This window comes from Mytilus galloprovincialis, chromosome 5 (assembly GCF_965363235.1).
Source record: "Mytilus galloprovincialis chromosome 5, xbMytGall1.hap1.1, whole genome shotgun sequence".
Taxonomy (NCBI): Eukaryota; Metazoa; Mollusca; class Bivalvia; order Mytilida; family Mytilidae; genus Mytilus; species Mytilus galloprovincialis.
In genome coordinates, this window is record NC_134842.1 from 221817 (window position 1) to 479816 (window position 258000).

General features: G+C 29.0%; 4 protein-coding genes and 4 long non-coding RNA genes across 12 annotated transcripts; 4 read left to right on the forward strand and 4 right to left on the reverse strand.

The window, feature by feature from the left end:
- Nucleotides 1–4909: 4909 nt before the first annotated feature.
- On the reverse strand, nucleotides 4910–28262 carry LOC143074922 (uncharacterized). Its single transcript, XR_012978170.1, has 4 exons — nucleotides 28100–28262; nucleotides 26793–26949; nucleotides 6742–6819; nucleotides 4910–6115 (listed from the first exon to the last, which is right to left on the reverse strand). It is a non-coding gene; the product is annotated as an uncharacterized LOC143074922 (long non-coding RNA).
- Nucleotides 28263–46480: 18218 nt separating this feature from the next.
- LOC143076943 (uncharacterized) lies at nucleotides 46481–49121 on the forward strand. Its single transcript, XM_076252840.1, has 5 exons — nucleotides 46481–46602; nucleotides 46894–46998; nucleotides 47471–47566; nucleotides 47996–48091; nucleotides 49014–49121. The coding sequence occupies exons 1-5, from the start codon at nucleotides 46573–46575 to the stop codon at nucleotides 49119–49121; spliced, it is 435 nt and encodes a 144-aa protein (XP_076108955.1). The 5' UTR covers nucleotides 46481–46572.
- Nucleotides 49122–51477: 2356 nt separating this feature from the next.
- On the reverse strand, nucleotides 51478–57407 carry LOC143074923 (uncharacterized). Of its 2 annotated transcripts, none has more exons than XM_076250123.1 (7): nucleotides 57198–57407; nucleotides 55144–55268; nucleotides 54736–54791; nucleotides 54184–54292; nucleotides 53768–53832; nucleotides 52620–52700; nucleotides 51478–51798 (listed from the first exon to the last, which is right to left on the reverse strand). In XM_076250123.1, exons 2-7 carry the CDS (start codon nucleotides 55252–55254, stop codon nucleotides 51627–51629), a joined length of 594 nt encoding a protein of 197 aa, XP_076106238.1. In that variant the 5' UTR covers nucleotides 55255–55268; nucleotides 57198–57407; the 3' UTR covers nucleotides 51478–51626. The 2 variants fall into 2 exon arrangements, with proteins under 2 accessions (XP_076106238.1, XP_076106239.1); XM_076250124.1 differs by lacking the exon at nucleotides 57198–57407 and adding an exon at nucleotides 56579–56696.
- A 17086-nt stretch (nucleotides 57408–74493) lies between these two features.
- On the forward strand, nucleotides 74494–99853 carry LOC143074924 (uncharacterized). Its single transcript, XR_012978172.1, has 4 exons — nucleotides 74494–74659; nucleotides 75810–75966; nucleotides 97944–98021; nucleotides 98648–99853. It is a non-coding gene; the product is annotated as an uncharacterized LOC143074924 (long non-coding RNA).
- A 12442-nt stretch (nucleotides 99854–112295) lies between these two features.
- Nucleotides 112296–214193, reverse strand: LOC143074925 (uncharacterized). Of its 4 annotated transcripts, XM_076250125.1 has the most exons (6): nucleotides 175523–176525; nucleotides 174933–174973; nucleotides 138075–139326; nucleotides 136381–136537; nucleotides 114128–114205; nucleotides 112296–113501 (listed from the first exon to the last, which is right to left on the reverse strand). In XM_076250125.1, the coding sequence occupies exon 3, from the start codon at nucleotides 139054–139056 to the stop codon at nucleotides 138127–138129; it is 930 nt and encodes a 309-aa protein (XP_076106240.1). In that variant the 5' UTR covers nucleotides 139057–139326; nucleotides 174933–174973; nucleotides 175523–176525; the 3' UTR covers nucleotides 112296–113501; nucleotides 114128–114205; nucleotides 136381–136537; nucleotides 138075–138126. The 4 variants fall into 4 exon arrangements, 1 of the variants encoding a protein (XP_076106240.1); XR_012978175.1 differs by lacking the exons at nucleotides 138075–139326; nucleotides 174933–174973; nucleotides 175523–176525 and adding an exon at nucleotides 214114–214193; XR_012978173.1 differs by lacking the exons at nucleotides 138075–139326; nucleotides 174933–174973; nucleotides 175523–176525 and adding an exon at nucleotides 137688–137847.
- On the forward strand, nucleotides 148187–184352 carry LOC143074927 (uncharacterized). Its single transcript, XR_012978176.1, has 5 exons — nucleotides 148187–148355; nucleotides 149506–149662; nucleotides 182261–182422; nucleotides 183067–183177; nucleotides 184200–184352. It is a non-coding gene; the product is annotated as an uncharacterized LOC143074927 (long non-coding RNA).
- Nucleotides 214194–218582: 4389 nt separating the features above from the next.
- On the forward strand, nucleotides 218583–223469 carry LOC143074242 (uncharacterized). Its single transcript, XM_076249789.1, has 11 exons — nucleotides 218583–218647; nucleotides 218895–218967; nucleotides 219656–219693; nucleotides 219940–220012; nucleotides 220350–220510; nucleotides 221089–221286; nucleotides 221495–221654; nucleotides 221842–221943; nucleotides 222043–222078; nucleotides 222916–222971; nucleotides 223213–223469. Exons 1-10 carry the CDS (start codon nucleotides 218612–218614, stop codon nucleotides 222963–222965), a joined length of 927 nt encoding a protein of 308 aa, XP_076105904.1. The 5' UTR covers nucleotides 218583–218611; the 3' UTR covers nucleotides 222966–222971; nucleotides 223213–223469.
- A 3835-nt stretch (nucleotides 223470–227304) lies between these two features.
- Nucleotides 227305–229816, reverse strand: LOC143074930 (uncharacterized). Its single transcript, XR_012978179.1, has 2 exons — nucleotides 229683–229816; nucleotides 227305–227826 (listed from the first exon to the last, which is right to left on the reverse strand). It is a non-coding gene; the product is annotated as an uncharacterized LOC143074930 (long non-coding RNA).
- Between the last annotated feature and the right edge of the window lie 28184 nt (nucleotides 229817–258000).

Sequence of the window (258000 nt, forward strand, 5' to 3'; positions counted from 1 at the left end):
CTGCGTCAGAAATTTCAAAAAAAAAATATCTATGTACAGAGTATGAAAAGTGCCTTTGACTTCAATTTTCACACAGGTGTAGAATGGATTCGAATAGAGATATTTTCTTAAAGTTAACTGTTCTGAAAAGATGAAAAGGCGATCTAGAGAATACAAGTTTTTGCAATTTGTGAAGGATTTTAATTTTAGAATGTAATGAACAAGTAAGAAGATCGTTAAATCGGAAAATGAGCTATGCACGATGAAAGTTTGGTGCGTCGATAAAAATTTCATGGATTCACTTGATAATTGTAAAGTTTCAAGTCTTTAAAAATAACACCCATTTGTAGAACTGATTATTTCGATCCTTCAAATATGCATGTGTAGAATAATAATAAAAAAAATATATTATTAAGTCTCTTTCATATAGATACTGTAGATTTGTATTTGAACATCGATTGCAAACATAACGTTCAGTGAGAAATATTTCATGTATTCGTACAGAAAACAAATCAACTTCTTTCAGAATACAATTGATTGGTTATTGAAGTAAATGATTTGCGACAGAATCAGTGACACTTGGCCAGAAGCTTACCTCTAAAATAAAGAAATATAAAAAAAGGTTTTCATACTCTGTACATAGATATTTATTTTTGGAAATTTCTGACGCAGGCGTACTCACAAAAAGGGCAAACATTCGAACAGATGAAAAAGTGCACCTCAAAAACCCTCGTCAAAGTCCACTGCCCTCGTCAAAATTACTACCTTGAACCTAACCCTAACACTTACCTTGACCCTCATCCAAACACTGACAAAAAAAACAGAAACGTGTCTTCAGAGAGGTCGGAAAGTGCGGCCATACGCTCCAGTCAATCCAATAAGCTTCTATCCTCTAGATTGCCTTTTCATCATTTCGGAACAGTTAACTTTAAGAAAATATCTCTACTCGAATCAATTCTACACCTGTTTGAAGATTGAAGTCAAAGGCACTTTTCATACTCTGTACCTAGAAATATTTTGGAAATTTCTGACGCATGCGTAGCCACAAAAAGGGCAAATATTCGCAGAGTTGAAAAAGGGCACCTCACTTACCCTTGTCAAAGTTACTTCCCTGAACCTAACCCTAACACTTAACCTTGACCCTAACCTAAAACCCTGACCAAAAAAAATATATACAAACGTTTCTTCAGAGAGGTCGGAAAGTGCGGCCGTACACTTCAGTAAAACCAATAAGTTTCCATCCTCTAGATCGCCTTTTCATCTTTTCAGAACAGTTAACTTTAAGAAAATATCTCTATTCGAATCAATTCTACACCTGTGTGAAAATTGAAGTCAAAGGCACTTTTCATACTCTGTACATAGATATTTTTTTTTGGAAACTTCTGACGCAGGCGTACTCACAAAAAGGGCAAACATTCGAACAGATGAAAAAGTGCACCTCAAAAACCCTCGTCAAAGTCCACTGCCCTCGTCAAAATTACTACCTTGAACCTAACCCCAACACTTACCTAGATCCTAATCCAAACACTGACAAAAAAAAACAAAAAAAACAGAAACGTGTCTTCTGAGAGGTCGGAAAGTGCGTCCGTACACTTCTGTCAATCCAATAAGCTGCCATCCTTTAGATTGCCTTTTTCATCTTTTCGGAACAGTTAACTTTAAGAAAATATCTCTATTCGAATCAATTCTACACCTGTTTGAAGATTGAAATCAAAGGCACTTTTCATACTCTGTACCTAGAAATATTTTGGAAATTTCTGACGCATGCGTAGCCACAAAAAGGGCAAACATTCGCAGAGTTGAAAAGGGCACCTCACTTACCCTTGTCAAAGTTACTTCCCTGAACCTAACCCTAACACTTAACCCTAACCTAAAACCCTGACCAAAAAAAATATAATACAAACGTTTCCTCAGAGAGGTCGGAAAGTGCGGCCATACACTGCAGTAAAACCAATAAGTTTACATCCTCTAGATCGCCTTTTCATCTTTTCAGAACAGTTAACTTTTAGAAAATATCTCTATTCGAATCCATTCTACACCTATTTGAAGATTGAAGTCAAAGGCACTTTTCATACTCTGTACCTAAAAATATTTTGGAAATTTCTGACGCATGCGCAGTCACAAAAAGGGCAAACATTCGAAAAGGTGAAAAAGTGCACCTCACTTACCCTCGTCAAAGTCCACTTTCCTCGTCGAAATTACTACCTTGAACCTAACATTAACACTTACCTTGACCCAAACCCAAACACTGACAAAAAAAAAAAAAAAAAAAAAAACCAGAAACGTGTCTTCAGACAAGTCGGAAAGTGCGGCCGTACACTTAAGTCAATGCAATAAGCTTCCATCCTCTAGATTCCTTTTTCATCTTTTCGGAACAGTTAACTTTAAGAAAGTATCTCTACTCGAATCAATTCTACACCTGTTTGAAGATTGAAGTCAAAGGCACTTTTCATACTCTGTACCTAGAAATATTTTGGAAATTTCTGACGCATGCGCAGTCACAAAAAGGGCAAACATTCGCAGAGTTGAAAGTAACATGAACCTAACCCTAACATATAACCTTGACCCTAACCTAAAACCTTGACCAAAAAAGAATAATAATACAAACGTTTCTTCAGAGAGGTCGGAAAGTGCGGCGTACACTTTAGTAAATCCAATAAGTTTCCATCCTCTAGATTGCCTTTTCATCATTTCGGAACAGTTAACTTTTAGAAAATATCTCTACTCGAATCAATTCTACACCTGTTTGAAGATTGAAGTCAAAGGCACTTTTCATACTCTGTACCTAGAAATATTTTGGAAATTTCTGACGCATGCGTAGTCACAAAAAGGGCAAATATTCGCAGAGTTGAAAAAGGGCACCTCACTTACCCTTGTCAAAGTTACTTCCCTGAACCTAACCCTAACACTTAACCTTGACCCTAACCTAAAACCCTGACCAAAAAAAAATATAATACAAACGTTTCTTCGGAGAGGTCGGAAAATGCGGCCGTACACTTCAGTAAAACCAATAAGTTTCCATCCTCTAGATCGCCTTTTCATCTTTTCAGAACAGTTAACTTTAAGAAAATATCTCTATTCGAATCAATTCTACACCTGTGTAAAGATTGAGTCAAAGGCACTTTTCATACTCTGTACATAGATATTTATTTTTGGAAATTTCTGACGCAGGCGTACTCACAAAAAGGGCAAACATTCGAACAGATGAAAAAGTGCACCTCAAAAACCCTCGTCAAAGTCCACTGCCCTCGTCAAAATTACTACCTTGAACCTAACCCCAACACTTACCTAGATCCTAATCCAAACACTGACAAAAAAAAACAAAAAAAAAAGAAACGTGTCTTCTGAGAGGTCGGAAAGTGCGTCCGTACACTTCTGTCAATCCAATAAGCTGCCATCCTTTAGATTGCCTTTTCATCTTTTCGGAACAGTTAACTTTAAGAAAATATCTCTATTCGAATCAATTCTACACCTGTTTGAAGATTGAAATCAAAGGCACTTTTCATACTCTGTACCTAGAAATATTTTGGAAATTTCTGACGCATGCGCAGTCACAAAAAGGGCAAACATTCGCAGAGTTGAAAAGGGCACCTCACTTACCCTTGTCAAAGTTACTTCCCTGAACCTAACCCTAACACTTAACCCTAACCTAAAACCCTGACCAAAAAAAATATAATACAAACGTTTCCTCAGAGAGGTCGGAAAGTGCGGCCATACACTGCAGTAAAACCAATAAGTTTACATCCTCTAGATCGCCTTTTCATCTTTTCAGAACAGTTAACTTTTAGAAAATATCTCTATTCGAATCCATTCTACACCTATTTGAAGATTGAAGTCAAAGGAACTTTTCATACTCTGTACCTAAAAATATTTTGGAAATTTCTGACGCATGCGCAGTCACAAAAAGGGCAAACATTCGAAAAGGTGAAAAAGTGCACCTCACTTACCCTCGTCAAAGTCCACTTTCCTCGTCGAAATTACTACCTTGAACCTAACATTAACACTTACCTTGACCCAAACCCAAACACTGACAAAAAAAAAAAAAAAAAAAAACAACCAGAAACGTGTCTTCAGACAAGTCGGAAAGTGCGGCCGTGTTACTACATGTCACAACAAACAATTTAGAAAAAATAATTTGTCGATATCTTATACGGTTTCTGGAAATGAGTGGAAATGAGCCAAATTAAAATATTAGAATATGACCTTCACCTTTGACCTTGACCTAATTTTCATTTTTTTGGACCAAGGACCTCAAATCAAAAGATCCTAGGTCTCTATCACTTATGGTTTACAAGATAGAAATGCATATCACTTATATTAAATGCATAAGGGGAAATAACTTTCATATGGAGCGTTCATATCGCTTCGGTCAAAATAGGACAAATCATGTGAAGGATATAACAAGCAATTTTGTAAAATAAATTTGTCTTAATCTTTTACGGTTGCGAAGGAGTAGTGAACACAAGGAAAACAGTGTTTGGGGAGATAACTCCTATAAAGAAAAGTATTCGGTTACGCAGGGTAAATTTCAAAAGCGCATAAACTGTTCAATATCATATACCAAATATCTAAGCGACATATTGTGAAACAAATATTTATCGCAAGAACAAAATTAGGCGGAAGAAAAAAAAAAATAATCAGAAGAAAAACAATAAGTCTTTCCACAGAAAAGAAAAGTGGAAAGACTTAATAATCAGAACAAAAACAATAAGTCTTTCCACTGAAACAGAAAAGTGGAAAGACTTAATAATAATAATAATAATCAGAACAAATACAATAGGTCTTTCCACAGAAAAGTGGAAAGACCTAATTACTACACAAGAAACAACACAGAGAGACAAAGAATACCATGAGCTAGATTTTGAGGTGTTTTTTCATGATCTATTTCTCTGGAAATAAATGAATTGTTCATGGAGAAATAAGAACAAAACAGTAATGGATCTTTTATTTGTGGTGATATTCACAACAAAATATACATGTATGTATGCAGTTAACAAATACAACAAAAGTAAACACTAAAACGTACACTCTCATACAGTTAGCACTAAAAACCTTGCATTTCATTTCAAAACAAACACTCATGCCTTATAAATAACACATACAAACTACTCCACACTCACATAGCACAAAAAGTAGACCCAAAAAACAAGCACTAAAAAAATAATATTTACATTTTTACATCAAACATTCTAACAAGTATACACTAACAAAAACAAAGATTGTAATTTTTTCAAAGAGAAAGTTTCATAAGAATGTTCCTTTTAAACTATGTAATGAAATTAAAGATTCATATATTTATCTTGGTCTGCTATGTAATTATAACGGAAACTTCTCTTAAGCTCGAAAAAAAAAGTGGTAGACTGTATTTGATGCATTGGTGGTTATTTTTTTGACCTTCTACTCGGAAATATGGGGGTTTGAAAATAAAAATAATACTGGAAAAAATATATCTACAGTTAAATTATATTTACATTTTTACATCAAACATTCTAACAAGTATACACTAACAAAAACAAAGATTGTAATTTTTTCAAAGAGAAAGTTTCATAAGAATGTTCCTTTTAAACTATGTAATGAAATTATTGAAATTAAAGATTCATATGTTTATCTTGGTCTGCTATATAATTACAACGGAAACTTCTCTTAAGCTCGAAAAAAAAAGTGGTAGACTGTATTTGATGCATTGGTGGTTATTTTTTTGACCTACTACTCGGAAATATGGGGGTTTGAAAATAAAAATAATACTGAAAAAAATATATCTACAGTTAAATTATATTTACATTTTTACATCAAACATTCTAACAAGTATACACTAACAAAAACAAAGATTGTAATTTTTTCAAAGATAAAGAATGTTCCTTTTAAACTATGTATTAGTGGTTATTTTGACCTACTCCTCAGACATATGGGGGATTGAAAATAAAAGAAATACTGAAGGCTCCATTTGCAGCAGATCTAAATGAGTGTCTATTACTAACATGTCGTTGAAGTCTACTATCTGAACTGCACCTGGAGTTGGTGACGGTGCTAGGGTTGGTGACACTGCTGGGGCAGGTGACACTGCTGGGGCAGGTGACACTGGGGCAGGTGACACTGCTGGGGCAGGTGACACTGCTGGAGTTGAAGGTGGTCCAGCCTGTATAAATATGAAAATGAAATATAAGTTGTTATCTTAAAATATCTTGTATTGGTAATCAATTAATATATCTAATAAAATCTTACAAAAACAAATGTTCAACAACACGCCAATACATACGATTTTGAAATGTTTAAAAAGTAAAAACACAAAAATACTGAACTCTGAAAAAAATTCAAAAAGGAAAGTCCCAAATCAAATGGCAAAATCAAAAGTTCAAACACATCAAACGAATGGATAACAACTGTCACAATGCAATTGTCTACAGATCCCTACTTTTTTTAACTTATGACTTATAGTATATCACATATTTTCGTTTCTGTACAATAAGGTAAAATCCATAGTCGAAGAACTGAATAAAATTTAAACCATTATTGAAATTTGATAAATGATTGAACTTGAATAAACAGTTGATAAAGATAGGTGCAGATATCCCAGATGCAATCAGAACGATATCTCTCATTAACATTGTCGATAATAAAACCAGAAATCTCATTCTGCATTTGTATGAAACAAATTATATGATATAATTTCATTTCACTGTTACATTTGTATGACACAAATTACAATTATATAAAATCAACTCATGTTTGATACTGCTTAAAGATTTTGTACCATATAATTACCTTATGCACTAATCTCTCATGTCGTCGTAGAGCATATCTGGATTTAAAATCCTTTGTACAGATGACACACTTATAAGTCTGAAATATTAAAACAAAGCATTTAAAATATATGATCACATTTTTAGGGGACAATTATATATATAATATTTATATTAATCAGGATAAAAAGTGACAATACTTTTGTTTATTTTATTAACATTCATGAAATTGCTTCATATTTGGTTATTTTTTTTCACAGAAATGATTTTTAAAAATATAGGTAAAAAAAATAGGTTTACAATTGAATAATTTGAAGTCACTTGCCAAAATGTTTTTCTAATCTTGCTGGTAAATTATACAACAACATTTAAATGATGTTCTTTTTGTTCTCAAGGATGAACAACAAAAAGAGAGCTGTATAAGTCTAGAGTTAGCATCATGTCGATAATGATTAAAAGTGACAATATTTCCTTTTTTCATTAATATTTTTGTACTGGTCTGTTATTTGAGTCATTTTTATACTTCATGTTGGAAATTTACACATAAAAGTGAAGAATATTTACTTTCGAAATTGCAAAACATGTTGTTTCACAATATAAAAAAAATATCAATATTTTTAATTTTGTTAGAATATTTTACAAGAACATTAAAATTCTGTTCTTTTTGTCAGTAAGGATGAATAGTTCTGCAAAAATTGAGTATTCTAATACTGTAAAATCAGAAATCATTGCGTGCATTTATCATGGCAATTTTGTCATTTTAGACTTAAATGCGATTTTAATTTATACGATTTTGAGAAAAATCTTGTTTAATTGATATAAGATATTTCAAAATGCGAGTTTAAATTATTGCGTTTACAACTCTGTCGCATTTTTTGCAATAATAAAAACCTCGCATTAATTTCTGAATTTACAGTAGTCTATAGTTACATATATGTATGTTGATAGCGTTAAATAATAACAATATGTCTTTGATTATTTATATAATTTGAACTAGTCTGCTAATTGGGTACTTTTCATAACTTAGATTGATTTATGTAGACATAAATGTGAAGTTTAAGTTTAGAAATTTAATAATTATTGTTGCATAAAACAAAGGTGCCTTATGTTCCATTTTATTAAAATACTATACAACAGCATTACAAATCTGTTCTTTTTCTCCCTAAGGAAGAATAGTTTTACCAAAAAAAGAGAGATGTATAAGAGTAGGGTGTACATAAATAACAATAACAAGTGACGATACTTCTTTATTTTTATATTCTTGTACTGCCACAATATTTTGGTAATTCTTACTCAACAACATGGATTTTAAGACAGGTATAGAAATTTAAGTCTAAAGTTGCAAATTTTGATGCCACACAAAAAAAATGTTGCCAATATGTATATTTGTTTCAGTATATCATATAAAAGCCTAAAAATTATGTTCTTTTTGTTCTGAAGGAAGAGTGGTTTTACAAAACTAGAGAGCTGAATAAGTATAAGGTTAGCATTAACTTTGTCAATAATGATTAAAGGTGACAATATTTCTTTTTCTCACTAATATCTTTGTACTGGTCTGATAATTGATTACTTTTTAAACCTCAGATTGGTCTGTTAAACCTAAATGTGAAAACAATATTAAAAAAAAAAAATGATGTGACATTACAAAAAGATGCAGTTATTAATATGAATATCCATCACAATAAAAAGTTAAAGTTTCTTTTATTTCATTAATATTGTTGAACTGCCATCATATTTTGGTAATTCATACTCCACAGAATTCATTTTAAGACATAAAGGTAAAGAAATTTAAGTTTAAAATTGCAAAATTTATTGCCACACACAAAAAAAGTGCCAAGTTTTCATTTGTTTTAGAAAATTATACAAAGGGCATCTAAATTATGTTCTTTATGTCCATAAGGATGAGTGGTTTTACAAAAATAAAGAGCTTTATAAGTCAAATGTTAGCATTAATTATGTCGATAATGATAAAAAGTGACAATATTTCTTTTTTCAATAAAATTGCATAAAAGTTCTGTTCTTTTTTTTTTTTCTCTAAGGAGGAATAGTTTTACAAGACTGATAGCTCTATAAGTGTACTATTAGAAATATGCATATCCATAACAATTAAAAAGTGACAACACTTCTTTTATTTTATTATTATTTTTTACTGCCTTAATATTTGGGTATTTTTATTCCACTGAATAGATTTTATATATATAAAAAAGGTAGTTTTAAATGGCAAAATGAGTTGCCACATGCAAATGAAGTGCCTAAATTTTCATTTGTTTTAAAATCCTATACAACGTCATCTTAATTATGTTTAATTATGTAACGATGAATAGTTAAACAAAAAAAACAAGAGCTCTATGAGTCTATAATCTAAATTGATGTCCAAAATGATAAAAGATGATTGTAATTTTACTTGTGATTTTCCTTTTTACAATATTTTTGTACTGGCCTGACATTTGAGTATTTTTATACCTCAGATTTGCTACACATGAAAGTGAAGAATTTTTAGTTTTCAATTGCAAATATGTTGTCCCATTAATGGAAATAAGTAATATTTCAGTTAGTAATATTCATATCTATCACAATAAAAAGTGATGCCACTTCTTTTATTTTATTAATATAAATGTATGTTTAGAATTGCATTTTTTTTTCCTCAATTTTATTAGAATTTTATATGAAAACATCTAAATTAAGTTTTTTTTTATATTCAATAGCTTAAGAAGAGTCAGATGAGTAATAATTATATCAATCTCAATTAAAAGAGACACTACTTCTTTTATTTTATTAATATTCTTGCACTCTCATTATAGAAAAATGTTTAATTCTGTTAGAATATTATACAACGGCATTATCATTCTGTTATCGAAGCACTAAGGATGAAAATTAAAAAAACATGAAAGTTCTAGTCATCTGTAAGTTACTTATTTTTATGCTAAAAGCATGAAATAGTGGTAAAATGTCTTTTGTTTCTATATATTCCTGACGTTTCTGATAACTGATTACTTTATAAACTTCAGATTGGTTTGTTAGACATTAATGAGAAGAAATCTAAGTTAAGAAATAAAAAAAAAATTGACATTGCATAAAACAAAGATGCTATTTTTTTCAATTTTATTAGAAAACTAAACAACATTAAATTCTGTTCTTTTTGCCAATACGGAGGAATAATTTTACTTAATTGATAGCTTTAAAAGAGTTAGGTGAGTAATATCTATATCGATCTCAATAAAAAGTGACACTATTTCTTTTATTTTATTAATATTCTTGAACTGGTTTCATATTTAGTTATTTCAAAACATGTAGTCTAAAATTGTAATGTTTAATTCTGTTAGAATATTATACAACGGCTTTATAATTCTGTTATTTTTGGTACTAAAGATGAAATGTTTTACAAAAAATGAAAATTCCAGTAGTCTAAAGCTACTTATATTTCTGCTAAAAGTATTAAATAGTGACAAAAGTTCTTTTGTTTCTATATATATTTTTGAACTGGTCTGATAATTGATTACTTTTTAAACTTCAGATTGGTTTGTTACATGGTCTTATTTGGGCCTATTATATCTGACTATGCAGTATGGGCTTTGCTCATTGTTGAAGGCTGTACAGTGACCTGTAGTTGTTAATGTTAGTGTCATTTTGGTCTCTTGTGGACAGTTGTCTCATTGGCAATCATACCACATCTTCTTGTTGATATATATGGTTAGACATTAATGAAAAGAAATTCAAACAAATGATGTCGCATACAATGAAGATGCTAATATTTTCTATTTTATTAAAAAATTATACAACGACATTTAAATTCTGTTCTTTTTGCCAATATGGATGAATAATTTTACTAAATTAATAGCTTTAAAAGAGTCAGGTGAGTAATATCTATATCGATCTCAATAAAAAGTGAACTATTTATTTTCTTTAATTTATATTCAAAACATGTTGTCTAAAATTGTAATGTTAAATTCTGTTAGAATATTATACAACAGCATTATCATTCCGTTGTTTTTGGCACTAAGGATGAAAAAATTTACAAAAGATACAGCAATACAACAAAAAACTAAATGACATTGGATTCATTAAGCTTAATATATATCTAAGATACCTACATAGTTTGATGAAAATCAAAGTTGATTTGAAAAAGTTATTAAAAAAATTAAAGTGTACTATCTCTATTTTGTCCGAATTGCAAATCCTAGCTTTTTTATACCAAGATAACTTTAAATTTTTAAATTTTTCATTTTCAGCAATACAACAAAAAACTAAATGACATTGGATTCATTAAGCTTAATATATATCTAAGATACCTACATAGTTTGATGAAAATCCAAGTTGATTTGAAAAAGTTATTAAAAAATTTAAAGTGTACTATCTCTATTTTGTTCGAACTGCAAATTCTAGCTTTTTTGACCTAGAGTAATTTAATTTTTAAATTTTTCAGCAATACAACAAAAAACTCAATGACATGGGATTCAGTAAGCTTAATATATATCTAAGATACCTACATAGTTTGATGAAAATTCAAGTTGATTTGAAAAAGTAATTAAAAAATTTAAAGTGTAATATCTCTATTTTGTCCGAATTGCAAATCCTACCTTTTTTATACCAAGATAACTTTAATTCTTAAATTTTACAGCAATACAACAAATAACGAATTGACATGGGATTCAGTAAGCTTAATATATATGTAAGATAGCCGCATAGTTTGAAGAACATTCAAGTTGATTTGAAAAAGTTTTTAAAAAAATTAAAGTGTACTATCTCTATTTTGTTCGAACTGCAAATTCTAGCTTTTTTGACCTAGAGTAATTTAATTTTTAAATTTTCCAGCAATACAACAAAAAACTAAATGACATGGGATTCAGTAAGCTTAATATATATCTAAGATACCTACATAGTTTGATGAAAATCCAAGTTGATTTGAAAAAGTTATTAAAAAAATTAAAGTGTAATATCTCTATTTTGTCCGAATTGCAAATCCTAGCTTTTTTATACCAAGATAACTTTAATTCTTAAATTTTACAGCAATACAACAAATAACTAATTGACATGGGATTCAGTAAGCTTAATATATATGTAAGATAGCTGCATAGTTTGAAGAACATCCAAGTTGATTTGAAAAAGTTATTAAAAAAATTAAAGTGTACTATCTCTATTTTGTTCGAACTGCAAATTCTAGCTTTTTTGACCTAGATTAATTTATTTTTTAAATTTTACAGCAATACAACAAAAAACTCAATGACATGGGATTCAGTAAGCTTAATATATATCTAAGATACCTACATAGTTTGATGAAAATCCAAGTTGATTTGAAAAAGTTATTAAAAAAATTAAAGTGTAATATCTCTATTTTGTCCGAATTGCAAATTCTAGCTTTTTTGACCTAGATTAATTTAATTTTTAAATTTTTCATTTTCAGCAATACAACAAAAAACTAAATGACATTGGATTCATTAAGCTTAATATATATCTAAGATACCTACATAGTTTGATGAAAATCCAAGTTGATTTGAAAAAGTTATTAAACAAATTAAAGTGTACTATCTCTATTTTGTCCGAATTGCAAATCCTAGCTTTTTTATACCAAGATAACTTTAAATTCTTAAATTTTTCAGCAATACAACAAATAACGAATTGACATGGGATTCAGTAAGCTTAATATATATGTAAGATAGCCGCATAGTTTGAAGAACATTCAAGTTGATTTGAAAAAGTTATTAAAAAAATTAAAGTGTACTATCTCTATTTTGTTCGAACTGCAAATTCTAGCTTTTTTGACCTAGAGTAATTTAATTTTTAAATTTTTCAGCAATACAACAAAAAACTAAATGACATGGGATTCAGTAAGCTTAATATATATCTAAGATACCTACATAGTTTGATGAAAATTCAAGTTGATTTGAAAAAGTAATTAAAAAAATGAAAGTGTACTATCTCTATTTTGTCCGAATTGCAAATCCTAGCTTTTTTATACCAAGATAACTTCAATTCTTAAATTTTACAGCAATACAACAAATAACTAATTGACATGGGATTCAGTAAGCTTAATATATATGTAAGATAGCTGCATACTTTGAAGAACATCCAAGTTGATTTGAAAAAGTTATTAAAAAAATTCAAGTGTACTATCTCTATTTTGTTCGAACTGCAAATTCTAGCTTTTTTTACCTAGATTAATTTAATTTTTAAATTTTACAGCAAAACAACAAAAAACTCAATGACATGGGATTCAGTAAGCTTAATATATATCTATGATACCTACATAGTTTGATGAAAATCCAAGTTGATTTGAAAAAGTTATTAAAAAAATTAAAGTGTAATATCTCTATTTTGTCCGAATTGCAAATTCTAGCTTTTTTGACCTAGATTAATTTAATTTTTAAATTTTTCATTTTCAGCAATACAACAAATAACTAAATGACATTGGATTCATTAAGTTTAATATATATCTAAGATACCTACATAGTTTGATGAAAATCCAAGTTGATTTGAAAAAGTTATTAAAAAAATTAAAGTGTACTATCTCTATTTTGTCCGAATTGCAAAGCCTAGCTTTTTTATACCAAGATAACTTTAATTTTTAAATTTTACAGCAATACAACAAAAAACTAATTGACATGGGATTCAGTAAGCTTAATATATATGTAAGATAGCCGCATAGTTTGAAGAACATTCAAGTTGATTTGAAAAAGTTATTAAAAAAATTAAAGTGTACTATCTCTATTTTGTTCGAACTGCAAATTCTAGCTTTTTTGACCTAGAGTAATTTAATTTTTAAATTTTACAGCAATACAACAAAAAACTAAATGACATGGGATTCAGTAAGCTTAATATATATGTTAGATAGCTGCATAGTTTGATGAACATCCAAGTTGATTTGAAAAAGTTATTAAAAAAAATAAAGTGTGCTATGTCCATTTTGTTCGAACTGCAAATTCTAGCTTTTTTGACCTAGAGTAATTTAATTTTAAAATTTTACAGCAATACAACAAAAAACTAAATGACATGGGATTCAGTAAGCTTAATATATATCTAAGATACCTACATAGTTTGATGAAAATCCAAGTTGATTTGAAAAAGTTATTAAAAAAATTAAAGTGTAATATCTCTATTTTGTCCGAATTGCAAATCCTACCTTTTTTATACCAAGATAACTTTAATTCTTAAATTTTACAGCAATACAACAAATAACTAATTGACATGGGATTCAGTAAGCTTAATATATATGTAAGATAGCTGCATAGTTTGATGAACATCCAAGTTGATTTGAAAAAGTTATTAAAAAAATTAAAGTGTACTATCTCTATTTTGTTCGAACTGCAAATTCTAGCTTTTTTGACCTAGATTAATTTAATTTTTAAATTTTACAGCAATACAACAAAAAACTCAATGACATGGGATTCAGTAAGCTTAATATATATCTAAGATACCTACATAGTTTGATGAAAATCCAAGTTGATTTGAAAAAGTTATTAAAAAAATTAAAGTGTAATATCTCTATTTTGTCCGAATTGCAAATTCTAGCTTTTTTGACCTAGATTAATTTAATTTTTAAATTTTTCATTTTCAGCAATACAACAAAAAACTAAATGACATTGGATTCATTAAGTTTAATATATATCTAAGATACCTACATAGTTTGATGAAAATCCAAGTTGATTTGAAAAAGTTATTAAAAAAATTAAAGTGTACTATCTCTATTTTGTTCGAACTGCAAATTCTAGCTTTTTTGACCTAGATTAATTTAATTTTTAAATTTTACAGCAATACAACAAAAAACTCAATGACATGGGATTCAGTAAGCTTAATATATATCTAAGATACCTACATAGTTTGATAAAAATCCAAGTTGATTTGAAAAAGTTATTAAAAAAATTAAAGTGTAATATCTCTATTTTGTCCGAATTGCAAATCCTAGTTTTTTTATATCAAGATAACCTTAATTCTTAAATTTTACAGCAATACAACAAATAACAAATTGACATGGGATTCAGTAAGCTTAATATATATGTAAGATAGCTGCATAGTTTGATGAACATCCAAGTTGATTTGAAAAAGTTATTAAAAAAATTAAAGTGTACTATCTCTATTTTGTTCGAACTGCAAATTCTAGCTTTTTTGACCTAGATTAATTTAATTTTTAAATTTTACAGCAATACAACAAAAAACTCAATGACATGGGATTCAGTAAGCTTAATATATATCTAAGATACCTACATAGTTTGATGAAAATCCAAGTTGATTTGAAAAAGTTATTAAAAAAATTAAAGTGTACTATCTCTATTTTGTCCGAATTGCAAATTCTAGCTTTTTTGACCTAGATTAATTTAATTTTTAAATTTTTCATTTTCACCAATACAACAAAAAACTAAATGACATTGGATTCATTAAGTTTAACATATATCTAAGATACCTACATAGTTTGATGAAAATCCAAGTTGATTTGAAAAAGTTATTAAAAAAATTAAAGTGTACTATCTCTATTTTGTTCGAACTGCAAATTCTAGCTTTTTTGACCTAGATTAATTTAATTTTTAAATTTTACAGCAATACAACAAAAAACTCAATGACATGGGATTCAGTAAGCTTAATATATATCTAAGATACCTACATAGTTTGATAAAAATCCAAGTTGATTTGAAAAAGTTATTAAAAAAATTAAAGTGTAATATCTCTATTTTGTCCGAATTGCAAATCCTAGCTTTTTTATACCAAGATAACTTTAATTCTTAAATTTTACAGCAATACAACAAAAAAACTAATTGACATGGGATTCAGTAAGCTTAATATAAATGTAAGGTAGCTGCATAGTTTGATGAACATTCAAGTTGATTTGAAAAAGTTATTAAAAAAATTAAAGTGTACTATCTCTATTTTGTTCGAACTGCAAATTCTAGCTTTTTTTACCTAGATTAATTTAATTTTTAAATTTTTCAGCAATAAAAAAAAACAACTAAATGACATGGGATTCAGTAAGCTTAATATATATCTAAGATACTTAAGTAGTGTGATGAAAATTCAAGTTGATTTGAAAAAGTTATTAAAAAAATTAAAGTGTACTATCTCTATTTTGTTCAAACTGCAAATTCTAGCTTTTTTGACCTAGATTAATTTAATTTTTAAATTTTTCATTTTCAGCAATACAACAAAAAACTAAATGACATTGGATTCATTAAGCTTAATATATATGTAAGATACCTACATAGTTTGATGAAAATCCAAGTTGATTTGAAAAAGTTATTAAAAAAATTAAAGTGTAATATCTCTATTTTGTCCGAATTGCAAATCCTAGCTTTTTTATACCAAGATAACTTTAATTCTTAAATTTTACAGCAATACAACAAATAACTAATTGACATGGGATTCAGTAAGCTTAGGTTTACTTACTATTTTAATAGCTTAAGAGTAGAATAATATTGTAAATGAGTGGAAAACTGGTTTTCTAAATCTTAATCACAAAACACGACACAATTGGTAAATACAAAACTTACAATATGTTTATATTGCAGGTGTTTTAATTATAATTATAAATTATAATAAATTATAAATTAAAAAATCATTAAATTATAAATTAAAAAATCATTAAATTATAATCCTGGTACGTATTGATACCTATTTTAATATTATTATTTTTTTATATAAACACACCTGTTGGTGACCTTCTGCTGTTGTTTTTTTATTTGTCGGGTTGTTCTCTTTGACACATTCCCCATTTCCATTCTCAATTTTACATAATATTTTAAATATATAATATAGTATAGTGACAATAATGAAAAGTTTACCTTATCCATAGCTATTCTTTAATTCTTTTTTATTTTTCATATTAAAATGAACATTTTATATATATGCTTATGTGTTTATTTAACCTAATGAGTATGAGTATGAGTATGAGTTCTTCAACTCAAATAGCCCTTTTATCTCTTGATTAGCCATTTACAATCACAAAGATGCACAAATTACTTATCAAAACAAATAATCACTTAAAAGAATTTAATTATATTCCCTTTAATTTCATATGTTTTATTTTTAATCCAAATAATTATCTACCTTGATTTTTCATTCTTTTTGTGATTGTTTATGGCTAATTAAGAGATAAAAGGACCTTTGAGTAAATAAATTCACACTCATACTAATTGGGTTAAAATAACACATTTGAATATTTAAAAAAAGTTAATTATTATATGAAACAAAAGAATTAAAGAATAGATCTATACATTTTTTAACTGGTCTAATAATTGATTACTTTCTAACTTCAGATTGGTTTGTTAGACATAAATGAGAAGAAATTTAAGTTCAGAAATTAATATATTGATGTGGCATAAAAAATACATGCTAATATTTTCTATTTTATTAGAAAATTATACAAAGACATTACAATTCTGTTTTTTTTGTGGAAAATACAGAGGAATACTTTTACAAAATTGAAAGTTTTACAAGAGTCAGGTGTGTATGATTTACATTGACCTCAATGAAAGTGACACTTCTTTTATTTTATTAATATTCTTGTCAAATCAAAAAACAAGAATTTGATGTTCCAACTAACCCATATAGTACACTTAAAAATTTAATTTATAACTTTTTTTAACAACCCTTTGATTTAAATCAAATTATACATCTCATGTAGTTTGTGTATTGCCTCAGTTCAAAAATAAAAATAATCGTTGTCATAAAACCTAGAATTTGCATTTCAGATTGATTAAGATAGTAAATGTAGTACAATCTCCTGTCAATTCAAGAATTTAAATAATCTTGGTAAAAAAAATTTGCTGTCCGACTCAATTTTTTAGAAATAAATTGAGAATGGAAATGGGGAATGTGTCAAAGAGACAACAACCCGACCAAATAAAAAACAACAGCAGAAGGTCACCAACAGGTCTTCAATGTAGCGAGAAATTCCCGCACCCGGAGGCGTCCTTCAGCTGGCCCATAAACAAATATATACTAGTTCAGTGATAAATCGAGAGATTTGTCATTGCCGATCTATTTATATGAGACGTCCTAAAATTATACTCAATGCGCACTTAAATGAAACAGTTGCCACTTGACGTTTAACTATAAACAAAATCAATCAACCGACATAATAGATTCCAAGAAGAGAACCTCGTATACTTTTTTTTTATTAAATCATTGTAAATAGTACAAATGAATTCAGACATGTCAGTGTTGGTAAGGATTCGTTGGTACTTTGATGATGTGGCATAATAGTTTTGTTTTACACGTACACCATCATGAACTCCTATATATGATGTGACTGTTATTATAAATAAAGAGATGAAATTCTGACATTCTCAATTTATTCAGAATATTTTTTGCATTAATGGTTTTCTAATATTATTGATTACGTCTACATTTACGGTCCTACTAAAATGTGAACAGGAGCGCCAGGAGAAGACATTAAGGCGCTCGGTACAATGGTATTCGGGTATATAGATTTGCAAATAAAAGTGCACATATGATCAGTTTTGGTCAAATAGTTTTGTTTTCCAAGTCAGCATGAGGTATTAAAACTACTGAAATTTTGTTACGTATCAATATTTTGAATAAAAGGAGGACACGCTGGTATCCTAAATTTATGCGAACAAAAATTTGTTGTTATTAAATTGCAATATTGCTGTCCATTGTCATGATTATATTATACAATGATTCCTGACATAAAAAATATGGCTGATTAATACTATGCGGGTATGCCATGGTGTATATAGATTTACAAATTAAAGTGCACATATGGTCAGTTTTGGTAATGCGGTCAAATAATTTTGTTGTACAAGTCAGCTGGAGGTATCAAAACTACTGAAATTTAGTTACGTATCAATATTTTGAATAAAATGAGGACATGCTGGTATTATAAATTTATGTGAACAAAAATTTGTTGTTATTATATTGCAATATTGCTGTCCATTGTCATGATTGTATTATACATTGATTCTGGCATAAAAAATATGGCTGATTAACTATGCGGGTATATAGATTTACAAATTAAAGTGCACAAATGGTCAGTTTTGGTGGATGTGGTCAAATAATTTTGTTGTACAAGTCAACTGGAGGTATCAAAACTACTGAAATTTTGATAAGATCAATATTTTGAATAAAATGAGGACATGCTGGTATCCTAAATTTATGCGAACCAAAATTTGTTGTTATTATATTGCAATATTGCTGTCCATTGTGATGATTGTATTATACATTGAATCCTGACATCAAAAATATGGCTGATTTACTATGCAGGTATATAGATTTACAAATTAAAGTGCATATATGGTCAGTTTTGGTGGATGCGGTCAAATAATTTTGTTGTACAAGTCAACTGGAGGCATTAAAACTTCTGAAATTTTGTTACGTATCAGTATTTTAAGTAAAAAGAGGACATGCTGGCACCCTTAATTTAGGTGAACAAAAATTTGTTGTTATTATATTGCAATATTGCTGTCCATTGTCATGATTGTATTATACATTGAATCCTGACATTAAAAATAAGGCTGATTTTCTATGCTGGTATATAGATTTACAATTTAAAGTTCACATATGGTCAGTTTTGGTAATGTGGTCAAATAATTTTGTTGTACAAGTCAGCTGGAGGTATCAAAACTACTGAAATTTTGTTACGTATCAATATTTTGAATAAAATGAGGACATGCTGGTATCCTAAATTTATGCAAACCAAAATTTTTTGTTATTATATTACAATTTGGCTGTCCATTGTCATGATTGTATTATACATTGAATCCTGACATAAAAAATAGGGCTGATTAACTATGCGGGTATATAGATTTACAAATTAAAATGCACATATGGTCAGTTTTGGTGGATGCGGTCAAATAATTTTGTTGTACAAGTCAACTGGAGGTATCAAAACTACTGAAATTTTGTTACGTATCAGTATTTTAAGTAAAAAGAGGACATGCTGGTATCCTAAATTTATGCGAACCAAAATTTTTTGTTATTATATTGCAATTTTGCTGTCCATTGTCATGATTGTATTATACATTGAATCCTGACATAAAAAATATGGCTGATTAACGATGCGGGTATAAAGATTTACAAATTAAAGTGCACATATGGTCAGTTTTGGTGGATGCGGTCAAATAATTTTGTTGTACAAGTCAACTGGAGGTATCAAAACTACTGAAATTTTTTTACGTTTCAATATTTTGAATAAAATGAGGACATGCTGGTATCCTAAATTTATGCGAACCAAAATTTGTTGTTATTATATTGCAATTTGGCTGTCCATTGTCATGATTGTATTATACATTGAATCCTGACATAAAAAATAGGGCTGATTTACTATGCGGGTATATAGATTTACAAATTAAAATGCACATATGGTCAGTTTTGGTGGATGCGGTCAAATAATTTTGTTGTACAAGTCAACTGGAGGTATCAAAACTACTGAAATTTTGTTACGTATCAGTATTTTAAGTAAAAAGAGGACATGCTGGTATCCTAAATTTATGCGAACCAAAATTTTTTGTTATTATATTGCAATTTTGCTGTCCATTGTCATGATTGTATTATACATTGAATCCTGACATAAAAAATATGGCTGATTAACGATGCGGGTATAAAGATTTACAAATTAAAGTGCACATATGGTCAGTTTTGGTGGATGCGGTCAAATAATTTTGTTGTACAAGTCAACTGGAGGTATCAAAACTACTGAAATTTTGTTACGTTTCAATATTTTGAAAAAAATGAGGACATGCTGGTATCCTAAATTTATGCGAACCAAAATTTGTTGTTATTATATTGCAATATTGCTGTCCATTGTCATGATTGTATTATACATTGAATCCTGACATAAAAAATATGGCTGATTTACTATGCTGGTATAAAGATTTACAAATTAAAGTGCATATATGGTCAGTTTTGGTGGATGCGGTCAAATAATTTTGTTGTACAAGTCAACTGGAGGCATCAAAACTACTGAAATTTTGTTACGTATCAGTATTTTAAGTAAAAAGAGGACATGCTGGCACCCTTAATTTAATTAGGCTAACAAAAATTTGTTGTTATTATATTGCAATATTGCTGTCCATTGTCATGATTGTATTATACATTGAATCCTGACATTAAAAATAAGGCTGATTTTCTATGCTGGTATATAGATTTACAATTTAAAGTTCACATATGGTCAGTTTTGGTAATGTGGTCAAATAATTTTGTTGTACAAGTCAGCTGGAGGTATCAAAACTACTGAAATTTTGTTACGTATCAATATTTTGAATAAAATGAGGACATGCTGGTATCCTAAATTTATGCAAACCAAAATTTTTTGTTATTATATTGCAATTTGGCTGTCCATTGTCATGATTGTATTATACATTGAATCCTGACATAAAAAATAGGGCTGATTTACTATGCGGGTATATAGATTTACAAATTAAAATGCACATATGGTCAGTTTTGGTGGATGCGGTCAAATAATTTTGTTGTACAAGTCAACTGGAGGTATCAAAACTACTGAAATTTTGTTACGTATCAGTATTTTAAGTAAAAAGAGGACATGCTGGTATCCTAAATTTATGCGAACCAAAATTTTTTGTTATATTATATTGCAATTTTGCTGTCCATTGTCATGATTGTATTATACATTGAATCCTGACATAAAAAATATGGCTGATTAACGATGCGGGTATAAAGATTTACAAATTAAAGTGCACATATGGTCAGTTTTGGTGGATGCAGTCAAATAATTTTGTTGTACAAGTCAACTGGAGGTATCAAAACTACTGAAATTTTGTTACGTATCAATATTTTGAATAAAATGAGGACATGCTGGTATCCTAAATTTATGCAAACCAAAATTTTTTGTTATTATATTGCAATTTGGCTGTCCATTGTCATGATTGTATTATACATTGAATCCTGACATAAAAAAATAGGGCTGATTAACTATGCGGGTATATAGATTTACAAATTAAAATGCACATATGGTCAGTTTTGGTGGATGCGGTCAAATAATTTTGTTGTACAAGTCAACTGGAGGTATCAAAACTACTGAAATTTTGTTACGTATCAGTATTTTAAGTAAAAAGAGGACATGCTGGTATCCTAAATTTATGCGAACCAAAATTTTTTGTTATTATATTGCAATTTTGCTGTCCATTGTCATGATTGTATTATACATTGAATCCTGACATAAAAAATATGGCTGATTAACGATGCGGGTATAAAGATTTACAAATTAAAGTGCACATATGGTCAGTTTTGGTGGATGCGGTCAAATAATTTTGTTGTACAAGTCAACTGGAGGTATCAAAACTACTGAAATTTTGTTACGTTTCAATATTTTGAATAAAATGAGGACATGCTGGTATCCTAAATTTATGCGAACCAAAATTTGTTGTTATATATTGCAATATTGCTGTCCATTGTCATGATTGTATTATACATTGAATCCTGACATAAAAAATATGGCTGATTTACTATGCTGGTATAAAGATTTACAAATTAAAGTGCATATATGGTCAGTTTTGGTGGATGCGGTCAAATAATTTTGTTGTACAAGTCAACTGGAGGCATCAAAACTACTGAAATTTTGTTACGTATCAGTATTTTAAGTAAAAAGAGGACATGCTGGCACCCTTAATTTAATTAGGCTAACAAAAATTTGTTGTTATTATATTGCAATATTGCTGTCCATTGTCATGATTGTATTATACATTGAATCCTGACATTAAAAATAAGGCTGATTTTCTATGCTGGTATATAGATTTACAATTTAAAGTTCACATATGGTCAGTTTTGGTAATGTGGTCAAAAATTTTGTTGTACAAGTCAGCTGGAGGTATCAAAACTACTGAAATTTTGTTACGTATCAATATTTTGAATAAAATGAGGACATGCTGGTATCCTAAATTTATGCAAACCAAAATTTTTTGTTATTATATTGCAATTTGGCTGTCCATTGTCATGATTGTATTATACATTGAATCCTGACATAAAAAATAGGGCTGATTTACTATGCGGGTATATAGATTTACAAATTAAAATGCACATATGGTCAGTTTTGGTGGATGCGGTCAAATAATTTTGTTGTACAAGTCAACTGGAGGTATCAAAACTACTGAAATTTTGTTACGTATCAGTATTTTAAGTAAAAAGAGGACATGCTGGTATCCTAAATTTATGCGAACCAAAATTTTTTGTTATATTATATTGCAATTTTGCTGTCCATTGTCATGATTGTATTATACATTGAATCCTGACATAAAAAATATGGCTGATTAACGATGCGGGTATAAAGATTTACAAATTAAAGTGCACATATGGTCAGTTTTGGTGGATGCAGTCAAATAATTTTGTTGTACAAGTCAACTGGAGGTATCAAAACTACTGAAATTTTGTTACGTTTCAATATTTTGAATAAAATGAGGACATGCTGGTATCCTAAATTTATGTGAACAAAAATTTGTTGTTATTATATTGCAATATTGCTGTCCATTGTCATGATCACATGTATTATACATTAAATCCTGACATAAAAAATATGGCTGATTTACTATGCTGGTATATAGATTTACAAATTAAAGTGCATATATGGTCAGTTTTGGTGGATGCGGTCAAATAATTTTGTTGTACAAGTCAACTGGAGGCATCAAAACTACTGAAATTTTGTTACGTATCAGTATTTTAAGTAAAAAGAGGACATGCTGGCACCCTTAATTTAGGCTAACAAAAATTTGTTGTTATTATATTGCAATATTGCTGTCCATTGTCATGATTGTATAATACATTGAATCCTGACATTAAAAATAAGGCTGATTTACTATGCTGGTATATAGATTTACAATTTAAAGTTCACATATGGTCAGTTTTGGTAATGCGGTCAAATAATTTTGTTGTACAAGTCAGCTGGAGGTATCAAAACTACTGAAATTTTGTTACGTATCAAAATTTTGAATAAAATGAGGACATGCTGGTATCCTAAATTTATGCGAACCAAAATTTTTTGTTATTATATTGCAATTTTGCTGTCCATTGTCAGGATTGTATTATACATTGAATCCTGACATAAAAAATATTGCTGATTTACTATGCTGGTATATAGATTTACAAATTGAAGTGCATATATGGTCAGTTTTGGTGGATGCGGTCAAATAATTTTGTTGTACAAGTCAACTGGAGGCATCAAAACTACTGAAATTTTGTTACGTATCAGTATTTTGAGTAAAAAGAGGACATGCTTATACCCTTAATTTAGGCGAACACAAATTTGTTGTTATTATATTGCAATATTGCTGTCCATTGTCATGATTGTATTATACATTAAATCCTGACATTAAAAATAAGGCTGATTTTCTATGCTGGTATATAGATTTACAATTTAAAGTTCACATATGGTCAGTTTTGGTAATGTGGTCAAATAATTTTGTTGTACAAGTCAGCTGGAGGTATCAAAACTACTGAAATTTTGTTACGTATCAATATTTTAAATAAAATGAGGACATGCTGGTATCCTAAATTTATGCGAACCAAAATATTTTGTTATTATATTGCAATTTTGCTGTCCATTGTCATGATTGTATTATACATTGAATCCTGACATAAAAAATATGGCTGATTAACTATGCGGGTATATAGATTTACAAATTAAAGTGCACATATGGTCAGTTTTGGTGGATGCGGTCAAATAATTTTGTTGTACAAGTCAACTGGAGGTATCAAAACTACTGAAATTTTGTTACGTTTCAATATTTTGAATAAAATGAGGACATGCTGGTATCCTAAATTTATGCAAACCAAAATTTTTTGTTATTATATTGCAATTTTGCTGTCCATTGTCATGATTGTATTATACATTGAATCCTGACATAAAAAATAGGGCTGATTAACTATGCGGGTATATAGATTTACAAATTAAAATGCACATATGGTCAGTTTTGGTGGATGCGGTCAAATAATTTTGTTGTACAAGTCAACTGGAGGTATCAAAACTACTGAAATTTTGTTACGTATCAGTATTTTAAGTAAAAAGAGGACATGCTGGTATCCTAAATTTATGCGAACCAAAATTTTTTGTTATTATATTGCAATTTTGCTGTCCATTGTCATGATTGTATTATACATTGAATCCTGACATAAAAAATATGGCTGATTAACGATGCGGGTATATAGATTTACAAATTAAAGTGCACATATGGTCAGTTTTGGTGGATGCGGTCAAATAATTTTGTTGTACAAGTCAACTGGAGGTATCAAAACTACTGAAATTTTGTTATGTTTCAATATTTTGAATAAAATGAGGACATGCTGGTATCCTAAATTTATGCGAACAAAAATTTGTTGTTATTATATTGCAATATTGCTGTCCATTGTCATGATTGTATTATACATTGAATCCTGACATAAAAAATATGGCTGATTTACTATGCTGGTATAAAGATTTACAAATTAAAGTGCATATATGGTCAGTTTTGGTGGATGCGGTCAAATAATTTTGTTGTACAAGTCAACTGGAGGCATCAAAACTACTGAAATTTTGTTACGTATCAGTATTTTAAGTAAAAAGAGGACAAGCTGGCACCCTTAATTTAGGCTAACAAAAATTTGTTGTTATTATATTGCAATATTGCTGTCCATTGTCATGATTGTATTATACATTGAATCCTGACATTAAAAATAAGGCTGATTTACTATGCTGGTATATAGATTTACAATTTAAAGTTCACATATGGTCAGTTTTGGTAATGCGGTCAAATAATTTTGTTGTACAAGTCAGCTGGAGGTATCAAAACTACTGAAATTTTGTTACGTATCAAAATTTTGAATAAAATGAGGACATGCTGGTATCCTAAATTTATGCGAACCAAAATTTTTTGTTATTATATTGCAATTTTGCTGTCCATTGTCAGGATTGTATTATACATTGAATCCTGACATAAAAAATATTGCTGATTTACTATGCAGGTATATAGATTTACAAATTAAAGTGCATATATGGTCAGTTTTGGTGGATGCGGTCAAATAATTTTGTTGTACAAGTCAACTGGAGGTATCAAAACTACTGAAATTTTGTTACGTATCAGTATTTTGAGTAAAAAGAAGACATGCTGGCACCCTTAATTTAGGCGAACAAAAATTTGTAGTCATTATTTAAATGAATTAAACTATTGCTGATTGTAGCTGCATAGTTCAAGGATGTATAACTAACAAGGACGTATACACCTAACATCAAATATACTTATTTTCAAAAATATACATAATATGATTGAATTTGATATCGGAATATATATATATATTCAGTGCCTGTTATCATTGTAACCGAGATCGTTTTTATAATAGATAGATTGTCAGATCACAGATAAATTTGTGTTACGTTCTGTGCGTACTTATTTTCAATTATTTGTGTTTAATCCTGTTCATAAAACGGAAGTATTAATTTTCAAATTACTTTATTTTCGATGTTTCTACTACGAAACAAAGATATTAAAAATATATTTTTTTTTAAATCAACGAAGAGCGGTCCTGGTTACAAGTTAACTTAGTGTTGACCAGACCAGTCAAAAGTTAACTTGGGAACAGGTCTGGTTTTGATCGGATTTGTTCAAGCAGAAGTTAACTTTGTGGCAGGACCGGTTTCCAAGTTAACTTAGGTTAACTTTATGACAGGACTGGTTCCGAAGTTAACTTATGTTAACTTATGACAGGACTGGTTCGAAGTTAACTTATATCAATAGCGGACCTGTTTCCAAGTTAACTTTTTGGCAGACATAAAAACAGTCCTAGGTCCAAGTCCGCTTTTCAAGTTAACTAGATTTTGGTCCTAGGACTGGTCAGAGCAGTCCTACATTCGGTCACAGGTTAACTTTGACCAGTCCAAATGACTGGTTATCAAGTTAACTTGCTGTACAGGTTAGGAGTGCACCCATCTGTACATATATGTGCCTCAAAATCATTATTTTTTTAAATAAAATTAGTTATTATTCAATATTTATATTGAAACATTGCCTACCGGAAATGCATGTGTGCAGAGAAAATCATTCCACAAACATGGTTGATTTTTTATCCCTTGTACTTACAAACAGCCTCCGATCGATCATTAATGATGTTATTTGTTTGTTTTTATCAATGATAATCACATAATCTTACCTAAAAATGTTCACCGATTGTCCATAAAAAGTATTAAAACTGTTTTTTTACATCTTCCTGATCTTTGATCAACTTGTAACTTGTATTCCAGAACTTCCTCCAATAAAGGAGCACCTCAATCAATGAGTTTCCACCACCAGTTCAAAAGTACATATATCTGAAAGATTAAAATATAAAAGTCACACAGGTAGACATCAATCATCATTTAAAGGAATATTAAAAGTGTTTTGTTTATACATATGTATCGGCATAAAAATATGAGCTAATTCAATGTCCTGAAATTTAAAATTTAAAATATTTCCTCGATATTTACAGTTTATTTTCATGTGTATATATATATATGATCAGCAGAAATCGTTCTGCTGCATGTTTGCTGGTTTTACTTAAGATAGTTAACTTTTATCTGTATAACGCAGTGTAGTGTGGCCACGTACCCACACTTACTGCTTCATAGGACTTTATTGGGCTGAGTTGTAGTAAGTTTCAGTAAAGTGTGGCCAGATCCAGGCTTACTCTGTGATAAATGATGACATATATTTAGCCTGAGGAAACCCTCTGGCGAGTTCCTTAGATGTCACCTATAAGTGCATGTTAAAGGAAGGGATGGGATCCCACTAACATGTTTAACCCCGCCACATTATTTATGTATGTGCCTGTTCCAAGTCAGGAGCCTGTAATTCAGTGGTTGTTTATGTGTTAAATATTTGTTTTTTCGTTCATATTTTTATACAAATAAGGTCGTTAGTTTTCTCGTTTTAATTTGTTTTACATTTCCATATCGGGGCCTTTTATAGCTGACTATGTTCATTGTTAAAGGTCGTACGGTGACCTATAGTTGTTAATGTCTGTGTCATGTTGGTCTCTTGTGGATAGTTGTGTCATTGGCAATCATATTTATACCACACCTTCTTTTTAAGTACACATGCAAAAAATATCGAAATAGAACAGCACAGACTGATATTGGACATACTGTTATGCCTAAGGGTAGGATTTAAGATTGGTAGGTTTTTATGTATCATGTTTCATTCTTTTCTTGTGTTGATCAGAGAATTCATTTCTACTTTCACTTTCATTTTCGTGTTCCAGAACTCTGAGCTGCACTGTTATATTTATGAACGGACTATGCATATGAACACTTTATATTTCAGGTATCGCGGCCGTATTGTATTGTATGTATTATATTATTGTTTATGGGAAATATTGATAGATCATAGGACAGGGTTCGTTCTCACTGTTTGACCAGAGGGGTACTTTGACAGGATCCCAGCTTTAGTTTGACCCGTATATCACTTGTCCCTTTTGCTCACCTGTTTTATTCAATCATGTTAAGGGTCTTTAATGTAACCAAGATACGTTTCCACTAAGGGTTATTCTTGATAAGCCCATACCTCCCCTTTTCCCTCGACAGTTGTGTATTTCTATTTGTTTTTGCGCCATGTTCTATAGTATTGCCGTGGGAACTTCCGGTTTTAAGGACCAATCGGAATGGACAGAGATAACATAGTTTCCAGAACCCGGTATCATGTATATTTAGAATTAAAACCAATCGCTACGTTAATTGAGGGTGGTACTGAACACGGAAAATGTGAAATAAAAATCGCAAAAACGTAGCACGAAAAATAAAAATTGGGAAAAATGAAGCACGAGAAATTAAATCGTAAATATTCAGAAAAAAAGTACCAGCAGTTATTACTAAGACGTTCTTGAAGACCATGTAGACATTATTAATTACTGTTGTTAATATGGACATACAGACCTTGTGGTCATCTTTAACCGTCTGCTACTCACATCTGATTTGAAAAAAAAAATATTATCATGATGGACTTTATTACATGTATAGCAATTGCAGTTCGGACGAAATAGAGACAGTACACTTTAATTTTTGGCAGTGTCTGCGCGTACCCGCATGCGGGTACGAATAGTCAAATTGCCGTTCTAGTCTGCGCGTACCCACATCCGGTTTTCTAATAAAATGCCATTGGATCGAGTATAAAATGTGAAATATCTACGGAAATTATCGATAGAATGGGGAAGAACGAGTGAAAAGTATGAAAAATAATATTTTCAAATTGTATTTATTAAATAATGATACATAGAAATCATTGCAAAATTAAATGCACAATGATGGAAAATAGTCCCTGTAAAAGAAAAACATGATAGAAAGTAATACTATTATAAAATTTTAATGCAAATTTAAAGAATATTTTTTTTATAAATTAAAAATATACCCATATGATATTTTGAATTAATCTTTAAGTAAAATATAACACAGAAACTAAAATTTTGAAATATATAAAACTACTAAAATTAAAGCATGAGTTTATTAAAATTTAAATTTAAAGAAGCAAGTAATAATGAATAATGAAACGTGAACGTAGGCTGGCAACATTTGAAATGTGCAGCCCGGGGTTGAAATCTGTGCCAAAACAATCATATGTTACAAATCTTAATTAGTGACATGAATCTATTGTAATTGGTTTAAATTGATATTATAACTTGCTTCTTTAATTTTTATAAACTCCAGCTTTAATTTTAGTAGTTTTATTTTTCTTTTTTTTTCTTTTCAGGGACTGTACAGTTTAATTTTCCATCATTGTGCTTTTAATTTTAAATAATAAATATAATTTGAAAATATTATTTTTTCATATTCTTCACTCGTTCTACACGAAATTCCCATACTATCAATAATTTTCGTACATATTTCACGTTTCATTCCCGATTCGATGGCATTTTATTAGAAAACCGGATGTGGGTACGCGCAGCCTAGAACGGCAATTTGACTATTCGTACCCGCATGCGGGTGAGCGCAGACACTGCCTTAATTTTTTTAATAACTTTTTCAAACCAACTTGGATTTTCATCAAACTATGTAGCTATCTTACATATATATTAAGATTACTGAATCCCAGGTCACTTTATTTTTTGTTTTATTGCTGTCAAATTTTAGAATTAAATTAATCTAGGTAAAAAAAAGCTAGATTTTGCAGTTAGGACGGAAATAGAGACAGTACACTTTAATTTTTTTAATAACTTTTTCAAAACAACTTGGATTTTCATCAAACTATGTAGCTATCTTACATATATATTAGGATTACTGAATCCCAGGTCATTTTATTTTTTGTTGTATTGCTGTCAAATTCAAGAATTAATTTAATCGAGGTAAAAAAGTTAGAATTTGCAGTTCGGACGAAATAGAGACATTACACTTTAATTTTTTTAATAACTTTTTCAAATCAACATGGATTTTCATCAAACTATACAGCTATCTTACATATATATTAAGGTTACTGAATCCCAGGTCATTTTATTTTTTGTTGTATTGCTGTCAAATTCAAGAATTAATTCAATCTAGGTAAAAAAAAAGCTATAATTTGCAGTTCGGACGAAATAGAGATGGTACACTTTAATTTTTTTAATAACTTTTTCAAAACAACTTGGATTTTCATCAAACTATGTAGCTATCTTACATATATATTAGGCTTACTGAATCCCAGGTCATTTTATTTTTTGTTGTATTGCTGTCAAATTCAAGAATTAATTTAATCGAGGTAAAAAAAGTTAGAATTTGCAGTTCGGACGAAATAGAGACATTACACTTTAATTTTTTTAATAACTTTTTCAAAACAACTTGGATTTTCATCAAACTATGAAGCTATCTTACATATATATTAAGGTTACTGAATCCCAGGTCATTTTATTTTTTGTTGTATTGATGTCAAATTCAAGAATTAATTTAATCCAGGAAAAAAAAACAAGAATTTGCAGTTTGGACGAAATAGAGACAGTACACTTTAATTTTTTTAATAACTTTTTCAAAACAACTTGGATTTTCATCAAACTATGTAGCTATCTTACATATATATTAAGGTTACTGAATCCCAGGTCATTTTATTTTTTGTTTTATTGCTGTCAAATTCAAGAATTAAATTAATCTAGGTAAAAAAAGTTAGAATTTGCAGTTCAGACGAAATAGAGACAGTACACATTATTTTTTTTAATAACTTTTTCAAAACAACTTGGATTTTCATCAAACTATGTAGCTATCTTACATATATATTAAGGTTACTGAATCCCAGGTCATTTAATTTTTGTTGTATTGCTGTCAAATTCAAGAATTAATTTAATCTAGGAAAAAAAAACAAGAATTTGCAGTTTGGACGAAATAGAGTCAGTACACTTTAATTTTTTTAATAACTTTTTCAAAACAACTTGGATTTTCATCAAACTATGTAGCTATCTTACATATATATTAAGCTTACTGAATCCCAGGTCATTTTATTTTTTGTTTTATTGCTGTCATATTCAAGAATTAAATTAATCTAGGTAAAAAAAGTTAGAAATTGCAGTTCCGACGGAAATAGAGACAGTACACTTTAATTTTGTTTATTACTTTTTCAAAACAACTTGGATTTTCATCAAACTATGTAGCTATCTTACATATATATTAAGGTTAATGAATCTCAGGTCATTTAATTTTTGTTGTATTGCTGTCAAATTCAAGAATTAATTTAATCTAGGAAAAAAAAACAAGAATTTGCAGTTTGGACGAAATAGAGTCAGTACACTTTAATTTTTTTAATAACTTTTTCAAAACAACTTGGATTTTCATCAAACTATGTAGCTATCTTACATATATATTAAAGTTACTGAATCCCAGGTCATTTTATTTTTTGTTTTATTGCTGTCATATTCAAGAATTAAATTAATCTAGGTAAAAAAAGTTAGAATTTGCAGTTTGGACGAAATAGAGACAGTACACTTTAATTTTTTTAATAACTTTTTCAAAACAACTTGGATTTTCATCAAACTATGTAGCTATCTTACATATATATAAAGGTTACTGAATCCCAGGTCATTTTATTTTTTGTTGTATTGCTGTCAAATTCAAGAATTAATTTAATCTAGGGAAAAAAAACAAGAATTTGCAGTTTGGACGAAATAGAGTCAGTACACTTCAATTTTGTTTATTACTTTTTTCAAAACAACTTGGATTTTCATCAAACTATGTAGCTATCTTACATATATATTAAGGTTACTGAATCCCAGGTCATTTTATTTTTTGTTGTATTGATGTCAAATTCAAGAATTAATTTAATCTAGGAAAAAAAAAGTTAGAATTTGCAGTTTGGACGAAATAGAGACAGTACACTTTAATTTTTTTAATAACTTTTTCAAAACAACTTGGATTTTCATCAAACTATGTAGCTATCTTACATATATATTAAGGTGACTGAATCCCAGGTCATTTTATTTTTTGTTGTATTGCTGTCAAATTCAAGACTTAATTTAATCTAGGTAAAAAAAGTTAGAATTTGCAGTTTGGACGAAATAGAGACAGTACACTTTAATTTTTTTAATAACTTTTTCAAAACAACTTGGATTTTCATCAAACTATGTAGCTATCTTACATATATATTAAGGCTACTGAATCCCAGGTCATTTTATTTTTTGTTGTATTGATGTCAAATTCAAGAATTAATTTAATCTAGGAAAAAAAAAGTTAGAATTTGCAGTTTGGACGAAATAGAGACAGTACACTTTAATTTTTTTAATAACTTTTTCAAAACAACTTGGATTTTCATCAAACTATGTAGCTATCTTACATATATATTAAGGTTACTGAATCCCAGGTCATTTTATTTTTTGTTTTATTGCTGTCAAATTCAAGAATTAAATTAATCTAGGTAAAAAAAGTTAGAATTTGCAGTTTGGACAAAATAGAGACAGTACACATTATTTTTTTTAATAACTTTTTTAAAACAACTTGGATTTTCATCAAACTATGTAGCTATCTTAAATATATATTAAGGTTAATGAATCCCAGGTCATTTTATTTTTTGTTGTATTGCTGTCATATTCAAGAATTAATTTAATCTAGGAAAAAAACCCAAGAATTTGCAGTTTGGACGAAATAGAGTCAGTACACTTTAATTTTTTTAATAACTTTTTCAAAACAACTTGGATTTTCATCAAACTATGTAGCTATCTTACATATATATTAAGCTTACTGAATCCCAGGTCATTTTATTTTTTGTTTTATTGCTGTCATATTCAAGAATTAAATTAATCTAGGTAAAAAAAGTTAGAATTTGCAGTTCGGACGAAATAGAGACAGTACACATTATTTTTTTTAATAACTTTTTCAAAACAACTTGGATTTTCATCAAACTATGTAGCTATCTTACATATATATTAAGGTTACTGAATCCCAGGTCATTTTATTTTTTGTTGTATTGCTGTCAAATTCAAGACTTAATTTAATCTAGGTAAAAAAAGTTAGAATTTTCAGTTTGGACGAAATAGAGACAGTACACTTTAATTTTTTTAATAACTTTTTCAAAACAACTTGGATTTTCATCAAACTATGTAGCTATCTTACATATATATTAAGGCTACTGAATCCCAGGTCATTTTATTTTTTGTTGTATTGATGTCAAATTCAAGAATTAATTTAATCTAGGAAAAAAAAAGTTAGAATTTGCAGTTTGGACGAAATAGAGACAGTACACTTTAATTTTTTTAATAACTTTTTCAAAACAACTTGGATTTTCATCAAACTATGTAGCTATCTTACATATATATTAAGGTTACTGAATCCCAGGTCATTTTATTTTTTGTTTTATTGCTGTCAAATTCAAGAATTAAATTAATCTAGGTAAAAAAAGTTAGAATTTGCAGTTCGGACAAAATAGAGACAGTACACATTATTTTTTTTAATAACTTTTTCAAAACAACTTGGATTTTCATCCAACTATGTAGCTATCTTAAATATATATTAAGGTTAATGAATCCCAGGTCATTTTATTTTTTGTTGTATTGCTGTCATATTCAAGAATTAATTTAATCTAGGAAAAAAACCCAAGAATTTGCAGTTTGGACGAAATAGAGTCAGTACACTTTAATTTTTTTAATAACTTTTTCAAAACAACTTGGATTTTCATCAAACTATGTAGCTATCTTACATATATATTAAGGTTACTGAATCCCAGGTCATTTTATTTTTTGTTGTATTGATGTCAAATTCAAGAATTAATTTAATCTAGGAAAAAAAAAGTTAGAATTTGCAGTTTGGACGAAATAGAGACAGTACACTTTAATTTTTTTAATAACTTTTTCAAAACAACTTGGATTTTCATCAAACTATGTAGCTATCTTACATATATATTAAGGTTACTGAATCCCAGGTCATTTTATTTTTTGTTGTATTGCTGTCAAATTCAAGAATTAAATTAATCTAGGTAAAAAAAGTTAGAATTTGCAGTTCGGACAAAATAGAGACAGTACACATTATTTTTTTTAATAACTTTTTCAAAACATCTTGGATTTTCATCAAACTATGTAGCTATCTTACATATATATTAAGGTTAATGAATCCCAGGTCATTTTATTTTTTGTTGTATTGCTGTCAAATTCAAGAATTAATTTAATCTAGGAAAAAAAAACAAGAATTTGCAGTTTGGACGAAATAGAGTCTGTACACTTTAATTTTTTTAATAACTTTTTCAAAACAACTTGGATTTTCATCAAACTATGTAGCTATCTTACATATATATTAAGGTTACTGAATCCCAGGTCATTTTAATTTTTGTTTTATTGCTGTCATATTCAAGAATTAAATTAATCTAGGTAAAAAAAGTTAGAAATTGTAGTTCCGACGGAAATAGAGACAGTACACTTTAATTTTGTTTATTACTTTTTCAAAACAACTTGGATTTTCATCAAACTATGTAGCTATCTTACATATATATTAAGGTTACTGAATCCCAGGTCATTTTATTTTTTGTTGTATTGTTGTCAAATTCAAGACTTAATTTAATCTAGGTAAAAAAAGTTAGAATTTGCAGTTTGGACGAAATAGAGACAGTTCACTTTAATTTTTTTAATAACTTTTTCAAAACAACTTGGATTTTCATCAAACTATGTAGCTATCTTACATATATATTAAGGTTACTGAATCCCAGGTCATTTTATTTTTTGTTGTATTGATGTCAAATTCAAGAATTCATTTAATCTAGGAAAAAAAAAGTTAGAATTTGCAGTTTGGACGAAATAGAGACAGTACACTTTAATTTTTTTAATAACTTTTTCAAAACAACTTGGATTTTCATCAAACTATGTAGCTATCTTACATATATATTAAGGTTACTGAATCCCAGGTCATTTTAATTTTTGTTTTATTGCTGTCATATTCAAGAATTAAATTAATCTAGGTAAAAAAAGTTAGAAATTGCAGTTCCGACGGAAATAGAGACAGTACACTTTAATTTTGTTTATTACTTTTTCAAAACAACTTGGATTTTCATCAAACTATGTAGCTATCTTACATATATATTAAGGTTACTGAATCCCAGGTCATTTTATTTTTTGTTGTATTGCTGTGAAATTCAAGAATTAATTTAATCTAGGTAAAAAAAGTTAGAATTTGCAGTTCAGACGAAATAGAGACAGTACACTTTAATTTTTTTAATAACTTTTTCAAAACAACTTGGATTTTCATCAAACTATGTAGCTATCTTACATATACATTAAGGTTACTGAATCCCAGGTCATTTTATTTTTTGTTGTATTGCTGTCAAATTCAAGAAATAATTTAATCTAGGTAAAAAAAGTTAGAATTTGCAGTTCGGACAAAATAGAGACATTACACTTAAATTTTTTTAATAACTTTTTCAAAACAACTTGGAGTTTCATCAAACTATGTAGCTATCTTACATATATATTAAGCTTACTGAATCCCAGGTCATTTTATTTTTTGTTTTATTGCTGTCATATTCAAGAATTAAATTAATCTAGGTAAAAAAAGTTAGAAATTGCAGTTCCGACGGAAATAGAGACAGTACACTTTAATTTTGTTTATTACTTTTTCAAAACAACTTGGATTATCATCAAACTATGTAGCTATCTTACATATATATTAAGCTTACTGAATCGCAGGTCATTTTATTTTTTGTTGTATTGCTGTCAAATTCAAGAATTAATTTAATCTAGGAAAAAAAACAAGAATTTGCAGTTTGGACGAAATAGAGTCTGTACACTTTAATTTTTTTAATAACTTTTTCAAAACAACTTGGATTTTCATCAAACTATGTAGCTATCTTACATATATATTAAGGTTACTGAATCCCAGGTCATTTTAATTTTTGTTTTATTGCTGTCATATTCAAGAATTAAATTAATCTAGGTAAAAAAAGTTAGAAATTGCAGTTCCGACGGAAATAGAGACAGTACACTTTAATTTTGTCTATTACTTTTTCAAAACAACTTGGATTTTCATCAAACTATGTAGCTATCTTACATATATATTAAGGTTACTGAATCCCAGGTCATTTTATTTTTTGTTGTATTGTTGTCAAATTCAAGACTTAATTTAATCTAGGTAAAAAAAGTTAGAATTTGCAGTTCAGACGAAATAGAGACAGTACACTTTAATTTTGTTAATAACTTTTTCAAAACAACTTGGATTTTCATCAAACTATGTAGCTATCTTACATATATATTAAGGTTACTGAATCCCAGGTCATTTTATTTTTTGTTGTATTGATGTCAAATTCAAGAATTAATTTAATCAAGGAAAAAAAAAGTTAGAATTTGCAGTTTGGACGAAATAGAGACAGTACACTTTAATTTTTTTAATAACTTTTTCAAAACAACTTGGATTTTCATCAAACTATGTAACTATCTTAGATATATATTAAGGTTACTGAATCCCAGGTCATTTTAATTTTTGTTTTATTGCTGTCATATTCAAGAATTAAATTAATCTAGGTAAAAAAAGTTAGAAATTGCAGTTCCGACGGAAATAGAGACAGTACACTTTAATTTTGTTTATTACTTTTTCAAAACAACTTGGATTTTCATCAAACTATGTAGCTATCTTACATATATATTAAGGTTACTGAATCCCAGGTCATTTTATTTTTTGTTGTATTGATGTCAAATTCAAGAATTAATTTAATCTAGGAAAAAAAAAGTTAGAATTTGCAGTTTGGACGAAATAGAGACAGTACACTTTAATTTTTTTAATAACTTTTTCAAAACAACTTGGATTTTCATCAAACTATGTAGCTATCTTAGATATATATTAAGGTTACTGAATCCCAGGTCATTTTAATTTTTGTTTTATTGCTGTCATATTCAAGAATTAAATTAATCTAGGTAAAAAAAGTTAGAAATTGCAGTTCGGACGGAAATAGAGACAGTACACTTTAATTTTGTTTATTACTTTTTCAAAACAACTTGGATTTTCATCAAACTATGTAGCTATCTTACATATATATTAAGCTTACTGAATCCCAGGTCATTTTAATTTTTGTTTTATTGCTGTCATATTCAAGAATTAAATTAATCTAGGTAAAAAAAGTTAGAAATTGCAGTTCCGACGGAAATAGAGACAGTACACTTTAATTTTGTTTATTACTTTTTCAAAACAACTTGGATTTTCATCAAACTATGTAGCTATCTTACATATATATTAAGGTTACTGAATCCCAGGTCATTTTATTTTTTGTTGTATTGTTGTCAAATTCAAGACTTAATTTAATCTAGGTAAAAAAAGTTAGAATTTGCAGTTTGGAAGAAATAGAGACAGTACACTTTAATTTTTTTAATAACTTTTTCAAAACAACTTGGATTTTCATCAAACTATGTAGCTATCTTACATATATATTAAGGTTACTGAATCCCAGGTCATTTTATTTTTTGTTGTATTGATGTCAAATTCAAGAATTAATTTAATCTAGGAAAAAAAAAGTTAGAATTTGCAGTTTGGACGAAATAGAGACAGTACACTTTAATTTTTTTAATAACTTTTTCAAAACAACTTGGATTTTCATCAAACTATGTAGCTATCTTACATATATATTAAGGTTACTGAATCCCAGGTCATTTTATTTTTTGTTTTATTGCTGTCAAATTCAAGAATTAAATTAATCTAGGTAAAAAAAGTTAGAATTTGCAGTTCGGACGAAATAGAGACAGTACACATCATTTTTTTTAATAACATTTTTTAAAACAACTTCGATTTTCATCAAACTAGGTAGCTATCTTACATATATATTAAGGTTAATGAATCCCAGGTCATTTTATTTTTTGTTGTATTGCTGTCAAATTCAAGAATTAATTTAATCTAGGAAAAAAAAACAAGAATTTGCAGTTTGGACGAAATAGAGACAGTACACTTTAATTTTTTTAATAACTTTTTCAAAACAACTTGGATTTTCATCAAACTATGTAGCTATCTTACATATATATTAAGCTTACTGAATCCCAGGTCATTTTATTTTTTGTTTTATTGCTGTCATATTCAAGAATTAAATTAATCTAGGTAAAAAAAGTTAGAAATTGCAGTTCCGACGGAAATAGAGACAGTACACTTTAATTTTGTTTATTACTTTTTCAAAACAACTTGGATTTTCATCAAACTATGTAGCTATCTTACATATATATTAAGGTTACTGAATCCCAGGTCATTTTATTTTTTGTTGTATTGCTGTGAAATTCAAGAATTAATTTAATCTAGGTAAAAAAAGTTAGAATTTGCAGTTCAGACGAAATAGAGACAGTACACTTTAATTTTTTTAATAACTTTTTCAAAACAACTTGGATTTTCATCAAACTATGTAGCTATCTTACATATACATTAAGGTTACTGAATCCCAGGTCATTTTATTTTTTGTTGTATTGCTGTCAAATTCAAGAAATAATTTAATCTAGGTAAAAAAAAGTTAGAATTTGCAGTTCGGACAAAATAGAGACATTACACTTAAATTTTTTTAATAACTTTTTCAAAACAACTTGGATTTTCATCAAACTATGTAGCTATCTTACATATATATTAAGCTTACTGAATCCCAGGTCATTTTATTTTTTGTTGTATTGCTGTCAAATTTTAGAAAAAGATACTTCCCTGAACCTAACCCTAACACTTAACCTTGACCCCAACCTAAAACCCTGACAAAAAAAAATTATAGTACAACATTTCCTTCAGAGAGGTTGGAAAGTCCGGCAGTACACTTGAGTAAAACCAATAAGTTTCTATCCTCTCTATTGCATTTTTATCTTTTCAGAACAGTTCACATTAAGAAAATATCTCTACTCGAATCCATTATACACCTGTTTGAAGATTGAAATGAAAAGCACTTTTAATACTTTGTATGCATGCGCAGTCACAAAAACGACAAATATTCGCAGAGTTGAAATTGGCACCTCACTTACCCTTGTCAAAGTGATTCCCTGAACCTAACTCTTACATTGAACCATGACCCTAACCTAAAACCCCGACTTAAAAAAAAAATACAAATACAAAAAAGAAGATCTGGTATGATTGCCAATGAGACAGCTATCCACAAAGGAATGAAATGACACACTCATGAACAACTGTAAGTAACCGTACGGCCTTCAACAATGAGCAAAACACATGCCGCATAGTCAGCTATAAAACGCTCCAATAAGACAATGTGAAACAATTCTAAGGAAAAACGGTTTCTTCAGAGTGGTCTGAAAAGTGCGGCCGTACACTGCAGTGATACCAATAAGGATCCACCCTCTAAATCGCCTTTTAGTCTTTTCGGAACAGTTTACTTTCAGGAAATATCTCTCTTCAAATCCATTTTATACCTGTTAGAAGATTGAAGTCTGAGGCACTCTTCATTCTTTGTACTTAGATATATTTTTGGAAATTTCTGACGCATGCGCAGTCCAAGAAAAAGGCAGACATGCACAGAAATTAAACAGGACACCTAACTAACAGTCGTCAAGACAACTTCCCTCGTCAAAGTTACTTTCCTAAACCTAGCCCTAAGACTTAACCTTGACTCTAACCTAAAACCGTGACAAAAAGACAAAAAAATATATACTACAAACGTTTCTTCAGAGAGGTCGGAAAGTGCGGCCGTACACTTTTGTAAAACCAATAAGTTTCCATCCTCTATATCGCCTTTTCGTCTTTTCGGAACAGTTAACTTTAAGAAAATATCTCTATTCGAATCCATTCTACACCTGATTGAAGGTTGAATTCAAAGGCACTTTTCATACTCTGTACTTTGAAATATTTTTTGTCCGAATTGCAAATCCTAGCTTTTTTATACCAAGATAACTTAATTCTTAAATTTTACAGCAATACAACAAAAAACTCAATGACATGGGATTCAGTAAGCTTAATATATATCTAAGATACCTACATAGTTTGATGAAAATTCAAGTTGATTTGAAAAAGTTATTAAAAAAATTAAAGTGTACTATCTCTATTTTATCCGAATTGCAAATCCTAGCTTTTTTTATACCAAGAAAACTTTAATTCTTAAATTTTACAGCAATACAACAAATAACGAATTGACATGGGATTCAGTAAGCTTAATATTTATGTAAGATAGTTGCATAGTTTGATGAACATCCAAGTTGATTTGAAAAAGTTATTAAAAAAATTAAAGTGTACTATGTCCATTTTGTTCGAACTGAAAATTCTAGCTTTTTTGACCCAGAGTAATTTAATTTTTAAATTTTACAGCAATACAACAAAAAACTAAATTACATGGAATTCAGTAAGCTTAATAAATATCTAAGATACCTACATAGTTTGATGAAAATCCAAGTTGATTTGAAAAAGTTATTAAAAAATTTAAAGTGTACTATCTCTATTTTGTCCGAATTGCAAATCCTAGCTTTTTTATACCAAGATAACTTAATTCTTAAATTTTACAGCAATACAACAAATAACTAATTGACATGGGATTCAATAAGCTTAATATATATGTAAGATAGCTGCATAGTTTGATGAACATCCAAGTTGATTTGAAAAAGTTAATAAAAAAATTAAAGTGTACTATCTCTATTTTCTCCGAATTGCAAATCCTAGATTTTTTTTATACCAAGATAACTTTAAATTCTTAAATTTTACAGCAATACAACAAATAACTAATTGACATGGGATTCAGTAAGCTTAATATATATGTAAGATAGCTGCAAAGTTTGAAGAACATCCAAGTTGATTTGAAAAAGTTATCAAAAAAATTAAAGTGTACTATCTCTATTTTGTTCGAACTGCAAATTCTAGCTTTTTTGACCTAGATTAATTTAATTTTTAAATTTTACAGCAATACAACAAAAACCTCAATGACATGGGATTCAGTAAGCTTAATATATATCTAAGATACCTACATAGTTTAATGAAAATTCAAGTTGATTTGAAAAAGTTATTAAAAAATTTAAAGTGTACTATCTCTATTTTGTCCGAATTGCAAATCCTAGCTTTTTTATACCAAGATAACTTTAATTCTTAAATTTTACAGCAATACAACAAATAACTAATTGACATGGGATTCAGTAAGCTTAATATATATGTAAGATAGCTGCAAAGTTTGAAGAACATCCAAGTTGATTTGAAAAAGTTATCAAAAAAATTAAAGTGTACTATCTCTATTTTGTTCGAACTGCAAATTCTAGCTTTTTTGACCTAGATTAATTTAATTTTTAAATTTTACAGCAATACAACAAAAAACTCAATGACATGGGATTCAGTAAGCTTAATATATATCAAAGATACCTACATAGTTTGATGAAAATTCAAGTTGATTTGAAAAAGTTATTAAAAAATTTAAAGTGTACTATCTCTATTTTGTCCGAATTGCAAATCCTAGCTTTTTTATACCAAGATAACTTTAATTCTTAAATTTTACAGCAATACAACAAATAACAAATTGACATGGGATTCAGTAAGCTTAATATTTATGTAAGATAGTTGCATAGTTTGATGAACATCCAAGTTGATTTGAAAAAGTTATCAAAAAAATTAAAGTGTACTATCTCTATTTTGTTCGAACTGCAAATTCTAGCTTTTTTGACCTAGATTAATTCAATTTTTAAATTTTACAGCAATACAACAAAAAACTCAATGACATGGGATTCAGTAAGCTTAATATATATCTAAGATACCTACATAGTTTGATGAAAATTCAAGTTGATTTGAAAAAGTTATTAAAAATTTAAAGTGTACTATCTCTATTTTGTCCGAATTGCAAATCCTAGCTTTTTTATACCAAGATAACTTTTTAATTCTTAAATTTTACAGCAATACAACAAATAACGAATTGACATGGGATTCAGTAAGCTTAATATTTATGTAAGATAGTTGCATAGTTTGATGAACATCCAAGTTGATTTGAAAAAGTTATTAAAAAATTTAAAGTGTACTATCTCTATTTTGTCCGAATTGCAAATCCTAGCTTTTTTATACCAAGATAACTTTAATTCTTAAATTTTACAGCAATACAACAAATAACGAATTGACATGGGATTCAGTAAGCTTAATATTTATGTAAGATAGTTGCATAGTTTGATGAACATCCAAGTTGATTTGAAAAAGTTATTCAAAAAATTAAAGTGTACTATGTCCATTTTGTTCGAACTGCAAATTCTAGCTTTTTTGACCTAGATTAATTCAATTTTTAAATTTTACAGCAATACAACAAAAAACTAAATGACATGGAATTCAGTAAGCTTAATAAATATCTAAGATACCTACATAGTTTGATGAAAATCCAAGTTGATTTGAAAAAGTTATTAAAAAATTTAAAGTGTACTATCTCTATTTTGTCCTAATTGCAAATCCTAGCTTTTTTATACCAAGATAACTTTAAATTCTTAAATTTTACAGCAATACAACAAATAACTAATTGACATGGGATTCAGTAAGCTTAATATATATATAGGATAGCCGCATAGTTTGAAGAACATCCAAGTTGTTTGAAAAAGTTATTAAAAAAATTAAAGTGTACTATGTCCATTTTGTTCAAACTGCAAATTCTAGCTTTTTTGACCTAGAGTAATTTAATTTTTAAATTTTTCAGCAATACAACAAAAAACTAAATGACATGGGATTCAGTAAGCTTAATATATATCTAAGATACCTACATAGTTTGATGAAAATTCAAGTTGATTTGAAAAAGTTATTAAAAATTTAAAGTGTACTATCTCTATTTTGTCGGAATTGCAAATCCTAGCTTTTTTATACCAAGATAACTTTAATTCTTAAATTTTACAGCAATACAACAAATAACTAATTGACATGGGATTCAGTAAGCTTAATATATATGTAAGATAGCTGCAAAGTTTGAAGAACATCCAAGTTGATTTGAAAAAGTTATCAAAAAAATTAAAGTGTACTATCTCTATTTTGTTCAGTTTGTTTCACCCTCAGCTGCCACTATATGTAATGCTAAAATTGAAAGAAAAAAATTGTTTTTGACTTGTCGCGAAAAAAATAGATTGTTTTTCGCCATTGGCGAAAAAAAAAATTGTCCAGAAAAAAAAACCATGCCCCCCCCCAGAAAATCAAATGGTTGCTGCCTTATTGACATAATTTAGAATGAAAAAATAACATTTTATAAAAAGGAATATATAGAGCAACAATTAAAATAAAGAAATGAATAAATAGATTAATGAATAACTTGATAAATAAAGAAAAGAAAGAATTTTAAAAATTCGGAACGCCTATATGTGCAATAAATTTATATAGTACTTAATGCATAAGACACGTAATGTAAGTTGACCTTTTTGCGGTGTATGACAAGATTCAAATAACATACGTCCATTTATGTTAGGGTACTCTTTGTAACAGTAAGTCAATTGATATATGTTCTTACATTGCAAGCAAAACAGTTTTTATTGCGTGTGTTGAGTATTTACTGCTTAATATTTCTTATTCTGCATAAGCCAATTGACCTCTCGAAGGAGTATTTGAATATCTAAAAGATGGATGATTTGTATCAATAAAGAGTGTTGAAGTTTGTCATACACTGTGCGAAGAAATTTTTTTGTTAATCTTCATAGAATCCAGGGGACATTGTCGTCCCGAACCAGCTGATCGTCCCGATTACGATTGTCGTCCCGAACCAGCTGGTCGTCCCGATTACGATTGTCGTCCCGAAAAAGATGATCGTCCAGCATCTGCGGGACGATGACTTATGCTTCCGTACGATAATTGTCACATAAAAAGGAAAATTTTAAAAAAGTCTTCAGTATAAGTTTGTCAAGCACAAAGATAAGGTCAGTTTTATTTATATATGTTCTTGTCCAATTATGTTAGGGTAAACTTTGAAATAGCAAGCCAGTTGCAATTGCATATGTTATACACTGTAAGAAAGACAGTTTACATTGCGTGTCTTCTTTCTAAACTATACCATATTTCGTATTGTATATAGGCCAATTGCCGTCTCGAACAATTATTTGCCCATCACAGTAGATTGTGTTTCAATAAAGCGTGTTGAGGTTTGTCACTGTCCGAAGATAATTTTTTGATGCATTACTTATTCACTCATCTGACATTGCGTGTCTTATTTACAAACTACTTTTTATTTCTATTGTACATAGACCAATCGTCATTTTTTGGTATAAATCCTTAATTAATATTGGGGATAACACAGTTATTTAAAAGTGTTAAGGTTTGGCAAACACTCCCAGCACATCAGTTTTTGTTCCATTACTTGAGATCACATATTAAGCATCCGGGAGGACATTGTCGTCCCGACCAAAATTGTCGTCCCGAAAAGTTGATCGATCCGTATCTGCGGGACGACGATTTATGCTTCCGCGCGAAAATTGTCACATATATAAAGACAAATTTCAAAAAGATATCAAAAAGAGGCTTTTCATGCACTTTAAGAAGGTCAGTTTTTATATTTACTTTCGTCCATTAATATTCGGGGTTACAAAGTCAATTTAATGTTTTCTTCCACCACTAGAGGGACAATTGACATTGTGTTTCTTATTGATCAATTACTTTTTATTTTTAATGTGCATAGACCAATTGGCGTCTTAAACTAGTGATGTATAAACCATTTCGTCCATTAATAGTTGGGGTAACACAGTCTCAATTTAAAGTGTTAAGGTTTGGCAAACCCTTCCCACACATCAGTTTTGTTCCATTACTTGATCACATATTTAGATTCCCGGAAGGACATTGTCGTCCCGACAGCAATTGTCGTCCCTTCAAAAATTTAATGTTGTCTTCCATCATGATAGGTACAATTGACATTGCGTGTCTTATTGATCAATTACTTTTTATTTATTATTGTATAAATCATTTCGTCCATTAATATTTGGGGTAACACAGTCAATTCAAAGTGTTAAGGTTTGGCAAACACTCCCAGCGCATCAGTTTTTGTTCCATTACTTGAGATCACATATTAAGCATCCGGGAGGACATTGTCGTCCCGACCAAAATTGTCGTCCCGAAAAGTTGATCGAGCCGTATCTGCGGGACGACGATTTATGCTTCCGCGCGAAAATTGTCACACATATAAAGACAAATTGCAAAAAGATATCAAAAAGAGGCTTTTCATACACTTTCAGAAGGTCAGTTTTTCTATTTACTTTTGTCCATTAATATTCGGGGTTACAAAGTCTTTAATGTTTTCTTCCACCACTAGAGGGACAATTGACATTGTGTGTCTTATTGATCAATTACTTTTTATTTTTAATGTGCATAGACCAATTGGCGTCTTAAACTAGTGTTGTTTTCGTCCATTAATATTTGGGGTTACAAAGTAAATTTAATGTTTTCTTCCACCACTAGACGGACAATTGACATTGCGTGTCTTATTGATCAATTACTTTTTATTTTTAATGTACATAGACCAATTGTCGTCTTAAACTAGTGTTGTATAAATCATTTCGTCCATTAATATTTGGGGTAACACAGTCAATTTAAAGTGTTAAGGTTTAGCAAACACTCCCAGCACATCAGTTTTTGTTCCATTACTTGAGATCACATATTAAGCATCCGGGAGGACATTGTCGTCCCAACCAAAATTGTCGTCCCGAAAAGTTGATCGAGCCGTATCTGCGGGACGACGATTTGATTCCGCGCGAAAAATGTCACATATATAAAAAAGTGTTAAGGTTTTGCAAACACTTCCCACACATCAGTTTTGTTCCATTACTTTATCGCATTGAGCAGTTTAACGACGATGACTTATTATTATAATAACAGTAAACAGTATGGAGTCATACAAAACATTAGACTTATTATTTTTGAAAGACTCACAAACACAAATTTAGGCACTTTTCGGTTAGTAAATATTATTTGTCAAACAAATTCACATACATAATTTGGCATATCAAAATTCCGCTCTTTACTTGGCTGCTTGTGTACCAGGACAACTTTGCTGCTGTTCACTGCAGTTTGCTCGACCTTCCTTTCCTCCTTTTTCCACTTCTGGTGGCTCCGTGTTTATTATTTATTTATTTATTTTTACGTATTTTTTAGTATTTTTTTGTGTCTTATATAGAAAAATAATTTTCTGTATTATGTTACTTTGTTTATCTTTATATTCTCTTGTTTTCTTTATTTATTAACTTATTCATCAATTTGTTAATTCATTTACTTTAATTTTTACCCTGTTATTTATATTAACTTTTTTGTCATTCTAAATTATATCAATTACCATTTGATTGAAGTTAAATTATTCAGTGCCCAAAAAATGCGCAAGGTATGGCCGATCATGCAAGGGCTTATAGCCAGTCAAAGTCTTTTAAAACTTCCATTGGTTGTTGTCTACAGTATAGGTTTATAAACTAGTTGTTTATAAACTATTGTATATACTTAATACCGTAATTTTGAAAGAGTAAATATTTCCTTTTTTCCCCTCAGATGCATGTTTGTCCCCAATGTTTTACGGTTTATGCAAGCTCAGGAAGCTTGTCGAAGCATGTTAGAAGCATACATTTCCTCATCAAGTATCTTTGTGACGTGTGTGGAAAGGTGTATAGACGGACAGATTCCTTGATGGTTCACAAAAAGAAGTTTCATCCTGAGGTATAGGAATATCATATGTTTAATAGATAAACATTATTATTTAATGTCCTGACAATGTTTTAAGCAAGGATAATTTCAAATATAACACAAAGTGTTTTCTTTCATTCCAATTTCTTTCATATCGTCTAACACTAGTTCACAATGTAAAGGATCCTTAGTTTACACAGAACAGCAAGCTACAAAGGACCACAACAATGCTATCCAAATCAAACCATCCGTTAATATAATATATGCTATGTCATAAGTTTACATCAAGACGTATTTTGACACACGTCTTCTCTTGTTTTATAGTCATTCGGGCAGGAAGCACAGCAGACAACATACACCTGCGACACGTGTCAACAAGTGTTCAAACGGAAAAAGCAGTTACGAGACCATCTATCAAGAAGTCATCAGGTAACAATATCATAAGCGCCGTTTTGAACAAATCATGCACACACTGTTACATATGGATATAGTTATTACTAATTGATAAATGACTATATGAAGGATAGTTGTCTCATTGGCAATCATACCACATCTTTTTTTTTTTTTATATATGAGAGTTTAATGTAATATATATGCTATGTCGTAGTAATGACTCCGAATTCACTATTAATTTGAAGAAAACAGCAGTTATGTTTTCCTTTCATTTTCAAGGGTGAAACGACAAAAAAGGACTAGTATAAAGCAATCAAAACCAACTTTGCTTTGTCATAAAATAACTCGTGGACGGTTTTGACAGATATCTATTTTGATTATTAAAATAAATCATGTACAAATTGTTACATTTTAACATTTGGATACATTTATCACTAATTGATTAAACACTATATAAGAGGTATACTCAAATATATGCTGTATTATAGTAACTTTTTTTCAACTACAGGCTGCAGTTTCAACATGGTCTCCATCAGCACGAACACCAACACCTCAGCAAGCAACAGTAATTACATCAGCATCATTTGTATCATCAACTGAAACAGTTAAGTAACATTGTATAACAACTTAGCATACTTATGGTGTGTTAATCTGTATTTTGGTTATCAGTCCAACTTTCTGCTCAAGATATACGTAGATCATATCATATCAATAGAATGATACAAGATTCACTATTACTTTCGTCCAAAAAAACAACGAAAAACATAAGTTTTTCTTTAAATTCTCAGAATGAAACGATCAAAATAACAATTGAAAAACTAATTCCACCAACCGTGTGCTATAATATATGCTTTGTCATGAATTAATAATATCTGGACGGATTTTGACAGACATCTTTTCTTTATTAAAAACAAATCATGCACACACTGTTACATTTCAACATCTGGATACAGTTATCACTAATTGATTAAAAACTACATAAGAGGTCTAATCGAATATATGCTGTATCATAGTAATTTTTTTTCACACACAGGCTGCAATTCTATCACTGTCTCCATCAGCACGAACACCAAAACCTCAGCAAGCAACAGTTATTCCATCAGCATCATTTGTATCATCAACTGAAACAGTTAAGTAACATTGTATAACAACTTAGCATACTTATGGTTTGTTAAAAAAGAGGGACGAAAGATACCAAAGGGACAGTCAAACTCATAAATCTAAAACAAACTGACAACGCCATGGCTACAAATGAAAAAGACAAACAGACAAACAATAGTACACATGACACAACATAGAAAACTAAAGAAAAAACAACACGAACCCCACCAAAAACTAGGGGTGATCTCAGGTGCTCCCAAAGGGTAAGCAGATCCTGCTCCACATGTGGCACCCGTCTGTTTGATAGGTTTTTTGGTTATCTGTCCATCTTTCTGTTCAAGATATACTTAGATCATATCATATCAGTAGAATGATACAAGATTCACTATAACTGTTGCCAAAAAAAAAAAACAAAAAAAAAACATCAGTTTTTCATTTAATTCCAAGAATGAATCGAGTAAAATAACAATTTCAAAACTAATTGAAACCAACAGTGTGCTATTTTATAAACTTGTATGCTTTGTCATGAATTAATATCTGGACGAATGATAGACATTTTTGTTTTATTAAAACAAATCATGCACACACTGTTACATTTCAACATCTGGAGACAATTATCACTAATTGATTATTAATTGAATATATGCTGTATCAAAGTAACTTTTTTTCACATACAGGCTGCAATTCTATCATTGTCTCCGTCAGCACGAACACCAATACCTCAGCAAGCAACAGTTATTTCATCAGCATCATTTGTATCATCAACTGAAACAGTTAAGTAACATTGTTTAACATTTTATGGTTTGCTAATCTGTATGATAAATAATTTGTTACCAGTCCAAATGTATATACAATATATACTCAGTCTATTAACAATGCCACAATATTCACAATTAATTTCAAAAGAAAAAAAAAACAACATCAGTTATTTCTTTTCCTTAATTTTTCAGAGTGAAATGTCAAAAACTGTCGACCAACTGCTAGACAGCTGGTTTGAGGTAGACGAGATTGATGTGAAAGAGGAGGTGGCGCGTCTCGAGGAACTTATACGCTGTTAAAAAGGTTATTTATACAAGTCACTTTCTTATTTTCTTGCATATCAAACCTTTTAAACTATTGTGTTTCACTATTGATTGCTTTGAACGAATATATGTTAAATCTAATAAGATGCAAATATAAATTTTTTACATTATCAATTGTTAAACTGAAAAAAGGACGCCTTTAAAACATGTGCCGCCTGGTAGGAATTCGTTTCTTCTAATTCATCAGTAGTTAGCACCATTTAAAAATAGCCATTATAGTACATTGCCATATTAGAAAGGTTAAGTGTTTGTTTCATTTTATCTTTTTCAGGTATCAAACTGGATCCAAACGTGTGACAAATGGAGAATAAATAAAATGTATAAAATGTATATAAATGGTAGAAAAAGAAATAAAATATATAAGCCATTTATTGTAGCAGGCAGTAGATTTATTTTGTCGGCTCAATTAAATTGTTTATATTTCTGTTTGCTACCTTCACCATAAATATTTGCATTACAGTGTGCCATTGACTACAATGTTCAAATAGATGAAGAATAGAATCGACTAGTAAACTGTTCCCATGTGAAGGTACATTGTGTACCAGTTAGACACTTGAATGCTTTCATATACCAGTAGAAAGACAATTGCCTTAGTTTATACAGACCGCAAAATGACTATTGGAAACGCAATTCAAACCAACCGTGTTATATAATATAGACGGATTTTGACACGTCTATTCTTGTTGTAAAGTTGATTGGGCAGGAAGCAGACAACAAACATTTGCAACACATGACAACAAGTGTTTATGCGGAGAAAGCAGTATATTAATTGTAAACAAAGTTATACGTATACCAAATAAATCTTTTTCAATTCACTTCATTTTCAGATGCTATAAGAAAGAAACGTTTCGGACAAGATATCATTTTGTGCTTAACAACACATCATTCTTTTTGCAGTACTAAACTTTTAAGAGAGCACTATCAAAACAGAAAAGACAGAAACTTAACGGATGGTAAGTATTTTAAGACATTACGTGTCTTATTGATTAAGTACTAAATAATTTTATTGTACACAATTTATAGCCGTTTCGAACGATTATTTGTTAAAAATGGCCTTAGGCCTTAGGTCTGCTCTATGGTCTGGTTGTTGTCGCTTTGACACATTTCCCATTGCCTTTCACGAAAACAAACGACACAACTGAAACACACACAGAAACGATAAAACAATGGCCATTTTCCTGACTTGGTACAGGACATTTTTAAAGATACAAAGTTGTACAGAACTGAAGATCAAAAGTTGAAAAAGGTTGTGTTTTTATGCTTGGGGTAAGAATATTATTTAGAACAATTTATGCTATTGCAAACAGTAAATTTTACAATAGGTTCGAAAAGATGAAAAATCGGAGAGGTCGGAAAGTGCGGCCGTACACTTCAGTCAATCCAATAAAAGCGGGACGAAAGATACCAAAGGGACAGTCAAACTCATAAATCTAAAACAAACTGACAACGCCATGGCTAAAAATATGTATATGTGTGTGCTCTCTTGTGATTGCTCATGCAAGATTATAAAAACATAGCCGTATTTGACACAACCTTTTTCAACTTCTGATCTTCAGTTCTGTACAACTTTGTACTTTTTTTCACTTTCGATCTTCAATGTTATATTTAACATTGCCATTAAAGTGCGAAGTTTGGAATGCCACAAAACCAGGTTCAACCCACCATTTTTATCTTTAAAAATATCCTGTACCAAGTCAGGAAAATGGCCATTGTTTTATCATAGTTCGTTTCTGTGTGTGTAACATTCTAACGTTGTGTTTCTGTTGTGTCGTTTGTTTTCTCTTATATTTGAGTGTGAATTCACATTACTATTGATATGGTTATATTTATGAATTTACAGTTTACAAATTTTTGAATTTTTTAAATACTAAGGCTTTTCCTTAGCTGTATTTGGCAAAACTTGTAGGAATTTTAGTCTGGCCTTTTTTGAAACTTTTTTGGATTCGAGCGTCACTGCGTGATGAGTTTTTTGTAGACCTTCAAATTTAGTTTTGACTGGTGTAAATCAGCCCATCTAACTAAATTAAATATTGATCTTACAAAATTCAAGCTTATTAGGTAGTTTGATTTATTGCTGTGAAATGAAAGAATTTGATTTTACAATAGGTAAAAATAAAAATTATTATATAAACCAAGGCCTTAAAAAAAAGCCATTTTAACACATAGTTTACGACAAAGCTAATTGTTTTCAATGTTATGATATGTTCACCCTTAAACCTGTTCAACTGGATTCCCGCTGTACATTCATGTCATGGCCTAAATACACTAAATACAAACAGTGTTCCAAAACAATGAAATTACTTTTATTAAATAGATATATATCTGTTATTACATATTCACATCAACTATCCGTTTAATATAGCTATGAAGTCGATATCTTACAATTAGAATAAATGTTGATTTTAAACTCTGAAAACGAAAACAGAAAACAATTCCTCATCAACTATAAAACAATTACATTCATTCAGTCAATAGTGAACATTATTCTTTGTATACGGTCAGTTTTCTTCGCTTTCTATTTTCAGTTGTCAAATTTTTTTCAGTGTCCTGGCAGATTGAATTGATTAACCTGTAAGATGAGTTGTTTGCTGCAATGTCAATTCCTATTATCATTTCCTTGACAAGCACATAATTGAGATATTGGGAAGCCAATCTGAAAAGTAATGGTGTACATAAATATTAGCACATAAATATTAACCTATTCGAAGAAGAAGAAGAAGAAGAAGAAGAAGAAGACAAATTGTCTTATGATACACTTTCTTATAATAATAAAATTGTGAAAGGCAATGGGGAATGTGTCAAAGCGACAACAACCAGACCATAGAGCAGTGTAGCGAGAAACCCCCGCACACGCAGGCGTCCTTCAACTGGCCCTTAAACAAATATGTATAATAGTCTATTCTAAATCATGAACATGAATTTTCAAATATTTTTTTACTAACATGAAAGAAAATTTACGCATTTACTACTTCAGCACATGTTATAAGATATATTTATATGCGTCCCACATAATAAGGAAGTTACGAGCTAAAAGTTAACTGTTTTGGTTTATTGGTTATGGCGCCAAAGAACCTGTGATACTCATCAAGTTCTTAACGGTTTTGGTTTATATATCATATATATATTGTTGAATGGAAACTTTCATGCAGTAAATGTTAGCTTAATCTGACTTTTACTATTAAATCATTTATTGATTGACAGTTCTCCAATTGTTAAGAATAGTATGTGGTTTTTTTTCATAATCACTCTTAAGGTTATTAGGATATAGGTTTGCAATAAAACACATATCACAAGGAATGCTCATGTGTTGACTTATGAGGTTCTCAAAAACAGGATTTATGTATGTATTTCCTTAAGGTATTAACTTAGTATCCTGCAGGCCATTTCATGTCCTGGATCGCCAAACACTATAGCGGTACAACCAGTAAAACAGGTTCCCTATTATCAATTTCAAATATTACTTAATGTATTTACCTGTATACGTTAAATGTTTGGTTCAATTGTTTGTTTTCCATTCCCGAAATCGTGGCATGTCCTGGTTTAGTGTATGGATGTCTAAAAACAAAATTGAAAACTAGCATGATATATGACGGTACTGTTGCCAGTTTAAGCTAGAACATGTTCGTTGTTTGAAATAAATTACTTTTACAATAATCTTAGGCTTAAACTCATAAGATAGTTTGAATATTATTTTCTGTATATCTTAAACAAGCCACCAAACGGTTTCAGATCTTGATTCAGTATCTAATTTTTTGGTTTTGTTCTATCACGAAATAAACAATCCTAAATCATATCTAATTTTGAAGACTTTATAGTTATAACTTTCATTTTCATGATTATACCTAAAAAGAAATAGTTAATAAAGACAGACAACGTGGATTGACCCTCGTAGTGTATGGCAAACCTATTTTTGTATGTGAAAAATATTGTGCACAAATCGTCCCGAAGATTATTTGTATTGTGATCTGATCTATCACGAAATGTACAATCCTGAATGGTTTGTAATTTAGAAGACACAATTTGTTTAAAGGATGTTCGGGGATAATATTAAACATTCAAATGATCAATAACACAACGAGACGCATGGAATTAGGACGAAGATTCAGACCACCAGAGCGTTAATATTTCGATTGTTGTGTTACAACTGAATAAAAGTATCAGCATATCAAGTCTTATATATATATATATATATATATATATATATATATATATATAGATAACTCGCCTAAACATCAACCCAACAATGTTAGATCTGTAAATATGCTTTCGCAAATTTTTGGTTCTTCCCTCGCCGGGATTCGAACCCATGCTACTGTGATATCGTGACACCAAATCGCCTGCACTGCAGCCGTCCCGCTAGACCACACGACCACCTGGGCTTTAGCATGGGTTCGAATCCCGGCGAGGGAAGAACCAAAAATTTGCGAAAGCAAATTTACAGATCTAACATTGTTGGGTTGATGTTTAGACGAGTTGTATATACATTATGTACACAGCCATGTATCACCATCATTGATGGCGATCCGATGGATACATCTGTTGTAGAGTTGTCAATGACTCAGACGTACTTATATATATATAGATAGATATTTTAAATTTATTTATGCTATCAATAAACTCACTTTGGATCTCGTCCTGAATTACACAGCATATCATTGAACAAATGATCATGTACATACTCCATGGCCTAGAAATAAAACAAACAACAACAGGTGAATAATAAGAAAACATAAAATAATGAAGTTTAGGTACGTATCCTTATGTTTTGAGTTAAAACTATCTTTGATATAAGAATGAAAAAAAAACATCTTTTAAAACAGATTAAAACTGACATGTGTATAACAACAAGAAATATAAGTGCATAGTTAGTGAAGATGAAGTAACACAGTTTAAGCATGATGTTCCATTTATATGTTATTTTACTTCCTTTGTGCAATTTTTTAAATCACTGATTATATTTCATAAAGGGTCATATGACACAGTTATGGATTGTTTGTGTGATTCGATAACACCAGTCAAAAAATATAATTTTACGAACCCTCTGCTTGATCACATTCATTCCAAAGCCGACCGTCACTCTCTCCCGCTGGTAAATGTTCAGAGGATTGGCTATAAAATCATGATGTCTAGAATGGTTGTCACGTTTACTGAAAAAAGACATATTTAAATATAATGATCCCATGTGAATAGAAGGAAGAAAGAGAAGGAGGAGCGGAAGAAAAAGAGAAAAAGTAAGAAGAGAAAGAGGAAAAGAAAAGTCATAAAAATGGGCTCACTAGGAGCATGAAACAATGTTATTATTTTGACATATACAATTTCAGTTGATTTCAATTTTTTAAGCATGAAAACTGAAAATCAAATGGAACATGATCAGGACAATTTATAAAAGAAAATAAAAACAAAACAAAATATCACTTCAGTTCGACATGTTGGTCAACAAATGAAACTTGTAGACCATGCATCAAATATATTTTTCTTAATGGCTATTTGTTCAAAATTATTGCACAAGTTTTGTTTGTCATGAACCATTAATAATTGTTTTTTATAAAATAATTTACGAAAAAAAAATCATTTAATGTGAATAAGTTACCATGAAATGTCTTGGCAGTTAATTATTTCATAAAGTTGTTCTTTACAGGTCAGGTACTGAAACAAAAAGAAAATTAATTATGCATATGGAACACATATAAATAAAAAGCTGAAGATACTTTAAACTTTTCATATAAGAGAGCATACACATTTCAGAGGTATTAAACCAATAACAGTCCATTTAGAGGAATGTTTGCCTCTTCAGATGGTGAATAAAAGACAGTAGACGACATTTATCTCTGCTCATATTAAGCTAAAAGGTATTTTCAAAAGACATTTAAAACTGAAATTCTCAATTTTGATTATATAATCATTATCAAGGCCTTATATTCCAAACTGTATAAATGACTAAAAGGAATACTATTGTCTCACACTTGAACAACATCAGACATAGACAAACAGTACATACGTGAAGTTTACAGGTTTCCAATGAAATTTTACTTTCATCGTTATCATCTGTAAAGTCTTCTTCATAACTTTCATTCTGCTCATTAGGACCTACTATCTGAGTTTGTGACATCTCTTCGATATTATCTAAAACATTAATATTTACATTATTTCAACTCATTCTTTAAAGTATATGTATGAAGTTTTATAGCTGTTTATAAAACAAAATTGGGTACACATTTCATGACTATATACATTATAATCAATACATTTATAGAACGCCACCGAAAGTAAACATAAAAACTGACCTTCTTAAAGTGTATGAAAAGCCTCTTTTTGATATCTTTTTGCAATTTGTCTTTATATATGTGACAATTTTCGCGCGGAAGCATAAATCGTCGTCCCGCAGATACGGCTTAACACTGTGTTACCCCAAATATTAATGGACGAAATGATTTATACAACACTAGTTTAAGACGACAATTGGTCTATGTACATTAAAAATAAAAAGTAATTGCTCAATAAGACACGCAATGTCAATTGTCCGTCTAGTGGTGGAAGAAAACATTAAATTTACTTTGTAACCCCAAATATTAATGGACGAAAACAACACTAGTTTAAGACGCCAATTGGTCTATGCACATTAAAAATAAAAAGTAATTGATCAATAAGACACACAATGTCAATTGTCCCTCTAGTGGTGGAAGAAAACATTAAAGACTTTGTAACCCCGAATATTAATGGACAAAAGTAAATAGAAAAACTGACCTTCTGAAAGTGTATGAAAAGCCTCTTTTTGATATCTTTTTGCAATTTGTCTTTATATGTGTGACAATTTTCGCGCGGAAGCATAAATCGTCGTCCCGCAGATACGGCTCGATCAACTTTTCGGGACGACAATTTTGGTCGGGACGACAATGTCCTCCCGGATGCTTAATATGTGATCTCAAGTAATGGAACAAAAACTGATGCGCTGGGAGTGTTTGCCAAACCTTAACACTTTGAATTGACTGTGTTACCCCAAATATTAATGGACGAAATGATTTATACAATAATAAATAAAAAGTAATTGATCAATAAGACACGCAATGTCAATTGTACCTGTCATGATGGAAGACAACATTAAATTTTTGAAGGGACGACAATTGCTGTCGGGACGACAATGTCCTTCCGGGAATCTAAATATGTGATCAAGTAATGGAACAAAACTGATGTGTGGGAAGGGTTTGCCAAACCTTAACACTTTAAATTGAGACTGTGTTACCCCAACTATTAATGGACGAAATGGTTTATACATCACTAGTTTAAGACGCCAATTGGTCTATGCACATTAAAAATAAAAAGTAATTGATCAATAAGAAACACAATGTCAATTGTCCCTCTAGTGGTGGAAGAAAACATTAAATTGACTTTGTAACCCCGAATATTAATGGACGAAAGTAAATATAAAAACTGACCTTCTTAAAGTGCATGAAAAGCCTCTTTTTGATATCTTTTTGAAATTTGTCTTTATATATGTGACAATTTTCGCGCGGAAGCATAAATCGTCGTCCCGCAGATACGGATCGATCAACTTTTCGGGACGACAATTTTGGTCGGGACGACAATGTCCTCCCGGATGCTTAATATGTGATCTCAAGTAATGGAACAAAAACTGATGTGCTGGGAGTGTTTGCCAAACCTTAACACTTTTAAATAACTGTGTTATCCCCAATATTAATTAAGGATTTATACCAAAAAATGACGATTGGTCTATGTACAATAGAAATAAAAAGTAGTTTGTAAATAAGACACGCAATGTCAGATGAGTGAATAAGTAATGCATCAAAAAATTATCTTCGGACAGTGACAAACCTCAACACGCTTTATTGAAACACAATCTACTGTGATGGGCAAATAATTGTTCGAGACGGCAATTGGCCTATATACAATACGAAATATGGTATAGTTTAGAAAGAAGACACGCAATGTAAACTGTCTTTCTTACAGTGTATAACATATGCAATTGCAACTGGCTTGCTATTTCAAAGTTTACCCTAACATAATTGGACAAGAACATATATAAATAAAACTGACCTTATCTTTGTGCTTGACAAACTTATACTGAAGACTTTTTTAAAATTTTCCTTTTTATGTGACAATTATCGTACGGAAGCATAAGTCATCGTCCCGCAGATGCTGGACGATCATCTTTTTCGGGACGACAATCGTAATCGGGACGACCAGCTGGTTCGGGACGACAATCGTAATCGGGACGATCAGCTGGTTCGGGACGACAATGTCCCCTGGATTCTATGAAGATTAACAAAAAAATTTCTTCGCACAGTGTATGACAAACTTCAACACTCTTTATTGATACAAATCATCCATCTTTTAGATATTCAAATACTCCTTCGAGAGGTCAATTGGCTTATGCAGAATAAGAAATATTAAGCAGTAAATACTCAACACACGCAATAAAAACTGTTTTGCTTGCAATGTAAGAACATATATCAATTGACTTACTGTTACAAAGAGTACCCTAACATAAATGGACGTATGTTATTTGAATCTTGTCATACACCGCAAAAAGGTCAACTTACATTACGTGTCTTATGCATTAAGTACTATATAAATTTATTGCACATATAGGCGTTCCGAATTTTTAAAATTCTTTCTTTTCTTTATTTATCAAGTTATTCATTAATCTATTTATTCATTTCTTTATTTTAATTGTTGCTCTATATATTCCTTTTTATAAAATGTTATTTTTTCATTCTAAATTATGTCAATAAGGCAGCAACCATTTGATTTTCTGGGGGGGGGGCATGGTTTTTTTTTCTGGACAATTTTTTTTTTCGCCAATGGCGAAAAACAATCTATTTTTTTCGCGACAAGTCAAAAACAATTTTTTTCTTTCAATTTTAGCATTACATATAGTGGCAGCTGAGGGTGAAACAAACTGAACAAAATAGAGATAGTACACTTTAATTTTTTTGATAACTTTTTCAAATCAACTTGGATGTTCTTCAAACTTTGCAGCTATCTTACATATATATTAAGCTTACTGAATCCCATGTCAATTAGTTATTTGTTGTATTGCTGTAAAATTTAAGAATTAAAGTTATCTTGGTATAAAAAAGCTAGGATTTGCAATTCCGACAAAATAGAGATAGTACACTTTAAATTTTTAATAACTTTTTCAAATCAACTTGAATTTTCATCAAACTATGTAGGTATCTTAGATATATATTAAGCTTACTGAATCCCATGTCATTTAGTTTTTTGTTGTATTGCTGAAAAATTTAAAAATTAAATTACTCTAGGTCAAAAAAGCTAGAATTTGCAGTTTGAACAAAATGGACATAGTACACTTTAATTTTTTTAATAACTTTTTCAAACAACTTGGATGTTCTTCAAACTATGCGGCTATCCTATATATATATTAAGCTTACTGAATCCCATGTCAATTAGTTATTTGTTGTATTGCTGTAAAATTTAAGAATTTAAAGTTATCTTGGTATAAAAAAGCTAGGATTTGCAATTAGGACAAAATAGAGATAGTACACTTTAAATTTTTTAATAACTTTTTCAAATCAACTTGGATTTTCATCAAACTATGTAGGTATCTTAGATATTTATTAAGCTTACTGAATTCCATGTCATTTAGTTTTTTGTTGTATTGCTGTAAAATTTAAAAATTGAATTAATCTAGGTCAAAAAAGCTAGAATTTGCAGTTCGTACAATATGGACATAGTACACTTTAATTTTTTGAATAACTTTTTCAAATCAACTTGGATGTTCATCAAACTATGCAACTATCTTACATAAATATTAAGCTTACTGAATCCCATGTCAATTCGTTATTTGTTGTATTGCTGTAAAATTTAAGAATTAAAGTTATCTTGGTATAAAAAAGCTAGGATTTGCAATTTGGACAAAATAGAGATAGTACACTTTAAATTTTTTAATAACTTTTTCAAATCAACTTGGATGTTCATCAAACTATGCAACTATCTTACATAAATATTAAGCTTACTGAATCCCATGTCAATTCGTTATTTGTTGTATTGCTGTAAAATTTAAGAATTAAAAAGTTATCTTGGTATAAAAAAGCTAGGATTTGCAATTCGGACAAAATAGAGATAGTACACTTTAAATTTTTAATAACTTTTTCAAATCAACTTGAATTTTCATCAAACTATGTAGGTATCTTAGATATATATTAAGCTTACTGAATCCCATGTCATTGAGTTTTTTGTTGTATTGCTGTAAAATTTAAAAATTGAATTAATCTAGGGCAAAAAAGCTAGAATTTGCAGTTCGAACAAAATAGAGATAGTACACTTTAATTTTTTTGATAACTTTTTCAAATCAACTTGGATGTTCTTCAAACTTTGCAGCTATCTTACATATATATTAAGCTTACTGAATCCCATGTCAATTAGTTATTTGTTGTATTGCTGTAAAATTTAAGAATTAAAGTTATCTTGGTATAAAAAAGCTAGGATTTGCAATTCCGACAAAATAGAGATAGTACACTTTAAATTTTTAATAACTTTTTCAAATCAACTTGAATTTTCATCAAACTATGTAGGTATCTTAGATATATATTAAGCTTACTGAATCCCATGTCATTTAGTTTTTTGTTGTATTGCTGAAAAATTTAAAAATTAAATTACTCTAGGTCAAAAAAGCTAGAATTTGCAGTTTGAACAAAATGGACATAGTACACTTTAATTTTTTTAATAACTTTTTCAAACAACTTGGATGTTCTTCAAACTATGCGGCTATCCTATATATATATTAAGCTTACTGAATCCCATGTCAATTAGTTATTTGTTGTATTGCTGTAAAATTTAAGAATTTAAAGTTATCTTGGTATAAAAAAGCTAGGATTTGCAATTAGGACAAAATAGAGATAGTACACTTTAAATTTTTTAATAACTTTTTCAAATCAACTTGGATTTTCATCAAACTATGTAGGTATCTTAGATATTTATTAAGCTTACTGAATTCCATGTCATTTAGTTTTTTGTTGTATTACTGTAAAATTTAAAAATTAAATTACTCTGGGTCAAAAAAGCTAGAATTTTCAGTTCGAACAAAATGGACATAGTACACTTTAATTTTTTTAATAACTTTTTCAAATCAACTTGGATGTTCATCATAAATATTAAGCTTACTGAATCCCATGTCAATTCGTTATTTGTTGTATTGCTGTAAAATTTAAGAATTAAAAAGTTATCTTGGTATAAAAAAGCTAGGATTTGCAATTCGGACAAAATAGAGATAGTACACTTTAAATTTTTAATAACTTTTTCAAATCAACTTGAATTTTCATCAAACTATGTAGGTATCTTAGATATATATTAAGCTTACTGAATCCCATGTCATTGAGTTTTTTGTTGTATTGCTGTAAAATTTAAAAATTGAATTAATCTAGGTCAAAAAAGCTAGAATTTGCAGTTCGAACAAAATAGAGATAGTACACTTTAATTTTTTTGATAACTTTTTCAAATCAACTTGGATGTTCATCAAACTATGCAACTATCTTACATAAATATTAAGCTTACTGAATCCCATGTCAATTTGTTATTTGTTGTATTGCTGTAAAATTTAAGAATTAAAGTTATCTTGGTATAAAAAAGCTAGGATTTGCAATTCGGACAAAATAGAGATAGTACACTTTAAATTTTTTAATAACTTTTTCAAATCAACTTGAATTTTCATCAAACTATGTAGGTATCTTTGATATATATTAAGCTTACTGAATCCCATGTCATTGAGTTTTTTGTTGTATTGCTGTAAAATTTAAAAATTAAATTAATCTAGGTCAAAAAAGCTAGAATTTGCAGTTCGAACAAAATAGAGATAGTACACTTTAATTTTTTTGATAACTTTTTCAAATCAACTTGGATGTTCTTCAAACTTTGCAGCTATCTTACATATATATTAAGCTTACTGAATCCCATGTCAATTAGTTATTTGTTGTATTGCTGTAAAATTTAAGAATTAAAGTTATCTTGGTATAAAAAAGCTAGGATTTGCAATTCGGACAAAATAGAGATAGTACACTTTAAATTTTTTAATAACTTTTTCAAATCAACTTGAATTTTCATTAAACTATGTAGGTATCTTAGATATATATTAAGCTTACTGAATCCCATGTCATTGAGGTTTTTGTTGTATTGCTGTAAAATTTAAAAATTAAATTAATCTAGGTCAAAAAAGCTAGAATTTGCAGTTCGAACAAAATAGAGATAGTACACTTTAATTTTTTTGATAACTTTTTCAAATCAACTTGGATGTTCTTCAAACTTTGCAGCTATCTTACATATATATTAAGCTTACTGAATCCCATGTCAATTAGTTATTTGTTGTATTGCTGTAAAATTTAAGAATTTAAAGTTATCTTGGTATAAAAAAAATCTAGGATTTGCAATTCGGAGAAAATAGAGATAGTACACTTTAATTTTTTTATTAACTTTTTCAAATCAACTTGGATGTTCATCAAACTATGCAGCTATCTTACATATATATTAAGCTTATTGAATCCCATGTCAATTAGTTATTTGTTGTATTGCTGTAAAATTTAAGAATTAAGTTATCTTGGTATAAAAAAGCTAGGATTTGCAATTCGGACAAAATAGAGATAGTACACTTTAAATTTTTTAATAACTTTTTCAAATCAACTTGGATTTTCATCAAACTATGTAGGTATCTTAGATATTTATTAAGCTTACTGAATTCCATGTAATTTAGTTTTTTGTTGTATTGCTGTAAAATTTAAAAATTAAATTACTCTGGGTCAAAAAAGCTAGAATTTTCAGTTCGAACAAAATGGACATAGTACACTTTAATTTTTTTAATAACTTTTTCAAATCAACTTGGATGTTCATCAAACTATGCAACTATCTTACATAAATATTAAGCTTACTGAATCCCATGTCAATTCGTTATTTGTTGTATTGCTGTAAAATTTAAGAATTAAAGTTTTCTTGGTATAAAAAAAGCTAGGATTTGCAATTCGGATAAAATAGAGATAGTACACTTTAATTTTTTTAATAACTTTTTCAAATCAACTTGAATTTTCATCAAACTATGTAGGTATCTTAGATATATATTAAGCTTACTGAATCCCATGTCATTGAGTTTTTTGTTGTATTGCTGTAAAATTTAAGAATTAAGTTATCTTGGTATAAAAAAGCTAGGATTTGCAATTCGGACAAAAAATATTTCAAAGTACAGAGTATGAAAAGTGCCTTTGAATTCAACCTTCAATCAGGTGTAGAATGGATTCGAATAGAGATATTTTCTTAAAGTTAACTGTTCCGAAAAGACGAAAAGGCGATATAGAGGATGGAAACTTATTGGTTTTACAAAAGTGTACGGCCGCACTTTCCGACCTCTCTGAAGAAACGTTTGTAGTATATATTTTTTTGTCTTTTTGTCACGGTTTTAGGTTAGAGTCAAGGTTAAGTCTTAGGGCTAGGTTTAGGAAAGTAACTTTGACGAGGGAAGTTGTCTTGACGACTGTTAGTTAGGTGTCCTGTTTAATTTCTGTGCATGTCTGCCTTTTTCTTGGACTGCGCATGCGTCAGAAATTTCCAAAAATATATCTAAGTACAAAGAATGAAGAGTGCCTCAGACTTCAATCTTCTAACAGGTATAAAATGGATTTGAAGAGAGATATTTCCTGAAAGTAAACTGTTCCGAAAAGACTAAAAGGCGATTTAGAGGGTGGATCCTTATTGGTATCACTGCAGTGTACGGCCGCACTTTTCAGACCACTCTGAAGAAACCGTTTTTCCTTAGAATTGTTTCACATTGTCTTATTGGAGCGTTTTATAGCTGACTATGCGGCATGTGTTTTGCTCATTGTTGAAGGCCGTACGGTTACTTACAGTTGTTCATGAGTGTGTCATTTCATTCCTTTGTGGATAGCTGTCTCATTGGCAATCATACCAGATCTTCTTTTTTGTATTTGTATTTTTTTTTTAAGTCGGGGTTTTAGGTTAGGGTCATGGTTCAATGTAAGAGTTAGGTTCAGGGAATCACTTTGACAAGGGTAAGTGAGGTGCCAATTTCAACTCTGCGAATATTTGTCGTTTTTGTGACTGCGCATGCATACAAAGTATTAAAAGTGCTTTTCATTTCAATCTTCAAACAGGTGTATAATGGATTCGAGTAGAGATATTTTCTTAATGTGAACTGTTCTGAAAAGATAAAAATGCAATAGAGAGGATAGAAACTTATTGGTTTTACTCAAGTGTACTGCCGGACTTTCCAACCTCTCTGAAGGAAATGTTGTACTATAATTTTTTTTTGTCAGGGTTTTAGGTTGGGGTCAAGGTTAAGTGTTAGGGTTAGGTTCAGGGAAGTATCTTTTTCTAAAATTTGACAGCAATACAACAAAAAATAAAATGACCTGGGATTCAGTAAGCTTAATATATATGTAAGATAGCTACATAGTTTGATGAAAATCCAAGTTGTTTTGAAAAAGTTATTAAAAAAATTTAAGTGTAATGTCTCTATTTTGTCCGAACTGCAAATTCTAACTTTTTTTTACCTAGATTAAATTATTTCTTGAATTTGACAGCAATACAACAAAAAATAAAATGACCTGGGATTCAGTAACCTTAATGTATATGTAAGATAGCTACATAGTTTGATGAAAATCCAAGTTGTTTTGAAAAAGTTATTAAAAAAATTAAAGTGTACTGTCTCTATTTCGTCTGAACTGCAAATTCTAACTTTTTTTACCTAGATTAAATTAATTCTTGAATTTCACAGCAATACAACAAAAAATAAAATGACCTGGGATTCAGTAACCTTAATATATATGTAAGATAGCTACATAGTTTGATGAAAATCCAAGTTGTTTTGAAAAAGTAATAAACAAAATTAAAGTGTACTGTCTCTATTTCCGTCGGAACTGCAATTTCTAACTTTTTTTACCTAGATTAATTTAATTCTTGAATATGACAGCAATAAAACAAAAAATAAAATGACCTGGGATTCAGTAAGCTTAATATATATGTAAGATAGCTACATAGTTTGATGAAAATCCAAGTTGTTTTGAAAAAGTTATTAAAAAAATTAAAGTGTACTGTCTCTATTTCGTCCAAACTGCAAATTCTTGTTTTTTTTTCCTAGATTAAATTAATTCTTGAATTTGACAGCAATACAACAAAAAATAAAATGACCTGGGATTCATTAACCTTAATATATATGTAAGATAGCTACCTAGTTTGATGAAAATCGAAGTTGTTTTAAAAAATGTTATTAAAAAAAATGATGTGTACTGTCTCTATTTCGTCCGAACTGCAAATTCTAACTTTTTTTACCTAGATTAATTTAATTCTTGAATTTGACAGCAATAAAACAAAAAATAAAATGACCTGGGATTCAGTAACCTTAATATATATGTAAGATAGCTACATAGTTTGATGAAAATCCAAGTTGTTTTGAAAAAGTTATTAAAAAAATTAAAGTGTACTGTCTCTATTTCGTCCAAACTGCAAATTCTAACTTTTTTTTTCCTAGATTAAATTAATTCTTGAATTTGACATCAATACAACAAAAAATAAAATGACCTGGGATTCAGTAACCTTAATATATATGTAAGATAGCTACATAGTTTGATGAAAATCCAAGTTGTTTTGAAAAAGTTATTAAAAAAATTAAAGTGTACTGTCTCTATTTCTTCCAAACTGCAAATTCTAACTTTTTTTACCTAGATTAAATTAAGTCTTGAATTTGACAACAATACAACAAAAAATAAAATGACCTGGGATTCAGTAACCTTAATATATATGTAAGATAGCTACATAGTTTGATGAAAATCCAAGTTGTTTTGAAAAAGTAATAAACAAAATTAAAGTGTACTGTCTCTATTTCCGTCGGAACTGCAATTTCTAACTTTTTTTACCTAGATTAATTTAATTCTTGAATATGACAGCAATAAAACAAAAATTAAAATGACCTGGGATTCAGTAAGCTTAATATATATGTAAGATAGCTACATAGTTTGATGAAAATCCAAGTTGTTTTGAAAAAGTAATAAACAAAATTAAAGTGTACTGTCTCTATTTCCGTCCGAACTGCAATTTCTAACTTTTTTTACCTAGATTAATTTAATTCTTGAATATGACAGCAATAAAACAAAAATTAAAATGACCTGGGATTCAGTAACCTTAATATATATCTAAGATAGCTACATAGTTTGATGAAAATCCAAGTTGTTTTGAAAAAGTTATTAAAAAAATTAAAGTGTACTGTCTCTATTTCGTCCAAACTGCAAATTCTAACTTTTTTTTTCCTAGATTAAATTAATTCTTGAATTTGACATCAATACAACAAAAAATAAAATGACCTGGGATTCAGTAACCTTAATATATATGTAAGATAGCTACATAGTTTGATGAAAATCCAAGTTGTTTTGAAAAAGTTATTAACAAAATTAAAGTGTACTGTCTCTATTTCGTCCAAACTGCAAATTCTAACTTTTTTTACCTAGATTAAATTAAGTCTTGAATTTGACAACAATACAACAAAAAATAAAATGACCTGGGATTCAGTAACCTTAATATATATGTAAGATAGCTACATAGTTTGATGAAAATCCAAGTTGTTTTGAAAAAGTAATAAACAAAATTAAAGTGTACTGTCTCTATTTCCGTCGGAACTGCAATTTCTAACTTTTTTTACCTAGATTAATTTAATTCTTGAATATGACAGCAATAAAACAAAAATTAAAATGACCTGGGATTCAGTAAGCTTAATATATATGTAAGATAGCTACATAGTTTGATGAAAATCCAAGTTGTTTTGAAAAAGTAATAAACAAAATTAAAGTGTACTGTCTCTATTTCCGTCGGAACTGCAATTTCTAACTTTTTTTACCTAGATTAATTTAATTCTTGAATATGACAGCAATAAAACAAAAATTAAAATGACCTGGGATTCAGTAACCTTAATATATATCTAAGATAGTTACATAGTTTGATGAAAATCCAAGTTGTTTTGAAAAAGTTATTAAAAAAATTAAAGTGTACTGTCTCTATTTCGTCCAAACTGCAAATTCTAACTTTTTTTTTCCTAGATTAAATTAATTCTTGAATTTGACATCAATACAACAAAAAATAAAATGACCTGGGATTCAGTAACCTTAATATATATGTAAGATAGCTACATAGTTTGATGAAAATCCAAGTTGTTTTGAAAAAGTTATTAACAAAATTAAAGTGTACTGTCTCTATTTCGTCTGAACTGCAAATTCTAACTTTTTTTACCTAGATTAAATTAAGTCTTGAATTTGACAACAATACAACAAAAAATAAAATGACCTGGGATTCAGTAACCTTAATATATATGTAAGATAGCTACATAGTTTGATGAAAATCCAAGTTGTTTTGAAAAAGTAATAGACAAAATTAAAGTGTACTGTCTCTATTTCCGTCGGAACTGCAATTTCTAACTTTTTTTACCTAGATTAATTTAATTCTTGAATATGACAGCAATAAAACAAAAATTAAAATGACCTGGGATTCAGTAACCTTAATATATATGTAAGATAGCTACATAGTTTGATGAAAATCCAAGTTGTTTTGAAAAAGTTATTAAAAAAATTAAAGTGTACAGACTCTATTTCGTCCAAACTGCAAATTCTTGTTTTTTTTCCTAGATTAAATTAATTCTTGAATTTGACAGCAATACAACAAAAAATAAAATGACCTGCGATTCAGTAAGCTTAATATATATGTAAGATAGCTACATAGTTTGATGATAATCCAAGTTGTTTTGAAAAAGTAATAAACAAAATTAAAGTGTACTGTCTCTATTTCCGTCGGAACTGCAATTTCTAACTTTTTTTACCTAGATTAATTTAATTCTTGAATATGACAGCAATAAAACAAAAAATAAAATGACCTGGGATTCAGTAAGCTTAATATATATGTAAGATAGCTACATAGTTTGATGAAACTCCAAGTTGTTTTGAAAAAGTTATTAAAAAAATTTAAGTGTAATGTCTCTATTTTGTCCGAACTGCAAATTCTAACTTTTTTTACCTAGATTAAATTATTTCTTGAATTTGACAGCAATACAACAAAAAATAAAATGACCTGGGATTCAGTAACCTTAATGTATATGTAAGATAGCTACATAGTTTGATGAAAATCCAAGTTGTTTTGAAAAAGTTATTAAAAAAATTAAAGTGTACTGTCTCTATTTCGTCTGAACTGCAAATTCTAACTTTTTTTACCTAGATTAAATTAATTCTTGAATTTCACAGCAATACAACAAAAAATAAAATGACCTGGGATTCAGTAACCTTAATATATATGTAAGATAGCTACATAGTTTGATGAAAATCCAAGTTGTTTTGAAAAAGTAATAAACAAAATTAAAGTGTACTGTCTCTATTTCCGTCGGAACTGCAATTTCTAACTTTTTTTACCTAGATTAATTTAATTCTTGAATATGACAGCAATAAAACAAAAATTAAAATGACCTGGGATTCAGTAAGCTTAATATATATGTAAGATAGCTACATAGTTTGATGAAAATCCAAGTTGTTTTGAGAAAGTTATTAAAAAAATTAAAGTGTACTGTCTCTATTTCGTCCAAACTGCAAATTCTAACTTTTTTTTTCCTAGATTAAATTAATTCTTGAATTTGACATCAATACAACAAAAAATAAAATGACCTGGGATTCAGTAACCTTAATATATATGTAAGATAGCTACATAGTTTGATGAAAATCCAAGTTGTTTTGAAAAAGTTATTAAAAAAATTAAAGTGAACTGTCTCTATTTCGTCCAAACTGCAAATTCTAACTTTTTTTACCTAGATTAAATTAAGTCTTGAATTTGACAACAATACAACAAAAAATAAAATGACCTGGGATTCAGTAACCTTAATATATATGTAAGATAGCTACATAGTTTGATGAAAATCCAAGTTGTTTTGAAAAAGTAATAAACAAAATTAAAGTGTACTGTCTCTATTTCCGTCGGAACTACAATTTCTAACTTTTTTTACCTAGATTAATTTAATTCTTGAATATGACAGCAATAAAACAAAAATTAAAATGACCTGGGATTCAGTAACCTTAATATATATGTAAGATAGCTACATAGTTTGATGAAAATCCAAGTTGTTTTGAAAAAGTTATTAAAAAAATTAAAGTGTACAGACTCTATTTCGTCCAAACTGCAAATTCTTGTTTTTTTTTCCTAGATTAAATTAATTCTTGAATTTGACAGCAATACAACAAAAAATAAAATGACCTGGGATTCATTAACCTTAATATATATGTAAGATAGCTACATAGTTTGATGAAAATCCAAGATGTTTTGAAAAAGTTATTAAAAAAAATAATGTGTACTGTCTCTATTTTGTCCGAACTGCAAATTCTAACTTTTTTTACCTAGATTAATTTAATTCTTGAATTTGACAGCAATACAACAAAAAATAAAATGACCTGGGATTCAGTAACCTTAATATATATGTAAGATAGCTACATAGTTTGATGAAAATCCAAGTTGTTTTGAAAAAGTTATTAAAAAAATTAAAGTGTACTGTCTCTATTTCGTCCAAACTGCAAATTCTAACTTTTTTTTTCCTAGATTAAATTAATTCTTGAATTTGACATCAATACAACAAAAAATAAAATGACCTGGGATTCAGTAACCTTAATATATATGTAAGATAGCTACATAGTTTGATGAAAATCCAAGTTGTTTTGAAAAAGTTATTAAAAAAATTAAAGTGTACTGACTCTATTTCGTCCAAACTGCAAATTCTTGGGTTTTTTTCCTAGATTAAATTAATTCTTGAATATGACAGCAATACAACAAAAAATAAAATGACCTGGGATTCATTAACCTTAATATATATTTAAGATAGCTACATAGTTGGATGAAAATCCAAGTTGTTTTGAAAAAGTTATTAAAAAAAATAATGTGTACTGTCTCTATTTTGTCCGAACTGCAAATTCTAACTTTTTTTACCTAGATTAATTTAATTCTTGAATTTGACAGCAATAAAACAAAAAATAAAATGACCTGGGATTCAGTAACCTTAATATATATGTAAGATAGCTACATAGTTTGATGAAAATCCAAGTTGTTTTGAAAAAGTTATTAAAAAAATTAAAGTGTACTGTCTCTATTTCGTCCAAACTGCAAATTCTAACTTTTTTTTTCCTAGATTAAATTAATTCTTGAATTTGACATCAATACAACAAAAAATAAAATGACCTGGGATTCAGTAGCCTTAATATATATGTAAGATAGCTACATAGTTTGATGAAAATCCAAGTTGTTTTGAAAAAGTTATTAAAAAAATTAAAGTGTACTGTCTCTATTTCGTCCAAACTGCAAATTCTAACTTTTTTTACCTAGATTAAATTAAGTCTTGAATTTGACAGCAATACAACAAAAAATAAAATGACCTGGGATTCAGTAACCTTAATATATATGTAAGATAGCTACATAGTTTGATGAAAATCCAAGTTGTTTTGAAAAAGTTATTAAAAAAAATAATGTGTACTGTCTCTATTTCGTCCGAACTGCAAATTCTAACTTTTTTTACCTAGATTAATTTAATTCTTGAATATGACAGCAATAAAACAAAAAATAAAATGACCTGGGATTCAGTAAGCTTAATATATATGTAAGATAGCTACATAGTTTGATGAAAATCCAAGTTGTTTTGAAAAAGTTATTAAAAAAATTAAAGTGTACTGACTCTATTTCGTCCAAACTGCAAATTCTTGGGTTTTTTTCCTAGATTAAATTAATTCTTGAATATGACAGCAATACAACAAAAAATAAAATGACCTGGGATTCATTAACCTTAATATATATTTAAGATAGCTACATAGTTTGATGAAAATCCAAGTTGTTTTAAAAAAGTTATTAAAAAAAATAATGTGTACTGTCTCTATTTTGTCCAAACTGCAAATTCTAACTTTTTTTACCTAGATTAATTTAATTCTTGAATTTGACAGCAATAAAACAAAAAATAAAATGACCTGGGATTCAGTAACCTTAATATATATGTAAGATAGCTACATAGTTTGATGAAAATCCAAGTTGTTTTGAAAAAGTTATTAAAAAAATTAAAGTGTACTGTCTCTATTTCGTCCAAACTGCAAATTCTAACTTTTTTTTTCCTAGATTAAATTAATTCTTGAATTTGACATCAATACAACAAAAAATAAAATGACCTGGGATTCAGTAACCTTAATATATATGTAAGATAGCTACATAGTTTGATGAAAATCCAAGTTGTTTTGAAAAAGTTATTAAAAAAATTAAAGTGTACTGTCTCTATTTCGTCCAAACTGCAAATTCTAACTTTTTTTACCTAGATTAAATTAAGTCTTGAATTTGACAGCAATACAACAAAAAATAAAATGACCTGGGATTCAGTCACCTTAATATATATGTAAGATAGCTACATAGTTTGATGAAAATCCAAGTTGTTTTGAAAAAGTTATTAAAAAAATTAAAGTGTACTGTCTCTATTTCGTCCAAACTGCAAATTCTTGTTTTTTTTTCCTGGATTAAATTAATTCTTGAATTTGACATCAATACAACAAAAAATAAAATGACCTGGGATTCAGTAACCTTAATATATATGTAAGATAGCTTCATAGTTTGATGAAAATCCAAGTTGTTTTGAAAAAGTTATTAAAAAAATTAAAGTGTAATGTCTCTATTTCGTCCGAACTGCAAATTCTAACTTTTTTTACCTAGATTAAATTAAGTCTTGAATTTGACAGCAATACAACAAAAAATAAAATGACCTGGGATTCAGTAACCTTAATATATATGTAAGATAGCTACATAGTTTGATGAAAATCCAAGTTGTTTTGAAAAAGTAATAAACAAAATTGAAGTGTACTGACTCTATTTCGTCCAAACTGCAAATTCTTGTTTTTTTTCCCTAGATTAAATTAATTCTTGAATTTGACAGCAATACAACAAAAAATAAAATGACCTGGGATTCAGTAACCTTTATATATATGTAAGATAGCTACATAGTTTGATGAAAATCCAAGTTGTTTTGAAAAAGTTATTAAAAAAATTAAAGTGTACTGTCTCTATTTCGTCCAAACTGCAAATTCTAACTTTTTTTACCTAGATTAATTTAATTCTTGAATATGACAGCAATAAAACAAAAAATAAAATGACCTGGGATTCAGTAACTTTAATATATATGTAAGATAGCTACATAGTTTGATGAAAATCCAAGTTGTTTTGAAAAAGTTATTAAAAAAATTAAAGTGTACTGACTCTATTTCGTCCAAACTGCAAATTCTTGTTTTTTTTTCCTAGATTAAATTAATTCTTGAATTTGACAGCAATACAACAAAAATTAAATGACCTGAGATTCAGTAACCTTAATATATATGTAAGATAGCTACATAGTTTGATGAAAATCCAAGTTGTTTTGAAAAAGTAATAAACAAAATTAAAGTGTACTGTCTCTATTTCCGTCGGAACTGCAATTTCTAACTTTTTTTACCTAGATTAATTTAATTCTTGAATATGACAGCAATAAAACAAAAAATAAAATGACCTGGGATTCAGTAAGCTTAATATATATGTAAGATAGCTACATAGTTTGATGAAAATCCAAGTTGTTTTAAAAAAGTTATTAAAAAAATTAAAGTGTACTGACTCTATTTCGTCCAAACTGCAAATTCTTGTTTTTTTTTCCTAGATTAAATTAATTCTTGAATTTGACAGCAATACAACAAAAATTAAATGACCTGGGATTCAGTAACCTTAATATATATGTAAGATAGCTACATAGTTTGATGAAAATCCAAGTTGTTTTGAAAAAGTTATTAAAAAAAATAATGTGTACTGTCTCTATTTCGTCTGAACTGCAAATTCTAACTTTTTTTACCTAGATTAATTTAATTCTTGAATTTGACAGCAATAAAACAAAAAATAAAATGACCTGGGATTCAGTAAGCTTAATATATATGTAAGATAGCTACATAGTTTGATGAAAATCCAAGTTGTTTTGAAAAAGTTATTAAAAAAATTAAAGTGTACTGTCTCTATTTCGTCCAAACTGCAAATTCTTGTTTTTTTTTCCTGGATTAAATTAATTCTTGAATTTGACATCAATACAACAAAAAATAAAATGACCTGGGATTCAGTAACCTTAATATATATGTAAGATAGCTTCATAGTTTGATGAAAATCCAAGTTGTTTTGAAAAAGTTATTAAAAAAATTAAAGTGTAATGTCTCTATTTCGTCCGAACTGCAAATTCTAACTTTTTTTACCTCGATTAAATTAATTCTTGAATTTGACAGCAATACAACAAAAAATAAAATGACCTGGGATTCAGTAAGCCTAATATATATGTAAGATAGCTACATAGTTTGATGAAAATCCAAGTTGTTTTGAAAAAGTTATTAAAAAAATTAAAGTGTACCATCTCTATTTCGTCCGAACTGCAAATTATAGCTTTTTTTTTACCTAGATTGAATTAATTCTTGAATTTGACAGCAATACAACAAAAAATAAAATGACCTGGGATTCAGTAACCTTAATATATATGTAAGATAGCTGTATAGTTTGATGAAAATCCATGTTGATTTGAAAAAGTTATTAAAAAAATTAAAGTGTAATGTCTCTATTTCGTCCGAACTGCAAATTCTAACTTTTTTACCTCGATTAAATTAATTCTTGAATTTGACAGCAATACAACAAAAAATAAAATGACCTGGGATTCAGTAATCCTAATATATATGTAAGATAGCTACATAGTTTGATGAAAATCCAAGTTGTTTTGAAAAAGTTATTAAAAAAATTAAAGTGTACTGTCTCTATTTCCGTCCTAACTGCAAAATCTAGCTTTTTTTTACCTAGATTAATTTAATTCTAAAATTTGACAGCAATAAAACAAAAAATAAAGTGACCTGGGATTCAGTAATCTTAATATATATGTAAGATAGCTACATAGTTTGATGAAAATCCAAGTTGGTTTGAAAAAGTTATTAAAAAAATTAAGGCAGTGTCTGCGCTCACCCGCATGCGGGTACGAATAGTCAAATTGCCGTTCTAGGCTGCGCGTACCCACATCCGGTTTTCTAATAAAATGCCATCGAATCGGGAATGAAACGTGAAATATGTACGAAAATTATTGATAGTATGGGAATTTCGTGTAGAACGAGTGAAGAATATGAAAAAATAATATTTTCAAATTATATTTATTATTTAAAATTAAAAGCACAATGATGGAAAATTAAACTGTACAGTCCCTGAAAAGAAAAAAAAAGAAAAATAAAACTACTAAAATTAAAGCTGGAGTTTATAAAAATTAAAGAAGCAAGTTATAATATCAATTTAAACCAATTACAATAGATTCATGTCACTAATTAAGATTTGTAACATATGATTGTTTTGGCACAGATTTCAACCCCGGGCTGCACATTTCAAATGTTGCCAGCCTACGTTCACGTTTCATTATTCATTATTACTTGCTTCTTTAAATTTAAATTTTAATAAACTCATGCTTTAATTTTAGTAGTTTTATATATTTCAAAATTTTAGTTTCTGTGTTATATTTTACTTAAAGATTAATTCAAAATATCATATGGGTATATTTTTAATTTATAAAAAAAATATTCTTTAAATTTGCATTAAAATTTTATAATAGTATTACTTTCTATCATGTTTTTCTTTTACAGGGACTATTTTCCATCATTGTGCATTTAATTTTGCAATGATTTCTATGTATCATTATTTAATAAATACAATTTGAAAATATTATTTTTCATACTTTTCACTCGTTCTTCCCCATTCTATCGATAATTTCCGTAGATATTTCACATTTTATACTCGATCCAATGGCATTTTATTAGAAAACCGGATGTGGGTACGCGCAGACTAGAACGGCAATTTGACTATTCGTACCCGCATGCGGGTACGCGCAGACACTGCCAAAAATTAAAGTGTACTGTCTCTATTTCGTCCGAACTGCAATTGCTATACATGTAATAAAGTCCATCATGATAATATTTTTTTTTTCAAATCAGATGTGAGTAGCAGACGGTTAAAGATGACCACAAGGTCTGTATGTCCATATTAACAACAGTGATTAATAATGTCTACATGGTCTTCAAGAACGTCTTAGTAATAACTGCTGGTACTTTTTTTCTGAATATTTACGATTTAATTTCTCGTGCTTCATTTTTCCCAATTTTTATTTTTCGTGCTACGTTTTTGCGATTTTTATTTCACATTTTCCGTGTTCAGTACCACCCTCAATTAACGTAGCGATTGGTTTTAATTCTAAATATACATGATACCGGGTTCTGGAAACTATGTTATCTCTGTCCATTCCGATTGGTCCTTAAAACCGGAAGTTCCCACGGCAATACTATAGAACATGGCGCAAAAACAAATAGAAATACACAACTGTCGAGGGAAAAGGGGAGGTATGGGCTTATCAAGAATAACCCTTAGTGGAAACGTATCTTGGTTACATTAAAGACCCTTAACATGATTGAATAAAACAGGTGAGCAAAAGGGACAAGTGATATACGGGTCAAACTAAAGCTGGGATCCTGTCAAAGTACCCCTCTGGTCAAACAGTGAGAACGAACCCTGTCCTATGATCTATCAATATTTCCCATAAACAATAATATAATACATACAATACAATACGGCCGCGATACCTGAAATATAAAGTGTTCATATGCATAGTCCGTTCATAAATATAACAGTGCAGCTCAGAGTTCTGGAACACGAAAATGAAAGTGAAAGTAGAAATGAATTCTCTGATCAACACAAGAAAAGAATGAAACATGATACATAAAAACCTACCAATCTTAAATCCTACCCTTAGGCATAACAGTATGTCCAATATCAGTCTGTGCTGTTCTATTTCGATATTTTTTGCATGTGTACTTAAAAAGAAGGTGTGGTATAAATATGATTGCCAATGACACAACTATCCACAAGAGACCAACATGACACAGACATTAACAACTATAGGTCACCGTACGACCTTTAACAATGAACATAGTCAGCTATAAAAGGCCCCGATATGGAAATGTAAAACAAATTAAAACGAGAAAACTAACGACCTTATTTGTATAAAAATATGAACGAAAAAACAAATATTTAACACATAAACAACCACTGAATTACAGGCTCCTGACTTGGAACAGGCACATACATAAATAATGTGGCGGGGTTAAACATGTTAGTGGGATCCCATCCCTTCCTTTAACATGCACTTATAGGTGACATCTAAGGAACTCGCCAGAGGGTTTCCTCAGGCTAAATATATGTCATCATTTATCACAGAGTAAGCCTGGATCTGGCCACACTTTACTGAAACTTACTACAACTCAGCCCAATAAAGTCCTATGAAGCAGTAAGTGTGGGTACGTGGCCACACTACACTGCGTTATACAGATAAAAGTTAACTATCTTAAGTAAAACCAGCAAACATGCAGCAGAACGATTTCTGCTGATCATATATATATATACACATGAAAATAAACTGTAAATATCGAGGAAATATTTTAAATTTTAAATTTCAGGACATTGAATTAGCTCATATTTTTATGCCGATACATATGTATAAACAAAACACTTTTAATATTCCTTTAAATGATGATTGATGTCTACCTGTGTGACTTTTATATTTTAATCTTTCAGATATATGTACTTTTGAACTGGTGGTGGAAACTCATTGATTGAGGTGCTCCTTTATTGGAGGAAGTTCTGGAATACAAGTTACAAGTTGATCAAAGATCAGGAAGATGTAAAAAAACAGTTTTAATACTTTTTATGGACAATCGGTGAACATTTTTAGGTAAGATTATGTGATTATCATTGATAAAAACAAACAAATAACATCATTAATGATCGATCGGAGGCTGTTTGTAAGTACAAGGGATAAAAAATCAACCATGTTTGTGGAATGATTTTCTCTGCACACATGCATTTCCGGTAGGCAATGTTTCAATATAAATATTGAATAATAACTAATTTTATTTAAAAAAATAATGATTTTGAGGCACATATATGTACAGATGGGTGCACTCCTAACCTGTACAGCAAGTTAACTTGATAACCAGTCATTTGGACTGGTCAAAGTTAACCTGTGACCGAATGTAGGACTGCTCTGACCAGTCCTAGGACCAAAATCTAGTTAACTTGAAAAGCGGACTTGGACCTAGGACTGTTTTTATGTCTGCCAAAAAGTTAACTTGGAAACAGGTCCGCTATTGATATAAGTTAACTTCGAACCAGTCCTGTCATAAGTTAACATAAGTTAACTTCGGAACCAGTCCTGTCATAAAGTTAACCTAAGTTAACTTGGAAACCGGTCCTGCCACAAAGTTAACTTCTGCTTGAACAAATCCGATCAAAACCAGACCTGTTCCCAAGTTAACTTTTGACTGGTCTGGTCAACACTAAGTTAACTTGTAACCAGGACCGCTCTTCGTTGATTTAAAAAAAAATATATTTTTAATATCTTTGTTTCGTAGTAGAAACATCGAAAATAAAGTAATTTGAAAATTAATACTTCCGTTTTATGAACAGGATTAAACACAAATAATTGAAAATAAGTACGCACAGAACGTAACACAAATTTATCTGTGATCTGACAATCTATCTATTATAAAAACGATCTCGGTTACAATGATAACAGGCACTGAATATATATATATATTCCGATATCAAATTCAATCATATTATGTATATTTTTGAAAATAAGTATATTTGATGTTAGGTGTATACGTCCTTGTTAGTTATACATCCTTGAACTATGCAGCTACAATCAGCAATAGTTTAATTCATTTAAATAATGACTACAAATTTTTGTTCGCCTAAATTAAGGGTGCCAGCATGTCTTCTTTTTACTCAAAATACTGATACGTAACAAAATTTCAGTAGTTTTGATACCTCCAGTTGACTTGTACAACAAAATTATTTGACCGCATCCACCAAAACTGACCATATATGCACTTTAATTTGTAAATCTATATACCTGCATAGTAAATCAGCAATATTTTTTATGTCAGGATTCAATGTATAATACAATCCTGACAATGGACAGCAAAATTGCAATATAATAACAAAAAATTTTGGTTCGCATAAATTTAGGATACCAGCATGTCCTCATTTTATTCAAAATTTTGATACGTAACAAAATTTCAGTAGTTTTGATACCTCCAGCTGACTTGTACAACAAAATTATTTGACCGCATTACCAAAACTGACCATATGTGAACTTTAAATTGTAAATCTATATACCAGCATAGTAAATCAGCCTTATTTTTAATGTCAGGATTCAATGTATAATACAATCATGACAATGGACAGCAATATTGCAATATAATAACAACAAATTTTTGTTAGCCTAAATTAAGGGTGCCAGCTTGTCCTCTTTTTACTTAAAATACTGATACGTAACAAAATTTCAGTAGTTTTGATGCCTCCAGTTGACTTGTACAACAAAATTATTTGACCGCATCCACCAAAACTGACCATATATGCACTTTAATTTGTAAATCTTTATACCAGCATAGTAAATCAGCCATATTTTTTATGTCAGGATTCAATGTATAATACAATCATGACAATGGACAGCAATATTGCAATATAATAACAACAAATTTTTGTTCGCATAAATTTAGGATACCAGCATGTCCTCATTTTATTCAAAATATTGAAACGTAACAAAATTTCAGTAGTTTTGATACCTCCAGTTGACTTGTACAACAAAATTATTTGACCGCATCCACCAAAACTGACCATATGTGCACTTTAATTTGTAAATCTATATACCCGCATCGTTAATCAGCCATATTTTTTATGTCAGGATTCAATGTATAATACAATCATGACAATGGACAGCAAAATTGCAATATAATAACAAAAAATTTTGGTTCGCATAAATTTAGGATACCAGCATGTCCTCTTTTTACTTAAAATACTGATACGTAACAAAATTTCAGTAGTTTTGATACCTCCAGTTGACTTGTACAACAAAATTATTTGACCGCATCCACCAAAACTGACCATATGTGCATTTTAATTTGTAAATCTATATACCCGCATAGTTAATCAGCCCTATTTTTTATGTCAGGATTCAATGTATAATACAATCATGACAATGGACAGCAAAATTGCAATATAATAACAAAAAATTTTGGTTTGCATAAATTTAGGATACCAGCATGTCCTCATTTTATTCAAAATATTGAAACGTAACAAAATTTCAGTAGTTTTGATACCTCCAGTTGACTTGTACAACAAAATTATTTGACCGCATCCACCAAAACTGACCATATGTGCACTTTAATTTGTAAATCTATATACCCGCATAGTTAATCAGCCATATTTTTTATGTCAGGATTCAATGTATAATACAATCATGACAATGGACAGCAAAATTGCAATATAATAACAAAATATTTTGGTTCGCATAAATTTAGGATACCAGCATGTCCTCATTTTATTTAAAATATTGATACGTAACAAAATTTCAGTAGTTTTGATACCTCCAGCTGACTTGTACAACAAAATTATTTGACCACATTACCAAAACTGACCATATGTGAACTTTAAATTGTAAATCTATATACCAGCATAGAAAATCAGCCTTATTTTTAATGTCAGGATTTAATGTATAATACAATCATGACAATGGACAGCAATATTGCAATATAATAACAACAAATTTGTGTTCGCCTAAATTAAGGGTATAAGCATGTCCTCTTTTTACTCAAAATACTGATACGTAACAAAATTTCAGTAGTTTTGATGCCTCCAGTTGACTTGTACAACAAAATTATTTGACCGCATCCACCAAAACTGACCATATATGCACTTCAATTTGTAAATCTATATACCAGCATAGTAAATCAGCAATATTTTTTATGTCAGGATTCAATGTATAATACAATCCTGACAATGGACAGCAAAATTGCAATATAATAACAAAAAATTTTGGTTCGCATAAATTTAGGATACCAGCATGTCCTCATTTTATTCAAAATTTTGATACGTAACAAAATTTCAGTAGTTTTGATACCTCCAGCTGACTTGTACAACAAAATTATTTGACCGCATTACCAAAACTGACCATATGTGAACTTTAAATTGTAAATCTATATACCAGCATAGTAAATCAGCCTTATTTTTAATGTCAGGATTCAATGTATTATACAATCATGACAATGGACAGCAATATTGCAATATAATAACAACAAATTTTTGTTAGCCTAAATTAAGGGTGCCAGCATGTCCTCTTTTTACTTAAAATACTGATACGTAACAAAATTTCAGTAGTTTTGATGCCTCCAGTTGACTTGTACAACAAAATTATTTGACCGCATCCACCAAAACTGACCATATATGCACTTTAATTTGTAAATCTATATAGCAGCATAGTAAATCAGCCATATTTTTGATGTCAGGATTTAATGTATAATACATGTGATCATGACAATGGACAGCAATATTGCAATATAATAACAACAAATTTTTGTTCACATAAATTTAGGATACCAGCATGTCCTCATTTTATTCAAAATATTGAAACGTAACAAAATTTCAGTAGTTTTGATACCTCCAGTTGACTTGTACAACAAAATTATTTGACTGCATCCACCAAAACTGACCATATGTGCACTTTAATTTGTAAATCTTTATACCCGCATCGTTAATCAGCCATATTTTTTATGTCAGGATTCAATGTATAATACAATCATGACAATGGACAGCAAAATTGCAATATAATATAACAAAAAATTTTGGTTCGCATAAATTTAGGATACCAGCATGTCCTCTTTTTACTTAAAATACTGATACGTAACAAAATTTCAGTAGTTTTGATACCTCCAGTTGACTTGTACAACAAAATTATTTGACCGCATCCACCAAAACTGACCATATGTGCATTTTAATTTGTAAATCTATATACCCGCATAGTAAATCAGCCCTATTTTTTATGTCAGGATTCAATGTATAATACAATCATGACAATGGACAGCCAAATTGCAATATAATAACAAAAAATTTTGGTTTGCATAAATTTAGGATACCAGCATGTCCTCATTTTATTCAAAATATTGATACGTAACAAAATTTCAGTAGTTTTGATACCTCCAGCTGACTTGTACAACAAAATTTTTGACCACATTACCAAAACTGACCATATGTGAACTTTAAATTGTAAATCTATATACCAGCATAGAAAATCAGCCTTATTTTTAATGTCAGGATTCAATGTATAATACAATCATGACAATGGACAGCAATATTGCAATATAATAACAACAAATTTTTGTTAGCCTAATTAAATTAAGGGTGCCAGCATGTCCTCTTTTTACTTAAAATACTGATACGTAACAAAATTTCAGTAGTTTTGATGCCTCCAGTTGACTTGTACAACAAAATTATTTGACCGCATCCACCAAAACTGACCATATATGCACTTTAATTTGTAAATCTTTATACCAGCATAGTAAATCAGCCATATTTTTTATGTCAGGATTCAATGTATAATACAATCATGACAATGGACAGCAATATTGCAATATATAACAACAAATTTTGGTTCGCATAAATTTAGGATACCAGCATGTCCTCATTTTATTCAAAATATTGAAACGTAACAAAATTTCAGTAGTTTTGATACCTCCAGTTGACTTGTACAACAAAATTATTTGACCGCATCCACCAAAACTGACCATATGTGCACTTTAATTTGTAAATCTTTATACCCGCATCGTTAATCAGCCATATTTTTTATGTCAGGATTCAATGTATAATACAATCATGACAATGGACAGCAAAATTGCAATATAATAACAAAAAATTTTGGTTCGCATAAATTTAGGATACCAGCATGTCCTCTTTTTACTTAAAATACTGATACGTAACAAAATTTCAGTAGTTTTGATACCTCCAGTTGACTTGTACAACAAAATTATTTGACCGCATCCACCAAAACTGACCATATGTGCATTTTAATTTGTAAATCTATATACCCGCATAGTTAATCAGCCCTATTTTTTATGTCAGGATTCAATGTATAATACAATCATGACAATGGACAGCCAAATTGCAATATAATAACAAAAAATTTTGGTTTGCATAAATTTAGGATACCAGCATGTCCTCATTTTATTCAAAATATTGATACGTAACAAAATTTCAGTAGTTTTGATACCTCCAGTTGACTTGTACAACAAAATTATTTGACTGCATCCACCAAAACTGACCATATGTGCACTTTAATTTGTAAATCTTTATACCCGCATCGTTAATCAGCCATATTTTTTATGTCAGGATTCAATGTATAATACAATCATGACAATGGACAGCAAAATTGCAATATAATATAACAAAAAATTTTGGTTCGCATAAATTTAGGATACCAGCATGTCCTCTTTTTACTTAAAATACTGATACGTAACAAAATTTCAGTAGTTTTGATACCTCCAGTTGACTTGTACAACAAAATTATTTGACCGCATCCACCAAAACTGACCATATGTGCATTTTAATTTGTAAATCTATATACCCGCATAGTAAATCAGCCCTATTTTTTATGTCAGGATTCAATGTATAATACAATCATGACAATGGACAGCCAAATTGCAATATAATAACAAAAAATTTTGGTTTGCATAAATTTAGGATACCAGCATGTCCTCATTTTATTCAAAATATTGATTCGTAACAAAATTTCAGTAGTTTTGATACCTCCAGCTGACTTGTACAACAAAATTATTTGACCACATTACCAAAACTGACCATATGTGAACTTTAAATTGTAAATCTATATACCAGCATAGAAAATCAGCCTTATTTTTAATGTCAGGATTCAATGTATAATACAATCATGACAATGGACAGCAATATTGCAATATAATAACAACAAATTTTTGTTAGCCTAATTAAATTAAGGGTGCCAGCATGTCCTCTTTTTACTTAAAATACTGATACGTAACAAAATTTCAGTAGTTTTGATGCCTCCAGTTGACTTGTACAACAAAATTATTTGACCGCATCCACCAAAACTGACCATATATGCACTTTAATTTGTAAATCTTTATACCAGCGTAGTAAATCAGCCATATTTTTTATGTCAGGATTCAATGTATAATACAATCATGACAATGGACAGCAATATTGCAATATAATAACAACAAATTTTGGTTCGCATAAATTTAGGATACCAGCATGTCCTCATTTTATTCAAAATATTGAAACGTAACAAAATTTCAGTAGTTTTGATACCTCCAGTTGACTTGTACAACAAAATTATTTGACCGCATCCACCAAAACTGACCATATGTGCACTTTAATTTGTAAATCTTTATACCCGCATCGTTAATCAGCCATATTTTTTATGTCAGGATTCAATGTATAATACAATCATGACAATGGACAGCAAAATTGCAATATAATAACAAAAAATTTTGGTTCGCATAAATTTAGGATACCAGCATGTCCTCTTTTTACTTAAAATACTGATACGTATCAAAATTTCAGTAGTTTTGATACCTCCAGTTGACTTGTACAACAAAATTATTTGACCGCATCCACCAAAACTGACCATATGTGCATTTTAATTTGTAAATCTATATACCCGCATAGTTAATCAGCCCTATTTTTTATGTCAGGATTCAATGTATAATACAATCATGACAATGGACAGCCAAATTGTAATATAATAACAAAAAATTTTGGTTTGCATAAATTTAGGATACCAGCATGTCCTCATTTTATTCAAAATATTGATACGTAACAAAATTTCAGTAGTTTTGATACCTCCAGCTGACTTGTACAACAAAATTATTTGACCACATTACCAAAACTGACCATATGTGAACTTTAAATTGTAAATCTATATACCAGCATAGAAAATCAGCCTTATTTTTAATGTCAGGATTCAATGTATAATACAATCATGACAATGGACAGCAATATTGCAATATAATAACAACAAATTTTTGTTCACCTAAATTAAGGGTGCCAGCATGTCCTCTTTTTACTTAAAATACTGATACGTAACAAAATTTCAGAAGTTTTAATGCCTCCAGTTGACTTGTACAACAAAATTATTTGACCGCATCCACCAAAACTGACCATATATGCACTTTAATTTGTAAATCTATATACCTGCATAGTAAATCAGCCATATTTTTGATGTCAGGATTCAATGTATAATACAATCATCACAATGGACAGCAATATTGCAATATAATAACAACAAATTTTGGTTCGCATAAATTTAGGATACCAGCATGTCCTCATTTTATTCAAAATATTGATCTTATCAAAATTTCAGTAGTTTTGATACCTCCAGTTGACTTGTACAACAAAATTATTTGACCACATCCACCAAAACTGACCATTTGTGCACTTTAATTTGTAAATCTATATACCCGCATAGTTAATCAGCCATATTTTTTATGCCAGAATCAATGTATAATACAATCATGACAATGGACAGCAATATTGCAATATAATAACAACAAATTTTTGTTCACATAAATTTATAATACCAGCATGTCCTCATTTTATTCAAAATATTGATACGTAACTAAATTTCAGTAGTTTTGATACCTCCAGCTGACTTGTACAACAAAATTATTTGACCGCATTACCAAAACTGACCATATGTGCACTTTAATTTGTAAATCTATATACACCATGGCATACCCGCATAGTATTAATCAGCCATATTTTTTATGTCAGGAATCATTGTATAATATAATCATGACAATGGACAGCAATATTGCAATTTAATAACAACAAATTTTTGTTCGCATAAATTTAGGATACCAGCGTGTCCTCCTTTTATTCAAAATATTGATACGTAACAAAATTTCAGTAGTTTTAATACCTCATGCTGACTTGGAAAACAAAACTATTTGACCAAAACTGATCATATGTGCACTTTTATTTGCAAATCTATATACCCGAATACCATTGTACCGAGCGCCTTAATGTCTTCTCCTGGCGCTCCTGTTCACATTTTAGTAGGACCGTAAATGTAGACGTAATCAATAATATTAGAAAACCATTAATGCAAAAAATATTCTGAATAAATTGAGAATGTCAGAATTTCATCTCTTTATTTATAATAACAGTCACATCATATATAGGAGTTCATGATGGTGTACGTGTAAAACAAAACTATTATGCCACATCATCAAAGTACCAACGAATCCGTACCAACACTGACATGTCTGAATTCATTTGTACTATTTACAATGATTTAATAAAAAAAAAGTATACGAGGTTCTCTTCTTGGAATCTATTATGTCGGTTGATTGATTTTGTTTATAGTTAAACGTCAAGTGGCAACTGTTTCATTTAAGTGCGCATTGAGTATAATTTTAGGACGTCTCATATAAATAGATCGGCAATGACAAATCTCTCGATTTATCACTGAACTAGTATATATTTGTTTATGGGCCAGCTGAAGGACGCCTCCGGGTGCGGGAATTTCTCGCTACATTGAAGACCTGTTGGTGACCTTCTGCTGTTGTTTTTTATTTGGTCGGGTTGTTGTCTCTTTGACACATTCCCCATTTCCATTCTCAATTTATTTCTAAAAAATTGAGTCGGACAGCAAATTTTTTTTACCAAGATTATTTAAATTCTTGAATTGACAGGAGATTGTACTACATTTACTATCTTAATCAATCTGAAATGCAAATTCTAGGTTTTATGACAACGATTATTTTTATTTTTGAACTGAGGCAATACACAAACTACATGAGATGTATAATTTGATTTAAATCAAAGGGTTGTTAAAAAAAGTTATAAATTAAATTTTTAAGTGTACTATATGGGTTAGTTGGAACATCAAATTCTTGTTTTTTGATTTGACAAGAATATTAATAAAATAAAAGAAGTGTCACTTTCATTGAGGTCAATGTAAATCATACACACCTGACTCTTGTAAAACTTTCAATTTTGTAAAAGTATTCCTCTGTATTTTCCACAAAAAAAACAGAATTGTAATGTCTTTGTATAATTTTCTAATAAAATAGAAAATATTAGCATGTATTTTTTATGCCACATCAATATATTAATTTCTGAACTTAAATTTCTTCTCATTTATGTCTAACAAACCAATCTGAAGTTAGAAAGTAATCAATTATTAGACCAGTTAAAAAATGTATAGATCTATTCTTTAATTCTTTTGTTTCATATAATAATTAACTTTTTTTAAATATTCAAATGTGTTATTTTAACCCAATTAGTATGAGTGTGAATTTATTTACTCAAAGGTCCTTTTATCTCTTAATTAGCCATAAACAATCACAAAAAGAATGAAAAATCAAGGTAGATAATTATTTGGATTAAAAATAAAACATATGAAATTAAAGGGAATATAATTAAATTCTTTTAAGTGATTATTTGTTTTGATAAGTAATTTGTGCATCTTTGTGATTGTAAATGGCTAATCAAGAGATAAAAGGGCTATTTGAGTTGAAGAACTCATACTCATACTCATACTCATTAGGTTAAATAAACACATAAGCATATATATAAAATGTTCATTTTAATATGAAAAATAAAAAAGAATTAAAGAATAGCTATGGATAAGGTAAACTTTTCATTATTGTAACTATACTATATTATATATTTAAAATATTATGTAAAATTGAGAATGGAAATGGGGAATGTGTCAAAGAGAACAACCCGACAAATAAAAAAACAACAGCAGAAGGTCACCAACAGGTGTGTTTATATAAAAAAATAATAATATTAAAATAGGTATCAATACGTACCAGGATTATAATTTAATGATTTTTTAATTTATAATTTAATGATTTTTTAATTTATAATTTATTATAATTTATAATTATAATTAAAACACCTGCAATATAAACATATTGTAAGTTTTGTATTTACCAATTGTGTCGTGTTTTGTGATTAAGATTTAGAAAACCAGTTTTCCACTCATTTACAATATTATTCTACTCTTAAGCTATTAAAATAGTAAGTAAACCTAAGCTTACTGAATCCCATGTCAATTAGTTATTTGTTGTATTGCTGTAAAATTTAAGAATTAAAGTTATCTTGGTATAAAAAAGCTAGGATTTGCAATTCGGACAAAATAGAGATATTACACTTTAATTTTTTTAATAACTTTTTCAAATCAACTTGGATTTTCATCAAACTATGTAGGTATCTTACATATATATTAAGCTTAATGAATCCAATGTCATTTAGTTTTTTGTTGTATTGCTGAAAATGAAAAATTTAAAAATTAAATTAATCTAGGTCAAAAAAGCTAGAATTTGCAGTTTGAACAAAATAGAGATAGTACACTTTAATTTTTTTAATAACTTTTTCAAATCAACTTGAATTTTCATCACACTACTTAAGTATCTTAGATATATATTAAGCTTACTGAATCCCATGTCATTTAGTTGTTTTTTTTTATTGCTGAAAAATTTAAAAATTAAATTAATCTAGGTAAAAAAAGCTAGAATTTGCAGTTCGAACAAAATAGAGATAGTACACTTTAATTTTTTTAATAACTTTTTCAAATCAACTTGAATGTTCATCAAACTATGCAGCTACCTTACAATTATATTAAGCTTACTGAATCCCATGTCAATTAGTTTTTTTGTTGTATTGCTGTAAAATTTAAGAATTAAAGTTATCTTGGTATAAAAAAGCTAGGATTTGCAATTCGGACAAAATAGAGATATTACACTTTAATTTTTTTAATAACTTTTTCAAATCAACTTGGATTTTTATCAAACTATGTAGGTATCTTAGATATATATTAAGCTTACTGAATCCCATGTCATTGAGTTTTTTGTTGTATTGCTGTAAAATTTAAAAATTAAATTAATCTAGGTCAAAAAAGCTAGAATTTGCAGTTCGAACAAAATAGAGATAGTACACTTTAATTTTTTTAATAACTTTTTCAAATCAACTTGGATTTTCATCAAACTATGTAGGTATCTTAGATATATGTTAAACTTAATGAATCCAATGTCATTTAGTTTTTTGTTGTATTGGTGAAAATGAAAAATTTAAAAATTAAATTAATCTAGGTCAAAAAAGCTAGAATTTGCAATTCGGACAAAATAGAGATAGTACACTTTAATTTTTTTAATAACTTTTTCAAATCAACTTGGATTTTCATCAAACTATGTAGGTATCTTAGATATATATTAAGCTTACTGAATCCCATGTCATTGAGTTTTTTGTTGTATTGCTGTAAAATTTAAAAATTAAATTAATCTAGGTCAAAAAAGCTAGAATTTGCAGTTCGAACAAAATAGAGATAGTACACTTTAATTTTTTTAATAACTTTTTCAAATCAACTTGGATGTTCATCAAACTATGCAGCTATCTTACATATATATTAAGCTTACTGAATCCCATGTCAATTAGTTATTTGTTGTATTGCTGTAAAATTTAAGAATTAAAGTTATCTTGGTATAAAAAAGGTAGGATTTGCAATTCGGACAAAATAGAGATATTACACTTTAATTTTTTTAATAACTTTTTCAAATCAACTTGGATTTTCATCAAACTATGTAGGTATCTTAGATATATATTAAGCTTACTGAATCCCATGTCATTTAGTTTTTTGTTGTATTGCTGTAAAATTTTAAAATTAAATTACTCTAGGTCAAAAAAGCTAGAATTTGCAGTTCGAACAAAATGGACATAGCACACTTTATTTTTTTTAATAACTTTTTCAAATCAACTTGGATGTTCATCAAACTATGCAGCTATCTAACATATATATTAAGCTTACTGAATCCCATGTCATTTAGTTTTTTGTTGTATTGCTGTAAAATTTAAAAATTAAATTACTCTAGGTCAAAAAAGCTAGAATTTGCAGTTCGAACAAAATAGAGATAGTACACTTTAATTTTTTTAATAACTTTTTCAAATCAACTTGAATGTTCTTCAAACTATGCGGCTATCTTACATATATATTAAGCTTACTGAATCCCATGTCAATTAGTTTTTTGTTGTATTGCTGTAAAATTTAAAAATTAAAGTTATCTTGGTATAAAAAAGCTAGGCTTTGCAATTCGGACAAAATAGAGATAGTACACTTTAATTTTTTTAATAACTTTTTCAAATCAACTTGGATTTTCATCAAACTATGTAGGTATCTTAGATATATATTAAACTTAATGAATCCAATGTCATTTAGTTATTTGTTGTATTGCTGAAAATGAAAAATTTAAAAATTAAATTAATCTAGGTCAAAAAAGCTAGAATTTGCAATTCGGACAAAATAGAGATATTACACTTTAATTTTTTTAATAACTTTTTCAAATCAACTTGGATTTTCATCAAACTATGTAGGTATCTTAGATATATATTAAGCTTACTGAATCCCATGTCATTGAGTTTTTTGTTGTTTTGCTGTAAAATTTAAAAATTAAATTAATCTAGGTAAAAAAAGCTAGAATTTGCAGTTCGAACAAAATAGAGATAGTACACTTGAATTTTTTTAATAACTTTTTCAAATCAACTTGGATGTTCTTCAAAGTATGCAGCTATCTTACATATATATTAAGCTTACTGAATCCCATGTCAATTAGTTATTTGTTGTATTGCTGTAAAATTTAAGAATTGAAGTTATCTTGGTATAAAAAAGCTAGGATTTGCAATTCGGACAAAATAGAGATAGTACACTTTCATTTTTTTAATTACTTTTTCAAATCAACTTGAATTTTCATCAAACTATGTAGGTATCTTAGATATATATTAAGCTTACTGAATCCCATGTCATTTAGTTTTTTGTTGTATTGCTGAAAAATTTAAAAATTAAATTACTCTAGGTCAAAAAAGCTAGAATTTGCAGTTCGAACAAAATAGAGATAGTACACTTTAATTTTTTTAATAACTTTTTCAAATCAACTTGAATGTTCTTCAAACTATGCGGCTATCTTACATATATATTAAGCTTACTGAATCCCATGTCAATTCGTTATTTGTTGTATTGCTGAAAAATTTAAGAATTTAAAGTTATCTTGGTATAAAAAAGCTAGTATTGCAATTCGGACAAAATAGAGATAGTACACTTTAATTTGTTTAATAACTTTTTCAAATCAACTTGGATTTTCATCAAACTATGTAGGTATCTTAGATATATATTAAGCTTAATGAATCCAATGTCATTTAGTTTTTTGTTGTATTGCTGAAAATGAAAAATTTAAAAATTTAAAGTTATCTTGGTATAAAAAAGCTAGGATTTGCAATTCGGACAAAATAGAGATAGTACACTTTAAATTTTTTAATTACTTTTTCAAATCAACTTGAATTTTCATCAAACTATGTAGGTATCTTAGATATATATTAAGCTTACTGAATCCCATGTCATTTAGTTTTTTGTTGTATTGCTGAAAAATTTAAAAATTAAATTACTCTAGGTCAAAAAAGCTAGAATTTGCAGTTCGAACAAAATAGAGATAGTACACTTTAATTTTTTTAATTACTTTTTCAAATCAACTTGGATGTTCATCAAACTATGCAGCTATCTTACATATATATTAAGCTTACTGAATCCCATGTCAATTAGTTATTTGTTGTATTGCTGAAAAATTTAAGAATTTAAAGTTATCTTGGTATAAAAAAGCTAGGATTTACAATTCGGACAAAATAGAGATAGTACACTTTAATTTTTTTAATAACTTTTTCAAATCAACTTGGATTTTCATCAAACTATGTAGGTATCTTAGATATATATTAAGCTTACTGAATCCCATGTCATTTAGTTTTTTGTTGTATTGCTGTAAAATTTTAAAATTAAATTACTCTAGGTCAAAAAAGCTAGAATTTGCAGTTCGAACAAAATGGACATAGTACACTTTATTTTTTTTAATAACTTTTTCAAATCAACTTGGATGTTCATCAAACTATGCAGCTATCTAACATATATTAAGCTTAATGAATCCCATTTCATTTAGTTTTTTTGTTGTATTGCTGTAAAATTTAAAAATTAAATTACTCTGGGTCAAAAAAGCTAGAATTTGCAGTTCGAACAAAATGGACATAGTACACTTTAATTTTTTTAATAACTTTTTCAAATCAACTTGGATGTTCATCAAACTATGCAGCAATCTTACATATATATTAAGCTTACTGAATCCCATGTCAATTTGTTATTTGTTGTATTGCTGTAAAATTTAAGAATTAAAGTTATCTTGGTATAATAAAGCTAGGATTTGCAATTCGGACAAAATAGAGATATTACACTTTAATTTTTTTAATAACTTTTTCAAATCAACTTGGATTTTCATCAAACTATGTAGGTATCTTAGATATATATTAAACTTAATGAATCCAATGTCATTTAGTTTTTTGTTGTATTGCTGAAAATGAAAAATTTAAAAATTAAATTAATCTAGGTCAAAAAAGCTAGAATTTGCAATTCGGACAAAATAGAGATATTACACTTTAATTTTTTTAATAACTTTTTCAAATCAACTTGGATTTTCATCAAACTATGTAGGTATCTTAGATATATATTAAGCTTACTTCATCCCATGTCATTGAGTTTTTTTTTGTATTGCTGTAAAATTTAAAAATTAAATTAATCTAGGTCAAAAAAGCTAGAATTTGCAGTTCGAACAAAATAGAGATAGTACACTTTAATTTTTTTAATAACTTTTTCAAATCAACTTGGATGTTCATCAAACTATGCAGCTATCTTACATATATATTAAGCTTACTGAATCCCATGTCAATTTGTTATTTGTTGTATTGCTGTAAAATTTAAGAATTAAAGTTATCTTGGTATAAAAAAGGTAGGATTTGCAATTCGGACAAAATAGAGATATTACACTTTAATTTTTTTAATAACTTTTTCAAATCAACTTGGATTTTCATCAAACTATGTAGGTATCTTAGATATATATTAAGCTTACTGAATCCCATGTCATTTAGTTTTTTGTTGTATTGCTGGAAAATTTAAAAATTAAATTACTCTAGGTCAAAAAAGCTAGAATTTGCAGTTCGAACAAAATAGAGATAGTACACTTTAATTTTTTTAAAAACTTTTTCAAATCAACTTGAATGTTCTTCAAACTATGCGGCTATCTTACATATATATTAAGCTTACTGAATCCCATGTCAATTCGTTATTTGTTGTATTGCTGAAAAATTTAAGAATTTAAAGTTATCTTGGTATAAAAAAGCTAGGATTTGCAATTCGGACAAAATAGAGATAGTACACTTTAATTTTTTTAATAACTTTTTCAAATCAACTTGGATTTTCATCAAACTATGTAGGTATCTTAGATATATATTAAGCTTACTGAATCCCATGTCATTTAGTTTTTTGTTGTATTGCTGTAAAATTTTAAAATTAAATTACTCTAGGTCAAAAAAGCTAGAATTTGCAGTTCGAACAAAATGGACATAGTACACTTTATTTTTTTTAATAACTTTTTCAAATCAACTTGGATGTTCATCAAACGATGCAGCTATCTAACATATATATTAAGCTTAATGAATCCCATTTCATTTAGTTTTTTGTTGTATTGCTGTAAAATTTAAAAATTAAATTACTCTGGGTCAAAAAAGCTAGAATTTGCAGTTCGAACAAAATGGACATAGTACACTTTAATTTTTTTAATAACTTTTTCAAATCAACTTGGATGTTCATCAAACTATGCAGCAATCTTACATATATATTAAGCTTACTGAATCCCATGTCAATTTGTTATTTGTTGTATTGCTGTAAAATTTAAGAATTAAAGTTATCTTGGTATAAAAAAGCTAGGATTTGCAATTCGGACAAAATAGAGATAGTACACTTTAATTTTTTTAATAACTTTTTCAAATCAACTTGGATTTTCATCAAACTATGTAGGTATCTTAGATATATATTAAGCTTAATGAATCCAATGTCATTTAGTTTTTTGTTGTATTGCTGAAAATGAAAAATTTAAAAATTAAATTAATCTAGGTCAAAAAAGCTAGAATTTGCAATTCGGACAAAATAGAGATATTACACTTTAATTTTTTATTAACTTTTTCAAATCAACTTGGATTTTCATCAAACTATGTAGGTATCTTAGATATATATTAAGCTTACTGAATCCCATGTCATTTAGTTTTTTGTTGTATTGCTGTAAAATTTAAAAGTTAAATTACTCTAGGTCAAAAAAGCTAGAATTTGCAGTTCGAACAAAATAGAGATAGTACACTTTAATTTTTTTAATAACTTTTTCAAATCAACTTGGATGTTCTTCAAAGTATGCAGCTATCTTACATATATATTAAGCTTACTGAATCCCATGTCAATTTGTTATTTGTTGTATTGCTGTAAAATTTAAGAATTAAAGTTATCTTGGTATAAAAAAGCTAGGATTTGCAATTCGGACAAAATAGAGATAGTACACTTTAATTTTTTTAATAACTTTTTCAAATCAACTTGGATTTTCATCAAACTATGTAGGTATCTTAGATATATATTAAACTTAATGAATCCAATGTCATTTAGTTTTTTGTTGTATTGCTGAAAATGAAAAATTTAAAAATTAAATTAATCTAGGTCAAAAAAGCTAGAATTTGCAATTCGGACAAAATAGAGATATTACACTTTAATTTTTTTAATAACTTTTTCAAATCAACTTGGATTTTCATCAAACTATGTAGGTATCTTAGATATATATTAAGCTTACTGAATCCCATGTCATTGAGTTTTTTGTTGTATTGCTGTAAAATTTAAAAAATAAATTAATCTAGGTCAAAAAAGCTAGAATTTGCAGTTCGAACAAAATAGAGATAGTACACTTTAATTTTTTTAATAACTTTTTCAAATCAACTTGGATGTTCTTCAAACTATGCAGCTATCTTACATATATATTAAGCTTACTGAATCCCATGTCAATTAGTTATTTGTTGTATTGCTGTAAAATTTAAGAATTAAAGTTATCTTGGTATAAAAAAGCTAGGATTTGCAATTCGGACAAAATAGAGATATTACACTTTAATTTTTTTAATAACTTTTTCAAATCAACTTGGATTTTCATCAAACTATGTAGGTATCTTAGATATATATTAAGCTTACTGAATCCCATGTCATTTAGTTTTTTGTTGTATTGCTGGAAAATTTAAAAATTAAATTACTCTAGGTCAAAAAAGCTAGAATTTGCAGTTCGAACAAAATAGAGATAGTACACTTTAATTTTTTTAAAAACTTTTTCAAATCAACTTGAATGTTCTTCAAACTATGCGGCTATCTTACATATATATTAAGCTTACTGAATCCCATGTCAATTCGTTATTTGTTGTATTGCTGTAAAATTTAAGAATTAAAGTTATCTTGGTATAAAAAAGGTAGGATTTGCAATTCGGACAAAATAGAGATATTACACTTTAAATTTTTTAATTACTTTTTCAAATCAACTTGAATTTTCATCAAACTATGTAGGTATCTTAGATATATATTAAGCTTACTGAATCCCATGTCATTGAGTTTTTTGTTGTATTGCTGAAAAATTTAAAAATTAAATTACTCTAGGTCAAAAAAGCTAGAATTTGCAGTTCGAACAAAATAGAGATAGTACACTTTAAATTTTTTAATAACTTTTTCAAATCAACTTGGATTTTCATCAAACTATGTAGGTATCTTAGATATATATTAAGCTTAATGAATCCAATGTCATTTAGTTTTTTGTTGTATTGCTGAAAATGAAAAATTTAAAAATTTAAAGTTATCTTGGTATAAAAAAGCTAGGATTTGCAATTCGGACAAAATAGAGATAGTACACTTTAATTTTTTTAATAACTTTTTCAAATCAACTTTGATTTTCATCAAACTATGTAGGTATCTTAGATATATATTAAGCTTAATGAATCCAATGTCATTTAGTTTTTTGTTGTATTGCTGTATCTTTTGTAAATTTTTTCATCCTTAGTGCCAAAAACAACGGAATGATAATGCTGTTGTATAATATTCTAACAGAATTTAACATTACAATTTTAGACAACATGTTTTGAATATAAATTAAAGAAAATAAATAGTTCACTTTTTATTGAGATCGATATAGATATTACTCACCTGACTCTTTTAAAGCTATTAATTTAGTAAAATTATTCATCCATATTGGCAAAAAGAACAGAATTTAAATGTCGTTGTATAATTTTTTAATAAAATAGAAAATATTAGCATCTTCATTGTATGCGACATCATTTGTTTGAATTTCTTTTCATTAATGTCTAACCATATATATCAACAAGAAGATGTGGTATGATTGCCAATGAGACAACTGTCCACAAGAGACCAAAATGACACTAACATTAACAACTACAGGTCACTGTACAGCCTTCAACAATGAGCAAAGCCCATACTGCATAGTCAGATATAATAGGCCCAAATAAGACCATGTAACAAACCAATCTGAAGTTTAAAAAGTAATCAATTATCAGACCAGTTCAAAAATATATATAGAAACAAAAGAACTTTTGTCACTATTTAATACTTTTAGCAGAAATATAAGTAGCTTTAGACTACTGGAATTTTCATTTTTTGTAAAACATTTCATCTTTAGTACCAAAAATAACAGAATTATAAAGCCGTTGTATAATATTCTAACAGAATTAAACATTACAATTTTAGACTACATGTTTTGAAATAACTAAATATGAAACCAGTTCAAGAATATTAATAAAATAAAAGAAATAGTGTCACTTTTTATTGAGATCGATATAGATATTACTCACCTAACTCTTTTAAAGCTATCAATTAAGTAAAATTATTCCTCCGTATTGGCAAAAAGAACAGAATTTAATGTTGTTTAGTTTTCTAATAAAATTGAAAAAAATAGCATCTTTGTTTTATGCAATGTCAATTTTTTTTTCATTTCTTAACTTAGATTTCTTCTCATTAATGTCTAACAAACCAATCTGAAGTTTATAAAGTAATCAGTTATCAGAAACGTCAGGAATATATAGAAACAAAAGACATTTTACCACTATTTCATGCTTTTAGCATAAAAATAAGTAACTTACAGATGACTAGAACTTTCATGTTTTTTTAATTTTCATCCTTAGTGCTTCAATAACAGAATGATAATGCCGTTGTATAATATTCTAACAGAATTAAACATTTTTCTATAATGAGAGTGCAAGAATATTAATAAAATAAAAGAAGTAGTGTCTCTTTTAATTGAGATTGATATAATTATTACTCATCTGACTCTTCTTAAGCTATTGAATATAAAAAAAAACTTAATTTAGATGTTTTCATATAAAATTCTAATAAAATTGAGGAAAAAAAAATGCAATTCTAAACATACATTTATATTAATAAAATAAAAGAAGTGGCATCACTTTTTATTGTGATAGATATGAATATTACTAACTGAAATATTACTTATTTCCATTAATGGGACAACATATTTGCAATTGAAAACTAAAAATTCTTCACTTTCATGTGTAGCAAATCTGAGGTATAAAAATACTCAAATGTCAGGCCAGTACAAAAATATTGTAAAAAGGAAAATCACAAGTAAAATTACAATCATCTTTTATCATTTTGGACATCAATTTAGATTATAGACTCATAGAGCTCTTGTTTTTTTTGTTTAACTATTCATCGTTACATAATTAAACATAATTAAGATGACGTTGTATAGGATTTTAAAACAAATGAAAATTTAGGCACTTCATTTGCATGTGGCAACTCATTTTGCCATTTAAAACTACCTTTTTTATATATATAAAATCTATTCAGTGGAATAAAAATACCCAAATATTAAGGCAGTAAAAAATAATAATAAAATAAAAGAAGTGTTGTCACTTTTTAATTGTTATGGATATGCATATTTCTAATAGTACACTTATAGAGCTATCAGTCTTGTAAAACTATTCCTCCTTAGAGAAAAAAAAAAAGAACAGAACTTTTATGCAATTTTATTGAAAAAAGAAATATTGTCACTTTTTATCATTATCGACATAATTAATGCTAACATTTGACTTATAAAGCTCTTTATTTTTGTAAAACCACTCATCCTTATGGACATAAAGAACATAATTTAGATGCCCTTTGTATAATTTTCTAAAACAAATGAAAACTTGGCACTTTTTTTGTGTGTGGCAATAAATTTTGCAATTTTAAACTTAAATTTCTTTACCTTTATGTCTTAAAATGAATTCTGTGGAGTATGAATTACCAAAATATGATGGCAGTTCAACAATATTAATGAAATAAAAGAAACTTTAACTTTTTATTGTGATGGATATTCATATTAATAACTGCATCTTTTTGTAATGTCACATCATTTTTTTTTTTTAATATTTTTTTCACATTTAGGTTTAACAGACCAATCTGAGGTTTAAAAAGTAATCAATTATCAGACCAGTACAAAGATATTAGTGAGAAAAAGAAATATTGTCACCTTTAATCATTATTGACAAAGTTAATGCTAACCTTATACTTATTCAGCTCTCTAGTTTTGTAAAACCACTCTTCCTTCAGAACAAAAAGAACATAATTTTTAGGCTTTTATATGATATACTGAAACAAATATACATATTGGCAACATTTTTTTTGTGTGGCATCAAAATTTGCAACTTTAGACTTAAATTTCTATACCTGTCTTAAAATCCATGTTGTTGAGTAAGAATTACCAAAATATTGTGGCAGTACAAGAATATAAAAATAAAGAAGTATCGTCACTTGTTATTGTTATTTATGTACACCCTACTCTTATACATCTCTCTTTTTTTGGTAAAACTATTCTTCCTTAGGGAGAAAAAGAACAGATTTGTAATGCTGTTGTATAGTATTTTAATAAAATGGAACATATGGCACCTTTGTTTTATGCAACAATAATTATTAAATTTCTAAACTTAAACTTCACATTTATGTCTACATAAATCAATCTAAGTTATGAAAAGTACCCAATTAGCAGACTAGTTCAAATTATATAAATAATCAAAGACATATTGTTATTATTTAACGCTATCAACATACATATATGTAACTATAGACTACTGTAAATTCAGAAATTAATGCGAGGTTTTTATTATTGCAAAAAATGCGACAGAGTTGTAAACGCAATAATTTAAACTCGCATTTTGAAATATCTTATATCAATTAAACAAGATTTTTCTCAAAATCGTATAAATTAAAATCGCATTTAAGTCTAAAATGACAAAATTGCCATGATAAATGCACGCAATGATTTCTGATTTTACAGTATTAGAATACTCAATTTTTGCAGAACTATTCATCCTTACTGACAAAAAGAACAGAATTTTAATGTTCTTGTAAAATATTCTAACAAAATTAAAAATATTGATATTTTTTTTATATTGTGAAACAACATGTTTTGCAATTTCGAAAGTAAATATTCTTCACTTTTATGTGTAAATTTCCAACATGAAGTATAAAAATGACTCAAATAACAGACCAGTACAAAAATATTAATGAAAAAAGGAAATATTGTCACTTTTAATCATTATCGACATGATGCTAACTCTAGACTTATACAGCTCTCTTTTTGTTGTTCATCCTTGAGAACAAAAAGAACATCATTTAAATGTTGTTGTATAATTTACCAGCAAGATTAGAAAAACATTTTGGCAAGTGACTTCAAATTATTCAATTGTAAACCTATTTTTTTTACCTATATTTTTAAAAATCATTTCTGTGAAAAAAAATAACCAAATATGAAGCAATTTCATGAATGTTAATAAAATAAACAAAAGTATTGTCACTTTTTATCCTGATTAATATAAATATTATATATATAATTGTCCCCTAAAAATGTGATCATATATTTTAAATGCTTTGTTTTAATATTTCAGACTTATAAGTGTGTCATCTGTACAAAGGATTTTAAATCCAGATATGCTCTACGACGACATGAGAGATTAGTGCATAAGGTAATTATATGGTACAAAATCTTTAAGCAGTATCAAACATGAGTTGATTTTATATAATTGTAATTTGTGTCATACAAATGTAACAGTGAAATGAAATTATATCATATAATTTGTTTCATACAAATGCAGAATGAGATTTCTGGTTTTATTATCGACAATGTTAATGAGAGATATCGTTCTGATTGCATCTGGGATATCTGCACCTATCTTTATCAACTGTTTATTCAAGTTCAATCATTTATCAAATTTCAATAATGGTTTAAATTTTATTCAGTTCTTCGACTATGGATTTTACCTTATTGTACAGAAACGAAAATATGTGATATACTATAAGTCATAAGTTAAAAAAAGTAGGGATCTGTAGACAATTGCATTGTGACAGTTGTTATCCATTCGTTTGATGTGTTTGAACTTTTGATTTTGCCATTTGATTTGGGACTTTCCTTTTTGAATTTTTTTCAGAGTTCAGTATTTTTGTGTTTTTACTTTTTAAACATTTCAAAATCGTATGTATTGGCGTGTTGTTGAACATTTGTTTTTGTAAGATTTTATTAGATATATTAATTGATTACCAATACAAGATATTTTAAGATAACAACTTATATTTCATTTTCATATTTATACAGGCTGGACCACCTTCAACTCCAGCAGTGTCACCTGCCCCAGCAGTGTCACCTGCCCCAGTGTCACCTGCCCCAGCAGTGTCACCTGCCCCAGCAGTGTCACCAACCCTAGCACCGTCACCAACTCCAGGTGCAGTTCAGATAGTAGACTTCAACGACATGTTAGTAATAGACACTCATTTAGATCTGCTGCAAATGGAGCCTTCAGTATTTCTTTTATTTTCAATCCCCCATATGTCTGAGGAGTAGGTCAAAATAACCACTAATACATAGTTTAAAAGGAACATTCTTTATCTTTGAAAAAATTACAATCTTTGTTTTTGTTAGTGTATACTTGTTAGAATGTTTGATGTAAAAATGTAAATATAATTTAACTGTAGATATATTTTTTTCAGTATTATTTTTATTTTCAAACCCCCATATTTCCGAGTAGTAGGTCAAAAAAATAACCACCAATGCATCAAATACAGTCTACCACTTTTTTTTTCGAGCTTAAGAGAAGTTTCCGTTGTAATTATATAGCAGACCAAGATAAACATATGAATCTTTAATTTCAATAATTTCATTACATAGTTTAAAAGGAACATTCTTATGAAACTTTCTCTTTGAAAAAATTACAATCTTTGTTTTTGTTAGTGTATACTTGTTAGAATGTTTGATGTAAAAATGTAAATATAATTTAACTGTAGATATATTTTTTCCAGTATTATTTTTATTTTCAAACCCCCATATTTCCGAATAGAAGGTCAAAAAAATAACCACCAATGCATCAAATACAGTCTACCACTTTTTTTTTCGAGCTTAAGAGAAGTTTCCGTTATAATTACATAGCAGACCAAGATAAATATATGAATCTTTAATTTCATTACATAGTTTAAAAGGAACATTCTTATGAAACTTTCTCTTTGAAAAAATTACAATCTTTGTTTTTGTTAGTGTATACTTGTTAGAATGTTTGATGTAAAAATGTAAATATTATTTTTTTAGTGCTTGTTTTTTGGGTCTACTTTTTGTGCTATGTGAGTGTGGAGTAGTTTGTATGTGTTATTTATAAGGCATGAGTGTTTGTTTTGAAATGAAATGCAAGGTTTTTAGTGCTAACTGTATGAGAGTGTACGTTTTAGTGTTTACTTTTGTTGTATTTGTTAACTGCATACATACATGTATATTTTGTTGTGAATATCACCACAAATAAAAGATCCATTACTGTTTTGTTCTTATTTCTCCATGAACAATTCATTTATTTCCAGAGAAATAGATCATGAAAAAACACCTCAAAATCTAGCTCATGGTATTCTTTGTCTCTCTGTGTTGTTTCTTGTGTAGTAATTAGGTCTTTCCACTTTTCTGTGGAAAGACCTATTGTATTTGTTCTGATTATTATTATTATTATTAAGTCTTTCCACTTTTCTGTTTCAGTGGAAAGACTTATTGTTTTTGTTCTGATTATTAAGTCTTTCCACTTTTCTTTTCTGTGGAAAGACTTATTGTTTTTCTTCTGATTATTTTTTTTTTTCTTCCGCCTAATTTTGTTCTTGCGATAAATATTTGTTTCACAATATGTCGCTTAGATATTTGGTATATGATATTGAACAGTTTATGCGCTTTTGAAATTTACCCTGCGTAACCGAATACTTTTCTTTATAGGAGTTATCTCCCCAAACACTGTTTTCCTTGTGTTCACTACTCCTTCGCAACCGTAAAAGATTAAGACAAATTTATTTTACAAAATTGCTTGTTATATCCTTCACATGATTTGTCCTATTTTGACCGAAGCGATATGAACGCTCCATATGAAAGTTATTTCCCCTTATGCATTTAATATAAGTGATATGCATTTCTATCTTGTAAACCATAAGTGATAGAGACCTAGGATCTTTTGATTTGAGGTCCTTGGTCCAAAAAAATGAAAATTAGGTCAAGGTCAAAGGTGAAGGTCATATTCTAATATTTTAATTTGGCTCATTTCCACTCATTTCCAGAAACCGTATAAGATATCGACAAATTATTTTTTCTAAATTGTTTGTTGTGACATGTAGTAACACGTAAATTTTGATTGCAAGGGTACGTTGAACGTAAATGTGAGTTTTCTCCCCTCTGTTATTAAAAAATATGCGTATGGTGATATAACTCATTAACCAAATAAAATTAAGACCTATGGTCTTTTGATTTGAGGTCCTTGGTTTATGACCTTGAAATTGTTGTCCATGAAACTTTGGTGAATTGTTTATATCTATTGATGTAAGCTCCCTTTCAATTCTTATAAATTTCAGATTTTAAGTTTTGGATTTATGGGGCTTTATTCATAAAAAAAAGGGGTATTTTCAACACTTCGGACAATAACTCAAAAAGGCTTTCACCAATGTCCATGAAACTGGTGAATTGTTTATATCTATTGATGTAAGCTCCCTTTCAATTTTTATAAATTTCTGATTTTACATTTCTGTGTTATGAATTTTTATGCTTAAAAAAGGGGTGATTTTCCAATTTTGGGACAATAACTAACACTTTCACAAAATTTTATGCAACTTTGATGAATTGTTTATATCTATTGACATAAGCTCCCTTTCCATTTTTATAAATTTTAGATTTTACGTTTTCTTAAGTTATGAATTTTTATACTTAAAAAAGGGGGATTTTATGAAACTTTGGTGAATATATTAATGTAACATCCCTTTTGATTTGTATATATATTTCTAGTTGATCATATAAATTCATTTAAAGCATAAAAGACAAGTTAAAAGAGCAGCGGGCGTATCATGCGCTAAAGCGCAGCCCTTTATTTATTATTATTATTATTTATTTTTTTTTCCGCCAAATTTTGTTCTTGCGATAAATATTTGTTTCGCAATATGTCGCTTAGATATTTCTAATATGGTATCGTATAGTTTATGCGCTTTTAAATTTCACCCTGCTAAGGGGAACCATTTACTTTGTAAGAGTTATCTCCCTATTCCCTGTTTATCATCTGTGTGCATCTCCTTCGTAACAAAAAAAGATAGCAACAAAATTCCTTTTACATATTGTTCGTTACATCCTCAGGAATTTTTGGCTAATTTGGATCAAAGAGATTCGATGACATTTTATAGGAGTTATCTACCTTTACAAAATAAATTTGTCGGTATCTCATGTCATTTTGTGTTATGTTGTATTGCTGTCAAATTTAAGAATTTCATTATTCTAGGTAAAAAAAAGCTAGGATTTGCAATTCAGACAAAATAGAGATAGTACACTTTGATTTTGTTTACAACTTTTTTAAATCAACTTGGATTTTCATCAAACTATGCAGCTATCTTAGATATCTATAAGGCTTACTGAATCCACTGTCATTTTGTTTTTTGTTATATTGCTGTCAAATTTTAGAATTAAATTATCTTGGTAAAAAAAAAGCTAGAATTTGCAGGTCGGACAAAATAGAGATAGTACACTAATTTTTTTAATAACTTTTTCCAATCAGATTGGATTTTCATCAAACTATGCAGCTATTTCAGATATATACTAAGCTTACTGAATCCCAGGTCATTTTGTTTTTTGTTGTATTGCTGTAAAATTTAAGAATCGAAAGATGTTTTTTAAATTTTTGTTTTTCGGTCAGTGTTTTACGTTAGGGTCAAGGTTACATGTTAGGGTTAGCTTCAGGGAAGTAACTTTGACGGGGGTAAGTGAGGTGACCTTTTTCAATTCTGCGAATGTTTGCCCTTTTTGTGACTGCGCATGCGTCAGAAATTTCAAAGTACAGAGTATGAAAAGTGCCTTTGACTTCAATCTTAAAACAGGTGTAGAATAGATTTGAGTAGAGATATTTTCTTAAAGTTAACTGTTCCGAAAAGATGCAAAGGCGATCTAGAGGATGGAAACTTATTGGTTTTACTAAAGTGTACGCCGCACTTTCCGACCTCTCTGAAGAAACGTTTGTATTATTATTCTTTTTTGGTCAAGGTTTTAGGTTAGGGTCAAGGTTATATGTTAGGGTTAGGTTCATGTTACTTTCAACTCTGCGAATGTTTGCCCTTTTTGTGACTGCGCATGCGTCAAAAATTTCCAAAATATTTCTAGGTACAGAGTATGAAAAGTGCCTTTGACTTCAATCTTCAAACAGGTGTAGAATTGATTCGAGTAGAGATACTTTCTTAAAGTTAACTGTTCCGAAAAGATGAAAAAGGAATCTAGAGGATGGAAGCTTATTGCATTGACTTAAGTGTACGGCCGCACTTTCCGACTTGTCTGAAGACACGTTTCTGGTTTTTTTTTTTTTTTTTTTTTTTTTGTCAGTGTTTGGGTTTGGGTCAAGGTAAGTGTTAATGTTAGGTTCAAGGTAGTAATTTCGACGAGGAAAGTGGACTTTGACGAGGGTAAGTGAGGTGCACTTTTTCACCTTTTCGAATGTTTGCCCTTTTTGTGACTGCGCATGCGTCAGAAATTTCCAAAATATTTTTAGGTACAGAGTATGAAAAGTGCCTTTGACTTCAATCTTCAAATAGGTGTAGAATGGATTCGAATAGAGATATTTTCTAAAAGTTAACTGTTCTGAAAAGATGAAAAGGCGATCTAGAGGATGTAAACTTATTGGTTTTACTGCAGTGTATGGCCGCACTTTCCGACCTCTCTGAGGAAACGTTTGTATTATATTTTTTTTGGTCAGGGTTTTAGGTTAGGGTTAAGTGTTAGGGTTAGGTTCAGGGAAGTAACTTTGACAAGGGTAAGTGAGGTGCCCTTTTCAACTCTGCGAATGTTTGCCCTTTTTGTGACTGCGCATGCGTCAGAAATTTCCAAAATATTTCTAGGTACAGAGTATGAAAAGTGCCTTTGATTTCAATCTTCAAACAGGTGTAGAATTGATTCGAATAGAGATATTTTCTTAAAGTTAACTGTTCCGAAAAGATGAAAAGGCAATCTAAAGGATGGCAGCTTATTGGATTGACAGAAGTGTACGGACGCACTTTCCGACCTCTCAGAAGACACGTTTCTTTTTTTTTTGTTTTTTTTTGTCAGTGTTTGGATTAGGATCTAGGTAAGTGTTGGGGTTAGGTTCAAGGTAGTAATTTTGACGAGGGCAGTGGACTTTGACGAGGGTTTTTGAGGTGCACTTTTTCATCTGTTCGAATGTTTGCCCTTTTTGTGAGTACGCCTGCGTCAGAAATTTCCAAAAATAAATATCTATGTACAGAGTATGAAAAGTGCCTTTGACTCAATCTTTACACAGGTGTAGAATTGATTCGAATAGAGATATTTTCTTAAAGTTAACTGTTCTGAAAAGATGAAAAGGCGATCTAGAGGATGGAAACTTATTGGTTTTACTGAAGTGTACGGCCGCATTTTCCGACCTCTCCGAAGAAACGTTTGTATTATATTTTTTTTTGGTCAGGGTTTTAGGTTAGGGTCAAGGTTAAGTGTTAGGGTTAGGTTCAGGGAAGTAACTTTGACAAGGGTAAGTGAGGTGCCCTTTTTCAACTCTGCGAATATTTGCCCTTTTTGTGACTACGCATGCGTCAGAAATTTCCAAAATATTTCTAGGTACAGAGTATGAAAAGTGCCTTTGACTTCAATCTTCAAACAGGTGTAGAATTGATTCGAGTAGAGATATTTTCTTAAAATTAACTGTTCCGAAATGATGAAAAGGCAATCTAGAGGATAGAAGCTTATTGGATTGACTGGAGTGTACGGCCGCACTTTCCGACCTCTCTGAAGACACGTTTCTGGTTTTTTTTTGTCAGTGTTTGGATTAGGGTCAAGGTAAGTGTTAGGGTTAAGTTCAAGGTAGTAATTTTGACGAGGGCAGTGGACTTTGACGAGGGTTTTCGAGGTGCACTTTTTCATCTTTTCGAATGTTTGCCCTTTTTGTGACTACGCCTGCGTCAGAAATTTCCAAAAATAAATATCTATGTACAGAGTATGAAAAGTGCCTTTGACTTCAATCTTTACACAGGTGTAGAATTGATTCGAATAGAGATATTTTCTTAAAGTTAACTGTTCTGAAAAGATGAAAAGGCGATCTAGAGGATGGAAAATTATTGGTTTTACTGAAGTGTATGGCCGCAGTTTCCGACCTCTCTGAGGAAACGTTTGTATGATATTTTTTTTTGTCAGGGTTTTAGGTTAGGGTCAAGGTTAAGTGTTAGGGTTAGGTTCAGGGAAGTAACTTTGACAAGGGTAAGTGAGGTGCCCTTTTTCAACTCTGCGAATGTTTGCCCTTTTTGTGACTGCGCATGGGTCAGAAATTTCCAAAATATTTCTAGGTACAGAGTATGAAAAGTGCCTTTGATTTCAATCTTCAAACAGATGTAGAATTGATTCGAGTAGAGATATTTTCTTAAAGTTAACTGTTCCGAATAGATGAAAAGGCAATCTAAAGGATGGCAGCGTATTGGATTGACTGAAGTGTACGGACGCACTTTCCGACCTCTCAGAAGACACGTTTCTGTTTTTTTTTGGGTTTTTTTTGTCAGTGTTTGGATTAGGATCTAGGTTAGTGTTGTGGTTAGGTTCAAGGTAGTAATTTTGACGAGGGCAGTGGACTTTGACGAGGGTTTTTGAGGTGCACTTTTTCATCTGTTCGAATGTTTGCCCTTTTTGTGAGTACGCCTGCGTCAGAAATTTCAAAAAAAAAATATCTATGTACAGAGTATGAAAAGTGCCTTTGACTTCAATTTTCACACAGGTGTAGAATGGATTCGAATAGAGATATTTTCTTAAAGTTAACTGTTCTGAAAAGATGAAAAGGCGATCTAGAGAATACAAGTTTTTGCAATTTGTGAAGGATTTTAATTTTAGAATGTAATGAACAAGTAAGAAGATCGTTAAATCGGAAAATGAGCTATGCACGATGAAAGTTTGGTGCGTCGATAAAAATTTCATGGATTCACTTGATAATTGTAAAGTTTCAAGTCTTTAAAAATAACACCCATTTGTAGAACTGATTATTTCGATCCTTCAAATATGCATGTGTAGAATAATAATAAAAAAAATATATTATTAAGTCTCTTTCATATAGATACTGTAGATTTGTATTTGAACATCGATTGCAAACATAACGTTCAGTGAGAAATATTTCATGTATTCGTACAGAAAACAAATCAACTTCTTTCAGAATACAATTGATTGGTTATTGAAGTAAATGATTTGCGACAGAATCAGTGACACTTGGCCAGAAGCTTACCTCTAAAATAAAGAAATATAAAAAAAGGTTTTCATACTCTGTACATAGATATTTATTTTTGGAAATTTCTGACGCAGGCGTACTCACAAAAAGGGCAAACATTCGAACAGATGAAAAAGTGCACCTCAAAAACCCTCGTCAAAGTCCACTGCCCTCGTCAAAATTACTACCTTGAACCTAACCCTAACACTTACCTTGACCCTCATCCAAACACTGACAAAAAAAACAGAAACGTGTCTTCAGAGAGGTCGGAAAGTGCGGCCATACGCTCCAGTCAATCCAATAAGCTTCTATCCTCTAGATTGCCTTTTCATCATTTCGGAACAGTTAACTTTAAGAAAATATCTCTACTCGAATCAATTCTACACCTGTTTGAAGATTGAAGTCAAAGGCACTTTTCATACTCTGTACCTAGAAATATTTTGGAAATTTCTGACGCATGCGTAGCCACAAAAAGGGCAAATATTCGCAGAGTTGAAAAAGGGCACCTCACTTACCCTTGTCAAAGTTACTTCCCTGAACCTAACCCTAACACTTAACCTTGACCCTAACCTAAAACCCTGACCAAAAAAAATATATACAAACGTTTCTTCAGAGAGGTCGGAAAGTGCGGCCGTACACTTCAGTAAAACCAATAAGTTTCCATCCTCTAGATCGCCTTTTCATCTTTTCAGAACAGTTAACTTTAAGAAAATATCTCTATTCGAATCAATTCTACACCTGTGTGAAAATTGAAGTCAAAGGCACTTTTCATACTCTGTACATAGATATTTTTTTTTGGAAATTTCTGACGCAGGCGTACTCACAAAAAGGGCAAACATTCGAACAGATGAAAAAGTGCACCTCAAAAACCCTCGTCAAAGTCCACTGCCCTCGTCAAAATTACTACCTTGAACCTAACCCCAACACTTACCTAGATCCTAATCCAAACACTGACAAAAAAAAACAAAAAAAACAGAAACGTGTCTTCTGAGAGGTCGGAAAGTGCGTCCGTACACTTCTGTCAATCCAATAAGCTGCCATCCTTTAGATTGCCTTTTTCATCTTTTCGGAACAGTTAACTTTAAGAAAATATCTCTATTCGAATCAATTCTACACCTGTTTGAAGATTGAAATCAAAGGCACTTTTCATACTCTGTACCTAGAAATATTTTGGAAATTTCTGACGCATGCGTAGCCACAAAAAGGGCAAACATTCGCAGAGTTGAAAAGGGCACCTCACTTACCCTTGTCAAAGTTACTTCCCTGAACCTAACCCTAACACTTAACCCTAACCTAAAACCCTGACCAAAAAAAATATAATACAAACGTTTCCTCAGAGAGGTCGGAAAGTGCGGCCATACACTGCAGTAAAACCAATAAGTTTACATCCTCTAGATCGCCTTTTCATCTTTTCAGAACAGTTAACTTTTAGAAAATATCTCTATTCGAATCCATTCTACACCTATTTGAAGATTGAAGTCAAAGGCACTTTTCATACTCTGTACCTAAAAATATTTTGGAAATTTCTGACGCATGCGCAGTCACAAAAAGGGCAAACATTCGAAAAGGTGAAAAAGTGCACCTCACTTACCCTCGTCAAAGTCCACTTTCCTCGTCGAAATTACTACCTTGAACCTAACATTAACACTTACCTTGACCCAAACCCAAACACTGACAAAAAAAAAAAAAAAAAAAAAAACCAGAAACGTGTCTTCAGACAAGTCGGAAAGTGCGGCCGTACACTTAAGTCAATGCAATAAGCTTCCATCCTCTAGATTCCTTTTTCATCTTTTCGGAACAGTTAACTTTAAGAAAGTATCTCTACTCGAATCAATTCTACACCTGTTTGAAGATTGAAGTCAAAGGCACTTTTCATACTCTGTACCTAGAAATATTTTGGAAATTTCTGACGCATGCGCAGTCACAAAAAGGGCAAACATTCGCAGAGTTGAAAGTAACATGAACCTAACCCTAACATATAACCTTGACCCTAACCTAAAACCTTGACCAAAAAAGAATAATAATACAAACGTTTCTTCAGAGAGGTCGGAAAGTGCGGCGTACACTTTAGTAAAACCAATAAGTTTCCATCCTCTAGATCGCCTTTTCATCTTTTCGGAACAGTTAACTTTTAGAAAATATCTCTATTCGAATCCATTCTACACCCATTTGAAGATTGAAGTCAAAGGCACTTTTCATACTCTGTACCTAGAAATATTTTGGAAATTTCTGACGCATGCGTAGTCACAAAAAGGGCAAATATTCGCAGAGTTGAAAAAGGGCACCTCACTTACCCTTGTCAAAGTTACTTCCCTGAAACTAACCCTAACACTTAACCTTGACTCTAACCTAAAACCCTGACCAAAAAAAAATATAATACAAACGTTTCTTCGGAGAGGTCGGAAAATGCGGCCGTACACTTCAGTAAAACCAATAAGTTTCCATCCTCTAGATCGCCTTTTCATCTTTTCAGAACAGTTAACTTTAAGAAAATATCTCTATTCGAATCAATTCTACACCTGTGTAAAGATTGAAGTCAAAGGCACTTTTCATACTCTGTACATAGATATTTATTTTTGGAAATTTCTGACGCAGGCGTACTCACAAAAAGGGCAAACATTCGAACAGATGAAAAAGTGCACCTCAAAAACCCTCGTCAAAGTCCACTGCCCTCGTCAAAATTACTACCTTGAACCTAACCCCAACACTTACCTAGATCCTAATCCAAACACTGACAAAAAAAAACAAAAAAAACAGAAACGTGTCTTCTGAGAGGTCGGAAAGTGCGTCCGTACACTTCTGTCAATCCAATAAGCTGCCATCCTTTAGATTGCCTTTTCATCTTTTCGGAACAGTTAACTTTAAGAAAATATCTCTATTCGAATCAATTCTACACCTGTTTGAAGATTGAAATCAAAGGCACTTTTCATACTCTGTACCTAGAAATATTTTGGAAATTTCTGACGCATGCGCAGTCACAAAAAGGGCAAACATTCGCAGAGTTGAAAAGGGCACCTCACTTACCCTTGTCAAAGTTACTTCTCTGAACCTAACCCTAACACTTAACCCTAACCTAAAACCCTGACCAAAAAAAATATAATACAAACGTTTCCTCAGAGAGGTCGGAAAGTGCGGCCATACACTGCAGTAAAACCAATAAGTTTACATCCTCTAGATCGCCTTTTCATCTTTTCAGAACAGTTAACTTTTAGAAAATATCTCTATTCGAATCCATTCTACACCTATTTGAAGATTGAAGTCAAAGGCACTTTTCATACTCTGTACCTAAAAATATTTTGGAAATTTCTGACGCATGCGCAGTCACAAAAAGGGCAAACATTCGAAAAGGTGAAAAAGTGCACCTCACTTACCCTCGTCAAAGTCCACTTTCCTCGTCGAAATTACTACCTTGAACCTAACATTAACACTTACCTTGACCCAAACCCAAACACTGACAAAAAAAAAAAAAAAAAAAAAACAACCAGAAACGTGTCTTCAGACAAGTCGGAAAGTGCGGCCGTACACTTAAGTCAATGCAATAAGCTTCCATCCTCTAGATTCCTTTTTCATCTTTTCGGAACAGTTAACTTTAAGAAAGTATCTCTACTCGAATCAATTCTACACCTGTTTGAAGATTGAAGTCAAAGGCACTTTTCATACTCTGTACCTAGAAATATTTTGGAAATTTCTGACGCATGCGCAGTCACAAAAAGGGCAAACATTCGCAGAGTTGAAAGTAACATGAACCTAACCCTAACATATAACCTTGATCCTAACCTAAAACCTTGACCAAAAAAGAATAATAATACAAACGTTTCTTCAGAGAGGTGGGAAAGTGCGGCGTACACTTTAGTAAAACCAATAAGTTTCCATCCTCTAGATCGCCTTTTCATCTTTTCGGAACAGTTAACTTTAAGAAAATATCTCTACTCAAATCTATTCTACACCTGTTTTAAGATTGAAGTCAAAGGCACTTTTCATACTCTGTACTTTGAAATTTCTGACGCATGCGCAGTCACAAAAAGGGCAAACATTCGCAGAATTGAAAAAGGTCACCTCACTTACCCCCGTCAAAGTTACTTCCCTGAAGCTAACCCTAACATGTAACCTTGACCCTAACGTAAAACACTGACCGAAAAACAAAAATTTAAAAAACATCTTTCGATTCTTAAATTTTACAGCAATACAACAAAAAACAAAATGACCTGGGATTCAGTAAGCTTAGTATATATCTGAAATAGCTGCATAGTTTGATGAAAATCCAATCTGATTGGAAAAAGTTATTAAAAAAATTAGTGTACTATCTCTATTTTGTCCGACCTGCAAATTCTAGCTTTTTTTTTACCAAGATAATTTAATTCTAAAATTTGACAGCAATATAACAAAAAACAAAATGACAGTGGATTCAGTAAGCCTTATAGATATCTAAGATAGCTGCATAGTTTGATGAAAATCCAAGTTGATTTAAAAAAGTTGTAAAAAAAATCAAAGTGTACTATCTCTATTTTGTCTGAATTGCAAATCCTAGCTTTTTTTACCTAGAATAATGAAATTCTTAAATTTGACAGCAATACAACATAACACAAAATGACATGAGATACCGACAAATTTATTTTGTAAAGGTAGATAACTCCTATAAAATGTCATCGAATCTCTTTGATCCAAATTAGCCAAAAATTCCTGAGGATGTAACGAACAATATGTAAAAGGAATTTTGTTGCTATCTTTTTTTGTTACGAAGGAGATGCACACAGATGATAAACAGTGAATAGGGAGATAACTCTTACAAAGTAAATGGTTCCCCTTAGCAGGGTGAAATTTAAAAGCGCATAAACTATACGATACCATATTAGAAATATCTAAGCGACATATTGCGAAACAAATATTTATCGCAAGAACAAAATTTGGCGGAAAAAAAAATAAATAATAATAATAATAAATAAAGGGCTGCGCTTTAGCGCATGATACGCCCGCTGCTCTTTTAACTTGTCTTTTATGCTTTAAATGAATTTATATGATCAACTAGAAATATATATACAAATCAAAAGGGATGTTACATTAATATATTCACCAAAGTTTCATAAAATCCCCCTTTTTTAAGTATAAAAATTCATAACTTAAGAAAACGTAAAATCTAAAATTTATAAAAATGGAAAGGGAGCTTATGTCAATAGATATAAACAATTCATCAAAGTTGCATAAAATTTTGTGAAAGTGTTAGTTATTGTCCCAAAATTGGAAAATCACCCCTTTTTTAAGCATAAAAATTCATAACACAGAAATGTAAAATCAGAAATTTATAAAAATTGAAAGGGAGCTTACATCAATAGATATAAACAATTCACCAGTTTCATGGACATTGGTGAAAGCCTTTTTGAGTTATTGTCCGAAGTGTTGAAAATACCCCTTTTTTTTATGAATAAAGCCCCATAAATCCAAAACTTAAAATCTGAAATTTATAAGAATTGAAAGGGAGCTTACATCAATAGATATAAACAATTCACCAAAGTTTCATGGACAACAATTTCAAGGTCATAAACCAAGGACCTCAAATCAAAAGACCATAGGTCTTAATTTTATTTGGTTAATGAGTTATATCACCATACGCATATTTTTTAATAACAGAGGGGAGAAAACTCACATTTACGTTCAACGTACCCTTGCAATCAAAATTTACGTGTTACTACATGTCACAACAAACAATTTAGAAAAAATAATTTGTCGATATCTTATACGGTTTCTGGAAATGAGTGGAAATGAGCCAAATTAAAATATTAGAATATGACCTTCACCTTTGACCTTGACCTAATTTTCATTTTTTTGGACCAAGGACCTCAAATCAAAAGATCCTAGGTCTCTATCACTTATGGTTTACAAGATATAAATGCATATCACTTATATTAAATGCATAAGGGGAAATAACTTTCATATGGAGCGTTCATATCGCTTCGGTCAAAATAGGACAAATCATGTGAAGGATATAACAAGCAATTTTGTAAAATAAATTTGTCTTAATCTTTTACGGTTGCGAAGGAGTAGTGAACACAAGGAAAACAGTGTTTGGGGAGATAACTCCTATAAAGAAAAGTATTCGGTTACGCAGGGTAAATTTCAAAAGCGCATAAACTGTTCAATATCATATACCAAATATCTAAGCGACATATTGTGAAACAAATATTTATCGCAAGAACAAAATTAGGCGGAAGAAAAAAAAAAATAATCAGAAGAAAAACAATAAGTCTTTCCACAGAAAAGAAAAGTGGAAAGACTTAATAATCAGAACAAAAACAATAAGTCTTTCCACTGAAACAGAAAAGTGGAAAGACTTAATAATAATAATAATAATCAGAACAAATACAATAGGTCTTTCCACAGAAAAGTGGAAAGACCTAATTACTACACAAGAAACAACACAGAGAGACAAAGAATACCATGAGCTAGATTTTGAGGTGTTTTTTCATGATCTATTTCTCTGGAAATAAATGAATTGTTCATGGAGAAATAAGAACAAAACAGTAATGGATCTTTTATTTGTGGTGATATTCACAACAAAATATACATGTATGTATGCAGTTAACAAATACAACAAAAGTAAACACTAAAACGTACACTCTCATACAGTTAGCACTAAAAACCTTGCATTTCATTTCAAAACAAACACTCATGCCTTATAAATAACACATACAAACTACTCCACACTCACATAGCACAAAAAGTAGACCCAAAAAACAAGCACTAAAAAAATAATATTTACATTTTTACATCAAACATTCTAACAAGTATACACTAACAAAAACAAAGATTGTAATTTTTTCAAAGAGAAAGTTTCATAAGAATGTTCCTTTTAAACTATGTAATGAAATTAAAGATTCATATATTTATCTTGGTCTGCTATGTAATTATAACGGAAACTTCTCTTAAGCTCGAAAAAAAAAGTGGTAGACTGTATTTGATGCATTGGTGGTTATTTTTTTGACCTTCTACTCGGAAATATGGGGGTTTGAAAATAAAAATAATACTGGAAAAAATATATCTACAGTTAAATTATATTTACATTTTTACATCAAACATTCTAACAAGTATACACTAACAAAAACAAAGATTGTAATTTTTTCAAAGAGAAAGTTTCATAAGAATGTTCCTTTTAAACTATGTAATGAAATTATTGAAATTAAAGATTCATATGTTTATCTTGGTCTGCTATATAATTACAACGGAAACTTCTCTTAAGCTCGAAAAAAAAAGTGGTAGACTGTATTTGATGCATTGGTGGTTATTTTTTTGACCTACTACTCGGAAATATGGGGGTTTGAAAATAAAAATAATACTGAAAAAAATATATCTACAGTTAAATTATATTTACATTTTTACATCAAACATTCTAACAAGTATACACTAACAAAAACAAAGATTGTAATTTTTTCAAAGATAAAGAATGTTCCTTTTAAACTATGTATTAGTGGTTATTTTGACCTACTCCTCAGACATATGGGGGATTGAAAATAAAAGAAATACTGAAGGCTCCATTTGCAGCAGATCTAAATGAGTGTCTATTACTAACATGTCGTTGAAGTCTACTATCTGAACTGCACCTGGAGTTGGTGACGGTGCTAGGGTTGGTGACACTGCTGGGGCAGGTGACACTGCTGGGGCAGGTGACACTGGGGCAGGTGACACTGCTGGGGCAGGTGACACTGCTGGAGTTGAAGGTGGTCCAGCCTGTATAAATATGAAAATGAAATATAAGTTGTTATCTTAAAATATCTTGTATTGGTAATCAATTAATATATCTAATAAAATCTTACAAAAACAAATGTTCAACAACACGCCAATACATACGATTTTGAAATGTTTAAAAAGTAAAAACACAAAAATACTGAACTCTGAAAAAAATTCAAAAAGGAAAGTCCCAAATCAAATGGCAAAATCAAAAGTTCAAACACATCAAACGAATGGATAACAACTGTCACAATGCAATTGTCTACAGATCCCTACTTTTTTTAACTTATGACTTATAGTATATCACATATTTTCGTTTCTGTACAATAAGGTAAAATCCATAGTCGAAGAACTGAATAAAATTTAAACCATTATTGAAATTTGATAAATGATTGAACTTGAATAAACAGTTGATAAAGATAGGTGCAGATATCCCAGATGCAATCAGAACGATATCTCTCATTAACATTGTCGATAATAAAACCAGAAATCTCATTCTGCATTTGTATGAAACAAATTATATGATATAATTTCATTTCACTGTTACATTTGTATGACACAAATTACAATTATATAAAATCAACTCATGTTTGATACTGCTTAAAGATTTTGTACCATATAATTACCTTATGCACTAATCTCTCATGTCGTCGTAGAGCATATCTGGATTTAAAATCCTTTGTACAGATGACACACTTATAAGTCTGAAATATTAAAACAAAGCATTTAAAATATATGATCACATTTTTAGGGGACAATTATATATATAATATTTATATTAATCAGGATAAAAAGTGACAATACTTTTGTTTATTTTATTAACATTCATGAAATTGCTTCATATTTGGTTATTTTTTTTCACAGAAATGATTTTTAAAAATATAGGTAAAAAAAATAGGTTTACAATTGAATAATTTGAAGTCACTTGCCAAAATGTTTTTCTAATCTTGCTGGTAAATTATACAACAACATTTAAATGATGTTCTTTTTGTTCTCAAGGATGAACAACAAAAAGAGAGCTGTATAAGTCTAGAGTTAGCATCATGTCGATAATGATTAAAAGTGACAATATTTCCTTTTTTCATTAATATTTTTGTACTGGTCTGTTATTTGAGTCATTTTTATACTTCATGTTGGAAATTTACACATAAAAGTGAAGAATATTTACTTTCGAAATTGCAAAACATGTTGTTTCACAATATAAAAAAAATATCAATATTTTTAATTTTGTTAGAATATTTTACAAGAACATTAAAATTCTGTTCTTTTTGTCAGTAAGGATGAATAGTTCTGCAAAAATTGAGTATTCTAATACTGTAAAATCAGAAATCATTGCGTGCATTTATCATGGCAATTTTGTCATTTTAGACTTAAATGCGATTTTAATTTATACGATTTTGAGAAAAATCTTGTTTAATTGATATAAGATATTTCAAAATGCGAGTTTAAATTATTGCGTTTACAACTCTGTCGCATTTTTTGCAATAATAAAAACCTCGCATTAATTTCTGAATTTACAGTAGTCTATAGTTACATATATGTATGTTGATAGCGTTAAATAATAACAATATGTCTTTGATTATTTATATAATTTGAACTAGTCTGCTAATTGGGTACTTTTCATAACTTAGATTGATTTATGTAGACATAAATGTGAAGTTTAAGTTTAGAAATTTAATAATTATTGTTGCATAAAACAAAGGTGCCATATGTTCCATTTTATTAAAATACTATACAACAGCATTACAAATCTGTTCTTTTTCTCCCTAAGGAAGAATAGTTTTACCAAAAAAAGAGAGATGTATAAGAGTAGGGTGTACATAAATAACAATAACAAGTGACGATACTTCTTTATTTTTATATTCTTGTACTGCCACAATATTTTGGTAATTCTTACTCAACAACATGGATTTTAAGACAGGTATAGAAATTTAAGTCTAAAGTTGCAAATTTTGATGCCACACAAAAAAAATGTTGCCAATATGTATATTTGTTTCAGTATATCATATAAAAGCCTAAAAATTATGTTCTTTTTGTTCTGAAGGAAGAGTGGTTTTACAAAACTAGAGAGCTGAATAAGTATAAGGTTAGCATTAACTTTGTCAATAATGATTAAAGGTGACAATATTTCTTTTTCTCACTAATATCTTTGTACTGGTCTGATAATTGATTACTTTTTAAACCTCAGATTGGTCTGTTAAACCTAAATGTGAAAAAAATATTAAAAAAAAAAAATGATGTGACATTACAAAAAGATGCAGTTATTAATATGAATATCCATCACAATAAAAAGTTAAAGTTTCTTTTATTTCATTAATATTGTTGAACTGCCATCATATTTTGGTAATTCATACTCCACAGAATTGATTTTAAGACATAAAGGTAAAGAAATTTAAGTTTAAAATTGCAAAATTTATTGCCACACACAAAAAAAGTGCCAAGTTTTCATTTGTTTTAGAAAATTATACAAAGGGCATCTAAATTATGTTCTTTATGTCCATAAGGATGAGTGGTTTTACAAAAATAAAGAGCTTTATAAGTCAAATGTTAGCATTAATTATGTCGATAATGATAAAAAGTGACAATATTTCTTTTTTCAATAAAATTGCATAAAAGTTCTGTTCTTTTTTTTTTTCTCTAAGGAGGAATAGTTTTACAAGACTGATAGCTCTATAAGTGTACTATTAGAAATATGCATATCCATAACAATTAAAAAGTGACAACACTTCTTTTATTTTATTATTATTTTTTACTGCCTTAATATTTGGGTATTTTTATTCCACTGAATAGATTTTATATATATAAAAAAGGTAGTTTTAAATGGCAAAATGAGTTGCCACATGCAAATGAAGTGCCTAAATTTTCATTTGTTTTAAAATCCTATACAACGTCATCTTAATTATGTTTAATTATGTAACGATGAATAGTTAAACAAAAAAAACAAGAGCTCTATGAGTCTATAATCTAAATTGATGTCCAAAATGATAAAAGATGATTGTAATTTTACTTGTGATTTTCCTTTTTACAATATTTTTGTACTGGCCTGACATTTGAGTATTTTTATACCTCAGATTTGCTACACATGAAAGTGAAGAATTTTTAGTTTTCAATTGCAAATATGTTGTCCCATTAATGGAAATAAGTAATATTTCAGTTAGTAATATTCATATCTATCACAATAAAAAGTGATGCCACTTCTTTTATTTTATTAATATAAATGTATGTTTAGAATTGCATTTTTTTTTCCTCAATTTTATTAGAATTTTATATGAAAACATCTAAATTAAGTTTTTTTTTATATTCAATAGCTTAAGAAGAGTCAGATGAGTAATAATTATATCAATCTCAATTAAAAGAGACACTACTTCTTTTATTTTATTAATATTCTTGCACTCTCATTATAGAAAAATGTTTAATTCTGTTAGAATATTATACAACGGCATTATCATTCTGTTATTGAAGCACTAAGGATGAAAATTAAAAAAACATGAAAGTTCTAGTCATCTGTAAGTTACTTATTTTTATGCTAAAAGCATGAAATAGTGGTAAAATGTCTTTTGTTTCTATATATTCCTGACGTTTCTGATAACTGATTACTTTATAAACTTCAGATTGGTTTGTTAGACATTAATGAGAAGAAATCTAAGTTAAGAAATGAAAAAAAAATTGACATTGCATAAAACAAAGATGCTATTTTTTTCAATTTTATTAGAAAACTAAACAACATTAAATTCTGTTCTTTTTGCCAATACGGAGGAATAATTTTACTTAATTGATAGCTTTAAAAGAGTTAGGTGAGTAATATCTATATCGATCTCAATAAAAAGTGACACTATTTCTTTTATTTTATTAATATTCTTGAACTGGTTTCATATTTAGTTATTTCAAAACATGTAGTCTAAAATTGTAATGTTTAATTCTGTTAGAATATTATACAACGGCTTTATAATTCTGTTATTTTTGGTACTAAAGATGAAATGTTTTACAAAAAATGAAAATTCCAGTAGTCTAAAGCTACTTATATTTCTGCTAAAAGTATTAAATAGTGACAAAAGTTCTTTTGTTTCTATATATATTTTTGAACTGGTCTGATAATTGATTACTTTTTAAACTTCAGATTGGTTTGTTACATGGTCTTATTTGGGCCTATTATATCTGACTATGCAGTATGGGCTTTGCTCATTGTTGAAGGCTGTACAGTGACCTGTAGTTGTTAATGTTAGTGTCATTTTGGTCTCTTGTGGACAGTTGTCTCATTGGCAATCATACCACATCTTCTTTTTGATATATATGGTTAGACATTAATGAAAAGAAATTCAAACAAATGATGTCGCATACAATGAAGATGCTAATATTTTCTATTTTATTAAAAAATTATACAACGACATTTAAATTCTGTTCTTTTTGCCAATATGGATGAATAATTTTACTAAATTAATAGCTTTAAAAGAGTCAGGTGAGTAATATCTATATCGATCTCAATAAAAAGTGAACTATTTATTTTCTTTAATTTATATTCAAAACATGTTGTCTAAAATTGTAATGTTAAATTCTGTTAGAATATTATACAACAGCATTATCATTCCGTTGTTTTTGGCACTAAGGATGAAAAAATTTACAAAAGATACAGCAATACAACAAAAAACTAAATGACATTGGATTCATTAAGCTTAATATATATCTAAGATACCTACATAGTTTGATGAAAATCAAAGTTGATTTGAAAAAGTTATTAAAAAATTTAAAGTGTACTATCTCTATTTTGTTCGAACTGCAAATTCTAGCTTTTTTGACCTAGAGTAATTTAATTTTTAAATTTTTCAGCAATACAACAAAAAACTCAATGACATGGGATTCAGTAAGCTTAATATATATCTAAGATACCTACATAGTTTGATGAAAATTCAAGTTGATTTGAAAAAGTAATTAAAAAATTTAAAGTGTACTATCTTTATTTTGTCCCAATTGCAAATCCTAGCTTTTTTATACCAAGATAACTTTAAATTTTTAAATTTTTCATTTTCAGCAATACAACAAAAAACGAAATGACATTGGATTCATTAAGCTTAATATATATCTAAGATACCTACATAGTTTGATGAAAATCCAAGTTGATTTGAAAAAGTTATTAAAAAATTTAAAGTGTACTATCTCTATTTTGTCCGAATTGCAAATCCTAGCTTTTTTATACCAAGATAACTTAATTCTTTTATTTTACAGCAATACAACAAATAACTAATTGACATGGGATTCAGTAAGCTTATTATATATGTAAGATAGCTGCATAGTTTGATGAACATCCAAGTTGATTTGAAAAAGTTATTAAAAAAATTAAAGTGTACTATGTCCATTTTGTTCGAAATGCAAATTCTAGCTTTTTTGACCTAGATTAATTTAATTTTTAAATTTTTCAGCAATACAACAAAAAACTAAATGACATGGGATTCGGTAAGCTTTATATATATCTAAGATACCTACATAGTTTGATGAAAATCCAAGTTGATTTGAAAAAGTTATTAAGTTAGGGTTAGGGTTAGGGTTAACTATCTCTATTTTGTCCGAATTGCAAATCCTAGCTTTTTTATACCAAGATAACTTTAATTCTTAAATTTTACAGCAATACAACAAATAACTAATTGACATGGGATTCAGTAAGCTTAATATATATGTAAGATAGCTGCATAGTTTGAAGAACATCCAAGTTGATTTGAAAAAGTTATTAAAAAAATTAAAGTGTACTATCTCTATTTTGTTCGAACTGCAAATTCTAGCTTTTTTGACCTAGATTAATTTATTTTTTAAATTTTACAGCAATACAACAAAAAACTCAATGACATGGGATTCAGTAAGCTTAATATATATCTAAGATACCTACATAGTTTGATGAAAATCCAAGTTGATTTGAAAAAGTTATTAAAAAAATTAAAGTGTAATATCTCTATTTTGTCCGAATTGCAAATTCTAGCTTTTTTGACCTAGATTAATTTAATTTTTAAATTTTTCATTTTCAGCAATACAACAAAAAACTAAATGACATTGGATTCATTAAGTTTAATATATATCTAAGATACCTACATAGTTTGATGAAAATCCAAGTTGATTTGAAAAAGTTATTAAAAAAATTAAAGTGTACTATCTCTATTTTGTCCGAATTGCAAATCCTAGCTTTTTTATACCAAGATAACTTTAATTCTTAAATTTTACAGCAATACAACAAATAACAAATTGACATGGGATTCAGTAAGCTTAATATATATGTAAGATAGCTGCATACTTTGAAGAACATCCAAGTTGATTTGAAAAAGTTATTAAAAAAATTAAAGTGTACTATCTCTATTTTGTTCGAACTGCAAATTCTAGCTTTTTTGACCTAGAGTAATTTAACTTTTAAATTTTACAGCAATACAACAAAAAACTAAATGACATGGGATTCAGTAAGCTTAATATATATCTAAGATACCTACATAGTTTGATGAAAATCCAAGTTGATTTGAAAAAGTTAATAAAAAATTAAAGTGTAATATCTCTATTTTGTCCGAATTGCAAATTCTAGCTTTTTTGACCTAGATTAATTTAATTTTTAAATTTTTCATTTTCAGCAATACAACAAAAAACTAAATGACATTGGATTCATTAAGCTTAATATATATCTAAGATACCTACATAGTTTGATGAAAATCCAAGTTGATTTGAAAAAGTTATTAAAAAAATTAAAGTGTACTATCTCTATTTTGTCCGAATTGCAAATCCTAGCTTTTTTATACCAAGATAACTTTAATTCTTAAATTTTACAGCAATACAACAAATAACAAATTGACATGGGATTCAGTAAGCTTAATATATATGTAAGATTGCTGCATAGTTTGATGAACATCCAAGTTGATTTGAAAAAGTTATTAAAAAAATTAAAGTGTACTATGTCCATTTTGTTCGAACTGCAAATTCTAGCTTTTTTGACCCAGAGTAATTTAATTTTTAAATTTTACAGCAATACAACAAAAAACTAAATGAAATGGGATTCATTAAGCTTAATATATATGTTAGATAGCTGCATCGTTTGATGAACATCCAAGTTGATTTGAAAAAGTTATTAAAAAAAATAAAGTGTACTATGTCCATTTTGTTCGAACTGCAAATTCTAGCTTTTTTGACCTAGAGTAATTTAATTTTAAAATTTTACAGCAATACAACAAAAAACTAAATGACATGGGATTCAGTAAGCTTAATATATATCTAAGATACCTACATAGTTTGATGAAAATCCAAGTTGATTTGAAAAAGTTATTAAAAAAATTAAAGTGTACTATCTCTATTTTGTCCGAATTGCAAATCCTAGCTTTTTTATACCAAGATAACTTTAAATTCTTAAATTTTTCAGCAATACAACAAATAACGAATTGACATGGGATTCAGTAAGCTTAATATATATGTAAGATAGCCGCATAGTTTGAAGAACATTCAAGTTGATTTGAAAAAGTTTTTAAAAAAATTAAAGTGTACTATCTCTATTTTGTTCGAACTGCAAATTCTAGCTTTTTTGACCTAGAGTAATTTAATTTTTAAATTTTCCAGCAATACAACAAAAAACTAAATGACATGGGATTCAGTAAGCTTAATATATATCTAAGATACCTACATAGTTTGATGAAAATCCAAGTTGATTTGAAAAAGTTATTAAAAAAATTAAAGTGTAATATCTCTATTTTGTCCGAATTGCAAATTCTAGCTTTTTTGACCTAGATTAATTTAATTTTTAAATTTTTCATTTTCAGCAATACAACAAAAAACTAAATGACATTGGATTCATTAAGTTTAATATATATCTAAGATACCTACATAGTTTGATGAAAATCCAAGTTGATTTGAAAAAGTTATTAAAAAAATTAAAGTGTAATATCTCTATTTTGTCCGAATTGCAAATCCTAGCTTTTTTATACCAAGATAACTTTAATTCTTAAATTTTACAGCAATACAACAAATAACAAATTGACATGGGATTCAGTAAGCTTAATATATATGTAAGATTGCTGCATAGTTTGATGAACATCCAAGTTGATTTGAAAAAGTTATTAAAAAAATTAAAGTGTACTATGTCCATTTTGTTCGAACTGCAAATTCTAGCTTTTTTGACCCAGAGTAATTTAATTTTTAAATTTTACAGCAATACAACAAAAAAACTAAATGAAATGGGATTCATTAAGCTTAATATATGTTAGATAGCTGCATAGTTTGATGAACATCCAAGTTGATTTGAAAAAGTTATTAAAAAAAATAAAATGTACTATGTCCATTTTGTTCGAACTGCAAATTCTAGCTTTTTTGACCTAGAGTAATTTAATTTTAAAATTTTACAGCAATACAACAAAAAACTAAATGACATGGGATTCAGTAAGCTTAATATATATCTAAGATACCTACATAGTTTGATGAAAATCCAAGTTGATTTGAAAAAGTTATTAAAAAAATTAAAGTGTACTATCTCTATTTTGTCCGAATTGTAAATCCTAGCTTTTTTATACCAAGATAACTTTAAATTCTTAAATTTTTCAGCAATACAACAAATAACTAATTGACATGGGATTCAGTAAGCTTAATATATATGTAAGATAGCTGCATAGTTTGATGAACATCCAAGTTGATTTGAAAAAGTAATTAAAAAAATTAAAGTGTACTATCTCTATTTTGTTCGAACTGCAAATTCTAGCTTTTTTGACCTAGAGTAATTTAATTTTTAAATTTTTCAGCAATACAACAAAAAACTAAATGACATGGGATTCAGTAAGCTTAATATATATCTAAGATACCTACATAGTTTGATGAAAATTCAAGTTGATTTGAAAAAGTAATTAAAAAATTTAAAGTGTACTATCTCTATTTTGTCCGAATTGCAAATCCTAGCTTTTTTATACCAAGATAACTTTAAATTTTTAAATTTTTCATTTTCAGCAATACAACAAAAAACTAAATGACATTGGATTCATTAAGCTTAATATATATCTAAGATACCTACATAGTTTGATGAAAATCCAAGTTGATTTGAAAAAGTTATTAAACAAATTAAAGTGTACTATCTCTATTTTGTCCGAATTGCAAATCCTAGCTTTTTTATACCAAGATAACTTTAAATTCTTAAATTTTTCAGCAATACAACAAATAACGAATTGACATGGGATTCAGTAAGCTTAATATATATGTAAGATAGCCGCATAGTTTGAAGAACATTCAAGTTGATTTGAAAAAGTTATTAAAAAAATTAAAGTGTACTATCTCTATTTTGTTCGAACTGCAAATTCTAGCTTTTTTGACCTAGAGTAATTTAATTTTTAAATTTTTCAGCAATACAACAAAAAACTAAATGACATGGGATTCAGTAAGCTTAATATATATCTAAGATACCTACATAGTTTGATGAAAATTCAAGTTGATTTGAAAAAGTAATTAAAAAAATGAAAGTGTACTATCTCTATTTTGTCCGAATTGCAAATCCTAGCTTTTTTATACCAAGATAACTTCAATTCTTAAATTTTACAGCAATACAACAAATAACTAATTGACATGGGATTCAGTAAGCTTAATATATATGTAAGATAGCTGCATACTTTGAAGAACATCCAAGTTGATTTGAAAAAGTTATTAAAAAAATTCAAGTGTACTATCTCTATTTTGTTCGAACTGCAAATTCTAGCTTTTTTTACCTAGATTAATTTAATTTTTAAATTTTACAGCAAAACAACAAAAAACTCAATGACATGGGATTCAGTAAGCTTAATATATATCTAAGATACCTACATAGTTTGATGAAAATCCAAGTTGATTTGAAAAAGTTATTAAAAAAATTAAAGTGTAATATCTCTATTTTGTCCGAATTGCAAATTCTAGCTTTTTTGACCTAGATTAATTTAATTTTTAAATTTTTCATTTTCAGCAATACAACAAATAACTAAATGACATTGGATTCATTAAGTTTAATATATATCTAAGATACCTACATAGTTTGATGAAAATCCAAGTTGATTTGAAAAAGTTATTAAAAAAATTAAAGTGTACTATCTCTATTTTGTCCGAATTGCAAAGCCTAGCTTTTTTATACCAAGATAACTTTAATTTTTAAATTTTACAGCAATACAACAAAAAACTAATTGACATGGGATTCAGTAAGCTTAATATATATGTTAGATAGCTGCATAGTTTGATGAACATCCAAGTTGATTTGAAAAAGTTATTAAAAAAATTAAAGTGTACTATGTCCATTTTGTTCGAACTGCAAATTCTAGCTTTTTTGACCTAGAGTAATTTAACTTTTAAATTTTACAGCAATACAACAAAAAACTAAATGACATGGGATTCAGTAAGCTTAATATATATCTAAGATACCTACATAGTTTGATGAAAATCCAAGTTGATTTGAAAAAGTTAATAAAAAATTAAAGTGTAATATCTCTATTTTGTTCGAACTGCAAATTCTAGCTTTTTTATACCAAGATAACTTCAATTCTTAAATTTTACAGCAATACAACAAATAACGAATTGACATGGGATTCAGTAAGCTTAATATATATGTAAGATAGCCGCATAGTTTGAAGAACATTCAAGTTGATTTGAAAAAGTTATTAAAAAAATTAAAGTGTACTATCTCTATTTTGTTCGAACTGCAAATTCTAGCTTTTTTGACCTAGAGTAATTTAATTTTTAAATTTTACAGCAATACAACAAAAAACTAAATGACATGGGATTCAGTAAGCTTAATATATATCTAAGATACCTACATAGTTTGATGAAAATCCAAGTTGATTTGAAAAAGTTATTAAAAAAATTAAAGTGTAATATCTCTATTTTGTCCGAATTGCAAATCCTACCTTTTTTATACCAAGATAACTTTAATTCTTAAATTTTACAGCATTACAACAAATAACAAATTGACATGGGATTCAGTAAGCTTAATATATATGTAAGATTGCTGCATAGTTTGATGAACATCCAAGTTGATTTGAAAAAGTTATTAAAAAAATTAAAGTGTACTATGTCCATTTTGTTCGAACTGCAAATTCTAGCTTTTTTGACCCAGAGTAATTTAATTTTTAAATTTTACAGCAATACAACATAAAACTAAATGACATGGGATTCATTAAGCTTAATAAATATCTAAGATACCTACATAGTTTGATGAAAATCCAAGTTGATTTGAAAAAGTTATTAAAAAATTTAAAGTGTACTATCTCTATTTTGTCCGAATTGCAAATCCTAGCTTTTTTATACCAAGATAACTTTAATTCTTAAATTTTACAGCAATACAACAAAAAAACTAATTGACATGGGATTCAGTAAGCTTAATATAAATGTAAGGTAGCTGCATAGTTTGATGAACATTCAAGTTGATTTGAAAAAGTTATTAAAAAAATTAAAGTGTACTATCTCTATTTTGTTCGAACTGCAAATTCTAGCTTTTTTTACCTAGATTAATTTAATTTTTAAATTTTTCAGCAATAAAAAAAAACAACTAAATGACATGGGATTCAGTAAGCTTAATATATATCTAAGATACTTACATAGTTTGATGAAAATCCAAGTTGATTTGAAAAAGTTATTAAAAAAATTAAAGTGTACTATCTCTATTTTGTTCAAACTGCAAATTCTAGCTTTTTTGACCTAGATTAATTTAATTTTTAAATTTTTCATTTTCAGCAATACAACAAAAAACTAAATGACATTGGATTCATTAAGCTTAATAAATATCTAAGATACCTACATAGTTTGATGAAAATCCAAGTTGATTTGAAAAAGTTATTAAAAAAATTAAAGTGTAATATCTCTATTTTGTCCGAATTGCAAATCCTACCTTTTTTATACCAAGATAACTTTAATTCTTAAATTTTACAGCAATACAACAAATAACTAATTGACATGGGATTCAGTAAGCTTAGGTTTACTTACTATTTTAATAGCTTAAGAGTAGAATAATATTGTAAATGAGTGGAAAACTGGTTTTCTAAATCTTAATCACAAAACACGACACAATTGGTAAATACAAAACTTACAATATGTTTATATTGCAGGTGTTTTAATTATAATTATAAATTATAATAAATTATAAATTAAAAAATCATTAAATTATAATCCTGGTACCTATTGATACCTATTTTAATATTATTATTTTTTTATATAAACACACCTGTTGGTGACCTTCTGCTGTTGTTTTTTTATTTGTCGGGTTGTTCTCTTTGACACATTCCCCATTTCCATTCTCAATTTTACATAATATTTTAAATATATAATATAGTATAGTTACAATAATGAAAAGTTTACCTTATCCATAGCTATTCTTTAATTCTTTTTTATTTTTCATATTAAAATGAACATTTTATATATATGCTTATGTGTTTATTTAACCTAATGAGTATGAGTATGAGTATGAGTTCTTCAACTCAAATAGCCCTTTTATCTCTTGATTAGCCATTTACAATCACAAAGATGCACAAATTACTTATCAAAACAAATAATCACTTAAAAGAATTTAATTATATTCCCTTTAATTTCATATGTTTTATTTTTAATCCAAATAATTATCTACCTTGATTTTTCATTCTTTTTGTGATTGTTTATGGCTAATTAAGAGATAAAAGGACCTTTGAGTAAATAAATTCACACTCATACTAATTGGGTTAAAATAACACATTTGAATATTTAAAAAAAGTTAATTATTGTATGAAACAAAAGAATTAAAGAATAGATCTATACATTTTTTAACTGGTCTAATAATTGATTACTTTCTAACTTCAGATTGGTTTGTTAGACATAAATGAGAAGAAATTTAAGTTCAGAAATTAATATATTGATGTGGCATAAAAAATACATGCTAATATTTTCTATTTTATTAGAAAATTATACAAAGACATTACAATTCTGTTTTTTTTTGGAAAATGCAGAGGAATACTTTTACAAAATTGAAAGTTTTACAAGAGTCAGGTGTGTATGATTTACATTGACCTCAATGAAAGTGACACTTCTTTTATTTTATTAATATTCTTGTCAAATCAAAAAACAAGAATTTGATGTGCCAACTAACCCATATAGTACACTTAAAAATTTAATTGATAACTTTTTTTAACAACCCTTTGATTTAAATCAAATTATACATCTCATGTAGTTTGTGTATTGCCTCAATTCAAAAATAAAAATAATCGTTGTCATAAAACCTAGAATTTGCATTTCAGATTGATTAAGATAGTAAATGTAGTACAATCTCCTGTCAATTCAAGAATTTAAATAATCTTGGTAAAAAAAATTTGCTGTCCGACTCAATTTTTTAGAAATAAATTGAGAATGGAAATGGGGAATGTGTCAAAGAGACAACAACCCGACCAAATAAAAAACAACAGCAGAAGGTCACCAACAGGTCTTCAATGTAGCGAGAAATTCCCGCACCCGGAGGCGTCCTTCAGCTGGCCCATAAACAAATATATACTAGTTCAGTGATAAATCGAGAGATTTGTCATTGCCGATCTATTTATATGAGACGTCCTAAAATTATACTCAATGCGCACTTAAATGAAACAGTTGCCACTTGACGTTTAACTATAAACAAAATCAATCAACCGACATAATAGATTCCAAGAAGAGAACCTCGTATACTTTTTTTTTATTAAATCATTGTAAATAGTACAAATGAATTCAGACATGTCAGTGTTGGTACGGATTCGTTGGTACTTTGATGATGTGGCATAATAGTTTTGTTTTACACGTACACCATCATGAACTCCTATATATGATGTGACTGTTATTATAAATAAAGAGATGAAATTCTGACATTCTCAATTTATTCAGAATATTTTTTGCATTAATGGTTTTCCAATATTATTGATTACGTCTACATTTACGGTCCTACTAAAATGTGAACAGGAGCGCCAGGAGAAGACATTAAGGCGCTCGGTACAATGGTATTCGGGTATATAGATTTGCAAATAAAAGTGCACATATGATCAGTTTTGGTCAAATAGTTTTGTTTTCCAAGTCAGCATGAGGTATTAAAACTACTGAAATTTTGTTACGTATCAATATTTTGAATAAAAGGAGGACACGCTGGTATCCTAAATTTATGCGAACAAAAATTTGTTGTTATTAAATTGCAATATTGCTGTCCATTGTCATGATTATATTATACAATGATTCCTGACATAAAAAATATGGCTGATTAATACTATGCGGGTATGCCATGGTGTATATAGATTTACAAATTAAAGTGCACATATGGTCAGTTTTGGTAATGCGGTCAAATAATTTTGTTGTACAAGTCAGCTGGAGGTATCAAAACTACTGAAATTTAGTTACGTATCAATATTTTGAATAAAATGAGGACATGCTGGTATTATAAATTTATGTGAACAAAAATTTGTTGTTATTATATTGCAATATTGCTGTCCATTGTCATGATTGTATTATACATTGATTCTGGCATAAAAAATATGGCTGATTAACTATGCGGGTATATAGATTTACAAATTAAAGTGCACAAATGGTCAGTTTTGGTGGATGTGGTCAAATAATTTTGTTGTACAAGTCAACTGGAGGTATCAAAACTACTGAAATTTTGATAAGATCAATATTTTGAATAAAATGAGGACATGCTGGTATCCTAAATTTATGCGAACCAAAATTTGTTGTTATTATATTGCAATATTGCTGTCCATTGTGATGATTGTATTATACATTGAATCCTGACATCAAAAATATGGCTGATTTACTATGCGGGTATATAGATTTACAAATTAAAGTGCATATATGGTCAGTTTTGGTGGATGCGGTCAAATAATTTTGTTGTACAAGTCAACTGGAGGCATTAAAACTTCTGAAATTTTGTTACGTATCAGTATTTTAAGTAAAAAGAGGACATGCTGGCACCCTTAATTTAGGTGAACAAAAATTTGTTGTTATTATATTGCAATATTGCTGTCCATTGTCATGATTGTATTATACATTGAATCCTGACATAAAAAAATAAGGCTGATTTTCTATGCTGGTATATAGATTTACAATTTAAAGTTCACATATGGTCAGTTTTGGTAATGTGGTCAAATAATTTTGTTGTACAAGTCAGCTGGAGGTATCAAAACTACTGAAATTTTGTTACGTATCAATATTTTGAATAAAATGAGGACATGCTGGTATCCTAAATTTATGCAAACCAAATTTTTTTGTTATTATATTGCAATTTGGCTGTCCATTGTCATGATTGTATTATACATTGAATCCTGACATAAAAAATAGGGCTGATTAACTATGCGGGTATATAGATTTACAAATTAAAATGCACATATGGTCAGTTTTGGTGGATGCGGTCAAATAATTTTGTTGTACAAGTCAACTGGAGGTATCAAAACTACTGAAATTTTGTTACGTATCAGTATTTTAAGTAAAAAGAGGACATGCTGGTATCCTAAATTTATGCGAACCAAAATTTTTTGTTATTATATTGCAATTTTGCTGTCCATTGTCATGATTGTATTATACATTGAATCCTGACATAAAAAATATGGCTGATTAACGATGCGGGTATAAAGATTTACAAATTAAAGTGCACATATGGTCAGTTTTGGTGGATGCGGTCAAATAATTTTGTTGTACAAGTCAACTGGAGGTATCAAAACTACTGAAATTTTGTTACGTTTCAATATTTTGAATAAAATGAGGACATGCTGGTATCCTAAATTTATGCGAACCAAAATTTGTTGTTATTATATTGCAATATTGCTGTCCATTGTCATGATTGTATTATACATTGAATCCTGACATAAAAAATATGGCTGATTTACTATGCTGGTATAAAGATTTACAAATTAAAGTGCATATATGGTCAGTTTTGGTGGATGCGGTCAAATAATTTTGTTGTACAAGTCAACTGGAGGCATCAAAACTACTGAAATTTTGTTACGTATCAGTATTTTAAGTAAAAAGAGGACATGCTGGCACCCTTAATTTAATTAGGCTAACAAAAATTTGTTGTTATTATATTGCAATATTGCTGTCCATTGTCATGATTGTATTATACATTGAATCCTGACATTAAAAATAAGGCTGATTTTCTATGCTGGTATATAGATTTACAATTTAAAGTTCACATATGGTCAGTTTTGGTAATGTGGTCAAATAATTTTGTTGTACAAGTCAGCTGGAGGTATCAAAACTACTGAAATTTTGTTACGTATCAATATTTTGAATAAAATGAGGACATGCTGGTATCCTAAATTTATGCAAACCAAAATTTTTTGTTATTATATTGCAATTTGGCTGTCCATTGTCATGATTGTATTATACATTGAATCCTGACATAAAAAATAGGGCTGATTTACTATGCGGGTATATAGATTTACAAATTAAAATGCACATATGGTCAGTTTTGGTGGATGCGGTCAAATAATTTTGTTGTACAAGTCAACTGGAGGTATCAAAACTACTGAAATTTTGTTACGTATCAGTATTTTAAGTAAAAAGAGGACATGCTGGTATCCTAAATTTATGCGAACCAAAATTTTTTGTTATATTATATTGCAATTTTGCTGTCCATTGTCATGATTGTATTATACATTGAATCCTGACATAAAAAATATGGCTGATTAACGATGCGGGTATAAAGATTTACAAATTAAAGTGCACATATGGTCAGTTTTGGTGGATGCAGTCAAATAATTTTGTTGTACAAGTCAACTGGAGGTATCAAAACTACTGAAATTTTGTTACGTATCAATATTTTGAATAAAATGAGGACATGCTGGTATCCTAAATTTATGCAAACCAAAATTTTTTGTTATTATATTGCAATTTGGCTGTCCATTGTCATGATTGTATTATACATTGAATCCTGACATAAAAAATAGGGCTGATTAACTATGCGGGTATATAGATTTACAAATTAAAATGCACATATGGTCAGTTTTGGTGGATGCGGTCAAATAATTTTGTTGTACAAGTCAACTGGAGGTATCAAAACTACTGAAATTTTGTTACGTATCAGTATTTTAAGTAAAAAGAGGACATGCTGGTATCCTAAATTTATGCGAACCAAAATTTTTTGTTATTATATTGCAATTTTGCTGTCCATTGTCATGATTGTATTATACATTGAATCCTGACATAAAAAATATGGCTGATTAACGATGCGGGTATAAAGATTTACAAATTAAAGTGCACATATGGTCAGTTTTGGTGGATGCGGTCAAATAATTTTGTTGTACAAGTCAACTGGAGGTATCAAAACTACTGAAATTTTGTTACGTTTCAATATTTTGAATAAAATGAGGACATGCTGGTATCCTAAATTTATGCGAACCAAAATTTGTTGTTATATATTGCAATATTGCTGTCCATTGTCATGATTGTATTATACATTGAATCCTGACATAAAAAATATGGCTGATTTACTATGCTGGTATAAAGATTTACAAATTAAAGTGCATATATGGTCAGTTTTGGTGGATGCGGTCAAATAATTTTGTTGTACAAGTCAACTGGAGGCATCAAAACTACTGAAATTTTGTTACGTATCAGTATTTTAAGTAAAAAGAGGACATGCTGGCACCCTTAATTTAATTAGGCTAACAAAAATTTGTTGTTATTATATTGCAATATTGCTGTCCATTGTCATGATTGTATTATACATTGAATCCTGACATTAAAAATAAGGCTGATTTTCTATGCTGGTATATAGATTTACAATTTAAAGTTCACATATGGTCAGTTTTGGTAATGTGGTCAAAAATTTTGTTGTACAAGTCAGCTGGAGGTATCAAAACTACTGAAATTTTGTTACGTATCAATATTTTGAATAAAATGAGGACATGCTGGTATCCTAAATTTATGCAAACCAAAATTTTTTGTTATTATATTGCAATTTGGCTGTCCACTGTCATGATTGTATTATACATTGAATCCTGACATAAAAAATAGGGCTGATTTACTATGCGGGTATATAGATTTACAAATTAAAATGCACATATGGTCAGTTTTGGTGGATGCGGTCAAATAATTTTGTTGTACAAGTCAACTGGAGGTATCAAAACTACTGAAATTTTGTTACGTATCAGTATTTTAAGTAAAAAGAGGACATGCTGGTATCCTAAATTTATGCGAACCAAAATTTTTTGTTATATTATATTGCAATTTTGCTGTCCATTGTCATGATTGTATTATACATTGAATCCTGACATAAAAAATATGGCTGATTAACGATGCGGGTATAAAGATTTACAAATTAAAGTGCACATATGGTCAGTTTTGGTGGATGCAGTCAAATAATTTTGTTGTACAAGTCAACTGGAGGTATCAAAACTACTGAAATTTTGTTACGTTTCAATATTTTGAATAAAATGAGGACATGCTGGTATCCTAAATTTATGTGAACAAAAATTTGTTGTTATTATATTGCAATATTGCTGTCCATTGTCATGATCACATGTATTATACATTAAATCCTGACATAAAAAATATGGCTGATTTACTATGCTGGTATATAGATTTACAAATTAAAGTGCATATATGGTCAGTTTTGGTGGATGCGGTCAAATAATTTTGTTGTACAAGTCAACTGGAGGCATCAAAACTACTGAAATTTTGTTACGTATCAGTATTTTAAGTAAAAAGAGGACATGCTGGCACCCTTAATTTAGGCTAACAAAAATTTGTTGTTATTATATTGCAATATTGCTGTCCATTGTCATGATTGTATTATACATTGAATCCTGACATTAAAAATAAGGCTGATTTACTATGCTGGTATATAGATTTACAATTTAAAGTTCACATATGGTCAGTTTTGGTAATGCGGTCAAATAATTTTGTTGTACAAGTCAGCTGGAGGTATCAAAACTACTGAAATTTTGTTACGTATCAAAATTTTGAATAAAATGAGGACATGCTGGTATCCTAAATTTATGCGAACCAAAATTTTTTGTTATTATATTGCAATTTTGCTGTCCATTGTCAGGATTGTATTATACATTGAATCCTGACATAAAAAATATTGCTGATTTACTATGCTGGTATATAGATTTACAAATTGAAGTGCATATATGGTCAGTTTTGGTGGATGCGGTCAAATAATTTTGTTGTACAAGTCAACTGGAGGCATCAAAACTACTGAAATTTTGTTACGTATCAGTATTTTGAGTAAAAAGAGGACATGCTTATACCCTTAATTTAGGCGAACTCAAATTTGTTGTTATTATATTGCAATATTGCTGTCCATTGTCATGATTGTATTATACATTAAATCCTGACATTAAAAATAAGGCTGATTTTCTATGCTGGTATATAGATTTACAATTTAAAGTTCACATATGGTCAGTTTTGGTAATGTGGTCAAATAATTTTGTTGTACAAGTCAGCTGGAGGTATCAAAACTACTGAAATTTTGTTACGTATCAATATTTTAAATAAAATGAGGACATGCTGGTATCCTAAATTTATGCGAACCAAAATATTTTGTTATTATATTGCAATTTTGCTGTCCATTGTCATGATTGTATTATACATTGAATCCTGACATAAAAAATATGGCTGATTAACTATGCGGGTATATAGATTTACAAATTAAAGTGCACATATGGTCAGTTTTGGTGGATGCGGTCAAATAATTTTGTTGTACAAGTCAACTGGAGGTATCAAAACTACTGAAATTTTGTTACGTTTCAATATTTTGAATAAAATGAGGACATGCTGGTATCCTAAATTTATGCAAACCAAAATTTTTTGTTATTATATTGCAATTTTGCTGTCCATTGTCATGATTGTATTATACATTGAATCCTGACATAAAAAATAGGGCTGATTAACTATGCGGGTATATAGATTTACAAATTAAAATGCACATATGGTCAGTTTTGGTGGATGCGGTCAAATAATTTTGTTGTACAAGTCAACTGGAGGTATCAAAACTACTGAAATTTTGTTACGTTTCAATATTTTGAATAAAATGAGGACATGCTGGTATCCTAAATTTATGCGAACCAAAATATTTTGTTATTATATTGCAATTTTGCTGTCCATTGTCATGATTGTATTATACATTGAATCCTGACATAAAAAATATGGCTGATTAACTATGCGGGTATATAGATTTACAAATTAAAGTGCACATATGGTCAGTTTTGGTGGATGCGGTCAAATAATTTTGTTGTACAAGTCAACTGGAGGTATCAAAACTACTGAAATTTTGTTACGTTTCAATATTTTGAATAAAATGAGGACATGCTGGTATCCTAAATTTATGCAAACCAAAATTTTTTGTTATTATATTGCAATTTTGCTGTCCATTGTCATGATTGTATTATACATTGAATCCTGACATAAAAAATATGGCTGATTAACGATGCGGGTATATAGATTTACAAATTAAAGTGCACATATGGTCAGTTTTGGTGGATGCGGTCAAATAATTTTGTTGTACAAGTCAACTGGAGGTATCAAAACTACTGAAATTTTGTTATGTTTCAATATTTTGAATAAAATGAGGACATGCTGGTATCCTAAATTTATGCGAACAAAAATTTGTTGTTATTATATTGCAATATTGCTGTCCATTGTCATGATTGTATTATACATTGAATCCTGACATAAAAAATATGGCTGATTTACTATGCTGGTATAAAGATTTACAAATTAAAGTGCATATATGGTCAGTTTTGGTGGATGCGGTCAAATAATTTTGTTGTACAAGTCAACTGGAGGTATCAAAACTACTGAAATTTTGTTACGTATCAGTATTTTAAGTAAAAAGAGGACATGCTGGTATCCTAAATTTATGCGAACCAAAATTTTTTGTTATTATATTGCAATTTTGCTGTCCATTGTCATGATTGTATTATACATTGAATCCTGACATAAAAAATATGGCTGATTAACGATGCGGGTATATAGATTTACAAATTAAAGTGCACATATGGTCAGTTTTGGTGGATGCGGTCAAATAATTTTGTTGTACAAGTCAACTGGAGGTATCAAAACTACTGAAATTTTGTTACGTTTCAATATTTTGAATAAAATGAGGACATGCTGGTATCCTAAATTTATGCGAACAAAAATTTGTTGTTATTATATTGCAATATTGCTGTCCATTGTCATGATTGTATTATACATTGAATCCTGACATAAAAAATATGGCTGATTTACTATGCTGGTATAAAGATTTACAAATTAAAGTGCATATATGGTCAGTTTTGGTGGATGCGGTCAAATAATTTTGTTGTACAAGTCAACTGGAGGCATCAAAACTACTGAAATTTTGTTACGTATCAGTATTTTAAGTAAAAAGAGGACAAGCTGGCACCCTTAATTTAGGCTAACAAAAATTTGTTGTTATTATATTGCAATATTGCTGTCCATTGTCATGATTGTATTATACATTGAATCCTGACATTAAAAATAAGGCTGATTTACTATGCTGGTATATAGATTTACAATTTAAAGTTCACATATGGTCAGTTTTGGTAATGCGGTCAAATAATTTTGTTGTACAAGTCAGCTGGAGGTATCAAAACTACTGAAATTTTGTTACGTATCAAAATTTTGAATAAAATGAGGACATGCTGGTATCCTAAATTTATGCGAACCAAAATTTTTTGTTATTATATTGCAATTTTGCTGTCCATTGTCAGGATTGTATTATACATTGAATCCTGACATAAAAAAATATTGCTGATTTACTATGCAGGTATATAGATTTACAAATTAAAGTGCATATATGGTCAGTTTTGGTGGATGCGGTCAAATAATTTTGTTGTACAAGTCAACTGGAGGTATCAAAACTACTGAAATTTTGTTACGTATCAGTATTTTGAGTAAAAAGAAGACATGCTGGCACCCTTAATTTAGGCGAACAAAAATTTGTAGTCATTATTTAAATGAATTAAACTATTGCTGATTGTAGCTGCATAGTTCAAGGATGTATAACTAACAAGGACGTATACACCTAACATCAAATATACTTATTTTCAAAAATATACATAATATGATTGAATTTGATATCGGAATATATATATATATTCAGTGCCTGTTATCATTGTAACCGAGATCGTTTTTATAATAGATAGATTGTCAGATCACAGATAAATTTGTGTTACGTTCTGTGCGTACTTATTTTCAATTATTTGTGTTTAATCCTGTTCATAAAACGGAAGTATTAATTTTCAAATTACTTTATTTTCGATGTTTCTACTACGAAACAAAGATATTAAAAATATATTTTTTTTTAAATCAACGAAGAGCGGTCCTGGTTACAAGTTAACTTAGTGTTGACCAGACCAGTCAAAAGTTAACTTGGGAACAGGTCTGGTTTTGATCGGATTTGTTCAAGCAGAAGTTAACTTTGTGGCAGGACCGGTTTCCAAGTTAACTTAGGTTAACTTTATGACAGGACTGGTTCCGAAGTTAACTTATGTTAACTTATGACAGGACTGGTTCGAAGTTAACTTATATCAATAGCGGACCTGTTTCCAAGTTAACTTTTTGGCAGACATAAAAACAGTCCTAGGTCCAAGTCCGCTTTTCAAGTTAACTAGATTTTGGTCCTAGGACTGGTCAGAGCAGTCCTACATTCGGTCACAGGTTAACTTTGACCAGTCCAAATGACTGGTTATCAAGTTAACTTGCTGTACAGGTTAGGAGTGCACCCATCTGTACATATATGTGCCTCAAAATCATTATTTTTTTAAATAAAATTAGTTATTATTCAATATTTATATTGAAACATTGCCTACCGGAAATGCATGTGTGCAGAGAAAATCATTCCACAAACATGGTTGATTTTTTATCCCTTGTACTTACAAACAGCCTCCGATCGATCATTAATGATGTTATTTGTTTGTTTTTATCAATGATAATCACATAATCTTACCTAAAAATGTTCACCGATTGTCCATAAAAAGTATTAAAACTGTTTTTTTACATCTTCCTGATCTTTGATCAACTTGTAACTTGTATTCCAGAACTTCCTCCAATAAAGGAGCACCTCAATCAATGAGTTTCCACCACCAGTTCAAAAGTACATATATCTGAAAGATTAAAATATAAAAGTCACACAGGTAGACATCAATCATCATTTAAAGGAATATTAAAAGTGTTTTGTTTATACATATGTATCGGCATAAAAATATGAGCTAATTCAATGTCCTGAAATTTAAAATTTAAAATATTTCCTCGATATTTACAGTTTATTTTCATGTGTATATATATATATGATCAGCAGAAATCGTTCTTCTGCATGTTTGCTGGTTTTACTTAAGATAGTTAACTTTTATCTGTATAACGCAGTGTAGTGTGGCCACGTACCCACACTTACTGCTTCATAGGACTTTATTGGGCTGAGTTGTAGTAAGTTTCAGTAAAGTGTGGCCAGATCCAGGCTTACTCTGTGATAAATGATGACATATATTTAGCCTGATGAAACCCTCTGGCGAGTTCCTTAGATGTCACCTATAAGTGCATGTTAAAGGAAGGGATGGGATCCCACTAACATGTTTAACCCCGCCACATTATTTATGTATGTGCCTGTTCCAAGTCAGGAGCCTGTAATTCAGTGGTTGTTTATGTGTTAAATATTTGTTTTTTCGTTCATATTTTTATACAAATAAGGTCGTTAGTTTTCTCGTTTTAATTTGTTTTACATTTCCATATCGGGGCCTTTTATAGCTGACTATGTTCATTGTTAAAGGTCGTACGGTGACCTATAGTTGTTAATGTCTGTGTCATGTTGGTCTCTTGTGGATAGTTGTGTCATTGGCAATCATATTTATACCACACCTTCTTTTTAAGTACACATGCAAAAAATATCGAAATAGAACAGCACAGACTGATATTGGACATACTGTTATGCCTAAGGGTAGGATTTAAGATTGGTAGGTTTTTATGTATCATGTTTCATTCTTTTCTTGTGTTGATCAGAGAATTCATTTCTACTTTCACTTTCATTTTCGTGTTCCAGAACTCTGAGCTGCACTGTTATATTTATGAACGGACTATGCATATGAACACTTTATATTTCAGGTATCGCGGCCGTATTGTATTGTATGTATTATATTATTGTTTATGGGAAATATTGATAGATCATAGGACAGGGTTCGTTCTCACTGTTTGACCAGAGGGGTACTTTGACAGGATCCCAGCTTTAGTTTGACCCGTATATCACTTGTCCCTTTTGCTCACCTGTTTTATTCAATCATGTTAAGGGTCTTTAATGTAACCAAGATACGTTTCCACTAAGGGTTATTCTTGATAAGCCCATACCTCCCCTTTTCCCTCGACAGTTGTGTATTTCTATTTGTTTTTGCGCCATGTTCTATAGTATTGCCGTGGGAACTTCCGGTTTTAAGGACCAATCGGAATGGACAGAGATAACCTAGTTTCCAGAACCCGGTATCATGTATATTTAGAATTAAAACCAATCGCTACGTTAATTGAGGGTGGTACTGAACACGGAAACACGTGAAATAAAAATTGGGAAAAATGAAGCACGAGAAATAAAATCGTAAATATTCAGAAAAAAAGTACCAGCAGTTATTACTAAGACGTTCTTGAAGACCATGTACTTACTTAGGTTTACTTAGGTTCGTTTACTGATGTATACAGGAACTACAGTCCCTCTTCAATCATCAGTCTCTATATCTAAATCTTCTCCACTTCCGGTGATTGGTGATTTATAGTCTTCGTACATCATTGTTTGGTTCTTCCAGTATTTGTCTAGTCTATTCTTAAATGTATTTGTGGTTGGTGATGTTACTATAATTTCGGGTAGTGTATTCCATGTTTTTACCACTCGTAGAGCAAAGGCATTCCTCCTTAATTCTGTTCTTGCTCTCTGTGGAAATATTTTCAGACTGTTGCCGCGTGACCCTGTTCGTGTTGTCATATCCTTCCATAATTTAACAAATTGTGCCGCCTCTTTATCATATTTTCCATTCAGTGTTTTATATAATTCAATCATGTCACCTCGGACTCGTCTAAAATTTAGAGATGGTAGTTTCAATTTTTGCAGTCTTTCTGAGTATGTTAAATTCTTTAATCCTGGTAGTTGTTTAGTTGCCCGGCGCTGCACATTTTCAATCATATCAACATATTTTATTTTATATGGATGCCATACTGAGCTTGCAAATTCTAAATGTGTTCTAACGAGTGTCTTGTATAGTGGTACAAAGGTATCTGTATCTAAATATTGAAAAGTTCTTCTCAGTAGTGCAAACATGGAATTTGCCTTATTAACTTTCTCACTTATATGTTTTTCGAAATTTAATTCAGAGTCAATAATTACTCCAATGTCTTTTTCTTCAGTAACTTTTTGTAGTATTGTCGATTTCAGTGTATATTTTGAGTCTGGTTCCGGTCCCGGTTTACCTATGTGCATATGTTTGCACTTGTCGGAGTGAAACTTTAATAGCCAGGTATCACTCCATTGCGATAGTTTATTTAAAGTCACTTTGTAATTGAGTTTTATCTTCTTTCTGACTAATTGTGTTAAAAATTTTAGTATCATCTGCAAAGAGGTATACGTCGGAATCAACCAGGTTTGGAAGGTCATTTATGAAAATTACAAAAAGTAGAGGCCCAAGCACAGATCCTTGAGGTATACCTGAGGTTACTTTTGTCCATGATGATGTTTTATTGTTTATTGAAACGTGTTGTATCCTGTCACTTAGAAAACTATCGACCCAATTCAGAACTGAAAGTTCTGTGCCATATGCTCTGAGTTTGTTCATTAGTCTTTTCTGCGGAACAGTGTCGAATGCTTTAGACATTGTTAATGGACATAAAGACCTTGTGGTCATCTTTAAGCGTCTGCTACTCGCATCTGATTTGAAAAAAAAATATTATCATGATGGACTTTATTACATGTATAGCATATACATATACAATAGATGTTGAATGGTAACAATGTATAAATTTCTATTATAGTACACAAGTTTCAAAAGTTACTATGCCTATACAAGGATTTCTAACTATACACATCCTTGGTCTATATGTCACCAGTTTACTTTGAGTTAGTTCCAGTTTACTTTTTAATCAAATGTGGAAAAGGCAAGAACGAGAAATTCGGAGCACCAACACGAAACACGGAAAATAAATAAGGGGAAATACGAAGCACGCACATCAAACCGAACAACGAGAAAACGAGAAATAAAACACCAAAACACGAAAACACTCGAAATTAAAAAGCTGAAAACGTTGCACGAAAATAACCCTTTACCACCCTCTTAATTTTACGGACACACTTATCGTTATAGTAACAGACACATATTATGTGTCCACGGACTTCCGGACGATGTAAACGGTTGGAGCAGAAGATTCTGAACCGCACAGCACACAGCTCACATTACCCTGACCATTTCGATAGCTAGACCATTATTACCAGAGCCTACCACTTGTGAACCATACCCATCACAAAGGGAGTATAAATAGTAAAACCATTTTATCATGTTTACACACGACGATTAACATCCAAGGGGGGCTCTGAACCGTTTTTGCTTTGGGATATTTATTCATAACATATTATAATATATTGATTTATGACTGATTAAATAGTCATTGCTAAACTTATAACTGTTTTTGTTATATTTTGTCTTGAAATGAATAAGAAACCAGTGTCTAAGACTCTTAAATTACTTAGTCCAGCTACCAAGGTTTGCAAGTTACCATTGCATGTTTCACAATTACCAGTGACAGATTATAAAAGGCCTACAACAAGGTTCTAGTGTTAAACAAGTAAACATACACACACACATTTAATTTAGCTTCGTAATGCTAGACCAGAGGCGTTACATACAAACAACGAAATATTAAGCTAGATAAAGTACCTTGACACATAAAACAAATATTGGACGAGGGTAAGGACTGAGCAGTTGCTATAAGCATGTGTATAAACTCTAATACTGAGACAAATATCCCCTATGGAAAGAATAATTGTCAACAAGACTGACAACCACACATACCATAGAGAACAGAGTTGGTCTTTTTAGAGATAATTTACCCATACTATAAAAAACACATTCAAGTGTCGGAATAATGGGCTGTCGGAGTCATGGGTTGTCGGAGTAATGGGCTGTCGGAATAATGGTTGTCGGACTAATGGGATGTCACCAGCAGATGCTCCCAGCGCCATTGATGTGAAAATCCATGGATTTCGGGATATAAAGGCAACGCTCTAACCAATTGAGCCAAAGAAGATCTCCCCTAACTCAACTAGTTAGACTACCTTTATATCTCCAGATCTACAACATGATATTATGCGTGTCCAGATGTCTCAGTATGTTACTTAAACAATGTGTTCATGACAAGCAGATTGCATTTTTGTGTAAATAAAGGCAACAATAGTATACAACTGTTCTTAATATCAAAAATCGTTTTCAGAAGAAAACAAATCTGGGTGACAAACTATAACTGATGGAAATGTAGTAGGTGGTTTTCTATGCGTTAATGAATAACACCAACAAGAGCTAAGGGTTCTGATGCTTTATTGTACCAGTATGTAAATAACAAGTCTGAAATAGCAATACAACGTATATAAATAACACCATACTAAACGGCAACACACAGAAACGAACTATAGTATTACTATGGCAATTTTTCTGACTTGGGACAGGACATTTTAAGAAAAAAATTGTAAGGGTTTCGCGGAACCCAGTGTCTTGCCTACTTTTGCTGTAAATCGCAGGCCCATGAAAAATGAGGGAAAAAAATCAATAAAAATATTCCTCTTGATACTATTTTATGATTGTAAAAAGCTTCTGTTCAAGTTTGGTAAAAATCTAGGATAGTTGATGAATTTAATAAATGTTTAGAAAACTTTATCTGCAGACTGTATGTTATGTTAACTGGAAGAAAATCTAAGTCCGTTTAAAAGTAAAATACAGAAAAAATGGAGTTATCTTTTTACAAAACTTACTTCTGGATACTATCTTATGATCATAAATAGGCTTCTGTCCAAGTTTGGTACACTACAAGGATAGTTTTAAGAAAGTTATTAAAATTCTAAAAAATTTAACCACAGAGTGAATGTAATGTTTCACGCAGAAAAAACTAAGTCCATTTATAAGTAAAATACGGAAAAAAAGGAAATTTATTTTTACAATATTTACTTCTGGATACTATCTTATGATCATACACAAGCTTCTGTACAAGTTTGGTAGAAATCCAGTTTAGTTAAAGAAAGTTATTAAATTTTAAAAACTTTTACAACAGAGCTAGTGAATGTGGTGTTTCCCCACAGAAAAAATTAAGTCCATTTAAAAGTAAAATATGAAAAAAATAGATTTATCTTTTTACAAAATTTACTTCTGGATACTATCTTATGATCATAAACAAGCTTCTGTCCAAGTTTTGTTCTAACCCAGGATAGTTTGAGAAAGTTATTAAAATTTTATTGTGAACCCCATTAAACCTTTCCATAGATTCACCTGATAGTTACCTGTCCATTTAAACTTTTGGCAGTTCTATTGTCCCATTGAACAAATACAACAGGTATTGTTCTCTGTAAAGTTTATTCACCAGGACCTTTAAATTTCTTCTAAGAGAAATCTATCACTCATTGATTCATGTTTTCTTAAATTTGAGGATCGAGTGTATAATTAAATCTTAAGTGGAAAAAATAATTATAGTACATGTATGATATAGGTAAAACATGAACAGGTATGATATAATGGTAAAAAATATTTGCAGGTATATGTGGCACAATTAATATCATCAAAATAAAAGAGATTGGCACAATTTTAATACTTTTCCAAAACTGCAATTGGCCCAAATTGATTCTGCCAGAATTTAGTAAGATTAATACATCACCAAGGTAGCTATATAGTTTGAAGAAAATCCAAGTTGATTTGAAAAACTTATTAAAAAAATTAAAGTGTACTATCTCTATTTTGTCCGAACTACAAATTCTAGCTTTTTTTACCTAGATTAATTTAATTCTTAAAATTTACAGCAATACAACAAAAACAAAATGACCTGAGATTCAGTAAGCTTAATATATATGTAAGATAGCTACATAGTTTGATGAAAATCCAAGTTGGTTTGAAAAAGTTATTAAAAAAATTAAAGTGTACTGTCTCTATTTCGTCTGAACTGTAAATTCTAACTTTTTTTACCTAGATTAAATTAATTCTTGAATTTCACAGCAATACAACAAAAAATTAAATGACCTGGGATTCAGTAACCTTAATTTATATGTAAGATAGCTACATAGTTTGATGAAAATCCAAGTTGTTTTGAAAAAGTTATTAAAAAAATTAAAGTGTACTGTCTCTATTTCGTCCAAACTGCAAATTCTAACTTTTTTTTTCCTAGATTAAATTAATTCTTGAATTTGACATCAATACAACAAAAAATAAAATGACCTGGGATTCAGTAACCTTAATATATATGTAAGATAGCTACATAGTTTGATGAAAATCCAAGTTGGTTTTGAAAAAGTAATAAACAAAATTAAAGTGTACTGTCTCTATATCCGTCAGAACTGCAATTTCTAACTTTTTTTACCTAGATTAATTTAATTCTTGAATATGACAGCAATAAAACAAAAATTAAAATGACCTGGGATTCAGTAACCTTAATATATATGTAAGATAGCTACATAGTTTGATGAAAATCCAAGTTGTTTTGAAAAAGTTATTAAAAAAATTAAAGTGTACAGACTCTATTTCGTCCAAACTGCAAATTCTTGTTTTTTTTTCCTAGATTAAATTAATTCTTGAATTTGACAGCAATACAACAAAAAATAAAATGACCTGGGATTCAGTAAGCTTAATATATTTGTAAGATAGCTACATAGTTTGATGAAAATCCAAGTTGTTTTGAAAAAGAAATAAACAAAATTAAAGTGTACTGTCTCTATTTGTGTCGGAACTGCAATTTCTAACTTTTTTTACCTAGATTAATTGAATTCTTGAATATGACAGCAATAAAACAAAAAATAAAATGACCTGGGATTCAGTAACCTTAATATATATGTAAGATAGCTACATAGTTTGATGAAAATCCAAGTTGTTTTGAAAAAGTTATTAAAAAAAATAATGTGTACTGTCTCTATTTCGTTCGAACTGCAAATTCTAACTTTTTTTACCTAGATTAATTTAATTCTTGAATTTGACAGCAATAAAACAAAAAATAAAATGACCTGGGATTCAGTAACCTTAATATATATGTAAGATAGCTACATAGTTTGATGAAAATCCAAGTTGTTTTGAAAAAGTTATTAAAAAAATTAAAGTGTACTGTCTCTATTTCGTCCAAACTGCAAATTCTAACTTTTTTTTTCCTAGATTAAATTAATTCTTGAATTTGACATCAATACAACAAAAAATAAAATGACCTGGGATTCAGTAACATTAATATATATGTAAGATAGCTACATAGTTTGATGAAAATCCAAGTTGTTTTGAAAAAGTAATAAACAAAATTAAAGTGTACTGTCTCTATTTCCGTCAGAACTGCAATTTCTAACTTTTTTTACCTAGATTAATTTAATTCTTGAATATGACAGCAATAAAACAAAAATTAAAATGACCTGGGATTCAGTAACCTTAATATATATGTAAGATAGCTACATAGTTTGATGAAAATCCAAGTTGTTTTGAAAAAGAAAAAAAACAAAATTAAAGTGTACAGACTCTATTTCGTCCAAACTGCAAATTCTTGTTTTTTTTTCCTAGATTAAATTAATTCTTGAATTTGACAGCAATACAACAAAAAATAAAATGACCTGGGATTCAGTAAGCTTAATATATTTGTAAGATAGCTACATAGTTTGATGAAAATCCAAGTTGTTTTGAAAAAGAAAAAAAACAAAATTAAAGTGTACTGTCTCTATTTGTGTCGGAACTGCAATTTCTAACTTTTTTTACCTAGATTAATTGAATTCTTGAATATGACAGCAATAAAACAAAAAAATAAAATGACCTGGGATTCAGTAACCTTATTATATATGTAAGATAGCTACATAGTTTGATGAAAATCCAAGTTGTTTTGAAAAAGTTATTAAAAAAATTAAAGTGTACTGACTCTATTTCGTCCAAACTGCAAATTCTTGTTTTTTTTCCCTAGATTAAATTAATTCTTGCATTTGACAGCAATACAACAAAAAATATAATGACCTGGGATTCAGTAACCTTAATATATATGTAAGATAGCTACATAGTTTGATGAAAATCCAAGTTGTTTTGAAAAAGTTATTAAAAAAAATAATGTGTACTGTCTCTATTTCGTCCGAACTGCAAATTCTAACTTTTTTTACCTAGATTAATTTAATTCTTGAATTTGACAGCAATAAAACAAAAAATAAAATGACCTGGGATTCAGTAACCTTAATATATATGTAAGATAGCTACATAGTTTGATGAAAATCCAAGTTGTTTTGAAAAAGTTATTAAAACAATTAAAGTGTACTGTCTATTTCGTCCAAACTGCAAATTCTAACTTTTTTTTCCCTAGATTAAATTAATTCTTGAATTTGACATCAATACAACAAAAAGTAAAATGACCTGGGATTCAGTAACCTTAATATATATGTAAGATAGCTACATAGTTTGATGAAAATCCAAGTTGTTTTGAAAAAGTTATTAAAAAAATTAAAGTGTACTGTCTCTATTTCGTCCAAACTGCAAATTCTAACTTTTTTTACCTAGATTAATTTAATTCTTGAATATGACAGCAATAAAACAAAAAATAAAATGACCTGGGATTCATTAACCTTAATATATTTGTAAGATAGCTACATAGTTTGATGAAAATCCAAGTTGTTTTGAAAAAGTTATTAAAAAAATTAAAGTGTACTGACTTTATTTCGTCCAAACTGCAAATTCTTGTTTTTTTTCCCTAGATTAAATTAATTCTTGAATTTGACAGCAATACAACATAAAATAAAATGACCTGGGATTCAGTAACCTTAATATATATGTAAGATAGCTACATAGTTTGATGAAAATCCAAGTTGTTTTGAAAAAGTTATTAAAAAAATTAAAGTGTACTGACTCTATCTCGTTCAAACTGCAAATTCTTGGTTTTTTTTCCTAGATTAAATTAATTCTTGAATTTGACAGCAATACAACAAAAATAAAATGACCTGGGATTCAGTAACCTTAATATATATGTAAGATAGCTACATAGTTTGATGAAAATCCAAGTTGTTTTGAAAAAGTTATTAAAAAAAATAATGTGTACTGTCTCTATTTCGTCCGAACTGCAAATTCTAACTTTTTTTACCTAGATTAATTTAATTCTTGAATTTGACAGCAATAAAACAAAAAATAAAATGACCTGGGATTCAGTAACCTTAATATATATGTAAGATAGCTACATAGTTTGATGAAAATCCAAGTTGTTTTGAAAAAGTTATTAAAAAAATTAAAGTGTACTGTCTCTATTTCGTCCAAACTGCAAATTCTAACTTTTATTTTCCTCGATTAAATTAATTCTTGAATTTGACATCAATAAAACAAAAAATAAAATGACCTGGGATTCAGTGACCTTAATATATATGTAAGATAGCTACATAGTTTGATGAAAATCCAAGTTGTTTTGAAAAAGTTATTAAAAAAATTAAAGTGTAATGTCTCTATTTCGTCCAAACTGCAAATTCTAACTTTTTTTACCTCGATTAAATTAATTCTTGAATTTGACAGCAATACAACAAAAAATAAAATGACCTGGGATTCAGTAAGCCTAATATATATGTAAGATAGCTACATAGTTTGATGAAAATCCAAGTTGTTTTGAAAAAGTTATTAAAAAAATTAAAGTGTACCATCTCTATTTTGTCCGAACTGCAAATTATAGCTTTTTTTTTTACCTAGATTGAATTAATTCTTGAATTTGACAGCAATACAACAAAAAATAAAATAACTTGGGATTCAGTAACCTTAATATATATGTAAGATAGCTGTATAGTTTGATGAAAATCCATGTTGATTTGAAAAAGTTATTAAAAAAATTAAAGTGTAATGTCTCTATTTCGTCCGAACTGCAAATTCTAACTTTTTTACCTCGATTAAATTAATTCTTGAATTTGACAGCAATACAACAAAAAATAAAATGACCTGGGATTCAGTAATCCTAATATATATGTAAGATAGCTACATAGTTTGATGAAAATCCAAGTTGTTTTGAAAAAGTTATTAAAAAAATTAAAGTGTACTGTCTCTATTTCCGTCCTAACTGCAAAATCTAGCTTTTTTTTACCTAGATTAATTTAATTCTAAAATTTGACAGCAATAAAACAAAAAATAAAGTGACCTGGGATTCAGTAATCTTAATATATATGTAAGATAGCTACATAGTTTGATGAAAATCCAAGTTGGTTTGAAAAAGTTATTAAAAAAATTAAGGCAGTGTCTGCGCTCACCCGCATGCGGGTACGAATAGTCAAATTGCCGTTCTAGGCGCGCGTACCCACATCCGGTTTTTTAATAAAATGCCATCGAATCAGGAATGAAACGTGAAATATGTACGAAAATTATTGATAGTATGGGAATTTCGTGTAGAACGAGTGAAGAATATGAAAAAATAATATTTTCAAATTATATTTATTATTTAAAATTAAAAGCACAATGATGGAAAATTAAACTGTACAGTCCCTGAAAAGAAAAAAAAGAAAAATAAAACTACTAAAATTAAAGCTGGAGTTTATAAAAATTAAAGAAGCAAGTTATAATATCAATTTAAACCAATTACAATAGATTCATGTCACTAATTAAGATTTGTAACATATGATTGTTTTGGCACAGATTTCAACCCCGGGCTGCACATTTCAAATGTTGCCAGCCTACGTTCACGTTTCATTATTCATTATTACTTGCTTCTTTAAATTTAAATTTTAATAAACTCATGCTTTAATTTTAGTAGTTTTATATATTTCAAAATTTTAGTTTCTGTGTTATATTTTACTTAAAGATTAATTTAAAATATCATATGGGTATATTTTTAATTTATAAAAAAAATATTCTTTAAATTTGCATTAAAATTTTGTAATAGTATTACTTTCTATCATGTTTTTCTTTTACAGGGACTATTTTCCATCATTGTGCATTTAATTTTGCAATGATTTCTATGTATCATTATTTAATAAATACAATTTGAAAATATTATTTTTCATACTTTTCACTCGTTCTTCCCCATTCTATCGATAATTTCCGTAGATATTTCACGTTTTATACCCGATCCAATGGCATTTTATTAGAAAACCGGATGTGGGTACGCGCAGCCTAGAACGGCAATTTGACTATTCGTACCCGCATGCGGGTACGCGCAGACACTGCCAAAAATTAAAGTGTACTGTCTCTATTTCGTCCGAACTGCAATTGCTATACATGTAATAAAGTCCATCATGATAATATTTTTTTTTCAAATCAGATGTGAGTAGCAGACGGTTAAAATGACCACAAGGTCTTTTATGTCCATATTAACAACAGTGATTAATAATGTCTACATGGTCTTCAAGAACGTCTTAGTAATAACTGCTGGTACTTTTTTTCTGAATATTTACGATTTAATTTCTCGTGCTTCATTTTTCCCAATTTTTATTTTTCGTGCTACGTTTTTGCGATTTTTATTTCACATTTTCCGTGTTCAGTACCACCCTCAATTAACGTAGCGATTGGTTTTAATTCTAAATATACATGATACCGGGTTCTGGAAACTATGTTATCTCTGTCCATTCCGATTGGTCCTTAAAACCGGAAGTTCCCACGGCAATACTATAGAACATGGCGCAAAAACAAATAGAAATACACAACTGTCGAGGGAAAAGGGGAGGTATGGGCTTATCAAGAATAACCCTTAGTGGAAACGTATCTTGGTTACATTAAAGACCCTTAACATGATTGAATAAAACAGGTGAGCAAAAGGGACAAGTGATATACGGGTCAAACTAAAGCTGGGATCCTGTCAAAGTACCCCTCTGGTCAAACAGTGAGAACGAACCCTGTCCTATGATCTATCAATATTTCCCATAAACAATAATATAATACATACAATACAATACGGCCGCGATACCTGAAATATAAAGTGTTCATATGCATAGTCCGTTCATAAATATAACAGTGCAGCTCAGAGTTCTGGAACACGAAAATGAAAGTGAAAGTAGAAATGAATTCTCTGATCAACACAAGAAAAGAATGAAACATGATACATAAAAACCTACCAATCTTAAATCCTACCCTTAGGCATAACAGTATGTCCAATATCAGTCTGTGCTGTTCTATTTCGATATTTTTTGCATATGTACTTAAAAAGAAGGTGTGGTATAAATATGATTGCCAATGACACAACTATCCACAAGAGACCAACATGACACAGACATTAACAACTATAGGTCACCGTACGACCTTTAACAATGAACATAGTCAGCTATAAAAGGCCCCGATATGGAAATGTAAAACAAATTAAAACGAGAAAACTAACGACCTTATTTGTATAAAAATATGAACGAAAAAACAAATATTTAACACATAAACAACCACTGAATTACAGGCTCCTGACTTGGAACAGGCACATACATAAATAATGTGGCGGGGTTAAACATGTTAGTGGGATCCCATCCCTTCCTTTAACATGCACTTATAGGTGACATCTAAGGAACTCGCCAGAGGGTTTCCTCAGGCTAAATATATGTCATCATTTATCACAGAGTAAGCCTGGATCTGGCCACACTTTACTGAAACTTACTACAACTCAGCCCAATAAAGTCCTATGAAGCAGTAAGTGTGGGTACGTGGCCACACTACACTGCGTTATACAGATAAAAGTTAACTATCTTAAGTAAAACCAGCAAACATGCAGCAGAACGATTTCTGCTGATCATATATATATATACACATGAAAATAAACTGTAAATATCGAGGAAATATTTTAAATTTTAAATTTCAGGACATTGAATTAGCTCATATTTTTATGCCGATACATATGTATAAACAAAACACTTTTAATATTCCTTTAAATGATGATTGATGTCTACCTGTGTGACTTTTATATTTTAATCTTTCAGATATATGTACTTTTGAACTGGTGGTGGAAACTCATTGATTGAGGTGCTCCTTTATTGGAGGAAGTTCTGGAATACAAGTTACAAGTTGATCAAAGATCAGGAAGATGTAAAAAAACAGTTTTAATACTTTTTATGGACAATCGGTGAACATTTTTAGGTAAGATTATGTGATTATCATTGATAAAAACAAACAAATAACATCATTAATGATCGATCGGAGGCTGTTTGTAAGTACAAGGGATAAAAAATCAACCATGTTTGTGGAATGATTTTCTCTGCACACATGCATTTCCGGTAGGCAATGTTTCAATATAAATATTGAATAATAACTAATTTTATTTAAAAAAATAATGATTTTGAGGCACATATATGTACAGATGGGTGCACTCCTAACCTGTACAGCAAGTTAACTTGATAACCAGTCATTTGGACTGGTCAAAGTTAACCTGTGACCGAATGTAGGACTGCTCTGACCAGTCCTAGGACCAAAATCTAGTTAACTTGAAAAGCGGACTTGGACCTAGGACTGTTTTTATGTCTGCCAAAAAGTTAACTTGGAAACAGGTCCGCTATTGATATAAGTTAACTTCGAACCAGTCCTGTCATAAGTTAACATAAGTTAACTTCGGAACCAGTCCTGTCATAAAGTTAACCTAAGTTAACTTGGAAACCGGTCCTGCCACAAAGTTAACTTCTGCTTGAACAAATCCGATCAAAACCAGACCTGTTCCCAAGTTAACTTTTGACTGGTCTGGTCAACACTAAGTTAACTTGTAACCAGGACCGCTCTTCGTTGATTTAAAAAAAAATATATTTTTAATATCTTTGTTTCGTAGTAGAAACATCGAAAATAAAGTAATTTGAAAATTAATACTTCCGTTTTATGAACAGGATTAAACACAAATAATTGAAAATAAGTACGCACAGAACGTAACACAAATTTATCTGTGATCTGACAATCTATCTATTATAAAAACGATCTCGGTTACAATGATAACAGGCACTGAATATATATATATATTCCGATATCAAATTCAATCATATTATGTATATTTGTGAAAATAAGTATATTTGATGTTAGGTGTATACGTCCTTGTTAGTTATACATCCTTGAACTATGCAGCTACAATCAGCAATAGTTTAATTCATTTAAATAATGACTACAAATTTTTGTTCGCCTAAATTAAGGGTGCCAGCATGTCTTCTTTTTACTCAAAATACTGATACGTAACAAAATTTCAGTAGTTTTGATACCTCCAGTTGACTTGTACAACAAAATTATTTGACCGCATCCACCAAAACTGACCATATATGCACTTTAATTTGTAAATCTATATACCTGCATAGTAAATCAGCAATATTTTTTATGTCAGGATTCAATGTATAATACAATCCTGACAATGGACAGCAAAATTGCAATATGATAACAAAAAATTTTGGTTCGCATAAATTTAGGATACCAGCATGTCCTCATTTTATTCAAAATTTTGATACGTAACAAAATTTCAGTAGTTTTGATACCTCCAGCTGACTTGTACAACAAAATTATTTGACCGCATTACCAAAACTGACCATATGTGAACTTTAAATTGTAAATCTATATACCAGCATAGTAAATCAGCCTTATTTTTAATGTCAGGATTCAATGTATAATACAATCATGACAATGGACAGCAATATTGCAATATAATAACAACAAATTTTTGTTAGCCTAAATTAAGGGTGCCAGCTTGTCCTCTTTTTACTTAAAATACTGATACGTAACAAAATTTCAGTAGTTTTGATGCCTCCAGTTGACTTGTACAACAAAATTATTTGACCGCATCCACCAAAACTGACCATATATGCACTTTAATTTGTAAATCTTTATACCAGCATAGTAAATCAGCCATATTTTTTATGTCAGGATTCAATGTATAATACAATCATGACAATGGACAGCAATATTGCAATATAATAACAACAAATTTTTGTTCGCATAAATTTAGGATACCAGCATGTCCTCATTTTATTCAAAATATTGAAACGTAACAAAATTTCAGTAGTTTTGATACCTCCAGTTGACTTGTACAACAAAATTATTTGACCGCATCCACCAAAACTGACCATATGTGCACTTTAATTTGTAAATCTATATACCCGCATCGTTAATCAGCCATATTTTTTATGTCAGGATTCAATGTATAATACAATCATGACAATGGACAGCAAAATTGCAATATAATAACAAAAAATTTTGGTTCGCATAAATTTAGGATACCAGCATGTCCTCTTTTTACTTAAAATACTGATACGTAACAAAATTTCAGTAGTTTTGATACCTCCAGTTGACTTGTACAACAAAATTATTTGACCGCATCCACCAAAACTGACCATATGTGCATTTTAATTTGTAAATCTATATACCCGCATAGTTAATCAGCCCTATTTTTTATGTCAGGATTCAATGTATAATACAATCATGACAATGGACAGCAAAATTGCAATATAATAACAAAAAATTTTGGTTTGCATAAATTTAGGATACCAGCATGTCCTCATTTTATTCAAAATATTGAAACGTAACAAAATTTCAGTAGTTTTGATACCTCCAGTTGACTTGTACAACAAAATTATTTGACCGCATCCACCAAAACTGACCATATGTGCACTTTAATTTGTAAATCTATATACCCGCATAGTTAATCAGCCATATTTTTTATGTCAGGATTCAATGTATAATACAATCATGACAATGGACAGCAAAATTGCAATATAATAACAAAATATTTTGGTTCGCATAAATTTAGGATACCAGCATGTCCTCATTTTATTTAAAATATTGATACGTAACAAAATTTCAGTAGTTTTGATACCTCCAGCTGACTTGTACAACAAAATTATTTGACCACATTACCAAAACTGACCATATGTGAACTTTAAATTGTAAATCTATATACCAGCATAGAAAATCAGCCTTATTTTTAATGTCAGGATTTAATGTATAATACAATCATGACAATGGACAGCAATATTGCAATATAATAACAACAAATTTGTGTTCGCCTAAATTAAGGGTATAAGCATGTCCTCTTTTTACTCAAAATACTGATACGTAACAAAATTTCAGTAGTTTTGATGCCTCCAGTTGACTTGTACAACAAAATTATTTGACCGCATCCACCAAAACTGACCATATATGCACTTCAATTTGTAAATCTATATACCAGCATAGTAAATCAGCAATATTTTTTATGTCAGGATTCAATGTATAATACAATCCTGACAATGGACAGCAAAATTGCAATATAATAACAAAAAATTTTGGTTCGCATAAATTTAGGATACCAGCATGTCCTCATTTTATTCAAAATTTTGATACGTAACAAAATTTCAGTAGTTTTGATACCTCCAGCTGACTTGTACAACAAAATTATTTGACCGCATTACCAAAACTGACCATATGTGAACTTTAAATTGTAAATCTATATACCAGCATAGTAAATCAGCCTTATTTTTAATGTCAGGATTCAATGTATAATACAATCATGACAATGGACAGCAATATTGCAATATAATAACAACAAATTTTTGTTAGCCTAAATTAAGGGTGCCAGCATGTCCTCTTTTTACTTAAAATACTGATACGTAACAAAATTTCAGTAGTTTTGATGCCTCCAGTTGACTTGTACAACAAAATTATTTGACCGCATCCACCAAAACTGACCATATATGCACTTTAATTTGTAAATCTATATACCAGCATAGTAAATCAGCCATATTTTTTATGTCAGGATTTAATGTATAATACATGTGATCATGACAATGGACAGCAATATTGCAATATAATAACAACAAATTTTTGTTCACATAAATTTAGGATACCAGCATGTCCTCATTTTATTCAAAATATTGAAACGTAACAAAATTTCAGTAGTTTTGATACCTCCAGTTGACTTGTACAACAAAATTATTTGACTGCATCCACCAAAACTGACCATATGTGCACTTTAATTTGTAAATCTTTATACCCGCATCGTTAATCAGCCATATTTTTTATGTCAGGATTCAATGTATAATACAATCATGACAATGGACAGCAAAATTGCAATATAATATAACAAAAAATTTTGGTTCGCATAAATTTAGGATACCAGCATGTCCTCTTTTTACTTAAAATACTGATACGTAACAAAATTTCAGTAGTTTTGATACCTCCAGTTGACTTGTACAACAAAATTATTTGACCGCATCCACCAAAACTGACCATATGTGCATTTTAATTTGTAAATCTATATACCCGCATAGTAAATCAGCCCTATTTTTTATGTCAGGATTCAATGTATAATACAATCATGACAATGGACAGCCAAATTGCAATATAATAACAAAAAATTTTGGTTTGCATAAATTTAGGATACCAGCATGTCCTCATTTTATTCAAAATATTGATACGTAACAAAATTTCAGTAGTTTTGATACCTCCAGCTGACTTGTACAACAAAATTTTTGACCACATTACCAAAACTGACCATATGTGAACTTTAAATTGTAAATCTATATACCAGCATAGAAAATCAGCCTTATTTTTAATGTCAGGATTCAATGTATAATACAATCATGACAATGGACAGCAATATTGCAATATAATAACAACAAATTTTTGTTAGCCTAATTAAATTAAGGGTGCCAGCATGTCCTCTTTTTACTTAAAATACTGATACGTAACAAAATTTCAGTAGTTTTGATGCCTCCAGTTGACTTGTACAACAAAATTATTTGACCGCATCCACCAAAACTGACCATATATGCACTTTAATTTGTAAATCTTTATACCAGCATAGTAAATCAGCCATATTTTTTATGTCAGGATTCAATGTATAATACAATCATGACAATGGACAGCAATATTGCAATATATAACAACAAATTTTGGTTCGCATAAATTTAGGATACCAGCATGTCCTCATTTTATTCAAAATATTGAAACGTAACAAAATTTCAGTAGTTTTGATACCTCCAGTTGACTTGTACAACAAAATTATTTGACCGCATCCACCAAAACTGACCATATGTGCACTTTAATTTGTAAATCTTTATACCCGCATCGTTAATCAGCCCTATTTTTTATGTCAGGATTCAATGTATAATACAATCATGACAATGGACAGCAAAATTGCAATATAATAACAAAAAATTTTGGTTCGCATAAATTTAGGATACCAGCATGTCCTCTTTTTACTTAAAATACTGATACGTAACAAAATTTCAGTAGTTTTGATACCTCCAGTTGACTTGTACAACAAAATTATTTGACCGCATCCACCAAAACTGACCATATGTGCATTTTAATTTGTAAATCTATATACCCGCATAGTTAATCAGCCCTATTTTTTATGTCAGGATTCAATGTATAATACAATCATGACAATGGACAGCCAAATTGCAATATAATAACAAAAAATTTTGGTTTGCATAAATTTAGGATACCAGCATGTCCTCATTTTATTCAAAATATTGATACGTAACAAAATTTCAGTAGTTTTGATACCTCCAGTTGACTTGTACAACAAAATTATTTGACTGCATCCACCAAAACTGACCATATGTGCACTTTAATTTGTAAATCTTTATACCCGCATCGTTAATCAGCCATATTTTTTATGTCAGGATTCAATGTATAATACAATCATGACAATGGACAGCAAAATTGCAATATAATATAACAAAAAATTTTGGTTCGCATAAATTTAGGATACCAGCATGTCCTCTTTTTACTTAAAATACTGATACGTAACAAAATTTCAGTAGTTTTGATACCTCCAGTTGACTTGTACAACAAAATTATTTGACCGCATCCACCAAAACTGACCATATGTGCATTTTAATTTGTAAATCTATATACCCGCATAGTAAATCAGCCCTATTTTTTATGTCAGGATTCAATGTATAATACAATCATGACAATGGACAGCCAAATTGCAATATAATAACAAAAAATTTTGGTTTGCATAAATTTAGGATACCAGCATGTCCTCATTTTATTCAAAATATTGATACGTAACAAAATTTCAGTAGTTTTGATACCTCCAGCTGACTTGTACAACAAAATTATTTGACCACATTACCAAAACTGACCATATGTGAACTTTAAATTGTAAATCTATATACCAGCATAGAAAATCAGCCTTATTTTTAATGTCAGGATTCAATGTATAATACAATCATGACAATGGACAGCAATATTGCAATATAATAACAACAAATTTTTGTTAGCCTAATTAAATTAAGGGTGCCAGCATGTCCTCTTTTTACTTAAAATACTGATACGTAACAAAATTTCAGTAGTTTTGATGCCTCCAGTTGACTTGTACAACAAAATTATTTGACCGCATCCACCAAAACTGACCATATATGCACTTTAATTTGTAAATCTTTATACCAGCATAGTAAATCAGCCATATTTTTTATGTCAGGATTCAATGTATAATACAATCATGACAATGGACAGCAATATTGCAATATAATAACAACAAATTTTGGTTCGCATAAATTTAGGATACCAGCATGTCCTCATTTTATTCAAAATATTGAAACGTAACAAAATTTCAGTAGTTTTGATACCTCCAGTTGACTTGTACAACAAAATTATTTGACCGCATCCACCAAAACTGACCATATGTGCACTTTAATTTGTAAATCTTTATACCCGCATCGTTAATCAGCCATATTTTTTATGTCAGGATTCAATGTATAATACAATCATGACAATGGACAGCAAAATTGCAATATAATAACAAAAAATTTTGGCTCGCATAAATTTAGGATACCAGCATGTCCTCTTTTTACTTAAAATACTGATACGTAACAAAATTTCAGTAGTTTTGATACCTCCAGTTGACTTGTACAACAAAATTATTTGACCGCATCCACCAAAACTGACCATATGTGCATTTTAATTTGTAAATCTATATACCCGCATAGTTAATCAGCCCTATTTTTTATGTCAGGATTCAATGTATAATACAATCATGACAATGGACAGCCAAATTGCAATATAATAACAAAAAATTTTGGTTTGCATAAATTTAGGATACCAGCATGTCCTCATTTTATTCAAAATATTGATACGTAACAAAATTTCAGTAGTTTTGATACCTCCAGCTGACTTGTACAACAAAATTATTTGACCACATTACCAAAACTGACCATATGTGAACTTTAAATTGTAAATCTATATACCAGCATAGAAAATCAGCCTTATTTTTAATGTCAGGATTCAATGTATAATACAATCATGACAATGGACAGCAATATTGCAATATAATAACAACAAATTTTTGTTCACCTAAATTAAGGGTGCCAGCATGTCCTCTTTTTACTTAAAATACTGATACGTAACAAAATTTCAGAAGTTTTAATGCTTCCAGTTGACTTGTACAACAAAATTATTTGACCGCATCCACCAAAACTGACCATATATGCACTTTAATTTGTAAATCTATATACCCGCATAGTAAATCAGCCATATTTTTGATGTCAGGATTCAATGTATAATACAATCATCACAATGGACAGCAATATTGCAATATAATAACAACAAATTTTGGTTCGCATAAATTTAGGATACCAGCATGTCCTCATTTTATTCAAAATATTGATCTTATCAAAATTTCAGTAGTTTTGATACCTCCAGTTGACTTGTACAACAAAATTATTTGACCACATCCACCAAAACTGACCATTTGTGCACTTTAATTTGTAAATCTATATACCCGCATAGTTAATCAGCCATATTTTTTATGCCAGAATCAATGTATAATACAATCATGACAATGGACAGCAATATTGCAATATAATAACAACAAATTTTTGTTCACATAAATTTATAATACCAGCATGTCCTCATTTTATTCAAAATATTGATACGTAACTAAATTTCAGTAGTTTTGATACCTCCAGCTGACTTGTACAACAAAATTATTTGACCGCATTACCAAAACTGACCATATGTGCACTTTAATTTGTAAATCTATATACACCATGGCATACCCGCATAGTATTAATCAGCCATATTTTTTATGTCAGGAATCATTGTATAATATAATCATGACAATGGACAGCAATATTGCAATTTAATAACAACAAATTTTTGTTCGCATAAATTTAGGATACCAGCGTGTCCTCCTTTTATTCAAAATATTGATACGTAACAAAATTTCAGTAGTTTTAATACCTCATGCTGACTTGGAAAACAAAACTATTTGACCAAAACTGATCATATGTGCACTTTTATTTGCAAATCTATATACCCGAATACCATTGTACCGAGCGCCTTAATGTCTTCTCCTGGCGCTCCTGTTCACATTTTAGTAGGACCGTAAATGTAGACGTAATCAATAATATTGGAAAACCATTAATGCAAAAAATATTCTGAATAAATTGAGAATGTCAGAATTTCATCTCTTTATTTATAATAACAGTCACATCATATATAGGAGTTCATGATGGTGTACGTGTAAAACAAAACTATTATGCCACATCATCAAAGTACCAACGAATCCGTACCAACACTGACATGTCTGAATTCATTTGTACTATTTACAATGATTTAATAAAAAAAAAGTATACGAGGTTCTCTTCTTGGAATCTATTATGTCGGTTGATTGATTTTGTTTATAGTTAAACGTCAAGTGGCAACTGTTTCATTTAAGTGCGCATTGAGTATAATTTTAGGACGTCTCATATAAATAGATCGGCAATGACAAATCTCTCGATTTATCACTGAACTAGTATATATTTGTTTATGGGCCAGCTGAAGGACGCCTCCGGGTGCGGGAATTTCTCGCTACATTGAAGACCTGTTGGTGACCTTCTGCTGTTGTTTTTTATTTGGTCGGGTTGTTGTCTCTTTGACACATTCCCCATTTCCATTCTCAATTTATTTCTAAAAAATTGAGTCGGACAGCAAATTTTTTTTACCAAGATTATTTAAATTCTTGAATTGACAGGAGATTGTACTACATTTACTATCTTAATCAATCTGAAATGCAAATTCTAGGTTTTATGACAACGATTATTTTTATTTTTGAACTGAGGCAATACACAAACTACATGAGATGTATAATTTGATTTAAATCAAAGGGTTGTTAAAAAAAGTTATAAATTAAATTTTTAAGTGTACTATATGGGTTAGTTGGAACATCAAATTCTTGTTTTTTGATTTGACAAGAATATTAATAAAATAAAAGAAGTGTCACTTTCATTGAGGTCAATGTAAATCATACACACCTGACTCTTGTAAAACTTTCAATTTTGTAAAAGTATTCCTCTGTATTTTCCACAAAAAAAACAGAATTGTAATGTCTTTGTATAATTTTCTAATAAAATAGAAAATATTAGCATGTATTTTTTATGCCACATCAATATATTAATTTCTGAACTTAAATTTCTTCTCATTTATGTCTAACAAACCAATCTGAAGTTAGAAAGTAATCAATTATTAGACCAGTTAAAAAATGTATAGATCTATTCTTTAATTCTTTTGTTTCATATAATAATTAACTTTTTTTAAATATTCAAATGTGTTATTTTAACCCAATTAGTATGAGTGTGAATTTATTTACTCAAAGGTCCTTTTATCTCTTAATTAGCCATAAACAATCACAAAAAGAATGAAAAATCAAGGTAGATAATTATTTGGATTAAAAATAAAACATATGAAATTAAAGGGAATATAATTAAATTCTTTTAAGTGATTATTTGTTTTGATAAGTAATTTGTGCATCTTTGTGATTGTAAATGGCTAATCAAGAGATAAAAGGGCTATTTGAGTTGAAGAACTCATACTCATACTCATACTCATTAGGTTAAATAAACACATAAGCATATATATAAAATGTTCATTTTAATATGAAAAATAAAAAAGAATTAAAGAATAGCTATGGATAAGGTAAACTTTTCATTATTGTAACTATACTATATTATATATTTAAAATATTATGTAAAATTGAGAATGGAAATGGGGAATGTGTCAAAGAGAACAACCCGACAAATAAAAAAACAACAGCAGAAGGTCACCAACAGGTGTGTTTATATAAAAAAATAATAATATTAAAATAGGTATCAATACGTACCAGGATTATAATTTAATGATTTTTTAATTTATAATTTAATGATTTTTTAATTTATAATTTATTATAATTTATAATTATAATTAAAACACCTGCAATATAAACATATTGTAAGTTTTGTATTTACCAATTGTGTCGTGTTTTGTGATTAAGATTTAGAAAACCAGTTTTCCACTCATTTACAATATTATTCTACTCTTAAGCTATTAAAATAGTAAGTAAACCTAAGCTTACTGAATCCCATGTCAATTAGTTATTTGTTGTATTGCTGTAAAATTTAAGAATTAAAGTTATCTTGGTATAAAAAAGGTAGGATTTGCAATTCGGACAAAATAGAGATATTACACTTTAATTTTTTTAATAACTTTTTCAAATCAACTTGGATTTTCATCAAACTATGTAGGTATCTTACATATATATTAAGCTTAATGAATCCAATGTCATTTAGTTTTTTGTTGTATTGCTGAAAATGAAAAATTTAAAAATTAAATTAATCTAGGTCAAAAAAGCTAGAATTTGCAGTTTGAACAAAATAGAGATAGTACACTTTAATTTTTTTAATAACTTTTTCAAATCAACTTGAATTTTCATCACACTACTTAAGTATCTTAGATATATATTAAGCTTACTGAATCCCATGTCATTTAGTTGTTTTTTTTTATTGCTGAAAAATTTAAAAATTAAATTAATCTAGGTAAAAAAAGCTAGAATTTGCAGTTCGAACAAAATAGAGATAGTACACTTTAATTTTTTTAATAACTTTTTCAAATCAACTTGAATGTTCATCAAACTATGCAGCTACCTTACATTTATATTAAGCTTACTGAATCCCATGTCAATTAGTTTTTTTGTTGTATTGCTGTAAAATTTAAGAATTAAAGTTATCTTGGTATAAAAAAGCTAGGATTTGCAATTCGGACAAAATAGAGATATTACACTTTAATTTTTTTAATAACTTTTTCAAATCAACTTGGATTTTTATCAAACTATGTAGGTATCTTAGATATATATTAAGCTTACTGAATCCCATGTCATTGAGTTTTTTGTTGTATTGCTGTAAAATTTAAAAATTAAATTAATCTAGGTCAAAAAAGCTAGAATTTGCAGTTCGAACAAAATAGAGATAGTACACTTTAATTTTTTTAATAACTTTTTCAAATCAACTTGGATTTTCATCAAACTATGTAGGTATCTTAGATATATATTAAACTTAATGAATCCAATGTCATTTAGTTTTTTGTTGTATTGCTGAAAATGAAAAATTTAAAAATTAAATTAATCTAGGTCAAAAAAGCTAGAATTTACAATTCGGACAAAATAGAGATATTACACTTTAATTTTTTTAATAACTTTTTCAAATCAACTTGGATTTTCATCAAACTATGTAGGTATCTTAGAAATATATTAAGCTTACTGAATCCCATCTCATTGAGTTTTTGTTGTATTGCTGTAAAATTTAAAAATTAAATTACTCTAGGTCAAAAAAGCTAGAATTTGCAGTTCGAACAAAATAGAGATAGTACACTTTAATTTTTTTAATAACTTTTTCAAATCAACTTGAATGTTCTTCAAACTATGCGGCTATCTTACATATATATTAAGCTTACTGAATCCCATGTCAATTCGTTATTTGTTGTATTGCTGAAAAATTTAAGAATTTAAAGTTATCTTGGTATAAAAAAGCTAGGATTTGCAATTCGGACAAAATAGAGATAGTACACTTTAATTTTTTTAATAACTTTTTCAAATCAACTTGGATTTTCATCAAACTATGTAGGTATCTTAGATATATATTAAGCTTACTGAATCCCATGTCATTTAGTTTATTGTTGTATTGCTGTAAAATTTTAGAATTAAATTACTCTAGGTCAAAAAAGCTAGAATTTGCAGTTCGAACAAAATGGACATAGTACACTTTATTTTTTTTAATAACTTTTTCAAATCAACTTGGATGTTCATCAAACTATGCAGCTATCTAACATATATATTAAGCTTAATGAATCCCATTTCATTTAGTTTTTTGTTGTATTGCTGTAAAATTTAAAAATTAAATTACTCTGGGTCAAAAATGCTAGAATTTGCAGTTCGAACAAAATGGACATAGTACACTTTAATTTTTTTAATAACTTTTTCAAATCAACTTGGATGTTCATCAAACTATGCAGCAATCTTACATATATATTAAGCTTACTGAATCCCATGTCAATTTGTTATTTGTTGTATTGCTGTAAAATTTAAGAATTAAGGTTATCTTGATATAAAAAAGCTAGGATTTGCAATTCGGACAAAATAGAGATATTACACTTTAATTTTTTTAATAACTTTTTCAAATCAACTTGGATTTTTATCAAACTATGTAGGTATCTTAGATATATATTAAGCTTACTGAATCCCATGTCATTGAGTTTTTTGTTGTATTGCTGTAAAATTTAAAAATTAAATTAATCTAGGTCAAAAAAGCTAGAATTTGCAGTTCGAACAAAATAGAGATAGTACACTTTAATTTTTTTAATAACTTTTTCAAATCAACTTGGATTTTCATCAAACTATGTAGGTATCTTAGATATATGTTAAACTTAATGAATCCAATGTCATTTAGTTTTTTGTTGTATTGGTGAAAATGAAAAATTTAAAAATTAAATTAATCTAGGTCAAAAAAGCTAGAATTTGCAATTCGGACAAAATAGAGATAGTACACTTTAATTTTTTTAATAACTTTTTCAAATCAACTTGGATTTTCATCAAACTATGTAGGTATCTTAGATATATATTAAGCTTACTGAATCCCATGTCATTGAGTTTTTTGTTGTATTGCTGTAAAATTTAAAAATTAAATTAATCTAGGTCAAAAAAGCTAGAATTTGCAGTTCGAACAAAATAGAGATAGTACACTTTAATTTTTTTAATAACTTTTTCAAATCAACTTGGATGTTCATCAAACTATGCAGCTATCTTACATATATATTAAGCTTACTGAATCCCATGTCAATTTGTTATTTGTTGTATTGCTGTAAAATTTAAGAATTAAGGTTATCTTGATATAAAAAAGCTAGGATTTGCAATTCGGACAAAATAGAGATATTACACTTTAATTTTTTTAATAACTTTTTCAAATCAACTTGGATTTTTATCAAACTATGTAGGTATCTTAGATATATATTAAGCTTACTGAATCCCATGTCATTGAGTTTTTTGTTGTATTGCTGTAAAATTTAAAAATTAAATTAATCTAGGTCAAAAAAGCTAGAATTTGCAGTTTGAACAAAATAGAGATAGTACACTTTAATTTTTTTAATAACTTTTTCAAATCAACTTGGATTTTCATCAAACTATGTAGGTATCTTAGATATATATTAAACTTAATGAATCCAATGTCATTTAGTTTTTTGTTGTATTGCTGAAAATGAAAAATTTAAAAATTAAATTAATCTAGGTCAAAAAAGCTAGAATTTGCAATTCGGACAAAATAGAGATATTACACTTTAATTTTTTTAATAACTTTTTCAAATCAACTTGGATTTTCATCAAACTATGTAGGTATCTTAGATATATATTAAGCTTACTGAATCCCATGTCATTGAGTTTTTTGTTGTATTGCTGTAAAATTTAAAAATTAAATTAATCTAGGTCAAAAAAGCTAGAATTTGCAGTTCGAACAAAATAGAGATAGTACACTTTAATTTTTTTAATAACTTTTTCAAATCAACTTGGATGTTCATCAAACTATGCAGCTATCTTACATATATATTAAGCTTACTGAATCCCATGTCAATTAGTTATTTGTTGTATTGCTGTAAAATTTAAGAATTAAAGTTATCTTGGTATAAAAAAGGTAGGATTTGCAATTCGGACAAAATAGAGATATTACAGTTTAATTTTTTTAATAACTTTTTCAAATCAACTTGGATTTTCATCAAACTATGTAGGTATCTTAGATATATATTAAGCTTACTGAATCCCATGTCATTTAGTTTTTTGTTGTATTGCTGTAAAATTTAAAAATTAAATTACTCTAGGTCAAAAAAGCTAGAATTTGCAGTTCGAACAAAATAGAGATAGTACACTTTAATTTTTTTAATAACTTTTTCAAATCAACTTGAATGTTCTTCAAACTATGCGGCTATCTTACATATATATTAAGCTTACTGAATCCCATGTCAATTCGTTATTTGTTATATTGCTGAAAAATTTAAGAATTTAAAGTTATCTTGGTATAAAAAAGCTAGGATTTGCAATTTGAACAAAATAGAGATAGTACACTTTAATTTTTTTAATAACTTTTTCAAATCAACTTGGATTTTCATCAAACTATGTAGGTATCTTAGATATATATTAAGCTTACTGAATCCCATGTCATTTAGTTTTTTGTTTTATTGCTGTCAAATTCAAGAATTAAATTACTCTAGGTCAAAAAAGCTAGAATTTGCAGTTCGAACAAAATGGACATAGTACACTTTATTTTTTTAATAACTTTTTCAAATCAACTTGGATGTTCATCAAACTATGCAGCTATCTAACATATATATTAAGCTTAATGAATCCCATTTCATTTAGTTTTTTGTTGTATTGCTGTAAAATTTAAAAATTAAATTACTCTGGGTCAAAAAAGCTAGAATTTGCAGTTCGAACAAAATGGACATAGTACACTTTAATTTTTTTAATAACTTTTTCAAATCAACTTGGATGTTCATCAAACTATGCAGCAATCTTACATATATATTAAGCTTACTGAATCCCATGTCAATTTGTTATTTGTTGTATTGTTGTAAAATTTAAGAATTAAAGTTATCTTGGTATAAAAAAGCTAGGATTTGCAATTCGGACAAAATAGAGATAGTACACTTTAATTTTTTTAATAACTTTTTCAAATCAACTTGGATTTTCATCAAACTATGTAGGTATCTTAGATATATATTAAGCTTAATGAATCCAATGTCATTTAGTTTTTTGTTGTATTGCTGAAAATGAAAAATTTAAAAATTAAATTAATCTAGGTCAAAAAAGCTAGAATTTGCAATTCGGACAAAATAGAGATATTACACTTTAATTTTTTATTAACTTTTTCAAATCAACTTGGATTTTCATCAAACTATGTAGGTATCTTAGATATATATTAAGCTTACTGAATCCCATGTCATTTAGTTTTTTGTTGTATTGCTGTAAAATTTAAAAGTTAAATTACTCTAGGTCAAAAAAGCTAGAATTTGCAGTTCGAACAAAATAGAGATAGTACACTTTAATTTTTTTAATAACTTTTTCAAATCAACTTGGATGTTCTTCAAAGTATGCAGCTATCTTACATATATATTAAGCTTACTGAATCCCATGTCAATTAGTTATTTGTTGTATTGCTGTAAAATTTAAGAATTGAAGTTATCTTGGTATAAAAAAGCTAGGATTTGCAATTCGGACAAAATAGAGATAGTACACTTTCATTTTTTTAATTACTTTTTCAAATCAACTTGAATTTTCATCAAACTATGTAGGTATCTTAGATATATATTAAGCTTACTGAATCCCATGTCATTTAGTTTTTTGTTGTATTGCTGAAAAATTTAAAAATTAAATTACTCTAGGTCAAAAAAAAGCTAGAATTTGCAGTTCGAACAAAATAGAGATAGTACACTTTAATTTTTTTAATAACTTTTTCAAATCAACGTGAATGTTCTTCAAACTATGCGGCTATCTTACATATATATTAAGCTTACTGAATCCCATGTCAATTCGTTATTTGTTGTATTGCTGAAAAATTTAAGAATTTAAAGTTATCTTGGTATACAAAAGCTAGGATTTGCAATTCGGACAAAATAGAGATAGTACACTTTAATTTGTTTAATAACTTTTTCAAATCAACTTGGATTTTCATCAAACTATGTAGGTATCTTAGATATATATTAAGCTTAATGAATCCAATGTCATTTAGTTTTTTGTTGTATTGCTGAAAATGAAAAATTTAAAAATTAAATTAATCTAGGTCAAAAAAGCTAGAATTTGCAATTCGGACAAAATAGAGATATTACACTTTAATTTTTTTAATAACTTTTTCAAATCAACTTGGATTTTCATCAAACTATGTAGGTATCTTAGATATATATTAAGCTTACTGAATCCCATGTCATTGAGTTTTTTGTTGTATTGCTGTAAAATTTAAAAAATAAATTAATCTAGGTCAAAAAAGCTAGAATTTGCAATTCGAACTAAATGGACATAGTACACTTTAATTTTTTTAATAACTTTTTCAAATCAACTTGGATGTTCTTCTAAGTATGCAGCTAGCTTACATATATATTAAGCTTACTGAATCCCATGTCAATTAGTTATTTGTTGTATTGCTGTAAAATTTAAGAATTAAAGTTATCATGGTATAAAAAAGCTAGGATTTGCAATTCGGACAAAATAGAGATAGTTACCCTAACCCTAACCCTAACTTAATAACTTTTTCAAATCAACTTGGATTTTCATCAAACTATGTAGGTATCTTAGATATATATAAAGCTTACGGAATCCCATGTCATTTAGTTTTTTGTTGTATTGCTGAAAAATTTTAAAATTAAATTAATCTAGGTCAAAAAAGCTAGAATTTGCATTTCGAACAAAATGGACATAGTACACTTTAATTTTTTTAATAACTTTTTCAAATCAACTTGGATTTTCATCAAACTATGTAGGTATCTTAAATATATATTAAGCTTACTGAATCCCATGTCATTGAGTTTTTTGTTGTATTGCTGTAAAATTTAAAAAATAAATTAATCTAGGTCAAAAAAGCTAGAATTTGCAGTTCGAACTAAATAGAGATAGTACACTTTAATTTTTTTAATAACTTTTTCAAATCAACTTGGATGTTCTTCTAAGTATGCAGCTAGCTTACATATATATTAAGCTTACTGAATCCCATGTCAATTAGTTATTTGTTGTATTGCTGTAAAATTTAAGAATTAAAGTTATCTTGGTATAAAAAAGCTAGGATTTGCAATTCGGACAAAATAGAGATAGTTACCCTAACCCTAACCCTAACTTAATAACTTTTTCAAATCAACTTGGATTTTCATCAAACTATGTAGGTATCTTAGATATATATAAAGCTTACGGAATCCCATGTCATTTAGTTTTTTGTTGTATTGCTGAAAAATTTTAAAATTAAATTAATCTAGGTCAAAAAAGCTAGAATTTGCATTTCGAACAAAATGGACATAGTACACTTTAATTTTTTTAATAACTTTTTCAAATCAACTTGGATTTTCATCAAACGGTCCGAGAACACAATTAATTCGTAGTGCATTTCTTTTAGAACATAAATGAAAATAAAAAAAATCCCACCTGCGCTTTCCCAATGAAACTTTTACAGTGTGTTGTACTACTTTTGGGACAAATTATATCAAAATTATAGAAAACTTCATCGCCTCTAACTCAAAATATGGACAATTTTGTGTTTAGGGTGTCTTGAAATCTTTTGACAGCTTCCGAAGTGCTAATTTTTAACCTTTTTCAGCTGGACCAAATCACTACTTTCCTGTAAAATTCTGGACCCAAATTTTTTTACAGTGTAATTTCACCCCCTACTTACAATTTGAGGCATTAAACTCGGAGAAATAAATTTGGAAGGGGTATAAAAATTATTGGCAAGTAACCCACTGTTAACACTAGGGACTATATTCGTGAACAACGAAAATCAAGGGACGACAATTGTGGTCTCGGACCTAATAGGATAGAAAGAGTTGACAAATCTTAAAAAAACTTGGTATGACCAAAGCTTAATAAATTATAACACTGCTTGCAAAGTTTCATAACAATAGGATATATATTATAGACACTATGTTAAATTCTATACTCATCTTTGCGTGTTAAATTTTGACGTTAAAATTGAAAAATTTCAACTATCAACATTTTGGGCTTTGAAAATTAAAATGTTGCAAAAAAATACTTTTCAAATGCCCTAATATATCATTTATTATGTACTTAAAGCAATAGAGTACTCATTTGATTTATCAGACTTAGCATAATTATTCAAAAGTCAAATTTATATCAGCCTGGGCCTAAAAATTGAGGTTTTTCAATGAAAGGGGGCCTTACATGAAGATGTAATATATTCCAGCAATTTTAAATTTGTGAAGCTTTTTGGTTATAAATAATCCTTACATATGTATTGAATGTACTTTAAATAGAAAGAAAAGTTACAAATAGCATATCATATTACTTTAAAAGGGTCTTAAGCCAAGCAAGACTGGAAAAAAATAAGGGTCAATTTAAGCCGTGCCACATATTTACATTAAAAAATGCATATTGAGGCTATAAGAAATAAAAAATTGTGTCCTTTTTATCATTTCTATACTCATGTGACATGATACAACAAATCTGAGCACAAAAAAGGCTCTTGCAATTAACTTTTCTTACAGACAGTATGGTCTGATACAAAGATTTTTGCCTTTTTAATAAAAACTTGAATGCAATTTTAGTCTCAACAGGCTTATATTTAAACCACTTGCTATCCTACAGAAGAAAAGAAAGATATTATGTGAAATGGAACAGGTACATTAGACATTGTAAAGTGCTTTTGATACAAATTTAGTGAGGTCTTTATTGTAGACTTCAAATTTTATGTACCAAGAACCCCACTTTTGACTTCATCCAAACAGGGCGTTAGACAAGGGTCATTTATACAACACATTTTGTACATATTATCTGAAATAACCTTCTTTTCTGTAGATTCTGAGTTCATAAACAAGTAAAAGTACTAGATGAAGGCACATAAACACAAGTATTGACACATGAAAACCTGTCAGATAGAAAGTCAGGATGCCATGAATGCATCAATATTGAAAAAGCCTTGAAATGCCTATTTTGACCATAAAATGCCAAAATTGGTCATTTTTGCAGAAATTCTATAAAATAAAAGTTTAAATCCTTTAGTTTCATGCTATTTGACAAAGTGACACCACCAAATCATTTAGGGAAGTTGCCAAAGTTCAGATTCTATATTTACAGACTTCACCTCTTAGGTCCGAGAACACAATTAATTCGTAGTGCATTTCTTTTAGAACATAAATGAAAATAAAAAAAATCCCACCTGCGCTTTCCCAATGAAACTTTTACAGTGTGTTGTACTACTTTTGGGACAAATTATATCAAAATTATAGAAAACTTCATCGCCTCTAACTCAAAATATGGACAATTTTGTGTTTAGGGTGTCTTGAAATCTTTTGACAGCTTCCGAAGTGCTAATTTTTAACCTTTTTCAGCTGGACCAAATCACTACTTTCCTGTAAAATTCTGGACCCAAATTTTTTTACAGTGTAATTTCACCCCCTACTTACAATTTGAGGCATTAAACTCGGAGAAATAAATTTGGAAGGGGTATAAAAATTATTGGCAAGTAACCCACTGTTAACACTAGGGACTATATTCGTGAACAACGAAAATCAAGGGACGACAATTGTGGTCTCGGACCAAACTATGTAGGTATCTTAAATATATATTAAGCTTACTGAATCCCATGTCAATTAGTTATTTGTTGTATTGCTGTAAAATTAAAGAATTAAGTTATCTTGGTATAAAAAAGCTAGGATTTGCAATTCGGACAAAATAGAGATAGTACACTTTAAATTTTTTAATAACTTTTTCAAATCAACTTGGATTTTCATCAAACTATGTAGGTATCTTAGATATATATTAAGCTTACTGAATCCCATGTCATTGAGTTTTTTGTTGTATTGCTGTAAAATTTAAAAATTAAATTAATCTAGGTCAAAAAAGCTAGAATTTGCAGTTCGAACAAAATAGAGATAGTACACTTTAATTTTTTTAATAACTTTTTCAAATCAACTTGGATGTTCATCAAACTATGCAGCTATCTTACATATATATTAAGCTTACTGAATCCCATGTCAATTTGTTATTTGTTGTATTGCTGTAAAATTTAAGAATTAAAGTTATCTTGGTATAAAAATGGTAGGATTTGCAATTCGGACAAAATAGAGATATTACACTTTAATTTTTTTAATAACTTTTTCAAATCAACTTGGATTTTCATCAAACTATGTAGGTATCTTAGATATATATTAAGCTTAATGAATCCAATGTCATTTAGTTTTTTGTTGTATTGCTGTAAAATTTAAAAAATTAAATTACTCTAGGTCAAAAAAGCTAGAATTTGCAGTTCGAACAAAATAGAGATAGTACACTTTAATTTTTTTAATAACTTTTTCAAATCAACTTGAATGTTCTTCAAACTATGCGGCTATCTTACATATATATTAAGCTTACTAAATCCCATGTCAATTCGTTATTTGTTGTATTGCTGAAAAATTTAAGAATTTAAAGTTATCTTGGTATAAAAAAGCTAGGATTTGCAATTCGGACAAAATAGAGATAGTACACTTTAATTTTTTTAATAACTTTTTCAAATCAACTTGGATTTTCATCAAACTATGTAGGTATCTTAGATATATATTAAGCTTACTGAATCCCATGTCATTTAGTTTTTTGTTGTATTGCTGTAAAATTTTAAAATTAAATTACTCTAGGTCAAAAAAGCTAGAATTTGCAGTTCGAACAAAATGGACATAGTACACTTTATTTTTTTTAATAACTTTTTCAAATCAACTTGGATGTTCTTCAAAGTATGCAGCTATCTTACATATATATTAAGCTTACTGAATCCCATGTCAATTAGTTATTTGTTGTATTGCTGTAAAATTTAAGAATTAAAGTTATCTTGGTATAAAAAAGCTAGGATTTGCAATTCGGACAAAATAGAGATAGTTACCCTAACCCTAACCCTAACTTAATAACTTTTTCAAATCAACTTGGATTTTCATCAAACTATGTAGGTATCTTAGATATATATAAAGCTTACGGAATCCCATGTCATTTAGTTTTTTGTTGTATTGCTGAAAATGAAAAATTTAAAAATTAAATTAATCTAGGTCAAAAAAGCTAGAATTTGCAATTCGGACAAAATAGAGATATTACACTTTAATTTTTTTAATAACTTTTTCAAATCAACTTGGATTTTCATCAAACTATGTAGGTATCTTAGATATATATTAAGCTTACTGAATCCCATGTCATTGAGTTTTTTGTTGTATTGCTGTAAAATTTAAAAAATAAATTAATCTAGGTCAAAAAAGCTAGAATTTGCAGTTCGAACTAAATAGAGATAGTACACTTTAATTTTTTTAATAACTTTTTCAAATCAACTTGGATGTTCTTCAAAGTATGCAGCTATCTTACATATATATTAAGCTTACTGAATCCCATGTCAATTAGTTATTTGTTGTATTGCTGTAAAATTTAAGAATTGATTTTATCTTGGTATAAAAAAGCTAGGATTTGCAATTCGGACAAAATAGAGATAGTACACTTTCATTTTTTTAATTTCTTTTTCAAATCAACTTGAATTTTCATCAAACTATGTAGGTATCTTAGATATATATTAAGCTTACTGAATCCCATGTCATTTAGTTTTTTGTTGTATTGCTGAAAAATTTAAGAATTTAAAGTTATCTTGGTATAAAAAAGCTAGGATTTACAATTCGGACAAAATAGAGATAGTACACTTTAATTTTTTTAATAACTTTTTCAAATCAACTTGGATTTTCATCAAACTATGTAGGTATCTTAGATATATATTAAGCTTACTGAATCCCATGTCATTTAGTTTTTTGTTGTATTGCTGAAAAATTAAAAAATTAAATTACTCTAGGTCAAAAAAGCTAGAATTTGCAGTTCGAACAAAATAGAGATAGTACACTTTAATTTTTTTAATTACTTTTTCAAATCAACTTGGATGTTCATCAAACTATGCAGCTATCTTACATATATATTAAGCTTACTGAATCCCATGTCAATTAGTTATTTGTTGTATTGCTGAAAAATTTAAGAATTTAAAGTTATCTTGGTATAAAAAAGCTAGGATTTACAATTCGGACAAAATAGAGATAGTACACTTTAATTTTTTTAATAACTTTTTCAAATCAACTTGGATTTTCATCAAACTGTGTAGGTATCTTAGATATATATTAAGCTTACTGAATCCCATGTCATTTAGTTTTTTGTTGTATTGCTGTAAAATTTTAAAATTAAATTACTCTAGGTCAAAAAAGCTAGAATTTGCAGTTCGAACAAAATAGAGATTATGATAGTAAGCTATTAAAATAGTAAGTAAACCTACAAATCAAGAGTTACAAAATATTGTTAAAATATACCAAGGAAATACAAAATCAACCCCGAAAATTTCAATTTTTTAAAGTACCACCTATATCTTTAAATTTATCACAAATTTATTTGCAGAATAAAATTTTTTTAATTTTTGGGATACGATTGCTTTCAAGCAATCGGTAGACTTATACCGGTGTCTCAGAGCTTTGCCCTCACATCAATCGCTTTATTCTAAACATAAAGGAATATCTCAGATTCTTATAAAAAAAAAAAAATATTGATATTTTTTTTTAAGACAACTTCTTATTTTTTTGCATGAAACTTAAAATCTTCATTGTATATGTTATAAATTAAAACTGAAGTATACACAGTAGGTCCAAGGACATAGTTATCGTCCTTTGGTTTTTGTTGTCTACGAATATAGTCCCTAGTGTAAACAGTGTATAACTTGCATGTTTTATTTAAGACACTTTTCCAATTTATTTATTTATATTAAATGCTTGAAATATTTAAGTAGGGGAATGAAATTACATGTCAAAAAAATTTGGGTGCTGAAACTTTATGTTAAGTAGTGAATGGGTCCAGTTCTAAAAGGTCAAATTTATCACGTTTGAAGCTGTCAAACTGAATTTTTCACCCCCTTAACACAGAATTGTCTTTATTTTGAGTTAAAGCAAGTAGAAGTTTCTATAATTTTGATATTATTTGTCTCACTGGTAGTACACTACATTGTAAAAATATTTTTGAGAAAGAGCAGGTGCAATTTTTTTAATTTGAATTTTTTGTCTAAAAGAAATGCACTACAAAACAATTGTGTTCTCGGGCCAGTACTCAAATCTGGCCAGTATAAAAATGTAAATGAAAAAAAATATATTTTCACTTTATTGCACTGTCAACATAAATACTAGTAACCGTAAACTTAAGCATCTCTTGATGTTTAAAATTAGGGCAACAGTAGTTTATTGCTGTGCAAAAAAACTTTTCAGCCTTACGCACAAAAAGAACATAATTTAGATGCTGTTTTATCATATTCTAACATAAGTGAAGAGACCAGTTCAAGATTACATATAGAAAAATATATATTGTCATTTTTTAAGGCTATCAGCATTAATATTTGTAATGTAAGACTGTTAGAACTCTCAATTTTTGTAAAACTATTCATCCTTAAGGACACAAGGAATAGAATTTTAAATGCTGTTTTATGATATTTAAAAAATAACAACATACAAATATTTCTATTTTTCTTTAAATGAAACAACATGTTTTGATATTAAGAACTAAAAATCCTTCATTTATCTGACTAACTTATTGCCTGTTAAAATAAATTTTGCAATTTTGCAATTAAATTTATTTACCATTGTTCAACATATGTTCAAATATTCATTCTATGAAAGAAAAAATAATTAAATATGCAGCCAGTACAAAGCTAAGAAAATAAAAAATAAAAAAGTAGTGTCACATTCTATTGAGATTGTTATAAATTTATATTACACACCTGACTCTTCTAAAGCCATCAATTTAGTAAATTCATTCTTCTGTATTTCCACAAAGAACAGAATTTTAATGTCGTTGTATAATTTTCTAATAAAATAGATCTTTATTTTATGCAGCAACATTTTCTAAATTTCTTAATTTAAATTTTTACTCATTAATGTCTAACAAACCAAGTTGAAGTTTAAAAAAAGTAATCAATTATCAGACCAGTTTAAGATTACATAGAAACAAAAGAAATTTATCACTATTTATCGCTTTTTAATGCCTTTAGCATAAATATAAGTAAATTAAGACTACTAAAACTTTCATTTTTTGTAAAACTTTTCATCCTTAGTGCCAAAAATAACAGAATGATAATGCTGTTGTATAATATTCTAGCATAATACATTTGTAATAAAACCAGTTTAAGATTATATAGAAACAAAAGAAATTTTATCACCCTTTAATGCCTTTAGCATAAATATAAGTAAGTTAAAACTACTAAAACTTTCATTTTTTGTAAAACTTTTCATCCTTAGAACCAAAAATAACAGAATGATAATGCCGTTGTATAATATTCTAACAGAATTAATCATTACAATTTTCTATAAAGAGACAACATGTTTTGAAATAACTAAATATGAAACCAGTACAAGAATATTAATAAAATACAAGAAGTAGTGTCATTTTTTATTGAGATCAATATCAATTTTACTCCCCTCACTCTTCTGAGGTTATCAATTTATTAAAATCATTCCTACATATTGGTAAAAAGAACAGAATTTAAATGTTGTTGTGTAATTTTCTAATTAAATAGAAAATAATAGCATCTTTATTTTATGCGACATAATATTTTTAATTTCTTAACTTAAATTTCTTCCATTTATGTCAAACAAACCAATCTGAAGTTTAAAAAGTAATCAATTATTAGACCAGTTCAAGAATATATAGAATCAAAAGAAATTTTGTCACTATTACATGATTTTAGTATAACTAGAAGTAATTTTAGATTACTAGAACTTTCATTTTTTTAAATTTTCTCCCTTAGTGCTTCAATAACAGAATGATAATGATGTTTGGGGAGAGTTTGGATCCCACTAACATGTTTTGCCCAACCACATTATTTATATATGTGCCTGTCCCAAGTTAGGAGCCTGTAATTCAGTGGTTGTCGTCTGTTTATGTGTTACATATTTGTTTTCGATCATTTTTTTTTACTTAAATAAGGCTGTTAATTTTCTGGTTTGAATTGTTTAACATTCTCTTATCGGGGCCTTTTATAGCTGACTATGCGGTATGGGCTTTGCTCATTGTTGAAGGCCATACAGTGACCTATAGTTGTTAATATTTGTGTCATTTAAAAAAAAGTAATCAATTATCAGACAAGTTTAAGATTATATAGAAACAAAAGAAATGTATCACTATTTATCGCTCTTTAATGCCTTTAGCATAAATATAAGTAAATTAAGACTACTAAAACTTTCATTTTTTGTAAAACTTTTCATCCTTAGTACCAAAAATAACAGAATGATAATGCTGTTGTATAATATTCTAACAGAATTAAGCATAACAATTTTAGACAACATGTTTTGCAATAACTAAATATGAAACCAGTACAAGAATATTAATAAAATACAAGAAGTAGTGTCACTTTTTATTGAGATCAATATTTATATTACTCACCTGACTCTTCTAAAGCTGTCAATTTTAGTAAATTTATTTCTCTGTATTGGGTTAAAGAACAGAATTTTAATGTCATTGTATTATTTTCTAATAAAATAGAAAATATGAGCTTTTTATTTTATGCGACACTTAACTTAACTTTCTGCTCATTAATTTCTAACAAACCAATTTGAAGATAAAAAGTAATCAATTATCAGACCAGTTTAAGATTATATAGAAACAAAAGAAATTTTATCACTCTTTAACGCCTTTAGCATAAATATAAGTAAGTTAAGACTACTAAAACTTTCATTTTTTGTAAAACTTTTCATCCTTAGTACCAAAAATAACAGAATGATAATGCCGTTGTATAGTATTCTAACAGAATTAAACATTACAATTTTCTATAAAGAGACAACATGTTTTGCAATAACTAAATATGAAACCAGTACAAGAATATTAATAAAATACAAGAAGTAGTGTCACTTTTTATTCGAGCGTCACTGATGAGTCTTTTGTAGACGAAACACGCGTCTGGCGGATATACAAATTTTAGTCCTGGTATCTATGATGAGTTTATTTTTATTAAGATCAATATTAATATTACTCACCTGACTCTTCTAAAGCTGTCAATTTCAGTAAATTTATTTCTCTGTATTGGGTAAAAGAACAGAATTTTAATGTCGTTGTATTATTTTCTAAAAAAATAGAAAATATAAGCTTTTTATTTTATGCGACAACATTTTTTTAAATTTCTTAACTTAAATTTCTTCTCATTAATTTCTAACAAACCAATTTGAAGTTAAAAAGTAATCAATTATCAGACCAGTTTAAGATTATATAGAAATAATAGAAATTTTGTCACTATTTAATGCCTTTTGCATAAATATAAGAAAATTAAGACTACAAGAACTTTCTTTTTTTGTAAAACTTTTCATCCTTAGTGCCAAAAATGACACAATGGTAATGCCATGGTATAATATTCTAACATAATTAAACATTACAATTTGAAACAGCATGTTTTGAAATAAGTAAATGCATGAAACATGAAATCAGTGCAAGAATATTAATTAAAAAAATAAAAGTAGTGTCACATTCTATTGAGATTGTTATAAATATTACACACCTGACTCTTCTAAAGCAATCAATTTAGTAAATTCATTCCTCTGTATTTCCACAAAGAACAGAATTTTAATGTCGTTGTATAATTTTCTAATAAAATAGATCTTTATTTTATGCAGCAACATTTTCTAAATTTCTTAATTTAAATTTTTACTCATTAATGTCTAACAAACCAAGTTGAAGTTTAAAAAAAGTAATCAATTATCAGACCAGTTTAAGATTACATAGAAACAAAATAAATTTATCACTATTTATCGCTCTTTAATGCCTTTAGCATAAATATAAGTAAATTAAGACTACTAAAACTTTCATTTTTTGTAAAACTTTTCATCCTTAGTGCCAAAAATAACAGAATGATAATGCTGTTGTATAATATTCTAACATAATACATTTGTAATAAAACCAGTTTAAGATTATGTAGAAACAAAAGAAATTTTATCACCCTTTAATGCCTTTAGCATAAATATAAGTAAGTTAAAACTACTAAAACTTTCATTTTTTGTAAAACTTTTCATCCTTAGTACCAAAAATAACAGAACGATAATGCTGTTGTATAATATTCTAACAGAATTAATCATTACAATTTTCTATAATGAGACAACATGTTTTGAAATAACTAAATATGAAACCAGTACAAGAATATAAATAAAATACAAGAAGTAGTGTCATTTTTTATTGAGATCAATATCAATTTTACTCCCCTCACTCTTCTGAGGTTATCAATTTATTAAAATCATTCCTACATATTGGTAAAAAGAACAGAATTTAAATGTTGTTGTATAATTTTCTAATTAAATAGAAAATAATAGCATCTTTATTTTATGCAAAATAATATTTTTAATTTATTAACTTCAATGTCTTCCATTTATGTCAAACAAACCAATCTGAAGTTTAAAAAGTAATCAATTATTAGACCAGTTCAAGAATATATAGAATCAAAAGAAATTTTGTCACTATTAAATGATTTTAGTATAAATAGAAGTAATTTTAGATTACTAGAACTTTCATTTTTTTTAATTTTCTTCCTTAGTGCTTCAATAACAGAATGATAATGATGTTTGGGGAGAGTTTGGATTCCAGTAACATGTTTTACCCCACCACATTATTTATTTATGTGCCTGTCCCAAGTTAGGGACGACATCAAAAGTTCAATGAAGGATAAAAAACTTAATTCACATAGTTTTTTCACTGACCCCCACACCCCCCTCTTAACTTAATTTGGAAAAAATTGATTGACCAATAGGGATATATGTAAAATCGATTTCAGATTAACAAAACTTGCATCAATGTTGACCCTCCCACCCCCAAACTATTTGATTTAAGTTTTTTATCCTACATCGATCTTTTGATGTCGTCCCTTAGGAGCCTGTAATTCAGTGGTTGTCGTTTGTTTATGTGTTACATATTTGTTTTTGATCATTTTTTTTACTTAAATAAGGCTGTTAGTTTTCTGGTTTGAATTGTTTAACATTCTCTTATCGGGGCCTTTCATAGCTGACTATGCGGTATGGGCTTTGCTCATTGTTGAAGGCCATACAGTGACCTATAGTTGTTAATATTTGTGTCATTTTAAAAAAAGTAATCAATTATCAGACAAGTTTAAGATTATATAGAAACAAAAGAAATTTATCACTATTTATCGCTCTTTAATGCCTTTAGCATAAATATAAGTAAATTAAGACTACTAAAACTTTCATTTTTTGTAAAACTTTTCATCCTAAGTGCCAAAAATAACAGAATGATAATGCTGTTGTATAACATTCTAACATAATACATTTGTATAAAACCAGTTTAAGATTATATAGAAACAAAAGAAATTTTATCACTCTTTAATGCTTTAGCATAAATATAAGTAAAAACTACTAAAACTTTCATTTTTTGTTAAACTTTTTATCTTTAGTGCCAAAAATGACACAATGGTAATGCAATTGTATAAAATTCTAACATAATTAAGCATCACAATTTGAAACAGCATATTTTGAAATAAGTAAATACATAAAATATGAAACCAGTACAAGCATATTAATAAAATAAAATAGGTAGTGTCATTTTTAATTGAGATTGATATAAATATCACTCACCTCACTCTTCTAAAGCTAACAATTTAGAATAATTATTCTTTTGTCTTGGCAAAAAGAACAAAATTTTAATGTCGTTGTACAATTTTCTAATAGAATAGAAAAAATAAGCATCTTTGTTTTATGCAACATCATTTTGTTTTAATTTCTTAACTTAAATTTCTTCTTATTAATGTCTAATAAACCAATCATCCTTAGTACCAAAAACAACAGAATGATAATGTGTTGTATATTATTTTGATATGAGCGTCACTGATGAGTCTTATGCAGATGAAACGCGCGCGTCTGGCGTATAAAATTGTAATCCTGGTACTTTTGATAACTATTGTATAATATTATAACAGAATTAAATATTACAATTTGATATAATGAGACAACATTTTTTGAAATGTTGAAATATGAAACAAATACAAGAATAATAAAAGAAAAGAAATAGTTCACTTTTTATTTAGATCGATATAGATATTACTCACCTGACTCTTTTAAAGCTATCAGTTTAATAAAATTATTCATCCGTATTGGCCAAAAAGAACAGAATTTAAATGTCTTTATATGATTTTTTAATAAAATAGAAAATATTAGCTTTTTTAATTTATGCAACATCATTTGTTTGAATTTCTTTTCATTAATGTGTAACCATATATATCAAAAAGATGTGGTATGATTGCCAATGAGACAACTGTCTGCAAGAGACCAAAATGACACTACCATTAACAACTATTAGTCACCGTACAGCCTTCAACAATGAGCAAAGCCCATCCTGCATAGTCAAGATATAAAAGGCCCAGATAAGACCATGTAACAAACCAATCTGTAGTTTGAAAAGTAATCAATTATCAGAACAGTTCAAGAATATATAGAAACAAAAGAAATTTTGTCACTATTTGATGCTTTTAGCAGAAATATAAGTAACTTTAGACTACTAGAACTTCAATTGCTTGTAAAAAAAATTCATCCTTAGTGCCAAAAATAACAGAATGCTAATGCCATTGTATAATATTCTTACAGAATTAAGAATAACAATTTTAGACAACATGTTTTGAAATAACTCAATATAAAACCAGTACAAGAATATTAAAAGAATTATAAAAGTAGTGTCAGTTTTTATTGAGATCAATATAAATATTACTCACCTGACTCTTCTAAAGCTATTAATTTTAGTAAATTTATGTCTCTGTATTGGCTAAAAGAACAGAGTTTTAATGTCGTTGTATTATTTTCTAATAATATTGAAAATATTAGCATCTTTATTTTATGCAACAACATTTTTTAAAATTTCTTAACTTAAATTTCTTCTCATTAATGTCTAACAAACCAATTTGAAGTTTAAAAAGTAATCAATTATCAGAACAGTTCAAGAATATATAGAAACAAAAGACATTTTGTCACTATTTGATGCTTTTATCATAAATATAAGTAACTTTAGACTACTAGAACTTCAATTGCTTGTAAAAAAAATTCATCCTTAGTGCCAAAAATAACAGAATGATAATGCCATTGTATAATATTCTTACAGAATTAAGAATAACAATTTTAGACAACATTTTTTGAAATAACTCAATATAAAACCAGTACAAGAATATTAAAAGAATTATAGAAGTAGTGTCACTTTTTATTGAGATCAATATAAATATTACTCACCTGACTCTTCTAAAGCTATTAATTTTAGTAAATTTATGTCTCTGTATTGGCTAAAAGAACAGAGTTTTAATGTCGTTGTATTATTTTCTAATAATATTGAAAATATTAGCATCTTTATTTTATGCAACAACATTTTTTAAAATTTCTTAACTTAAATTTCTTCTCATTAATGTCTAACAAACCAATTTGAAGTTTAAAAAGTAATCAATTATTAGACCAGTTCAAGAATATATAGAAACAAAAGAAATTGTGTCACTATTTGATGCTTTTAGCAGAAAAATAAGTAACTTTAGACTACTAGAACTTTAATTTTTTGTAAAATTGTTCATCCTTTAAGTGCCAAAAATAACAGAATGATAATGCCGTTGTATGATATTCTAACAGAATTTAGCATAACAATTTTAGACAACATGTTTAGAGATAACTGAATATGACACCAGTACAAGAATATTAATAGAATACAAGAAGTAGTGTCACTTTTTATTGAGATCAATATCAATATTACTCACCTCACTCTTTTGAGGCTATCAATTTAGTGAAAACATTCCTCCATATTGGTAAAAAGAACAGTATTTAAATGTTGTTGTATAATTTTCTAATTTAATAGAAAATAATAGCATCTTTATTTTATGCGACATCAATTTTTTATTTCTTTACTTAAATTTCTTCGATTAATGTCTAACAAACCAATCTGAAGTTTAAAAAGTAATCAATTATTAGACCAGTTCAAGAATATATAGAAACAAAAGAAATGTTGTCACTATTTAATGATTTTAGCATAAATAGAAGTAACTTTAGATTACTAGAACTTTCATTTTTTTTAAATTTTCTTCCTTAGTGCTTCAATAACAGAATGATAATGCTGTTGTATAATATTCTAACAGAATTGAACATTACAATTTGAGACAGCATGTTTTAAAATATCTGAATATGAAACCAGTACAAGAATATTAATAAAATACAAGAAGTAGTGTCACTTTTTATTGAGATCAATATCAATATTACTCACCTCACTCCTTTTGAGGCTATCAATTTAGTGAAAACATTCCTCCATATTGGTAAAAAGAACAGTATTTAAATGTTGTTGTATAATTGTCTAATTTAATAGAAAATAATAGCATCTTTATTTTATGCGACATCAATTTTTTATTTCTTAACTTAAATTTCTTCGATTAATGTCTAACAAACAAATCTGAAGTTTAAAAAGTAATCAATTATTAGACCAGTTCAAGAATATATAGAAACAAAAGAAATTTTGTCACTATTTAATGATTTTAGCATAAATAGAAGTAACTTTAGATTACTAGAACTTTCATTTTTTTTAATTTTCTTCCTTAGTGCTTCAATAACAGAATGATAATGCTGTTGTATAATATTCTAACAGAATTGAACATTACAATTTGAGACAGCATGTTTTAAAATATCTGAATATGAAACCAGTACAAGAATATTAATAAAATACAAGAAGTAGTGTCACTTTTTATTGAGATCAATATTAATATTACTCACCTGACTCTTCTAAATCTATCAGTTTTAGTATATTTATTTCTCTGTATTGGGTAAAAGAACAGAATTTTGATGTCTTTGTATTATTTTCTAATAAAATAGAAAATATAAGCATCTTTATTTTATGCGACAACATTTTTTAAAAATTTCTTAACTTAAATTTCTTCTAATTAATGTCTAACAAACCAATTTGAAGTTTAAAAAGTAATCAATTATCAGACCAGTTTAAGATTATATAGAAACGAAAGAAATTCTGTCACTATTTAATGCCTTTAGCATGAATATGAGTAAATTAAGACTACTAGAACTTTCTTTTTTTGTAAAACTTTTCATCCTTAGTGGCAAAAATAACAGAATAATAATGCTGTGGTATAACATTCTAACAGAATTAAGCATAACAATTTTAGACAACATGTTTTGAAATAACTGAATAAGAAACCAGTACAAGAATATTAATAAAATACAAGAAGTAGTGTCACCTTTTATTGAGATCAATATCAAAATCATATGACTTTAGTACAGGGCTCTGCAGGCCATTTATGCATGCTAATAAGTCGATGTTATTTCTTTTAAATATTTCTTCCATGGTTATATTAATCTAAAGATCTGTATACTTTTTGGTTTTGATTCAAAATTTTATTTTTGTGATATTTAGTTTTTTATAAAAAAAAAAACAGGGTGAGGGGTTTCCCTCTGTGTCTCAAAAACTATATATGGTTATTGCTTAAAACTTTCTCAGAAACTATTGATGATTATTGCATATAATTTCCACATAAGACGACAGGCGTATCATGCGCTCATGGCTCAGCTGTTTATTACCAATATTTTTAAAAATCATTTCTGTGAAAAAAAATAACCAAATATGAAACAATTTCATGAATATTAATAAAATAAAAAAAAAGTATTGTCACTTTTTATCGTAATTAATATAAATATTATATATATAAATGTCCCCTAAAATGTGATCATATATATTTTAAATGCTTTGTTTTAATATTTCAGACTTATAATTGTGATATTTGTGCAAAAGTATTAAAATCCAGATCTGGTCTTAGGAGACACAAGTTATATTTCCACACAGAAAGCAAAATAAGTTGTGGAATATGCCCAAAATTCTTCAAATCAAAAGATGCTCTACGGAAACATGAGAAAACTGTTCATCAGGTAATTATATGGTACAAAATCTTTAAGCAGTATCAAACATGAGTCGATTTTATATAATTGTAATTTGTTTCATACAAATGTAACAGTGAAATGGAATTACATCATATAATTGTTTCATACAAATGCAGAATGAGATTTCTGGTTTTATTATCGACAATGTTAATGAGAGATATTGTTCTGATTGCATCTGGGATATCTTCACCTATCTTTATCAACTGTTTATTCAAGTTCAATAGTTATCAAAAGTACCAGGATTATAATTTATTCGCCAGATGCGCGTTTCCACCGCATAAGACTCATCAGTGACCAGTCAGGGATATAAGTCTATAGGGTTATTACAGAAAATAATATACATTAGTTATTGTGGACTAAAAAATCAAAGAACTCTGATAACATATGTATGTTACATGTTTCAAAGGGACAATATACATCATATGTTTAGTTAAATGGTATTCAAGTTCTGTTTTTACTATTGTCTTTATGTATACTTAACTATTGAAAGATGTAACAGTTCATAGAATAGTACACTTATATCTTATTAAGGATTTTACCTTATTGTACAGAAACGAAAATATGTGATATACTATAAGTCATAAGTTAATAAGTAGGGATCTGTAGACATCACCATTGTTTTTTTTTTATAGAAAGACAGTCAAAAGACATACCAAGGTGTAGGCAAGTTTCCTTGTGCTACATGCAAATCAGTTTACCGTAGAAATGAAGACTTACAAATTCATCTTGCCAGGTACCATCAGGTAATAATATGTACACTCAATGACATACAGTTCAATATAGTAGCCAACAAAAACTGGTTACTTTAGGTAACACAGAATATGGCACTACTTTTACAGAAAATGCCTGTACTAAGTCAGGAATATGACAGTTGTTATCCTTTCGTTTGATGTGTTTGAACTTTTGATTTTGCCATTTGATTTGGGACTTTCCTTTTTGAATTTTTCTCAGAGTTCAGTATTTTTGTGTTTTTACTTTTTAAACATTTCAAAATCGTATGTACTGGCGTGTTGTTGAACATTTGTTTTTGTAAGATTCTAATAGATATGAGCCAGTCCATACGAAAAGGTACATAGTTTTATCAAGATTTTTAGTGAATTATTTCATATATTGCAATCATTTTCAAAGTACAGTTGAAATTGCTTGATTTGCCAATTGATAATGTTAACCCCTGTAGCAGTGGGGATAAGGCTCTCGCTTACGATGCGGATACCAATGCAATCAAACGGAGCAACAGTTCGAATCCCCGTGCAACTGAGGTTGATTTATATTTTATTAAATAACTTAACTTAACTTGAATTTCAAATTTCTAAAACACAAGATGTCATAGTTTTTGTAATTTCCCTCATGTTTTTATGTTGTCTTACTTTTTTTAAACCTGTAGAACTGACAGAAATTATTGACTTTTGTCTCTGTAGTGTCATAAATTTTTAAGTTTCTGGTCGGTATAGCATTAGTCCGGGGAACAAATGATTTTACACTTGCTCAAATACCAAAAATTCAGATATTTCTACGTCTTTTTCTGTTTTGGTTGACAAATTCGGGATAGAATTGACAATCTTATGAATGTTTACATTAATGTAAAAAAAATTTCAAATAAAATCTTTTTTCAAAAAAACAATAACAAACTTTGATAACGTTTCCTGTAAAGTTTACCAAAAGGACTTTTTGTACCTTTTCGCATGGACTGGCTCATATATTAATTGATTACCAATACAAAATTTTTTAAGATAACAACTTATATTTCATTTTCATATTTATACAGGCTGGACCACCTTCAACTCCAGCAGTGTCACCAGCAGTGTCACCAGCAGTGTCACCAGCACTGTCACCAGCACTGTCACCAGCACTGCCACCAGTAGCACTGTCACCAGCACCAACTCCAGCTGTTCTTCAAGTTATAGACTTCGAAGACATGATGGTCATTGACAATAATCTCGATTTACTGGAATTGGAGCCATTTCGTTTTTTTGAATCTTAACCTTTATGTTTATACAGTTTTAACCGATAGTTGTGTATATAATTTGTTGCTATCTTGTCCCAAAAATATTCCAATTTTAACTTGATTTGTAGTTCAAGTGGAAATCTTCAAAGTTCCCCATACACCTTAATATTTGGCGTAGACGATCACACCCCCAAAATGCCCTTACAAAACTGTAGATATATTTTTTTCAGTATTATTTTTATTTTCAAACCCCCATATTTCCAAAGAGTAGGTCAAAATAGTAACCACCAATGCATCAAATACAGTCTACCAGCTTTTTTTCGAGCTTAAGAGAATTTTCCGTTATAATTACATAGCAAACAGAGATTAAAATATGAACCTTTAATTTCTTTACATTTAAAAGTAACATTCTTATTAAACTTTCTCTTTGAAAATATTTCAATCTTTTGTTTTTGTTAGTGTATACTTGTTAGAATGTTTGATGTAAAAATGTAAATATACTTTAACTGCAGATATATTTTTTTTCAGTATTATTTTTATTTTCAAACCCCCATATTTCCAAAGAGTAGGTCAAAATAACCACCAATGCATCAAATACAGTCTACCATTTTTTTTCGAGCTTAAGAGAAGTTTCCGTTATAATTACATAGCAGACCAAGATAAACATATCAATTTTTAATTTCAATAATGTCATTACATTTAAAAGTAACTTCCTTATGAAACATTCTCTTTGAAAAAATTACAATCTTTGTTTTTGTCAGTGTATAGTTGTTAGAATGTTCGATGTAAAAATGTAAATATTATTTTTTCAGTGCTTGCTTTTTGAGTCTACATATTGTGCTATGTGAGTGTGTAGTAGTTTGTGTGTGTTATTTATAAGGCATGAGTGTTTGTTGTGAAATGAAATGCAAGGTTTTTAGTGCTAACTGTATGAGAGTGTATGTTTTAGTGTTTACTTTTGTTGTATTTGTTAACTGCATACATACATGTATATTTTATTGTGAATATCACACCACAAATAAAAGATCCATTACTGTTTTGTTCTTATTTCTCCATGAACAACTCATCTGTTTCCAGAAAAATAGATCATAAAAAAACACCTCAAAATCTAGTTCATGGTATTCTTTGTCTCTCTGTGTTGTTTCTTGTGTAGTAATTTTACATATTTTTATAATGATTAAATGCCGTACATATCCTATTGCATATAACATTGGCTTAAACTAAATGCAAACAGAAGAAATCAGTATATAATTATTTTCTTAATTAAAATACCTATAATTGGCATTGAAAGCATCTCTGAAGAGTGAATTTATATATAATTATACATGAGGAAACTCCTGAACTAAGTCAGGGTCAGGGTAAGAAGAAGTGAACTTGAGCGAATATTTGACAACTGAAGTGCCATTTGTCAATTCCACACATACGTGACATTTCCCCAAAAGTACAGTGTTTAAAAAGTGACTTCACTATTCAATCATGTGTTAAATTCATTTGCACAGAGATATTTTCTTAAAATTAACTGTTCTTAAAAACAGAAAAAAATATGATCTAGAGAACTAAAACTTATGAGTAACACTGAGGTGTACGACCTCACTTTCCGACTTGAAAAGTACCAAAAACCATAACCTGACCCCCTGACCCCAACCCATCAGAAACCCTGACCTTTGAGACGTTCATGAAAATTCTTTATAAAAAAAAAAAAAATCGGATACCCCCAAGACTACTTATCCTTATTCGTAGAGATAAAGTAAGGCTTTCAAAATACTGAATTTAACTAATTCTGGGTTTGCATTACCTTCTCACAGTGTCTGGTAAACCTAATATGTATGCTTTTAATCTTAATCAAAGTAACAAATAGCGGGAGGAAGCATAATAGGTTAAAAAGTTAGAAATTGCAGTTCCGACGGAAATAGAGACATTACACTTTAATTTTGTTAATATCTTTTTCAAAACAACTTGGATTTTCATCAAACTATATAGCTATCTTAAATGTATATTAAGGTTACTGAATCCCAGGTCATTTTATTTTTTGTTGTATTGCTGTGAAATTCAAGAATTAATTTAATCTAGGTAAAAAAAGTTAGAATTTGCAGTTCAGACGAAATAGAGACAGTACACTTTAATTTTTTTAATAACTTTTTCAAAACAACTTGGATTTTCATCAAACTATGTAGCTATCTTACATATACATTAAGGTTACTGAATCCATGGTCATTTTATTTTTTGTTGTATTGCTGTCAAATTCAAGAAATAATTTAATCTAGGTAAAAAAAGTTAGAATTTGCAGTTCGGACAAAATAGAGACATTACACTTAAATTTTTTTAATAACTTTTTCAAAACAACTTGGATTTTCATCAAACTATGTAGCTATCTTACATATATATTAAGGTTACTGAATCCCAGGTCATTTTATTTTTTGTTGTATTGCTGTCAAATTCAAGAATTAATTCAATCTAGGTAAAAAAAAAGCTAGAATTTGCAGTTCGGACGAAATAGAGACAGTACACTTTAATTCTTTTAATAACTTTTTCAAAACAACTTGGATTTTCATCAAACTAAGTAGCTATCTTACATATATATTAAGGTTACTTAATTCCAGGTCATTTTATTTTTTGTTGTATTGCTGTCAAATTCAAGAATTAATTCAATCTAGGTAAAAAAAAGCTAGAATTTGCAGTTCGGACGAAATAGAGACATTACACTTTATTTTTTTTAATAACTTTTTCAAAACAACTTGGATTTTCATCAAACTATGTAGCTATCTTACATATATATTAAGCTTACTGAATCCCAGGTCATTTAATTTTTTGTTTTATTGCTGTCAAATTCAAGAATTAATTTAATCTAGGTAAAAAAAGTTAGAAATTGCAGTTCGGACGAAATAGAGACATAAAATTGAGAATGGAAATAGTACACTTTAATTTTTTTAATATCTTTTTCAAAACAACTTGGATTTTCATCAAACTATATAGCTATCTTACAAATATATTAAGCTTACTGAATCCGAGGTCATTTAATTTTTTGTTTTATTGCTGTCAAATTCAAGAATTAATTTAATCTAGGTAAAAAAAGTTAGAATTTGCAGTTTGGACGAAATAGAGACAGTACACTTTAATTTTTTTAATAACTTTTTCAAAACAACTGATTTTCATCAAACTATGTAGCTATCTTACATATATATTAAGGTTACTGAATCCCAGGTCATTTTATTTTTTGTTTTATTGCTGTCAAATTCAAGAATTAAATTAATCTAGGTAAAAAAAGTTAGAATTTGCAGTTCGGACGAAATAGAGACAGTACACATTATTTTTTTTAATAACATTTTTTAAAACAACTTGGATTTTCATCAAACTATGTAGCTATCTTACATATATATTAAGGTTAATGAATCCCAGGTCATTTTATTTTTTGTTGTATTGCTGTCAAATTCAAGAATTAATTTAATCTAGGAAAAAAAAACAAGAATTTGCAGTTTGGACGAAATAGAGTCAGTACACTTTAATTTTTTTAATAACTTTTTCAAAACAACTTGGATTTTCATCAAACTATGTAGCTATCTTACAAATATATTAAGCTTACTGAATCCCAGGTCATTTTATTTTTTGTTTTATTGCTGTCATATTCAAGAATTAAATTAATCTAGGTAAAAAAAGTTAGAAATTGCAGTTCCGACGGAAATAGAGACAGTACACTTTAATTTTATTTATTACTTTTTCAAAACAACTTGGATTTTCATCAAACTATGTAGCTATCTTACATATATATTAAGGTTACTGAATCCCAGGTCATTTTATTTTTTGTTGTATTGCTGTGAAATTCAAGAATTAATTTAATCTAGGTAAAAAAAGTGAGAATTTGCAGTTCAGACGAAATAGAGACAGTACACTTTAATTTTTTTAATAACTTTTTCAAAACAACTTGGATTTTCATCAAACTATGTAGCTATCTTACATATACATTAAGGTTACTGAATCCTAGGTCATTTTATTTTTTGTTGTATTGCTGTCAAATTCAAGAAATAATTTAATCTAGGTAAAAAAAGTTAGAATTTGCAGTTCGGACAAAATAGAGACATTACACTTAAATTTTTTTAATAACTTTTTCAAAACAACTTGGATTTTCATCAAACTATGTAGCTATCTTACATATATATTAAGGTTACTGAATCCCAGGTCATTTTATTTTTTGTTGTATTGCTGTCAAATTCAAGAATTAATTCAATCTAGGTAAAAAAAAAGCTAGAATTTGCAGTTCGGACGAAATAGAGACAGTACACTTTAATTCTTTTAATAACTTTTTCAAAACAACTTGGATTTTCATCAAACTAAGTAGCTATCTTACATATATATTAAGGTTACTTAATCCCAGGTCATTTTATTTTTTGTTGTATTGCTGTCAAATTCAAAAATTAATTCAATCTAGGTAAAAAAAAGCTAGAATTTGCAGTTCAGACGAAATAGAGACATTACACTTTAATTTTTTTAATAACTTTTTCAAAACAACTTGGATTTTCATCAAACTATGTAGCTATCTTACACATATATTAAGCTTACTGAATCCCAGGTCATTTAATTTTTTGTTTTATTGCTGTCAAATTCAAGAATTAATTTAATCTAGTTAAAAAAAGTTAGAATTTGCAGTTTGGACGAAATAGAGACAGTACACTTTAATTTTTTTAATAACTTTTTCAAAACAACTTGGATTTTCATCAAACTATGTAGCTATCTTACATATATATTAAGGTTACTGAATCCCAGGTCATTTTATTTTTTGTTTTATTGCTGTCAAATTCAAGAATTAAATTAATCTAGGTAAAAAAAGTTAGAATTTGCAGTTCGGACGAAATAGAGACAGTACACATTATTTTTTTTAATAACATTTTTTAAAACAACTTGGATTTTCATCAAACTATGTAGCTATCTTACATATATATTAAGGTTAATGAATCCCAGGTCATTTTATTTTTTGTTGTATTGCTGTCAAATTCAAGAATTAATTTAATCTAGGAAAAAAAAACAAGAATTTGCAGTTTGGACGAAATAGAGTCAGTACACTTTAATTTTTGTAATTACTTTTTCAAAACAACTTGGATTTTCATCAAACTATGTAGCTATCTTACATATATATTAAGCTTACTGAATCCCAGGTCATTTTATTTTTTGTTTTATTGCTGTCATATTCAAGAATTAAATTAATCTAGGTAAAAAAAGTTAGAAATTGCAGTTCCGACGGAAATAGAGACAGTACACTTTAATTTTGTTTATTACTTTTTCAAAACAACTTGGATTTTCATCAAACTATGTAGCTATCTTACATATATATTAAGGTTACTGAATCCCAGGTCATTTTATTTTTTGTTGTATTGCTGTGAAATTCAAGAATTAATTTAATCTAGGTAAAAAAAGTTAGAATTTGCAGTTCAGACGAAATAGAGACAGTACACTTTAATTTTTTTAATAACTTTTTCAAAACAACTTGGATTTTCATCAAACTATGTAGCTATCTTACATATACATTAAGGTTACTGAATCCCAGGTCATTTTATTTTTTGTTGTATTGCTGTCAAATTCAAGAAATAATTTAATCTAGGTAAAAAAAGTTAGAATTTGCAGTTCGGACAAAATAGAGACATTACACTTAAATTTTTTTAATAACTTTTTCAAAACAACTTGGATTTTCATCAAACTATGTATCTATCTTACATATATATTAAGCTTACTGAATCGCAGGTAATTTTATTTTATTTGTATTGCTGTCAAATTCAAGAATTAATTTAATCTAGGGAAAAAAAAAAAAAATTTGCAGTTTGGACGAAATAGAGACAGTACACTTTAATTTTTTTAATAACTTTTTCAAAACAACTTGGATATTCATCAAACTATGTAGCTATCTTAAATGTATATTAAGGTAACTGAATCCCAGGTCATTTTATTTTTTGTTGTATTGCTGTCAAATTCAAGAATTAAATTAATCTAGGTAAAAAAAAGTTAGAAATTTGCAGTTCTGACGGAAATAGAGACAGTACACTTTAATTTTGTCAATAACTTTTTCAAAACAACTTAGATTTTCATCAAACTATATAGCTATCTTACAAATATATTAAGCTTACTGAATCTGAGGTTATTTTATTTTTTGTTCTATTGCTGTCAAATTCAAGAATTAATTTAATCTAGGTAAAAAAAGTTAGAAATTGCAGTTCGGACGAAATAGAGACATAAAATTGAGAATGGAAATAGTACACTTTAATTTTTTTAATAACTTTTTCAAAACAACATGGATTTTCATCAAACTATACAGCTATCTTACATATATATTAAGGTTACTGAATCCCAGGTCATTTTATTTTTTGTTGTATTGCTGTCAAATTCAAGAATTAATTCAATCTAGGTAAAAAAAAAGCTATAATTTACAGTTCGGACAAAATAGAGATGGTACACTTTAATTTTTTTAATAACTTTTTCAAAACAACTTGGATTTTCATCAAACTATGTTGCTATCTTACATATATATTAAAGTAACTGAATCCCAGGTCATTTTATTTTTTGTTTTATTGCTGTCATATTCAAGAATTAAATTAATCTAGGTAAAAAAAGTTAGAATTTGCAGTTTGGACGAAATAGAGACAGTACACTTTAATTTTTTTAATAACTTTTTCAAAACAACTTGGATTTTCATCAAACTATGTAGCTATCTTACATATATATAAAGGTTACTGAATCCCAGGTCATTTTATTTTTTGTTGTATTGCTGTCAAATTCAAGAATTAATTTAATCTAGGGAAAAAAAACAAGAATTTGCAGTTTGGACGAAATAGAGTCAGTACACTTCAATTTTGTTTATTACTTTTTCAAAACAACTTGGATTTTCATCAAACTATGTAGCTATCTTACATATATATTAAGGTTACTGAATCCCAGGTCATTTTATTTTTTGTTGTATTGCTGTCAAATTCAAGACTTAATTTAATCTAGGTAAAAAAAGTTAGAATTTGCAGTTTGGACGAAATAGAGACAGTACACTTTAATTTTTTTAATAACTTTTTCAAAACAACTTGGATTTTCATCAAACTATGTAGCTATCTTACATATATATTAAGGTTACTGAATCCCAGGTCATTTTATTTTTTGTTGTATTGATGTCAAATTCAAGAATTAATTTAATCTAGGAAAAAAAAAGTTAGAATTTGCAGTTTGGACGAAATAGAGACAGTACACTTTAATTTTTTTAATAACTTTTTCAAAACAACTTGGATTTTCATCAAACTATGTAGCTATCTTACATATATATTAAGGTTACTGAATCCCAGGTCATTTTATTTTTTGTTTTATTGCTGTCAAATTCAAGAATTAAATTAATCTAGGTAAAAAAAGTTAGAATTTGCAGTTCAGACGAAATAGAGACAGTACACATTATTTTTTTTAATAACATTTTTTAAAACAACTTGGATTTTCATCAAACTATGTAGCTATCTTACATATATATTAAGGTTAATGAATCCCAGGTCATTTTATTTTTTGTTGTATTGCTGTCAAATTCAAGAATTAATTTAATCTCGGAAAAAAAAACAAGAATTTGCAGTTTGGACGAAATAGAGTCAGTACACTTTAATTTTTTTAATTACTTTTTCAAAACAACTTGGATTTTCATCAAACTATGTAGCTATCTTACATATATATTAAGCTTACTGAATCCCAGGTCATTTTATTTTTTGTTTTATTGCTGTTATATTCAAGAATTAAATTAATCTAGGTAAAAAAAGTTAGAAATTGCAGTTCCAAGGGAAATAGAGACAGTACACTTTAATTTTGTTTATTACTTTTTCAAAACAACTTGGATTTTCATCAAACTATGTAGCTATCTTACATATATATTAAGGTTACTGAATCCCAGGTCATTTTATTTTTTGTTGTATTGCTGTGAAATTCAAGAATTAATTTAATCTAGGTAAAAAAAGTTAGAATTTGCAGTTCAGACGAAATAGAGACAGTACACTTTAATTTTTTTAATAACTTTTTCAAAACAACTTGGATTTTCATCAAACTATGTAGCTATCTTACATATACATTAAGGTTACTATATCCCAGGTCATTTTATTTTTTGTTGTATTGCTGTCAAATTCAAGAAATAATTTAATTTAGGTAAAAAAAGTTAGAATTTGCAGTTCGGACAAAATAGAGACATTACACTTAAATTTTTTTAATAACTTTTTCAAAACAACTTGGATTTTCATCAAACTATGTATCTATCTTACATATATATTAAGCTTACTGAATCGCAGGTAATTTTATTTTATTTGTATTGCTGTGAAATTCAAGAATGAATTTAATCTAGGGAAAAAAAAAAAAAATTTGCAATTTGGACGAAATAGAGACAGTACACTTTAATTTTTTTAATAACTTTTTCAAAACAACTTGGATATTCATCAAACTATGTAGCTATCTTAAATGTATATTAAGGTAACTGAATCCCAGGTCATTTTATTTTTTGTTGTATTGCTGTCAAATTCAAGAATTAAATTAATCTAGGTAAAAAAAAGTTAGAAATTTGCAGTTCTGACGGAAATAGAGACAGTACACTTTAATTTTGTCAATAACTTTTTCAAAACAACTTAGATTTTCATCAAACTATATAGCTATCTTACAAATATATTAAGCTTACTGAATCTGAGGTTATTTTATTTTTTGTTCTATTGCTGTCAAATTCAAGAATTAATTTAATCTAGGTAAAAAAAGTTAGAAATTGCAGTTCGGACGAAATAGAGACATAAAATTGAGAATGGAAATAGTACACTTTAATTTTTTTAATAACTTTTTCAAAACAACATGGATTTTCATCAAACTATACAGCTATCTTACATATATATTAAGGTTACTGAATCCCAGGTCATTTTATTTTTTGTTGTATTGCTGTCAAATTCAAGAATTAATTCAATCTAGGTAAAAAAAAAGCTATAATTTACAATTCGGACAAAATAGAGATGGTACACTTTAATTTTTTTAATAACTTTTTCAAAACAACTTGGATTTTCATCAAACTATGTAGCTATCTTACATATATATAAAGGTTACTGAATCCCAGGTCATTTTATTTTTTGTTGTATTGCTGTCAAATTCAAGAATTAATTTAATCTAGGGAAAAAAAACAAGAATTTGCAGTTTGGACGAAATAGAGTCAGTACACTTCAATTTTGTTTATTACTTTTTCAAAACAACTTGGATTTTCATCAAACTATGTAGCTATCTTACATATATATTAAGGTTACTGAATCCCAGGTCATTTTATTTTTTGTTGTATTGCTGTCAAATTCAAGACTTAATTTAATCTAGGTAAAAAAAGTTAGAATTTGCAGTTTGGACGAAATAGAGACAGTACACTTTAATTTTTTTGATAACTTTTTCAAAACAACTTGGATTTTCATCAAACTATGTAGCTATCTTACATATATATTAAGGTTACTGAATCCCAGGTCATTTTATTTTTTGTTGTATTGATGTCAAATTCAAGAATTAATTTAATCTAGGAAAAAAAAAGTTAGAATTTGCAGTTTGGACGAAATAGAGACAGTACACTTTAATTTTTTTAATAACTTTTTCAAAACAACTTGGATTTTCATCAAACTATGTAGCTATCTTACATATATATTAAGGTTACTGAATCCCAGGTCATTTTATTTTTTGTTTTATTGCTGTCAAATTCAAGACTTAAATTAATCTAGGTAAAAAAAGTTAGAATTTGCAGTTTGGACGAAATAGAGACAGTACACATTATTTTTTTTAATAACTTTTTTAAAACAACTTGGATTTTCATCAAACTATGTAGCTATCTTACATATATATTAAGGTTAATGAATCCCAGGTCATTTTATTTTTTGTTGTATTGCTGTCAAATTCAAGAATTAATTTAATCTAGGAAAAAAAACCAAGAATTTGCAGTTTGGACGAAATAGAGTCAGTACACTTTAATTTTTTTAATAACTTTTTCAAAACAACTTGGATTTTCATCAAACTATGTAGCTATCTTACATATATATTAAGGTTACTGAATCCCAGGTCATTTTATTTTTTGTTTTATTGCTGTCATATTCAAGAATTAAATTAATCTAGGTAAAAAAAGTTAGAATTTGCAGTTCGGACGAAATAGAGACAGTACACATTATTTTTTTTAATAACTTTTTCAAAACAACTTGGATTTTCATCAAACTATGTAGCTATCTTACATATATATTAAGGTTACTGAATCCCAGGTCATTTTATTTTTTGTTGTATTGCTGTCAAATTCAAGACTTAATTTAATCTAGGTAAAAAAAGTTAGAATTTGCAGTTTGGACGAAATAGAGACGGTACACTTTAATTTTTTTAATAACTTTTTCAAAACAACTTGGATTTTCATCAAACTATGTAGCTATCTTACATATATATTAAGGTTACTGAATCCCAGGTCATTTTATTTTTTGTTTTATTGCTGTCAAATTCAAGAATTAAATTAATCTAGGTAAAAAAAGTTAGAATTTGCAGTTCGGACGAAATAGAGACAGTACACATTATTTTTTTTAATAACTTTTTCAAAACAACTTGGATTTTCATCAAACTATGTAGCTATCTTACATATATATTAAGGTTAATGAATCCCAGGTCATTTTTTTTTTGTTGTATTGCTGTCAAATTCAAGAATTAATTTAATCTAGGAAAAAAAAACAAGAATTTGCAGTTTGGACGAAATAGAGTCAGTACACTTTAATTTTTTTAATAACTTTTTCAAAACAACTTGGATTTTCATCAAACTATGTAGCTATCTTACATATATCTTAAGCTTACTGAATCCCAGGTCATTTTATTTTTTGTTGTATTGCTGTGAAATTCAAGAATTAATTTAATCTAGGTAAAAAAAGTTAGAATTTGCAGTTCAGACGAAATAGAGACAGTACACTTTAATTTTTTTAATAACTTTTTCAAAACAACTTGGATTTTCATCAAACTATGTAGCTATCTTACATATACATTAAGGTTACTGAATCCAAGGTCATTTTATTTTTTGTTGTATTGTTGTCAAATTCAAGAAATAATTTAATCTAGGTAAAAAAAGTTAGAATTTGCAGTTCGGACGAAATAGAGACAGTACACTTTAATTCTTTTAACAACTTTTTCAAAACAACTTGGATTTTCATCAAACTATGTAGCTATCTTACATATATATTAAGGTTACTGAATCCAAGGTCATTTTATTTTTTGTTTTATTGCTGTCAAATTCAAGAATTAAATTAATCTAGGTAAAAAAAGTTAGAATTTGCAGTTCGGACGAAATAGAGACAGTACACATTATTTTTTTTAATAACTTTTTCAAAACAACTTGGATTTTCATCAAACTATGTAGCTATCTTACATATATATTAAGGTTAATGAATCCCAGGTCATTTTTTTGTTGTTGTATTGCTGTCAAATTCAAGAATTAATTTAATCTAGGAAAAAAAAACAAGAATTTGCAGTTTGGACGAAATAGAGTCAGTACACTTTAATTCTTTTAACAACTTTTTCAAAACAACTTGGATTTTCATCAAACTATGTAGCTATCTTACATATATATTAAGGTTACTGAATCCCAGGTCATTTTATTTTTTGTTTTATTGCTGTCAAATTCAAGAATTAAATTAATCTAGGTAAAAAAAGTTAGAATTTGCAGTTCGGACGAAATAGAGACAGTACACATTATTTTTTTTAATAACTTTTTCAAAACAACTTGGATTTTCATCAAACTATGTAGCTATCTTACATATATATTAAGGTTAATGAATCCCAGGTCATTTTTTTGTTGTTGTATTGCTGTCAAATTCAAGAATTAATTTAATCTAGGAAAAAAAAACAAGAATTTGCAGTTTGGACGAAATAGAGTCAGTACACTTTAATTTTTTTAATAACTTTTTTAAAACAACTTGGATTTTCATCAAACTATGTAGCTATTATACATATATATTAAGCTTACTGAATCCCAGGTCATTTTATTTTTTGTTGTATTGCTGTGAAATTCAAGAATTAATTTAATCTAGGTAAAAAAAGTTAGAATTTGCAGTTCAGACGAAATAGAGACAGTACACTTTAATTTTTTTAATAACTTTTTCAAAACAACTTGGATTTTCATCAAACTATGTAGCTATCTTACATATACATTAAGGTTACTGAATCCCAGGTCATTTTATTTTTTGTTGTATTGCTGTCAAATTCAAGAAATAATTTAATCTAGGTAAAAAAAGTTAGAATTTGCAGTTCGGACGAAATAGAGACAGTACACTTTAATTCTTTTAATAACTTTTTCAAAACAACTTGGATTTTCATCAAACTATGTAGCTATCTTACATATACATTAAGGTTACTGAATCCCAGGTCATTTTATTTTTTGTTGTATTGCTGTCAAATTCAAGAAATAATTTAATCTAGGTAAAAAAAGTTAGAATTTGCAGTTCGGACAAAATAGAGACATTACACTTAAATTTTTTTAATAACTTTTTCAAAACAACTTGGATTTTCATCAAACTATGTAGCTATCTAACATATATATTAAGCTTACTGAATCCCAGGTCATTTTATTTTTTGTTGTATTGCTGTCAAATTTTAGAAAAAGATACTTCCCTGAACCTAACCCTAACACTTAACCTTGACCCCAACCTAAAACCCTGACAAAAAAAAATTATAGTACAACATTTCCTTCAGAGAGGTTGGAAAGTCCGGCAGTACACTTGAGTAAAACCAATAAGTTTCTATCCTCTCTATTGCATTTTTATCTTTTCAGAACAGTTCACATTAAGAAAATATCTCTACTCGAATCCATTATACACCTGTTTGAAGATTGAAATGAAAAGCACTTTTAATACTTTGTACCTTAAAATATTTTGGAAATTTCTGACGCATGCGCAGTCACAAAAACGACAAATATTCGCAGAGTTGAAATTGGCACCTCACTTACCCTTGTCAAAGTGATTCCCTGAACCTAACTCTTACATTGAACCATGACCCTAACCTAAAACCCCGACTTAAAAAAAAAATACAAATACAAAAAAGAAGATCTGGTATGATTGCCAATGAGACAGCTATCCACAAAGGAATGAAATGACACACTCATGAACAACTGTAAGTAACCGTACGGCCTTCAACAATGAGCAAAACACATACCGCATAGTCAGCTATAAAACGCTCCAATAAGACAATGTGAAACAATTCTAAGGAAAAACGGTTTCTTCAGAGTGGTCTGAAAAGTGCGGCCGTACACTGCAGTGATACCAATAAGGATCCACCCTCTAAATCGCCTTTAAGTCTTTTCGGAACAGTTTACTTTCAGGAAATATCTCTCTTCAAATCCATTTTATACCTGTTAGAAGATTGAAGTCTGAGGCACTCTTCATTCTTTGTACTTAGATATATTTTTGGAAATTTCTGACGCATGCGCAGTCCAAGAAAAAGGCAGACATGCACAGAAATTAAACAGGACACCTAACTAACAGTCGTCAAGACAACTTCCCTCGTCAAAGTTACTTTCCTAAACCTAGCCCTAAGACTTAACCTTGACCCTAACCTAAAACCGTGACAAAAAGACAAAAAAATATATACTACAAACGTTTCTTCAGAGAGGTCGGAAAGTGCGGCCGTACACTTTTGTAAAACCAATAAGTTTCCATCCTCTATATCGCCTTTTCGTCTTTTCGGAACAGTTAACTTTAAGAAAATATCTCTATTCGAATCCATTCTACACCTGATTGAAGGTTGAATTCAAAGGCACTTTTCATACTCTGTACTTTGAAATATTTTTTGGAAATTTCTGACGCATACGCATACGCATACGCATACGCAAATAGGGCAAATATTGGAAGAGATAAAAAGGTGCACCTCACTCACCCTCTTCAAAATCCACTGCCCTCGTCAAAGTTACTACCCTGACCCTTACCCTATCACTAACCTTGATCCTAACCCAAACACTGACCAAAAAAAACCCCAAAAAAACCAGAAACGTGTCTTCAGAGAAGTCTGAAAGTGCGGCTTTACACTTAAGTAAATCCAATAAGTTTACATCCTTTACTCTGTCTTTGCATCTTTTCGGAACAGTCAACATTAAGAAAATATCTCTATTCGAATCCATTCTACACCTGTTTGAAGATTGAAGTCTGAGGCACTTTTCATTTTCTGTACTTAAATATATTTTTATAAATTTCTGACGCATGCGCAGTCACAAGAAAAAGGCAGACATGCGCAAAGTTCAAAAGGACACCTCACTTACACTCGTCAACTTCCCTCGTCAAAGATACTTCCCTGAACCTAACCCTTACACTTAACCTTGACCCAAACCTTAAACCCTGACAAAAAATATATTACAACCGTTTCTTCAGAGAGGTCGGAAAGTGCGGCAGTCCACTTGAGTAAAAACAATAAGTTTCCATCCTCTATACAGCATTTTTATTTTTTCAGAACAGTTAGCATTAAGAAAATATCTCTACTCGAATCCATTATACACCTGTTTGAAGATTGAAATGAAAGGCACTTTTAATACTTTGTACCTGGAAATATTTTGGAAATTTCTGACGCATGCGCAGTCATAAAAAGGACAAACATTTGCAGAGTTGAAAAGGGCACCTCACTTACCCTTGTCAAAGTCACTTCCCTGAACCTAACTCAAACATTGAACCTTGACCCTAACCTAAAACCCTGACTTAATTTTTTTTTTATAAAAATACAAAAAAGAAGATCTGGTATGATTGCCTATGAGACAACTATCCACAAAAGAACAAAATGACACAGACATGAACAACTGTAAGTCACTGTACGGCCTTCAACAATGAGCAAAACACATACCGCATAGTCAGCTATAAAACGCCCCAATAAGACAATGTAAAACAATTCTAAGGAGAAACTTTTTTTCAGAGAGGTCGGAAAGTGCGGCCGTACACTGCAGTGATACCAATAAGGTTTCACCCTCTAGATCGCCTTTTAGTCTTTTCGGAACAGTTTACTTTCAGGAAATATCTCTCTTCAAATCCATTTTATACCTGTTAGAAGATTGAAGTCTGAGGCACTCTTCATTCTCTGTACTTAGAATGAACTTAAATATATTTTTGGAAATTTCTGACGCATGCGCAGTCCAAGAAAAAGGCAGACATGCACAGAAATTAAACAGGACACCTTACAAACAGTCGTCAACTTCCCTCGTCAAAGTTACTTTCCTAAACCTAGCCCTAAGACGTAACCTAGCCCTAAGACTTAACCTTGACCCTAACCTAAAACCCTGACAAAAAGACAAAAAAATATATACTACAAACGTTTCTTCAGAGAGGTCGGAAAGTGCGGCCGTACACTTTTGTAAAACCAATAAGTTTCCATCCTCTATATCGCCTTTTCGTCTTTTCGGAACAGTTAACTTTAAGAAAATATCTCTATTCGAATCCATTCTACACCTAATTGAAGGTTGAATTCAAAGGCACTTTTCATACTCTGTACTTGAATATATTTTTGGAAATTTCTGACGCATGCGCAGTTACAAGAAAAAGGCAGACATGTACAGAAGTTAAAAAGGACACCTCACTCACACTCGTCAACTTCCCTCGTCAAAGATACTTCCCTGAACCTAATCCTTACACTTAACCTTGACCCCAACCTAAAACCCTGACAAAAAATATATTACAACCGTTTCTTCAGAGAGGTCGGAAAGTGAGGCAGTCCATTTGAGTAAAAACAATAAGTTTCCATCCTCTATATTGCATTTTTATCTTTTCAGAACAGTTAACATTAAGAAAATATCTCTACTCGAATCCATTATACACCTGTTTGAAGATTGAAATGAAAGGCACTTTTAATACTTTGTACCTGGAAATATTTTGGAAATTTCTGACGCATGCGCAGTCATAAAAAGGACAAAAATTCGCAGAGTTGAAAAGGGCACCTCACCTACCCTTGTCAAAGTCACTTCCCTGAACTTACTCAAACATTGAACCTTGACCCTAACCTAAAACCCTGACTTAATTTTTTTTTTTTTATAAAAATACAAAAAAGAAGACCTGGTATGATTGCCTATGAGACAACTATCCACAAAAGAACAAAATGACACAGACATGAACAACTGTAAGTCACTGTACGGCCTTAACAATGAGCAAAACACATACCGCATAGTCAGCTATAAAACGCCCCAATAAGACAATGTAAAACAATTCTAAGGAGAAACTTTTTTTCAGAGAGGTCGGAAAGTGCGGCTGTACACTGCAGTGATACCAATAAGGTTCCACCCTCTAGATCACCTTTTAGTCTTTTCGGAACAGTTTACTTTCAGGAAATATCTCTCTTCAAATCTATTTTATACCTGTTAGAAGATTGAAGTCTGAGGCACTCTTCATTCTCTGTACTTAGATATATTTTTGGAAATTTCTGACGCATGCGCAGTCCAAGAAAAAGGCAGACATGCACAGAAATTAAACAGGACACCTTACAAACAGTCGTCAACTTCCCTCGTCAAAGTTACTCTCCTAAACCTAGCCCTAAGACGTAACCTAGCCCTAAGACTTAACCTTGACCCTAACCTAAAACCCTGACAAAAAGACAAAAAAATATATACTACAAACGTTTCTTCAGAGAGGTCGGAAAGTGCGGCCGTACACTTTTGTAAAACCAATAAGTTTCCATCCTCTATATCGCCTTTTCGTCTTTCCGAAACAGTTAACTTTAAGAAAATATCACTATTCGAATCCATTCTACACCTAATTGAAGGTTGAATTCAAAGGCACTTTTCATACTCTGTACTTGAATATATTTTTGGAAATTTCTGACGCATGCGCAGTTACAAGAAAAAGGCAGACATGTACAGAAGTTAAAAAGGACACCTCACTCACACTCGTCAACTTCCCTCGTCAAAGATACTTCCCTGAACCTAACCCTTACACTTAACCTTGACCCCAACCTAAAACCCTGACAAAAAATATATTACAACCGTTTCTTCAGAGAGGTCGGAAAGTGAGGCAGTCCATTTGAGTAAAAACAATAAGTTTCCATCCTCTATATTGCATTTTTATCTTTTCAGAACAGATTACATTAAGAAAATATCTCTACTCGAATCCATTATACACCTGTTTGAAGATTGAAATGAGAGGCACTTTTAATACTTTGTACCTGGAAATATTTTGGAAATTTCTGACGCATGCGCAGTCATAAAAAGGACAAAAATTCGCAGAGTTGAAAAGGGCACCTCACTTACCCTTGTCAAAGTCACTTCCCTGAACCTAACTCAAACATTGAACCTTGACCCTAACCTAAAACCCTGACTTAATTTTTTTTTTCATAAAAATACAAAAAAGAAGATCTGGTATGATTGCCTATGAGACAACTATCCACAAAAGAACAAAATGACACAGACATGAACAACTGTAAGTCACTGTACGGCCTTCAACAATGAGCAAAACACATACCGCATAGTCAGCTATAAAACGCCCCAATAAGACAATGTAAAACAATTCTAAGGAGAAACTTTTTTTCAGAGAGGTCGAAAAGTGCGGCCGTACACTGCAGTGATACCAATAAGGTTCCACCCTCTAGATCGCCTTTTAGTCTTTTCGGAACAGTTTGCTTTCAGGAAATATCTCTCTTCAAATTCATTTTATACCTGTTAGAAGATTGAAGTCTGAGGCACTCTTCATTTTCTGTACTTAGATATATTTTTGGAAATTTCTGACGCATGCGCAGTCCAAGAAAAAGGCAGACATGCACAGAAATTAAAGAGGACACCTGACTAACAGTCGTCAACTTCCCTCGTCAAAGTTACTTTCCAAAACCTAGCCCTAAGACTTAACCTTGACCCTAACCTAAAACCCTGACAAAAAGACAAAAAAATATATACTACAAACGTTTCTTCGGAGAGGTCAGAAAGTGCGACCGTACACTTTTGTAAAACCAATAAGTTTACATCCTCTATATCGCCTTTTCGTTTTTTCGGAACAGTTAACTTTAAGAAAATATCTCTATTCGAATCCATTCTACACCTAATTGAAGGTTGAATTCAAAGGCACTTTTCATACTCTGTACCTAAAAGCATTAAAAAGTGATAAAATTATGTGTTTCTATATATTCTTGAACTGGTCTGATAATTGATTACTTTAGAAGAGTCAGGTGAGTAATATTTATATCGATCTAAATAAAAAGTGACACTACTTCTTTAATTTTATTAATATTCTTGTACTGATTTCACATTTCATGTATTTACTTATTTCAAAACATGCTGTTTCAAATTGTAATGTTTAATAATGTTAGAATATTATGCAACGGCTTTACCATTGTGTCAGTTTTGGCACTAAGTATGAAAAGTTTTACAAAAAAGGAAAGTTCTAGTAGTCTTAATTTACTTATATTTATGCTAAAGGCATTAAATAGTGACAAAATTTCTTTTGTTTCTAAATAATCTTAAACTGGTCTGATAATTGATTACTTTTTTAAACTTCAAATTGGTTTGTTAGACATTAATGACAAGAAATTTAAGTTAAGAAATTTTAAACAATGTTGTCGCATAAAATAAAGATGCTAATATTTTCTATTTATTAGAAAATAATACAACGACATTAAAATTCTGTTCTTTTAGCCAATACAGAGAAATAAATTTACTAAAATTGATAGCTTTAGAAGAGTCAGGTGAGTAATATTTATATCGATCTCAATAAAAAGTGACACTACTTCTTGTATTTTATTAATATTCTTGTACTGGTTTCATATTCAGATATTTTAAAACATGCTGTCTCAAATTGTAATGTTTAATTCTGTTAGAATATTATACAACAGCATTATCATTCTGTTATTGAAGCACTTAGGAAGAAAAGATTTACAAAAAATGAAAGTTCTAGTAGTCTTATGTTACTTATATTTAAGCTAAAAGCATTAAAAAGTGATAAAATTATGTGTTTCTTTATATTCTTGAACTGGTCTGATAATTGACTACTTTTTAAACTTCAGATTGGTTTGTTAGACATTAATCGAAGAAATTTAAGTTAAGAAAAAAAAAATTGATGTCGCATAAAATAAAGATGCTATTATTTTCTATTTAATTAGAAAATTATACAACAACATTTAAATTCTGTTCTTTTTGCCAATATGGATGAATAATTTCACTAAATTGATAGCTTTAGAAGAGTCAGGTTAGTAATATTGATATTGATCTCGATAAAAAGTGACACTACTTCTTGTATTTTATTAATATTCTTCTGCTGGTTTCATATTCAGATATTTTAAAACATGCTGTCTCAAATACCTACATAGTTTGATGAAAATTCCAGTTGATTTGAAAAAGTTATTAAAAAATTTAAAGTGTACTATCTCTATTTTGTCCGAATTGCAAATCCTAGCTTTTTTATACCAAGATAACTTTAAATTCTTAAATTTTACAGCAATACAACAAATAACTAATTGACATGGGATTCAGTAAGCTTAATATATATATAGGATAGCCGCATAGTTTGAAGAACATCCAAGTTGTTTGAAAAAGTTATTAAAAAAATTAAAGTGTACTATGTCCATTTTGTTCAAACTGCAAATTCTAGCTTTTTTGACCTAGAGTAATTTAATTTTTAAATTTTTCAGCAATACAACAAAAAACTAAATGACATGGGATTCAGTAAGCTTAATATATATCTAAGATACCTACATAGTTTGATGAAAATTCAAGTTGATTTGAAAAAGTTATTAAAAAAATTAAAGTGTACTATCTCTATTTTGTCCGAATTGCAAATCCTAGCTTTTTTATACCAAGATAACTTTAATTCTTAAATTTTACAGCAATACAACAAATAACTAATTGACATGGGATTCAGTAAGCTTAATATATATGTAAGATAGCTGCAAAGTTTGAAGAACATCCAAGTTGATTTGAAAAAGTTATCAAAAAAATTAAAGTGTACTATCTCTATTTTGTTCGAACTGCAAATTCTAGCTTTTTTGACCTAGATTAATTTAATTTTTAAATTTTACAGCAATACAACAAAAAATTCAATGACATGGGATTCAGTAAGCTTAATATATATCTAAGATACCTACATAGTTTAATGAAAATTCAAGTTGATTTGAAAAAGTTATTAAAAAATTTAAAGTGTACTATCTCTATTTTGTCCGAATTGCAAATCCTAGCTTTTTTATACCAAGATAACTTTAATTCTTAAATTTTACAGCAATACAACAAATAACTAATTGACATGGGATTCAGTAAGCTTAATATATATGTAAGATAGCTGCAAAGTTTGAAGAACATCCAAGTTGATTTGAAAAAGTTATCAAAAAAATTAAAGTGTACTATCTCTATTTTGTTCGAACTGCAAATTCTAGCTTTTTTTGACCTAGATTAATTTAATTTTTAAATTTTACAGCAATACAACAAAAAACTCAATGACATGGGATTCAGTAAGCTTAATATATATCTAAGATACCTACATAGTTTGATGAAAATCCAAGTTGATTTGAAAAAGTTATTAAAAAATTTAAAGTGTACTATCTCTATTTTGTCCGAATTGCAAATCCTAGCTTTTTTATACCAAGATAACTTTAATTTTTAAATTTTACAGCAATACAACAAATAACGAATTGACATGGGATTCAGTAAGCTTAATATATATGTAAGATAGTTGCATAGTTTGATGAACATCCAAGTTGATTTGAAAAAGTTATTAAAAAAATTAAAGTGTACTATGTCCATTTTGTTCGAACTGAAAATTCTAGCTTTTTTGACCCAGAGTAATTTAATTTTTAAATTTTACAGCAATACAACAAAAAACTAAATGACATGGAATTCAGTAAGCTTAATAAATATCTAAGATACCTACATAGTTTGATGAAAATCCAAGTTGATTTGAAAAAGTTATTAAAAAATTTAAAGTGTACTATCTCTATTTTTTCCGAATTGCAAATCCTAGCTTTTTTTATACCAAGATAACTTTAAATTCTTAAATTTTACAGCAATACAACAAATAACTAATTGACATGGGATTCAGTAAGCTTAATATATATATAGGATAGCCGCATAGTTTGAAGAACATCCAAGTTGTTTGAAAAAGTTATTAAAAAAATTAAAGTGTACTATGTCCATTTTGTTCAAACTGCAAATTCTAGCTTTTTTGACCTAGAGTAATTTAATTTTTAAATTTTTCAGCAATACAACAAAAAACTAAATGACATGGGATTCAGTAAGCTTAATATATATCTAAGATACCTACATAGTTTGATGAAAATTCAAGTTGATTTGAAAAAGTTATTAAAAAAATTAAAGTGTACTATCTCTATTTTGTCCGAATTGCAAATCCTAGCTTTTTTATACCAAGATAACTTTAATTCTTAAATTTTACAGCAATACAACAAATAACTAATTGACATGGGATTCAGTAAGCTTAACATATATGTAAGATAGCTGCAAAGTTTGAAGAACATCCAAGTTGATTTGAAAAAGTTATCAAAAAAATTAAAGTGTACTATCTCTATTTTGTTCGAACTGCAAATTCTAGCTTTTTTGACCTAGATTAATTTAATTTTTAAATTTTACAGCAATACAACAAAAAATTCAATGACATGGGATTCAGTAAGCTTAATATATATCTAAGATACCTACATAGTTTAATGAAAATTCAAGTTGATTTGAAAAAGTTATTAAAAAATTTAAAGTGTACTATCTCTATTTTGTCCGAATTGCAAATCCTAGCTTTTTTATACCAAGATAACTTTAATTCTTAAATTTTACAGCAATACAACAAATAACTAATTGACATGGGATTCAGTAAGCTTAATATATATGTAAGATAGCTGCAAAGTTTGAAGAACATCCAAGTTGATTTGAAAAAGTTATCAAAAAAATTAAAGTGTACTATCTCTATTTTGTTCGAACTGCAAATTCTAGCTTTTTTTTACCTAGATTAATTTAATTTTTAAATTTTACAGCAATACAACAAAAAACTCAATGACATGGGATTCAGTAAGCTTAATATATATCTAAGATACCTACATAGTTTGATGAAAATCCAAGTTGATTTGAAAAAGTTATTAAAAAATTTAAAGTGTACTATCTCTATTTTGTCCGAATTGCAAATCCTAGCTTTTTTATACCAAGATAACTTTAATTCTTAAATTTTACAGCAATACAACAAATAACTAATTGACATGGGATTCAGTAAGCTTAATATATATGTAAGATAGCTGCAAAGTTTGAAGAACATCCAAGTTGATTTGAAAAAGTTATCAAAAAAATTAAAGTGTACTATCTCTATTTTGTTCGAACTGCAAATTCTAGCTTTTTTGACCTAGATTAATTTAATTTTTAAATTTTACAGCAATACAACAAAAAACTCAATGACATGGGATTCAGTAAGCTTAATATATATCTAAGATACCTACATAGTTTGATGAAAATTCAAGTTGATTTGAAAAAGTTATTAAAAAATTTAAAGTGTACTATCTCTATTTTGTCCGAATTGCAAATCCTAGCTTTTTTATACCAAGATAACTTTAATTCTTAAATTTTACAGCAATACAACAAATAACGAATTGACATGGGATTCAGTAAGCTTAATATATATGTAAGATAGTTGCATAGTTTGATGAACATCCAAGTTGATTTGAAAAAGTTATTAAAAAAATTAAAGTGTACTATGTCCATTTTGTTCGAACTGAAAATTCTAGCTTTTTTGACCCAGAGTAATTTAATTTTTAAATTTTACAGCAATACAACAAAAAACTAAATGACATGGAATTCAGTAAGCTTAATAAATATCTAAGATACCTACATAGTTTGATGAAAATCCAAGTTGATTTGAAAAAGTTATTAAAAAATTTAAAGTGTACTATCTCTATTTTGTCCGAATTGCAAATCCTAGCTTTTTTATACCAAGATAACTTTAAATTCTTAAATTTTACAGCAATACAACAAATAACTAATTGACATGGGATTCAGTAAGCTTAATATATATATAGGATAGCCGCATAGTTTGAAGAACATCCAAGTTGTTTGAAAAAGTTATTAAAAAAATTAAAGTGTACTATCTCTATTTTGTCCGAATTGCAAATCCTAGCTTTTTTATACCAAGATAACTTTAATTTTTAAATTTTACAGCAATACAACAAATAACTAATTGACATGGGATTCAGTAAGCTTAATATATATGTAAGATAGCTGCAAAGTTTGAAGAACATCCAAGTTGATTTGAAAAAGTTATCAAAAAAATTAAAGTGTACTATCTCTATTTTGTTCGAACTGCAAATTCTAGCTTTTTTCACCTAGATTAATTTAATTTTTAAATTTTACAGCAATACAACAAAAAACTCAATGACATGGGATTCAGTAAGCTTAATATATATCTAAGATACCTACATAGTTTAATGAAAATTCAAGTTAATTGAAAAAGTTATTAAAAAATTTAAAGTGTACTATCTCTATTTTGTCCGAATTGCAAATCCTAGCTTTTTTATACCAAGATAACTTTAATTCTTAAATTTTACAGCAATACAACAAATAACTAATTGACATGGGATTCAGTAAGCTTAATATATATGTAAGATAGCTGCAAAGTTTGAAGAACATCCAAGTTGATTTGAAAAAGTTATCAAAAAAATTAAAGTGTACTATCTCTATTTTGTTCGAACTGCAAATTCTAGCTTTTTTGACCTAGATTAATTTAATTTTTAAATTTTACAGCAATACAACAAAAAACTCAATGACATGGGATTCAGTAAGCTTAATATATATCTAAGATACCTACATAGTTTGATGAAAATTCAAGTTGATTTGAAAAAGTTATTAAAAAATTTAAAGTGTACTATCTCTATTTTGTCCGAATTGCAAATCCTAGCTTTTTTATACCAAGATAACTTTAATTCTTAAATTTTACAGCAATACAACAAATAACGAATTGACATGGGATTCAGTAAGCTTAATATTTATGTAAGATAGTTGCATAGTTTGATGAACATCCAAGTTGATTTGAAAAAGTTATTAAAAAAATTAAAGTGTACTATGTCCATTTTGTTCGAACTGAAAATTCTAGCTTTTTTGACCCAGAGTAATTTAATCTTTAAATTTTACAGCAATACAACAAAAAACTAAATGACATGGAATTCAGTAAGCTTAATAAATATCTAAGATACCTACATAGTTTGATGAAAATCCAAGTTGATTTGAAAAAGTTATTAAAAAATTTAAAGTGTACTATCTCTATTTTGTCCGAATTGCAAATCCTAGCTTTTTTATACCAAGATAACTTTAAATTCTTAAATTTTACAGCAATACAACAAATAACTAATTGACATGGGATTCAGTAAGCTTAATATATATATAGGATAGCCGCATAGTTTGAAGAACATCCAAGTTGTTTGAAAAAGTTATTAAAAAAATTAAAGTGTACTATGTCCATTTTGTTCAAACTGCAAATTCTAGCTTTTTTGACCTAGAGTAATTTAATTTTTAAATTTTTCAGCAATACAACAAAAAACTAAATGACATGGGATTCAGTAAGCTTAATATATATCTAAGATACCTACATAGTTTGATGAAAATTCAAGTTGATTTGAAAAAGTTATTAAAAAAATTAAAGTGTACTATCTCTATTTTGTCCGAATTGCAAATCCTAGCTTTTTTATACCAAGATAACTTTAATTTTTAAATTTTACAGCAATACAACAAATAACTAATTGACATGGGATTCAGTAAGCTTAATATATATGTAAGATAGCTGCAAAGTTTGAAGAACATCCAAGTTGATTTGAAAAAGTTATCAAAAAAATTAAAGTGTACTATCTCTATTTTGTTCGAACTGCAAATTCTAGCTTTTTTCACCTAGATTAATTTAATTTTTAAATTTTACAGCAATACAACAAAAAACTCAATGACATGGGATTCAGTAAGCTTAATATATATCTAAGATACCTACATAGTTTAATGAAAATTCAAATTAATTGAAAAAGTTATTAAAAAATTTAAAGTGTACTATCTCTATTTTGTCCGAATTGCAAATCCTAGCTTTTTTATACCAAGATAACTTTAATTCTTAAATTTTACAGCAATACAACAAATAACTAATTGACATGGGATTCAGTAAGCTTAATATATATGTTAGATAGCTGCAAAGTTTGAAGAACATCCAAGTTGATTTGAAAAAGTTATCAAAAAAATTAAAGTGTACTATCTCTATTTTGTTCGAACTGCAAATTCTAGCTTTTTTGACCTAGATTAATTTAATTTTTAAATTTTACAGCAATACAACAAAAAACTCAATGACATGGGATTCAGTAAGCTTAATATATATCTAAGATACCTACATAGTTTGATGAAAATTCAAGTTGATTTGAAAAAGTTATTAAAAAATTTAAAGTGTACTATCTCTATTTTGTCCGAATTGCAAATCCTAGCTTTTTTATACCAAGATAACTTTAATTCTTAAATTTTACAGCAATACAACAAATAACTAATTGACATGGGATTCAGTAAGCTTAATATTTATGTAAGATAGTTGCATAGTTTGATGAACATCCAAGTTGATTTGAAAAAGTTATTAAACAAATTAAAGTGTACTATGTCCATTTTGTTCGAACTGAAAATTCTAGCTTTTTTGACCCAGAGTAATTTAATCTTTAAATTTTACAGCAATACAACAAAAAACTAAATGACATGGAATTCAGTAAGCTTAATAAATATCTAAGATACCTACATAGTTTGATGAAAATCCAAGTTGATTTGAAAAAGTTATTAAAAAATTTAAAGTGTACTATCTCTATTTTGTCCGAATTGCAAATCCTAGCTTTTTTATACCAAGATAACTTTAAATTCTTAAATTTTACAGCAATACAACAAATAACTAATTGACATGGGATTCAGTAAGCTTAATATATATATAGGATAGCCGCATAGTTTGAAGAACATCCAAGTTGCTTGAAAAAGTTATTAAAAAAATTAAAGTGTACTATGTCCATTTTGTTCAAACTGCAAATTCTAGCTTTTTTGACCTAGAGTAATTTAATTTTTAAATTTTTCAGCAATACAACAAAAAACTAAATGACATGGGATTCAGTAAGCTTAATATATGTCTAAGATACCTACATAGTTTGATGAAAATTCAAGTTGATTTGAAAAAGTTATTAAAAAAATTAAAGTGTACTATCTCTATTTTGTCTGAATTGCAAATCCTAGCTTTTTTATACCAAGATAACTTTAATTTTTAAATTTTACAGCAATACAACAAATAACTAATTGACATGGGATTCAGTAAGCTTAATATATATGTAAGATAGCTGCAAAGTTTGAAGAACATCCAAGTTGATTTGAAAAAGTTATCAAAAAAATTAAAGTGTACTATCTCTATTTTGTTCGAACTGCAAATTCTAGCTTTTTTATACCAAGATAACTTTAATTCTTAAATTTTACAGCAATACAACAAATAACGAATTGACATTGGATTCAGTAAGCTTAATATTTATGTAAGATAGTTGCATAGTTTGATGAACATCCAAGTTGATTTGAAAAAGTTATTAAAAAAATTAAAGTGTACTATGTCCATTTTGTTCGAACTGAAAATTCTAGCTTTTTTGACCCAGAGTAATTTAATTTTTAAATTTTACAGCAATACAACAAAAAACTAAATGACATGGAATTCAGTAAGCTTAATAAATATCTAAGACACCTACATAGTTTGATGAAAATCCAAGTTGATTTGAAAAAGTTATTAAAAAATTTAAAGTGTACTATCTCTATTTTGTCCGAATTGCAAATCCTAGCTTTTTTATACCAAGATAACTTTAAATTCTTAAATTTTACAGCAATACAACAAATAACTAATTGACATGGGATTCAGTAAGCTTAATATATATATAGGATAGCCGCATAGTTTGAAGAACATCCAAGTTGTTTGAAAAAGTTATTAAAAAAATTAAAGTGTACTATGTCCATTTTGTTCAAACTGCAAATTCTAGCTTTTTTGACCTAGAGTAATTTAATTTTTAAATTTTTCAGCAATACAACAAAAAACTAAATGACATGGGATTCAGTAAGCTTAATATATGTCTAAGATACCTACATAGTTTGATGAAAATTCAAGTTGATTTGAAAAAGTTATTAAAAAAATTAAAGTGTACTATCTCTATTTTGTCTGAATTGCAAATCCTAGCTTTTTTATACCAAGATAACTTTAATTTTTAAATTTTACAGCAATACAACAAATAACTAATTGACATGGGATTCAGTAAGCTTAATATATATGTAAGATAGCTGCAAAGTTTGAAGAACATCCAAGTTGATTTGAAAAAGTTATCAAAAAAATTAAAGTGTACTATCTCTATTTTATTCGAACTGCAAATTCTAGCTTTTTTATACCAAGATAACTTTAATTCTTAAATTTTACAGCAATACAACAAATAACTAATTGACATGGGATTCAGTAAGCTTAATATTTATGTAAGATAGTTGCATAGTTTGATGAACATCCAAGTTGATTTGAAAAAGTTATTAAAAAAATTAAAGTGTACTATGTCCATTTTGTTCGAACTGAAAATTCTAGCTTTTTTGACCCAGAGTAATTTAATTTTTAAATTTTACAGCAATACAACAAAAAACTAAATGACATGGAATTCAGTAAGCTTAATAAATATCTAAGATACCTACATAGTTTGATGAAAATCCAAGTTGATTTGAAAAAGTTATTAAAAAATTTAAAGTGTACTATCTCTATTTTGTCCTAATTGCAAATCCTAGCTTTTTTATACCAAGATAACTTTAAATTCTTAAATTTTACAGCAATACAACAAATAACTAATTGACATGGGATTCAGTAAGCTTAATATATATATAGGATAGCCGCATAGTTTGAAGAACATCCAAGTTGTTTGAAAAAGTTATTAAAAAAATTAAAGTGTACTACATGTATGTCCATTTTGTTCAAACTGCAAATTCTAGCTTTTTTGACCTAGAGTAATTTAATTTTTAAATTTTTCAGCAATACAACAAAAAACTAAATGACATGGGATTTAGTAAGCTTAATATATATCTAAGATACCTACATAGTTTGATGAAAATTCAAGTTGATTTGAAAAAGTTATTAAAAAAATTAAAGTGTACTATCTCTATTTTGTCCGAATTGCAAATCCTAGCTTTTTTATACCAAGATAACTTTAATTCTTAAATTTTACAGCAATACAACAAATAACTAATTGACATGGGATTCGGTAAGCTTAATATATATGTAAGATAGCTGCAAAGTTTGAAGAACATCCAAGTTGATTTGAAAAAGTTATTAAAAATTTAAAGTGTACTATCTCTATTTTGTCCGAATTGCAAATCCTAGCTTTTTTATACCAAGATAACTTTTTAATTCTTAAATTTTACAGCAATACAACAAATAACGAATTGACATGGGATTCAGTAAGCTTAATATTTATGTAAGATAGTTGCATAGTTTGATGAACATCCAAGTTGATTTGAAAAAGTTATTAAAAATTTAAAGTGTACTATCTCTATTTTGTCCGAATTGCAAATCCTAGCTTTTTTATACCAAGATAGCTTTTTAATTCTTAAATTTTACAGCAATACAACAAATAACGAATTGACATGGGATTCAGTAAGCTTAATATTTATGTAAGATAGTTGCATAGTTTGATGAACATCCAAGTTGATTTGAAAAAGTTATTAAAAAAATTAAAGTGTACTATGTCCATTTTGTTCGAACTGAAAATTCTAGCTTTTTTGACCCAGAGTAATTTAATTTTTAAATTTTACAGCAATACAACAAAAAACTAAATGACATGGAATTCAGTAAGCTTAATAAATATCTAAGATACCTACATAGTTTGATGAAAATCCAAGTTGATTTGAAAAAGGTATTAAAAAATTTAAAGTGTACTATCTCTATTTTGTCCGAATTGCAAATCCTAGCTTTTTTATACCAAGATAACTTAATTCTTAAATTTTACAGCAATACAACAAATAACTAATTGACATGGGATTCAATAAGCTTAATATATATGTAAGATAGCTGCATAGTTTGATGAACATCCAAGTTGATTTGAAAAAGTTAATAAAAAAATTAAAGTGTACTATCTCTATTTTCTCCGAATTGCAAATCCTAGCTTTTTTTATACCAAGATAACTTTAAATTCTTAAATTTTACAGCAATACAACAAATAACTAATTGACATGGAATTCAGTAAGCTTAATATATATGTAAGATAGCTGCAAAGTTTGAAGAACATCCAAGTTGATTTGAAAAAGTTATCAAAAAAATTAAAGTGTACTATCTCTATTTTGTTCAGTTTGTTTCACCCTCAGCTGCCACTATATGTCATGCTAAAATTGAAAGAAAAAAATTGTTTTTGACTTGTCGCGAAAAAAATAGATTGTTTTTCGCCACTGGCGAAAAAAAAAATTGTCCAGAAAAAAAACCCATGGCCCCCCCCAGAAAATCAAATGGTTGCTGCCTTATTGACATAATTTAGAATGAAAAAATAACATTTTATAAAAAGGAATATATAGCGCAACAATTAAAATAAAGAAATGAATAAATAGATTAATAAATAACTTGATAAATAAAGAAAAGAAAGAATTTTAAAAATTCGGAACGCCTATAATTTATGTGCAATAAATTTATATAGTACTTAATGAATAAGACACGTAATGTAAGTTGACCTTTTTGCGGTGTATGACAAGATTCAAATAACATACGTCCATTTATGTTAGGGTACTCTTTGTAACAGTAAGTCAATTGATATATGTTCTTACATTGCAAGCAAAACAGTTTTTATTGCGTGTGTTGAGTATTTACTGCTTAATATTTCTTATTCTGTATAAGCCAATTGACCTCTCGAAGGAGTATTTGAATATCTAAAAGATGGATGATTTGTTTCAATAAAGAGTGTTGAAGTTTGTCATACACTGTGCGAAGAAATTTTTTTGTTAATCTTCATAGAATCCAGGGGACATTGTCGTCCCGAACCAGCTGGTCGTCCCGATTACGATTGTCGTCCCGAACCAGCTGGTCGTCCCGATTACGATTGTCGTCCCGAACCAGCTGGTCGTCCCGATTACGATTGTCGTCCCGAAAAAGCTGATCGTCCAGCATCTGCGGGACGACGACTTATGCTTCCGTACGATAATTGTCACATAAAAAGGAAAATTTTAAAAAAGTTTTCAGTATAAGTTTGTCCAGCACAAAGATAAGGTCAGTTTTATTTATATATGTTCTTGTCCAATTATGTTAGGGTAAACTTTGAAATAGCAAGCCAGTTGCATATGTTACACACTGTAAGAAAGACAGTTTACATTGCGTGTCTTTTTTCTAAACTATACGATATTTCGTATTGTATATAGGCCAATTGCCGTCTCGAACAATTATTTGCCGATCACAGTAGATTGTGTTTCAATAAAGCGTATTGAGGTTTGTCGCTGTCCGAAGATAATTTTTTGATGCATTACTTATTCACTCATCTGACATTGCGTGTCTTTAAACTACTTTTTATTTCTATTGTACATAGACCAATCGTCATTTTTTAGTATAAATCCTTAAATAATATTGGGGGTAACACAGTTATTTAAAAGTGTTAGGGTTTGGCAAACACTCCCAGCACATCAGTTTTTGTTCCATTACTTGAGATCACATATTAAACATCCGGAAGGACATTGTCGTCCCGACAAAAATTGTCGTCCCGAAAAGTTGATCGATCCGTATCTGCGGGACGACGATTTATGCTTCCGTGCGAAAATTGTCACATATATAAAGACAAATTTCAAAAAGATATCAAAAAGAGGCTTTTCATACACTTTAAGAAGGTCAGTTTTTATATTTACTTTCGTCCATTAATATTCGGGGTTACAAAGTCAATTTAATGTTTTCTTCCACCACTAGAGGGACAATTGACATTGTGTGTCTTATTGATCAATTACTTTTTATTTTTAATGTGCATAGACCAATTGGCGTCTTAAACTAGTGTTGTATAAATCATTTCGTCCATTAATATTTGGGGTAACACAGTCAATTTAAAGTGTTAAGGTTTGGCAAACACTTCCCATCCCATACATCAGTTTTGTTCCATTACTTGAGATCACATATTAAGCATCCGAAAGGACATTGTCGTCCCGAAAAGTTGATCGATCCGTATCTGCGGGACGACGATTTATGCTTCCGCGCGAAAATTGTCACATATATAAAGACAAATTTTAAAAAAGATATCAAAAAGAGGCTTTTCATACACTTTAAGAAGGTCAGTTTTTATATTTACTTTCGTCCATTAATATTCGGGGTTACAAAGTCAATTATGTTTTCTTCCACCAATAGAGGGACAATTGACATAGTGTGTCTCATTGATCAATTACTTTTTATTTTTAATGTGCATAGACCAATTGGCGTCTTAAACTAGTGTTGTATAAATCATTTCGTCCATTAATATTTTGGGTAACATAGTCTTAAAGTGTTAAGGTTTGGCAAACACTTCCCACCCCATACATCAGTTTTGTTCCATTACTTGATCACATATTTAGCATCCGGGAGGACATTGTCGTCCCGAGCAAAATTGTCGTCCCGAAAAGTTGATCGATCCGTATCTGCGGGACGACGATTTATGCTTTCGCGCGAAAATTGTCACATATAGAAAGACAAATTTCAAAAAGATATCAAAAAGAGGCTTTTCATACACTTTAAGAAGGTCAGTTTTTATATTTACTTTCGTCCATTAATATTCGGGGTTACCAAGTCAATTTAATGTTTTCTTCCACCACTAGAGGGACAATTGACATTGTGTGTCTTATTGATCAATTATTTGTTATTTTTAATGTGCATAGACCAATTGGCGTCTTAAACTAGTGTTGTATAAATCATTTCGTCCATTAATATTTGGGGTAACACAGTCAATTTAAAGTGTTAAGGTTTGGCAAACACTTCCCACCCCATACATCAGTTTTGTTCCATTACTTGGGATCACATATTTAGCATCAAGGAGGACATTGTCGTCCCGACCAAAATTGTCGTCCCGAAAAGTTGATCGAGCCGTATCTGCGGGACGACGATTTATGCTTCCGCGCGAAAATTGTCACATATATAAAGACAAATTTCAAAAAGATATCAAAAAGAGGCTTTTCATACACTTTAAGAAGGTCAGTTTTTATATTTACTTTCGTCCATTAATATTCGGGGTTACAAAGTCAATTTAATGTTTTCTTCCACCACTAGAGGGACAATTGACATTGTGTGTCTTATTGATCAATTACTTTTTATTTTTAATGTGCATAGACCAATTGGCGTCTTAAACTAGTGTTGTATAAATCATTTCGTCCATTAATATTTGGGGTAACACAGTCAATTTAAAGTGTTAAGGTTTGGCAAACACTTCCCACCCCATACATCAGTTTTGTTCAATTACTTGATCACATATTTAGCATCCGGGAGGACATTGTCGTCCCGACAAAAATTTAATGTTGTCTTCCATCATGATAGGGACAATTGACATTGTGTGTCTTATTGATCAATTACTATTTATTTTTAATGTGCATAGACCAATTGGCGTCTTAAACTAGTGTTGTATAAATCATTTCGTCCATTAATATTTGGGGTAACACAGTCAGTTTAAAGTGTTAAGGTTTGGCAAACACTTCCAACCCCATACATCAGTTTTGTTCCATTACTTGAGATCACATATTTAGCATCAAGGAGGACATTGTCGACCCGACTAAAATTGTCGTCCCGAAAAGTTGATCGATCCGTATCTGCGGGACGACGATTTATGCTTTCGCGCGAAACTTGTCACAAATATAAAGACAAATTTCAAAAAGATATCAAAAAGAGGCTTTTCATACACTTTAAGAAGGTCAGTTTTTATATTTACTTTCGTCCATTAATATTCGGGGTTACAAAGTCAATTTAATGTTTTCTTCCACCACTAGAGGGACAATTGAAATTGTGTGTCTTATTGATCAATTACTTTTTATTTTTAATGTACATAGATGTGCATAGACTAATTGTCGTCTTAAACTAGTGTTGTATTCATTTCGTCCATTAATATTTGGGGTAACACAGTCAATTTAAAGTGTTAAGGTTTGGCAAACACTTCCCACCCCATACATCAGTTTTGTTCCATTACTTGAGATCACATAGTTAGCATCAAGGAGGACATTGTCGTCCCGACCAAAATTGTCGTCCCGAAAAGTTGATCGATCCGTATCTGCGGGACGACGATTTATGCTTTCGCGCGAAACTTGTCACAAATATAAAGACAAATTTCAAAAAGATATAAAAAAGAGGCTTTTCATACACTTTAAGAAGGTCAGTTTTTATATTTACTTTCGTCCATTAATATTCGGGGTTACAAAGTCAATTTAATGTTTTCTTCCACCACTAGATGGACAATTGACATTGTGTGTCTTATTGATCAATTACTTGTTATTTTTAATGTGCATAGACCAATTGTCGTCTTAAACTAGTGTTGTATAAATCATTTCGTCCATTAATATTTGGGGTAACACAGTCAATTTAAAGTGTGAAGGTTTGGAAAAAACTTCCCACCCAACACAATAGTTTTATTCCATTACTTGATCTCATATTAAGCATCCGGGAGGACATTGTCATCCCGACAAAAAATCAATGTACATATAATTATTTAATTACTATTGTATATCAATAAATATTGTGATGGCAAACACTTCCAATTCCAACACCAATATATTGTCCCATTGTACATAAGCCTATTGACGTCTCAAACGATTATTTGTATACAAAATCGTTCATTTTAGGTTAGTATAAGCTTTGTAACAGTAAGGCCGTAAAGTGTTTTCATGCACCACGATAAAGACAGTTTACGTTTCGCGACTTGTACCTTCACAGTTAGATAATACATATAATTAACCAATTACTACCACAATTTTATATTAATAAGTACTTTAATGGCTTAACACTTGCAACACCAAAATATTGTACCATTGTACATAAGCCAATGGACGTCTCGAACCATTTTTTGTACGAACATTTGTTCTTGTATGTCAGTGTAAACTTTACAACAGTTACTTATTAAATGTTTTGATACATCCCAAACAGTTGATCAATCCTCTTCTTCGGGACGAAGACTTGTTGCTTCTGCACGACACATTTCACATAAAAAGGAAAATTTATAAAAGTAATCAGACACTGTGAGAAGGTCAGTTTTTATATTTCTTTTCATCCATTTATTTGTATAAAAATTCGTACATTATGTTATTCTTTCAATCATAAATTTACTGGATATCTTTTTAAGAAATGGAAAATTGGATGAAAACGCAGTTGGCACAAGTGGTAAGTAAAACAGGGAAAATAATCTGGGAACTACTACGATAAACAAAATTAGATAAGATGGTTGAACATAATAAGTCTCCTGCAGGCAGGTGAAATTAAAAAGAGAGACAACTTATGTATATATTGAAAATTAGATGAAAACACATTTAAAACAAGTTGTAAGATAGACATTGAAAAATACGTAGAGTATAAGCAGATAGTATATATGATAAAGTGATAACACATAACGTGTATTTTTTTCTTTCAGGTACATGAATTAAGAGGAGATATAAACACTGGGAATATCAATTTGCAAAGAATTATTTCAGAATTAAAGGATGGTAAATAAGTTGGTTTCTTCTTGTTGCATTACTCAGATTTTCGTTTTAAATTGAAGAACTTATAATAATAATACATGTGTTATATTAATAAGTATTGTAATGGCAAACTTCCAACACCAACATATTGTACCATTGTACATACGCCTATTGACATCTTGAACGATTATTTGTATACAAAATCGGTCATTTATGTAAGGGTAAGCTTTGTAACAGTAAGGCAGTACAATATTTTCATACATCGGAAGAAAGACAATTTACATTTCGCGTCTTGTACCTACACAGTTAGATAATATATATAATTAACCAATTACTACCGCAATTTTATATTATTAAGTACTTTAATGGCTTAACACTTCCAACACCAAGATATTGTACCATTGTACATAAGCCAATGGACGTCTCGAACCATTTTTTGTACGAACATTTGTTCTTTTATATCAGTGTAAACTTTACAACAGTTACTTATTAAATGTTTAGATACATCCCAAACAGTTCATCAATCCTCATCTTCGGGACGAAGACTTTTTGCTTCTGCACGACACATTTCACATAAAAAGGAAAATTTATAAAAGTAATCAGACACTGTGAGAAGGTCAGTTTTTATATTTCTTTTCATCCATTTATTTGTAAAAAAAGTCGTACATTATGTTATTCTTTCAATCATAAATGTACTGAATATCTTTTTAAGAAATGGAAAATGGGATGAAAACGCAGTTGGCACAAGTGGTAAGTAAAACAGGGAAAATAATCTGGGAACTACTACGATAAAAAAAATAGATAAGGTGGTTGAACATAATAAGTCTCCTGCAGGCGATGAAATTAAAAAGAGAGACAACTTATGTAAATATTGAAAATATATGAAAACACATTTACAACAAGTTGTAAGGTAAAAATTGAAAAATACGTAGAGTAAAAGCAGATAGCATATAGAATGAAGTGATAACACATAACGTGTGTTTTTTTTTCTTTCAGGTACATGAACTAAAAGGAGATATAAACACTGGGAATATCAATTTGCAAAGAACTATTTCAGAATTAAAGAATGGTAAATAAGTTCGTTTCTTTCTGTTGCATTACTCAGTTTTGAATTGAAGAACTTATAATAATAATACTTGTGTTATATTAATAAGTATTGTAATAGCAAACTTTTAAATTTAAGAACTTATAGTAATAATACTGTGGAAAAGTTATCTCTAATTTCATATAAAATATAAGTGGACACGACACAAAATTCTTCATAACCTCAGCTTGTTAGTTGAAATGTCTTAATAAAATGTGAAGAAATGTTGTGACAAGCATTGCGAGGTTAACTTGTAAGTTTTTTATGTTGTGTTTTTATATGCCTTGTTTGTTCGAGTTTGATTAAGATGATTTCTTTGCAGCTAACAAAGACCATATATCTCATGAAACAGTATATGAAAGTGCTGACAAAAGATCTGATGAGAAAGACGTTAAGCAAAACGTAAATGAAAAGAAAGATAGTGAACATGGCAATCTGAATGGTGGCAAAAAATTAGAAACACTTGAGACGTCATTAAACATGGTAGGTCAAACGCAGAAACATACGGACAGTAATGGGTTTATTCATATTCTAATAAACGTTGTATATGTACCAGTCCTATGTCAGGAACCTGATGTTTGGTTCTTTATGATTGTTGATGTGGTCCAAAAAAGTGTTATTTTGTAGATAAGACTGTTTCTGTTAATGTTCAGTATGAGCACAGGCTATTTCGTGTTCAAGACCATTCTTTGTGACATATAATGGTTTAGTTTAAAAAATCTAAGGAGAGTTTTCTTATTTGCACTCATTCCCTTCTTACATCATGAAAAACTACAATCACACACATAAAACCCTAACCCTAACCTCAGATAAGGCGGCTAAACATAATAAGTTTCATCTCTTGCAGACAAATGAGGTTAAGGAACAGAAATCTTATGGATATATTGAAAATTGGATGAAAATATAGTTAACTAAACAGTTGAGTCAGACATTGCAGAATACTTATTGACAGATTTCAGCTTTTTATATTTATAAAACATAATATAGTTGGTTAAACAAAACAAAAGTACTTAATATATTGGATGAAGTGATAAAAAAAAACATATATTATTTTTATTCAGATACATGAAATAGGAGGAGAAGTAAACAGTGAGATTAAAGGCCAGATATATCATCGAACCGTGAACGAAAGTGTTGTCAAAAGATCTGATGATAGACAAATCGAAAATGATAAGAAATATAATGAATATGGCAATCTGACTGATGACAAAAATGAAGGCGCACCTAAGACATTAAGTTTAACACAGTTGACAAAGATGGTAAGTGAAAAAAGGCGGTAACATACGGAAAGTCAGAGGAAGAATTCTGGGTTTATTTATATTATATTTAACATTTTATCTGTAAAATGAAAAATATATAACTAAAGGAAAAAAATATCATATGTACTCAAATCATAAAACAATCCAAAGAACATACTCCTTATATACTATAAGTATGTGATATAATAAACACTATATGTTCTTTCAGGCAGGTGAATTAAGAGGCAAAACAAAAAGTGAGCATATGCAAATAAGTAGAATGCGCACAGAACTTATGGATGAAAATGATTATTATGGTAATGAGAATGAATTGCAAGAGATGGAAATAGAACTCGAAGAGTTAGGATTAACCCCTACAGCATCTTCAGGTAAACTTGAATTGCATATATGTCTACGTATGTTTATGAGCCTTTAATAGAAAATCCATACATATTTCGTTATTTGGCTTACTTTTTTATGTACTTGTTTTGAAGAAACTGTTTACAAAAATCAATTCTTTATCGTTACCATCGTACGTTTTATTCCGTATTCTTATATTTTACTTTATTTCTACAGTTATTGCCAAGCTCTGCCTTGACCCCACCAATTGGTCACCAATTTCGCCCAGGCAGAACAGTCACTCGCATCAAATTATACCAGAAAAAAGGAAACTAAAAAGTAAGTACATATGAAATATACCTGTAGTACATGACCCGTATATTAACTTGACGTGTATAAAACAATACAAGATACTAACAACTTCGCTTTTTTTTATAGGAAGAAATTCAACAGAGGTTATAAAAGATATTAAAAGTACGTATAGTATATTTTGAAAAAATAGCTGTCTTTTGGATCAAGTGGTGATCGTGATATTTGACAAATGCTTAGAGTTTTTTTATAAACAGAAGATTTACTGATAACCCACATGAATGTCAAAATCAGTTTTAAATATATACCTGCGAACTTCTCATCTTAATTGCAAACAAATTTATACGTATACCAAATTTGTCTTTTTCAATTCATCTCATATACAGATGCTATTAGAAAGAAAAAAGTAAAAACACAAAAATACCGAACTCCGAGGAAAATTCAAAAGGAAAATCCAAAATCAAAAGGCAGAATCAAAAGTCCAAACACATCAAACGAATGGATAACAACTGTCATATTCCTGACTTGGTACAGGCATTTTCTAATGTAGAAAATGGTGGATTGAACCTGGTTTTATTGCTAGCTAAACCTCTCACTTGTATGACAGTCGCATCAAATTCCATTACATTGTCAACGATGTATGAACAAAACAAACATACTCAAAGAGTAAAAATGTCAAAAATAGGGGTACAGCAGTCATTATTGTGTTATCATCTTAATATCACTATAAAACAACAAATGTAACGAAGAATCACAAAAAGGCATACATCAAAATTAACATACTCATTTTGCTTTTCTTGTACCACTTAATTTATGTATATAAAGTCTACCCGTCAAGGAAAGAAGGTTTTCATTGCTGGTGTAAAAATGCGCGTTTGAAATTCGTACAGGTAGACATAAAAATAATTTTGTCGTTAAAAGTATGAACAAAACAAACATACTTGCATCACGTTTTGAACAAAATGTCATTTTCTGCTTAACAACACAGCATTCCTTTTGCAGTGCCAAAGTTTAACGAAAGCACTATCAAAACAGAAAAGACAGAAACTTAATGGATGGTTAGTATTATAATAATAATCGATAAAAATGTATTCTTTTAAAGAAGAATGCACCAAAATAGCAAATGACATTGTTTCGCAGATAAATGTTATATTACAGACAATAACGGCTCGAAGACGTCATCAGATATAGTTGTAACAATTGTTTAATATAGTAATGCAAAGGACAAAAATAGGTTTCATTCCATAATAAATAAAACAATTATATAAAATAACATTAGCCCTTTTATATACCTTTCAGGAGAGAAGACATGACAGAGAGGAGCATATTAACACTGAATGAGAAGTGGGAACACGAAAAAGTGTATGAGACGTTGCAATTGAGTCGAAATTGTTATTCAACGAATATGGACAATGAATGATTTCAGAGCGGTTATATTTTTGAACTTTTTTTTCTATGAGGCATGTCTATTTTTGTTTTTGTTTAAACGGGTTACACTATTATATTCTGTTAAAAATGTTGTGTTAGTATTTATATTTTGTAGAACAAATAAAGAAAAAAAAGAGGAAAATACATCAATTGTTTATTGTATATATAACAATTAAGTTCAAACATGTTTGTACCGATTAAGATGGTCATCTCGAAAAGGCTGATCAACCCGTATCCCTGGTACGATAAGACATGGAATGTAATTTGTCTTATCACCGTGTATGAAATACTGAACTGAGTTTTTCACTAAAACTTCGTGTTTTGGAGGGTAGAGGGTCAGGTTATGGTTATTGGATTGACTGAAGTGTACGGCCGCACTTTCCGACCTCTCTGTAAACACGTTTCTATTTGTTTTTTTTTGTTTTTTTTTGGTCAGTGTTTGGGTTAGGGTCAAGGTAAGTGTTAGTGTTAGGTTCAAGGTAGTAATTTTAACGAGGGCAGTGGACTTTGACGAGGGTTAGCAGATTCAACTCTACATATGGCACCATTCGTGTCGCTCATGTTATTAAAAACCCAGCACAAATTCTTATTTGGTAGGTCACTTTCATGAAAAGGACAGGGGTTTGAAACATATCCATATATGTGTTGAAATCGTTGTATTTACGGCCTTGCTTTATCTTGGAATGGGTAGGTTATTGAGTTTTTCACTAAGGAGGGTAGAGGGTCAGGTTATGGTTATTGGATTGACTGAAGTGTACGGCCGCACTTTTCGTCTTCTCTGTTTGTTTTTTTTTTGTTTTTTTTTTGGTCAGTGTGTTAACGTGGGCAGTGGACTTTGACGAGGGTTAGTAAGGTGCACTGTTTCATCTTTTCGAATGTTTGCCCTTTTTGTGACTGCGCATGCGTCAGAAATTTCAAAAAATTATATCTATGTACAAAGTATGAAAAGTGCCTTTGACTTCAATCGTCAAACAGGTGTAGAATGAATTCGAATAGAGATATTTTCTTAAAGTTGAAAAGACGATCTAGAGGATAGCAACTTATTGGTTTTACTAAAGTGTACGGCTGCACTTTCCGACCTCACTTAAGAAATGTTTGTTTGAGATTAAAGCCTATCGCCAACATTAACCCAAACACCTATACAAAATATAACGATAATCTTTGCCGTAGTCTTGGTTTAGATATTCTAATTAACGCAAACGTTAAACTTAATCCTGACCTAAACCCTTATTCTAACCCTTACCCTATCTCTAAATTGTTATGTTGAAGGTCTTACTTGGTCTGATCGGATTGAAATAATTAAAATATGACCTCAAAGGGCCAACATAACAATAAATTTCCGTCCTGTAGATTTTCTATTTATCTTTTCGGAAAAGTTAACTTTCAAAAAAAATATCTATATTTAAATCCATTGTCGTTACGAAAGAGATGCTCGTCCCGAAAAAGGTGATGAATCTTATCGCAAACCTTAACATTGACCCTTACTATTACCCTTACCCTAACGGTAATTCTAACTATAAACTGTTATTTTGGAGGTCTTACTTTATCAGTGGATCGGATTCAATGAGTTTCCGGCCTCTAGACCGCTTTTTTTTATCTTTATTAACAGTTTACTTTAAAAAAAATTTCTCTATTCAAATACATTGTCGTCCCGAAACAGATGATCTTCCCGTTTAAGATGGTCGTCCCGAAAAAGATGCTGGACAAGTATCCTCGAAACGACGACTTATGTTTCAATAATTGTCACATCATTTAGGAATAAAGACCCAAACAAAAAATTCTTTAAAATAAATATGTTGAAGGCCTTACTTTATCTCGGCAGGGATATATATTACTAGTCTTTGGGGAAAATAAAGGTAACAGTAGTATACCGCTGTTCGAAATTCATAAATCGATTGAGAAAACATCAAATCCGGGTTACAAACTAAATCTGAGGGAAACACATCAAATATAAGAGGTGGACTACGATACAACAGAAACACATAATTAAAAGAGGGACGAAAGATACCAAAGGGACAGTCAAACTCATAAATCTAAAACAAACTGACAACGCCATGGCTAAAAATGAAAAAGACAAACAGAAAAGCAATAGTACATATGAAACACCATAGAAAACCTAAGAATAAACAACACGAACCCCATTAAAATATAATACACACAGAAACGAACTATGATTTAACAATGGACATTGTCCTGACTAAGAGAAAAAATGGCGGATTAAACCTGGCTTTGTTGCATGCCAAACCTCCTGCTTTTATGGCAATATTAAATATAACATTAAAATGATAACACTACATGTCAGGACTACAATACAAATAAATTGGAGAAAATATACGACAGAGCAACAAACAATTAATAGCCAACAAAAGAAACCTAGGTAAAAAAAATAATACGGCTGACGTGCGCCACGTCCACACAAAACCAACCATCGACGACCAGATGAAAAAGGTTTGAAATCTAAAACAAGTACAAAGCCAAACCTAGTAGTTAAGGCACGAGTCAATAGAGATATTGTCAAACATATCTCTTTATTAATCATGATTTATTGTAATCAAATCATGAATTAGATTAAATCATCTTACAATTGAATAATGTAGCTCGTGTATTGTAATATTTCATTTCAAGTACACATGTATTTCCTTTGAAAAATCAAAGAAAAATAAAAAAAGAAAAAGACTTTGCATGAATAAACGATACACAAAATATCATTTCGGAAAAGTTAACTTTCAAAAAAAAAAAATAATTTAAATCCATTGTCGTTACGAAAGAGATGCTCGTCCCGATTACGATGGTCGTCCCGAAAAAGGTGATGAACCTTATCGCAAACCTTAACATTGACCCTTACTATTACCCTTACCCTAACGGTAATTCTAACTATAAACTGTTATTTTGGAGGTCTTACTTTATCAGTGGATCGGATTAAATGACTTTCCGGCCTCTAGATCGCTTTTTTTTTTTATCTTTATTAACAGTTAACTTTAAAAAAAAATCTCTCTATTCAAATACATTGTCGTCCCGAAACAGATGATCTTCCCGCTTAAGATGGTCGTCCCGAAAAAGATGCTGGACAAGTATCCTCGAAACGACGACTTATGTTTCAATAATTGTCACATCATTTAGGAATAAAGACCCAAACAAAAAATTCTTTAAAATAAATATGTTGAAGGTCTTACTTTATCTCGGCAGGGATATATATTACTAGTCTTTGGGGAAAATAAAGGTAACAGTAGTATACCGCTGTTCGAAATTCATAAATCGATTGAGAAAACATCAAATCCGGGTTACAAACTAAATCTGAGGGAAACACATCAAATATAAGAGGTGGACTACGATACAACAGAAACACATAATTAAAAGAGGGACGAAAGATACCAAAGGGACAGTCAAACTCATAAATCTAAAACAAACTGACAACGCCATGGCTAAAAATGAAAAAGACAAACAGAAAAGCAATAGTACATATGAAACACCATAGAAAACCTAAGAATAAACAACACGAACCCCATTAAAATATAATACACACAGAAACGAACTATGATTTAACAATGGACATTGTCCTGACTAAGACAAAAAATGGCGGATTGAACCTGGCTTTGTTGCATGCCAAACCTCCTGCTTTTATGGCAATATTAAATATAACATTAAAATGATAACACTACATGTCAGGACTACAATACAAATAAATTGGAGAAAATATACGACAGAGAAACAAACAATTAATAGCCAACAAAAGAAACCTAGGTAAAAAAAATAATACGGCTGACGTGCGCCACGTCCACACAAAACCAACCATCGACGACCAGATGAAAAAGGTTTGAAATCTAAAACTAGTACAAAGCCAAACCTAGTAGTTAAGGCACGAGTCAGTAGAGATATTGTCAAACATATCTCTTTATTAATCATGATTTATTGTAATCAAATCATGAATTTGATTAAATCATCTTACAATTGAATAAATGTAGCTCGTGTATTGTAATATTTTATTTCAACTACACATGTATTTCCTTTGAAAAATCAAAGAAAAATAAAAAAGAAAAAGACTTTTGCATGAATAATCGATACACAAAATATCACTTTTTTTCATCTATTCTACCGTCTTCAAGCATACATCTCAGTGTCTGCTTAATGATCTTCTGAAATAATGTCAACTACTTCATCGAACAGTTCTTGCCTAATTTCGGCCACGGATTCTGCTTTCTGGTAAGCGTAGCCGTAGAACATGTTGCGCACTCCTTCAACAACTGCTATACGTAGACGTAGAGAGTATTGGAAAGACTTGTTGTCAGTCATGGCTTTTTTGTATCTGTTTCCAAGTGCGTCTAAAGAGTGATTCAAATGGACAATCTGTTCACATGCTCTCTTGAATCGACGTTCATTCTCAACCAGTTTAAACCTCTTGTTGAAGTTACTTATTTGTACGATAGCTTTCATGATTGTAGTTGCTAGCACTAAATAATTGAAATGATAGATCTTCTAAGTGACAATCTGAAATTTAGAATTAATAGAGTTAAAAGATAAAACGCGAAATGTCATCAATCTTTTTCACGGTGTATGAGAACATTTTTGACTGACTTACTGTTAACCCCAACATAAATGGGCGATATTTTGTTTAAGAATAATCGTTCAAGACATCAATTGACTAATGCACAAACAAATTAGGAAGTACTTAATAAATAAGACGCGGAATGTAATATATCTTTCTCGCGTTGTATGAAAACATTTAATATAACACAGTTTTCTCTAACATAAAAGGACGAATTAATTAAATAAAATATTGTTCAAGATGTCTATTGGCATCTATACAATAAAAATATGATGTAGTTTATAAATAAGACACGCAATGTTAACTGGCTGTCTCTTGGGGGATGACAACATTTGATGGACTTAATGTTTAAACATTTCCTTTAAAATAAATTGAACAAAAATCATATTGAAACTGATCTTATTACAGAGTATGACAAGCCTATAGTGAATACTTTTATAAATTTTCCCTTTTATGTGTTAATTTTCGTGCAGAAGCATAGACATCGCGCCGAAGGTGCGGGTTGATCATTTTCTTCTGGTATAACTGGTAGGTATAATCCTAGCCCTGTGTTACCCCAAATATTAATGGACGAAATGATTATTACAACACTAGTTTAAGACGACATTTTCTACGGATCGATCAACTTTTCGGGACGACAATGTCCTCCCGGATGCTTAATATGTGATCTCAAGTAATGCAACAAAAACTGATGTGCTGGGAGTATTTGCCAAACCTTAACACTTTTTAATAACTGTGTTAACACCAATATTAATTAAGGATTTATACAAAAAAATGACGATTGGTCTATGTACAATAGAAATAAAAAAGTAGTTTGTAAATAAGACACGCTATGGCAATTGTCCCTATCATGATGGAAGACAACATTAAATTTTTGAAGGGACGACAATTTTTGTCGGGACGACAATGTCCTCCCGGATGCTAAATATGTGATCAAGTAATGGAACAAAACTGATGAATGGGAAGTGTTTGCCAAACCTTAACACTTTAAATTGACTGTGTTACCCCAAATATTAATGAACGAAATGATTTATACAACACTAGTTTAAGACAACAATTGGTATATGTACATTAAAAATACAACAGTAATTGATCAATAAGACACACAATGTTAATTGTCCCTCAAATTGACTTTGTAACCCCGAATATTAATGGACGAAAGTTAATATAAAAACTGACTTTCTTAAAGTGTATGAAAAGAATCTTTTTGATATCATTTTGAAATTTGTCTTTCTATATGTGACAATTTTCGTGCGGAAGCATCAATCGTCGTCCCGCAGATACGGATCGATCAACTTTTCGGGACGACAATTTTGGTCGGGACGACAATGTCCTCCCGGATGCTTAATATGTGATCTCAAGTAATGGAACAAAAACTGATGTGCTGGGAGTGTTTGCCAAACCTTAACACTTTTAAATAACTGTGTTATCCCCAATATTAATTAAGGATTTATACCAAAAAATGACGATTGGTCTATGTACAATAGAAATAAAAAGTAGTTTGTAAATAAGACACGCAATGTCAGATGAGTGAATAAGTAATGCATCAAAAAATTATCTTCGGACAGTGACAAACCTCAACACGCTTTATTGAAACACAATCTACTGTGATGGGCAAATAATTGTTCGAGACGGCAATTGGCCTATATACAATACGAAATATGGTATAGTTTAGAAAGAAGACACGCAATGTAAACTGTCTTTCTTACAGTGTATAACATATGCAATTGCAACTGGCTTGCTATTTCAAAGTTTACCCTAACATAATTGGACAAGAACATATATAAATAAAACTGACCTTATCTTTGTGCTTGACAAACTTATACTGAAGACTTTTTTAAAATTTTCCTTTTTATGTGACAATTATCGTACGGAAGCATAAGTCGTCGTCCCGCAGATGCTGGACGATCATCTTTTTCGGGACGACATTCGTAATCGGGACGACCAGCTGGTTCGGGACGACAATCGTAATCGGGACGACCAGCTGGTTCGGGACGACAATGTCCCCTGGATTCTATGAAGATTAACAAAAAAATTTCTTCGCACAGTGTATGACAAACTTCAACACTCTTTATTGATACAAATCATCCATCTTTTAGATATTCAAATACTCCTTCGAGAGGTCAATTGGCTTATGCAGAATAAGAAATATTAAGCAGTAAATACTCAACACACGCAATAAAAACTGTTTTGCTTGCAATGTAAGAACATATATCAATTGACTTACTGTTACAAAGAGTACCCTAACATAAATGGACGTATGTTATTTGAATCTTGTCATACACCGCAAAAAGGTCAACTTACATTACGTGTCTTATGCATTAAGTACTATATAAATTTATTGCACATATAGGCGTTCCGATTTTTTAAAATTCTTTCTTTTCTTTATTTATCAAGTTATTCATTAATCTATTTATTCATTTCTTTATTTTAATTGTTGCTCGATATATTCCTTTTTATAAAATGTTATTTTTTCATTCTAAATTATGTCAATAAGGCAGCAACCATTTGATTTTCTGGGGGGGGCCATGGTTTTTTTTTCTGGACAATTTTTTTTTTCACCAATGGCGAAAAACAATCTATTTTTTTCGCGACAAGTCAAAAACAATTTTTTTCTTTCAATTTTAGCATTACATATAGTGGCAGCTGAGGGTGAAACAAACTGAACAAAATAGAGATAGTACACTTTAATTTTTTTGATAACTTTTTCAAATCAACTTGGATGTTCTTCAAACTTTGCAGCTATCTTACATATATATTAAGCTTACTGAATCCCATGTCAATTAGTTATTTGTTGTATTGCTGTAAAATTTAAGAATTTAAAGTTATCTTGGTATAAAAAAAGCTAGGATTTGCAATTCGGAGAAAATAGAGATAGTACACTTTAATTTTTTTATTAACTTTTTCAAATCAACTTGGATGTTCATCAAACTATGCAGCTATCTTACATATATATTAAGCTTATTGAATCCCAGGTCAATTAGTTATTTGTTGTATTGCTGTAAAATTTAAGAATTAAGTTATCTTGGTATAAAAAAGCTAGGATTTGCAATTCGGACAAAATAGAGATAGTACACTTTAAATTTTTTAATAACTTTTTCAAATCAACTTGGATTTTCATCAAACTATGTAGGTATCTTAGATATTTATTAAGCTTACTGAATTCCATGTCATTTAGTTTTTTGTTGTATTGCTGTAAAATTTAAAAATTAAATTACTCTGGGTCAAAAAAGCTAGAATTTTTAGTTCGAACAAAATGGACATAGTACACTTTAATTTTTTTAATAACTTTTTCAAATCAACTTGGATGTTCATCAAACTATGCAACTATCTTACATAAATATAAAGCTTACTGAATCCCGTGTCAATTCGTTATTTGTTGTATTGCTGTAAAATTTAAGAATTAAAAAGTTATCTTGGTATAAAAAAGCTAGGATTTGCAATTCGGACAAAATAGAGATAGTACACTTTAAATTTTTAATAACTTTTTCAAATCAACTTGGATGTTCATCAAACTATGCAACTATCTTACATAAATATTAAGCTTACTGAATCCCATGTCAATTCGTTATTTGTTGTATTGCTGTAAAATTTAAGAATTAAAAAGTTATCTTGGTATAAAAAAGCTAGGATTTGCAATTCGGACAAAATAGAGATAGTACACTTTAAATTTTTAATAACTTTTTCAAATCAACTTGGATGTTCTTCAAACTTTGCAGCTATCTTACATATATATTAAGCTTACTGAATCCCATGTCAATTAGTTATTTGTTGTATTGCTGTAAAATTTAAGAATTAAAGTTATCTTGGTATAAAAAAGCTAGGATTTGCAATTCGGACAAAATAGAGATAGTACACTTTAATTTTTTTAATAACTTTTTCAAATCAACTTGAATTTTCATCAAACTATGTAGGTATCTTAGATATATATTAAGCTTACTGAATCCCATGTCATTTAGTTTTTTGTTGTATTGCTGAAAAATTTAAAAATTAAATTACTCTAGGTCAAAAAAGCTAGAATTTGCAGTTTGAACAAAATGGACATACATGTAGTACACTTTAATTTTTTTAATAACTTTTTCAAACAACTTGGATGTTCTTCAAACTATGCGGCTATCCTATATATATATTAAGCTTACTGAATCCCATGTCAATTAGTTATTTGTTGTATTGCTGTAAAATTTAAGAATTTAAAGTTATCTTGGTATAAAAAAGCTAGGATTTGCAATTAGGACAAAATAGAGATAGTACACTTTAAATTTTTTAATAACTTTTTCAAATCAACTTGGATTTTCATCAAACTATGTAGGTGTCTTAGATATTTATTAAGCTTACTGAATTCCATGTCATTTAGTTTTTTGTTGTATTGCTGTAAAATTTAAAAATTAAATTACTCTGGGTCAAAAAAGCTAGAAATTTCAGTTCGAACAAAATGGACATAGTACACTTTAATTTTTTTAATAACTTTTTCAAATCAACTTGGATGTTCATCAAACTATGCAACTATCTTACATAAATATTAAGCTTACTGAATCCCATGTCAATTCGTTATTTGTTGTATTGCTGTAAAATTTAAGAATTAAAGTTATCTTGGTATAAAAAAGCTAGAATTTGCAGTTCGAACAAAATAGAGATAGTACACTTTAATTTTTTTGATAACTTTTTCAAATCAACTTGGATGTTCTTCAAACTTTGCAGCTATCTTACATATATATTAAGCTTACTGAATCCCATGTCAATTAGTTATTTGTTGTATTGCTGTAAAATTTAAAAATTAAAGTTATCTTGGTATAAAAAAGCTAGGATTTGCAATTCGGACAAAATAGAGATAGTACACTTTAATTTTTTTAATAACTTTTTCAAATCAACTTGAATTTTCATCAAACTATGTAGGTATCTTAGACATAAATTAAGCTTACTGAATCCAATGTCATTTAGTTTTTTGTTGTATTGCTGAAAAATTTAAAAATTAAATTACTCTAGGTCAAAAAAGCTAGAATTTGCAGTTTGAACAAAATGGACATAGTACACTTTAATTTTTTTAATAACTTTTTCAAACAACTTGGATGTTCTTCAAACTATGCGGCTATCCTATATATATATTAAGCTTACTGAATCCCATGTCAATTAGTTATTTGTTGTATTGCTGTAAAATTTAAGAATTTAAAGTTATCTTGGTATAAAAAAGCTAGGATTTGCAATTCGGACAAAATAGAGATAGTACACTTTAAATTTTTTAATAACTTTTTCAAATCAACTTGGATTTTCATCAAACTATGTAGGTATCTTAGATATATATTAAGCTTACTGAATTCCATGTCATTTAGTTTTTTGTTGTATTGCTGTAAAATTTAAAAATTAAATTACTCTGGGTCAAAAAAGCTAGAATTTTCAGTTCGAACAAAATGGACATAGTACACCTTAATTTTTTTAATAACTTTTTCAAATCAACTTGGATGTTCATCAAACTATGCAACTATCTTACATAAATATTAAGCTTACTGAATCCCATGTCAATTCGTTATTTGTTGTATTGCTGTAAAATTTAAGAATTAAAGTTATCTTGGTATAAAAAAGCTAGGATTTGCAATTCAGACAAAATAGAGATAGTACACTTTAAATTTTTTAATAACTTTTTCAAATCAACTTGAATTTTCATCAAACTATGTAGGTATCTTAGATATATATCAAGCTTACTGAATCCCATGTCATTGAGTTTTTTGTTGTATTGCTGTAAAATTTAAAAATTAAATTAATCTAGGTGAAAAAAGCTAGAATTTGCAGTTCGAACAAAATAGAGATAGTACACTTTAATTTTTTTGATAACTTTTTCAAATCAACTTGGATGTTCTTCAAACTTTGCAGCTATCTTACATATATATTAAGCTTACTGAATCCCATGTCAATTAGTTATCTGTTGTATTGCTGTAAAATTTAAAAATTAAAGTTATCTTGGTATAAAAAAGCTAGGATTTGCAATTCGGACAAAATAGAGATAGTACACTTTAATTTTTTTAATAACTTTTTCAAATCAACTTGAATTTTCATCAAACTATGTAGGTATCTTAGATATATATTAAGCTTACTGAATCCCATGTCATTTAGTTTTTTGTTGTATTGCTGAAAAATTTAAAAATTAAATTACTCTAGGTCAAAAAAGCTAGAATTTGCAGTTTGAACAAAATGGACATAGTACACTTTAATTTTTTTAATAACTTTTTCAAACAACTTGGATGTTCTTCAAACTATGCGGCTATCCTATATATATATTAAGTTTACTGAATCCCATGTCAATTAGTTATTTGTTGTATTGCTGTAAAATTTAAGAATTTAAAGTTATCTTGGTATAAAAAAGCTAGGATTTGCAATTCGGACAAAATAGAGATAGTACACTTTAAATTTTTTAATAACTTTTTCAAATCAACTTGGATTTTCATCAAACTATGTAGGTATCTTAGATATTTATTAAGCTTACTGAATTCCATGTCATTTAGTTTTTTGTTGTATTGCTGTAAAATTTAAAAATTAAATTACTCTGGGTCAAAAAAGCTAGAATTTTCAGTTCGAACAAAATGGACATAGTCCTCTTTAATTTTTTTAATAACTTTTTCAAATCAACTTGGATGTTCATCAAACTATGATGTCAATTCGTTATTTGTTGTATTGCTGTAAAATTTAAGAATTAAAGTTATCTTGGTATAAAAAAGCTAGGATTTGCAATTCGGACAAAATAGAGATAGTACACTTTAAATTTTTTAATAACTTTTTCAAATCAACTTGGATTTTCATCAAACTATGTAGGTATCTTAGATATATATTAAGCTTACTGAATCCCATGTCATTGAGTTTTTTGTTGTATTGCTGTAAAATTTAAAAATTAAATTAATCTAGGTCAAAAAAAGCTAGAATTTGCAGTTCGAACAAAATAGAGATAGTACACTTTAATTTTTTTGATAACTTTTTCAAATCAACTTGGATGTTCTTCAAACTATGCGGCTATCCTATATATATATTAAGCTTACTGAATCCCATGTCAATTAGTTATTTGTTGTATTGCTGTAAAATTTAAGAATTTAAAGTTATCTTGGTATAAAAAAGCTAGGATTTGCAATTCGGACAAAATAGAGATAGTACACTTTAAATTTTTTAATAACTTTTTCAAATCAACTTGGATTTTCATCAAACTATGTAGGTATCTTAGATATTTATTAAGCTTACTGAATTCCATGTCATTTAGTTTTTTGTTGTATTGCTGTAAAATTTAAAAATTAAATTACTCTGGGTCAAAAAAGCTAGAATTTTCAGTTCGAACAAAATGGACATAGTCCTCTTTAATTTTTTTAATAACTTTTTCAAATCAACTTGGATGTTCATCAAACTATGATGTCAATTCGTTATTTGTTGTATTGCTGTAAAATTTAAGAATTAAAGTTATCTTGGTATAAAAAAGCTAGGATTTGCAATTCGGACAAAATAGAGATAGTACACTTTAAATTTTTTAATAACTTTTTCAAATCAACTTGGATTTTCATCAAACTATGTAGGTATCTTAGATATATATTAAGCTTACTGAATCCCATGTCATTGAATTTTTTGTTGTATTGCTGTAAAATTTAAAAATTAAATTAATCTAGGTCAAAAAAGCTAGAATTTGCAGTTCGAACAAAATAGAGATAGTACACTTTAATTTTTTTGATAACTTTTTCAAATCAACTTGGATGTTCTTCAAACTTTGCAGCTATCTTACATATATATTAAGCTTACTGAATCCCATGTCAATTAGTTATTTGTTGTATTGCTGTAAAATTTAAGAATTAAAGTTATCTTGGTATAAAAAAGCTAGGATTTGCAATTCGGACAAAATAGAGATAGTACACTTTAATTTTTTTAATAACTTTTTCAAATCAACTTGAATTTTCATCAAACTATGTAGGTATCTTAGATATATATTAAGCTTACTGAATCCCATGTCATTTAGTTTTTTGTTGTATTGCTGAAAAATTTAAAAATTAAATTACTCTAGGTCAAAAAAGCTAGAATTTGCAGTTTGAACAAAATGGACATAGTACACTTTAATTTTTTTAATAACTTTTTCAAACAACTTGGATGTTCTTCAAACTATGCGGCTATCCTATATATATATTAAGCTTACTGAATCCCATGTCAATTAGTTATTTGTTGTATTGCTGTAAAATTTAAAAATTAAAGTTATCTTGGTATAAAAAAGCTAGGATTTGCAATTCGGACAAAATAGAGATAGTACACTTTAATTTTTTTAATAACTTTTTCAAATCAACTTGAATTTTCATCAAACTATGTAGGTATCTTAGATATATATTAAGCTTACTGAATCCCATGTCATTTAGTTTTTTGTTGTATTGCTGAAAAATTTAAAAATTAAATTACTCTAGGTCAAAAAAGCTAGAATTTGCAGTTTGAACAAAATGGACATAGTACACTTTAATTTTTTTAATAACTTTTTCAAACAACTTGGATGTTCTTCAAACTATGCGGCTATCCTATATATATATTAAGCTTACTGAATCCCATGTCAATTAGTTATTTGTTGTATTGCTGTAAAATTTAAGAATTTAAAGTTATCTTGGTATAAAAAAGCTAGGATTTGCAATTCGGACAAAATAGAGATAGTACACTTTAAATTTTTTAATAACTTTTTCAAATCAACTTGGATTTTCATCAAACTATGTAGGTATCTTAGATATTTATTAAGCTTACTGAATTCCATGTCATTTAGTTTTTTGTTGTATTGCTGTAAAATTTAAAAATTAAATTACTCTGGGTCAAAAAAGCTAGAATTTTCAGTTCGAACAAAATGGACATAGTCCTCTTTAATTTTTTTAATAACTTTTTCAAATCAACTTGGATGTTCATCAAACTATGATGTCAATTCGTTATTTGTTGTATTGCTGTAAAATTTAAGAATTAAAGTTATCTTGGTATAAAAAAGCTAGGATTTGCAATTCGGACAAAATAGAGATAGTACACTTTAAATTTTTTAATAACTTTTTCAAATCAACTTGGATTTTCATCAAACTATGTAGGTATCTTAGATATATATTAAGCTTACTGAATCCCATGTCATTGAGTTTTTTGTTGTATTGCTGTAAAATTTAAAAATTAAATTAATCTAGGTCAAAAAAAGCTAGAATTTGCAGTTCGAACAAAATAGAGATAGTACACTTTAATTTTTTTGATAACTTTTTCAAATCAACTTGGATGTTCTTCAAACTTTGCAGCTATCTTACATATATATTAAGCTTACTGAATCCCATGTCAATTAGTTATTTGTTGTATTGCTGTAAAATTTAAGAATTAAAGTTATCTTGGTATAAAAAAGCTAGGATTTGCAATTCGGACAAAATAGAGATAGTACACTTTAAATTTTTTAATAACTTTTTCAAATCAACTTGAATTTTCATTAAACTATGTAGGTATCTTAGATATATATTAAGCTTACTGAATCCCATGTCATTGAATTTTTTGTTGTATTGCTGTAAAATTTAAAAATTAAATTAATCTAGGTCAAAAAAGCTAGAATTTGCAGTTCGAACAAAACAGAGATAGTACACTTTAATTTTTTTGATAACTTTTTCAAATCAACTTGGATGTTCTTCAAACTTTGCAGCTATCTTACATATATATTAAGCTTACTGAATCCCATGTCAATTAGTTATTTGTTGTATTGCTGTAAAATTTAAGAATTAAAGTTATCTTGGTATAAAAAAGCTAGGATTTGCAATTCGGACAAAATAGAGATAGTACACTTTAATTTTTTTAATAACTTTTTCAAATCAACTTGAATTTTCATCAAACTATGTAGGTATCTTAGATATATATTAAGCTTACTGAATCCCATGTCATTTAGTTTTTTGTTGTATTGCTGAAAAATTTAAAAATTAAATTACTCTAGGTCAAAAAAGCTAGAATTTGCAGTTTGAACAAAATGGACATAGTACACTTTAATTTTTTTAATAACTTTTTCAAACAACTTGGATGTTCTTCAAACTATGCGGCTATCCTATATATATATTAAGCTTACTGAATCCCATGTCAATTAGTTATTTGTTGTATTGCTGTAAAATTTAAGAATTTAAAGTTAGCTTGGTATAAAAAAGCTAGGATTTGCAATTCGGACAAAATAGAGATAGTACACTTTAAATTTTTTAATAACTTTTTCAAATCAACTGGAATTTTCATCAAACTATGTAGGTATTTGAGACAGCATGTTTTAAAATATCTGAATATGAAACCAGTAGAAGAATATTAATAAAATACAAGAAGTAGTGTCACTTTTTATCGAGATCAATATCAATATTACTAACCTGACTCTTCTAAAGCTATCAATTTAGTGAAATTATTCATCCATATTGGCAAAAAGAACAGAATTTAAATGTTGTTGTATAATTTTCTAATTAAATAGAAAATAATAGCATCTTTATTTTATGCGACATCAATTTTTTTTTTCTTAACTTAAATTTCTTCGATTAATGTCTAACAAACCAATCTGAAGTTTAAAAAGTAGTCAATTATCAGACCAGTTCAAGAATATAAAGAAACACATAATTTTATCACTTTTTAATGCTTTTAGCTTAAATATAAGTAACATAAGACTACTAGAACTTTCATTTTTTGTAAATCTTTTCTTCCTAAGTGCTTCAATAACAGAATGATAATGCTGTTGTATAATATTCTAACAGAATTAAACATTACAATTTGAGACAGCATGTTTTAAAATATCTGAATATGAAACCAGTACAAGAATATTAATAAAATACAAGAAGTAGTGTCACTTTTTATTGAGATCGATATAAATATTACTCACCTGACTCTTCTAAAGCTATCAATTTTAGTAAATTTATTTCTCTGTATTGGCTAAAAGAACAGAATTTTAATGTCGTTGTATTATTTTCTAATAAATAGAAAATATTAGCATCTTTATTTTATGCGACAACATTGTTTAAAATTTCTTAACTTAAATTTCTTGTCATTAATGTCTAACAAACCAATTTGAAGTTTAAAAAAGTAATCAATTATCAGACCAGTTTAAGATTATTTAGAAACAAAAGAAATTTTGTCACTATTTAATGCCTTTAGCATAAATATAAGTAAATTAAGACTACTAGAACTTTCCTTTTTTGTAAAACTTTTCATCCTTAGTGCCAAAACTGACACAATGGTAAAGCCGTTGCATAATATTCTAACATTATTAAACATTACAATTTGAAACAGCATGTTTTGAAATAAGTAAATACATGAAATGTGAAATCAGTACAAGAATATTAATAAAATTAAAGAAGTAGTGTCACTTTTTATTTAGATCGATATAAATATTACTCACCTGACTCTTCTAAAGTAATCAATTATCAGACCAGTTCAAGAATATATAGAAACACATAATTTTATCACTTTTTAATGCTTTTAGGTACAGAGTATGAAAAGTGCCTTTGAATTCAACCTTCAATTAGGTGTAGAATGGATTCGAATAGAGATATTTTCTTAAAGTTAACTGTTCCGAAAAAACGAAAAGGCGATATAGAGGATGTAAACTTATTGGTTTTACAAAAGTGTACGGTCGCACTTTCTGACCTCTCCGAAGAAACGTTTGTAGTATATATTTTTTTGTCTTTTTGTCAGGGTTTTAGGTTAGGGTCAAGGTTAAGTCTTAGGGCTAGGTTTTGGAAAGTAACTTTGACGAGGGAAGTTGACGACTGTTAGTCAGGTGTCCTCTTTAATTTCTGTGCATGTCTGCCTTTTTCTTGGACTGCGCATGCGTCAGAAATTTCCAAAAATATATCTAAGTACAGAGAATGAAGAGTGCCTCAGACTTCAATCTTCTAACAGGTATAAAATGAATTTGAAGAGAGATATTTCCTGAAAGCAAACTGTTCCGAAAAGACTAAAAGGCGATCTAGAGGGTGGAACCTTATTGGTATCACTGCAGTGTACGGCCGTACTTTTCGACCTCTCTGAAAAAAAGTTTCTCCTTAGAATTGTTTTACATTGTCTTATTGGGGCGTTTTATAGCTGACTATGCGGTATGTGTTTTGCTCATTGTTGAAGGCCGTACAGTGACTTACAGTTGTTCATGTCTGTGTCATTTTGTTCTTTTGTGGATAGTTGTCTCATAGGCAATCATACCAGATCTTCTTTTTTGTATTTTTATGAAAAAAAAAATTAAGTCAGGGTTTTAGGTTAGGGTCAAGGTTCAATGTTTGAGTTAGGTTCAGGGAAGTGACTTTGACAAGGGTAAGTGAGGTGCCCTTTTCAACTCTGCGAATTTTTGTCCTTTTTATGACTGCGCATGCGTCAGAAATTTCCAAAATATTTCCAGGTACAAAGTATTAAAAGTGCCTCTCATTTCAATCTTCAAACAGGTGTATAATGGATTCGAGTAGAGATATTTTCTTAATGTAATCTGTTCTGAAAAGATAAAAATGCAATATAGAGGATGGAAACTTATTGTTTTTACTCAAATGGACTGCCTCACTTTCCGACCTCTCTGAAGAAACGGTTGTAATATATTTTTTGTCAGGGTTTTAGGTTGGGGTCAAGGTTAAGTGTAAGGGTTAGGTTCAGGGAAGTATCTTTGACGAGGGAAGTTGACGAGTGTGAGTGAGGTGTCCTTTTTAACTTCTGTACATGTCTGCCTTTTTCTTGTAACTGCGCATGCGTCAGAAATTTCCAAAAATATATTCAAGTACAGAGTATGAAAAGTGCCTTTGAATTCAACCTTCAATTAGGTGTAGAATGGATTCGAATAGTGATATTTTCTTAAAGTTAACTGTTTCGGAAAGACGAAAAGGCGATATAGAGGATGGAAACTTATTGGTTTTACAAAAGTGTACGGCCGCACTTTCCGACCTCTCTGAAGAAACGTTTGTAGTATATATTTTTTTGTCTTTTTGTCAGGGTTTTAGGTTAGGGTCAAGGTTAAGTCTTAGGGCTAGGTTACGTCTTAGGGCTAGGTTTAGGAGAGTAACTTTGACGAGGGAAGTTGACGACTGTTTGTAAGGTGTCCTGTTTAATTTCTGTGCATGTCTGCCTTTTTCTTGGACTGCGCATGCGTCAGAAATTTCCAAAAATATATCTAAGTACAGAGAATGAAGAGTGCCTCAGACTTCAATCTTCTAACAGGTATAAAATAGATTTGAAGAGAGATATTTCCTGAAAGCAAACTGTTCCGAAAAGACTAAAAGGTGATCTAGAGGGTGGAACCTTATTGGTATCACTGCAGTGTACAGCCGCACTTTCCGACCTCTCTGAAAAAAAGTTTCTCCTTAGAATTGTTTTACATTGTCTTATTGGGGCGTTTTATAGCTGACTATGCGGTATGTGTTTTGCTCATTGTTAAGGCCGTACAGTGACTTACAGTTGTTCATGTCTGTGTCATTTTGTTCTTTTGTGGATAGTTGTCTCATAGGCAATCATACCAGGTCTTCTTTTTTGTATTTTTATAAAAAAAAAAAATTAAGTCAGGGTTTTAGGTTAGGGTCAAGGTTCAATGTTTGAGTAAGTTCAGGGAAGTGACTTTGACAAGGGTAGGTGAGGTGCCCTTTTCAACTCTGCGAATTTTTGTCCTTTTTATGACTGCGCATGCGTCAGAAATTTCCAAAATATTTCCAGGTACAAAGTATTAAAAGTGCCTTTCATTTCAATCTTCAAACAGGTGTATAATGGATTCGAGTAGAGATATTTTCTTAATGTTAACTGTTCTGAAAAGATAAAAATGCAATATAGAGGATGGAAACTTATTGTTTTTACTCAAATGGACTGCCTCACTTTCCGACCTCTCTGAAGAAACGGTTGTAATATATTTTTTGTCAGGGTTTTAGGTTGGGGTCAAGGTTAAGTGTAAGGATTAGGTTCAGGGAAGTATCTTTGACGAGGGAAGTTGACGAGTGTGAGTGAGGTGTCCTTTTTAACTTCTGTACATGTCTGCCTTTTTCTTGTAACTGCGCATGCGTCAGAAATTTCCAAAAATATATTCAAGTACAGAGTATGAAAAGTGCCTTTGAATTCAACCTTCAATTAGGTGTAGAATGGATTCGAATAGAGATATTTTCTTAAAGTTAACTGTTCCGAAAAGACGAAAAGGCGATATAGAGGATGGAAACTTATTGGTTTTACAAAAGTGTACGGCCGCACTTTCCGACCTCTCTGAAGAAACGTTTGTAGTATATATTTTTTTGTCTTTTTGTCAGGGTTTTAGGTTAGGGTCAAGGTTAAGTCTTAGGGCTAGGTTACGTCTTAGGGCTAGGTTTAGGAAAGTAACTTTGACGAGGGAAGTTGACGACTGTTTGTAAGGTGTCCTGTTTAATTTCTGTGCATGTCTGCCTTTTTCTTGGACTGCGCATGCGTCAGAAATTTCCAAAAATATATTTAAGTTCATTCTAAGTACAGAGAATGAAGAGTGCCTCAGACTTCAATCTTCTAACAGGTATAAAATGGATTTGAAGAGAGATATTTCCTGAAAGTAAACTGTTCCGAAAAGACTAAAAGGCGATCTAGAGGGTGAAACCTTATTGGTATCACTGCAGTGTACGGCCGCACTTTCCGACCTCTCTGAAAAAAAGTTTCTCCTTAGAATTGTTTTACATTGTCTTATTGGGGCGTTTTATAGCTGACTATGCGGTATGTGTTTTGCTCATTGTTGAAGGCCGTACAGTGACTTACAGTTGTTCATGTCTGTGTCATTTTGTTCTTTTGTGGATAGTTGTCTCATAGGCAATCATACCAGATCTTCTTTTTTGTATTTTTATAAAAAAAAAATTAAGTCAGGGTTTTAGGTTAGGGTCAAGGTTCAATGTTTGAGTTAGGTTCAGGGAAGTGACTTTGACAAGGGTAAGTGAGGTGCCCTTTTCAACTCTGCAAATGTTTGTCCTTTTTATGACTGCGCATGCGTCAGAAATTTCCAAAATATTTCCAGGTACAAAGTATTAAAAGTGCCTTTCATTTCAATCTTCAAACAGGTGTATAATGGATTCGAGTAGAGATATTTTCTTAATGCTAACTGTTCTGAAAAAATAAAAATGCAGTATAGAGGATGGAAACTTATTGTTTTTACTCAAGTGGACTGCCGCACTTTCCGACCTCTCTGAAGAAACGGTTGTAATATATTTTTTGTCAGGGTTTAAGGTTTGGGTCAAGGTTAAGTGTAAGGGTTAGGTTCAGGGAAGTATCTTTGACGAGGGAAGTTGACGAGTGTAAGTGAGGTGTCCTTTTGAACTTTGCGCATGTCTGCCTTTTTCTTGTGACTGCGCATGCGTCAGAAATTTATAAAAATATATTTAAGTACAGAAAATGAAAAGTGCCTCAGACTTCAATCTTCAAACAGGTGTAGAATGGATTCGAATAGAGATATTTTCTTAATGTTGACTGTTCCGAAAAGATGCAAAGACAGAGTAAAGGATGTAAACTTATTGGATTTACTTAAGTGTAAAGCCGCACTTTCAGACTTCTCTGAAGACACGTTTCTGGTTTTTTTGGGGTTTTTTTTGGTCAGTGTTTGGGTTAGGATCAAGGTTAGTGATAGGGTAAGGGTCAGGGTAGTAACTTTGACGAGGGCAGTGGATTTTGAAGAGGGTGAGTGAGGTGCACCTTTTTATCTCTTCCAATATTTGCCCTATTTGCGTATGCGTATGCGTATGCGTATGCGTCAGAAATTTCCAAAAAATATTTCAAAGTACAGAGTATGAAAAGTGCCTTTGAATTCAACCTTCAATCAGGTGTAGAATGGATTCGAATAGAGATATTTTCTTAAAGTTAACTGTTCCGAAAAGACGAAAAGGCGATATAGAGGATGGAAACTTATTGGTTTTACAAAAGTGTACGGCCGCACTTTCCGACCTCTCTGAAGAAACGTTTGTAGTATATATTTTTTTGTCTTTTTGTCACGGTTTTAGGTTAGGGTCAAGGTTAAGTCTTAGGGCTAGGTTTAGGAAAGTAACTTTGACGAGGGAAGTTGTCTTGACGACTGTTAGTTAGGTGTCCTGTTTAATTTCTGTGCATGTCTGCCTTTTTCTTGGACTGCGCATGCGTCAGAAATTTCCAAAAATATATCTAAGTACAAAGAATGAAGAGTGCCTCAGACTTCAATCTTCTAACAGGTATAAAATGGATTTGAAGAGAGATATTTCCTGAAAGTAAACTGTTCCGAAAAGACTTAAAGGCGATTTAGAGGGTGGATCCTTATTGGTATCACTGCAGTGTACGGCCGCACTTTTCAGACCACTCTGAAGAAACCGTTTTTCCTTAGAATTGTTTCACATTGTCTTATTGGAGCGTTTTATAGCTGACTATGCGGTATGTGTTTTGCTCATTGTTGAAGGCCGTACGGTTACTTACAGTTGTTCATGAGTGTGTCATTTCATTCCTTTGTGGATAGCTGTCTCATTGGCAATCATACCAGATCTTCTTTTTTGTATTTGTATTTTTTTTTTAAGTCGGGGTTTTAGGTTAGGGTCATGGTTCAATGTAAGAGTTAGGTTCAGGGAATCACTTTGACAAGGGTAAGTGAGGTGCCAATTTCAACTCTGCGAATATTTGTCGTTTTTGTGACTGCGCATGCGTCAGAAATTTCCAAAATATTTTAAGGTACAAAGTATTAAAAGTGCTTTTCATTTCAATCTTCAAACAGGTGTATAATGGATTCGAGTAGAGATATTTTCTTAATGTGAACTGTTCTGAAAAGATAAAAATGCAATAGAGAGGATAGAAACTTATTGGTTTTACTCAAGTGTACTGCCGGACTTTCCAACCTCTCTGAAGGAAATGTTGTACTATAATTTTTTTTTGTCAGGGTTTTAGGTTGGGGTCAAGGTTAAGTGTTAGGGTTAGGTTCAGGGAAGTATCTTTTTCTAAAATTTGACAGCAATACAACAAAAAATAAAATGACCTGGGATTCAGTAAGCTTAATATATATGTTAGATAGCTACATAGTTTGATGAAAATCCAAGTTGTTTTGAAAAAGTTATTAAAAAAATTTAAGTGTAATGTCTCTATTTTGTCCGAACTGCAAATTCTAACTTTTTTTACCTAGATTAAATTATTTCTTGAATTTGACAGCAATACAACAAAAAATAAAATGACCTGGGATTCAGTAACCTTAATGTATATGTAAGATAGCTACATAGTTTGATGAAAATCCAAGTTGTTTTGAAAAAGTTATTAAAAGAATTAAAGTGTACTGTCTCTATTTCGTCCGAACTGCAAATTCTAACTTTTTTTACCTAGATTAAATTATTTCTTGAATTTGACAGCAATACAACAAAAAATAAAATGACCTGGGATTCAGTAACCTTAATGTATATGTAAGATAGCTACATAGTTTGATGAAAATCCAAGTTGTTTTGAAAAAGTTATTAAAAAAATTAAAGTGTACTGTCTCTATTTCGTCTGAACTGCAAATTCTAACTTTTTTTACCTAGATTAAATTAATTCTTGAATTTCACAGCAATACAACAAAAAATAAAATGACCTGGGATTCAGTAAGCTTAATATATATGTAAGATAGCTACATAGTTTGATGAAAATCCAAGTTGTTTTAAAAAAGTTATTAAAAAAATTAAAGTGTACTGACTCTATTTCGTCCAAACTGCAAATTCTTGTTTTTTTTTCCTAGATTAAATTAATTCTTGAATTTGACAGCAATACAACAACAAAAAAATGACCTGGGATTCATTAACCTTAATATATATGTAAGATAGCTACATAGTTTGATGAAAATCCAAGTTGTTTTGAAAAAGTTATTAAAAAAAATAATGTGTACTGTCTCTATTTCGTCCGAACTGCAAATTCTAACTTTTTTTACCTAGATTAATTTAATTCTTGAATTTGACAGCAATAAAACAAAAAATAAAATGACCTGGGATTCAGTAACCTTAATATATATGTAAGATAGCTACATAGTTTGATGAAAATCCAAGTTGTTTTGAAAAAGTTGTTAAAAGAATTAAAGTGTACTGACTCTATTTCGTCCAAACTGCAAATTCTTGTTTTTTTTTCCTAGATTAAATTAATTCTTGAATTTGACAGCAATACAACAACAAAAAAATGACCTGGGATTCATTAACCTTAATATATATGTAAGATAGCTACATAGTTTGATGAAAATCCAAGTTGTTTTGAAAAAGTTATTAAAAAAAATAATGTGTACTGTCTCTATTTCGTCCGAACTGCAAATTCTAACTTTTTTTACCTAGATTAATTTAATTCTTGAATTTGACAGCAATAAAACAAAAAATAAAATGACCTTGGATTCAGTAACCTTAATATATATGTAAGATAGCTACATAGTTTGATGAAAATCCAAGTTGTTTTGAAAAAGTTGTTAAAAGAATTAAAGTGTACTGTCTCTATTTCGTCCGAACTGCAAATTCTAACTTTTTTTACCTAGATTAAATTATTTCTTGAATTTGACAGCAATACAACAAAAAATAAAATGACCTTGGATTCAGTAACCTTAATGTATATGTAAGATAGCTACATAGTTTGATGAAAATCCAAGTTGTTTTGAAAAAGTTATTAAAAAAATTAAAGTGTACTGTCTCTATTTCGTCTGAACTGCAAATTCTAACTTTTTTTACCTAGATTAAATTAATTCTTGAATTTCACAGCAATACAACAAAAAATAAAATGACCTGGGATTCAGTAAGCTTAATATATATGTAAGATAGCTACATAGTTTGATGAAAATCCAAGTTGTTTTGAAAAAGTTATTAAAAAAATTAAAGTGTACTGACTCTATTTCGTCCAAACTGCAAATTCTTGTTTTTTTTTCCTAGATTAAATTAATTCTTGAATTTGACAGCAATACAACAAAAAAAAAAATGACCTGGGATTCATTAACCTTAATATATATGTAAGATAGCTACATAGTTTGATGAAAATCCAAGTTGTTTTGAAAAAGTTATTAAAAAAAATAATGTGTACTGTCTCTATTTCGTCCGAACTGCAAATTCTAACTTTTTTTACCTAGATTAATTTAATTCTTGAATTTGACAGCAATAAAACAAAAAATAAAATGACCTGGGATTCAGTAACCTTAATATATATGTAAGATAGCTACATAGTTTGATGAAAATCCAAGTTGTTTTGAAAAAGTTATTAAAAAAATTAAAGTGTACCGTCTCTATTTCGTCCAAACTGCAAATTCTAACTTTTTTTACCTAGATTAAATTAAGTCTTGAATTTGACAGCAATACAACAAAAAATAAAATGACCTGGGATTCAGTAACCTTAATATATATGTAAGATAGCTACATAGTTTGATGAAAATCCAAGTTGTTTTGAAAAAGTTATTAAAAAAAATAATGTGTACTGTCTCTATTTCGTCCGAACTGCAAATTCTAACTTTTTTTACCTAGATTAATTTAATTCTTGAATATGACAGCAATAAAACAAAAAATAAAATGACCTGGGATTCAGTAACCTTAATATATATGTAAGATAGCTACATAGTTTGATGAAAATCCAAGTTGTTTTGAAAAAGTTATTAAAAAAATTAAAGTGTACTGACTCTATTTCGTCCAAACTGCAAATTCTTGGTTTTTTTTCCTAGATTAAATTAATTCTTGAATTTGACATCAATACAACAAAAAATAAAATGACCTGGGATTCAGTAACCTTAATATATATGTAAGATAGCTACATAGTTTGATGAAAATCCAAGTTGTTTTGAAAAAGTTATCAAAAAAATTAAAGTGTACTGTCTCTATTTCGTCCAAACTGCAAATTCTAACTTTTTTTACCTAGATTAAATTAAGTCTTGAATTTGACAGCAATACAACAAAAAATAAAATGACCTGGGATTCAGTAACCTTAATATATATGTAAGATAGCTACATAGTTTGATGAAAATCCAAGTTGTTTTGAAAAAGTAATAAACAAAATTGAAGTGTACTGACTCTATTTCGTCCAAACTGCAAATTCTTGTTTTTTTTCCCTAGATTAAATTAATTCTTGAATTTGACAGCAATACAACAAAAAATAAAATGACCTGGGATTCAGTAACCTTTATATATATGTAAGATAGCTACATAGTTTGATGAAAATACAAGTTGTTTTGAAAAAGTTATTAAAAAAATTAAAGTGTACTGTCTCTATTTCGTCCAAACTGCAAATTCTAACTTTTTTTTCCTAGATTAAATTAATTCTTGAATTTGACAGCAATACAACAAAAAAAAAATGACCTGGGATTCATTAACCTTAATATATATGTAAGATAGCTACATAGTTTGATGAAAATCCAAGTTGTTTTGAAAAAGTTATTAAAAAAAATAAAGTGTACTGTCTCTATTTCGTCCGAACTGCAAATTCTAACTTTTTTTACCTAGATTAATTTAATTCTTGAATTTGACAGCAATAAAACAAAAAATAAAATGACCTGGGATTCAGTAACCTTAATATATATGTAAGATAGCTACATAGTTTGATGAAAATCCAAGTTGTTTTGAAAAAGTTATTAAAAAAATTAAAGTGTACCGTCTCTATTTCGTCCAAACTGCAAATTCTAACTTTTTTTACCTAGATTAAATTAAGTCTTGAATTTGACAGCAATACAACAAAAAATAAAATGACCTGGGATTCAGTAACCTTAATATATATGTAAGATAGCTACATAGTTTGATGAAAATCCAAGTTGTTTTGAAAAAGTTATTAAAAAAAATAATGTGTACTGTCTCTATTTCGTCCGAACTGCAAATTCTAACTTTTTTTACCTAGATTAATTTAATTCTTGAATATGACAGCAATAAAACAAAAAATAAAATGACCTGGGATTCAGTAACCTTAATATATATGTAAGATAGCTACATAGTTTGATGAAAATCCAAGTTGTTTTGAAAAAGTTATTAAAAAAATTAAAGTGTACTGACTCTATTTCGTCCAAACTGCAAATTCTTGGTTTTTTTTCCTAGATTAAATTAATTCTTGAATTTGACAGCAATACAACAAAAAATAAAATGACCTGGGATTCATTAACCTTAATATATATGTAAGATAGCTACATAGTTTGATGAAAATCCAAGTTGTTTTAAAAAAGTTATTAAAAAAAATAATGTGTACTGTCTCTATTTCGTCCAAACTGCAAATTCTAACTTTTTTTACCTAGATTAATTTAAGTCTTGAATTTGACAGCAATAAAACAAAAAATAAAATGACCTGGGATTCAGTAACCTTAATATATATGTAAGATAGCTACATAGTTTGATGAAAATCCAAGTTGTTTTGAAAAAGTTATTAAAAAAATTAAAGTGTACTGTCTCTATTTCGTCCAAACTGCAAATTCTAACTTTTTTTTTCCTAGATTAAATTAATTCTTGAATTTGACATCAATACAACAAAAAATAAAATGACCTGGGATTCAGTAACCTTAATATATATGTAAGATAGCTACATAGTTTGATGAAAATCCAAGTTGTTTTGAAAAAGTTATCAAAAAAATTAAAGTGTACTGTCTCTATTTCGTCCAAACTGCAAATTCTAACTTTTTTTACCTAGATTAAATTAAGTCTTGAATTTGACAGCAATACAACAAAAAATAAAATGACCTGGGATTCAGTAACCTTAATATATATGTAAGATAGCTACATAGTTTGATGAAAATCCAAGTTGTTTTGAAAAAGTAATAAACAAAATTGAAGTGTACTGACTCTATTTCGTCCAAACTGCAAATTCTTGTTTTTTTTCCCTAGATTAAATTAATTCTTGAATTTGACAGCAATACAACAAAAAATAAAATGACCTGGGATTCAGTAACCTTTATATATATGTAAGATAGCTACATAGTTTGATGAAAATACAAGTTGTTTTGAAAAAGTTATTAAAAAAATTAAAGTGTACTGTCTCTATTTCGTCCAAACTGCAAATTCTAACTTTTTTTACCTAGATTAATTTAATTCTTGAATATGACAGCAATAAAACAAAAAATAAAATGACCTGGGATTCAGTTACTTTAATATATATGTAAGATAGCTACATAGTTTGATGAAAATCCAAGTTGTTTTGAAAAAGTTATTAAAAAAATTAAAGTGTACCATCTCTATTTTGTCCGAATTGTAAATTATAGCTTTTTTTTTACCTAGATTGAATTAATTCTTGAATTTGACAGCAATACCACAAAAAATAAAATGACCTGGGATTCAGTAACCTTAATATATATGTAAGATAGCTGTATAGTTTGATGAAAATCCATGTTGTTTTGAAAAAGTTATTAAAAAAATTAAAGTGTACTATTTCCATTCTCAATTTTATGTCTCTATTTCGTCCGAACTGCAATTTCTAACTTTTTTTACCTAGATTAAATTAATTCTTGAATTTGACAGCAATAGAACAAAAAATAAAATAACCTCAGATTCAGTAAGCTTAATATATTTGTAAGATAGCTATATAGTTTGATGAAAATCTAAGTTGTTTTGAAAAAGTTATTGACAAAATTAAAGTGTACTGTCTCTATTTCCGTCAGAACTGCAAATTTCTAACTTTTTTTTACCTAGATTAATTTAATTCTTGAATTTGACAGCAATACAACAAAAAATAAAATGACCTGGGATTCAGTTACCTTAATATACATTTAAGATAGCTACATAGTTTGATGAATATCCAAGTTGTTTTGAAAAAGTTATTAAAAAAATTAAAGTGTACTGTCTCTATTTCGTCCAAATTGCAAATTTTTTTTTTTTTTCCCTAGATTAAATTCATTCTTGAATTTCACAGCAATACAAATAAAATAAAATTACCTGCGATTCATTAACCTTAATATATATGTAAGATAGCTACATAGTTTGATGAAAATCCAAGTTGTTTTGAAAAAGTTATTAAAAAAATTTAAGTGTAATGTCTCTATTTTGTCCGAACTGCAAATTCTAACTTTTTTTACCTAGATTAAATTATTTCTTGAATTTGACAGCAATACAACAAAAAATAAAATGACCTGGGATATAGTAACCTTAATGTATATGTAAGATAGCTACATAGTTTGATGAAAATCCAAGTTGTTTTGAAAAAGTTATTAAAAAAATTAAAGTGTACTGTCTCTATTTCGTCTGAACTGCAAATTCTAACTTTTTTTACCTAGATTAAATTAATTCTTGAATTTCACAGCAATACAACAAAAAATAAAATGACCTGGGATTCAGTAACCTTAATATATATGTAAGATAGCTACATAGTTTGATGAAAATCCAAGTTGTTTTGAAAAAGTAATTAAAAAAATTAAAGTGTACTGACTCTATTTCGTCCAAACTGCAAATTCTTGTTTTTTTTTCCTAGATTAAATTAATTCTTGAATTTGACAGCAATACAACAAAAAATAAAATGACCTGGGATTCATTAACCTTAATATATATGTAAGATAGCTACATAGTTTGATGAAAATCCAAGTTGTTTTAAAAAATGTTATTAAAAAAAATAATGTGTACTGTCTCTATTTCGTCTGAACTGCAAATTCTAACTTTTTTTACCTAGATTAATTTAATTCTTGAATTTGACAGCAATAAAACAAAAAATAAAATGACCTGGGATTCAGTAACCTTAATATATATGTAAGATAGCTACATAGTTTGATGAAAATCCAAGTTGTTTTGAAAAAGTTATTAAAAAAATTAAAGTGTACTGTCTCTATTTCGTCCAAACTGCAAATTCTAACTTTTTTTTTCCTAGATTAAATTAATTCTTGAATTTGACATCAATACAACAAAAAATAAAATGACCTGGGATTCAGTAACCTTAATATATATGTAAGATAGCTACATAGTTTGATGAAAATCCAAGTTGTTTTGAAAAAGTTATTAAAAAAATTAAAGTGTACTGTCTCTATTTCGTCTGAACTGCAAATTCTAACTTTTTTTACCTAGATTAAATTAATTCTTGAATTTCACAGCAATACAACAAAAAATAAAATGACCTGGGATTCAGTAACCTTAATATATATGTAAGATAGCTACATAGTTTGATGAAAATCCAAGTTGTTTTGAAAAAGTAATTAAAAAAATTAAAGTGTACTGACTCTATTTCGTCCAAACTGCAAATTCTTGTTTTTTTTTCCTAGATTAAATTAATTCTTGAATTTGACAGCAATACAACAAAAAATAAAATGACCTGGGATTCATTAACCTTAATATATATGTAAGATAGCTACATAGTTTGATGAAAATCCAAGTTGTTTTAAAAAATGTTATTAAAAAAAATAATGTGTACTGTCTCTATTTCGTCTGAACTGCAAATTCTAACTTTTTTTACCTAGATTAATTTAATTCTTGAATTTGACAGCAATAAAACAAAAAATAAAATGACCTGGGATTCAGTAACCTTAATATATATGTAAGATAGCTACATAGTTTGATGAAAATCCAAGTTGTTTTGAAAAAGTTATTAAAAAAATTAAAGTGTACTGTCTCTATTTCGTCCAAACTGCAAATTCTAACTTTTTTTTTCCTAGATTAAATTAATTCTTGAATTTGACATCAATACAACAAAAAATAAAATGACCTGGGATTCAGTAACCTTAATATATATGTAAGATAGCTACATAGTTTGATGAAAATCCAAGTTGTTTTGAAAAAGTTATTAAAAAAATTAAAGTGTACTGTCTCTATTTCGTCCAAACTGCAAATTCTAACTTTTTTTACCTAGATTAAATTAAGTCTTGAATTTGACAGCAATACAACAAAAAATAAAATGACCTGGGATTCAGTAACCTTAATATATATGTAAGATAGCTACATAGTTTGATGAAAATCCAAGTTGTTTTGAAAAAGTAATAAACAAAATTGAAGTGTACTGACTCTATTTCGTCCAAACTGCAAATTCTTGTTTTTTTTCCCTAGATTAAATTAATTCTTGAATTTGACAGCAATACAACAAAAAATAAAATGACCTGGGATTCAGTAACCTTTATATATATGTAAGATAGCTACATAGTTTGATGAAAATCCAAGTTGTTTTGAAAAAGTTATTAAAAAAATTAAAGTGTACTGTCTCTATTTCGTCCAAACTGCAAATTCTAACTTTTTTTACCTAGATTAATTTAATTCTTGAATATGACAGCAATAAAACAAAAAATAAAATGACCTGGGATTCAGTTACTTTAATATATATGTAAGATAGCTACATAGTTTGATGAAAATCCAAGTTGTTTTGAAAAAGTTATTAAAAAAATTAAAGTGTACCATCTCTATTTTGTCCGAACTGTAAATTATAGCTTTTTTTTTACCTAGATTGAATTAATTCTTGAATTTGACAGCAATACAACAAAAAATAAAATGACCTGGGATTCAGTAACCTTAATATATATGTAAGATAGCTGTATAGTTTGATGAAAATCCATGTTGTTTTGAAAAAGTTATTAAAAAAATTAAAGTGTACTATTTCCATTCTCAATTTTATGTCTCTATTTCGTCCGAACTGCAATTTCTAACTTTTTTTACCTAGATTAAATTAATTCTTGAATTTGACAGCAATAGAACAAAAAATAAAATAACCTCAGATTCAGTAAGCTTAATATATTTGTAAGATAGCTATATAGTTTGATGAAAATCTAAGTTGTTTTGAAAAAGTTATTGACAAAATTAAAGTGTACTGTCTCTATTTCCGTCAGAACTGCAAATTTCTAACTTTTTTTTACCTAGATTAATTTAATTCTTGAATTTGACAGCAATACAACAAAAAATAAAATGACCTGGGATTCAGTTACCTTAATATACATTTAAGATAGCTACATAGTTTGATGAATATCCAAGTTGTTTTGAAAAAGTTATTAAAAAAATTAAAGTGTACTGTCTCTATTTCGTCCAAACTGCAAATTTTTTTTTTTTTCCCTAGATTAAATTAATTCTTGAATTTGACAGCAATACAAATAAAATAAAATTACCTGCGATTCAGTAAGCTTAATATATATGTAAGATAGATACATAGTTTGATGAAAATCCAAGTTGTTTTGAAAAAGTTATTAAAAAAATTTAAGTGTAATGTCTCTATTTTGTCCGAACTGCAAATTCTAACTTTTTTTACCTAGATTAAATTATTTCTTGAATTTGACAGCAATACAACAAAAAATAAAATGACCTGGGATTCAGTAACCTTAATGTATATGTAAGATAGCTACATAGTTTGATGAAAATCCAAGTTGTTTTGAAAAAGTTATTAAAAAAATTAAAGTGTACTGTCTCTATTTCGTCTGAACTGCAAATTCTAACTTTTTTTACCTAGATTAAATTAATTCTTGAATTTCACAGCAATACAACAAAAAATAAAATGACCTGGGATTCAGTAACCTTAATATATATGTAAGATAGCTACATAGTTTGATGAAAATCCAAGTTGTTTTGAAAAAGTAATAAACAAAATTAAAGTGTACTGTCTCTATTTCCGTCGGAACTGCAATTTCTATCTTTTTTTACCTAGATTAATTTAATTCTTGAATATGACAGCAATAAAACAAAAAATAAAATGACCTGGGATTCAGTAAGCTTAATATATATGTAAGATAGCTACATAGTTTGATGAAAATCCAAGTTGTTTTGAAAAAGTAATTACAAAAATTAAAGTGTACTGACTCTATTTCGTCCAAACTGCAAATTCTTGTTTTTTTTTCCTAGATTAAATTAATTCTTGAATTTGACAGCAATACAACAAAAAATAAAATGACCTGGGATTCATTAACCTTAATATATATGTAAGATAGCTACATAGTTTGATGAAAATCCAAGTTGTTTTAAAAAATGTTATTAAAAAAAATAATGTGTACTGTCTCTATTTCGTCCGAACTGCAAATTCTAACTTTTTTTACCTAGATTAATTTAATTCTTGAATTTGACAGCAATAAAACAAAAAATAAAATGACCTGGGATTCAGTAACCTTAATATATATGTAAGATAGCTACATAGTTTGATGAAAATCCAAGTTGTTTTGAAAAAGTTATTAAAAAAATTAAAGTGTACTGTCTCTATTTCGTCCAAACTGCAAATTCTAACTTTTTTTAACTAGATTAAATTAATTCTTGAATTTGACAGCAATAAAACAAAAAATTAAATGACCTGGGATTCAGTAAGCTTAATATATATGTAAGATAGCTACATAGTTTGATGAAAATCCAAGTTGTTTTGAAAAAGTTATTAAAAAAATTAAAGTGTAATGTCTCTATTTCGTCTGAACTGCAAATTCTAGCTTTTTTTTACCTAGATTGAATTAATTTTTGAATTTGACAGCAATACAACAAAAAATAAAATGACCTGGGATTAAGTAACCTTAATATATATGTAAGATAGCTACTTAGTTTGATGAAAATCCAAGTTGTTTTGAAAAAGTTATTAAAAGAATTAAAGTGTACTGTCTCTATTTCGTCCGAACTGCAAATTCTAGCTTTTTTTTTACCTAGATTGAATTAATTCTTGAATTTGACAGCAATACAACAAAAAATAAAATGACCTGGGATTCAGTAACCTTAATATATATGTAAGATAGCTACATAGTTTGATGAAAATCCAAGTTGTTTTGAAAAAGTTATTAAAAAAATTTAAGTGTAATGTCTCTATTTTGTCCGAACTGCAAATTCTAACTTTTTTTACCTAGATTAAATTATTTCTTGAATTTGACAGCAATACAACAAAAAATAAAATGACCTAGGATTCAGTAACCTTAATGTATATGTAAGATAGCTACATAGTTTGATGAAAATCCAAGTTGTTTTGAAAAAGTTATTAAAAAAATTAAAGTGTACTGTCTCTATTTCGTCTGAACTGCAAATTCTCACTTTTTTTACCTAGATTAAATTAATTCTTGAATTTCACAGCAATACAACAAAAAATAAAATGACCTGGGATTCAGTAACCTTAATATATATGTAAGATAGCTACATAGTTTGATGAAAATCCAAGTTGTTTTGAAAAAGTAATAAATAAAATTAAAGTGTACTGTCTCTATTTCCGTCGGAACTGCAATTTCTAACTTTTTTTACCTAGATTAATTTAATTCTTGAATATGACAGCAATAAAACAAAAAATAAAATGACCTGGGATTCAGTAAGCTTAATATATTTGTAAGATAGCTACATAGTTTGATGAAAATCCAAGTTGTTTTGAAAAAGTTATTAAAAAAATTAAAGTGTACTGACTCTATTTCGTCCAAACTGCAAATTCTTGTTTTTTTTTCCTAGATTAAATTAATTCTTGAATTTGACAGCAATACAACAAAAAATAAAATGACCTGGGATTCATTAACCTTAATATATATGTAAGATAGCTACATAGTTTGATGAAAATCCAAGTTGTTTTAAAAAATGTTATTAAAAAAAATAATGTGTACTGTCTCTATTTCGTCCGAACTGCAAATTCTAACTTTTTTTACCTAGATTAATTTAATTCTTGAATTTGACAGCAATAAAACAAAAAATAAAATGACCTGGGATTCAGTAACCTTAATATATATGTAAGATAGCTACATAGTTTGATGAAAATCAGTTGTTTTGAAAAAGTTATTAAAAAAATTAAAGTGTACTGTCTCTATTTCGTCCAAACTGCAAATTCTAACTTTTTTTACCTAGATTAAATTAATTCTTGAATTTGACAGCAATAAAACAAAAAATTAAATGACCTCGGATTCAGTAAGCTTAATATATTTGTAAGATAGCTATATAGTTTGATGAAAATCCAAGTTGTTTTGAAAAAGATATTAAAAAAATTAAAGTGTACTATTTCCATTCTCAATTTTATGTCTCTATTTCGTCCGAACTGCAATTTCTAACTTTTTTTACCTAGATTAAATTAATTCTTGAATTTGACAGCAATAAAACAAAAAATTAAATGACCTGGGATTCAGTAAGCTTAATATATATGTAAGATAGCTACATAGTTTGATGAAAATCCAAGTTGTTTTGAAAAAGTTATTAAAAAAAATAAAGTGTAATGTCTCTATTTCGTCCGAACTGCAAATTCTAGCTTTTTTTTACCTAGATTGAATTAATTCTTGAATTTGACAGCAATACAACAAAAAATAAAATGACCTGGGATTAAGTAACCTTAATATATATGTAAGATAGCTACTTAGTTTGATGAAAATCCAAGTTGTTTTGAAAAAGTTATTAAAAGAATTAAAGTGTACTGTCTCTATTTCGTCCGAACTGCAAATTCTAGCTTTTTTTTTACCTAGATTGAATTAATTCTTGAATTTGACAGCAATACAACAAAAAATAAAATGACCTGGGATTCAGTAACCTTAATATATATGTAAGATAGCTACATAGTTTGATGAAAATCCAAGTTGTTTTGAAAAAGTTATTAAAAAAATTTAAGTGTAATGTCTCTATTTTGTCCGAACTGCAAATTCTAACTTTTTTTACCTAGATTAAATTATTTCTTGAATTTGACAGCAATACAACAAAAAATAAAATGACCATGGATTCAGTAACCTTAATGTATATGTAAGATAGCTACATAGTTTGATGAAAATCCAAGTTGTTTTGAAAAAGTTATTAAAAAAATTAAAGTGTACTGTCTCTATTTCGTCTGAACTGCAAATTCTAACTTTTTTTACCTAGATTAAATTAATTCTTGAATTTCACAGCAATACAACAAAAAATAAAATGACCTGGGATTCAGTAACCTTAATATACATTTAAGATAGCTATATAGTTTGATGAAAATCCAAGTTGTTTTGAAAAAGATATTAACAAAATTAAAGTGTAATGTCTCTATTTCCGTCGGAACTGCAATTTCTAACTTTTTAACCTATTATGCTTCCTCCCGCTATTTGTTACTTTGATTAAGATTAAAAGCATACATATTAGGTTTACCAGACACTGTGAGAAGGTAATGCAAACCCAGAATTAGTTAAATTCAGTATTTTGAAAGCCTTACTTTATCTCTACGAATAAGGATAAGTAGTCTTGGGGGTATCCGATTTTTTTTTTTTTTATAAAGAATTTTCATGAACGTCTCAAAGGTCAGGGTTTCTGATGGGTTGGGGTCAGGGGGTCAGGTTATGGTTTTTGGTACTTTTCAAGTCGGAAAGTGAGGTCGTACACCTCAGTGTTACTCATAAGTTTTAGTTCTCTAGATCATATTTTTTTCTGTTTTTAAGAACAGTTAATTTTAAGAAAATA

Excerpts from the sequence above, each read along its gene's own strand:
- LOC143076943 (XM_076252840.1), top strand. The coding sequence starts at position 46,573 with ATGGTTCACAAAAAGAAGTTTCATCCTGAG. Across the intron at positions 46,603-46,893 it reads AAAAGAAGTTTCATCCTGAG|TCATTCGGGCAGGAAGCACA; the intron begins GTATAGGAATAT and ends CTTGTTTTATAG. Across the intron at positions 46,999-47,470 it reads ATCTATCAAGAAGTCATCAG|GCTGCAGTTTCAACATGGTC; the intron begins GTAACAATATCA and ends TTTCAACTACAG.
- LOC143074923 (XM_076250123.1), bottom strand. The coding sequence starts at position 55,254 with ATGTCACAAACTCAGATAGTAGGTCCTAATGAGCAGAATGAAAGTTAT. Across the intron at positions 54,792-55,143 it reads TGGAAACCTGTAAACTTCAC|TACCTGACCTGTAAAGAACA; the intron begins GTATGTACTGTT and ends TTTTTGTTTCAG. Across the intron at positions 54,293-54,735 it reads AACTGCCAAGACATTTCATG|TAAACGTGACAACCATTCTA; the intron begins GTAACTTATTCA and ends GTCTTTTTTCAG.
- LOC143074925 (XM_076250125.1), bottom strand. The coding sequence starts at position 139,056 with ATGACCTTCCAAACCTGGTTGATTCCGACGTATACCTCTTTGCAGATG.
- LOC143074242 (XM_076249789.1), top strand. The coding sequence starts at position 218,612 with ATGGAAAATTGGATGAAAACGCAGTTGGCACAAGTG. Across the intron at positions 220,511-221,088 it reads TTGAGACGTCATTAAACATG|ATACATGAAATAGGAGGAGA; the intron begins GTAGGTCAAACG and ends ATTTTTATTCAG. Across the intron at positions 222,079-222,915 it reads GGTTATAAAAGATATTAAAA|TGCCAAAGTTTAACGAAAGC; the intron begins GTACGTATAGTA and ends TTCCTTTTGCAG.